Source organism: Chiloscyllium punctatum, chromosome 5, assembly GCF_047496795.1.
Source record: "Chiloscyllium punctatum isolate Juve2018m chromosome 5, sChiPun1.3, whole genome shotgun sequence".
In the NCBI taxonomy this organism is placed as follows: Eukaryota; Metazoa; Chordata; class Chondrichthyes; order Orectolobiformes; family Hemiscylliidae; genus Chiloscyllium; species Chiloscyllium punctatum.
Window position 1 is genome coordinate 120543519 of NC_092743.1, and position 288358 is coordinate 120831876.

General features: G+C 40.2%; 1 protein-coding gene and 1 long non-coding RNA gene across 11 annotated transcripts; one reads left to right on the top strand and one right to left on the bottom strand.

The window, feature by feature from the left end:
* The first annotated feature begins 6438 nt into the window (after window positions 1-6438).
* trps1 (trichorhinophalangeal syndrome I) lies at window positions 6439-228612 on the top strand. Of its 10 annotated transcripts, none has more exons than XM_072571237.1 (6): window positions 6439-6479; window positions 15054-15991; window positions 19155-20314; window positions 20867-21506; window positions 210876-210998; window positions 226565-228612. In XM_072571237.1, the coding sequence occupies exons 2-6, from the start codon at window positions 15056-15058 to the stop codon at window positions 227621-227623; spliced, it is 3918 nt and encodes a 1305-aa protein (XP_072427338.1). In that variant the 5' UTR covers window positions 6439-6479; window positions 15054-15055; the 3' UTR covers window positions 227624-228612. The 10 variants fall into 10 exon arrangements, with proteins under 10 accessions (XP_072427338.1, XP_072427343.1, XP_072427340.1 ...); XM_072571242.1 differs by lacking the exon at window positions 6439-6479 and adding an exon at window positions 8754-8848; XM_072571239.1 differs by lacking the exon at window positions 6439-6479 and adding an exon at window positions 9466-9889.
* LOC140477407 (uncharacterized) lies at window positions 8486-9283 on the bottom strand. The gene is made up of 2 exons (XR_011960718.1): window positions 8779-9283; window positions 8486-8683 (listed from the first exon to the last, which is right to left on the bottom strand). It is a non-coding gene; the product is annotated as an uncharacterized lncRNA (long non-coding RNA).
* Window positions 228613-288358: the final 59746 nt, after the last annotated feature.

A 288358-nucleotide genomic window follows, 5' to 3' on the forward strand; every position in this document is an offset into this window, starting at 1 on the left:
GAGGATCTGAGCTATAGGGAGAGGCTGAACAGGCTGGGGCTGTTTTCCCTGGAGCATTGGAGGCTGAGGGGTGACCTCAGAGAGGTTTACAAAATTATGAGGGGCATGGATAGGATAAATAGACAAAGTCTTTTCCCTGGGGTGGGGGAGTCCAGAACTAAAGGGCATAGGTTTATGGTGAGAGGGGAAAGATATAAAAGAGATGTAAGGGGAAACTTTTTCATGCAGAGGGTGGTACATGTGTGGAATGAGCTGCCAGAGGAAGTGGTAGAGGCTGGTACAATTGCAACATTTAAAAGACATTTGGATGGGTATATGAATAGGAAGGGTTTGGAGAGACATGGGTTGGATGCTGGCAGGTGGGACTAGATTGGGTTGGGATATCTGGTCAGCATGGATGGGTCTGTTTCCATGCTGTACATCTCTATGACTCTACCACTTTCATGCCAATACTTTCCACTGTTATTTGACCAACCCTCTCATCTGCCAGCCCTGACTCCAGAGGACTGGTATATTCCCAGCCTGAGAGTCAGTAGTGTATCAGTTGGGCTGTAGGCCCTAATCCAGCTGGACATCTCTCTTTTCTTTGGCTATCCTTCAGGTACGAGGATGACTTGCTTCCACTCAAGGGTTGGGAGGGAGGATGGGGGGAGCGGTGTGTTCTGCAGTGCCTGAATATTTCAATCCTGGAGCCACAGACTCTAGCACATGTAGCGCAGCTGGGGTTTGAGGAGGTGGGTGGATGGGTGGGGCGCGGACAATTCTGTGCTCTCTTTCTGCTGCTTATGCTTGACATCACGTGCTCCACTTGGTGTCACTTGAATGGATGCTTTTTCTCAAGTTTGTGTGTTCTCGGGCAAGTGATTCCTAAGTGTCAGTGAGGATTTACATTGTTTAGGGAGGCTTTCAGGGTATCCTTTTAGCATTTCCTCTGTCTTCTGAGGAATCACTTGCCATTGCGAAGCTCAGCAGAGTACTTGTTTAGGGAATCTTGTGTTGGACATGTGGACAATGTGGCCTGTCCATTGCTGCTGGTCATGAGTGTCCACTACCCGATACTGGGTATATTGGCCTGGGAGAGGATACTCATGTTGGTACAGCTATCCTGCCAGTGCATTTGCAGGATTTTGTAACGGCATTGCTGCAGATGACTCTGCAGGGATTTTTGGTATCTGCTGTACATGGTCCATTTCTCTGATGCATACAGAAGGGTGGGGTCCACTCTGTAGACCATGAGCTTGGCAGTGGGTTTTAAGCCTTGAACTTCAAACACTGTTCCTCAGTTATCTGAAGACTGCATTGGTGCATTGGGGTGGATTTTGGATTTCATTGTCAATGTCTGTACGCACTTAGTGGAGTTTCCTGAGGTATGGGAAATTATCCCTATTGTTCAGGGTTTTGATTATCAGCCAGTGGGTTTGTCTGTCAGCAATGGGCTGATACAGAACCTTTGTTTCCAGGATGTTTAATCTGAGGCCCATTCTCTTACATGCCTCAGTGAATGCATCGATGGTGGTTTGTGGTTGGTCTCTGAGTGTGCTCACTCACAAACGTATATCTGCATACTGCGGCTCAATGGAAGAAGATGGAGTGGTCTTAGTTCTGGTCTGGAGGCTCAGAATATTAAACAATTTCTCACTTGTTGTTTAGGTTAGCTCCCCTCCAGCAGGGAGTTTCGTGCAGATGAGATGGTGTGCTGCAAAAATAATGCAGTCTGGCTTGATCACGGACTGTACTCATATTGGGTCTGTGGTGGATCCTCTGGCCTGCATGTCATTGTGAAACAGATGGAGAATGGTGACAAATTTCTGTGGGGAGCCAAATTTGAGGATATTCCACAATCCCTCCGGGTTGACAGAGTTGAGGGCCTTAATGAAATTGAAGAAGGCCATGGACAAAGGTTGGTGCCATTCCCTGCCATGTCTTGTATTTACCTCACACTGAAAATTCGGTCCATTGAGCCTCGTGAGTTGCGAAAGCCCATTGAGATTGAGGGAGGGGCTCCTCAGTCTCTGGGAGGAGGTGATTGAGGAGGCTTCTCATGATGACCTTTCCTGTGGCAGACAGTCAGGAAATCTCTCTGTAATTTCCACAGTCAGACCTATCTCCTTTCTTCAAGATGATCACATCTGACAGCAGGAGTCAATGGCTGAAGTTCCTAAATTATTTATCTTTTATTAACTCAGGAGCCAGTAAGGTCAATTGCAGTGTCCAACTGCTGCTGAGATCAACAAAATCAGGGCAGAGTGAAAACCAATCTGATTCTTTTAATATTTTTCCCTTCTTTGAGATTTAACGTCTCATGGCTACAATATAGTCGGACACCAGAAAAATATTTGAATTGGACAGTGATTCTTTTGAATTTGATAATGGCCATAATTAGAGAATGGAACTAGCGTCTTTTGTTTTTAACAAAAATTAAATCTCTAAGATAATAAACAATTTTTTAACACAATGAAAAATTTCTGGTGTCGACCTTTGGCTCATACAGGATATAATTCTGTATTCAGCACATTGCAAGCTTACTTCTCATTCAGCACCAATTTGCTTCAGAATTTGAAACTTATTGGACTGAAACAAAACATATGTTCACTTAGTGAGTAATGAGCAGAAAGGTATGCATTTATTGGTGTGGTTAACGTGCCAGTGAATGTTTGGGTGCAAAGGAAGAATTGTTACTTAAACAAAGAACAGAAAGGTAGCTCCATGCTTCATTAGTAGATAAAAAGCAATAATTGTTTTAAGTATATGTTTCCCAATGGGTTATCTGGTAAGCATGCTGTGCTGTATTATATGAAACCATGCAGACCAGATGGTTTTGTCTCTAGGTTGTGCTGAGTTGGATGATCTCAGCCAGATCACTATTTGGGGTGCTACAATTAGCCTCAATATCACTGAACTGAGGATGAGAAGCAATAAATGAACAATTTTCCATTTAGCTTGATGTCCTGCTCACAACGTCAATGGATTTTTGTTAGTGTTTGACTCGGTCTCCACCCTCAAAAGTTGAATAACCTGCCTGTCATCACACATTAAGAAATGTGACCAATGTATATGAAAATGTACTTTGGAACAATGCAGACATCTGAATGTCTTTTTTTTTCAATAATTATGATTACTTCTTTCCATTTATTTTTGCCTTCTCCTGCTGAAGAGGTCAAACATTTGGTTGACTCATTTCAGTAGTTATTTTGGTCATTGTTAGGATCAACTGTGGCTGAATGGGTAGCACTCTTCCCTCAATCCAAAGGTCAAGAATTCAAGTTCCATTCGAAAGGTTTGTCCACAAATTTGAGGATTGACATGACAATGCGGCACTACAGGAAAACTGTGTAGTTGGTCCTGATTGAGAGGTTAAAGTGAGGCCCTGTTTGCATACTTCGCTGGAGATATGTGGTAGTACTATTTCGAAGAAGAGCAGGTTCTCCAGTATCCTGGCCAATATTTATACGTTAATTAAAATCTGGAAGATCTGGTCATTAGTACATCATAGGATGTGGCAGCTCACTGTGCACAAATTGGTTATCATATTTTCCAGATTACAGTACTGACTACATTTTAAAAGTGTTTCATTGGCTGCAAAGATATCCAATGGTTGGGTAAGGCACAATAAAGTGTAAAACATTCTTTTATTTTTATAGTGCTCAATTTTTAGCTTCTGATTTGCAGCTCCTGTGTAAACTATTAGAGTTATTAGGCTGGCAGGCAAAAGTGAGGACTGCAGATGGTGGAAACCAGAGTCTAGATTAGAGTGGTGCTGGAAAAGCACAACAGGTCAGGCTGCACCAAGGAGCAGGAAAATCGACATTTCAGGCAAAAGCTCTTCACCAGGAATGGAGGCAGACAGCCTCATGGTGGAGAGATAAATGGGGGTGGGGGTGGGGAGAAGGTAGCAAAAAGTACAATAGGTGAATTGGGGTGGGAATGGAGGTGATAGGTCAGAGAGGAGGGGGGGGGGAAGGTAGAAAAGAGTATTATAGGTGAATGGGCATGGGGATGGAGGTGATAGGTCAGAGATGAGGGTGCAGCAGATAGATGGGAAGGGAGATTGGCAGGTAGGACAGGTCATGAGGACAGTGCTGAGAGCTTCATGGCAGAGGAGATGACCTGGGGGTTGCAGTGAGAGAGAGACTCACTGAGATTCTTGTGGAGAGAGGAGGAGAACTTCTTCAAGGTAGGCATCCTTGCAAGAGGATTCGCAATAAGGTTAAAATCAACTAGACAAAAGTGAGGACTACAGATGCTGGAAACCAGAGTTTAGATCAGAGTGGTGCTGGAAAAGCATAGCAGGTCAGGCAGCATCCAAGGAGCAGGAAAATGGACATTTCGGGCAGCACGACTCTTATTAGGCTGGCATGCAATGGGCAAGGGCTACTGGAGTTTTTAGTGTTCTAATAGTATAAACTCAGGCATGATATATGAACAACAGTATCTAACATTTGAGAGGAGAGCTGATAGGCCAAGTAGGCTGCTTGCTTTCTGATGAAGTGCTTTTGCCCAAAACATTGACTCTCCTGATACTTGGATGCTGCCTGACCGGCTGTACTTTTCCAGCACCACACTCTCGACTCCCATCTCCAGCATCTGCAGTCCTCACTTTCGCCAAGTAGGCTGTTTATCTGTACTGGATATAGTTCTTGCAGTTTCTATCTCTTTCTCCAACTTGTGTCATTTTCCTCACAATCAGATCCCAATGGTCTACTTTGAGACCACATATGGCCTATTTGTATGTACTCCACCAACCCTTCATAGTCTTTTCTCATATTGCACATAATTAACTTCTAACCCTGCATCATTCATTCTACAGTCACAATCATGCCCATACTAACCCAAGCTTCACACACAAAAAAATGAGAATTTATAAATAGCAATCAGAAATGGCTACCCAGCTGATTTTCTTCTTTTGAACCATTAGATTTTAAGGTTAACATTATTGTCACATTGCCATCTTGGCTGAGATCAATAAATACAGCACTGACCAGGAATAAGACTTTCTTGAGGTCCATAGACAGACTTTAGAAATTAATGTCACAGTCTAAATTTTATCCAAATGGCTCAAATAATGCATTGCATACTTCTTTTTGAAACACAATGCCAGCAGTGCAGATTTCTAAAATACCCTGCCTGTTTTAGAACCATATTATGCATACATTGATGAAATAATCTATTGAGGAATCATCAAGATAAATGAGTGTCATTAAAATATTAAATAATAGCCAGCATTCACAATTAGGCAATAATTGAACCATAACAGACAAATATATGTATTTGTCTACAATATTTTATATCACAGTTACCAAACTGATGACTGCTGAAACAGGTCTGTGAATGTGTGTGCCTATTGAGCTGACTCTTGTTTCATTTAGTCAGTGAGTTAAGTTATACAACACTTAAATACAAAGGGCTAAATAAAGTTAAATATATCAGTAGCAGGCAGAAGCACGTGAAACCATGATTAAAGTACTGATTGAGTGATTCTACAACACAATGATAAACATTCAGACTCCTTGAATAGATTCCATAATTGTGCATTATGGATTTTTGCTATCAAAATATCAGACTCTGCCTTTCTGAACATCTGAAATACAATAATATACAGATCATCTTCAGAGTGTCCTGTTATTTGAGGATATGTGGGAGGTTTTGTAGAAAGTATTAGTATTCACTGCAATTTAATTGATGGGTTTTGTGAAAATACAATGTTGTCAGACTAGTCTACAGACTCTCATGAAGCAGAGGTACATGAGCCAACACCTTCTCTGTGATCTTTTAGAAACACTAGCCTAAAGTACATCTTGTGACAGCTGATGTTTTACATTTCCAAAGCAACAGCCTTTGGAACATTCTAATAGGTGTTCCCCTGTTCACTTGCATGAAATCTTATTAACACTGCAGTCCTTGTGGATAATGTTTTGCAAAAGAAGTTTTTGTTGAAAGAGCTCTCAGTCAAGAAGGATTTATGAAAAAAAACGTGGTCACAAAACCTTTACAGCATTTCAATGGCACAGATGATCCATGATAGAAGAGTAACTTTTTGGAGCATGTTTTCCAGGGACTGGTAGCAAAACAAAAGTTACAACATGTCTGTTTATTACTTATGCTGTTGACTACTTCACAAAAGTTATCAGATCTGAAGTACACTGGACCCTGGAAAACATCAATTGCTCACTGACAGGATACGACAGACAGAATTAGACATTTTGTCTTCAGTTGCTGTCATTGGCATTTGTTCCTTTTTTATTTACTACTATGAAACTGTCTTACACCCTCCACCACCGTCAGCGGTAACTTTTTTTTAGAGACTTGAACAAGCAATTGCGTGCCTGATGCATTTGAATAGCCACCACTGAATAAATCATTATATGCTGTTTTTTCACAATTTTCCTTCTTTATTTCTTGTTTGTTGAAGGTGGTGATATCCAGCAGCATACAAATCACATGGACTATCCTTTGAGAACCAATATAGTATGCGACTCTAGGTAAGTTATTCAACCATAGAAACATCACTGTAGATTCTGTTTCTGTGATTATCTAATATACATCTACACATATTCACTTTTAGAAGGAAATATTTTTATTTTGACTACTTCAGAAGGCAGAAAATTTCTTGGCTTATCTGCCTCCCTTGCTTGGGGAGAATAAGGTCAGAAGTAGCATCTCAGCTGTCATTCTAATTGAGATGGGCTGGTTTGGGATTGTCACAGATTAAATAAATTAGTATTTGTGACACACAAAACCACACCTTGGTAATATATCCCCACCATATTGTCATTTCATATATTTATTCTGTGTTGAATGGCTGGTGTTGTGTCACAGTAAAATGACAAACAAGTGAAGGGAAACTTGTAATTAAAAGCAATGACTGAATGTTAGAGAAGGACAGAAATTACAGGTTAATTCTAGTACACACTATAACATCAGAAGGTGAAGGCAACAAGGTCATTTGCTTTGGACAGCACAATGAAATACTAAATATGTTATATGAAGTGCAATTTTGGAAATGTGGCGCAGGTACATCAGATGAACTTACAATAAAATATACATTTTGTAGAGTTTTTAAAATAAGACTACACCAACTCTCATTGAAAGTACAAATTCTGCTTACCTGTGATGCAACTACTGAATTCAGTCAGACAGATGTTGCATAATTTTACTCCATACTTATTCCACCCTATGGATTTGTCCTAGTCTGACTCAGATTTTCAAATTGTAAGCAAATTGTGGAAAACACTGAATAACAAGTATAGTTGTTATGCAGAAATGTTTTTTAAAAATTGGTCATATTTTGTTTAAAATCTGTTTTTTTTTGTTAAGTTCCAATTTTAAACAATCCTAAATCTGGCATCATTGTCTGATCTGAACTGTCAATCAATACTGTTGATATTTGTGTCCTGACATTGCATTGTGTTTAATGCCAGTGCAATGTTTAACCTGGTTTACAGCAGCTTAAAAAGTTGTCAAGCTCAGGGGCATTTAGAGTCTATCTGGAGTTCATTTAAATCTTTCTCATAATTCCAAAATATTTACATTTGGAGCGATTCCTGCATTTGCAGGTAGCCATGAAAGTCCAGAGTACTGTCATTGAAGGGGAAATTGAATGTGTCTGGAGGCAATAGAAACTGAGTATGTTCATGTGGAAGTCAACCACCCATTTTGGTACAAAGTTGTTCATTTCGGTTCTTTAAGTAATTTCCATCTGTTCAGAGAAAGGAAAAAAACTCATTATCGTACTTGGTACATAATCTTCGATAGGGCTGTCAGTCCACTACACCAGTATTATTCCCCAATTTACTTTTTAAAAATACTTTATGGAGATGGGTGTCGCTGGCTAGGCCAGCAGTAACTGGCCCTCTCTAGGTACCTTGACAAGGTGGTTGCGAGCTGCCGGCGTGAACTGCTACAGTCTTTCATGTATAGCCACACCAACGGTGTTCAGGAAAGGTGTTCCAGGATATTAATGGACCAACAGTGAAGGAACCGCCATACAGTTCCAAATCAGGAATGGGTGTGCCTAAAATACAATCTAAAGCCTGGGAATGCTGGGAATTTGATATACAAACAGAAAATTCTGGAAAACCCATCAGTTCTGAGAGCGTCAATGGAGAGAGAAATAGGGGGTGGACGTTTCGAGGTCAATATATAACTCTTCGGGACTGTCTTTAATACTCAAACCTGTAACCTGCCAACCAACTTTTAGATGTGACAGTGTAGTTAGTTTTCCATTTTGGTGTACTACTCTACTTTGATGCCGACTAAAACAGCCTCTTTGCAAAGGGAGTCTACGTTTTTTTAAACAACTGACTCAGCAAATTTCATCTGTCACACGGATTTGCATAGAATTGTTTAACCGCAGTCAGCTCAGATTTGCTTCCGGTTCTAAACAAGCCTGAATATGTCCGCTGATAATTAACAGAAAGACAATGAAGATGGGAAAACTTAGGAAGATGAGCTAGCATTTGAAATAAACATTATCGGAGAATGAGAGGGTAAACACGGATCGTTTATTCACAGGGGAACGATAAACAACATTTAAAATCGAAGATAAAGTGTTGGGAATGTTGTAAAAGAAAGCAGCATAGGGCGTGGACAGATTCAGGGCGTCGCTGGCATCAGTGTATAAAGATGGGTTCAAACACCTCCTGGAGTCCCAGGTGACAGCGTCTTCCTGAGAAGGATTAACATCCTGAAAGAAAAAAAGAGGAACACGCCATTCCACATAGTCCAATAGGAACTACCTCTTCTCGGAAAAAAAAGTTATCCTTACTTGAATGCAAATACCTGTTTGGGGATACTTCCAATCGTGGGGATATTTCATTCTCTCTTGTCTCTCAGGTGAAATGTTCCAAAGGTAAAAGTTGACAGAAAACCAGTTTCAGCAAGAATCCTATCTTTAGGGGCAAAATTTTTTTTACAAAATTGCAAATTTCGTGGCGTTCCATTTTGTCAGGGGTATTTTGGTTGAAGATTATAAGTGTGAAAGGAAGTCTGGTGTCTGCTACATGAGATCAAAAGGAAAGAGCCTGTCATTCAGAGACGACACCGCTCCGAGAACACAGGCTGAGGTATAGACTCCGACTGTCTCGCCAGCTCCAAACCAAGGCAGGGAGTGAGGATTCATTACTCAACGTCCCTCAATGACAGGTCAATTGGAAACAGCGCTCTGTCACTCTGCAGTTAAATTACTCCGGGCAGCGAAGAGTTACTGGGATATCAGAGCAGACCCAATCTCTGATAAGATCAACACTTGATAGCGAGGGAAGGCAAACTTGTATCTCCGTTAGAGGTAGTTTTATCGGGAGATGAAACTCTTAGTGGCAGAACAGGAAATGGTCACGATACTATAAATTATCATCAAAAGTTTCAGTTAAACCGGCTCAAATGTATACTTTATATAACTACGTTACAAATATTGGCTTTTCCAGTTAAAATTCATAAAATTGAGTTGTTGCTTTTAAGACTTGAATTGTAAAAGTGTTAATCAGCTCAGCGAAAGAGGCGAGGGAAGAATAAAGGTAAACGCTTAAGTTGAAAACAATGCTCCTTTTCTTGTGGCAAAGATCTTCCCCCATGAGCAACAGTTCAGACGTGATTTCCACACAGATAACCCGCCAACAGCTCTCTCTTTCGCTGCAAGATCGCCCGGCGCTGGCTCGCTTTTTTTTCCACAATCAGCCTGGTCTTTTCTTCGGCTTCAGAAAAGAAACGTGTGGCGCCCCCTTCCCCGGGAGAGAGTGAAAAGGGGAAAGAGAGACAGAGAGAGAGAGAGAGAGAGAAGGAGAGCAGGAGCAAACATTAAAAAAAAGCCAGAGAAGTAATTCCGGGAAGGCTGCGTTCTGTGTGAAGGGAGCGAGGAGGCCTGATGGCGATGATCACAGCCCATTGCTGGTGTGTAAGTGTGTTGTGGGGCGGCGCGGAGCAGGAGGCATGTCCGCTGTTTGTATTCGCGCTGAATGCTGTCTTGAAATGACGTAATGCTTGAAGCCGGGGTCCTGACAAACGATAACATTTGTGATAAAGGCCGGACTGAACCAGAGCCCCTTTCCTCTCAGACATATTAAACACACAGACAAACACTACACGCACACACACACACAGACACCTTCCAGTCAGACAGACACAGGCAACTCAGCCTGCGCCTTCCCTTCTCTCTCTCTCTCTCTCTGTCTGTCTGTCTCCCCCTCTCTCTCTCTCTCTCTAAAATCTCACTCTGCAAAAAAACTCAGACGGTTCATGGCTCTCCCCAAAGCTCCACCATCTTTCCAGCTGCAAAGATTATTGCCATCAAATCAACAGGTAAGAGAGAGAGAGAGTAGGCGAAAGACAGCCCCCGAGTTTGAAGGAACAAAGATCTCAGCGATTTTTTGATTCGGTTTGCACACGCTGTATGTCTGTGTGTGTGGGGAAGGGCAGCGATAGTTCGCAGGTTTTGGGTATTTGTGTGTATCTGTTAAGATAATGCATTGAGTTTTGTTCAGTCGACAGCTCTGGTTTTTTTTTATTTCGAAAGAATGAAGCAGAGTTCTCAGATTTCACATCCATTCCCATTTCCCGTATTTGTTGGGTCGAGAGGTCACCCGAGCAGACTTGAGAAATGGTTCCTTGTACGTGACAGTAGCCTGCAGTAGCCTTTGGGGTCAAGTTTAGCAGAGGAAACGATGATTTCAAGTACGTTTGGGATACTCGCCGGCTTTCGTCTCTTTGTGTTGTGTGTGTGTGCTGCTATCGCGCCGGACACTTAGCGGGAAAGTGGGAATAAAGACATGGATGGCGTTCGAAGTGTCTTTTCAGATCCAGATGTCAGTGAAGGATTTCGGTCTCAGTGTGTCTGTAGCGTCAAGAAAGTTTTTGAGTGACGTGGCCGAGGTAACACGGTGAAGTGCATCTGGAGTGGGCTATTTAATTTCCATTTCTCCAGGCTGCGCTGTGGATTTATAAATATAGATTTACATTCTTAAGATCCAGTAGAGATCTCCCAGCAACCCCCCCCCCCCTCCCCTCACCAACACACACACTCCCTGTGCAGTCTTTCTGAGTCCATTGCGGCCCATCTGGCGGGATAAACGAGTAACATGGTTGGAGTAAACTTTCCCCCCACCCCCCAAAAGTCGTGTTAAGTGTGTGCGTGCTGCTGCGTTGAATTGTCTCTGTGTATGTGGCTAGACACCATCCTCCGGTGGTTTGACTTCTCCAGACAGGGACTTTCAGTTTTTTTTTCATCCCCTGATGTAATGCCAAGTGAAGCTTTTGAAAGTACAGACAGAAGTAATTGTAGCTTTTGACTTAAAGGGTTGCATCGGCTGACACGGGCAGAACGGGCCGTTTGCGTTACCTTATCCACACTCAGTAAAACGTGGCTTGTGATGGCAGTTAGTTTAGGACGTGTCCCCTTAAAAGTGCTATGAAAATGTTTCCTGCTGATTCAGGCTGGATGGTCGCCGGCGAGATCTGTTGAAAGCAGATTTGCGTTTGCTCTCGCGTTTCATCCCACCACAGCTCTGACACATCTGGCTTTTGCTATGACTTTTGCATTTATTAGCCCTGAATGTGAATATAAAATTGTCGTTTCTCCACCCTCCCAGATTTCCAGACAATAACTTATTAGCTGTTGTTTTCCACTCTGCGAGCTAGTTGGAAATTCGTGACACTGTTACTGCGTGTTCCACACCATTTTCCTCAGTACCGATTAAAATGTTTTGGGGCTTCGAAACCTGATTAATTCAGGATTTGCAGGTTTCCTTAACAGGGGAGTTAGACCCAACCTCGTTGCCAGTTACTTTTTCCACTCATGCTCTTTCTAAAGGCGTTTCACGAGAGTCACTATTGTGTCCAGCAAGAACTGCAGATGTAATCACTGAACGAAGCCACTCCAAAAGGGTTTTGTCACTCAAAGAGTTACAAAACTGTACATGGCACACAGGAACAGCAGGGCTAATCCGGTAAAATACCTCCTCAGGGCGTTTACCATTGACGTGAAAACATTGATATCTGGTCAAAGTTTTACAAATATTTAAAGGTATCACGGAGGCCGATGTCGGGGTTGGTTTAAAGCTTTCAATTGTGTTTGGAGAACTCTGTGAAACTGGCTTGGGGGAAAAAAAAATGTTCACTGCCTTGAATGGGCCCTGACTGTTCAGAATACTGTGTAAAGTGAATGTCACGTTTGCATTCACATGAACTATGAGCCCATTGAAGTCTGATCTCTTTGCAAGTCTTTGTGTCCTTATCACAGGAAATGTTGCGGAAAGCAGTTGTTCAGTCGAGTTCCTAGCACGTGTTGATTAACGATTCTTGTCTCCCAGACGTGATCACTTCTGGCTGAGCTTTCATTTGAGGATCAGAATAAACGAAACGGTCTCAGTAGCAAATTCCCCATTCGCTCGAGCACATTACAGCAACAGCGTGTGACATTGTTGGCAGATCGGTGGGCGAGCTTGCAATAATCATTCTGCTACCAGGAATATTGTGTGATTTGATGTTATGATTAATGGCAAGTTTATACAGTGCTTGATCAGATAATGAATACAGGCATCGCTGGGCCAATCTGGCGTGTGTGGAATGAGCAAAACCTTGTATCGATTTACTGTCGAGATCTGTATTCCACTTTAGCAGACCCCCTTAGCGTTGCAATCATATAAATTAAACCACGATGAAGGTCTGAAATGGTGAAATTCAGTAACTGAAGTAATATTGTTCTCGCGGATGGAGAATGCAATTTACTTGATTCACTTATCACAGTCTGAATCTTTAGATTGTTTGTTGTAGGGGTACCTCTGACACCTTTCTACTCAGCATCAACAGTTATGAACACATTAAACTTCGTGAAAATATATTTCATTTGGTTCGTTATTCTGTTTGTGAATCCCCCTTCTAAAGGGTGCATTAGATTACCACAAGCTCCTTTTAATTGCAAACGTGTTTGTGTAGATATAATTGGGGATATCAGTACATTATGGAGAACAATGGTGTTGTGCGCACTTAATTGCAAAACACACGATGAGTGTGTACTTTGATCATGTGACTGGCTATTATTTCAGTGTCTAGGCCAGAAGCAATTTGAAACTTGGGCAAAGCTAGCCATAAAGGGCCAAACTAGCATTTGTTCATATTCGGCTGAATGGACAGAAGTGACCATGTAATCATTGTAATGGCAGTAAACGTACAGAGTACTGAAAGTAAGCACAGTGTACCAAAAGTTAAGGGCTGTTCTTGATGGAATTATGGTGCCAAAGCAGAAAAGTTGGCTGTTTTCACTCGAAACGGTGTAAATTCCAACTTAAAATAGTCTGGCTGTCATTCTAAACCTGTTGACTTTCAGTCTACAACATCAGTTCCTGGACGTGCACACTATTGCACTGAATATTCGTTCCAGTTTAGGCCATCTGCAGAGATTTATTGGCACCAATATAAACAAGAGACGCTTGAAAGTTGTGGAATATACCAATTCTGGGATAATCGTGGTGGAATATCCAAAAAGAAGGTTGAAATAACTATTTGAAATTTTTGTTAGGTAACAGATCAAACTCGCAGAGATTCGAGCTTTGAATTCTTCGGAAACCTTTTTTTGTGTTGTGGTAGTCACATTCATCTAATAAAACTTATTTAAGCAGATGGTCTATGACGTTCTTCCAAAGCTGCTTTACCGAGTTACCCATTTTATTTGCAGTTTCTGGCTTATTGTCAGGACACGTAATGTAGAGAGAGAGAGAGAGAGAGAGAGAGAAAAATCCCTGGCTGGCTTTTTGTGGCTGACGATTTTACTTCTGAGTAGCTAAACGTTCCTCGCGTTAACAAAGTAGATTTTGTTACCATCAGTCCTGGGAATTTGCATCAAAACAGTGCCCGCCAAGGAAAGACTTTAAATTGAAAACCACGTCAGATCACTTTTTAAGAAGGTAGGCCCAGTCAGCACCGAATGGTTGTTTAAAGGTGTTGATTATTTTTGAACAGACATCTCGATTGAGGAATCTTACATTGTCCCTCCCTTTTACCGAATGAAGAATGGTGTTTATTATTCACATATTCCACTGATTTATTCATATTAGTACGGGAACTGGAACATGTTAACTACTAGTTACCACAGTTATTGTCACTGAATAGGCAGTAGTTGCCGGGGACAGCGAGTTAAGTCAAACTTATCGTCAAGGTATTTGTATGAATTACCCTGCTGGTTTTATGAATTCCTTTGAAACTACCACAAATGCCGTCATATGAAGTTAACAAAGCAGGGCAAAGCTGTGCATGTTCCACAAGGGAAACAAGTTCAGCTAAGTTATTATTTTAGGAGTACAATGATGAAGGGCTGTAATCGTCAAGAAAATCTCCACCTAATCAGTCATTCACAGGATTTGATTTACTTGTTGTGGAAAGGACAATCTTGTAAGGTCTTTAGAAATATAGTTGGAACTGCTGCAAACTAATCTCTTGGAATAATGATGGTGGCAGATTATAACTGTCGGTGCCTAATACATTGAAACCCCGGTATCTTTGCCGATATAAACGTTAACAGAACATTCCATTGACCTGACAAAATTTCTCCAGTCCACAACTTACGTGTAGGGACACTGAAATATTATGTACCTACACACAACGACGTTGGATATACATGACACTGCAGTCAGATTCTTCACAAGGAGGCTTATAGTAAACAGATGTAGTGTTAGCTTGATTGTGAGTGCTTTGAAAGATGCACTGATGTCTCCTTCAGAACCCCCTTCCCTCTCTCATCCTTTTCTGTCAAAACTCGACAATAGATTCGTCTGTATAAAACTTGGGCGGGTCTGTCTCGTAAACCATCACAGGGAAAACATGTAAACAACCACAACAAAAGAATGCGCAGCACTTTAAAAGAAAACGGGTTAGGATGAAACTGGAGCAGAACTAACACAGAGGGGTTCTAGAAAGAGGCTTGAGTTATGGCAGAAATATGAATCCAGGTGACAGGAAAACTGTCTTTGTGCTGTTAACAAAAATAAATTATGCAAGGGGCAGCCTCCAATGTTTCAATTCTCTTAAAGAAACATGTTCTCATTATGTGTCCTTTTGTTTCCCCACAGATATGGTCCGGAAAAAGAATCCACCACTGAGAAATCTTGTGAGCCAAGGCGAAAGTGAGAATTGCCAGGTCTCTCAGCCAGTAAGTGCCGTGAACCAGGAGTCTGCCGAAAGCTCCGGACTCCGGGATCCCATGCAGGAACACAGCAACCAGCAAGATGCATTCGAGTTAGTCAACAAGGAGGAACATTGTCTGCGTGTCACAGACGTCGCCGGCATCAAAAGGGACTTGAAAAGCCCCGCAGTGGGCGAAGGGAATGGCTTTAATTATGAAAGCCACAAGAAGGGAGGAAATGTTCCATCCTTCCCGCAAGATGAGGTGACAGACAGAAATATGTCTGCTCTCTCATCTCAGGCTGCTGGTAGAGTCTGTGAGGCCTGGAAGTCTCCTTGCAGATCAGAACCAGATGATGGCGATGGCAGGAGCCGCAATGTGTCTGGAACCCTCTCGGATTTAAACCACAGAGCTCAAACATCACCCAAAAGTGGGCGGGAGAAGGGGCAGCTGCTACAGGGTGAGCCACCTGAACGTCCCAACTCCAGGCCGGGCTCGGTGCCTTCAGAAAACTCTCAGGTGCTTTCAGATGCGGGTGTTGCACTTGATCAGACAAAGACAGAGGAGCTGACTGACAGCTCAGACGCAGCGCCCCTGACTCCCGAGCTGCAAGACTTCAAATGCAACATTTGTGGTTATGGCTATTATGGCAACGACCCGACCGATTTGATCAAGCATTTCCGCAAATATCACCTGGGTCTGCACAACCGCACCCGCCAAGATGCGGACCTGGACACCAAAATTCTCGCATTACATAACATGGTGCAGTTCTCCCAGTCCAAAGACTTGCAGAAACTGAGCCGAAACACAGGCTTGCTTACTGGGATGTTACAGGACCTGAGTACTCAGCGACCCGCCATGTTAAATGGGACCTACGATGTACATGTAGGTATCTTCTAACTTGATCCCAGCCGAGTCAAGGGCAGGATTTGTACTATTAATAGTAGGGCCCCGGGCAGTGTTGTAGAATAGAGAGACCCAGAGATTCAGGTACATAATTCTTTGACATTTTTGTCACTGGTAGACAGGACGGTTAAGAAGTCGTTTAGAACGCTTGCCTTCATTGCTCAGACCTTTGCGTATAGCAGTTGAGACGTCATGTTGAGGTTGTATAGGACTTGGGTGAGGCCTCGTTTGGAATACTGTGTACAGATCTGGTTGTCCTATTATCGGAAGGATATTATTAAAATTGAGAGGGTTCAGGGAAAAAAAAAGATTTACCAAGATGTTGCCGGAAATGTTGGTTTTAAATGATAAAAATAGGCTGAGAACTTTTTTCACTGGAACATAGGGGGCTGAGGGGTGACCTTAAAGAAGTTTATAAAAAATCACAAGGGGCAGAGATAAGGTGAATAAGGTCTTTTCCCTAAGGTGGGGGAATTCAAGACTAGGGGGCATAGTTTTAAGGTGAGTAGAGAAAGAAAAGGACATGAGTCCTTAATTCATGTGCCATTTTCTTAACACTTTTCAACTAATTTCAAAAGTATTTCCCTCAGTTGAAAGGGAGGCTCAGAGGCCTATTTGGATTCTTGACCATCTCCTTTACCCAGTGTTGGAATCAGTAATAACTCAGAACTTGGGATTTAAAGTAGAAAAGGACATGAGGGGAAAGTTTTATTTTTACACAGAGAGTGGTTAATGTGTGGAATGAATTGTCAGAGAAAGTGGTGGATGTAGATACAGTTACAACTTTAAAAGACAATTGGATAAGTACATGAATAGGAAGTGTTTAGAAGGATGTGGGCCAAACGCAGGCAGGTGGTACTAGTTTAGTTTGGGAACAGGGTCGGTGTGGACTAGTTGGACTGAAGGGTCTGCTTTTGTGCTGTATGACTCTATGACTCTGTAACCCAATCCCAGGTGCTTGGTACAAAGTCAAGCAGTTGTTAGGGTTTGGAATGCGTTGCCTCAGAGGGTAATGGCGGCAAGGTCAACTGAGCCTTTCAAAGTGAAATTGCATCATTATCTGGCAAGGAAAGCTCTGTAGCTCCAGGGAGTAAAGAATGGCACGCGGAGAATTGCTCCTTCGTGGTTTTGCCAGACAGAGGTGATACAGATATAGGATCTACTCCATTAGTAAGGGGACCATAAAGCTGAGAGGAGTAGTGGAAGGTGTGAATGAAATTGCCATTTAATTAATCATATAATGCACAATGAAATAATGTGGCAATGATCCAAGTACAGATGACCATTGCGCTACTGTATCCTGTGGGTGTATTTTAAAGCATTATGTGTGACCAAAATACAATAATATTTGTGTCACGTCATTGGCTCGGTGTGGCTGAACATACACCATTTCTTTGTGGTTTTCACCTGAAGGTCAGTGAATATTGCAATCCTGAAATCACCTAAGAAAGCCTCTTACCACAGATTCAAATTTTGTTAATTGGGATATATCCTAATAATTTTCATCTAATAGCTACTTACATTTTATTGCAGTGATTTGTTTACTGACTATATTGTGTGCAAATCGACTAGGAAGGTCGCCACTAAATGGATCAGACAACATAAACACTATTTGAGCCCATTACTGTTAATGAAAAGCTGACTCCACTTAATTAATTCATTTTTAATATCAATTTGTCTGTAGTCACCATTGAATGCTTACATTAGGATTCACTGCAGTAAATTAGCTGCTGATGACACTTCTAGAAAGCATCTAGCTTAATCCTCTAGCAGTGCCAAGTCCAAGTGACATACTTGTCATTTTAGACAAAAACACTTCTTTTTGTTGAGGGTTTTTAGGTATCTTTTGGCTACCACTAATCTTCACAGCAATTCACTGGCTAATTATATACTTTGCTGCATTGCATAGCCACATGTGGAAAGGGTATGATACCATAACAGTTGGAGTAATGGTAAATAGGAAAGATTAACGAGCAATTACTCGAAACAATGTTTTTGAGGCATATTTTTTAAAAAATTGGAATTAATTCATGTGCCATTTTGTTAACACTTTTCAACTAGTTTCAAAAGTATTTCCTTTGGTTGAAAGGGAGGCTCAGAGGCCTATCTGGGTTCTTGACCATCTCCTTTATCCTATGTAGGAATCAGTAATAGCTCAGAACTTGGGATTTAAAGTAGACTGACCTGTGATTTCAGAATGCAGGAGATAGTAACTTTCAGTTTAAAATAAGGAAGTGGCCGAAATAGTCTCATTTTTAACATCTCACAATGTACACCTAACCTGCACAACAAAAATGAATCAGTCATTATGGAATTGGATAATTTAGAAACCATGAACTATGGAAACCAGAAGTAAACAAATAGTTTCCCTTCAGACATCGAGTTGAAGTACATTTTATGGGGGCTGTCCTCCCTGCTATTCCTGAATAGTTAAGTACATCCTGACCATGTCAGCTCTATAGCCCATCACAGCATCATTGCATTAGGCTCTCTGAACTAGTTAAAGTGCAGTTTTACTGCTAAATCCTTCATTAACATTCATGCTGAGAGCCTGTATCACGGTTGCTCGACATGATGTGACTTTAGCTGACGGCAGTAGACAATAATGTATGTAAATGCAAGAAACAACACCTCAGACTCCCCCTAACCGCCCCCTGGCTCCGCCAATGCTTTATTTTTTTTTATCTTAGCAACTTCATTTGCTGATTAATGACTCTCATGGCATTGAAAGGGTTAACGAAAAAAACTGAAAAGCTGTTTACTGTTATTTTGTTCTCCCCACCCCCAAATTCCCTCGGCGGGATCTAAAATCGTTACCATACTTCTGCTTTGATTTCATACCGGCAATGATAAACCCACCTTGAACATTGCAAGTTAGAAAAGAATACTAGATGTGTAGAAGAAAAATACTGAAGACAAAATTTGATAATTAGGATAAATAAGGGTTCCAAACCAACAGTCATTGATTGGCACAGAGGAATGCATCGTTCAATTTGTCATAGATACCCAAACTTGAGTGTCACACAACGTTCTGTAACAATAAAGATAGGAGATGTTATTGTCTGAGAGACTGTCACATGATTGGTTATTTCACACGCTGCAATGGAAAACACATTTCTCTTTTGTTTTTGCTCTTTTCTAGGTTACTTTGGGAGGAATGTTCATTGGCATCGGACGCAAAACCCCAGACTGCCAAGGGAACACCAAGTATTTCCGGTGCAAGTTCTGCAATTTCACTTACATGGGCAGCTCTTCGACGGAACTGGAACAGCACTTCGTGTCAGCGCATCCCAACAAAATGAAAAGTGTGCCTTCTGTTCCCGAGGCTGGGAAAGATGCGACCAAACCGGAAAAAGCCACCAGCAAAGGCAGTCCAGCAACAGAACGCCACCTACCACGTCCCGTAGACCCAGAGGACGTGGGCAAATGGCAGGACAAGGTCACCATCAAGGCCACGGATGACACCCCCATTGGCTACTCCGTGCCCATCAAGTCGGTGGATACCAGCTCCAAACAGAACGGCATGGACTCTACCTGTTACTTCTGGTGTCGGTTTTGCAGCTTCAGCTGTGAGTCCTCAGATACCTTAAAACTCACGGATCACTATAACAAACTGCACGGGGAGAACCAGCGCCCTGGCTACTTTAACCGAGACCTGCCGGACAAAGCGAGCAAACAGGGGGCCGCACTTGACTCCCCGAAAGAGCGCGCCCCTCTCAGTAAATCCGACGGCGAGCTCTCGGCGCAGGCAGAGAAAGGCGCAAGTTCAGCCCGAAAGAAAGACAAGGCAGCGGAGGAGAGCGTGGTCACCAGCTATAACTGTCAGTTGTGCAAATTCAGGTATTCCACCAGTCATGGGCCTGACGTGATCGCTGTGGGACCCCTGCTCCGACACTACCATTACATTCACAACGTCCATAAGTGCACAATTAAACACTGCCAGTACTGTCCTGGGGGGCTGTGCGGCCCTGAGAAACACCTGGGGGACATTACCTACCCGTTCGCTTGCAGGAAGAGTAATTGCTCCCACTGCACCCTGTTGCTCTTGCATTCGTCCCACGGGGTGGGAGGGAGTGCCAGGGTAAAGCACCAGTGCGACCAGTGCTCCTTCATAGTTCAGGATGTAGATACACTGCTGCAGCATTACGAGACAATGCACAGCAGCAGCAGCAGCCCAACCAAGGCTGAGAATGGCCAACAGGGAAGTGATGGCCCGGGCACCAGCGAAGACACTGAAGAGCACTGCTGTACCAAATGCGACTTTGTGACTCAAGTAGAGGAAGAGATTTTTCGACACTACAGGTAACAGACTAGACAGGTTCAATATAACCCTACCCACCCCACACCCCACCGGATGGTGTGTTTTTACATTGAGTTAAAAATCAGATGGGGGCTGAGCTAGCACAATAACCAAGCGTGAAGAGTTTTAAAAATCATCCCTTTCGATTTGGCCCCACAGCAGGGCAGATCAACTGGATTGTTTTGTGACGGTCTATCGTTAGTCTGTCATCAGGTTATCATAACTAGCTACAGTTCGTTAAGAGAGCTTAGTAAATTGTGAAAACATGTCACCAATGCAAAACCTTAGTGTGCACATGTTCTGGTGTACAACATGTGCAGTTTGGCTGATCTTTGTACAGGAACTATCCTGGATTACCGTCAGTCTATGCCACACACCAAGGGCTGAGATGGTTGCGATTCGCTCTTGTCAATCTCGGGCGTTATCTGCTCGGACTTGTCCTGAGGCTTAAGAAATGCACTTGATGCAACTTCAAAAGTTGCAGTTTTTCTTATTGAACTGATGCGGGGAAAGCTAAACCTCAAGTTATCTTTTTGTTTGTCTGTGTGTCTTAGGAGGGCTCATAATTGCTACAAGTGCCGTCAGTGTAAGTGGAGCGCCCCAGGCACTCAGGCGTTGCTGGAGCATTTCAACACGGCGCACTGTGTGCTCCAGGAGGCAGTGAGCAGCAGTAACAGCACCAGCAGCGGAGAGTCTCCACCCCCACCACCACCCCCACCTCCTCCTCCTGGGTCCATCGACCAGGAGATGCGGCATCAGCGCCCCCCAACCCCGAGTGATAGCAACAGCAGTGGCCACCCCCTGCCTGCCCCAGCTCCAGCCGAGGAGGAGGGCCGAGGCGGGGCCGAGCCCTCCAAGGAAGACACCAAGAAGCCAGGCTGGGGCGTCAAGGAAAGCACCGGGGAGCTTCACAAAGGGGGCCCGTACCCGGCGACACAGGCCGCCACCAGGCTCCACACCGCCTCCCCCGGCACCTTGGGCCAGGAGGGCCACAAGAACAGCCGCAGGGCTCCGGAAGAAGTGGACTCCGGGCGGCCCGTCTATGGGATGCAGACCGCTGACTCCAAGGGCTTTCCAGCTGGAGGAGGAGGAGGAGGAGGTGGTGAAAGGGACAAACCCCGGGCTCTCACTCCACAGTATCCAACATCTACTGAACTCAACAAGGCGAGGGAGGAGTCACAGACTCTACTGCGGGTAAGGTTGGATTGGTTACTGTCAGTCTGTTGCTTCTCACCTACACACCCACACACAAGATAATGGTACGACCCATTGAAGCATCAATCTTACAGTGTAACTTCCATTTATTCTCGTGTACCAAACCCATTTTCAGTCAGTAGAGAGTCATGTTGGGTTACAATCTAGGTGGAAAATATGGTTAGGTGTCTCTTAATTCAGAGACAGAGAAGTCAATGCAAACTCCCTACTTGACTGGGATGGTTTCTTCAACGGGTTGCAAAAGCTTGTTGGTCTCAAGACTCAGTCGCTGAAACCAAGAAAGAACTAAGAGATGATCTAAGCAGTTTGGATTATTTTATTGTAAGATCTCAGTTATTGTAGCAACTCTGCCTCTCCTCCTTAATTAGTCTTTCCATCAAAGTAGAGGGCCTTATATGACACATTTGTTTACTGGCATGGGGAAAGGATTACCTTGTAAATCTAAGGGCCCAGTTTATTTTTAAAGAGAGGTGGAATAAGGCAAAGGCATGATGTTGCAGTATTTGTCACAGTTTTAATCCTTATGGTGATGGCATAACATACTTGACATCCAGTAAGAAAAGGCGAAAGTGAGGACTGCAGATGCTGGAGGTTAGAGTCAAGTGTGGTACTGGAAAAGCACAGCAGGTCAGGCAGCATCTGAGAAGCAGGATAGTCGATGTTTCAGGCTAAAGCCCTTCATCATTAAGAAGAGTCAACCAATAATTGCAATTGATAATAATTGATTATTCTCCAACTTTTACAACCTTAAGCACATTATAAATAGCACATCCTGACGACTTCAGTGATGTCTACATTGAGTTTGAAAAACCAGATGGAACTAAGATTTTGAAAATGGTGGACAGAAGAGTAGAGCAGATACATTGACTGCAACTAAATAAATCACATTGTTGATGTAGGAAGCATTTCTGAACCTTGACAGGGATGATATTGTTCTTATGCCCTCCAAGACTTAAGCATATAAGACTTTTATTTAAAGATCTTGAGCAGTTTTGATTTACTTGTTGTATTTTTCCTCTCATTATGTAATACGAAAATTGTTAAAAAAGGGTCCTTCTTTAATGAGAGTGAAGTTAGCAAGCCAGGGGTGCTAACTTAATGGAACTTGGTGTGAAATCGGACAAAGGTGGCAGAATTTTTAATGACCTCAACTGAGTTGAAGACAGAAGCTAATAATGATTGGATAGTTACACTTAGAGACAACAGAAACATGGATTAAAGTTACCACAACAAAAACTGAGGCAGCATCAGAGTGGGGTGATATTATGGAGGTGGAAATTGATATCTTGCTGATGATGTGATTGAGCACTTGAATGTCCACCCTGGGTCAACAGTCTGGTTTAGTCTTAGCAGAGTTGTGAAACACAAATAAGGAGTTGGTAGCTAGGAAACAGAGTTTGTAGGGTTATTGAAGATAATGGCTTCAAACTTTCCAATATTGAATTGGAGGAAATTTCTGCTCACGTACTAATGGATATTGGATGAGCTGGCTAATAATTTTAGAGATCAGGGAAGGATCATGAAAAGGGCTGGTGAGATATAAGTAAGCTATAAATAGATTTTAATTTCACTGCAGTTATTTTGTATATAATTTTTTCATTTAATGAAACAGAATATGATCACCTCTCCTTGAATCTCTTTATTTCTGCACTAGATTACTATTGATTGCACTTTCAACTTTATTGCTCAAGGGATGCAATTAGATTGTCTTGTAGAAATAACTATTATAATTTGAGATATTCAGAATTTTGTGCTGGTAATAGTTATAAGGTTTCAAAACCATTAATATAATAATTTCTTCTTGCAAATACTGTCAGATGAAGTAGTTCTGTGACCAAATGATAGAACCTGGCCTTCTGGGGTAAATTATTCTTCAGTACTGTCACCAAGGAAAACATAGAAAAACATGATGCAAATAATTTAACTTAGGTTTGTTTGTATGTCAATAATCTTTCATGCTTCCAATTTCCCTGTTTGGGCGTCCAGTTCAATATTGATTCCCATTTAATATGTGATAAGATAAAAATGCTGAAGATGGGTACCACAGAAATAGGTGTAAAGTCTTTATGTTGGAAATATTTTTTAATCAGGGCTGAACACCAACCAGTGCAAAGCCATTTCTAACCTTACAATGTGGATTATTGAATCTTGGAATCATCCTGTATGATAAATGGGGCAGAAAGAGATGATTCATTGCGGTAAACACTTTCAGTAATAATTTGTATTTACCTAAGAATACCTGTGTCTAGAATAGCAATGATTCCTTTGTGATTTCAGAAATATTATGCAGGCTTTTAGCAGCTATCATCAAGAATATTGATGGTTGTAACTTGTATCTCTTTTTGTTTTGGTTCAAACTTGGGTCATCTTGTGAACTTGTCTATTTAAAACTTTGTAGATTAATTGTGAACTGTATTAGATATATAAACAATTGAGAATGGGATCCTCAATCAATAATATTACATGAAAAGGTCAAGGGAATACAAAGATTGTTATTTTGGAGTACAGAAGGAACTTCTTCACTATTTTCAGTACTTTTGTAAAAATGACATGCAATTTCAGGGGAATAATCTATGTTATAATTGGCCAGCAATTATGATAGGGTGTGGCTAGCACACATAATTGAAATAGTCAACTTGTTGAGGCATTCTGCAAAAATGATTACACCAATCACATGCTCATTTGTTTTCTTCTATTCTTGTGCTCACTATTTCCTTTGCCAGTTGTGATTTATTTTAAAGTTAGGCAGAAATAGCAAACAAAATCATTTGAGGAGTCATGCTTTGGTGATGTGACTCCTTGGATTAGTTGAGAGAAGTTTCACTTTACATCCGTGACTAGCTTGTTGGATTAAAAAGTCAATTTTAAAATATTTCTGCATTCATAAACTTTATCTGATTTGGAAAACCCTGGATTGTCTCTTTAGGTTTCTGTCCTCTCTCCTGCCAGTGCTGAATCTCAGTTGTCAGATCACTCTTGGCATAACCAATAAATCTTGCATGTCCTCAAAAATGCCATGGAAAATCAATTTATTGTAGATGCACTTCTGTTTATGATTTTGGTTTAATATTTAGTTCAGTACCACAGAGAACAGAGACTGAGGGCAGAACTTTAGATTTTTGGATCAAGACCTTGATGGAGTTAAAAACTGACCACACATTGTCATCTGGCAGTGTTTTTCTCTGAAGTGACCAATCAATGGTCAGAGGCTGCACTAGCCATCAATTTAAGGATGGTCTCTTAAAGCTACAGAGTGATGGGAGGACCTGAACCATGGAAAGTGGTCCAGCCTGCTGGAGCAAGTAAGAGATAGAGATAGATAGGTAGATAGAGAGAAAGAACTCACCTCTTGAAATGCCTTTCTCACCAACTTTAAATATTTATGAATTAAAAGAATGACTATACCTTCATTGTGAATCCCTTCTACAGGGCACCTGTGCCTCTGATAATTGTCTGTTAATTGGCTACTCACTGCTTGCAGATGGGTACCCTTCTCTGATCTCCCCTTTGATCTCAGGAAAATGACCTGTAGCAGGGTCGTGCTGGAAGAACAAGTGGCTGCTCCATACAGGGTGAAATTGCAGCTTATATATCAATTATACATCCTATTTGAGTGTTGTAGTAAATCAATAACTTGTCTTCATATAACATCTTATCAGTTTGTTAGGATGTCCCCAAGTGTCTCACGTAATATATTTACTTCATGAAGCTTTTTGATTGCCAAACTGGAAACATTTTGAAATTTCTAAACTCATCACAGCATTCAAAGTCAGAGGAGAAATGAGATTCATAAATTTCTGCATAAATAGAGCATTTAACTGAGCATAGCCCCAAAGTGCCTCAGCAAAACTGAGGGGAAAATGTCCAGTGACAAGAATCTTGCCTGATAGACAACAAGGTGGTTGTCTTCATCAGAGACAAATCATCAGAGCCCCACTTGCTCAAAGAAACATTTTTGACTTAACAGTCTTTATTGAATGCATTCTCTCTACCTGAAAGTCAAAAGTATGGCCTTGTTTAGAGATTATAATGTATTCAGCCATTATCACAACTCCACCATGATTGAACAGTCAATAGCAGCATACAGCATTATCAGGACCTATCCAAGTTAAACACTTTGTCCGAAAAGTAATAAGCTATATAAATACCAGACAATCACATCTCCAACACAAAAAGTCCAGTCACATTCCCTTGACATTCAGTAACAGTGCTTTCACCGAAAACCTGAACTTTCTTGTGATTGTTTTTGAGCAGAAAATGAACTGGATAAGCCATATTAGTGCTGTGGTAACAAGAGCAGAGACTTGATGTTTTGAAAATGGCTCAGCATGGCGTTCCTTCAGTACATCTGGGGAACATGGTCAGCATGGGAAACGCCTGTTACTGCCTATTATAGCAACTGTACAGGCAATAATTGCAGCTTTACCAGCATTGTCCAAATCCCAAAACAAAAACAAGTGAATAAAAATACTTTGCACATAGCAAGGTCTGACAAAAAGCGAATGACAGTTATAATGGAATTTTGATTGAGTTCGATCAGGAAGAATTTTGTGAGTGCATCACATGAGTTTCTTATTGTTTTGACCATGTCACAGGATTTTTTACAATCACCTGAAAGACAGCAGACTTTAACAACTTACTTAAAAGCTGACACCCCCTGTGCCCACAGGACTTTCTCAAGTCAGCGTTGGAGAGTCAGCTTAATTTTGATAGTTGCTTGCACTCACAGCCTTAATGAAAGATGCAGATGTCATGAAGGAATGTTTCCAATTGATTGGGAATGTAATATATAAAGTTTGTTCTCTAACATTTACCTGCAATTGGATATTGCTACAAGACACAGCATAGACAAGACTTCATTTAACGGATCAGCCTGTTCTCTGTTAACACCTTGCTTGTAATTACTAGTCACTTTCTTTGAGCACGAACAAGCATGATGTTGGAACTGGCTTTATTATTGTGAACATTGCATGAGAGAGCATGGGGAATTTGAGAAATATTTGACTAACATCAAATATAGATCAAATTTGTTGAATGTATTTGAGCTTTTCTTTCCCCATAGATATATTATCCCTTGTTCTATGACTTCTGAATGTATAGAACCATTGTTGGTTCAATATGTCTCGACTATTGGCTCCTACTTTGTGATCTGAGAAATCCCTCTTACATGAATGATGTAAGATAGGTGGGATTCCGGCTTCACCCAAGGTCCGTGGAATGCTTTTTATAGCATTGAGAGTGGGAGAACTGGTAATACACCCCTATGGGGTGTCAGACAAGGGTGGATAAAGTTAAAAATCACACAGCACCAGCTTATAGTCCCACAGGTTTATTTGGAAGTATAAGCTTTTGGAGTGCAAATGCAATTCTATTGGATACATTCTATTTTGTTCAAAAAACAAAATCTGTAGGCAGTCAGTCCATGCGACATTTTATAAATTCCTACTTTGGGAGTAGAACCGGTCTGACTCAAGGTTGGAATATAGACAGACTCTAAACTCACACCTTCAGTGTATTGTCTGAGCTGAAATGTTACCTTATTTTTAGTAAAACCTTAAGTTATCTTGGGAATGTAACTTGAAAGAAGTACTGGGATTTACATATTAATGAATTGAAACCTGCAACCCATTCTATGTGATTAAAGGCTTAATAGCAATCCAGGTTTGTTCAATACATTGCATCAGTTGTATGACACTTTGATCTTTTACTATAAATTCTGTGTCCTATGATCCTGCGCCACGAGCTACCTTACAAAACAGCAGCGCTTTAAAAGCTTGTACTCCCAAATAAACCTGTTGGTCTATAACGTGATGTTGTGTGATTTTTAAATGTATCCACCCCTGTGGGAGGAAGCCCATCGTGCAACCCTAATGCTAACCAACAGCAAATGTAGATGATTAAAGTTTGCACCTTCTGGCTCTCGCTAGGTTAAGTTTCATATTTTGCATGGCCAACTATGTATGTTCCTTGTAAATGTGGAAATGATCACGGTGTTCCGTTGTAGCCATATCTTATTTTTATTGTTTGTCTCAAAAATCCAGTATTTGATGGCAGCATTTCTCAGGACTGTATGGAAGGGAGTGACTTTGTGGCTGTCAGAATGAGATAGTGTTAACTTTTGGCTTGTTTCCTTTGGGATTTAATTCAGCATTGGATGGTAAGTGGTGTCTTGCATGGCAAAAATTGCATCATCCCTGCTCTTTGTCTTCATGCCTCCTTCTGGTTTCCTATTCAAAGAAAGCTTATGGATCATTTTACAAATTATTAGTTTTCATATAAAATGCAAGGGAGCAAGAATTCTTGCAACCCAGAGTTCAGCTGCTTTATGAGCTTTCTGGAAAACATTTTAATACACCCAGAATGTTTGACTCAATTGGAATTGATTCATGAAATATCAATATGTAACAGATTATTTTATTTGGCTTTGTGGTTCCATTGGAAACTTCTCTATGATGGCTTTAATGTCTTTGCATTAAACTTGATTAAATCTTGTTCACAGAATATCAAAAGCAAAATTATAATAGGTTCAGTTTTTGAACAGAAGATCTCAACCCAGATACACTTGGCATTTAGATTTACAGATTTGAAGTGATACAAATGTACCTGCATATAGTAACAACCTTTTAATCCAATTAATTAAAAATTTCCATTTTGGCTAAATATATTTGCATTTCTGTTGTGTTCAGGACCATGAAGCCCTTAGTTGCAAGTCACAAAATGTCTTTTGGTTAGCTTTCAAAAGGATGTAGAGAACTTGACTGTGTAGTGTACAAAGGAATAGGTGAAATTGCAGATTTTAGGTTCAGATTCCAAGAGACATGTAATTAATTTAACCAGGCCTTCATATGTACTTCGTGACTGAATTTTTAGTGAAAACCCACCCATGTGTGACACTTGAAGTGCCTGTATAAAAAAGAAAATTGTATAGTGATAAAGTCCTTTTTGTTTCAGCCAAGGTGTCAGCCTTGGCTGATCAGTCACACACTCATCTCTGAGTCAGAAGTACTTGGAATCAAGCCCCCACTCCAGAACCTGAGCACATAATCTAGCCTGACATTCCACGGCAGTAGTGGAGTTATAAATATGTAAGATGTATAACATTATCTGAGTACTATCTTTCAGATAAAATATTGAAATAAGATTGCATCTGCACGCTTAGGGTAATACTGCAAGCGTTACACTGCCAGATCTTGTAAATGATTCCAATAAATGACCCTGTTTTCCTTGCCTCAGCATGGCTTGGGTGATTTCATGTTCTCTGATATTAAATGTAATGATGCAAAGCTGAAGTTGGTTTCCAAGAATGTGAATAAGAATTTTAGCTGTGCAGTTGTTTTGTCATTCTTCTGTATGTGGGCCTTGCTGCCAAATACAGCCATTTACTGCCCATGAGATGATAGCAGTGGAGCTTTTTGAACTGCTGCAGTCCCATTGGTTCCTGGCATTTTGATCCAACCGAATGATTTGCTGAGCTACTGAGGTTAGCTCTGAATCAACCATGTTGCTGTGAAACTCAAGTCACATGTATATCAGACCAAGGAACATTTTTAATTCCTGCAAACCATCAGTGAACCCATTTGTTTTTCTATTATTGGGACTGTTTCATGGACACTTTTACTGATACCAAATCTGTATTTTCTACTTTATTTCACTGAACCTAAATGACTTCTATGACATGATTTGAACTCATTTTCCTTGGATTTTCTTTTACAGTCTTCTGAATTATTAGTCCAATAACATAACACCTATGTTACCAAACCCATATAACTGCTCTGTTTTATGTTGAAGTATTCCACACAAGCTGATGTTGTATGTGTTTACCTGACAATTGAATGTTTTTGCCTTGGAAAATTGCTATAGGTTTGGCAGGCAAGGAAGCAATCTGCTGTGTTTCAGCAAGTGAGAATTAGAAGTTTAGTGTGAGTTGGGATGGTAATTGAAACCTGAAGGGAAAATTTGAATCAACAGCTGGGAGTTTAGTATTGTACCTTGTGCTCAATTTTATTTTCCAAACCTCATGGATAACATTTGATTATTTGTTGATATCATCACAAGTTGCCTATTGTACTGACGAAAGGAGAGGTTTGCAGTCATGTAGCCATATTCATGAACTTGCGATGTTCCACTGTGCTTTACACAATGCCAGTTAAATACTTTTTGTGACAGTTGTAATGTAGAAGACATTATGCACCCAACAGACAACCATGAGATAGTCACCAGATAGTCTGTTATAATGTTGTTGGTTGATGAAAGAAATGATGGCCATTTCACAGGGAAAACTCACTTGCTGTCCTTCAAATAGTGCTGTAAAATATCTCATACTTGCCTGAGAGGCCAAATAGATGTCACTTTAACATCTCATGTGAAATAAGTAATGTCTGATAGTGAAGCACTCCCACTGTATTTTACTGGAGTGTTGGGTTAGAGTATGGATAAGAGTTCAGAAATGAATGACATGAATGTGGCTATGCCCTAGTTATCTTTAAGTATTGAAGCAGTTTAGGCAAGCACTGCACTCAGACCTACCAGTAAATGTGCTGAGTTGCATTTCTGTGAAATACTTAATGTTTCCTTGAAAACAGTTTAGCACCACTTTCATTATGTTAATTCCTTTTGATAGACTTTATAAGTGGAAAAAAGAAAAATATTGAATACAGCCCTTCAATATGATTGTCAAAATATAGTTTAGATTAAAGAACTCAAGCCATTCTATTGATCAAGTCAACAGACATTAATATGAAGACACATTAATGCATTTCTAAAACAACCCACAAATAAAAAGACTGAGCAGTGATGAGAAAACTTGGCTACATGAATCATTTTAATCAATTCTTTGTCTATCATAGCACATGACACAGCAGAACATTTAATTCTACTGCATTATTAAACATCACTATGTGGCAATGTTTCTGAACTGTGTAGCATTATTAAGTGTAGCATTTAAAAATTATTACAGACTGTACCATGTTGGACTGTGGTACAGATTGTAAAGTTAGAATTTCGTCCCTGTGAAATCTATTCCAATTGCCAATGCATGAGTCACCAATTTTCTTATCAATATCAAATTCACTCATATACAGAACAACCTTGATTATCCAAATGAGACGGTTGAGGAGTATTTTGCTCGGATAACTGAGATTTTGGATAACGGATTGTTCGGATAATGGATAGCGTTTTTATGGGACCTTGAGAACTTGTTCGGATAATCTGAAATTCTGATAATTGATGTTTGGATAATCAAGGTTGTTCTATGTAATAGAGTTTTCATATTAATTGTTTGGAGTGAAACTGCAAATTAAATAATATTTAAGAAAGGAATATTGGTTGTATTTAAGAACTGTTTGGAATCTGATTACTCTATAATGAGTCTCTACTTTGCTGAATAGATAGAACAATATTTTAAGAAGCTCAATATCATGAAGAAAAAGCAGTCAGCTTGATCAGCATCCTGTCCAACAGCTCAAACACTGGTCTGTGGCTGCTATGTGGATTACCTACAATCTTCTAAACTTATGATCATCTCATTCTCTGGCTAAGGACATCAGGTGCATGGAAACATCACCACCTCCTTTGTTCCTTTCCAAATCACCATCTTAACTTGGACTGGTATCATCAGTCCTTCAGTTTGCCATATATAATGGTTATCTGAAAGACCTTCATCAAATGGACTGCAGTGGCTTTCAAAGAAGGCTCACCATCACTTACTTATGGGCAATCAAAAACAGGGAACAAATGCCAGTGAATCCTGAACATTCATTAAAAAAAACAATACAGTGACAGACCTGTTTGGTGCACTGTTTTTCTCCACAATCCCTTATGTGATCTCTGCTGATAGTGAAACTGAAAAGATGTGGCAAGTTACTTTAGTGAGGGTAAGGTAGGTATATTTGAGGATTGATATCTGAAAGGTGTGAGTACTTTTGGTCACCTGCCTTTTGTTCCCTGGGGACAAATGGGAGAATAATTAAGAAAAGCAACTTAAAAATAATTATTGAATATTAATTTACTTTCTAGGTTTAACACACAAGACTTTCAGATTGCACAAAAATAATGGGCGGAAAGCTTTGCAGGATAATAGCATACTTTATGCATTGAGAGCCTTCTTATGGGACCCTTGTGGGCATGATGTTTCCAACATTTTTAACCTCTTAACAGAAGTTGTAGGTCCAGTTAGTGCAGTCCACTCCTACAATTCAAGATTCTTTCATTCAAATAAATGATCTAATAAATTCAGTAATGTGAAAAAAACAGAAAACAGAAATAAAGTACAAAAAGTTTGGAATTATCAGTTAATTTAAGTGCAGTGATTTTTGATTAGGCACAACTGCGGTGAATCTAAACATTTACCTTTTCTGGATTGACTCTGGGTGGACTCTGTGAATTATTAGTACTAAATTCTGTGTAACTAATTGTCAAGATAACCAGCTTTTTGGCACGTGGATCACGATGAACACATTCCTGTACATTGATAGCTGTGTAAATAATCACTGCATTTGAACAATTGATAAAAATGTAGTGACTTGTTGATGCCAGCTGACTATTTTACAATAATTTACTTTATTTCTCTTGTTCAAGCCAGGAAAGCAACAGTATGCAAAATAAAATTAAATCCTGATTCACAGATTATTTTACTTTCTGAATACTTTGGACCAGATTTTACAGTAGTAATGATGGCAAAATTGTCTTTGCTGTCACTCATTTATTCATTCATTTATTCATGTATGTGCTTTCCAGGCAGGTGCATGGTCCATTGTTTGCTGATGCTCAATTTTAAGCTGTTTTCTTGTCAGTTTTTGTCAGCGGTCATTTGCCATTGCTTTTCACTGTCAGGCCAAGGCAAGGAGTTTGGTCCCAAGTCTACCTCTGTTGGAATGTGAATCAAACTCACACTGTTAACAATCCGAATGATATGCTAGTCATCTAGCAAACTGAGCTATCTGATCCCATTACAGTTGTCACTCCTCTGAAAGAGAAGGCAACATTTGGATTCTGTGAATGCACAGTTAAACAATGAAATCAGATGTTATTGTCAGTGATTTTGCGTTTCCCTATAAGGTGCAGCGTTGAAGCTCTCAGAATGTATGCAATTGGAAGCCATTGAACAGACAAAAACTTGTACTTTCACACTATTAATGTTGCTGCAGAAGCCTTTGGGGGAAGTTACACTCTTTTGAACAAGGTGCAGCTTTTTAAAATCACAATAAATTTTTAATTGCTGGTAAAGCTCTCCAGCCATGGTAAATTAGTTTTATATTTGTAAATGATCACGCTTCTGCATTATGTTAAAATATACATTTAGAAAACTTTTTATATAATATTTTAGTTTCTACTTTAATCCCATGTGCATGTTACAGCCCATTCAGCCCAAAGAGTCCAGGCTGGTTTCTGTGTGTGAACGTGTACCCTCCCATTTTTAGTCATCTAAATCTATTGTTGCAACTGTCAATTCTTTTCAAAAATACTTTTTTCTAAAGTGTGATTTTGGGTTTCACCTTGACTAGGTTGGTTTCAAATTCTATTGATGCTGATTATGATGATATGAGATTTAAATTCTATACCAAGCATTGAATGTATAATTTTGGTTGACATGCCAGTTCAGTACTATATGAGTGCAGTGTTATTGCAGATGCTGCTTGACAGTTCAGATGAAACTTGAAGATCTCATGGTGTTAGTCAAAGATGAACATGGAATTCTTCTTGTGTCCTGACTGATATTTCTTCTCACAAAACAGCAACTCTAATAAACAGAATATGGGTGGCACAGTGGCTCAGTGGTTAGCACTGCAGCCTCACAGCGCCAGTGACCCGGGTTAGAATCTAGCCTTGGGCAACTGTCTGTGTGGAGTTTGCACATTCTGCTCGTGTCTGTGTGGGTTTCCTCCAGGTGCTTTGGTTTCCTCCCACAGTCCAAAGATGTGCAGTTTAGGTGAATTAGCCAAGCTAAATTGCCCATAGTGTTTAGGGATGTGTAGGTTAGTTGTATTAGTCAGGGGTATATGTAGAGTAATAGGGTAGGAGAATGGGTCTGGGTGGGTTACTTTTCAAAAGTTCCATATGGACTTATTGGGTTGAAGGGCCTTTTTCCATACTGTATACATTCTATGAACTGATTTGTTATCATACTGATATTTATTGGATATTGCTGGGGCAGAATAGCTGTTGCATTTGCCTACATTACTGCAGCTATTACATTGAAAATGTACTTATTTGATTTTTTAACTTTTTATTCCATATTTGTTTCCTATGAATATATGTATGTCAATTTTCCCTTCACATTTTAGACTTTACATAGTCAATGGCCTTTGGATAGAATATGCTGTAGTGCTATTTCCAATTAAGTTACAACCTATGAGTAAATTTAAGCACAATTGTGTATGTCACAGTATGTTTTGAAAACTTACATCAATGACTTTTATAAAGCAAAATTGCCTAGGATCTGCTTGAATTGAACATCTTTTGTCATTTATTGGTTAATGTGAAAAACTGTCTAGTGCTCAAAGAATGGAGCTTCTTGCAAACGTTCTCCTCATGTTGAATCACTTTAATCTGTATCTATGTAAACTGCAGTAACACAGACAAATACAAAAGCAAATTCCTCCACATTTGCTTTATTCATTTGTATGTTTTGTATTGGCTCTGTGTTGTAAAGGAAACTTTGATAAGTGGAATAAAATCCACTGGGAGCTGCTTTTGTGATCTGTGCCTGAAATCATTTTTCTTAATACCTTAACAGCTGTAAAATAAATTAGATTTTCATCCTGTCTGGCCAAGCTGGATTCAAACCCAAGTATCTGAGCGGAAGAGAGAATGTTCTAACTCTGTCTCATCCAGCCTCTCTATCATATAAACTGCATGCTTTGAAATGTTTTCCAAAGCTATCCATGTTATATTGCTGTTAATTGAATTTTAAACTTAAGCCATTGGACTGGCACAGGCTATATTCATTAGATAATTTCCAAGGGGGGATGTGTTTGTAACGTTGAACCATTTGAATTTAGCATTTAATTTGGTCATCCCCTAAATGAGCGTTGGAAAAGAAATAAAGCAAGCTTTACTCCTTTCATGACCTCAGGATGTCCCAGAGATTTATGGTCTATAAGTACTTTTTGAAGTGCAGTCTCACTCAATGTAAGAAATGCGAGAGCACAGCTCAGGCATTCATAACCAAATAATTTGTTTCTTAGTGGTGATGGTTGAGAGATAAACATTGTCTGGGACAGTTGATGATTGCAGTTTTTTTGTGCCTTATCATTTTAAGATAAAAGCTTTTTAATATTTGAAGTGAAAGTTAAAAAAAGGTGTAGGTCAGTTGTAATGTTACTTTGTGATACTGCTGTCTTGTGTCATACATCTTTGCCTGTTCCTGATTACTATTGAAGTGTGTGGCATTGGAAGCAGTCTATATAAACGTAATCTACATACTCCATTGCATAACGTAAATCTATATGAAGCAATATTTAAAAGTAAAGCCATAATCTTTTCCAGTATATTTATTATAATTAAAGTCTTAAAGAAGTCAAACTAATATCCAGACTGGAGTACCCATATAACCATATGTCAAAACGTATAAGGATCAGATAACATATATCAAAACTTGGAGTGTTTCTAAAGATGGTTAGAACTCTTCCAGCTTTAAATTCACATCAGTCTTTAGTTTACAAAATTATATTTTGTATAATTTCTGTTTTAATCACTTTACCGCATCTCTTGTTGGATCTCGTTTGGTTAACTCTACCAATCCTTATTCTTCTTCTTTCACAATGGAGCTAATTGCTTCAATGGGAAGCACTCATGAATTAGGATGGTTGAAAGCTACAAAGAGTCAATGAAATGTTAAGTACTGATGAATTAGGATTTTTTGAAGCAACCAGTAGAGGTGATTTCATTAAATATCCTCTCATTATTGCTTTGTCAAACTGGACTTAGTTTTTCCATCACCTAATATACAAAAAAACCCTGGGATTTGAATGAGAGCCCAATAGATTGAAGTGAAAGCTACCAAAAAAAATGTATTGCAATATAAAGTTTATTTTCTCAGAGCAGTTTCTATACTTGTACACAAAGCTAATTTTATGTGAACTACATAATTAAATTTAGCATGTTACCACTTTTTTTTATGAATGCAGCAGTGTGTGGTACATTCTGCAGTTTATTCTTCAGTTGTTCTGAATCAGCTCAACCTCAGGCCAACTTTCTGTCTCACTGGTCTTTCTAGGCCTTTGGATTGCTTTCAGGCAGGGAAAAAAAATCACGAAAGATATGCATAATGCAGTGAGGCCACTGCAGTGGTGTTTTTGAGAGTATGTTATAGCGCAGCTTGTTGTTTTATATGGCTTCTCTATTAGTGAGGGAGCTGTGTGCCATGTGTGTTTTATCAGAGGTCACTCTATACAGGCCGTACCACTTACAACCAGGTTTCATAAGAGCAAGTTCTGTCCATACACAGATTTATCTCATTTCCTTCTTTATAAGTTTCTGATCAGAACAAATGGTTTTTTGAATTGTTGACCACTGTTATCCCATGATCTAAGGTGGCCTTGGACCACTTCTGTCCTATAGCTGGCCCTGTTATTATCCATTAACGTTACTTAAGCATCTAACAAAAAAACCTCAATGTTTTAATAAGTGGTTGTGACATCTTACTTCAATAACACATATGGTTATGGCTATAGGATTTTCCTTATGTGGTTTCAAATGATTCTCTTTGTTGTTTGTTTTTTTTTGTAATGTACTGTATTTTACAGATTACTTCAAAGCAAATAGCTATGAATGCAAAGTGATTAACAATAATGGAAAGTGGATGTGAATCAAATGATTTTTGACTAAAAGCATTTGATTGGGAGAGAAACAATCTCACTGTCTTAAATTTACTCTCTGCCTTTGCTGTATTTTAAAATGTGATGTAAATAGTGTGGCATGTCTAAACTTACATTTTATTTTTAATTGAGAAAGCAATTAACATTAAAATTTCTAAATACAATAATTTATTGTTAAGTCACAGAGTAGCCTTGTGCCCTTGCTTAAATGTAGAAAGACTGTTGATGTCGTACAATACTGTGAACAGTATCTGAATAGAAGTTTATACTCATTGTTGTGAGATGAAGAGGAGTGAAAGCCCTCAGTCTGAATAGAGTTCAGATGGAATCGGACTGACTAATGTAGCCAGTGGAACATGAGGAAAAACGACAGTCACATCAATTGTTTGATTACCTCCAGAGAAAACAGCAGGTTGTATTTCTGACATACCCAAAGTTTTGCCAAAAGTTTCTCAAGTAGTTGACAAGAAGGAATGATATTGAGCAGTACTTTAAGTAGTTGGGACATGTTTATGTGAATATAACTGTCATAAAACAAAAGCTGAGCCTGTTCTGAAATTTAAATAAAAATAACAGATTCTTAAGGATCGATTCTGAAAAGACCAAATATGTCACCTTCCTTCAAAAATACTCTGTTACTAGTTTCCAAGAAAGGAGCAATTTTTCCTTAATCTTTGGAATTCCCTCCTTAAATCATTTTGCCTTCTGTAATTACCTGTACAGTGAATGTACTTCCCATTTGATCTCCCTTTTTAAAAATCATTTTACTACTTCAGCCGGACTCCTAGTCTTGCATCTTAGCCCTGTGTCTGGACATTTTTTTCATGTTTAAAAGTAGTATTTAAGTTCATTATGTTGTCAGTATTGTCATATCTTTTTTCATCCTGGAAGGAGGAGGAGAGAAGACCATAACAGGTTTCAACCCTGCACTTAGTTTCCAGTGAGTGATCACTTTGGTTGCTTTACTTCTGTAAACTGGGGAAGGTGAGGAAAGTTGCAGTATGTGAGAATTTCCCTGGCTGTGTTGAGAGAATTTCACATAGATTAGTGAGTTGTAGTTGAGATCTCCCTGGGGATTGTGTACCTGTGCACTCCATAAGGTGTGCTTATTTACAGAACGACTGGGAACATTTAAACAAAATTGAATTTTATGTTCTGTGAGAGCAATTCTTTTTGTTAAATACAGGTTTTATTCTTGTTTACAAGTAGGGAATTGTTGCCCTATTTATCTCCTTTCATCTTGTCTTTGGCCCCTTTGAAATGATAGTGAACTAATTCATCTTATGATGCTAAGAGGCTGTTTTTGAATACTAACTGAAGGGCATGGGTTTGGGGTAAGCAAATGGAACTGACGTTAAAGCTTGACCACATTCTTATTGAATGATGAAGTAGGCATGAGGACTATATGTCCCAGGCCTGCTCTTACTCCTCAGTTTGTTACTAAAACATGTGCTGCTTGAGAGGAGTGTTTTGTTGTTACTCAAGTAGAACTATGTGGCATCGCCAGTATGCTCGAGGGCTTCACAGTGCTCTTCAGAAGAACTGTAATGTGTAGTTCATATTGATATATATAAAAAACATATTTTATTAATTTGGTTGCTTATTGTTCTTAGTCCTGTAATTAGGGGCAATTTTAATCATTCTTTTACTATTCGTATGATGACAGTGGGGTAATCCAATACCCCTTAATTTGTGCATTTAAGGAGGAGTAGTGAGATTTCTGGGATTGGGGAGAAATTTGTAATTTCAGCCCAGCCTCCTACAATATGAACTCAGATTAGCTGCATTGAACATTATTTAAAATTGAAAGAATGGCAAATTGTTTGATGTGGTCCCACATTAGCAGTGTTACCAGAATGTCTAATTGACACATGCAGTTGATTTAAAGCAAATTTGATCAAATTAGAAACTGGTTCAGTCAGAGTCTGGAGCATTTAGCAATGAGTTTAGCATTAACAAATCTTATTAAAAATACTAATACCAAAGAACTACTTGTATGGATAAAGGAGTCCTGTGATCAGAGGATTTCCCTCCAATTTATACTCGAAGCTGTTAAATCCCTGGTATATTTTTTTTCTAAGCAAGCAATAATGTCTGAATACTTTTATTGTCCTTTGCACTTATTTTAAATGTAGACTTCAACAAAGGACAACTCAATTATTTTATCCATATCTTGCAAGTGGCAAATAAAATGGCTTTCATTTTAGGCATTTTTCTATAAGGTTATGGTAGGTTAGGAGTAATGTGTGAGTTCTTTCATGACATTTATGTTTTTGAAAAGAGCCTGTTTTACAGCTTTAACAGGTAAACAGTTTTTCAAAAGTGTTGAGATGGAGTACTGGATAGTTGTTACTCCAACAAAGATTTAAAAAGGGGTTGGGAGGTTCATAATAGCATGAAGTTTAAAGGCTATACACTTTCTCAAATTTTACGTTTCACTGTGAAATTGCCAGCTTTTGGAAATTGTTATGCTATAGGCCAAGGCCTGCTATAAGCTTTAAAGTTCGGAAATTGCCATGACACCAATGCTGAGTTAGAAGGTGGAGGTGAGGTAAGGTGGTGAGATGGTGCCATGTTTAGAAGGCAGGGTTTTTAGGTACAAAAGCACATACCTTATCATGGGACTTTTCAGACTAGAAATCAGGCCTAACAGGTCGACTAGGGAGGCCATGATGCTCAGACAGAGAGCTCTATGGAAGCCTATGCTGCTTCAGAGCTCACAATCCCAAGATTTCAGGTCCGACACTTTGGGTGGTGGCTAGATCGAAGCTTCCCAATCAGTAATTAAACTTTCAACTTTCATAATTCCACTTCTCTTACTGTTGCTATCTGAAATGGCCTGTAAATGGAAAGTATGTTGGTGTGTAGATATGTAATTTGTAATCACTTAAATCAAGAACATATCAAACTTAGTAACCTGATTAGCAGCCAAATAGTAAAGAAAAACTTAGTAGGAGCAAATTTGGAAAATTCTATCAAACCAGCTCACTTGCCTAAAAATTGCAGAATTGAATAGATTTAAGAAAACATATTTGTGTGTTGGAAGGATATTTTTGCAACAAAGCTCTAGTATAGCTGCTACTTAAATGGAAACATATGCTCAAATGTATTTATAGATTTGGTTGTGCAATTACATACAATGTGCTTGGTGTATCAAGGCAGAACTAGCTTGAAGCTTAGAGGGAGCAAAGCAGTTTTTAGTGACATGGCATAACACACTCATGCTATTGGTTTTTGGAGTATAGTTCATTGACGTCGCTGCTCTGGCATAGCTAAAGATGAACTAACTATGAGCTGTGAATTTAAGGAAAGATTGCAATATTCTAACCAGAAATAAAGTTCAAATCTGAAGTAACTGGTTACTTACTATTTCAATTTGACACATTAAGACTCAGGAGTTTACATACTGTTACCACCATTGATCTAATGATTCCTTAGAGCATGTGAAAGAAATAGGCTCATAACTGAAGCCAGGAGGTAATTAGTTGATTATTTCTTGGGTAGTTTGAGCATGCAGCTTAATGGACCCCATTGAAAATCAAGGAATCACTTTCCTCATTTATGAATTTTTTTTCTAAAAGTCCCTTCATTTGATTGTTCTTGAAAGAGACGGTTAAAAATGAAAATTAACGTATCTAGAGTAAATAGAATGAAATGCACAATGGCTAAAGTGTGCAACAGTTCATGAGCTGTGTCTCAGAATTCATGGAACTTTCGAATATATCTGAATTCATAAGTGCTTGGCTACTCTAAATGAACTGGGTAAGAAAGGAATTTTTGGACAGAGTTGAATGGCTCATGAAAGAAACTTGTAGAATTCTGCAATGATTTACTTCATAGCTGATAATGTTTGCTCATTTTGTTAGACATCCTATTGTGTAACCTGATATATAGAATGAGGACTTGAGATCTAAAAATAAATGTAAGTGCTTATTACCTGTCCTGCGGACCGTCATAGCAATTTTAAAGATTTGCTCATGGCGATATCACATGAAGCCAATGCATCTGCACAAATTTCATGTATAGTGTAATTGTATGGAATACAATGCAAATGATTAGTTATATCCCCTGAGATTTTATTTGGTTGATTTTAAGACTGTTATGCTAGATTACCAATGAACAATAATTATCATGAATAATTATTAGAAATGTGAGAAGAAATCATTAGTGAATTAAAAAATAATTTAGGTTGTGAATAAAAGAGACACATGGGGCAAGACCTGCAACCATTTGGGATAAAAGAATATATAACCCTGTCAGCAAGATTTTTGGAAGTAATGTTTCTTTTCCTCTTATTTTCAAATGCCATTTAAAAATTTTACTTGTTTAATATGGGAAGCCACTACTTTTGATTGCAGTCAGTGTGCATCTAAATGTCACTATTGGAAAGCGTTTGAATATTAGCCTGTTCTCTGAGTAGTGTTTCAGACCACATCCAAACAAGCTGATTAAAACAAAAACTTGTATTTAATTCTGAGGAATATGAATCGTGCCTGTTCCTGGCTCAGTATTGTCTCAAAGGAATAACATGACAAAAGAATGGTATATAGCACCCTAGCAACACTGTTCAGTTGAAGAAATTATCTAACATCATTTGGATTGATGACGACTCTCTGTATAAGAGACAATATCAATAATAAATTATGAAAAAACAACTGCAGGGAGATGGTAACCAGAAGTGGGGATGATTGAAAATTGACAAGTAACTTTGCAGTGCCCTTTGAGAATTCTCTGCATTAATTCAGCTAATTGAGCTGGGCCAGGTGTGTTATGAGCACAGCTGTTTGTTTTTGAACTGTGTAGCTGTTAATGACATTTTTGATATCTAGAGAAAATGGGAAAAAAAGGCAACCACCTTGTTACTCTTCTACCTTAACTTCAACACTCCAGTTCTGCCATATTCCCTAATTTCACGAATGCCCCAGCTTTAACAGTACATCTGGACCATTTATGGCAGTGATGCAAGATGTTTACGTTGCCTACATGCAATGGATTTGAATTGGAGGAAACTGGAGTATCTGAGCATAAGCTCATTTGTTTCCAATTCCTCATTAAATTTCTGAAGGCAGAAAAGAGTCAAAGGTAGAATTGGGTCCTTTTACTGTATAGGCGCTGTGTAGATTCCAGAATTTTTAGAAAATCATGGTTAACACACAACATTATTAGTGCAAGACTATCTCTTCTCTATACATTTTTCATCTGATGTGAGACTGATATTTTCTTTTCCATCACCAACAATGCAATGTGTTTGTACTGAACAGTTTAAATATCTCACATTACAGAAGCCAAATTTGTAAATGTCACTAATATTAGTCTCAGAAGAGAACCTGGTCAGGATTGTTAGTTTGTATTCCTTGCAAAAGTGTCTTTAAAACTACATTATGGGTACAGGGGCTAGGCTCAAAGAGTCTGTGTTGACTTTTATCCTTTGCACGATCTAAAGTCCTAATTCTGTGTGCCTGCTTTGTTTGCCTATTCTCTTTATTCCTATTTCCTTCAACCACCTAGATACATGCTGGCATGGCCCAAGAATTTCCTCAGTGTAACACTTGCTCTGTTGCCTTAACTTTATCAGAGATTCAGTAGAAAGCCCTTTTGTATGTGAAAACTGAGTTTCTGTCACAGTTTGTCTTTTGAGCCTAACTCTGGTAATGGATTCCAGTACCACAACTCTCTCTGTGTTTCTAATGAAAGTTCTACAAGAAAACAGCACTGTTCAACTTTGAAAAACTATTGAATGCAAAGTAACAGAATTGTAACCATTAGCTGTTACTGCACTCTTCAACAATTTCTCACTTCCCAAGTAAAATTTCTCTTTCTACCTAGTTTTTTAGTTCCTCTTTTTCTCATTGTTTCTCTTCACTTCTCTCCCCTTTGTATCTCTTTTTTTTCTTCTTGCCTTTTCCCTTCTTTCTCAATTTGAATAATTATTATGTGGATACATCCGTGTATAGATCAAAAGTGGACACACAGATGGTCAACCATTTCTGCTTTTCAAACAGTCTAAGTTATGTTCTAAGTTGTGTAAGATGACATTGTAAGCTCTATTCTGCATGGTCCAAACAGGCTGAATATTAAGTGAAATATTTGAACGTATTGCAGTTGTGAACTAACTTAAAAAAAACTTGCATAAAAAAATCAGTGTGGCATGCTTCCAAATTGGAACAAAATCTAACAGTTCTATGAAGATATGCTTGTTACCTATTCTTGCTTGAAAGATTACCTCACATACCTCCAAGGCATGAGGTGAGCTGAAAAAAGAAAGAACACTGGTGTGAATTTTTTTGGTTGTTGATATCAAGTTTGAAAATCGTTTTGGATTGTTATCACAGTGTAAACCATTTTTTATGATTTGTCCATCAAGTTCTTGTTTTAAATTTATAGCAGTGAGTGATCGGGTCACCAGGCACTGAGAAAAGGCTCCCAGAATAAACTAATTTATTCAGTGCCTGGTACAGGTATCACTTTAATGTTGCTGGGTCACTCCCACAATATACTGAGTGGGGACGTGGAAGAAAAACTGAGGCCAACACTGCACTGAACTTAGCAGACACCCCTAAAGCTTTAAGTTATGTTGATAACTTAATGAATGATGTTCAAGAAATCAAATTTACATTTGTTGCATGTTTCAGTTGTATAAAAATATATCTATAATGTAACTGTGGTGCTGTCTGCAATTTGATGTGTTTAAATTAGCAGTTAAATCTGTTGATGTGGCATATTTTCTTTGGCTGGATGTTGCTGCATAAATACAATACAAACTAGAAATGTCTGTTGGGGAGGAGTTTCTTCAAACTGATCATCTGGTGTACTGTTTCGTTAACTGTGGTTTTCAATTGCATCTTATGCAAATTACCGTTTGAAGTTTTTAAATACAAAGGCTATTAATGCCATTTCTGTCTCCATCCTTACTTAAGCTTCCATTGTCACTTAAACTCTTCTTCCTGTTCTTGTCACCACTGGGCTCAAATTCTCCACATTCTCCTCATCAATGTTTCAAGATCTATTCTTTATAAGGCCCAGAATCATGCAAAATTTGCTCTCTCCACTCCGTTCTCCTATTTCCCATTTTAGCTGACTATTCACCTAATCCCCATTACATTGAACTTCAGCATTGCCTTTTCCTTTGAAACCCATCTGTTGTGTGGCCCTACTTTCATAACCTTCTCCAGGTTAAGTCTAAATCTGGATCATCTAGTTGGTTTAAGACTATCTATTTATTTCTCCTACACCCCCACTTCTTGCTCCTCTCTTGATGTCACTGTCAGTGTCAGGGCATCAGTTCCCTCATCTCTAACGCCTGGAACTCTCTCCCAAATCTATCCAATCTTCTGCCACCCTCCATACCTTTAAATACTTCCTATGGAATATTTATTTGCCGTTACTTTCATTACTCCTCCAGCTGCTTTTCTACTTATCAAGATGTAGAATTTCAAATATCTTTCACATGATCATGATGCAATTATATTATAATGAAAAGGTAATTGTTTTCCTTAGACAGTGCAAATTATCTTAATGTAACATTCAAATTCTCCCAACTGGCCAAAACCAAATTATATTCTTATTTAGGTTTCATCTATGACATTTGCATTGTTTTAGAGTCTGTCTCTCTATTGTAAATAATATAGTGTATTTAAGATTGCACTTGTGTCTCCATGAGACCAGACCAGTTGGATTGAAAACCAAAAGCAAAATGGCCAGGGCAACATTGTTGTTGATGTGTAGACCAGACATGTTGAAAAAAGGAGAGGTGATGTGGCATCAGTGCAAAAATGTTCATCCCTTCCACCGATGCCACAGGCAACTAGGAGACATGCCACCTCACCTGTGTTGAATTTAGTGTCAGATGTTTTGAGGTTTAAGCCCTATCCTTGCGATAGTGGGGACAAATCACGAGTGTGTTCTTCCAAATAACATTGACAAAGCAGTTTTAAGCCGAAGGGAGACTTGGGGCCTGCTCCTGAGGGTGAAAGGTGAAGGTGGAGAGGTGGAAATGCAGAGAGGCTTAGGCGTCAAATTCCAAGCCTGGGATTTCAGCTGCCAAAAGCTCAGTCTCCAAGGGTGGAGGGATTAAAATTGTGGAGTTACCAGAGGCGAGAACTAGAGAAGCCATGTCTCAGAGAGTTGTGGGCAGCAGGTGGTCACAGAGATCTTGAGCTCCTCCAAGTCAGTGACTAACTTACATACTTAAGAACAACATCACCAGCGGTGATCAAGAGATTATCTAATGCATCACTATTACCAATGACTACATTTTAAAGTCAATAACTGAATTAATCAGATAAATCCAGAAGTGGCTGTGAATATGTGGTCTCTTATAGGTGAGGGGCAGCAGTTCACCTTGGAAGCTCCCAACTAGAATAGTGTGGCTTTGTCTTATGTACCAGAGGCTTGTTCTGTGATAAATTTTGCATGTGGCTAACTTGTGATTACAGTAGTCATGCTCAATTAGCAAGCTTCTTGAAGATTTTCAGCTAAAAGCAATTCACTCTGATGACTTAAAAAATCCTTTTGTTATTAAAAGCAGAATAATTTGAAATTGTGCTTTGGTATTTGTCTCGCTATTAATAGGAGTGGACATGCTATTTCTACAAGTAACTGCTCACATGGGATATTGACTTGGTATCACATTGAGGACCGACCTAATGGCATCAATTGTGAGAGCAAAGTTTGAGTTGCTTATTAATGTCATCTCCACTCTGAGATATGTTATTGTCTTTGTAATGCTATTCAGAATGCTACTTAAAATGTAGTCCGCTTGTGTATGCTTACAACTGTTTAGCTATTGCTACCCATTTTCAAGATTCTGTTTGCAGTTCTTTATTTTCATTTAAGCAATATAGATGTCATGGCTTTTAGTGATCACAATAAGCCCTATGGTACATGTCATGTGATTAGGCCACTTGTAGCATTACAAGTTTCTTTTATTGGGTGATGCAGAGAATATTAGAATTTTGGGATATTTATATTAGCCTGGTTGTATTCAGTAGATGACATTTTCTTAAATGGTTGAATTTACTTCATTAGTAGTCACCTCAAGATATATTTCTTCAATATTGTAAAATAGCTTAGTCGCTTTCAATGTGACTTTTACAGTGAAGAATTGGGGAGAATAGAGACTAGCAATTATTTTATACTTTAATATACACCTCAAAGCATTTTGATGAATTTGAAATACAATTATTATGAAAATACTGTTTTCTGGACAATATTGTGCATAGTAAAAATGCCACAAATACCACTGAGTTAAACAGTTGATCTGTTTTTAACCGTGTTAAGATATGGACATGAGAAGAACTACTTAATGTTTTCTTAATTGTGCTGCAGAAGTATTAACATTCAGTTAAAGTTGAGCAGGCTCATTGGCCTTCAGTTTCGTAAATACAAAGCTAAATTTTGCTACTTCTGTTCCCACCACTGAGGTAAAGCAGATATCATGTTCCGGTTTCAGGAAAATAACATGAAGAACCAAGGAGGTAACCCTTTTGCCAACACTTCACTAAAGATTGCAGGGCACATATTTATTATGGAAATGGCAATAACTTGCAATGAAACACCAAAGTATTCAAAATGTTGCCCTTAGCCAAAAACAATTAAGCTGCATTGTAGTATCCTTTTACAGGGATGGATGTGTAATGGGGCCACGTGTGTGGAATCACTAAAGAATACAAAACCTGACATTTGAGTGAAGTTCCATCTTCTCCCAGTTGTTTCCTGCATTTCATAGTGACAATTCTGAAGGCATTGTTTCAGCAAACATTGTATCTGTTAGTGGCTACATGCATCAATGCATTGTAAGTAGTTTGAGTTGATAAATGCCCCATACAGATCATCAGTTTTAGAATGGTTATAACACAGAAGGCCATTTGGCCTGTCATGTCCTTGCCAACTCTGTGTAAGAATAACTCGTCTTGTCCCACTCCTCTGACTTTTGTTTGTGGCTCTGCAAATGTTTTCCTTTATGGTAATTATTCTATTCTGCTTTGAAAGCTCTGATTGAATTCGCCCACACCACACTCTCCATTATCTCAACCATAACCGTACCTCCATGTATGTATCCTATTTTAGGTCCTTTCTCATCCCCACTCCTGGTTTAACTCCCTTTCACGATGTAAGTGTCTTTAGCAGACATTTTGATCTCCTGTTATGCTAACAGCCAGTTTATTTGATTGCATTTTCTTACACTTCCCCTCAGAACCTTTCACATTCAGCCTTTTAATTTATGTAGTTCCCCTGACATCAGTCATAAGTACCCTTTTCCTGCTTCATCTGATTATCTATCTTTTCATCATTTGGAGAGCTTTGTAACTCGTAACCCTACCTTTCCCCCTCATGAGAATGTTTCTTGATTGTACCCACAATAACTCATTTTTAAAGGTAGCCTATTGTCCTTTCATGGTGTTGCCTGCCAATTGATTAGACGAGACCGATTCTTAACTCATTAAAGTTTGTCCTTCCCAAAATAGTTATTTTTACTCTTGTTTTCTCCTTGTCCTTTTCCATAGCCAATCTAAACTTTATATTTATTGCCTACAGTCTACCAAGGAATGTTCATTGCTCAGTCCATTCCTTTATTAGGCTGAGGACTCTTATCGCTGTATCATCATATTTCCACATGGACATCTAAGTCCACAGCTCAAAAGCCTTATTTACCAGACTCTGTGCATTCACATATATGCACACTAAACCTCACTTAGATCCTATTGCATTCCCTCTTGCACTAACTGTACCTAATGCCTTTGTATTTCTTACTCCAGCGTGACTTCTCTCTCTTCAATTGCTTTTCCTCTTTAATGATGCCCATGCCAAGGTGATTTAAACTCTCCCCAATTACATTAGCAAGTCTACATCTAAAGATAATGATACTGGCTCTATTCAGGTGCAACTGTACACATCCCATCATTCCCAGAAGCCATCGCAAAGACACAGTAATTAAAAATCCTACACCACCTCTCCAACGACACATTCATTTGTACTATCATTCAATTTCTGTAGTCCCTAGAATGTGATACTGGGAGTAATCTGAAGAGGGCTAACTTTGTGTCCCCATTTACTGGTTTTGTTTGCTCCCTACACTATACTACAGAGTCACTTCCTTCTTTCCATCTTTGCCATCGGTATCGATATTTGTCGCAGGTGCTGACTAGATTCAGGGTCCCCTGAATGACATCTTGCTCATCTGTCTGGTGATCACCCATCCACCCTCTGCCAGAATACCCTTTAGCAGCTGCGAGATGGCCAGATCTATATGCATGCTATTGATGAAGCTCTCATTGTCACAAATGTGCAGTAGTGATACCATCTTGGACTCAACCTCCACAAACCTGTAGTGGAACACATCCAGCTGACAACACTTCCTACACATGTGCCTGTCCAGGAAACTTGAAGCTGATGTCTGGAAACATCATAGAACATTTCAACTTTGGGCTGAGGTTACCCTTTACCGAATGAGTAATCCCAGTTTCATCAGTATCTTCAGGTCAGTCTGAAAGAAGTGGCAAATCTTTGTCACAAAGTCTCTTGTAGGGAGATATAGTGACAATGAGTTCAGATTTTATCCAAATTGACCTCATGTATTTTCTGGGGATTAATAAGTTTAGAGCTGTAGGGGGTGGGGATGGGGGTGGGGTGGGGGGGGGTGGGGGGGGGGAAGGTGGGATTGATGAATGAGCACTTTCCGCAGCTTCAACAACTTCAGCTGACTGTCTGGATCCTTAAAGGAATAATTCTATATCTGTGAAGGCTACACATACAGATGTTCTAAATTATTTTTTATGCTCATAAATGTTGAACAGTCATGGAACTCTACTGTGTAATTGCAGTATTTTGCTTTTTATTTCTATTTAGTTATTCAAAGAAAGCTAGCCTTATGTTTGTCAGTACTAGACTGTTCTCTCACAAAAATGCTGATCTCACAATCTGGCTTGCTGTGATTTTACTAGCATTGCACACTGGTGGTGGAACTCAATGCAAATAATCGAGCTTTCAAAGACAGGGCTATGGTAAATTCTTTTATAGTTTGGTAGCTTTTTATGGTGTTGCATGGCATTTGAATGATTTTCATATATGGTGTGTATGACAGGGAGTGGTATGTTATGGTAATGTTACAGTAGAGCGACTCATTGGACTGAACAAATATACATTTTCATTTGCAGAGATGTAGTACTCCTGTGTATGTTGCAACGTAATAAAGTTACAGCTTAAATGTGCTCTCAGCAATTTAAAACAGCTCAGTTTATTATATATATGCATGTTTCACTTCTTAGATTCTTTTGTATATAGTTTTGAGCTCAGTAAAATTTCTTAGATTAGATTAGATTACTTACAGTGTGGAAACAGGCCCTTTGGCCCAACAAGTCCACACCGACCCGCCGAAGCGTAACCCACCCAGACCCATTCCCCTACATTTACCCCTTTAGCATGGCCAATTCACCTAACCTGCACATTTTTTGGATTGTGGGAGGAAACTGGAGCACCCGGAGGAAACCCACGCAGACACGGGGAATGTGCAAACTCCACACAGTCAGTCACCTGAGGCGGGAATTAAACCCGGGTCTCTGGCGCTGTGAGGCAGCAGTGCTAACCACTGTGCCACCGTGCCGCCCCACAAACCCTCATGCGGAATGCAGTCAAATCCAAGCTTCCAGCACTACTAGCTGCTTGGCTGTACAGCGTAGGAAGGAAAATGAATAGAAGAGCAGTAGAGATAGGGGATTCTTTATTCAAGGGAGCAGACTGATGTTTCTGGGTTTCTTGGGTTTTGGCAAAATCACATTTGTGCTCATTTTAGTTGCTGTTGGAATGTTGTCTTCCAGAATTGTTTTAGTCCTTGTGATGAGTTTGCTTTCAGGATGGTCTTAAGTAGGGACGTGTTTTTCTTCATGTACTTTGTAGTGCCTTTTTTAAACAATAGCTTGTGAGGTAACTTCAAAAAAATCAACCAGACAGAATCATATCTAAGCCTGAGCAGGCAGAGTGACAGGTTCCCTTTCCTGAAGGACATTTGCAAACCATTTGAGTCCTCACCTTTGTTAGTTGTTTTCTAGTTGCTGACCCATGAATTTTTCGATTTCTTAGATCAAATTTGCATCTTGACACTGTGGGATATAGGAAAGATGTGGTACACGGGCTACAGAGACAGTCTCTTCATTCTGATGCACTTCTGATCCATTCTGATGCACGAACAGGCTTGTGAAAGAAATTGATTTTGCTCATAACAATTGTCCATTTCAACCTATGGACAAATTTCTAATTGCAGGAAATTGAGTTTTCAGGACGGCACTTGGGATGACACCATCAGATGGCAAGAGGACAGTTTTACTGAAAAAGTATTACTCTGTCTTTGGGAATGGCAACATTCCTTTATGGATTACAATATTTATTTTAAATTTGTGAGTAACATTTGATTTGTAAAACCTGCTGTGGATGATCTTTTTTTTGTCAGTCTACGATGATCCACATTTGTGGCTGTGTTTAAAAATCAGTTTTCAGTGAACTGGTGTATGCCATTGAACACTTTGGGTCTGTTTCATTGTTCATTTCAATCATTGATCTGTACTTGAACTACATCTACCTCCTGAAAACTTTTGTTTTAACCCTTAATGGTATTACCGAACAAAGCCTATCAATTGTCATTTTAACATTTCCCACTGACTTAATCTATTTAATGCATTAGGCTGTTATTACGGTGAGTGATGTTATGGTGTCAGTGCTTGGCAAACTTACTTCAAATTGTTTTCCCTGCTTTATTAACAGAGACATCAACTCGTTTCAAATAAGTCAACAGTTGGCTTTATTTAAAAGTTTTGAATTTTGTTTAGAAAGTTAAGAATTTTTCTGCTGCCATATTACATGTTCATATATTAACAATGGTCCGAGATGAGCGTGCTGGTACCTCATGAGGAATGCAGTCAAATCCAAGCTTCCAGCACTACTAGCTGCTTGACTGTACAGCGTAGGAAGGAAAATGAGTAGAAGAGCAGTAGAGATAGGGGATTCTTTATTCAGGGGAGCAGACAGATGTTTCTGTGGCCAAAGACATGACTCCACGATGGTTTATTGCCTCCCTGGTGCCAGGATCAGGGATGTCACCATATGGCTGCAGGCCATCCTGAAAGGCAGGCGGTGGTGGGGGGGTGGGGGGGGTGGAGGGGTGGTGGAGGAGGGATGGTGGTGAGGAGTTCGAGGTCATGGCACATGATGTGGGCAAAGTGAGGAATGAGATCTTGCATCGAGAATTCAGGGAGCTAAGCAGTAGATTAATAAGAAGGATCTCAATGTTTGTATTTCCTGGATTACTCCCAGTGCTACATGCTTGTGAGTTTCGAAACAGGAAAATAGAACAGATGAATGCGTAGCTCAAGAGTTGGTAGAACAGCGAGGATTTTAGATTCCTGGGTCACTGGAACCGTTTTTAGGGAAGGTGGAACATGGACAAATGGAACAGTCGGCACCTGAACCATCTTGGGATCAACATCCTTGCAGTTAGGTTTGCTCAGCTGTTGGGAGGAGTTTAAACTAGTCTGGCAAGGGGAGGAGACACAGAATATCAATGAAACATAGACACATTATGCTACAGCAAAGGAAGCAAGTCACAGTAAGTTCAGCTATGTTGAGGGTCAAGAGGGTAAGGCAAGGCGGGATGGTCTTTACTTTAATGCCAGGAGTGTAATAGGTAAGACTAATGAGTTAATGATGTGGATTGACACGTGGAAGTATGATATTTGTTGCCATCACAGAAGTATAGTTGAGGGAAGGGCTGGACTGGCAACTCACGATACCAAGGTATAGGATCTTTAGGTGAGACAGAGGAGGGTGTAAAAAGAGTGGTGGTGTAGCACTATTTATTGAGGATCAATTACTGCAATAGGCAGTGATATCTTGGAAGGATCCTCAATCCATGAAAATCAATAGAAACCCTTCAGTGTAAAACAGACCATTCAGCCCAATAAATCCACTTTGACCCCCTGAAGAGCATCCCACCCAGACACATCCCCTTATCCTTTCTCTGTAACCCTGCATTTCCCATAGCTAATGCACCCAACCTAAACATCCCTGTGGGCAATTTAGTATAGCCAATCCACCTAACTTGCACATCTTTGGACTGTGGGAAGAAACCCATGCAGACATAGGGAGAACATACAAACTCCACACAGACAGTTGCACGAGGATGGTATCACTCCCGGGCGCTATGAGGCAGTAGTCCTGACCACTGTCCCACTGAAATGAGGCTTTGTGGGTAGAACTTACGAATGTTAGGGGGGCAGTTACTTTATTAGGAGTGTATTATAGACCCCAAAAGAGTTGGCAAGAAATGGAAGAACAAATATGTAAACAGTTCACAGAGGTGTGTAAAACTAAGAATTGGGGAATTATGCTAGGGGATTTCTACTTTCCAACATAAATTGGGATAGTTGTAGTGTTTAGAGGGGGTGAATTTCTGGAAATGTATCCAGAGGAGTTTTTTTGTATCAATACAGAGAAGGCCCAACAAGAAACAACACTGGATCTGGTTCTGGGGAAAGAAGCTGTGAGAATCCTAAGATATTTTATAAATACATTAAAGTGAAAATGTAGGACCCACGAGGGACCAAGGGTGCAACCTGATTGTGAAGTTGCAGGATATTGGCAGAGTATTAAATAAATACTTTTCTTCAATCTTCACTCTGGAAAAGGAGAATGTAGGTTGAATTCAGGAAAAGGGACTGTGAGGAAGTTGCACAATTTGACATTGGAATACAGACAAATCCCCTGGCTTGGATGAATTGCATCCCAGCCTGCTGTGGGAGGCAAGACCAGAAACTGCAGGGGCTCTGACGTAAAGTTTGAATTCCTTCTGACCACAGGGAAAGTGCCAGAGGACTGGAGGACAGCTAATGTGGTTCCACTTTTTAAAAAGGTAGTAGAGATGAACCAGGAAATTACAGATTGGTGAGTCTCATGTCTATAGTAGGGAGACTATTGGAGAAAATTCTGAACAAGGAAAATAATACCCAATTGGAAGGGCACGTGTTAATTGGGGATAGTCAGCATGGCTTTGTCGGAAAGAGGTCAAGCCTAAAACATTTGTTAGAATATTTTGAAGATGTGATTAAGTATAAGGGAAGTTCAGTTGATGTAGTTTATGTGGATTTTAGTGAAGCTTTCGACAAGTTCCCATGTGGGAGACTGATTGACAAGGTTAAAGCACATGGAATTGAGGGAAACTTAGTGAGATGGAACAGAAACTAGCTTAGTAATAGGACACAAACATCATGGTAGAAGGCTGTTTGAGTGACTGGAGGCTGCTCTCCAGCAGTGTACCACAAGGATCAACACTGGCACCCTTATTGTTATGTACATTAATGATATAAATGAAAATGAATAAACAAATTTGGAGATGATACCAAATTTGGTAGACTGAATAATAGCAACGAAGATGATTGTAGGTTGCAGGAAGACATAGATGTATTAGTCAGATGGTCAGATCAGTGGCAGATGCTATTTACACCTGATAAGTGTGAGATGATGCACCTTGGAAGATGAAATAAGGTGAGACACTCTTTAATGAATAGCAGGACACTGGGTAGCTTAAATAAACAGAGGAATCTTGGGGTAATTATTCATGAATCCCTGAAGTTGGCAGAATACATGAATAGGGTAGTTCTTTCATCAGTTGTGGCATAGAGTATAAGAGCAAGGAGGTAGGTTTGGAGTGTTACAAAGTGTGGGTGAGGCACAGCTGGAGTACTGTATGCAGTTCTGGTCACCTTACTGCAGGAAGGGTGTGATAGCTATAGAAGTGGTACAGAGGAGGTTCACCAGAACGCTGCATGGGATCAAGAAATTGAGCTATAAGGAGAGACTAGACAGGCTTGGATTGTTTTCTTTAGAGCAGAGAAGACTGAGGTATAAGGATAGAGAGAATAGAGAGCAGCTGTTCCCTTGGTTGAATGATCAATCATGATAGGGCATAGTTTGAGGGTAAGGGGCAAGAATTCAGACAGAGTTTGGGAAAAAATGTTTTCACTCATCAAGCGACAGGGATCTGGAAGGCACTGCCTGGGAAGATAGTGGAGGATGGAAACCTTACAACCATCAAAATATATTTGAATGAATACTTCAAATATCATAATATTCAAAGATATGGGACAAGTGCAGGAAATTGGGGTTAGCACTCTTAGTGGTAATTATGTTGGTGCAGATTGGATGGGTGGCAGGACCTTTTCTGCACAAGGCCATACTAATTTTGAAAGGGTTAATGGATTAAATACTTCAATCAGCTTTTGAAAATGACCATTTACACTAAAGTTTCTTCCTCCACTTCCAAAATGAAAATGCATTTTCTGACATTTTCTGCTGCATCTAATTTTTCATAATTCTAAATTTAACATTGGACTTAGTGTAAATACAATACAGCTGCACCACATGAAGTATAAAGCAGAATACCCATAAATAGTCTACATTTACATTATTTATTTGATTAGTCATGACTTGAATCAACATTAAGTGAGCTTTTTAAATAGATTTCACTTTACAAAGAACTCATCTATATTTACTTAATTCCTTTAAAAAAAACATCTATTTTCTATTGAATAAGAATCTGGCTAAGAAATGGTGCAATTATAAAATTTTATTTCTTTTTCATAAAACCCTGGAATCAGCATGTGTGTTACATAAAAATTGACAGTAGTCCTATGCACAAAAGTGAGTGGATGAGGGCTAAAGTTTCCTGATTCTCAGTCTCTTTCAGACTAGTTAGTTCACAAAAATTGGGTTTAAGGGTACAAACCCATCACTTGTCAGGCATTTGTCAGTACATTATTAACCCAATGCTCAATCTTTCCCAGATTGAAATTGTTCATGTGCATTTTCCAATACTATGGTCTAATTTACTTTTAAGGGATAAGCAAAATTCCCAATTGTACAACTTATAGCATGTTGAGCAGATCCTAAATCTGAATAAGGAAAGAAACTACTATGAAATTTGGCTAAGCTGAAAGTTAGCTGACAAACCATTCAAGGTTATGAAGAAACCATTTCCTCTATGATGTCCTGGACCTCACTTTTATTACCCACAACACCTCATTCCCTCCCAAGACATCTTCCCATTATATCATAGGAGGTGTAACTCACCCTTCATTGTTCAAAACTCCTAAAAAAAACTTATGTATCTTTTTCTTTTGGGGTATTTGGAAGATTTATTATTGTTATTTTTTATATAGATTCTCTTGTACTGCACGCTTTCCAGTAAATTGATGACTGTGTCTTGTGCCACTTCCTGTTTGCATCCAGAATTGGAAAAATAATTTTGTTACTAATTTCCACCCTTCTCTTACTTTCACCTGGTTCAATTCTGCTACTTCCTCACTAGGCTTCTTTGCCTCATTTCTGGAGATAGACTGTCTATTAATATTCATGAAAAACCCACTGACTCACGCAGTTACCTAGACTACACTTTCTCATACTCTGCTTTCTGCAAGCACACCATTACATTCACCCAGTTTCTATATTTCTGTCACATTTGTTCTAATAATGCTGACTTCCACAGTGATACTTCCAACATGTCTTTTTTTATCCCAGTCAGGAATCCCCATTCCCACTGTGATTGATGGGGCTTTCAGCCCTTTTGACATTTCTTGCACTTCTGCCATTGAATCTTAATGTTTCTCTTCGAGCCATAGTACAACTTAGATTGGGTGACCACTTTGAGGAACACATTTGCCCGATCTGTTTGATCTCAGCTTTCCAGTTGTTTGCCATTTCAACATACCTTCTGGGCCCAATGCTCAGATTTGTGATGTGGATTTGCTAGTGTTTCAGTGAAGACCAATGCAAACTGGAAGAATAATACCCCATTTTCTATCAAGGTACTTTACAGTTATCAAGACTGGAAATTGTGTTCTATTGCACACCTTTGACTTCCATTTTGAAATTTATACCCTACACCCTGCATTATTTCTGTGATGTTGTTTTTCTTTATTCTGCTATTAACACCTACTATGCATTTAAATTTTTCCCTTGTTCCGCAACCATTACCAGTTCCTTTGCCCTTTGTTCTTTCTATCTCACGGGTGCAATGACAAAGCCAATATCATTTGGAAGCAATATAAATTTTTATAGTGATTATGATAAGTGAAAATTTAAATCACCCAACTGATTAATCAGTAGATCAGGAAAGTGAAAGCTTGATCAGCGAGAAGCTGAGAAATAAAGGCTGAGACTTGCACGAGGATGAAAAAGTTTCACCCAGAGCACAGTGCCATCTGTATCACAAATTGAGTCTTTTCCAGGCCACAGGGGATTATGGGAGCAATGGCTGCCATTATCCTATCCCCATCAATTGATTGAATCACTGCACTAAAAGAGGAGCAAAAAGGACTGCAAGTGGAGGCAAAGGGGAATTGGTTATTGCACTTAAAGGTGATTAACGTGAAATAAAGGTTGTGTAGTTTATACATGCACTGGCGAACATCCTGAAGACTGTTGTGTGCAGTTGACGTCATCGGCTCTGTGAATGCAGGTGTGATGGCTGACAGCCATTTTATTCTCCATTTTAGCATGTGGACAAATTACTCCATTTGTTCTTTTGGCATCGTTGATCACTCATGTCCCTCTCCCTCTAATCTCACCCTGATGTTTCATTCTGTTCCACACTGCCAATCTTTCATCTCTCTCTGGTTCTGAAGAAGATTTATATTAGAGCTGGAACATTGGCACTCTTTCTCTCTCCATAGGAGTTACCAGACGTGTTGAGTTTCCCCAGCACTTTCTGTTTTTATTGTAGAAGGTTGAGCATCCCTGTTTGGAATAAATGAGGATGAAAACTGTAAGAAATTAAGTGGCAATGGTTCTGAATAATGCATCAGGTAGCCAGTGACATGAATATTTCTTCTCTGAAATTCATTAAGTCATTTGTTTGGGAAGCAACTTTGACTGGAGTGTTGTGTATTTTCCTTTGCAATTTCCTTGTTAGTATAAAAAAAATCACCATTAACTAGAGTGTTGACAGTATAGTAAAACAGCATCTCTGTGCATCATTGTACTGGGAGAGCTTCAGTTAAGTCATACTACTTGCACAGGCCTTGTAGGGATTATTGATTGGTACTTCCACGTTGCAAAGTCGACCAGTGGTCTCCATAGACTTGCTGACATGAAGGCAGTTAATTCAATTTCACTTCACATTGTTTGAACTAATTTAATGAGAAATGCTCACATGGATTGAAGCAGATGTTCATCCTTTCTAAAAACTCTCTTAAATTTTCAAATTTGGCTTGTTTGATGCTAATTTTATGGTTGTGTTGTTAGCAAAATGTAACAGAGTTTTAGATCTATACACTCCAAAACCTGGCCAAATACACGTAATTAATAGAAGGAGATGAAGTCAACAATTAGAAGCTAAAACGTTGTGTACTTCTATTCAAAACAACATACAAGTGCAGAACTGGAAGATTAGTGCAGAGTAATGCATCTTGAATGATAGAAACTGATAAAATATTTCTGGTCTGAAATACTTCAGTTTGCTTGCGTATCAAGAATAAGAGGTAATTTTTTTATGATCTGATATATTTGAAAGTAAGGACTTTCATGATTATTGACCTGTTTATCTTACTTGGATGTTTTTATTTGGGTGTGTTTGGAATTGGTAATAAACATTAAGATGTTGAAAAGCCACATTGGGAACGGAGTGGCCATTGAACAATCTGTTTTGAATCAATGCCACTATTTTGAATTTCTAACTGAGCTAAAATAGGGGCACCAATATATTTTAACACTAAAAATGTTGATAGTGTAAATTGGGAGAAATTGGTTCCACTCTCAGGAACCATGGGATACTGATGTATGACTGTTGGCAACAAAGACAAGAAGGTGATCATAATTTTACTTTAACTAATGAGTTGTTGTGACCTTGAGCACACTGCCTGATAGAGTGGCAGAATCAGATTCAATAATAACTTTAAAAACAGAACTGGAGATGTACTGTAGATTGAAAAGTGCAAATAGATAAGTGGAAATAGCAGGGAAGTAGGTCTAATGAGTAGCTCCTTTAGAGAGCTAGTACAAACTCAAAGGGCTGAATAGCCACCTTCTGTATTAAATGATTCAATAAGATTATACATTGCAACAATACACTGGAACTTTTGTTGAAATGAGCAGAATCTTAATATGATGTACTATTTGGGATTCAGTTAAGTAACATGTTGCACTGGAGGAGAATTACAATGAAGGTGCGCATGATAAATGTTATCTCTCTGTGAACACCCCCTTAATATTAATGTTAAGATCTAGTTGTACAATCTGGATTTTGAGTTGGATTTAATTTTGAAAAGATTGGCAACCTGATTCAATAATATGTCTGTTTGCTGAGCCATGTTTCCCTGCATGTATTGTAACCTGTTAAGTACTAAAACCCCTTGAGAAAGTGTTTTCATTATCTCACCTCTTACAGAACATTGTAGGATATTAATTTTCAGCAGCATTGATACTAAATTTCACCTTTGTTTAGCAGCAGTATGAATTCGGCTTTCTTTTTAACTTTACTGCGTCTTCTCATCTCTTTGACAACGGTACTCAGTGATAGTGTTCTTTTCACTTTAACAATTATAGAATTTAAAAAGAAAACAAATTGCTTTTATTGAGATGTATACAATTTATCATGTTTCCTTGAGTTATTGTTGAGCTCAGAGTACTGTACATGCTGTGTAAATTCAGCTTCTCTGCCAATGCTGAATAAACACCACTATACTGCTGGGTTTGCTAACAGGTTAATTATGGCTCTTAATTTGGATCAAAGGATTGTGATTTTGACACATTTTAAAATTTAAATGTGCTGCTTAGAGAATTTTTAGTTTACATACTCAGCAGGTTGGCATTAGTGATTTGTAATGCATTTTCTAAAGCAATGTACAGTGGATTCTTTCTATACTCTGTTCTCATCGACTTACTTGAGACAAAATATGTAATTTCTGTATTTACGAGGCAGCTATTGTTTCATGGTCATGGCTCACTGGAGAATGCTGCGCTAAGGAATCTGCTGTAATTTTACTCCGATTTCATATTCAGTATCTTTTATTCAGAAATAATATGTAGGATACTGTTTTGATGGAAGTCCACTTCATATGCTTTAATGTATATAGGAAACTAAATTTAAAAAGTTACCAGGCAGCAGAACTGAAAAGATCCTTATTTCTGGATTAGCGATTTGCCAGTAATTCAACAATACCCCCTTACGGTTTATAAGTGTTGCAAATGTAGTACTGAATGCTCCCTGTATAATACAGGCTTTTGTTTGCACTAGTGAAGCTGGCTATAACTCAGCCACAACGCATTTTCTCTTGAATTTGTACGTTCAGCCTTGCCTGTGGCAATAAAACTTGTATGACATGGAAAGACATATGATATCCTCTGTGTAACTCCTGAACAATGAGAACACAGTTTCTGTGGCCATTGTTTGGGTGGAATTTAAAATGGTCGCAAAACACTTTGTGTGCCGGTGAGTGTGGTCTGACAATTAATCCACTTGTAACACTGTTGTGGTCTTTTAAAAAATATTTTTCCCTGCGGTGTCAACTTTGGAATTGACTGAAGTCAATAACAAAGCAAAAACAATAAAGATTCGCCTTTGTGAGTTGGTATCATTTTTCAAAGATTGTGTGTGGTAAATGGCTTATTTTTTTCTTCTCCATGCAAAAGACCTTTCCACCTTGTGTACTAGATATTTTTAAAAAGTATGTTTTACTGTGGGTCTGGCACACTCTTTTGCCAGCTTTGAGGCTGTGGGGCAGACTTGCGCAATAGTAAGAAAAAAATCCTCATTTAAAAAGTTGTAGCTTGTGTTGTCCATTTTAAACCAACCTGAAGCAAAAATGCTGAAAAAACTCGAATGTGTTTTTTTTTGTAGGTTTTGTGTGCTGTGAATATACTTCAGAATTTTACAGCAACCTGGCTGATTGCCCAGTTGCAAATCACAAAGATGTCCAACTTTTACTGAGGTTTTCTTTACTTGTGCAGAATTTTATCAAACCATTCATCAACTGTAGAATTATGGATAGCTGGGAGTGATTATAAAGCAATAATCTAATTGTGTGTAGTTTAAATGGCACCCTATAGTAAAAGAATGAGATTAAATCACAATCTTGCAATCTTTTCCTTGTATCTTTATAATGTATATGGTATTCATTTGCATGTAAGGGGAGTGGGTGGCATTCAGTTTTTGATCGGTTACTGTAGTTGTGAATCATAACGATTCTTGTGCAAAGTGTCAGTATGGCTCAGTAGATAGTGTTCATTCTTTAGTTCCTGGATGGAGTCCCGCTCTAGCATTTGAACTTGCAATCTGTGCTCGAGGATGTAGAAGTTGCTGCTAAGGCTGGTATACATTGCTCAATCCTAGTTGTCTTGATACTGTGGTCATTAACCTTCTTCAAATGCTGGTTGTAGTTTTATGCAACTTAGTACTTTGCTGGGTTATCTCAGGGACAGTTAAGAGGTGACCACACTAGCTTGGGTCAGACTGATGCAATGACAAATGAAAACATACAAATTGGATGCAGAAGTAGGCAATTTGGCCCAGCAAATGCAATTCTTTGAGTAAAAAAAATTCTCCTCATCTCTGTCCTAAAAGGGTGACGCTTAATATTTAATAGTGCTCTGTAGTTCTAAACCAACAAGCGGGAACATCACTTCCACTTTCTGGACCATTCAGGATATTATATGCTTCAATCAAGCCACCCGTCACTTTTCCGGACTCCTTTGGAATCAGGTTCGCCTATCTTCATAAGGCAACCGCCCCATTCCATGTATAAATTGGTAAACCTTTATTAAGGACACCAAAAATGCACACAGTATTTGAGACGTAGTCTCACCGATGCTGTGTATAACTGAAGGATACCTTCTTACTTTACGTGGCATTCCTTTAAGGATGGAATAAAAGATCACTTCCTTGTTTAACCACCTATTTACTTGCTGTACCTGCATGCTAACTTTTTTGTGGCTTGCATTAAACACCTATATCCCTTTGCACCTGAGAATTCTGCAACCATTCTCCATTTAAGCAATAATTCAGCTTTTTGCCAGAGTGAACAATTTTACACTTTGCCACATTACACTCCATCCATCGGATTTTTTTGCCCTCTCACTCAACCTGTCTAAATCCATCTGCACCTTCCTTATGTCCTCTTTGCAACCTACTTTCCTACCTATCTTTGTGTCATGACAAATGTAACTTCACTTCCTTTATCTAAGTCATTGAATTAAACTGTAAGAGGTTGAGGCTGCAGCTCAGACATGTGCACGGCCCGACTTGTCAATTGTACGATGGTTGCTGTCCTTCTCTATAGAGCATTAGTGAAACAGTTGGTTAGTTACATCAATCTGATGGCTGTACGGCTACTTTCACTGTATTAATAGATTAATTAAAATGAAAATCAAATTAAAATCGTAAACTGATGCAATTTGAATTGTGCTCTCTGGATTATTGGTCTGACTCTCCGGGTGAACAGCAACCATATTCGCAACGGCCTATTCACAGCACTGCTGTTAACTCATAGTGTAGTCGATGTCTTTATTGCACCATTGGTGGCTGTGCCTTAACATTCAGATCCTGAGCTCTTGAATTTTTCCCTTGATCTCATTGATTCTCCACCAAAAGGACTAACTTTCAAAGTCTTCCCTTTGCCAGGTTTTGTCATTTGAACTAACATCTCTTTTGGCTTGGTGCAAATTTGCTCAAAGGATATCGCTGGCTAGTCATTTATTGCCCATCCCTAGTTGCCTTGAGAAGGTGCTGGTGAGTTGTCTTGGAATGATGTAGTTCCATTTGGTGTAGGTAGGCACACAATGGCATTAGGAATTCAGTTTCAGGATTCTTAACCAGCAATACTGCAGAAATGGTGATGTATTTCCAAGTGAGGATGGTGATTGGCGGGAGGGGAACTTGCAAGTATTGGTATTCCCATGTATCGGCTGCCTTTATCCTTGGAGATGGTAGTGGTTGTGGGTTTGAAAGGTGCGTTCTAAGGAATCTTGGTGAATGTCTAAAGGACATTGTTCAAATACCATAGCTGCTATTGAGCACCAGTGGTGGAATGGGAGGATGTTGGTGGATGTGGTGCCAAACGTATGAGATGATTTGTCCTGGATGGTGTAAAGCTTCTTGAGCATCATGAAGCTGCACTCACCCAGGCAAATGGGGAGTATTTCATCACTCTCCTGACTCATGCCTTGTAGATGTTACACAGGTATTAGGGAGTCAGGAGGTGAGTTACTTGCTGAGAATTTCTAGCCACTGTGTTTATATGGCTAGTCCAATTCACGTTTTTGGTCAGTGGTACTTGCTCCCCCCAGGTGTTGAATCAGAAATGATAATGTTTATAGAATCATAGGTTCCCTACAGTGTGGAAAGAAGCCATTTAGCCCATCGAGTCTGAGGTGCATCCCACCCAGACTCCAGTCTCCATACCCATAACACTGCATTTCCCTTGACCACTCCACTTAGCCTGCACTTCCCTAGACTTTATGGATAATTTAGCATGGCCACCTAACCTGCACATTTTTGGACTCTGGGAGGAAACCAGAATACCTGGAAGAAACCCACACAGACACTGGGAGAATGTGCAAACTCCATACAGACAGTCGCCCAAGGGTGGGATTGAACCCAGATCCCTGGTGTGGTGGTACTAAGCCACCATACCACCCTTCCATAAATCTTCTTTCCATGAAGTTTACTCAAAGCATGCAACTCTCAAATGATTAACATCTTAAAAAAAAGAATACAAACTTTTATTTGGACTCTGTTATCAAAGCCTATTTTTAAAAGTCTTGGATTCATTTGCCAAATCCATGATTTCATCCACATCCCCAGCTACAAATTTTTCAAGAATGCTTATCTTTCAATAAACTCTTTAAACTTTTAATCAAGCACTGAACTTGGAGACCCCCACAGATAATTAAAACTCAGGCAAGTATTCACCATAACATGTAAATTATCTTTGGGGAAATGTCAACAAAGGGCTGCATTAAAACTGCAGGACCAGATGCTATTCTTTTTTCCCAACCAGCTCCTGTTGCATGAAGCAATGTGGCAGAACTCTTACCTCTCACTGGCAGCTTTAGCCTTTGTTTTTAAAGTTTAAAGAATGTGGTATTTATTACAATTACAGAAAATGGTAATCATACAAACCTTACAAGAACATTTACATCAGCTTTACTAGCTTGTGACTCCCAGACTGCAAGTTAAAAACTTGAAATATCCAAAAAAAGGAATCTGATTGAACTCAGCACTGGATATTGCAAATTTGGAGCATGTAGTGAATATTGCAGAAGGTTATGACAAAATCCAGGAAGCCATGAACAAGAATGCACCATGCATATGATAGGGCAGATGAACATCAGTGTTTTCAATTACAAAGTTGTAAGCATTGGTAGCACTACAAAGTTGGTTACCTAACCTTTGGAAAATAAGATCACAAATCAGGTAGAGATGTGAAGATATCCAGGAGCATGGATACAAAACTTATTAAAGTAGCAATGCAAGTTAACAAATCCTAAAATTTTAATAGAGCTTTGGGGCTCAGTTCTGGAGAAGCATTTGAAAGCTGACTATTCAAGTCTCTAGTACTGTATAATATTCCCTCATTAATTTGTCTGATGTACAACAACCTAACAGGATTTGTCTATGACTCCCTCATTAATGAAGACACCAAACAAAATAATTCTTTATAACAAGCCCCTTGGTCTTTTGTCCTTTTCTTCTTAAAAAAAAATTATGGCTTCCAAGAATGGAATGAGACATCATATTAGTATGAATAAAAATGCATCTTGAATACACATTCTCTTTTGATGAAATGTAACAATGCAAACCACATTTAAAATATCTACCAATGAATGCTAGATGAAATTTAAATTGTGCGCAAACACTGTTAGAAAATCAATAATTGAAGCTAAAAAGAGTTTGAAAATAAGATGTAGGCTTCACAAAAGCTAGGTCAGATGTGTCAAATGGATGGTTTAAATCATTTGCTACTCTGGTACTTATCCTGTGCACAGCATCAGATATTGATTGTGCAACAAAGGTTCGGGAGTATGTGAATTACATGCTACATTTCATCACAAAGAAATATGGCAGTTTCTTGGGCATTTACTCTGGTTGTACTTAATGCACTGGTCAAGCTACCAAAGTGCTTTTCCTCACCTTGTACCTGTGAAACCTGAAAGAAGGTTTGATGCTGTTTTTTAGTTTGCTGTATTATTGTTTCAACGTACTGTCACTTTTTAAAAATGGATTACCATCATCATGTTCCTGAATCCTGTACATTATGCAAATAGTTAAATCTGTCATTGTGAAGTAAATGTACACTTTTTCAAATGCTGTGACAGCACATTCTTTGTCAAGCTGACTGATGTATCTGCAGAGCGTTGCCCTAAATGTGTATAAAAAGTATTTGAAGTAAGATTTGGCAGTGTATGCAAGAATTGTATCACAGCCAATTTTTTTTTTTTGCTTTGGTGTTGCTCTGTTCTATGACAAATTACAGATGGATTATTGGCTCAGGTTCCATACAGTTCCTTTCTGTTCTTTCTCCCCCCTGCTTTTACCATTATTTTTTTCCAGTAGAACTACAGCTGATGGTTCTGAACATAGAAGGTGTATTATGTTTCATTGTCAATTACAGTTTGGTGCTGCGAGGTTTACTCTGACCCAGCAACTCCTCTTGTTGGTAATAATTCAATGCTGTTGCTACTGGTTTGGTAAATCCTGCAGTGCCTGGACCTTCAGAGGCTCTGAAGAACAGAGAGGCTAACAGCTAAACTTGTAACACTAAACTTACTTTTATTAACTTGTATTTATTGTTGATTCAGAATAATCTTCCTAAGCGGGAGAACTCACTTCTTTCCAATAATTTGACTTGCACCAAAATATTTCAGAAACATTTATCATAAATTTATCGATTAAAGTGTTTTCAAATTTCATTATGCTTAAAAACATTCTTGACAGTCATGTTTGCATTTCATGTATCTAGTTCAAGTATGTAGTAGATGTTCTGAATTGAAGTCATCATCAGTTCAAAATTAAGATTCTTTTATAAAGTTGCTTGTATTGAAAATTCTTTTTAAACATAAAACTAAATGGCTAATCAATAGTTCAGTACATATTCCAAATAAGATCTGCTGTGCTATATGCAGTTGCTCAACCTATTTCTCATCTGTTGCTTCTTTAGGATTTTGGCTTCATTTTACTGTCACTAATAAAATCATATTTACATGATTGTTAGAATTAAATAAATAAAACCTGATTCTGAAAGACACAAAGAATTGTGTGTTATGAGCACAATTCTTCAATCCCTCATGTGGGGTGGGAGCGTGGGGGAGGATAAAGTCTTTGAATGAAGAAACCACCACCATCTATATAAGCATTATTCATGAAGGGAGCTGTTTTGTCCGACTGCTGTGTCCGATGGTGTAGGCCAATGAAAACAACGCAGTTTCTCAATGCTTGGCAACCACTTGCAGCATCTCTCTGGTTTTTCAGAAAGGGAGGTGCTTCTGCTGTAGAAGGATGTACTTATGAACTGCTGTACAATTGCTTCTCATATCAGAAGTTGAAACGCTATCATATGTTGGGTGTGCTCTCAACCTCATGACACAGTAGAGTCCAAAGTGGAATGGCAGCTTACAAAATGGAGTATTGTAATAGGCATTTGCGAAATGTTCCGTAGTTACTGACCACAACTATATATATAAATCTGCCTTTATAATTGCATCACGGGAATGGATATGTAGCTTTCAAAACCTCACCACTGGACTTTAGATTAGATTACTTACAGTATGGAAGCATGCCCTTCGGCCCAACAAGTCCACACCAACCCGCCGAAGCGCAACCCACCCATACCCCTTCACCTAACACTACGGGCAATTTAGCATGGCTAATTCACCTTACCTGCACATCTTTTGGACTGTGGGAGGAAACCCACACAGACACGGGGAGAATGTGTAAACTCCACAGAGTCAGTTGCCCGAGGCGGGAATTGAATCCGGGTCTCTGGTGCTGTGAGGCAGCAGTGCTAACCACTGTGCCACCGTGCCGCCCAAAAACTCTATAAAATCATCAATCTGTGTGAAATATGTTGCACCTATTGTTTGTCTCCTCTGTCAGATGACAAAATGTGTGTGACAGAGTTGTGGTTTAGTTGTGTATAAACATGCATTGTTTAAAAGCAAAGCAACATTATATACATGAATAGATGTTTAAATTATTATAATATAGTATATCTGTATAAACCTGTATTGATATAAATCTAGAGCACAGTTCAAAAATCTGTATGTGTAATTTAACTTACTTCTCTCAGCTGCTTTTCTATTCTTTTTATGTCAACTTTTTTTCATCAGAAATTCCAGATTCCATTTCTATCATGGATTTGGCTGGTGTAAACTTGCTGAATCTGGACATCAAGTTGCCAGGAATGAGTCAGGTTTTCTTTCTCATAAAAATATTCAGCTGTCCTTTTTTGCCTTAGCAGCTGAAATTTCTGTGACCAGAATAAAGTTTAAATAAGAAATTTCATTAGAAGTTAATTTAAATTATCCAATGAATCGTTATTTGTACTTTTTAATACCTTCATTAACATATTTGATTGAAGGTTGTAACTTTTCCCAAAAACTCCTAGATTTTATACTTGCGCACAGAACTAAAATGCTTTGAACTACATTTCTGCATTCTGACTATGTGATTTCCCAGAAATGATCCATATCATACATTTGACTGCATCAACAACGTTTATTTAGGTAGAGGCTTTGACATTATTACCACATCCTGAAGTGCTAATATTATTCTTAACCTTCTACTGTTTTCTTGCCAGTTATTTATTTTTAACTTAGTTTTGAGAAACACAAGGGTATAGTTTGAATTTCTGCTGAGGTAAAATTGAACTTTTTAAATTGTAATAACTGTGTGTGATGGATGAGGATAAACAATACTGTTTATTGTATGTCTACTATAGTTTTGTTTTGTATTCCATTAAGCTTAAGCCGAGAGAGAGTTTCAGATTGGGGTTAGAAATTGGAGAAAGAATTTTACTTCAGGCTAATATTAAATCAATTTTCAAATTAAAATTGACCGGGATTAATATTTTGTATCTTAGTTACAGGTTTTCCTCCATTAATTCTGTGTGTTTTCGCCCCAGTTATATATCTGTCAAGTCTTATGGTTCCTGCTGTGCCATGTTGCTATTAGGGTTAATGGAGGTTTGAGAAACAAATTTTCACCCAGAGAGTAGTGGGAATTTGGAACTCACTGCCTGCAAGAGTGGTAGAGGTAGAAACCGTCATAGCACTTAAGTATTCAGATGTGCACTTGTGATACCAAAGCAGAGAAGGCTAAGTGCTAGAAAATGGGATTAGAATAGTTGGGTGGCTGTTTTTGACAAGCAAGGATGTGATGGGCCAAAGGACCTTTTCCTGTGCTGTCTATCTCTGTGACTGAATGATGCACACATCAAAACAATGCCACATCTTTCTCCTTTCAATGTCATTTTCCTCCAACTGTTTCGTCCATCCTCGTTGTTGTTTGTATTATCTTCATCCATGGCACAGCTTTTCATTGGCTGTTGACCAGTCTCTTGTTGTAACCTCAAGTGGTTGTCGAGTCTTAGTCTCCTTTGTGCCCTTGTTGGTCGTAGACAACTCTAGTCTTATAGCGATCAACCCATCAGTTGCTTGCTGTTTTCTTGAACACTGCTTCTGCTTTGGATACGGCCAGCAGCACATCTTTGGCAATAATTCTCAGTGGTGTTCCCTTTCTAAACCATAGATATTACCACTTCTCTGGGATGTTGTGGTTACAGAGTTGGGGTAGAGTTGAGGTGTTGGGGTAACAGTTATCACTCACTGCTACAGGGCGGGGAAGCCTTGACACCTCCTTCACTCCCCAGTTAATTTGAAGAAAAGCTAGTTTTAAGAAAATTATTTGAAACTGGTGGAGTCTTTTCCAACCTTGAAATTGTGTGATGAAACCTATTCCTAAGCTTTGGTGCAAATGTCGATGACCATGTCAATGTTGGGAGCAAGAGTAGACCATTCCAACCCTTGAGCTTGTTCCATCTTTTAATGAACTCATGGCTGTTCTGGGTTCAATGTCCATTTATTCATCTTGGCTCCGTTTCCAGAAATCCCCTGAGTTAGCAAAAGTTCATTGATTTCAAATTTAAAAACATTAATAAAACTAAAATCAACTGCTTATTGAGGGAGGGTGTTCCACAATTTTTCAGGCTTGTCATGAAAGAAATGCTCTAAACATCTCTCCTGAATGGTCAGGCTCTGATTTTCAGTTTGTCCCATGAATGTAAACCCACACATTCATGGAAAAGTTTTGAGTGTATTTTCTTGTTACAGCTTGTCCCACTCTACTTGGGGTCACCACAATATTGATTGATTGTCCTTCTCCATCTTCTCCTGTCTGTCCCCTGTTTCCCTCCCAACCTTGTCATGTTACATTCTCTCAACACTGCATCGTTCTGTCTAGTCTTCGGCCTTTCTCTTCTCTTTTACGCAGTCTCCTCTTGATTTGATTTAATTTGATTTGATTTATTTGTTTTGCTTTTGTTTGCGAGTGGTACAGACAGATCATAGCAAACAAGGACATACAGATCCTCGGGTGCTCAGACAGAGTGAGGTATACAAGGTTCCGGCCACACAGGAGATGGACGAAGCAAAATCAACATTAGCAAGAACAATATTATTTGAAGTTAATGAAGTCCATTCAGCAGTTTAAAAACCCAGCTCACCACATTTCCTCTCTCTTTCCACAACAGATGTCTCAATCTCTTCTCAGCTGCCTGTTTTGATGATGCTGCAATCTTCATTGCTCCCCCCAACTAAAATATGGTTCTTGATATTGTCCAGTCTTATCACAACACATATCTATCTCAGCATCCATATGTCATTAGTATCCAGCCATTGTTTCTCTGTTCTTGAGGATGATTATGTTCTGTAATTTCTAACAAGGTCAGTTTGTGAGTTATGTTTTAGATTGTTCTTGTCAATTTCAGCAATATTTGTCTATTACATAATAGGTCACTGTACTTTGTCCAATTACTCAAATCAGATATAATCCAGAGCTTAATTTCTTTGCTGCTTTTCATCTAATCTATTAGCACCGTTCAAAATAAAAAAAAGCTCTTTCGCATCAGCCCTTTACCTTCTGTATATTGCAGGGAATTATGGTGTAGTTTGTCATCTCTCCTCATCAGTTAACCCTTGGAGCTCTGGAAAATCTTCCAAAGCCAATATATTCTTCCTAAGGTGTATTACCAGGACAGTACCTTAATAGGGGAACAGATGAATTCAAGCAGATGGAAAGATGGTAACCTTTCTTATGCGGAATAATAAAACTTTCTACAAGCAATTAGTATCAAGTTGAGGCAACAAGTTATTTGACCCTATACCTGATAGCTATGTCAAGCTCAGTTATTCACTACTTGCATATTGGAAGAGACTGAAATGTGAATGTTCATTGAAACTGGGATTTCACTCTGCCCAGCACAGTAACATGTTGTGTTGCCATTCATCTCCATGCTGCTATATTATTTTGAAAAGTGACCCTTTTTACTTTTATTATTTCTAACAGCAATTTTTTTATTACAGCAGTATTTCTAAGGTTGACGCCAGATAACCTAACATACATTGAACAGAGATGTCGGGACTCATTTCTTTTACCTGTAGAGTCTTAAGACATGTGGGTACTGCTGGGTAAATGCACTGTAAATCTAGCTCTGTAAGATAGATTGAAGTTCCCATCTGATGACTGTTTGCAAAACCTGATGTTGAAGCATTTGCAACCACCTTCAGTCAGAAGAGCTGATCCTTAGCAACCTCCCCCTTCACTGATAATCTCCATGAATCACAGTCATATCTACCATGCAATGCTTCACATTATTCACAAATGTTTAGTGAGCTTGCAGCTTCACACCCAGATTACACAATTGTGTACAGTACTCACGGTCAGCCACATTAACCAAATAATTTTGATCATGCTTATTGATAAGATCCCTCTCTGTTGCAGGAGAAGGTAGCGTATAACTGGATACAGCAGCACTGAACTAACAGGGGACAGGCACAGTTGTATCACTTTAACCCCATAGAAGAGGTGGTAGTTGCCATCATTTAATTAGCCAAAACTGAGACCATTGAAGATGATGGTATCATCATACCTAATCCTCTTCCTCCTCCCACAACCACTTCTGATTTACAACCTGGAGATGGTATAATTCTTCCTTCTGCACCACTCCCTTCACTGCAACCTTACTCTTATGTCCTTATCCTTTCAATTGCCAAAGAACTTCTGTCTGCCCAGACTGCAATTGAACAGAAGGGAAGAGTAGGAAGACCGTAGTGAAAGAGTGATTTTGTCAGTCACTCTCAAACAGGCAGCCACCAGATCTGATAAGGGCAGTATTCTTTAGAGGATAGCTTGGAGGTGAAATCTTCATGTGGTGAGACACGAGGTGAAGTAAACTGTAAAATTTCCATAGTCTCTTACCAGGAAATAGGGCTGCTGCCTTAGTGGAGACAGATGGTGGTTTAGACTGAGGATCACCACATCTCAGGCAGGGAGAAAGGTTGAAAAGGAGAATCCTTTATGGTAATCTCAGCCAGTGTGGGAAATTAACCCACAATGTTGGCATCACTCTACATCACAAACCAGCCATCCAGCTAACTGAGCTCAACCTGAGTACTGGGCAAAGACCCAAAGGATACATTGAGTACAGTCACACATCAGTTGGACATGAATAGAATCCTTTTGCTTCCGATATATCTCAGAGTGAATACCTAATGCCTGAAAGATGTGAAATCATTTTAAAATTGTAGTTCTTGATTTTATGGATATTATATCTTGTGTTGTATTTATGACCTTGTCATCATCAGCAATTGACCAAGCCTCTTAATAAACAATTCATTGGCCAACAGAGATTTTATATCCTGTGTAAAGGTTTTGGAAGAATACTAACATGTTATAAAATGTATTAATGTGAATAGTTTTCTTTTTTTGGTTACAGCTGATGGTTTATAGTGAGTTTGTTCAATTCTTGTTATATAGTGTAGAACTGTGCGTTTGAAAGTGTGTAAATCATGTCAGTGTTGCAATATGTCTTGCACACACTTTTGATGCAGACAATATGGTGATATTGGACTGTATAATGCTGAAGATGGAATGAATACATGTTATGAATGTGTGCTGCATTTACGTCTTTTCAACAATAATTTTTCCTTTTCAAATATTATTTCATGGTGACCTTTCTCTGCTGAATTTAAAGTTAAACAACTTGTGTGGGTTTTATGGATATATATGAGGTCTTGGCAGAGGGGTATTGATTGAGAACCCTGTCAAAATGGCCACTTGTAATAACAATTTAACCTGTTTTCACTGGTGTTGCTGCTGTGCTAGCTGGAACAAATGTTGTTAGAGCACAAAATCCAATTCTCACTACAAAAGCAATTTCAGTATCAAATACTTGTAGGGTTGCAGCAGTAGGAATGTGCTAAAAACCTTTTCATATTTTCAGCCAGATTACTCGTCACTAGAGCAAAAATAAAAAACAACCAGTACTGTGAAGTTTTGGAAACGCACATTGGGACAGATAGGGCACGTGGAATCAACACAAGGGTGAATGTATCAGAGATATCTGTCCATTAAGTTAGTTCCAGGGAAGAGTTTACATCTGAAAGAAATAGCTTACCTATTCTGTCTCCATAGATCCTGATTGACCTGCTGAGTGTTTCCAGGATTTTGTTTTTCCTTCAGGCTTTGAGCATCTGCAATGTTTTTGCATTTTAACTTAATTTTTGACGTGTTGGAAACCTGAACAAATAAGCTAAAAGTGAAGAATGTAAAAATGCATTTTACCTCTTTTTATGTTGCATTTGTAAAGAGCAGTGCTTAAATAGCAAATCAGAACACAACGATGGGTTCATCATTCAACTATTCGAATATATTCCTCTATTTATACTGGGACCAGAAACACCATTGTGCATTGGTATCTTGAGATTTGCGGAATCAGTACACCTCCATGTTGAACAAGACTTCCAGGAAGCACTGAGGTTGGCGAGTGCATTAAATGTATTCTGGATGGGGGATCTCAATGTCTACCACCAAGAATGACTTGGCGGCAGCACTACTGATCGAGCTGTATGGGACCTAAATGGACATTGCTGCCAGACTGGGTCTGTGGCAGATGGTGAGGGAACCAACAAGAGGGTAAAAAACATACTTTGACCTCATCTTTACTAATCTTCCGGTTGTAAATGAATCTGTCCATGACAGTATCGGTAAGAGTGACCAGCGCATCGTCCTTGTGAAGACAACCCCCCCCCCCCCCCACCTTTACATTGAGAATAACCTCCATCCTATTGTGTAATACTGTCACCATGCTAAATGGGAAGACTTCAAATAGATCCAGCAATTCAGAACTGGACATCCATGAGGTGGAGTGGGCCAACAATAGCAGCAGAATTGTACTTCAGCACAATCTGCAACCTCATGGCCTGGATATCCCTGTGTCAACCATTATCATCAAGCCAGGGGATCAACCCTGGTTCAATGGGGACTGCAGGACAGCATGCCAAGAGCAGCACCAGGCATGCTTAAGAATGAGGTGTCAACTTCGTGAAGCCACCACAGGACTACTTGCATGTCAAACAGCATAAACAACAAGTGATAAACAGAGCTAAGCGATCCCACAACTAATGGATCAGATCTGAGCTCTGCAGTCTTGCCACATCCAGTCATGAATGGTGGTGGAGAATTAAACAACTCACTGGAGGAGAAGGAGGCACCAAAAGTACCCCCTCCTCAATGGTGGAAAAGCGTAACATATAAGTGCAAAAGGTAAGGCTGAAGAAATCGCAGCAATGTTTAGCCAGAAGTGCTGGGTGGATAATGCATATCAGCCTCTTCCAGTGGTCCCAGCATTGCAGAAATAAGTCTTCAGCCAATTCGATATACTGGGCACTGGATACTGCAAAGGCTAGAGGCAACATTCTAGCAATAGACTTGTGTTCTAGAACTTGCTGCTCCCCTAGCCAAGCTGTACCTAGCGAAGTTACAATACTGGCATCTTTCTGACAATATGAAAAATTGCCCAAGTATGTCCTTTACACGAAATGCAGAACAAATTTGGCCAATTACTGCCCCATCAGTCTACTCATGATCATCACGTGATGGAAAGTGTCATCAACAGTGTTATCAAGCAGCACCTGCTCAGCGATAACCTGCTCAGTTACGCCCAGTTTATGTTCCGCCAGGGTCATTCAGTTCCTGACTTCATTACAGCTTTGGTTCAAACATGATCAAAAGACCTGAATTTCAGAGGTGAGGTGGGAGTGATAGCCCCTCACATCAAGGCTGCATTCGACCAAGTGTGTGGTGTCAAGATTCCCTTGCAAGCCTGGAATCAATGAATAACAGGGGCAAAGTTTCCTCTGGCTGAAGCCACATACCTGCTACATAAGATGCTTGTGGTTGTTGGAGATTAGGTAAAAACAATGACTGCAGATGCTGGAAACCAGATTTTGGATTAGTTGTGCTGGAAGAGCACAGCAGTTCAGGCAGCAAGTCAGCTCCTATCCAGGACATGTCTGCAGGAGTTCCACAGGCTAGTGCCTAAGGCCCAACCATCTGTAGCTGTTTCATCAATGACCTTCCTTCCATTATAAGGGCAGAAGTGGGGATGATCACTGATGATGTCAGAATATTCAGCACCATTCGTGACTCCTCAAACACTGAAGCAGTCCATTATCAAATGCAACAAAATCTGGATCTCAAAATCTCACTCAACCATTATCATCAAGCCAGGGATCAACCTTTTTTCAATGGGGACTGCAGGACAGCATGCTAGGAGCAGCACCAGGCACGCTAAAGGATGAGGTGTCAACCTCGTGAAGCTACCACCTAGGACTAATTGCATGTCAAACAGCATAAACAGAGCTAAGTGATCCCAACAACTAATGGATCAGATCTAAGCTCTGTAGTCTTGCCACATCCCAGTTGTGAATGGTGGTGGAGAATTAAACAACGGGTAATCAACACTTGGACCAGAAAAATGACAGGCAATGATAATTTCCAATCAGAGATAATCTGATCATCACTGAACCCCGACTCCCCCCAACTATTGACATGCTTAAGGGTTAGCATTAGCCAGAAACTTAATTGGAATTGCCCCATAAACACAGTGTCTACAAGAGCAGTGAGAGGCTATGATACTGTGGCGAGTAACTCACCTCCTGACTCCCCAAAACATGTCTACCACCAACAAGACACAGGTCAGGAGTGTGATGGAATACACCCCACTTCCTTGGAAGGATGTAGTACTAACAACACTCAAGAAGTTTGATACCTTCAAGGACAAAGCAGCCCACATGATTGGCCCACCTCCAACAGGCATCCATCACCAACACTCAGTAGCAGCAGTGTGTACTATCTGCAAGATGTACTGTAAAAATTCAGCAAAGATTCTTAGACAGCACCTTCCAAACCCATGATCACTTATTTCTAGAATGACAAGGACAATAGATATATGGCAACACCACCATGTACAAGTTACCCTCCAAGCCATCTGCCATCCTGACTTGGAAATTTGTCACCATTCATTCACTGTCGTTGGGTCAAAATCATGGAATTTCCTCCTTAAGAGCACTATGGGTCAATCTATACCATATAGATTGCACCACCTTCTCAAGGACAACTAGGGACAAGCTATAAAGGCTTGGCTAGCCAACGATGCCCAAGTCCCATGAGTGTATAAGAACAACCTCATTATTGCTACTCACTTTTACTGCTAACAAATAATTTGGTTGCAATGTTACGCTGAGAAAATATTCTAGAAATGCTTTGGCTGTAGTTTGACAGTTTCTCTTGTGGTTTGGTGGTTTGATCATTGGTAGTGAATAACAATGAAGCTGTCTAAACCACTCTTAACGGTTGCTATAAACATTGGTGACCCATTGATGCCTGGTTGGCAAGTTTCTGGTGAATAAAAGCATTTCTGGAACACCCCTTGTGGTCCACTTGCAGAAGCTCAGAAACAAGAAATAATAGATGTTGAGTCTCTGCAAATTTGCAAGACTATTGAGTTCTTAAGAAAAGAGCGAGTTTAGTTTGGAACTTGATTGGTGTGGACTAGTTGGACCGGAGGGTCTGTTTCTATGCTATGTGATTCAATGACTCTATGAACAGGAGTGACCATTCGGTCCCTAAAGTCTGTTCTACCATTCAGTTATATCAAGGCTTTTCTGTATAATTTCATGCCTCAGAAACATAGAATCATTGCAACTTAGAAGGTGGCTATTTGGCTTGTTGTGAGCATGCCGACTCTTGGCATGAGCAACTTGCCTACTGCCATTTCCTTGCCTTTCCATCAACCTTGCAAAATCTTTATAGAATCATTGAGTCATAGAGTCATACAGCGTGGATGTCATACACCCTTTGGTCTAACCAGTCCACACCAACTATAATCCCAAACTAAGCTAGTCCCACCTGCTTGCTCCTGGCCCATATCCCTCCAAACCTTTCCTGTTCATGCACTCATTCAAATGTCTTTCATCTTTGGATATTGATCCAGTTCTCTTTGAAAGCCATGATTGAAGCATCCTTCACGACCTCTCAGGTAGTGCATTCCAGATTCCGACTCTTCACTGAGCAAGAAAAACTTTTCCTCATGTCACCATTGCTCCTTTGGTCAATCACCTCTGGTTCTTGATCCTTCTGGTAACACTTTCTCTCTGTCCATCCAGCCAAAACCCTCCATGATTTTTAACATTACATTGTTCTGTATCCATTAATGCCTTCCCTAAACTAAAATTATATCATGTCAGTTCTGAAAGCTTTGACAATGCCATAACGTTCCATTACATTTTGGAAAAGAGTCTTCAAGATTTCCTGACCTTTCTTTTTGAACAAATGCTTTCTGACATCATCCCTGAATGATCAAGTTCTTATCTAAAAGTTAAACTTCATTATTGTGGACTCTCTCACCAACAAAGTAGCATATAATATTTTCTTCATCACACATGATCAATGCCGGTGTCTAATTAGGTGATGCACAGAATCCTAGAAATCAATGCATTTGCTCCTTCTCCATGGAGTCCTTCTCCAGTTGTTGACTAGAATAATGAATCAATTATTGAAATATCTTCAAAAAGATCTTCCTTCAACTGCATTTTAATTTGAGATTGTATACTTAAGACTGGAAATGTGGCATATTCTTTACAGCTGTTTGAAAGAGCTTTCTTTATGTGCTCATCACTTCTTAGATGTGTTGTGAAAATTACTTCATCATTGTAAAAGTTATCTGGATGAACCCAAAGATGAGATCTGAGCGCCACCATGCAGATACTGGGTTTATGTTGAGGCTTTCAAAATGCATTGAAGCATAAAAGTTACTCTCAATGTCACCACCCTGGAAAGAATATTAGAAGATGGAAGGCTTGGATCAAGCTTCATATGTGCCTGCTCATAAAAACTGAGCGCAGTTTTAAAATTGATACACATTCATGCAGTTGCATTTTTAAAAGTTGAAACTTGAAATAATGGGAATAATTAAATCCCTTCTTTAAAAACCATTGAATAAAAAGGAATTGTGCACTAATGCAGAAGCCACTTTGATACGTAAGAATGAGTGCCTCATTTCTCACTTGTTTTATTCCTCAAAATTCAAACTCAACAAGACTTGCTGATGAATGGAAAAACAATGCAAGCAACATTTAAATCTATGAAACAAGCATTTTTATTTTAAAAGTGACCCAGCAGACTTAATCTGTTTTCTCTGCAATCACAAACAAGCAAAACCTTTATATTAAGTTGCTAGGATTGCCATTCCTCTGTTTATTAGCCTTTCTGACAGGGATGTCTGTGTGGTAATTAAAGGTGCAGCTACAGCACTGTTCTGTTCCAGTGTTAAAGTTGAGCAGCATGTATGTATTCCTACATATATGTCCAAATCTTTGCTCACAAGTGACAAAATATTGCAGTTTTCTATTAGCAAACAGCCAGTGGAACAATGTCAGTCTCTCATTGAAATTGTTTACTGTCACTTTGCATAAGTTACACTTTTAAGATGATCTGGCATGTACTAAAATATTAAGTCTATTGTGTTTGGATAATAAATTTTTATTTTTTTGAAAATTTTGATCTGATACAAAGACAAAACTACTCTGAATAAGCAAAACCTTCAGCTCCACTGACATGTCCCTGTGATGTGTAATTATTAGGCTCCAGAATATGGGCAGTTGAATGCAGTAGAATTTGCACTTCACGCTCATAGTAATACAATATATAGACAATAGTTTTAATCTTTGCTACTGATTCTGGAGAATACACGCTCTACCTTAAACATAGTTTTTTGTAGGTGATTGTCCTTTTAAATTCTAAAATTTTGTGCAAAACTCTCACATGTAAAATGAAGTGTTGTATAATTTGAAAAGGAGTCTGTTAACCTGTATTTTAGGTTTGCGTGTAGATGAACAGTTGTTCCTTGTGCCCAACACGAAGTGAACATCTGGATTTTATATTACTTCCATCTGTAAGAATGAGATCAGACCAAATAATGGGTAGAATCAATCAGACTGGAGAGGCTGAATCAAGTCAAATTTGTTAGACAACCCCAACTGGCAGCTTCTTGGATGATTTTGACAGCATTTGACTAAATTTAATCTCTGTTTGTCCCTTGACTGTTACTTAATTCGAACCTCCCCTCCCTGCACACATTTCTTTAATATGCAAACAATACATTTATCAAATTGCCTTTTCTTGCAGACTGTAATTGTATTCGACAAACAGCTGAGCTTGTGGCCTACTTACTTTTATGCAGGAAAGTTGTTCCATGCAGTTTTTCTGGGCTTAGCCTTGGAGCAATTTTATTGAAGAGACCTGTTTCTGGTTGAGCAATTGTACAGATGCTGACTAACGAAAGAGCAGAGGAATTAATTCTGAAGATTCCTGTGGTTGTAAACAGTAGTTCAATTGAGTAATTACGTATTCTGAGGTGTGTGCTAATATGTTGCTGGAATTTGATTGCTTTGAAATCAATTTCAGTGCACGTGAATTGTCACCTCTCTCGACAAGATATGTTGGATCCACAGCATTCCTTTTTAATGTGCACATTTTACTTCGACCAAGGCCTAAGTTCAAGACCATTAATAGTCCAATGTTAATTTGAAAATTAAAACTTTACACAAAAATCTTTCTGATTTGAAATGCAGATTTATGATCTCTGTCATATGTCACTATTCAATCCCATAACTATGTGCACTGGTGTCAAAGAGAACTGCAGTCATGAAGGATTCGTAGAGTAGCTAGTGGCTGCTGAACATAAGTCGTTCATTGACACGCACTGCATTACAAATATGAGTGACAGCAAAAGCAGTACAAGTAGCTTGTTATTGGTGAAAGATTAATCACTTGGCATCTTGCTTATTCCCAAATGTAATTGCTCCTCTGTTGGTGACTGTGTTTTTATTTGGTGAGGCCTCAGTTTCAAGAATTCCCTATCTAAATCTTTGTGTCTTTTTACTGCTTTTTCTTGCTTTCAAATGTTCTTTGTAAACCTATCTCTAACTGTTCCAATACCTTAGTGTGGGTCAGTGTCAATTTTGATGAATAATACTGCCTAGTATCTTGAGGTGTTCAATTACATTAAAGGTGCTGTATAAATGCATATTGTGACACCTATTATATATACAATAAATTTGTTAATGCAGGTTTAGAAATGGCTTTATCTCTTATCGCTCCTTTTAGATGAACTAGCTGTTTAGTGCCTGTTTGATAAAATGTTGCTTGGCACCATGTTGTGTCTTGATTAATGTTTTTTTTTGCCCTGTGATTTTATCTCTTCCTCTCCTGAAGGTGGTGACCCGTGTTCAGGTACAGTCCTATGGGTACTGGCAACTCATCTGGACCGTGATCAAATGGGCATTCTGTGAATCTGGACAATGGGCCTGGGTTTGTTTTTGATGTGCCAGAGACACGATGCCAATTCTGATCCTGTTAGGCTACAAAGTTAATACATGTTTCTGGGAGAGGTTACTTGATAGTGATCTTTTTCTTTCCCTCTTCTGAGTCCAGGGGCACTGAGGCTAATCATGTCAACTCTATCACAATTCTGAAATCAGCTAAATCAGCTCAGACTAAATATCAAACCTGGATCCGTGCCAGTCTGCACAGCTCAGTATCCTGCACTATTCAAACCATTTTCAATGTTTTAGTAGATCTGCGCACATTGGTATAAAATGTTTGTGCGAAGTACAAGACTAATACATTGGACTCTACATCTATTTGTATGTGAATTCACATACTTAAGTTTGAATTCTTCATGACTTGAGAAATCTGACCTGTGTGGTGTCAACTTGCACCCATTTCTGATATGGCGTGTTGTCTCCTTTCAGTTCCCTGCTGAAGGCACTCAGTTTTCCCTCAGCCCCACCTCTCTTGATTCCCCATTCTCTCTAAATTATTAGACTCCTTATTTAACAATCAGCTCTAGATAAACAGAAATTTCCTTCAGTTAAATATTTGGGAGAATGAACCCATTTACTTTTCCCCACCACATCTTTGCTCCCTCAACACCAATTATATTCCTCTCTCAGGAAAGGGGATGTGTTTACAATTTGAGACCATATTTGATCTAGAGGTGAATCTCCCACCACCCACACAGCCCATCATTTAGACCACCTATTTCCAACTCATTACAGTGCCCATTTCCACCCCTGCGATAGTTCCTCTGTTGCTGAATCCTTCATTTGTGCTTTTGTTACTTCTAGACTTGACTGTGGGTGCAGCTATACTAACATGCAGTTCCACAATTCTACCCTCTGTAATTCCTTTCTACTAGAGACTATCTAAAAGTAAACTGAGCCAACAAACCTCTGAGATATCTCAGCTCCTCCAATTCCTGCATCACTTGAGCACCCCCGATCATATCATCAGTGGTGGTTCTGCCTTACGTTACCTAGTCCTAAGCTCGAGAACTCCCCACTGAACAACTTCACCTCTCTATCTTTTCTGTTAAATGACCCTTTTAAGCTGCTTCTTGGAGCAAACCTTCAGACATTTGACCTAAAATCTCCTTGTGTGCTTTGTTGTCATATGTCTCTGTGAAGTGACTGGAAAGATTTTATTACTTTAAAGGCACTATATCAATACAAGATGTTGTTTCTGTAATCTTTTACATAATGTCTTCAATGTATTGTGCACTCCAGCTGATTACAGATAAGTATTGAAATCCAACAAAGGACTGTGCAACTTACTCTGTTATACTCAGCATAAGGAGAAAGTGAGGACTGCAGATGCTGGAGATCAGAGCTGAAAAATATGTTGCTGGAAAAGCGCAGCAGGTCAGGCATTTTTCAAGGAGCAGGAGAATCGACGTTTCGGGCATAAGCCCTTCTTCACCATACTCAGCATAAGCCTCATGACTGGGCTACATTTGTAATTCAGCTGTGGAGTTGAGAACTCTATATTGAGAATATCATTCACACTCTCATCTGAAGAGAGGAAAGGTATATTAAAGCTGATATTGTCAGTGTTGAGTGTGGATTGACTTGACATCCAAAGTTCAGAGTAAGTTAAAAAATTATTGTATTGCTGTTTATATTTATTAGTATGAATTAAAGTTTTCTACATATTTATGCTGTCCTCACTCTAACCAAGTGCAGGTCAAAACTGAGGTGCAGGAAATGTAGTGAAGCATTGGATAGATGTAACATCCAGACTCACCTCATAGGGAGCTACTGTACAGTAGTTTCTTTTTTCCTCTCCTTTTATGAGGCAATTTTTTTTGTATGCCACCCCAGCTTCTTAAAGTGAACATTATTATTGAAAAACGTAATCCGTTTTGATAGCGCCACTCATTTTTAATCATATATTTTAAGTCTTGAAACATTCTAGAGTTCTTGGACACTGTGGTATCGGTATTTACATTGAACAGCCTCAATAATATGCATATTTCTGAAGTAGTTTGTAGAACATTATATTCCAAGATGATGCAACTTTATTCATGTTTATTAAACTAATATTGCCTCAATTTTTTCTGTTTGATTTAATTTTTAAAGATTTTTTTCATTAATGGGATGTAGACATCACTGGTAGGTGCAACATTTATTCCCCATCCTTACTCATCCTTGAATATAACTGATAGATCATTTCATGGGGCAGTTAAGAATTAACCATATTGCATGGGTCTGTTTTACATATAGGTCAGACAAGAGAAAGATAGCAGCTTTTCTTAATATAAGAAACATTTAAATTATTTTTAGTTGGCTTTAAAATACAAGGAGTTATAAGTAAGAATAATTTCAAAATTTTCCCCTTTTTATCACTATGCTGTTAAAAGTTTTATCAAGATCTGAGCACTGCATCTTAATTGTCTAAGTTAATTCAGCTTTTTAAGACGATGCACTTTAAGGATAAGGGCATTGCAATGTACCATTTAAAATAAGAGTACGCACTGACCAAATAGTTTTCACAGAAGAAATTGTCTGCTTTACTTACTGTGCAAAGTACAAACCAAATATGAGACGATAAGCTTTTGGTTACAATGACATTTTGCACTTAGCAAAAACTGTTTGGTTGAAATCATTGCTGGAAGGGGCAATGATTTATTATTATTATCTATTATTGGGAATAATAGTTTTGGAATCTTCATGACAAATTTTATAACAATACTACATGTTCAGTCTAGTTTTAGTTTTACTCATAATAAACAGGTAGCTGTAAATACACTCAGAAAAGTGTTTTTAAGAATTCTTTTTGTTCTGTATACTGCTTTATTTGGAAGACTGCCCTTGGAATGTAGTATTGAAAGGTCACATAAGAAAACACACTGTTGCCCTGGAATGTGTGCGTTAGCCTTAGATTATTTCCTATTACCAGATTATCAGTGTGACCATTGGCTCACAAAAGGTTTTCGGAGTATGTTGCTTTGCAACCAGCTCAAACCGTGGGAGAGAAGTACTGCAATAGTTTGAAAAGAGAGTTAGCTCGAGTTGCTATGGTTACTCCTGTTGGAAGTAGTATTGTAAACCAAGGCACTCTTAACTGAGGTGCCACAGTATGGGTCAAGGCTTTGTGCATGAATCTGTATTGTAATTGCTACAGAGCTCTTGTCAGAATTTTACCAGAAAACTGTTCCACTTGGAGTAAAAATTGTTAGTTTTAAGTATCTTATAAATCTGAAGAATTAACAAAATTGGATCCGATCTCACCATTTACAGATTTACTGGGAATATGTGAACTAATTAATTGATTAATTCAGTGGGCCCTGATTAACTACTTGTGCAGTATTTTCTTTTTAGAAGCTATATTAAAGACCTGCATTGTCATTCCTATTTCTTTCCTCCTTTTCTTTCCCTGTCCTGTGCACTAGCCCACAGGAATGCAGTAACTTCCCACTACCGCACCTAAGTTGTCAGTTTTCATGTGTGAGCCCAGGATTGTGAAGGCTAGCATGTCACTTAGTGGCTGGAGGAGACATCCCACTCTTGAGCCTTACCCTGTCCTCATTTATGACAGCTGCACATTAATCAGCAAAGGTTATGGAAGAGGGATGAATCTAGCTATAATTTTTATCCCTCTTTCAACCTCAGAATGCTCAGGCCTGGGCTTTTCATACCTTTTAGAGTGACCGCTGCTCAAGCCACATAAATCAAAGAGCTCTTTGCTATCGGGATCAACCCTGAAACTGATTAGTTATGTATTGTCCAGTACCATAGCCATGTTGCTTTAACCAAGGGTTGCTTGAGTCTCTCGAATTTATGTGAATAACTTATTAGAAGGATTTTGCTTTTTTTTTGGTTTATCCTTAATGACTGAGATGGTTATTTATTTTTGATGGGTAATGCTATTTTCCACCGGTACTTGCAGTGGTTCTAAATGACAGAGGTGGTGTTGTGTTTGTATGAGGGAGGGCATCAGACTTACCGATAAACCGCTGAATTTCCATTCATCCTTCCAGAGATATGAGTAAAACCGAAGCTATTGCTCTTAACTCAAAAGTGATTAAGAAACATACTGCCAGTCATCTCTGCAACACACTGGAGATATAATTCTGAGGGGCGATGTGGCGGAGGGCAAGTGTGGGGGAAATGTTTAGAAGCAAAGATGTTCGTTTGTTACAACCAGCTATCGATGTCTGCTTTTAGCAAGATTAAATGACATTTGTTTGCAAATCTAAAGAGCTACCCACTCTCAGATTTGTATGGCTACACATCACACAGCCACAGCTTTACTGCTGATGGTGTGGGTGGGGAGGATCATTGGCAGCGTAGTGGGCATTGGCTTTAATGTGCCATGGAAATCTCTTCATGCAGCAGAGTGTGCTGGGCAGTGCAGTACCCTTGTCATAAAGGATTTTCACCACAGACCTTAGGAATTCCCACGTTTCAACTTTAAAAGTTGGTTTGCTGGCTTTAGAGCATTCTCCAATTCCCACCACAGCCTTCAATACCAGTGGGTGAAATTTGTTTCCTACTCAATTTTAACTGTTCTTGGTCATCCGCCCTTTACTGATCTGTAGCTGCAACATTGCAATGCTTCTCAGGAAGCAATCAGAATTTGCCTCATTCAAATTTTAGTGTCGGTTACTTTTTCAAATTGCAGGGTAGATGCCAGTGTTGCAGTTGCAATGGGATGGCTTGACTAGGGGAACACTGACCTCTGTAATATTGGGGACCTCTATAAGAGATGGAGGCTGATCATCTACATGCCACACCTGGCTGGGAATGCTTGAAAATGCCTCTTTACACCCTCATCATTGATTGTGAGCATGTTTGTGAAGTTTCCTCCTCCTATTGGTTGCTTAATTGTCCCAGTATTAATGATTAGATGTGGAGGGACTGCAGGGCTTTGACCTAAGCTTTTGGTTATGTGATAGCTTAGATGTGTCTGTCACATGCTACTTCTGTTTAACATGTATGGTTCACCATTTCACAGCTTGAGGGACTACACACCTATTGTTGACTTCTTTAGATTCTTCTGTTCACGCTTGCTTAGTTTGAGAAACTGACCTCTTCCACTTGCTCTGGGGAAGCATCACGTCATTTAGTAACTCAACTTCTGCAGTAGGCAATCCAGGTAAGACATAGAGATGGAGGTGGGTAATGAAGTAGGCAACATTCCCAGGTCTCTTTTCCATTTCTCTGTTGCTGAAGCCTCAGGTGTCAATATGTTCAAACCTTTTTGTCCTCTGCCAGAATCTCTTTAATGAGAAATCCACCCTTTGACATATTTAATGCACCATGCAGTCTGCTCTGTCTGGCTGGGAAAACCAGAAGGAGGATGCTAATGCTGCAGAAAAAAAATAAAAGCAGACAGCCAATGCAATGAAATGTGCTCCTAACCTCTGCTATCAGGATCTGTTCCCGCACTCCCACTGTGCGTAAGTTCTGGGTTAAAGTTATACCTGTTCACTCTGGGTGAATGAGGAGGAGGGAAACCTCATAATCTTAACCTAAAACATACATAGATGAGCACTTGAAATGTTATGACAATCAAGGCTATGGGCTATGCACTGCAAATGTGGATTAATGTAGATAGGTTGGTGCAGACTTACGGGCTACAGAGCCTCTTCTGTACTGTATGACTCGATGACCGTGTGTATCCCACTGCCACTCAGCTGAGTACTTCCCACAATTTTTCTTTTCATTTCAAATTTCCATGGTATTTTGCTTTTCCTTCTCCTAAGTCTTTGTTGTATTGTTGGTTTTCCAGTTTTGTCAATATTGATGTTCACCTATGATAAAAAGTTCAAAGTGATATGACTGCCTTGATAGTTCAACAGTGGTGAACAAGATAGTGGGAGGGCTATTCTAATCAGCCTGTGTGACCCTATACTAAAATTATATAGGCTTTGCCTCGTTCACTTGCCATTGACCTTTGATGGAGTGTCACAATGTGTGCAAACCAGGTAAGACCAACTGGCAATAATGTGATGATTACAGAAATGTACTCCAACTTAAATAGGAAGAGTAAGGAAACGAGGTGTTCTTGTTTCTGATAATGTGCATGAACTATTGTCTGTTACATCAGTACTGCTTAATCCCAAGGCTGCAGTTATAGTGTAAGAACAAATGGAATCTGCAGTCAGAGGCTGAAAAAGAATGAGATCTTTCAAAGGAGAAGTTCTCTGACTGTTCCAGAACCAGCTGAGGCCTTCATTTCTGAGCTGTATGGAAGTATTATCAGGATCTCTATTGACATGAGTGTTAATATAAAACAATAGCAGCTGTGACTAACATTAAATTGGATTGTGAATGCACTGAATGATGTCCAGATAATCAGTTTCTATGTCAACAAAAAAGACATTTTGTGTTTAAACACAAATGTTTTAGTCCAAAAATCATGGCGTTCTTTTCTTTTTGATAATCAGACTTGTAATCTACTCTCAGTCTTTATTCAAAAACACTTTTGGTTCGGAAATGAATGATGGCAAAAGCTTCTATGATTTTCCTCAGTTTCACAGCACCCTTTCACCTAGAAACAGCCTGCTGGTGTAAGAGATTGGAGGTTGAATTCACAGGTACATGCCCACATGATGCTACTTTGAACTCCTGAGGTTTGAGGTTTCAACGATCTGAGCCATCACACTTTGGACTTAGAATGCACAGAGGTTAAAACCAAATTAAAAGTTGCAACTTTCAACCTGTTGTAGCCCATCTCTTAAACGTGTACGATCACTATCACTGTTATAATCTGGAAGTGTAGTTTAACATGAAGAAATAATATCTTCTGTGCATTGCAAAGATATTTGAATGCATGCTGCTTGATAGAAGGCATTGTAAAAATAAAGCATATATGGAAATAAAAGCAGAAGTCTGTTTGGAGAGCACCCTCCTACGTACCTGACAAGGGGAAGAAAAATACAGTCAGTTTGAATTTTTACCACAAATCAAGTCTGACTTCTCTGGGAATCTGACTTTGTATTCTAACCACAGTGGCTTTTCACTTTTATTTAACCTTCTAATGTGACTCAAATTGAGAAGATGCGTCTTCTTTGTGAGATATTTTTTGTAATAACTCCCACACTATTGTTTATACATTATGGTTTATCCTCCAGTTCTTGCTGCATTTCGCAGAAGTGCTTTTTATTATTTCTGAAAAAAGAATGAGGTGTTTTGAAGTCATCCCCAGATTTCACTTCCTGGTAACTGTTTACCCTTGTGTAGCTTTCATTTGAACAGTTTTTCCAGAATGTAAAACCAGGAGACATAACCTGAGAATTAGGGCCAGATCATTCAGGAGATATATTAGGAAACACTTCGACACACAAAAGGTGGGAAATGTTTGGAATTCTTTTCTATAAATGACAGTGGATGCTAGATCCATTGTTAATTTTAAATCTGAGATAGATAAATAAGGAAAGGTATTAAAGGATGTGGGCCAAAGGCAGCTATATGTACTTAGGCCACAGATCAGCATGATCAAATTGTATGTCAGAACAGGCTGGAGGGACTGAGTGGCCTACTCCTGTTCCTATCATAGATCACAGAATCCCTACAGTGTGGAAACAGGCCATTTGGCCTAACAAGTCCACATCGACCCTCTGAATAGCAACCCACCCAGATCCGATTCCCCTACCCTATGACTCTCCATTTACCCCTGACTAATGCACCTAATCTACACATCCCTGAACACAATGGGCAGTTTAGCATGTCCAGTTCACCTAAACCTGCACATCTTTGGACTGTGGAAGGAAACTGGAGCACCTGGCGGAGACCCATGCAGACATGGGGGAGAATGTGCAAACTCCACACAGTCGCCTGAGGCTGGAATCAAACCCAGATCCCTGGCACTGTGAGGCAGCAGTTTTAACACCGAGCTACTGTGTCATCCATGTGTTCCAGAACAGGGCACTGAAAATTTGTGATCAGTACACAATATTTGGAAACTAAATATCTCTTAAACTACCAAAATTGTGTGTGGAGAGAACATGGAGAGTGTTGATTGCCATATTCGCCAGGACTAAAGAATCAATGTGCAGTACACATGTCTGAAACAGGCTTTGTTCCATTGACATAGGAAAATATGGTTCCTAATGTCTAGTTGAGGTACTTACTATAAGAATAAATTGTCCTGAAGCAGTTAATGCCTGTAAGTAATATGTAATCTGGTGGAGATGATTACTTCTCTTGATCCCATTTTTAGTGTGCTCCTGTTCTTCACAAATCTATAAACCAAGACTTGCATGTCTCAGCGCTTCAGATTCTTCATATAACCTGTGTTTTCCTAAGCAACTGCATTGGCTACCAATGCTGTATATTCTGACTTATGCATATTCATCTTTGTGAATGTCAACACTAGAGATTTGCAGTTTGCTCTTCAGCTCATATGTAATGACCTTTGCTATAATCAAATGAAAAAAAAATTGCTTTGGTTCCAATGTTGCCTTATGATTACCATCTTCTATTTCACGTATTCTAATACCATTAACATGCTCTGGAATTGTTGTATACTCGCACTGCTTCACATTGCTAACTAGCTATTAACTTAGAAGTGAAATATTTTACATTTCTAATTTTGTGTTCATTCAGTTCTCTGGTTTAGTCTATTTTGGATATTTTCCAAAGTGTTATCAGCTGTCTTCTGGAAGGAAGTTTAATGTTTTCTTTTAAAATTTTATAAATCACATGTAACCATTGTTTATGGTGTGACTGATTATCTTATGATTTTGGGTACATTTTAGTGCTGAGTGATCCAGGCACATACAACCCACAAGTTTCCATCTATTCAGTGGTAAGGACAGAAAATCATTTGCCTGCTTTTCTTTCTGATTTGCGTGTCATGAGTGCTGAAGTCAGCCATATACCTCGTGCACTTTGTATTTCCTTTGATCAACGACTTAATTTTTTTTCTGCACGCATAGAAAGCATCTGAGTGGAAACCTATTTTTGTAGGAGGCTGTTATCAGTAGTTTGGACTCCGTAGTAAGACTGTTTAATGGTGTTCCAAATGTTCTGCTGTAGATAATCGTGTTGAGAAACATATCTGTTTTTTTAACTGTTCTACTTCACAGGAACTGGCACAGGCTGAAACTTTGGCGAATTGCATAACTATGTCTTTGTCAGACCACAAATAGTATTTTAAAGTTAAAGCAGTAAAGACAAGAACCAGGGGAACAATGCAATACTTCTGGATAGGTGGCAGGTCATATCAAAAGACACTTACTAATGTCATGTCATAATGAAGTTTCACCAGTGGAGAACAAAATCAAAATACTACATATGTTGGAAATGTGAAATAAAAGCAGAAAGTGTTGGAGAAATTCAGCAGTTCTGGCAGCATCTGTGCAGAGAGAATCAGGATTATTATTTCGAATCCAGTATGAATCTTCCTAAGAATTGAAAGGAGCGAGAGAATGCTGGTTTTCATGCTGTTGACAGAGGAAGAGAAGGGAGTGGAACAGATTGTGAGGGTGCTCGAAGCAAAGGACAAAAGCACTGCAGATGGTGTTAAATAATAGTAAATGAGAAATGGGGTGTAAAATAGGTGTAAATGAAGGTTTGTAAAAGGAAAAGAAATTGGTCCAGCAGAGCGCCTCCATTTTTTTGCTTTTCACACCTTCATTTTAAATCTATTTGACATCTATATTCCTCTATTACTACTGACCATGCGAAGCCCACTACCCATTTTCCACTATCAAAAGGCTGTTTCTAAAATGGTTATGAAGGCATATGGAGTACATGCCTTTATTAGCTGTGACATGGAGTTTAAGAGCAGGGAGGTTTTGCTGGAATTACATAAAATGTTGGTTAGGTCATAACTAGAGTATTAGTTGTTTTCAGTAAAAAAATTCATACATTCACAATAAGTCTATAGCACAGAAAAAGCCCTTCAGCCCATTACATTCATGCTGGTCAGGAACAGCCATCAAATGGTTCAAGTCCCATTTCACAGCACCAGGCTATCGCCTTGTATGCCTTGGCATCGCAAGTACACATCTAAATACTCCTTCAAAGTTGTGAGAGGGTCTGTTCCCACCATCCGTATAGGCAGTGAGTTCCAGATTCCCAAGAGGCTCTGTGCAAAAACATTCCTTGACATCCCTCTAAAGCTTCAATCTTTACCCCCGATCATTGATTCCTCCACCAAGGGGGCAACTTTCTTTCTGCCTACCCTATCCATGGCTGTCATAACTTTATATATCTCAATTGTGACCCTCAGACCCCTCTGCTCCAAGGAAAGTAACCCCAGTGTATCCAGTTTCTCTTCATAAGTAAGACTCTTGAGCCCATACAACATCCTGGTCAATCACTTCTCTCCTTTAATGTGAATTCCAATGTTGCACACAGTACCGTAGGTGTGGCCTAACCGACATTTTATGTAGTTGCAGCAGAACCTCTTTGCTCTTAAGCTCCAGCTAATAAAGGTATGTATTCCATATGCCTTCTTAACCTCATTAGAAACAGCCTTTATCACTTCTCTGTGTTACTTGTCAGTTCGCCAACTTCATATTTATGCTACCACTGTTCCTTTTGTTCCATGGGCTTCAGCCTCACTGACCACCCTGTTCTGTCGCACTTTATCAAACAACTATTCCATAACATTTCATATCATTTAGCAAAGCTTTATTCTGGTCACAAAGGGACTTGATGAGATGCATGAACCACTTGTGGTAACCGAAGGTGGTCAAGGAGAGTATGTATGCAGAACTAAGGCATACAAAGTGATAAAAGCTAGTGGTAAGCTGAAGAATTGGGAATTTGTTTACAGAACTAGCAGTGGATGACTAAAAAGCTCAGAAAGAGGGAGAAAGTTGATTATGAAAGTAAATTGGAATGAAATATAAAAACCCAAGCAAGAACTTCTGTGAGTACATAAAAAGAGAGCATAGGTGAACTGAATGTGGGACCTTGGAGGATGACACTGGGGAGTGGATAATGGGGAACAGAAAAATGAATCTAAACCAATACTTTGCCACAATTTAGTGGGCAACATTGAACATCTCAAAAATAACAGATAATCAAACTTCTAATGGGAGGAAAGCTCATGTAAAAATGTCTGTATCAAGTGATTAAGTTTTTAACAAACTAATGGGACTAAAGGCAGACAAGTTGCCAAGGCCCATGGCCTGTGTCAAAAGGCTTGAAAGGAAATGACTGCAGAGATGGAGGAAACATTGCTCGAAATATTCCAGAGCTGACTGGATTCTTTGAGGGTTCCAATAAATTGCAAAACTGTTAATGCAGTGTCTCTGTTCAAAGTAGGAGACAGATAGCAGGAAACTATAATCCAGTTGGTCTAACATCTATCATTTGGAAAAAGTTAGAGTCCAATATGAAGGAAGAAAGAAAAGCTTAAGGCAATTAAACAGCATTAGCATGGATTTGAGGGAAAAACTTGGCAGTTGGAATTTAATGTAGGAAAGTGTGAAGTTATGCACTTTGGTTTGCAGAATCAAAAGGCAGATAATTATTAAATGGAGAAAGACTCCCAAGAAAAAAGTGCAGCACAGTTGGATCTGGATGATCCTTTTTTTGGACAATGTGAAATATTTGCAATTCCCCCCGGCATTGGTCACACCGGCAATGGACAATTATGGCCCATTTTCCTCTGCAACTTCAATGTTTTCTTCCCTCGATATGGTTGGATGCATCTGATCCTGGTGACTTGTCAACTTCTAAGTAAAGCTGAAAATGTGTCACTGGAAAAGCGTAGCAGGTCAGGCAGCATCCAAGGAGCAGGAGAATCGATGTTTCGGGCCTTTCTTCAGGAATGAGGAATCCTAACTTCAAAGTAAAGCCAGCTTTTCCAGTGCTTGCTTTTTATCAATTGTTATCATATTCAACATCTCAATCACATCATCTTTCACCATTATCTTTATTGGTAAAAACAGATGTAAAGCACTCATTTAGTAAGTAAATCATGTTGTCTGCCTTTGTGGATAAATCCAAATTTTGTTCCTTGATTAGCATCATGTCTTTTTTTACCAACCTTCTAATACTTACATACCTGTAGAGGTTTTTTCGGAGATCGGGAATTCTGTTCTTATACTTTCTCTTTGACTTTTTGGTGTTCATTCTCCTTTGGATCATTTCGATATTCAGCCTGGTGCTCACTTGTGCTATTAACCTGTTATACGCTCCCCTTTATCTGCTGCACCTTGCTTACTACCACTCTCGTTATCCAGGGATTTACTTTTGTCCTTCTGTTCTTCCTAATTGGAATCTATATTGAATGTGTCAAAATAATTCTGTGCAAACCTATTAGTGTTTCCTGCCAATCTTTGGTTTCTAATTAATGTTGGCCAGATATGGGTTTTTTTTTGCATTTATTCATAGGGTATTGGCATTGCCCAGCATTTATTGTCCATCTTTAATTGCTCAGAGTCAACCACTATGCCATGTGTTCAGAGTCACATGTTGGTCATATCTGGCAAGTTGGTAGATTTGTCCTTCTCTAAAAGGCATTTATGAACTTGAGGTGTTTTTACAATAACTGACAGTGGGTTCAAGGTCATCATTAGGTGAGCTTATTATTTTCAGATATTTATTGAATACAAATTTCAATGTCTGCCATTGTGGGATTCAGACTTATGTCACCAGAATGTTAGCCCGAGCCTCTGGATTGTTAGGTTTAGTGAGAATACCACCAGGCCAATATAAGGTGGTACGTATTTAGCATGGCTATGCACAAGTCAGGTCATTGTTCCCGAATTAAATCTTCTAATTTATGTTCTATTGCATTTTGGCATAAGGATTCATCAAAATTGTTGCAAAATGAGCGTTGTATGATAATACTTTGGTAACACCTAAATCTGAAAATCTAATTCTGTATATTTGAAGAGATTTGAGCATAACTTGTAGGGTAACTTGAATTGCACTTGTTTAGGAAGCTCAGATTTCATACACTGCAGTTGCAAAGAAATTATTAAGCCTTGCTGTACATTCGTGGGCAAGACATGACATGAAAACATGGTTAGAATCTGTTTTGGGTAGATTGTTGTAGTTGCATTATGCCATCAAATTTTCAGCACAATGTATTTAACTTTTATAATCTGGCATTCAAGTTAGCAGTTAACATTAATTTATCTATCAAACAGAGACTAACTGGTGCATGAAAGACAGGTTCAATGACTATTTAAAATTGTATTCAGTTTCTAAAGAAATTGCTGCTCTGTTTATTTTTATGATGAGTAATGATAAGCAATTTGATACACATTTTTAAAATGTTTTTGGAATGAAGGAGAGCAGGTTGAGGAGTATTTAAGTAGTGAGGACCGTAATATCATCATCATATAAAGACTGAAATCAGAGGAAGAAAAGGCAAGAGTAATTAATTGTGATGGGGATGGGGTGTGAGGGAGGGGAAACTTTGAGGGTAAAGCAGTTAAATGTAAGGGAAAATTAGCAAGTAGAATGGAAAATCAGTTTTACAAATTAGGAAAACAAAAGATGAAAAGGTCACAGAAGTATATTCAAAAAGGGAATATTGTGTATATTGAAGGTTATACTTATTATCAATAAGATTAATTTGTGACATTTGATCAGATGTAAAATCTAGAACAAGCATTTGGCAATTCTCGGATCTGGGCTTTGCTAGCTGGGTCAGCATTTCTTGCCCGCCAATGGTTGCCCTGAGAAAGTGGTGATGAGATTTCTTCTTGAACTGCTGAAGTCCATTTTGTGTCGATACTCCTACTATACATTTGGGTAGAGATTTTAAGAATTTTGACCCAGAGACACTGAATCGAAGGAATAGCTATGCATTTCCAAATCAAGATGGTGAATGACTTGGGAGGGAACTTACAGGTAGTGGTGTTGCCATGTATGGCCCTTGTCCGTCTAGATGGTTCTGGGTTTGGAAGGTACTATCTTGGTGAATTCCTTCAATGCATCTTGTAAATGATGCACGTTGCTGCTGCTGGCCATTGGTGGTAAAAGGAGTAGATACTTGCGGATGTGGTACCAATCCAGCGGGCTGCTTTCTCCTGAGTGGAATCAAATTTCTTCAGTGTTGCTGGAAGAGCATCCATCCAGGCAAGTGAGGAGTACTCCCATCACAATGACTTGTACTTTGTGGATTGTGGACAGGCTTTGGGGATTCAGAAGGTGAGTTATTTGCTGCAGTATTCCTAACTTCTGACCTGCTTTTGTAACCATAGTATTTTTTTTTATTATTAGATTAGATTACTTAGAGTGTGGAAACAGGCCCTTCGGCCCAACAAGTCCACACCGACCCGCCGCAGCGCAACCCACCCACACTCATTCCCCTACATTTCACCCCTTCACCTAACACTACGGGCAATTTAGCATGGCCAATTCACCTTATCTGCACATTTTTGGACTGTGGGAGGAAACCGGAGCACCCGGAGGAAACCCACGCAGACACAGGGAGAATGTGCAAACTCCACACAGTCAGTCGCCCGAGGCGGGAATTGAACCCGGGTCTCTGGAGCTGTGAGGCAACAGTGCTAACCACTGTGCCACCATGCTGCCCATAATATGGTTGGCCAAGTTCAGTTTTGACCATACAGATTGTTAATAGTGGGGAATTCAATATTATTAAATGGCGAGGAGTGATTGTTGGATTTGCCCATTGCTCAGCATTGTATGGCACACATGTTATTTGCCATGTCAGTCCAACACCTGGATATTAGATATTATCCAGGTGTTGCTGCATTTACTGCTTCAGTATTTGAAGAGTCATGAATGGTGCTGAATATTGTGCAATAGCAGTGTTACAACCAGAGATAGGAAGCCAAACTAAATCAGCATTACTATCACTGGATTCACTAAACAATGAAATTAAAATTGACCCTCGACATAAAATTACCCTCAAAATTGCCTATTTGTTTATAACCAGACTTTACAAATAACAGATCTTATACACAAAGTATTTAAACAAAGTTAATTAGCTATTAATTATTAATACTGTAATTTTAGCAGGACAAAACTAAAAGAATTATAAATTGCCAGTTCAATTAAACAGTTTCAAATGATGGATGCCAAGCCTTCAGACCATTTTTGATTAATTTTTCACAGGCTCATAGCTGTTATCAAATTTCAAAGTCATCAATGAATGGGAACAATTTCAGTAGATCTTCAGAAATATTTACTTATTTCTTACTGATTGGAATTCTTTTCTCAGAACATGTAACAATTCTTTAACTGGACAGAAAATGAGAGAAAGTAAAAATACTGTGTCTGTCAGTCTATCTATCTGTGTATGATTATGGTTATGATTAAAAGCAGATTGGCTTTAAATCTTTGGTATGAATTAGATTACTTTGGCAGGATAAAGCTAAACAGCGAAGTTACAGTTCTAAAACTTCCAATTCATGCCAACCTGCCAACACCAATCAGAATGAAGTACCAGAACCAGTCAGGAGTTTTGTTAAAGCTCCTGATGCCACACTCAGTTGAATGCTGCTTCATGTCATGGGAAGTCACTTTCATTGCACCTCTTTAGCTCTTCCATTCGTTTCTGAGCCAAGGTTGTGATGAGGTCAGGAGCTGAGTGGACCATGAAAAAACCCCAACTGATCATTATTGATTGAGTTATTGCTGAGGGAGTACTACTCGATAGCCCTGTTGATGACACCTCCCATCACTTTACTAATGATGAAAGCAGAATGATCGGCTGGTAATTGGCCGGCTTGGATTTTCCCTCATGTTTTTGAGCAGGGCAGACCAGGGCAACTTTTCCACGTTGTTGGGTTGATGCCAGTGTTGGAGCTGTACTGGAATAGTTTAGTTAGGGGCATGGCAAGTTCTAGAGCCAAGTTTTCAGTACTATTGCTGGAATATAGTCAAAGCCAACCGCTGTTCTTGATGTCGTTTGGAGCGAATTGAATTGGTTGAATACTGGCATCGATGATGCTGGTGACGTCTTCATTCTTTTAAGCTATATAAAAACAAGACCAGTTTGTCCAAGTTTTCTTCATAAGATATCAAAAGGGTAACTAGGGGGAGAATAGGTCCCGTCAAAGATTAGCAAGGCGGCCTTTGTTTGGAGCTGCAGGAGTTGGAGGGGGGAGATCATAAACAAGTATTTTGCATCAGTGTTTACCATGGAAAAGGACATTGAAGATATAGAATGAAGGGAAATAGATGGTGACATCTTGAAAAATGTCCATATTACAGAGAAGGAAGTGCTAGATGTCTTGAAATGAATAAAAGTGGATTAATCACCAGGACCTGATCTGGTGTACCCAAGAACTCTATGGGAAGCTAGGGAAATGATTGCTGGGCCCCTTGCTGAGATATTTCTATTGTCACAGGTGAGGTGCCGGAAGACTAAAGGATTGCTAACGTGGTGCCACTATTTAAGAAGGGTGGTAAGGACAAGCCAGGGAACTATAGACCGGTGAGCCTGAGGTTGGTGGTGGGCAAGTTGTTGGAGGGAATCCTGAGGGACAGGATATACATGTATTTGGAAAGACATGGACTGAGTACGGATAGTCAACATGGCTTTGTGCGTGGGAAATCATGTCTCACAAACTTGATTGAGTTTTTTGAAGAAGTAACAAAGAGGATTGATGAGAGCAGAGCAGAGCAGTAGATGTGATCTATATGGACTTCAGTAAGGTGTTCGACAAGGTTCCCCATGGGATACTGGTCAGCAAAGTTAGATCTCATGGAATACAGGGAGAACTTGCCATTTGGATACAGAACTCAAAGGTAGAAGACAGAGGGTGGTGGTGGAAGGTTGTTTTTCAGACTGGAGGCCTGTGATCAGTGGAGTGCCACAAGGATTGGTGCTGGTCCACTACTTTTCATTATTTACATAAATGATTTGGATGTGAGCTTAAGAGTATACAGAGGAACCTCGATTATCCGAATGAGATGGGCGGGCAGTACTTTATTCGGATAATTGATTATTTGGTTAATTGATTGACTGCCTTTCCTCTGGGGCTTGGAGTTTGCTGAAGTTTCCTTGCTCTGCCTGCCTTGCTCCTGCTCTCTGTCTCGATGTTTGTTTCTGAAGAGACACACACTTGTGTGCAAGGGACCTGCAGCATTACCGAAGCCTCCCCCTCACCTCCACAGCATTAATTCAAAGGGATTGACACAGTGAGCACTTGCTAAGTCCGCTCCCGGTTCAGATGACTAGGCAGCAGCACTCTGCGTGTGAGCCCCCGCACCCCTTCTGCCCCACCTTACCCTGCCCCGCCAACCCAGATCCCATCCACCCCCCAACCCAGGTGAACCCTGAACCCCATCTGCCCTGACTCCTTCCTCCCACCCACCCCCCAACCCCTTACCTGTCCAACCCCACACCCATTCTGACCCAGCTGCCCCCCGCCCCCCGTCCAACCCCGCTCCCCCATCAGCACCCCCACCCTGCCGGGGTAGCCAGACTGGTAGCCAACAATAAGACTGCTGCTGCCTTTGTGGGGTGAATCTCGAAATAATGCTCATGTGTGCGCACACACGCACAGCTTTTTGACAATTTCCACCTTTGCCCTCAGGACAATGCTGGAGAGATTATCTGGGGAAGTGGGGGTTTAGGGTAGATTCCTGTGTAGAGATAGAGAGAGAGAGAGGGCATGTAATCAGTCATTTGCAGATGGCACCTGGGCTCCCATCGATGTCCAGGACTGTTCTCAGCAGCATTTCAGTCAGCCGAGTTCACTTTTAATCACTGTAAACAAAAGGCGCAGTCAGTGTTGGAAACACCTCTTTGATGTAATGTTTCTACGGGACCTTGAGATTTTCTTTGGATAATCCAAAATTCGGATAATTGATATTCGGATAATCGAGGTTCCTCTATAATTAGTAAGTTTGCAGATGACACCAAAATTGGAGGTCTACTTGGAGGTCTAGACAGTGAAGAAGGTTACCTCAAATTATGACAGGATCTTAACCAGCTGAACCAATGGGCTGAGGAGTGGTAGATATTATTTATTATTAATTTAATTTAGATAAATGTGAGGTGCTGCATTTTTGATTGACAAGGAGTCAAGGGTTTTGTGGGGCTTGCAGGACAGTGGAGTTAAGGCCACAATCAGATTTGAAATATTTATACTGAATTGTGGAACAGATTCAGGGGGCCAACTAACTTACTCCTTCTATATCTTATTTTCTCATGTCCTAACTATGTTTGAATATTATCTTATAAATGTCCCTAAAGGAAATTTGATAATTGCTTGAATGTAAAGAATTTTAAAGGGCCCAAAGGAATCATAGAGTATTTAGAATAGGTGGATGGTGGACAGTGATGCTACTACAGGCTTGATAACTCCTTTACAATTTATGAATCTGTGATTTGGCAAAAATATCAGAAGTAGGGATCATCACATCTTCATTGCCTTTTACCCTGATTTATACAGGTCTGACTTAGTAGTTTCCTGTACACAAGTGTCTCAACACTAATTTTAATTGGTATCTTTCCCTTAAGGGTTTCATCCTTTCCCATCCCTGTAAACTCTTCCTCCCCATACCCTCCATGTCTGTAATTCTTCAGCATTTCCACTCTCCCCTCCCCCACACTCTCTGCTCCAGCACTGATGCCTGTGCTCCTAGCTGCCTACATTACAGGAGCTGGAATTCCCTCCCTGAACTTCTCTATCTTTCCAGCTCCCTCTCCTCCATTAAGATTCTACTTAAAACCCACCTCTTTGATCAAGCTTTTGATCATTGTTTCTACTATCTCCTCCTTTGACTCGGTGCCCATTTTCCATACATTTTTGTAAAGTGCCCTGGGAGGTTTTTCGACATTAAAGGCGTTATAAAGATGCAAGTGTTTGGTCGGCTGCCCTTTCCTAATCAGGTAGTTTTATCTAGAACTTTTGAAGACAGTCTGTCTGCAACTTATAAAGGAAGTTAGAGGGGGTTAGGCAATTCCCTTAGTTGAATGCAAAATGAGTAAAAGACATACAATTTAAAATATTAATTGTAGTTATTGTTTTAGCTGTAGAATTGGAAATAATTTTTGGCAGTTATATGTAGTGAGCACAGTTTGGCCACTACTGTAAGTGTAAGTGTACGTTTTTCACTAAGGGCACCATGCCTTTCATTTTCTTTTGTGCTTTTCCCTTTTCTCTTCCCTGCTATGTCAAACATACCCAACCAACCTGTGCCCCAGCCCCAAGCAGGAAACGGTGTTGTTTTCCTTTGATCCCTGAATACCTCCATGAGTTCATTAAGTTAGTAAGTTCCCTCTGCAGCTCACATTACTCCATTTCTGTCAAACTGCTGCCTATTCAACTTACCATCCCTGCCTGCCCCCAACCCTCCTCTGCTATCACTCACCTATCTTTGCCAAGCATCGTCATGAGTCAACCTTTATCCCTGTCAACTTCCATTTTGTCTTGAACCTCCCTTTACTCTCCAATGCCCTTAAATGTATTCCTGCTTTTCACCTGTGCATCTGTCTTGTGTACTCTGTATAAATCTCTCTGGCTCAACCTGTTTCCCCACCCTATCACTATAATTAAAAACATAAATGACATTCTCTGTGAGTAAGTCATAGTGTATTATCCCTTCATGCTTCTCCTCAACTCATTAAATTCTAATCTTGTCTAGCCCTGCAACTTCCCAAGTTGCTCCATCCCTTCTGATTGTGGCTGTTGTGCATTGCTTTCTTTTGCCTTACGATTTGCTGCCTTGTCTTCAATCATCTCAACTCCACAATGCTGGTTTAATCCTTGCGTTAAAATCCACAATTTCACAAAGCTCTGGCTGCCCCTGCTAATGTTACCTTCAATGACTCACTGTCCATTTTTGCCTGATTATGCTTGTATGAATTCATAATTTGTATATATTAGAAATACTGGCTAACTGAGTAAATATTGTCTTTTTCATGTACTAGTGAAATAACTTGTTTGGTATTAACATTTTGTAGTGATTGGAATGAAGTTGGCCAGGTGGATGTCATTGAGTATGTGTTCCCTGATTGGGCTGATAACCTGGGTCAATCATGGAGTCCTGGCTGACAGATCTAAACAGGAGTCTCAGGATTTCTACTGACTATAGGGACGAGTTCTGAGCCAGCTGGTCAGAGTCCATGTACTATGCACATGTAAATAAGGGATGACTTGGTGACAGGATACCAACCTCCATGGAGTTATTTCACATTTAAAATAGGTTTTCATGTATGTTACTTTGTCATTTTCACAGAGAAAAAGAATTCTGCATGTGTGCAGTATAAAACCAGTCAGTGGATGTATGTTTAGGCAATTGGAAAGACTTCTGAGGATATAGGAAGTGCAGACTCACCTATGTGAGTAATTTGAAAATCAGAAATCAAAATTATCTCAAGTAAAAAAAGGTAAATAAAATGAACTGATTTTAGACAAACAATCTGCTAACACTGACTTGAGGTATGCATATGGTCACCTTTATGTGTAAAATGCTACAAGCCTCACAGGAGGATATTGTATTGAGGGGGGTGGATGGTGAATCCTTAGCCATATTGTCCTTGTTCTTTTGTTAAACTACTTGGGAAGCAAGTGCTTGACAAATATGAATTGCAGAAAGATCAAATTCAGTGGATTTTAGAAATGAAGAATGTAATTTCAAACTCTTAAAATAATATTTTATAAATTATTAACTTGTGATTTGTTAAAAAGTTAATAATTTTTAACAAATATATTAAAATTGTTAATACATTTTTAACAAATTTAAAAGTTCAAACAAAGTGTAAATAGAAAATATTAATTTGGCATAACATTTTTGTCTTCACTGCAAATAGTTTGTCATTGGAATTTTAGAATTATCTTAATAAAACTCAATTAACATTTACAACCAAAAAGATTATAGATGGTCATAAACAAAATAATGTCTTGAGCCAGATTTCTCTTTAATATTCTGCTATTAAATCATAAAACCAAATAGGATATTAAAATTATATTTTAATAATGCTCTCGTTCTAATCCTTTTGCATAGATCTTTCCATTTTAATTGACAAACTTATGCCAGCATTTGGAAGCTATTGAGAAATAACTTTTTTGTTAGTAAGTACTTGATTCGCTTTAATAATTCTATTGAGAAAAAATTATTTTCCTTTTTCTCCCTGCCATTGAATTTGTAATCAGATTGCTAAAGCAAATATTTAAACTCCAAAATAAGTATAGAAACAACTTGTTAGAAATTAAAAATGTTTCATGATTGAATGTTTAAATTAGAGGCCATATTCTAACTCAGAAATTCGCTCTTCAAGTTTGGAAAATTGCCCAGTTATGACATGCTGTGAATTTATATGTTTATAAAATAACTTCAAAATTCAACCAAAAATTGCCATCAGTGCTAGAGCAAGTCATTTTGATTATGATTCTGCATCATTTAAGCTCCAAATTTCAGCGTGAAGACAGCTGCGAAGACGGTGGGTGGTGTGTGAGTGTGGCTTCTGAAGGGGTGCAAACTCAAACTGTGCCACTTCCACGTGACACCTAGCAACCACTTCTGAACAGGGACTGTTTAAGATGGATTGCAGTATCTAAATAGAGGGCAAGGATGGTGTGATGTAACTGTGGAAACAAGAATATAAACTTACAACAAAAGGGAATTTAATAGCAGGTACCTGAACAGTTTTGAGGAATTAACTGAATACGTATAATATGACTTTTGAATCCCTCATGGGAAAATTGAAAATTTAGAGACATATTGATTGACTTTTCTTCACTCAGGAATGACTGGTAAATGGGGTTGAGGTATGGAATAGTTGTGATTTGGTTGAGTGGAGCAGTACACTGGAGGGCTGAATGATCTGTGGCTATTTCTCTGTTCATATGTTCCTAAAATCTGCATTGCACATGGACACCAGCAAACTTAAGTGGGTGTTAAATTTGTCATGACATGAGATACAGTGGTTCAACCCAAGTAGCTCCATGACTCTATGCTTCACAGTCTGTTACCCAGGACATTGCGCCTGGAGGCCCATCAACCTGGTGAAAGACACTCTTTAGTTTGCCCGAAACTTGTTGATCTTCCAGAGCAAGGAGTTGACCTTGACCAAGTGTTGCAGACTGGCACATTCCAAGCTCCAGGGCTATGTGCTGAGGGATGCCCTAAAGCTTGGGAAAGCTGACACCAAAGCACAGTGGGGAAAGACCACCATCTAAGGTCTTTCTGTCAAAGTACATGGGGGTCAGTTCAGTTAGTGGACCCTCCCTGTGTCTCACATGTATGTAAATATATAGTGTTGTATAAATAAGAAAAGTTCATTCTCCACATATAAAGACTGTGCAGAATCAACTGGTCTAGTGACTAAGTATGTATATAAAGATTTTTTATGAATAGAAATTTGGCAGTTTAAGTCACAAAGATTTTAATGTTACAAATGTTTCTTTATATAGTCTCCCAATTACTCTGAGACCATTTCATCAAACTGTTTGTGTTCTTCAAGCTGACATCTTGTTAACTAATGCCCCTGGTGTATTTGGGAGAAGGGAAGATTTGGGTAGAAGCATTTAAACATATCCCACTTGAAGGAGCAAGCAAAACATCTGCTCTCCTGCCACTATCAATTCCAGTTGCTTGTTGCCGGAAGTACATAAAATTATCTTGGGACTGGTCTGCCTGTAATTTCTACCACCATTATAAAGCAGTAGTTTCTGCACGCTACAACACTATGATCAGAATGGGAACTCATTTTCGGATGCAATCCAGTGTCCCTTTTCTCTGTGATATAAGACATTAACGCTTCAGTGCACTGCAGTACATTGGGGCATTGAATTCCAAAGGGCAATCCAACCTTCCACTGCAGTTTCAGAGAGAAATTGGTGGTGCCTCTGTAGAAACAGATAAAGCAGCTGTGTGCTTATGCTGTTTCCTCCAGGCTCCTGATAATTCCCTGCTAAATTTATGGGAGGAGATTAGGACTTCACCCAACTCACCACCTTGGCAATTCATGACCAATCACTAAAATTACCTGTGACATGTTGTGCAGGAATCAAATAGAAAATATCACATTTAGATTCAGATGCAAAATCGTTTTGAAAGTGCATAACAATTTAACATTTAATCCCAATCAAGTTTAATTGCACTTTGATCGGAATTTTAAAATTATGCTTTAGAAGTAAAGTTTCCTCCAAAAGTCTTTTGCATCCTTTTGTTGGAAATGGTGATTTTGCAAATAAGTTTAAATTTAATTCACTAACTTAAAATGTCTGTTTCACACGTTGACATATTGCTTCACAATGTTGGATCTTGTCTTTAAATTATGCTCAACATTTGCATCAATATGTTTGTGTTTTGATTTTAAATACTGGTATAAAATTGTTATGAATGGAGATATAAGTGGTATTGTCAGCGCACCTTTAATTCAGTCAGAAAGAGATACAGTTGAGCAACTTGCTCACAATGACATGTTCCTGTCAGGTTGAGTTTGAATCTTCTTGGACAAGTAACAGGAATGTTTACATGGCAGTTAATGCAATTTATTTAAGCTTAAGCCATTTAATTCCATTCCAAATCCCAATGTAAATAAGTCAGGTCATATTTGCACACATTGAGCATCGCAGGGCTATGAATAGGAGCAGGGAAAAGGACTTGGAAAGTTTATATAAAGCTCTCAGGTGCTGGAGTGTGTTTGTTGAGATTCTGGCTGAAGAGAAAATGATTGCTTATCAAGTTTAAATTCAAGCTGTAATCAGTAAACCTGCCAGTTTGTTTCCAATTTAGGAAAATTCATTTGTTCTTTATTGACTTGTATTCCACCAGTGGCAAAAGAGCTCTTTTGTGGCCTGCTGACCTACTTATGCATACATCCATGTTTTGAGGCCTACTTAACCCACAATCTCACCTTCAGAAAGAAATAAAATCCCTGTATGGATTGTTAAGTTCAACCAATATTTTGTTTCTGTGCTTCAGCAACCCTGCTTTACAAACTGTCTGAATCCATTCAATTCCCACTACTTATGAATAGGGAAATTACGTGGTCCAACACTGTAGTTCATAGTACATACAAATGAATTGTATGACCAAAATGTAGCTTTCTAGGATTTCAGTTTTTATCAAATTGGGCAATTAGCTTCATAGCTTGCAGTGAGGCAAAATCAAATTAAGTTCAAAGGTTTTTAGATTAGATTAGATTAGATTACTTACAGTGTGGAAACAGGCCCTTTGGCCCAACAAGTCCACACCGCCCCGCCGAAGCGCAACCCACCCATACCCCTACGTCTAACCCCTTACCTACACTACGGGCAATTTAGCATGGCCAATTCACATGACCTGCACATCTTTGGAGTGTGGGAGGAAACCGGAGCACCCGGAGGAAACCCACGCAGACATGGGGAGAACGTACAAACTCCACACAGTCAGTCGCCTGAGGCGGGAATTGAACCCAGGTCTCTGGCACTGTGAGGCAGCAGTGCTAACCAGTGCAACCCAGAGAAGATGGGTTGATGAGCATCAAATAACATTTATTGTGGACAAATGCACGGAAATGAAACAAAAATAATAGGTGGGAATATAAATTAATGAAAAAATTTCTTGTGAGGGGACTGCTTGCCCTACCCACAATAGAGGAAAGTCATTGACTAGATAATAGACTGAAACAAAGCCCACCTGCATTCATAACACACTGGGATGTGCTGAATTGGTGCAGAATGCCGGTCTTATTGGCAGTGCCAAGAATTCAATAATGGATGCTGATGGGACTCTAACCAACCTGAAGTTGAAGGACCATGTGGACCGAAGTAAGTTGGAAGCATTAAATTGAGGATTTGTGCGTCTTAGACAAGAAGGATGAAGTAGGTGGAGATGAGTGTCTTAAAGTCTAGACAGGGAGGAAGGAAAGGGGAGTGCTATCTTGTGAAGGTGGCTTCTCCAATGTGCCAAGAGAATCTTTCCTTTTGTTGGTACTCCTTTTTTTTATTCATTCATGGGATGTGGGCATTGCTGGTTAAGACAGCATTTACTGTCTATCTCTTATTATTAACAGTTAGGAGTCAACCATATTGTTATGGATCTGGAGTCACATGTTGGCCAGACTAGATAAGGACATTAGTGAACCAGATGGGTTTTCATGACAATCAGAAATGGTTATATGGCCCTCATAAAGCTGGCTTTTTAAAAAAAATTCCACATTTTTATTCAAGTCAAGTTTCACCCGTGGTGGTGTTCGAACCCATATCCCCAGAACACCAGCCTGCTTTTCTGAATTACTAGTCCAGAACCAGTAATGGACAAGTGACATTACCACTACCACCTCTCTTCCCTTTCCTATCCTTTACTCCTCTCTTTTAAAAACTATGCTTTTAGAAACAATAGGCTGCCCACACTCACCTGCTTGCCCCCAACAACTGCATTATAATATGGGCCGCATAATATTGGTATTTTTGGGGTCAGTTGGCTTGATAACAAGCTCAGTTGCCCCTTCAATACTTACTTAAATATGGTGGGTAGGCTAGGGCATCTGCCACTGGCTGCCCCATTCTGTAAGGGATAGTTTAGGAATTGGTAAGAAGGTGGTGGGATGGACAAAGTTAAAACTCACACAACACCAGGTTATAGTCCAACAGGTTTAACTGGAAGCACACTAGTTTTCGGAGTGCTGCTCCAAAAGCTAGTGTGCTTCCAATTAAACCTGTTGGACTATAACCTGGTGTTGTGTGATTTTTAACTTGATACTCCCCAGTCCAACACCGGCATCTCCAAATTGTGAGATTGACAAACACCCTCTTTTACATGTTTCCCTCACCAAAAATGTGTCCAGGGCTGCAGGCTACAAAACAGAATGGCAAGGATCTGGGGGTATTGCTGTACAGCTCACTGAAACGAACAGTGTGGCAGCAGTAAAGACAGCTCACCAGATGTTAGATTCTACAGTTCAAAGGGAAGAACCACAGCGGGTGATAATGAGTCTGCACATTTGCACAGCTAGAGCATGAACCTCTGGATACAAAATCATAGTGAGGCTATTCTGACATTGAAAGCAAGGTAGAAAGCAGCAATAAAACTGATGGTGTTAGTTTGAGCTACAAAGTGAGGCTGATTTACTTTGGAAAAGATCAGGCTTCAGTCCAAGAATCAAGATTTGCAAGGGAAAGAAAATAAATCATACCCTATTAACATTTCGTAGCTTGCTACTAAGTGTAGGGTGAGAGGCGGGCTCAAACACAGAAGGGAGAAGGTATAGTTCAGATACATTTGCTTTTATGCAGAGAGTGGGACTGATGGCCTAGGGCAGCAATTGAATCAGATACAGTGGAGAATGAAAGTACAACACAATGGGGTATTCTGAGAGATAGATATGTTTGAGAGGGGTTAGTCTTTTTGGACAGGCTGGCTGGATGTCAGAATCTTTCATGGTTCTGTGCTTTCCCACATTTCTGTTGCAGAACTGCTTGAGGAAGCATTGCTGTAATATTGTCTCTCATGCTGTAGTAACCAACCTGTTTATGTTGTTGGGTGGATTCCACAGCAGTTGTTAACAGTAACAACAAGTGCTTGTTTTTGAAGTTATGATTTGCAACTGTGGAGCTGGCAGACACACCTTTCCCATTGGCTGGGGATGGACTATACGGAGAGCCAAAAGTGACATTTTTAGGTGGGGTGCACAAGGTTTTCATGGACCTTCAAGAGATTTAGATCATCAGTGCAAATTCCAGCTCCTGATATTGTAGACAAATTTTGTAAGTGCACTGTTTGGGTGATGCAAGATCTTGGCTGATAATGTGTACTTTGCAAAGAGGTTCTCAGACCAGCAATCAGTAGCTATTTTATTTATTTACATGTGTGTCCATGTTACCTACTTTACCTCTGGAAATAGCAGCATTGTTTTCTTGACTTTGCCACAATGAAAAGCTCAACCTGAAATTGGACCAGGAACATGATTTTCTCTCACCATTAACAAAATGTACAAAACTGGCTACAACTCAGAACGTTCCCTTTAAAATATATATATATGTATTTTCTTGTCCAAAACCATCTATTCTTCTCTCCATCCCTTCCATGCCTTACAAGCCATGTATCATTTTGCATTTCCTGCCTGGTTAAATAATTCATTGTGGGAAGCCAGGAGGATGCTGATCACAGCCAGCACAACAACCTCTCTGCCGTCTCTGACTTGCTACCTTGCTTGAGTAGGAGAAAGTGAGGACTGCAGATGCTGGAGATCAGAGCTGAAAATGTGTTGCTAGAAAAGCGCAGCAGGTCAGGCAGCATCCAAGGAGCAGGAGAATTGATGTTTCGGGCATGAGCCCTTCTTCAAATGAGGAAAGTGTGCCCAGCGGGCTGAGATAAAAGGTAGGGAGGAGGGACTTGGGGGAGGGGCGTTGGAAATGCGATAGGTGGAAGAAGGTTAAGGTGAGGGTGATAGGCCGGAGTGGGGGGTGGGGGCGGAGAGGTCAGGAAGAAGATTGCAGGTTAGGAAGGTGGTGCTGCGTTCGAGGGTTGGGACTGAGACAAGGTGGGGGGAGGGGAAATGAGGAAACTGGAGAAATCTGAGTTCATCCCTTGTGGTTGGAGGGTTGCTAGGCGGAAGATGAGGTGCTCTTCCTCCAGCCGTCGTGTTGCTATGGTTTGGCGATGGAGGAGTCCAAGGACCTGCATGTCCTTGGTGGAGTGGGAGGGGGAGTTGAAGTGTCGCGGTGCATGTTAGCTATGAAGAGATTGAGGGTAGGTAAGAGGCCAGCACAGGGTGTCCAGGTGGATGGGGTTTGTTGGAGGCGGGAGAAGGGGTCGTCAGAGGGTGGGCGAGAATCCTGGTTGAAGAAGTAGGTGCGGAGGCGAAGGCAGCGGAAGAATTGTTCGATGTCTCACCGTGTGTTGAACTCGTTAATCCGAGAGTGTAGGGGAATGAAGGTGAGGCCTCTGCCGAGGACTGATCTTTCATGAAGATCAGTCCTCGGCAGAAGCCTCACCTTCATTTCGTGCTGGCCTCTTACCTGCCCTCGATCTCTTCATAGCCAACTGCCATTGCGACATTAACCGCCTCAACCTCTCCACCCCTCTCACCCGTTCCAACCTCTCACCCTCTGAACATGCAGCCCTCCACTCCCTCTGTTCCAACCCCAACCTCACTATCAAACCGGCAGACAAGGGAGGCGCGGTAGTAGTTTGGCGCACCAACTGAGGCTAAACGCCAGCTCGCGGACACCCCCGCCTACTGCCCCCTTGACCATGACCCCACCTCCCACCACCAAAACATCATCTCCCAGACCATCCATAACCTCATCACCTCAGGGGATCTCCCATCCATCGCCTCCAACCTCATAGTCCCACAACTTCGCACCGCCCGTTTCTACCTCCTGCCCAAAATCCACAAACCTGACTGCCCCTGCCGACCCATTGTTTCAGCCTACCCCACCAAACTCATCTCTGCATACCTCGACACGGTCCTGTCCCCCTTAGTCCAAGAACTTCCCACCAACGTTCGTGACACCACCCATGCCCTCCACCTCCTCTATGATTTTCGCTTCCCCGGTCCCCAACGCCTTATCTTCACCATGGACATCCAGTCCCTATACACCTCCACCCCCCCCATCACGAAGGACTCAAAGCCCTCCGCTTCTTCCTTTCCCACCGAACCAACCAGTACCCTTCCACTGACACCCTCCTTCAACTGACTGAACTGGTCCTCACTCTGAACAACTTCTCTTTCCAATCCTCCCACTTCCTCCAAACCAAAGGAGTGGCCATGGGCACCCACATGGGCCCCAGCTATGCCTGCCTCTTTGTAGGATACGTGGAACAGTCCATCTTCCGCAGCTACACTGGCACCACCCCCCCCACCTTTTCCTCAGCTACATCGATGACGGTATCGGCGCTGACTCGTGCTCCCACAAGGAGGTTGAACAGTTCATCCACTTTACCAACACCTTCCACCCCAACCTCAAATTTACCTGGACCGTCTCAGACTCCTCTCTCCCTTGCCTAGATCTCTCCATTTCTACTTCGGGCGACCGAATCAACACGGACATTTACTATAAACCGACCAACTTCCACAGCAACCTAGACTATGCCTCCTCCCACCCTGCCCCCCTGTAAAAACACCATCCCATATTCCCAATTCCTTTGTCTCCGCCGCATCTGCTCCCAGGAGGACCAATTCCAATACCGAACAACCCAGATGGCCTCCTTCTTCAAAGACCACAATTTCCCCCCCAGACGTGGTCGACGATGCTCTCCACCGCACCTCCTCCACTTCCCACTCCTCTGTCCTTGAGCCCCGCCCCTCCAATCGCCACCAGGACAGAACCCCACTGGTCCTCACCTACCACCCCACCAACCTCCATATACAGCGTATCATCCATCGTCATTTCCGCCACCTCCAAACGGACCCCACCACCAGGGATATATTTCCCTTCCCTCCCCTATCAGCGTTCCAAAAAGACCACTCCCTCAGTGACTCCCTCGTCAGGTCCACACCCCCCACCAACCCAACCTCCACTCCCGGCACCTTCCCCTGCACCCACAAGAAATGCAAAACTTGCGCCCACACCTTCCCCCCCTTACTTCCCTCCAGGGCCCCAAGGGATCCTTCCATATCCACCACAAATTCACCTGCACCTCCACACACATCATTTACTGCATCCGCTGCACCCGATGTGCCCTCCTCTATATTGGGGAGACAGGCCGCCTACTTGCGGAACGTTTCAGAGAACCCCTCTGGGACACCCGGACCAAACAACCCAACCACCCCTTGGCTCAACAGTTCAACTCCCCCTCCCACTCCACCAAGGACATGCAGGTCCTTGGACTCCTCCTTCGCCAGACCATAGCAACACGACGGCTGGAGGAAAAGCACCTCATCTTCCACCTAGGAACCCTCCAACCACAAGGGATGAACTCAATTTCTCCAGTTTCCTCATTTCCCCTCCCCCCACCTTGTCTCAGTCCCAACCCCCAGACTCAGCACCACCTTCCTAACCCGCAATCTTCTTCCTGACCTCTCCGCCCCCACCCCCACTCCGGCCTATCACCCTCACCTTAACCTCCTTCCACCTATCGCATTTCCAAGTCCCTCCTCCCTACCTTTTATCTCAGCCCGCTGGGCACACTTTCCTCATTCCTGAAGAAGGGCTCATGCTTGAAACATCGATTCTCCTGCTCCTTGGATGCTGCCTGACCTGCTGCACTTTTCCAGCAACACATTTACAGCTACCTTGCTTGACTGACAATCACACTGACTGAGCAGGAATTTCCACTCGTTGAATAACAGGAAGACTAAATTAATTATCTTTGGTCCCTGCCAGAATCTCCAAAAGCATTGACTTTGTCCTTCTCTCATTGTTTAAAACTAACTCTTAGCAACTCCAGCATCCTATGTGACCTGGAACATAGGTCCAGGAGCTGACTGACCTGTTATCCTTTTTATCATCAATTCTTCTTCCTTTATATAAGCTGTTGTTACCCCTCACTCAGTGACCCTTGCTGAATTGTTCATTCATACCTCAGGCCTTTGCAATTCCAATGCATTCCTGGCCAGTATTCCCCTTTCTACCCTCAATGAACATAACCTTATCTAAAACTGTGCTGCCTGTGTCCAAACTTAGTCTTAAAGTTCTCAGGCTTGTGATCAAATCTCTCCATAACCTAGTTCCTTCACATTCTGTAAGCTTCTCCAGACTTTCAACCTTTAAAGATATCCATACTCCTCTAATCCTGCCTTCTAATGCATCCCCAGACTTCATTATTGCATCATTGATCACCGTGCTTTCAAATCCCAAAGTTCTGAGCTCTGGAGTTCGGTTAACAAAAGGAAACCATGTTGTTGTTCAAGCCTGTTCTGTTTCTCACTGAGATCATGGCTGATCTGCAACATAATTCCATAAAGGCACCTTTTTCCCATGTTCTGAAATACCTTAGACCAACAAAAAAAATCAATCGCAGATTTAAACTTGGCAGTTGACCTTGCATCAGTTGTTCTTTTTGGTTTTTCCTTCTAAACCCTTCTGCCTCCAAATGTCTCTCTCTCTCTCTCTCCCCTCCCTCTTTTATGTTTTTTTTTAAGATTGTCTACAGTGTGGAAACAGGCCCTTTGGCTCCAACGAGTCCACACCGACCCTCTGGAGCAACCCACCCAGACCCACCTCCCACTGACCAATGCACCCAGCACCATGGGCAATCCAGCATAGCCAATTCACTTGATCTGCACATCTTTGGACTGTGGGAGGAAACCAGAGCACCCAGTGGAACTCGCACAGACTCGGGGAAAATGTGGAAACTCCACAGAGACAGTCACCTAAGGTTGGAATCAAATAGTTGGGTCTCTGGCACTGTGAGGCAACAGTGGTAACCACTGAGCTGCCTTAAAACATATCCCTTTCAGTTTTAACAGAGAGACAGTGAAAACAGTGATTTGTGGCACAAAAACAGAAATTGCTGGAAAAGCTCAGCAGGTCTGGCAGTGTCTGTGGAGGGAAATCAGAGAACTGGATTTCTCTCCACAGGCATTGCCAGACCTTGAGTCATAGAGATGTACAGCATGGAAACAGACCCTTTGGTTCAACTTGCCCATGCCTGGATAAGTCTAGTCTCATTTTCCAGCACTTGGCCCATATCCCTCTAAACCCTTCCTATTCATGTACCCATCCAGATGCCACTGAAATGTTGAAATTCTACCAGTCTCCGCCACTTCCTCTGGTAGCTCATTTCATATACACACCACCCTCTGTGTGAAAAGGTTGCCCCTTAGGTCACTTTTAAATCTTTCCCCTCTCACCCTAAACCTGTGCCCTCTAGTTTTGGACATCCTTATCCCAGGGGAAAGACCTTGTGTATTTATCCTATCCGTGTCCCTAATGATTTTATAAACTTGTATAAGGTCACCCCTCAGCCTCCGACGCTCCAGAGAAAACAGCCTCAGCTGATTCAGCATCTCCCTATTGCTCAAACCCTTCAACCCTGGCAACATTCTTGTAAATCTTTTCTGAATCCTTTAAGGTTTTGCAACAGCCTTCCTGAATTACTGCTGAGTTTTTCCAGCAATTTCTGTTTTTGTTTCCGGTTTACAGAACCCGCAGTTTTTTTTTCGGTTTTTGTTGAGTGATGTGTGGAATGTGTCCTGGAGTTTCTTCAGGTCTTCCACTAGGCAGTGAATCTGGAGAGCTTCCATGGAAGTTCAGCCTCTACATCTACACTTGTGGTTGGGAGGAACAGGGTCTTCTTTGATGCATGATGCCACAGGTCTTCCCATGAATTAGCCCATGCAGGGGCTTTAATTGTTTGAGTGAACTGAGGCAGGTGACGACAGCTCAGCTGGAACTCCACTTCATGATCTTTGGCTTGTGAGTCAGACAGTGAGTCAAATGACTTGTGAAAACCAGTCTTTTGCTGCTGTCTTAAAAGAATATGATGCCACCTGTTAGGGACGTTCTGTTATGCTTGTTTCCATAGCAGATATCTTTTTGAGTAGCATTTATAAACAGCTGGGTTGAGGAGAAAGTAAAGCAGATTTTCTTTGTCCTTGGCAATGATTTGGGTACAAAGCAAAACAATTCCATGTGCTGTGACCTCCTGCTATATCCAGTGTTGCTGTGTTACATTAATAATTGTGCAATATCTATTAATTTCCATTGTGCTTTCTTGTTCATGTCAGCACATTTAAACAGAGGAAGTGTCTTCATTTTTTATTGGAGATTTTGAAGGTCTGTGCTGTCCCCTGTCAAGGCAGTGGGGAATACAACGCCAACAACACTTGTTGGGGAATCTCTGTCTTTGACATAATGTTTTTAATTGCAACAATGATGGTGCCTCATCAAACAAATATTGGTGCTGTGTTGAAATGAGGCTTAGATGTCCTACAATTATTTTTGTTTTAGAATTTCCAGCTGCTTTTAGTGTATTCATTAAAATACCTGAGGTCCTGCATGGTGACACTCTTAAAATGTGTGATTTATGTATCAATAAGTATTATTTAAATTCTATTTACATTATCACTGCTGTGCAGTGGTGCACTGTGAATAGTATATACCATATTTGGTGGACCACAGATACACTGGACCTTATGATGCTCCAGGATTATAAAAGGAAATGTTTGGACAGAGCCTTCGGACCATATTATGCATATTAATTTTACGTGACTCTCTTTCAGGATAAGTGTGCCATTTGTGTTTCATCAAATATCGTGTTTATTCTCCTGAACTAATCTGCTAAACACAAGAAGTAACTTGCAGCATTTAATCACAGTGTGTTGTTGGATGCTACTTTATGGCCAGATGAGGCAAAGTGAATTGGCTCCCCCCCGCCCCCCCTCCACCTTTTCAACCTCACATTGCAACAAGGATTTAAGTTCTTTAAAAGGTTATACGACAGCCAGTTAAAATGTGATCAAATAATTTTAAGCCTGGCAGTAAGGAGCCAGTCACAAAGTTAAATTGAGTGAAAGAGCAGTTTTATTACCTTCGAAATCAACATTTCGGGCAAAAGCCCTTCATCAGGAATAAAGACAGTGAGCCTGAAGCATGGAGAGATAAGCTAGAGGAGGGTAGGGGTGGGGAGAAAGTAGCATAGAGTACAATGGGTGAGTGGGGGAGGGGATGAAGGTGATAGGTCAAGGAGGAGAGGGTGGAGTGGATAGGTGGAAAAGAAGATAGGCAGGTAGGACAAGTCCGGACAAGTTATGGGGACAGTTACTGAGCTGGAAGTTTAGAACTAGGGTGAGGTGGGGGAAGGGGAAATGAGGAAACTGTTGAAGTCCACATTGATGCCCTGGGGTTGAAGTGTTCCGAGGCGGAAGATGAGGTGTTCTTCCTCCAGGCGTCTGGTGGTGAGGGAGCGGCGGTGAAGGAGGCCCAGGACCTCCATGTCCTCGGCAGAGTGGGAGGGGGAGTTGAAATGTTGGGCCACGGGGCGGTGTGGTTGATTGGTGCGGGTGTCCTGGAGATGTTCCCTAAAGCGCTCTGCTAGGAGGCGCCCAGTCTCCCCAGTGTAGAGGAGACCGCATCGGGAGCAACGGATATAATAAATGATATTAGTGGATGTGCAAGAAAAACTTTGATGGATGTGGAAGGCTCCTTTAGGGCCTTGGATAGAGGTGAGGGAGGAGGTGTGGGCACAGGTTTTACAGTTCCTGAGGTGGCAGGGGAAAGTGCCAGGATTGGAGGGTGGTTGTTTGGGGGCGTGGACCTGACCAGGTAGTCGCGGAGGGAACGGTCTTTGCGGAAGACGGAAAGGGGTGGGGAGGGAAATATATCCCTGGTAGTGGGGTCTGTAAGTTCCACCACAGAACACACCAGATGGCCTCCTTCTTTAGAGACCACAATTTCCCTTCCCACGTGGTTAAAGATGCCCTCCAACGCATCTCGTCTACATCCCGCACCTCCGCCCTCAGACCCCACACCTCCAACCGTAACAAGGACAGAATGCCCCTGGTGCTCACCTTCCACCCTACCAACCTTCGCATAAACCAAATCATCCGCCGACATTTCCGCCACCTCCAAATAGACCCCACTACCAGGGATATATTTCCCTCCCCACCCCTTTCCGCCTTCCGCAAAGACCGTTCCCTCCGCCACTACCTGGTCAGGTCCACGCCCCCAAACAAACCACCCTCCAATCCTGGCACTTTCCCCTGCCACCGCAGGAACTGTAAAACCTGCGCCCACACCTCCTCCCTCACCTCTATCCAAGGCCCTAAAGGAGCCTTCCACATCCATCAAAGTTTTACTTGCACATCCACTAATATCATTTATTATATCCGTTGCTCCCGATGCGGTCTCCTCTACACTGGGGAGACTGGGCGCCTCCTAGCAGAGTGCTTTAGGGAACATCTCCAGGACACCCGCACCAATCAACCACACCGCCCCGTGGCCCAACATTTCAACTCCCCCTCCCACTCTGCCGAGGACATGGAGGTCCTGGGCCTCCTTCACCGCCGCTCCCTCACCACCAGACGCCTGGAAGAAGAACACCTCATCTTCCGCCTCGGAACACTTCAACCCCAGGGCATCAATGTGGACTTCAACAGTTTCCTCATTTCCCCTTCCCCCACCTCACCCTAGTTCTAAACTTCCAGCTCAGTAACTGTCCCCATAACTTGTCCGGACTTGTCCTACCTGCCTATCTTCTTTTCCACCTATCCACTCCACCCTCTCCTCCCTGACCTATTACCTTCATCCCCTCCCCCACTCACCCATTGTACTCTATGCTACTCTCTCCCCAACCCCACCCTCCTCTAGCTTATCTCTCCACACTTCAGGCTCAGTGTCTTTATTCCTGATGAAGGGCTTTTGCCCGAAACGTCGATTTCGCTGCTCATTGGATGCTGCCTGAACTGCTGTGCTCTTCCAGCACCACTAATCCAGAATCTGGTTTTCAGCATCTGCAGTCATTGTTTTTACCCAGTTTTATTACCTGTTAACGCCGAGGAAAATATTAAATGCAGAATGTCAAACAGCCTTTGGATACACAGGTACAGCGAAAGACACAGGTACTGTCACAAATAGGAAAGGAAAATGAAAGAAGAAATGGTTTTGGGGCATTTTGGGTGACTTGAGATGTATGGGCTAAACCTGAGACCACATTTAGTTGCTTGATTTCTGAGCTGTTCAGAGAATAATAATGTTATCCTTTAACTTGATGGTTTCCTGCTGCTTCTTTTCAGTCAGTTTTGTCACTTGGCTTTTCTTTCTACAGAGGTGAGAGAGCCTATTTTGGTTTGACAGTCAAAAATGCATCTCTCCATTTCCCCCAGAGATGGACTTGAAATTTCGGCTACCTCTATATGCTGTCTGCTTTTGCTTTTTATGCTTCATAATTGTGCGCAATGGTTACATCTCCAAACTGTGAAAGCTCTCATGAAGGTGTAAATCAGATAGGAAGCAGTGAGGAGTAGTCAGGGCTGAGAGGGTAAGTGGGCAGATGATGTTGACTCCTTTGACTGACTTAAGGAAAATTTGATAATTTCAGCTCATGCTATCTCCAGTCTAATTCATATTGGTTTCATAAGATTTTGGCAAATTGTATGGATCAGGTGTTGCCTGTCACAATTTAAGTCAGTGTTTTTGGTTCCTTTTTAAAACTATTTCAGTTCATGAAAGCCACAGATATTAACTCAAACAATAGAAATCAAAGTTAATTGTCCATATGTTGCTCATGTATGATGCAGCCTTGCAACTTGGCAACACAAACTGGAAGATTGTCCAGATCTTCCTGTGTTTGGACACAGTTGTTTCATTATCTAAGGACTGAATGGTGATGAACGTTGTGCAATTGTGAGTGGATATTCCCACCTCTGGCCTCATCGTGGAGAGAAGGTGATTGTGTAAGTTTGTATAATTAATTATTTTGCCAGCTAGGTTTCCTAGTCCTATTTGCCTATACATTTGGCCCACATCCCTCCAAACCTTTCTAATCCATGTACCCATCCAAATGCCTTTTAAATGTTATAATTTTATTCGCTTCTACCACTTCCTCTGCCAACTTTTTCCATGCACACACCATCCTCTGTGTGAAAAAGTTGCCCCTTAGATCCCTTTTAAATCTTTCCCCTCTCACCTTAAACCAATGTCCCCTTGCTTTGGACTCCCCTACCCTGGAGAAAAGATATCGGCCATTCACCTTTGCCCCTCATGATTTTATAAACCTCACAATCACCCTTCAGCTTCCTATGCTGTAGGGGAAGAAAGTCCCAGCCTATCCTTATAACTCAACTTATCAGCAATGTTTGTCATTCAGTTCTCAATGCTGTCTTATATTTTTTTGGAAGAGGGATGAGTAAATAATATTTGATTCCGTGAGAGGTTGCATGTCACCACTATGGTGAGATCTGATGAGTGAATCGGCTACAAACCTATACACATAGGAATAGGTCCATCATGACAGGACAACGGTTGTGGGATCCAAACAAATGGAGATCCTTGCTGGCTCAAGCTGATAAACAGGATGAAGCTACCCAAGAGACTAATTACAGTTACCAGGTTCTGAGTGACATTACAGAAGCTAACAAGATTATGAACAACAAGGTAGTTAGAAAACCATCAAGTATAAAACGGACAAAGACACAGTGTGCAGGTCACAGACAGATTGTAATAGTCGATCATTATTGTTTCTATCTCTTCAAGAGAAGAGATAGAAACCACGAAAAACACATGTAAAACAAAATATCCTGCATTTACAAAACATTGTCATTGACGATAGGACAGACCACAGACAATGAAGCACTTTTCAATTATCACCACTTGTTGCATGAAGACAAATGCAACAGCTAATTCCCGCATACAATAAGCAATAAGATAATCTATAGTAGTCACATTGCTTTAATTAATGTGTAAATAATACCAGAACTCCCCTCCCCTACTCTTTCTTTTCGAGGGTCATTGGATTTTTTTTACATTCATTTCGTGGGGAAAGCATGGCAATCTCATTTTAATATCCTGTCCGAATGTATCTGACAGGGCAACACTGGAGTGTCAGCCGAAGTTATGTGCTTGTGTCTATTGAATTGAACTCAAACCCAGGAGCCTCTAACACAGTTACGTGGGACTATCACTGAACTGAAGCTGGCAGCAACTAAAGGAGAAACTGCCTGAAGGGCAAGAAACAATGAGTACTTGTGACAGAGTACTAAGTGGACTGCTCCAGGCTATGAGTCTGGAATCACTACTGTTTTCAATTTATTTCAATAATTTGGATTCAGGATTCAAATCAAAGTGGTCAAATTTGAAACTGATACCAGACTAGGAGGGGCAGTGAAATCAGAAAATTGGTAACTCAACAAATAGAGAATCAGTTGGACAAGGTACACAAACTTAGATGAAACAGATTACATGCAGGAAGTATAAGTATATGGCAGCCATATCACATGAATGATTTTGACATTGTGAACAACAAAACTAAGAGGTCTAGGTATCTGAGTCAGCTCAGTTCTTAATATGATTAACCTATGCTGGTCTGTCAATTAAGACTATAAAATGTTGGACTAAGTCATCAAAGTGATATGTTACAGATGGATTGTGAGTTAAGAAAAGTCACTCTCCTTATTCTCATCACCTGTCCATAAGCAGACTGTGATTTAACTTTCCCCTTTAATTTGTGTATTTTCCCCAGTCTTGTTTGGGGTCTCTGAATTTGTAAGACCACAACAACTCTGCGGTAAAGTTAAACCAGAAGCAAAATTTATTTTGCACTCTCTTAGATGCAGGGTTTTCCTTTCCTGCACAAGCTCAGTTGCAGTCAGATACAGAGAGAATCAGAAAAAGTAAAAAGATTATTCAACTAGTAACAATTTAGTGACAAAGCAATCAATTGATACTAGTTTAACTGTGTTTTTGATTTTAAAATTGAAGAACCAAATAGAAATTAGCAGTCTGGAGTTACTTTGTGGAAATGGTTGTTTGGCAAGCCAGCTCTTGATGACTTGTCGGCTGTTTTCTAAAAAATATTCCCTTCAAAGTTCCTCTGATGGCATCTTGCTGAAATGCAATTTGCTTTAAAAAAGATTTTACTTGCAGAAAGCACAAATATGCACCCGTCAGGAAGTATGTGAGCATTGGTTGCTGCTCACATTGACTTCTCAGAAGTTTCTGGAAGATTATTGCTACGTCCTGTTATTTGATAGGAGCCACTTTTGCTGAGCTGTTCATTTATAGCAGTTAGAATGCATGTATATAGAAACTATTTTGTCTCATTTGTGACAAATAGAATCTGGATCAGAGGAGGTACTGTTTTAAAGAAAACTGGATCTTCCGTCGTGTCCTGTGTTTGTTCACAAGAATCGAGAGCTGCTCAAAAACTGGAGTACATTCAGAGAACAATCATTTAGCTAACTCCCAGTGGCAAAGATCTGAATTATGAGGTAGAATTATAGCAACTTGGGCCCATCAGTTTAGAGAGGAAAATAATCTGAGAGATGATCTTGAGCCTCAGACTGAGGTGAAGTTTTAGGAAGAGTGAACATTACGTTAAATGATGCTGCAGAATTAGAAGTAGTAGATATGGCTTTAAGCTAGTAAAAGATTATTTGGGGCTGATATCAGAAAGTTTTCCCTTGCATTGAGAATGATTTGCCTGTGGAATACATTTGCAGATAAAATGGTGAGGGAGATAAGAATGCTGGGATAATTGAAAAAAATTGGATGCTGCCGTGGTGGAATATTGGAATCTCTCTGGGTGGATATATTAAGATGAGCCAAATGGCTTTCCTCATCAGTAATTATCTTGCAATTTTGTAAATTAAAAAATAAGGTTTATAAATTTAAGAAGCTGCTTCTCATTATTGTGTGAGGAGATAGTTTATTAGCAATATGGTAATGTTTACCTCATTTTGCAGTGAAATTCAGACTAGATATCGAAATGTGCATCATCTTCAGCCATATATTTGTGACTGAGCAGGATGCATATTTATTGACTTTTTTTGTATTCTTTCAATGTGTTCAGCTATTCAGAGTCTAGAAATCCTTAAGTTAAAAGAGCCAAAAAAAAAATTAGGCCATGAACATTACTTTGATTTTCTACCTTTCATATGTTGTACATGCCCTATTTGTGCCAAGGCAAGAACGGTTAACATACCTTGTTCATGATTATTCCCAGGGACCTTTGGGACCTTGATGCCTCGATGGGGGTCAGTAGCTTGCACTTTGTGAGAAACAGTGATTTTCCCTAAACTGGACAGTTAGTAGTCAGAGGGCAGCTTCATTGTCCATTTAATGTTAGTGGGCAGGCCTTTGAAGCTGGTGTCTAATATGCGGCCGTCCACCTTGTAAGGACCAGAGATTTGTCGCAAAAGGTAAGAGAGAAAGAGGGATGCTAGAAGTTGAAGGTGTTATTTCTCCATCTTCACAGTAAGAACAAAGGTGACCAGCCAAGCCATACTTTTGGAGAGGGAGAATGAATGGGGGACTTCAAAATCTGTCCTGGACACTCAAACCTCCCTCCCCTCCCCCACCCAAAATCTCTTGCTAAGAGCTGCCTCCAGGTAGCTGGGCAGTATCCCCTGTTTTCAGGAAGATTCTAGTCAGTCTTTGACAGTAGGCTTTAATGGGTTATTAACTATCTTTAAATAGCTACCACCTCCAGTAAAAAAAGGGCTGCGCAAGATTAGAGAGTGGTGGATGGGACTGGAAGTTTTGGTCTTTTTAGTTCAGTTTTGACCAGATTCTTGGAGGGAGGGTGAGTGGACTTCAGAATCCTGGAAGATTGAGGAGATGAATTAAACTTTAAACCCTCATTCAATGAAGTCTTTTGTGTCATTACAAAATGAGATAGGTTGGTAGTGGAAGTGCAGTGAATGTTTTCCACCACAGATGTAGGTAAAGTGTGATTTCATGAGGAACTGTGGTAACTCTGGGGCTAGTCAATGCGAAATGAGGTGGACATAGCTTGGACAATCGCTGTAATTGAGTTCCCAACATTGGAACTCATTGTTACTGGAAAACAATCTCAATTACATTTCAATTACATTGTGTTACTTGGATTGTGCTGGTTGTGACATTTTCTCCTTATCTGAGCTCACTAGGTTTGCCATTTTGAGTTCAGCAATATGCTGTCTTGAAAATAAATGCAAGGTATTAATTTAATTGAGGCTTATGCACCAGGTGTTAGATCTTTGTTTTGCTCTGGAGTGGACAATGATGTGTAAAATAAGAGTTGCATGAAATGTAACTGTTACTTGGAACTATGAATCATTCAAGATTTGATGTAAATATTTAGGGTTTTTGAACAAATCCTGGTTCATGACAAATTTTCTTAGTTATCAAGAATTTTTAGTTATAGTGCCATGCTGGGACAAAAAAACTCCCATAAAATGCAACACAAAAGATTGTAAATGAAGGTTATCTCCATTTATCCAAAGAATACAATTACATTTTTACAACACAGCCTACAGATCGAAAGTTCATAATTTTGCACCTGAGGTAATGATTTTGGATTTGACGGCTAGTCCTATTTGATGTGAGTTAAGAAAAATATGAAGTAAATATGTGATGAGTTATTTTTGACATTAAGTCAAATGCATTCTGTGCCTTGTCTGACGATCGTGCTTTACTGCCTTCATTAAATATACCTCTTGAGAATAAATTGGCTTTTTATTCCTAATGATCGAGTGTCGGCCACCTTGGGAAATCATATTTCAAGCAATCAAGAATTTGTACAAATTAATAAGCAAAGGGCTTTTCAGTTTACCAGTCTTGTAAATACCACATTGCCGTGGATCATTATGATGGTGGTGTAAAGTTATGTGTTTATTGTGGCTCAACTCCAGTGTTGCCTAGCTATATTGAAGGTCTTCTTTTGTGGAATTAAAGAAAGAATGAAGAAAATATATCAGTGACAAAAGATTAATCATTTAGTAATAGGAAATTTCAAAGAAAAAGCATAACATCCATTTGAGTACAGTTGATAATGATTTTAATTATAGTTAATCACATTTAGTTTTATTTATTTTGGAACTTATTTTGTACTTCCATGACTTGAAATAATTTTGTTTATTTTCAAACAAGTGGTTTGGCAACCTTATGTATAAACTCTTTCTTCAGCCAGATAAGAACTAAACGTTAAAAAAGATAATTTTTTTAAAGTACTGCATTTTTATTCCAGTAAAATGGCCCAATTTTCTTTTAATATGCACCTTCATTTGAAGTTTATTTCTGCTTAAACCAGGAAACTCATGGTGCTAAGATTAATCCTGTAGTTTTCTTAAAAAAGGAGAGGGTGAGAGCTGGTTTTAAGCCTGCAAATTTTAATTTGCAGAGGCTCTTGACCTGAAAGAAAATACACAATGAAATTGTGTATTTTCAAAAAAATTTCAAATAGGAAGTTTTCCAAATTTACTATCGCAAAATTGTAGAATTGTATACGTAAAGAAAAAAATTAAGCTCAGTTTCAAAGAGTCAGTAAATATAAATTGGGAATGATACAGCTGGTTTTTTGGCAAGGTTGATCCAAAGCTACAGGCAAGGGCTTTGCTAATTAAAAAAAAAGTTACAGTATATGGAAAAAAAAGCTGCACTTGCCACCTGGGTAATTACATTGAACAGCTGAGCATACAGTAAATTAACTGCAAAACACAAAAATTGGCTTATAATTTATTATGGTAATTCTGATGCAAATTAAACTTCAAAAATATTTGGCATTTCTTATTCTGTGATTCTGAAAAAGTATTTTGGTGCCCCTTGGAACAATGGTTTGCGGCAAAGGGAATTGAAAAAAAATGTTTTTGAAGTGAAAAAATGTTTAAAACTTGACAGAAGTAGCTTAGAGAACATGTTGAACATTGCAGATTAGAAAACGCAGTACTGAGGCCTTAGCATTCATTTAGAGAGTAAGCCTGTAGAATTGCGTAGTTTTGAAGTGTCAGCAAAGACTAATGAATGTTGAAATTATAAATGGTCTTTGTTTGAGTTGAATTGGGATATACCAGATGTAAATCATGACCAGAACATTCAAATCTCTGGCATGCATCGCGAAAAATACTGATGAAGGAGACAAACTAGTTCAAAGACTGATGCATTTAGGTAATATGCTAATGGATGGTAGAAATGTGTCACTGTGTCAAAAGATAATGCATTTGGAATGCTTCCCAATTTAATCGAAATTTGGTGAGGTAATTCTAATATGAAATTTGGGATGGATCGGTTGGATGGTGAACTACAAACAGTTGAAGAGAAATAGGAGAATTGGAATAAACTCTCATGACTTCTAGAAGTTTTTAAAATGCTTTGATTTATTTTATGTTCCATATGTTTTGTTCATAGAAAGGTTCATAAATGATGGTTTATCCAAAATAATTTACATTTCCAGTATTTTCAATTTAGGGGGTGGTGGTGGGTGTTGAGGGGAAGCAGCCTAGATGTTATAAGTTTGTTACTGGTGTATATCATTGAGACACTTAATTCTGTGATTATTGCTCAGTGTTCTAAATATAACATTTTGCACAAAATAAAATGTACTTGAAAATGTCCAGGGCCAACCCTCCTTCTTTATACAACTTATAATCCTTAAGAACATTATATATTGCATTCAACTATTTAAATGTTTATGCCACTAAATATAAACCTGCTGTCTTTCGTGCTCTGTCATATAACACCCTGGCTCCACTTCATTCCTTCCATTTTCGTTCTAAATAACTTTTTGTGAAGTTTTGAGGCAGCTGCATTGAAAACACCCTTACATTATCAGCTTGACCGCGATTCATTGCTATTTTGGCTTCTTAGCTATTAATGTTGAAATGATCATTTTTGACCGTTCCAGAAATTAGAATGTAAAGGAAATGATTTTAAAATGTACTCAAGTTGTCAGAACATTAGGTTTAGCATGAAACTTCAATTTTTGGCAATCAGCTGTTAAATTATCTACCTCTGTGAAGCATTCTCATGAAAAGGCATCTGTATACTGTATATAGTGGTTTTATTTTTGTAAATTGCTCTAAGTTTATTTCATTGATTTTTGTTGGTTCAAGTGTTCAATTGATTGTCTTAATCATTTTGAGGTGCAGCTTCTATTGATGAGTACATGACACACATTGTAGCAAAGTACTCTATCACAGCTTTTGAGTCTGTTCCTTTATTTTTTCAATAACATCTGCTATTGCTTGAATTACAAAATTTGTGAGTACACATGTAAAGCATTCTGTTCTTAAGTGTAATGAATTAGTGATGGTAGCTTGTCGTAGCATTCTGGAAATGAGAGCTGTGTTCAGTTTTTAATAATGCAATTAACTATAAATTCATACAGCCAAAATTTACAGCTAATTCAATTTATAGATCATAAACGCTTTCCAGTAAAGTAATATTTTAGTGTAAAAAATGTTCCTTCTCTTCAGGTTATCAAACTTGCTTAATAATAGTTATTCATTGACCTTGCTGTCTGTCCTTTTTAGCCCTATTCTACCTCAGCTCCGTAAGTCTGTTAAGAATACTAACTTATGGGCAAAATAGCATGTTCACCAATTATCATTTTCTTGCTTCTCTCTCTCTCTGTCCTTTCCTCAGGCTTGGTTTATTTTGCTTTGTTCTGCTATTGATCTTATTTTCTGACGTCATGCTAGTCAAATAGTTGAAGAGTTAACACTTATTCAACAATTAGTAAATTTAGAAGAAATAATTACAATTTCCCCTTCTTGTCTTGTTTTCTCACTTGATTTTTGTTTCTTCTTTCTTTCTGTTATTTTTGCTGTTTTAAGAAAAAAAACTCCATCCCATTTCCATTCATAGTCTTCACATTATTAAGGCTGAGGCAACTGGGAATCAACAATAAATACTGGCCTAGCCAGTGACACCTTCACCCCATGGACAATTTGAAAAAAAAACACATTCAATGGGGAACTTGCCTGCTGTCATTCTATCAAACTGGATCTGGATATCTCAATAGTCAGACAGTTGTTGGAGTAATTCAGAATGGAGTTGTACTTCAGGACCATATGTATCCCTTGGCAATTACCCAGAAATTTAAGATTTTGATTGGTAATTCCCTTGCATCTTAGAAAAAATTCAGTTAAAGGCAGAGAATTCAGAGGGTTTGGCTTTGGTTAATAGTTACCCAGGAGAAGTTAGATGATTAAAAAATGTAGTTTAACCCTGGATAATTGTTAAGCTGAACTTGCAAATCACCACACAATCATCTCAGCATACCTCACCAGCATTCCCCCAACCCCTCACGTCCACTCCATCCCTGACAAGACTGTTCGCCCAAAGCGCCTTATTTCCCACCAATGACCTGAAATCTACTCCACAGGTGCTGGAACTGGGGAGGCCCCCTAGCTTCACTGGACCTAACAACCATTCTCCCCCTCATCTCCCCTCCCCCCCGCCCCCCAACCCCTGCTGGGCCTAACTAACACTCCTCTCTCTTCCAATCCTGACATTAGTGGGCGGCACGGTGGCACAGTGGTTAGCACTACTGCCTCACAGTGCCTGAGACCCGGGTTCAATTCCCGCCTCAGGCGACTCGCTGTGTGGAGTTTGCACATTCTCCCCGTGTCTGCGTGGGTTTCCTCCGGGTGCTCCGGTTTCCTCCCACAGTCCAAAAATGTGCAGGTTAGATGAATTGGCCATGCGAAATTGCCCATAGTGTTAGGTGAAGGGGTAAATGTAGGAGAATGGGTCTGGGTGGGTTACGCTTCGGCGGGTCGGTGTGGACTTGTTGGGCTGAAGGGCCTGTTTCCACACTGTAAGTAATCTAATCTAATCTAATCTAATCTAATCTAATCTAATCTCCCTCCCGCAGAAAACCCCCTCCCACTAGCCCTGGCATCCCTTGTCTGCTGCCAGTGGTGACACTCACTCCTTGACACACCCACTGCCCCCAGACCCTGATCTACCCTAAGCACTCCACGATTTACCTGGTACTGTAGCTAACTCTATCCACCTTGCCACACTACCTACCTGGCACCCTATCCCCGTGTCACTCTTAACTACTCATCACCCTGAGCCCACATTTACCTTACACACTTAACCTTTCTCAACAGTTGTTAATGTGACTGATTTTGCTGCTGGGCAATTTAATCTAAGAAGATAGCACGATATTATTTTCCTAATCGGTTAATTGGCCCAACTATCCAGCACTATGGAGAACTATTTGATTTTACATATGCTCCATATTTCTGAAGGAGCCAAGATTTGAAGTGTGGAACTCAGTACTAATGGAAAATTATTAGGAGTGGAATGCCAATCTGACGGTGCTTACCACACCCCAGAATATCTGGGTAAATGATTCTTTGTTGACCTTCAGCTGTCCAGGGCCTTGGTGGGAGGGCACATATTGTGTGTCGCTTTGGTCACCTTACCTAAGAAAAGATCCACTTGCCACAGAGGGAGCACAATGGAGGTTCATCAGATGATTTCTGGGATTGCAGTTTATAAAGAAAGATGGGGTTGACTCAGTCTGTACTCACTAGAGTTTAGAAGTAGGAGGGGGAATCTCATTGAAAGATAAAAACTTCTGACACGGCTTGACACACTGAACTATGTTTCCCCAGCCAAAAAGGTCCAGAGCAAAGCATCACATTCTCAGTATGTGTGGTTAACCATTATGGACTGAGATGAGGAGACATTTCTTCACTGAGAAGGTGGTGAACCTGTCCAAATCTCTACCACAGAACGCTGTGGAGGCTAAGTTAAGCCACTGAATATGCATAAGAAAGAAATAGATTTCTAGAGATGTTGAAGAGTATGGGGAGAGTGTGGAGTATAGAGTTGAGAAAGAGGACCAGCTGTGATCATGTTGAATGGTAGAGCAGGCTCAATGGGCTGAATTGACTTCTTGTCCTTTTATTTTCTGCATTTTCTATGTTTCATCTTGTGGGAAATGATCCAGTCACAAGGTTTCTTCTATAAAATAGGGAAGATGCTTATATATCAGTGTGAATTAAAAATGTAAGTTGCAGTCTGTGAGAGTGAAAACAAATGGTGTGGGGCTGATGTGATACATCTGTAAAATGTTAATTTTAAAACAAACCACAGCTAACTATTTTTATCTGTCAGCCAGCTCAATATGGCTGTTGTTGGCATATGAGCATTGTTTTATTCTTTCACGGAACATGAGCGACACTAGCTCGGCTGGTATTTATTGCTCATTCCTAACTGCCCAAAGGGCAGTTAAGAGTCAACTACATTGTCTGCAGTCATATGTAGACCTGACCAGGTAAAGATGGCAGATTTTCTTCCCTGAAAACCATAAGATATCGGAAAAGGATTAGGCCATTTGGCCCATCAGATCTGCTCCACCATTTTATTATAGCTGATAAGTTTCTCAACCCTATTCACCTGCCTTGTCCCCATTACTGTTGATTCTATTACCAATCAATAACCTATCTATCTCTGTCTTGAATATGGCTTGGCCTCCACTTCCCTCTGTGGGAATGAGTTCCAAAGATTAACCACCCTGTATCTGAAGAAATGTCCTCATCATCTTAGTTCTAAATGGTTGTCCCTTTACTCTGAGGCAGTGCGCTTGGGTCGTAGGCTCATCTACTGGTGGAAACATCTTCTCCATGTCCAGTCTAGCCAGGCTTCTCAGTATTCTGCAAGTTTCAATCAGATTCCCCCACACACATCCTTATAAACTCCATTGACTACAGACTGAAGAATATTAGTGAATCAGATGTAGTTTTGCGAGAACTAAAGTGTTTCCATTAGACTAACTTTGAAATTCCAGATTAATTCTGCCATGGTGGAATTCAAACCCATGTCCCAGAACACAAGCTTACTAGGACAGTGACATTACCAATACACCACTACCTCCCTTAACTCAAGTGACCTGACGTGGAAGTCATATTTGCAAGAATGCTGCCTGAATATATTCAAAACATTTTTACAAACAATTGGTCCCTTGTGAGTTACTATGGTTGTTACATGCAAAAGAAGATTTTACTTTAGAATGTTTGTAAAAGTAATGTACCTTTGGAAAGGTATATTTTGATGATTGTAACACACAAAGGCACTGCCGTACCAGAAGAGAAAAGCTCTAAAGCCTGTCTTAAATCAAGAAATTTTTTTTGAGTAAATTTCATCTGAAAAATGAAACTCTATCATCATCTTTTCTGTCAATAACTACTGGCAAAATTGTCCCAGACACTGAATGACCTGGGCTTTGGCAAAAAAGTTGGGGATATCATATGGATTGGCAGTGAGGAGCCCTCTACCTTTTGAGGGCAAGAACTCTCATTCTGCAAATAAGTGCTGAACAGTGAAATGAGATACTCACTTGTGAGCAGTGAGAGGCTTGTTTGCATCCACTAAACAGGCATTAACACCCTCAATGTTGCATTACCTCATCTCTTTGATACACAGTTTCCCTCTCTTCCACCTGCTGGATAGAAACTCCATGGCAACAATTCCCAATGGTTGCCTGGAGATGCTAGTTTGTCATTTGCTGCTCTGAATCTTCATCAGACACCAAAATCCCAGGGCACACGCCATGGGCAGTGGCTAAATGCAAACCCCTGGCCAGCAGGATATCCAGCTCCCTGCAACAAAGTGGGGTGCCAATTACATCCTGTCTAACATATCTGGCATAAATGAAATGGACCTTCAGAGTTAGCTAGAAACTACCAAATCGAGTGCATGGCCGGAGTTTAAAGATGGTGCCAGGCCAAGGATCCTGGGAGATCCGGGCAGTAGCCAGTAATTGCTCACTTCTGGCAAGTGGGAGAATACCCAAACGGGGCACCATAGGGGAATGTACAAGTAATGGGCCAAGTTTGGAAAGGTGGCTCAACATTCTGGGGCTCACAGAGAGAAATACTCCATAGAACTCACCAAAGTCAACTATTTCTGGTAGAATTCAGCTCAATTAGTGTTACTGAATGAGTTCTAGATGCTTTATTGTAACATTAAGCCTAAATGTGAATTACTCTCTCGTAAATAGAATATGTAAATCCTACTTGTTGTCAGATTAATTTAGTATATGCTCATTGATAATCAAGAGCATATTGGGAAGGGTGACAGAAAAGGTTAGCACATATTTGTGGAGAAGGCAATCTCTAAGACAAGACCTTTAGCCAGAAGAAAGAGGGCAGTGATGTTGACTTTTACATGAGTAAACATTTCAGTGTGTTGAAGCCCACACTTTTCAGTCATCTCACTATCACAGAATTGCCAGGGTGGAGATGGTTCCCACTAACCTATATGCCTAAAGTAGCCCACAGGGAGCAAAAATACTTTTATCATTAATTTTTTTTAATTCATAAATTGGTCTGAACATTGTTTCTTAATACCATGTTGCCATATTAGAGAATGGGAAAATAGGGCATGCGTAGGTGCTAACCCTGATGTCATGGGTTGAATTGCACAGCCACCAGAAGTTGAAGGCTGCCTTCATTAATGCTCTCTGCAATGATTCTATTCATGAATGAGTTAACACCAATGTGAGTTTGACTTGAGCTGTGAGTGAGTGGTTGTACAAAAGAGTTTGGAGTTTTTGACCCAAGATTTGGGGTCTTTCACAATATTGACCATAACTGAAGTAACTGTGATACCCTTCAAGTGTAATTGTACATGAAACTACCACAGAATGAATATAAGGGTTAGATTTTTGTGGAGTTGGGCAGGTTCCAGGAACTGGTTGTGGAAATCCTGCTTCCATTTCTGGGAGATACTATTTTAGCCGGCAGGGGAACGAAGAAAATGTGTGAATCATACAGGCAGGAAATCTGAACTCAGTCAGGCCATTTGAAATAATGTTCAGTTCAAGCAAACCACATTTTATCTGATATAACAGCTTTAACTCATACTGTCGAAGTTACCGAATAGAAAAGATGATGTAAGTGATCTTAAAGGGCTTATAATGTCAGAGTCGAGAGTGTGATGCTGATAAAGCACAGCACGTCAGCCAGCATCTGAGGAGAAGGTGAATTGATGATTCAGGCATAAACCCTTCATCAGGAATGAGGCTGGGATGAAGGGTTTGTGCCTGAAACATTGAATCTCCTGCTCCTTGGACACTGCTGACTTGCTGTGTTTTTCCAGCACCACACAGTCAACTCTAATCTCCAGCACCTGCAGTTCTCACTTTCTTTGGGTTCATAATGTCAGCCAGTTAAGTGGTATGATTTGAAGTTATTCAAATCCCTAGTCTTTTAAACCTGCAACAAACAAGCTGTAGCTGTCAGACAGAAAAAAATCAAATGGTGTTGCTGAAGTGTATTGATTGACAACCATGACCATCTATTCCTGCAGTTCAATATACTCCCCTGTTCAGACTTTCCAGGGGGATGAAGTTATACCTGAATAATCAGCTGAGCTTTATTGAGCAGAGGGAGAGTTACACATTTTGTTTGGCAGTTTTAAGAGTTTTAAAGGATTAACTGTCTTTGGTACAGTTACTGAATAAAAGTTTGTTTTTATAACAGGTTGATCAAATGAGAGAATTTAAAATCTTTCAGTGCATTCAATGAATGGGACAGCTTTCTTTTATTTCTATATCAATTGTACATGAGTAAGCATTCTTTTAGGTTGTTAGAAGATGTTTTGCATTTCCACATGGCTTCCAAGGTCTGTCCATAGTGGATACTGGGGTGGGGGGGGAAGAGTGTGGGTGCTGAGAGGAGGGAGGAGCATGAGAGGATGTGGAATGGGTCGGGATAGTTGAAACTGGGTTGAAGTTTCAGAAAACTGAAGACCACCTAACCAACTGCATCAGCATTGACCTATCTCTGTTGTCAGATCTGATACAATTGATTAGACACCTAATTCTGGACCTAAAATTATGTCTATGTGATCTGTTTCCATGGAGATGGTTCCATCGTGTCAGGAGATATCCTGACTTGAGTTTCCTACCTTCACGGTGAAAATCCAGCTCCTAGTCTTGCATTTTCATTCGTCCCTTTCTGATTAGCAAAATGCTGGTACTACAGTCAGCACTGATATTTGCCATTTACAAATTTATCACTGAATTTGTATCAATGAGATGTCTGCTGACATCAACAATCCCTATGATAAATGCTGAGGTCACCTCCGATGTTTTTCTTCGGACTGTGCAGTATAAAGCTGATTTATTTTAAAATGAAAAATATCGACTTCCTTTAATCCTGTTTTTCTCTTCACTGATATACTTTTTTCAATTGTATGCATTTGTTAGATATTTATTACATGTTATATCAATCTATTTGAGTGATTTAGCTGCTAATGTGCATACTCCTGGGGTTTCAGCAAGCATAGCTTTGATTCAATAAACTGCTTTTTACTAATATAATTTCAAATTTCTGCTTACTTTAAAGTTGTGGTCAGGGACTTAATTATTAGCAGCATTTGTAAAATAACATGAATGTTAAGGTCTCAATCATTCATTTTTAGAGAATGTTTGAACATGAAAAATTTCTATGCATCTACTGCTTAATAAGTTAGCATTTGTGACATGCTTAATATTTTATATTATTGTAAGTTTATCGCACACACTTCTGGTTTGTTACTTTGGTGTGCAGTTTCTCTCTAATATAAGCATTCTTGGTGGACATAAATAGCACAGCAGAATGAAATGCACTTTGGGGAGAAAGCAGAATCCCTCTGCAGTGTTGTAAAGCTAAACATCTGCTGGCTGTTCTGTGTCATACTGAAGTTACTTCACTTCCTACAGCTTCAACTGAAGATAACAATTTTGGATTGGAAAGTTAATAAATGTCACTTTCTGATTTTGGATTTGTGAATGTCTAAAAACAAAATAACAAAATCAATTCAAGGCAAATATCTACTCTTCCCACCCTTTTCCTCAGTTGTACTTAGAGCCCAGCGAAACATTCTTATTAAAACTCTCTGGCTTGCTTAGCAGGGATAGATGTAAATTAAACCTCTGATGTGACAGAGATATTTGAATATTCAGCTTGGTAGCAAGTCAGATTTGTAAGAAAAGAGACCTTGCACTTGCTCTCTACAACATTTTGCACGTAAATAGACAGGAGTGCAATAAAAAAGGAACTGTGGGGAAATTTGTTATTGCATTTTTCTGGGAAATGTACATGGTCAGTAATCAATTTTGTTAAGATTGCAAATGTAATTTTTACTTCCGGCATAAATAAACATGCAAAAATTGTGGATAATTCTTTATTTAAAAATATACTTAGTATTGTAAACTTTGGTTCAAATATAAATGCCAGTGGTCTTCTGTGAATTCTGACGTGTAATTCCAGCAACTGTCTAATATTTAAGTACAGTTTAAATCCACTTGAATGATAACCCAGTTTGGTTATATGAGCAGTTCTTAAACTCAATTCCTGTTTAGGTCAGCATCAATGTAACCATCCCCTGCTACATGCAATAAAACAATAATGCTGATGATGCATTACTATCTGTTTTACAGTAGTAAATTTAAATGACTAACTGGTTTTAACATTTACATTTTGTTCTATGAAGTGATGTGAAATAAAATATTTTGTTGCAAATTAGATATTGATACTTTGAGATTTTTTTTGGGTCTTGCTAACCTATTATTTTGAATTCTCCTTGGCTATCCAGTAGTGTGGCCTAGGAAGTTGGGGTAGCCACAAGTATGTTGCCTGACTCTGTCCTCCAACTAAGCTGCTCTTGAGGAAGCCACTTGTGTGTAATGTAGGAAAGGCTCTTCCTTTCATTTTTCTCTGTACTCTTGTTTAGTCTTTACTGAGTATCTGAGCACAGTGATATGGTTCATATTAATGACTTAATAATGGTTGTGCAACAGGCAGATATCGTGGCTCATCCAAATGTCATGATATCGCACAATGAAACTTTAAAGTGATCCCCCTGTCACAATACATTTTGGATAGTCTTCTTATAACCTTGCACTTTTGTTACCAATCTGAAGTTTGCAAGAGTTTTTTATTTATTGGTGTCCAAGAAACAGCTTCATCCCATTCTACCTCTACTCCTTCCTCCCATCCTACACCTAAATAGTATTATCTCTACCACCAAGACAAATGGATAACCTACTGTTACAGCTGGTTAGTAGGTGATGCAAGCATTCTGCTGGTTGAATTTGAAATTGCATTTGATTTCTGTGTAAGGAACGTTTTCAGAAGTAAAGAATACCCCCAGGGATTCCAGGGATACCCCCCATTAGATGATAAAATCCAGTAAAACTTGCCATTTGAGAGAGGGCTTTGCAGCACAATACAAAGTATAAGAATCCTCAAAAGAAAAAAAAATATTAATCACACAGTGGCCAAGCACGTTTCAGTGAAGCCTGAAGTTTAGTGCTTTTTTGGAAACATCTGTTTTGAATCGACCTGCAAAAAGGCATATTCATCTGATTAGTGTGTGTTTTGCAGGGAAAAAAAGAAGGTATTGTGCTTCTTGAGATGGTAGTAGGTTGGGGGTGGTTGTGGGGCAGGTTGCAGGGAGGAAGCTGTGTTTTAGAATTTTTAAAGATTTTGTAGCTGAAATAGTCTCGACTTTTACTTTTAGTGACGACCCTGTACCTTGTCCACAGTTAGTTGATTTTGTTTAAGCAATCTCAGGAGTGTTGCAAGTCTTGTATGTTAAGTTTTGCATATTTCTTTTCCTGAGATGGTTGACATACCAAATGCAAAACCGGGGCTTGTAGTTTGTTAGGAGCTGTCCAAATTATCACAGCTGCATTAGGACTTGTTACCATTTTCCATTCTAAAGGAAGTTTCACAAAATCAAGGTCCATTACAAGAACCTTTTACCTTATTGGCAAGGAAGTGTCTTTAACTAGCTGTATTTTTTAATTAGAACACAAATTGGACAATATTTTGGATTCTCATGGTGATTGTATTACATTTGACATAACACTCCAGAGAAAATCAGTTAAGATAGACATCTGCATCATAAATTCCTTTAGACTGGTAGAAATTTTAGTCTTTGTGCAGAAAGTTATTATTGGAATATTTCTTACGTAAATATATGTGAAATGACTAATTTTATGGACTGTTGAATGCAGTCCATATTTTATAAGCCTGAAGTACTTGAGCTTCCACTGCTTGCTGTTTCTACGTCCCATTCTTTTGACAAGTTTTTTTTCTGCTGTGGCAGTAACTGAGTTTATCATAGCAAAGAAAATTGCTATTGCATGGTCTATGTTTCAGTTCTTGTTGTGGTAGATCAATTACACAACAGAATTAATTTATCTTCCTTTTTCTTCAAAACAAGAGACTCCCATTTCCTCTTCTGAAATGTAAATTTTTTTTTGTTTGCTGAAGAGATACTGGCAAAGTGATAACATCTGGCTTAAGCGGATCACTGCCAGCTAAAGAATGGTTTCCTCTCTGTGGGCCTGACCAGTGCCTAATGTTGTGCAGATGTGCAGCCAGGCCTGACTGTAAAAGTTATAAACATTGTCATAACATTGTTTGACTTCTCTAGTATTTCCTGTCTTCTGCTTAGCACTTTATTACTCACTGTGGCATGCTGCCAGAAGAATGCGGGAGAGTGGGGTATTAGGCTGGAAAATTAAAACAAGTCCAGGATTCAGATGGTTTCATTTGAGATGTGAACTTTGATAACTCTCAGATGGCGAAATGTAACAGTTTAATTTTATAGAAGGATTTGAAAAGTAAATTCAAGTCGGAGGGGGAAAGAAAACTGTACCAACATGTTTCTCAACTAAGGCTACTGGCTGTAAAGCCTTAGAACAAAAGGGAGGTTTTAGTTAAGGCCAGTCAATTCAGAAGCTGGAAAGGCTTTTAAAAACATGTATTCATTTCCTGATATGTATGTAGTTCCTGGGCAGAGAATGTGCCTTTCTTTCTTCACTTCCATACACTTTTCTTTCTGCTGCTTCAGGCTGTGATTAAGCAAGGCCACACGTTACCACATAATGGAGGAAGTGAAAATCTACTCAGGCAACGATAGATGTGCTTTTAAAAAAAGCGAAATAGTTGTATGAAATGCTTTTCTTTTTTTAATATTGCTAAAAACAAAAAAGCTTTTTCTCCAGTGCACACTTTATGGGGGTTGGGCACTATACACATTGCTTAAGATTACATCAATCAGGAAGCAGTAACTCATGAGAGACTTCCCTTGAAAATGGGCTGATGCTAATTGACAGTATGACTGTTTTTAGATGTCTGGCTATTTTCGGTCTCCAAATGAGAAATTAAGGTTCTGAGTTGTACTACTTCACCTAAAACTGTAATTGAAAATTGGAGAACATTACAGATAAAGAAGCCTTACTTTTTTAAAAGTAGGTTTTGCCCAGGAGAAGAAAGATTTTAATTGTCATAGTGTTGTGGGAAAAGTCTGTTGGATTTTGCTGCTTTCTCAATACTTATTTTGCCTCGAGTTTAATGACCACTATCATCTCGACTGACAGATATGTTCCCAGTTCCCCTTTACCAGTAAGGTGATCATCCTCAGTGGCATAGCACCAAAGGTTGGGTGTTAGGAGTTCTTGGGTGTAATTGGTGTTGATGGATAGAGGACTTTGATTTTAACTCTTCACACCATCTCATCTCTCTCTCTCTCTCTCTCTATTTCTGTCTCTCTGTCTCCCCTCTTTCCTTGAATGTGTCAAACCTTTCCCCTGTCCTCTCTTTCTCAGTCCTCCTCCATCTCCATATGCTCTCTTTGTTTGCTTTTTCCCACTATCACTCAAAGTCTCCCTCCCAACTCTGCCGACCCCTCTGTCTCTCTACCATCACTAGCCAACACCTCAGCTTTTCCCTGTCTCTCTCTCTCTCGCTCTCCTATATTTGTAAACCTGTCTGTCATCACTGGCCCAAGAAACTCCATAATCTCATTTTTCTCATTCTCCTCCATCCTTGATCTCTCTCTTTATCTCTCTCTCCTGGTCTCTCTTCGCCCCCGTTTGACTTTCTCACTGGCCCATTTCATCAGTGTCTTTCTCTGTCAGCTTCCTCCCACTCCAGTACCCACCCACCTCTCTCTCTCTGTCTCTCTCTCTCTCTGTCTCTTGCTCTCCCTCTCTCTCTCTCTCACTTCCTCCATCCCTTTGGATCTCTCTCTCCTCTCTTAATGTATTTCTCCATCTCCACTGAGATTTTCTTTCCAGCATTTCTCACTTTCACTCTCTCTCTATTGCTATATACACTTCCTTTCAGATTGTCTGTCTGTGTTAGTTTCTCTTGTTTCTCTCTCATCCCCTGCACACTCTTCACCCTTCCCAAACCTAGTCTCTACTGTGTCTCTTCTCTCTCACCTCTAACCCTACCAAAAAATGCAATGATGTTTGTGTTTTTAGGCCATTGTGTTTGCTTTTGGAAAGATAGGGTAGTTCAGTCGATAATCAAAGAATCTCGGTTAGGCAAATAAAAAGCAAAAGATTTGCATTTATATCGTGCTTTTCCGACCATTGGCTGTCTCTCTATAGCCAGTGAAATGTAGTCATTGTTCTTGTGCAGGAAGTGTGGCAGCCAATTTGACCATAGCAAGGTCCTGGGAACAGTGATGTGATAGTTGCCTGATGATATAATCTGGTTGATGAAGACTGGAATAAATCTTATTCGTGGTGAAATATACTATTAATTCTTTTATCTTGACCTGTTTGATCCCTCAACTGAAAGGTGACACTTTGACACAGCAGCACGGCCACAGTACTGCACTTTTAGCTCGATTTTGTGCTCACATTTTACACACATACCATTTGTAAAAAACATTATCTGTTTTCTTTCTTCATGTTAATTCTTGGTATCGCTCATAATTAACATTGCATCAGGGCTATTAAAAACACACTGGCTAGCCTGAATTAACGAGATGAGTCTGTGGTTGCAATTAACACCGGGAGAAGAAATTTTGCATGTGCTCAAGTTTTATTTGGTTTCTTGTCAACGCCTTACTGCGGCAACTCTATCTTGCTGATGACTTGACCCTCAGTGTTTGTGTACGATGGGGGTGTTCATGCCAAAATTTCAGCTTTGGTGCGAGGATGCAATTTATGTGCAAAGAATAAGTAATAATCACTTTGTCAGCACTAAAGGTTTGCGTTTTGAAGGAATGCTTGTGGCCTTTCCGTGTAAAGATTTTTAAGGAGCAATCCACCTGGTACTTCTGCTAACAGGGATGTGGACTTAAAATGCAACTACTGCCTAACAGTAGTTTTAATGGGCAAACTGATTTATAACAGGAGTTTGGATGGATTGATGTTTTATACTTTCTGGCACAGTATTTAATTGATTTTGCAGATAATAAGGTAGAGAAGTGCCCTGACTACAGGAACAGTTCCAATTCTTAACTACTTATTTTTCTTCAGCATGCATGCTTGAGATGAGAAATCAAAATGTTTAAATAGTGATCAAATTGGTACATGCTTGGTTTTCTTTTGAAAATTAATGATGTGGCACCGGACTGTGTGTTTTACAGTCCGTGTTGGCGCTTAAGTACAAGTAAAACCTGCTTTTCTGGATGGAACGGGTTTACGTTTGAGTTTGTATCTGAGCTACCTGGCAGGACCTTGAAGCAAACTGTCTCTGAGAAGATAGGGTTTGGAAACAAAATAGGCTGGCAGGATTCTCCACTCAAATCAATGTAGAAATGCTGGAAATACTCGGACTGGCAGCAAATCTGTGCAGAGAGACAAATGGAAATAACGGCTGAATTTAAATGAGTCTGCTGGAGAAGGGTGAGAGCTGTTTGGGGTGGGGTTGCGGTAAATGTTGTTCATCACCTTTCAAATTCCATGTGATTCATTGCGATTAGAGAAGGTTGAAGCTGGCCTTTCCACCTAGAGGTCAGTTGAGGCCCATCAGCGGATAATTAATAAAGGACCTTGTACCACTGTGTGTAGCTGCAATCAAATATGTATTTGGCTTTAAGAGCGTTACATGATTATAAACCATTTCTCGTTTTCAGAAAGTTTATTAATGACTTAGATGAGGGAGTCAAAGGGTGGGTCAGTAAATTTGCAGATGATACGAAGATAGGTGGAGTTGTGGACAGTGAGGAGGGCATTTGTCATTTGCAAAGGGACTTAGATATGATGCAGAGCTGGGCTGAGGAGTGGCAGATGGAGTTCAACCCTGCCAGGTGTGAGGTTGTCCATTTTGGAAGAACAAATAAGAATGCGGAATACAGGGTTAATGGTAGGGTTCTTAGTCAGGTAGAGGAACAGAGGGATCTTGGGGTCTATGTACATAGATCTTTGAAAGTTGCCACTCAGGTGGATAGAGTTTGTAAGAAGGCCTATGGAGTATTATCGTTCATTAGCAGAGGGATTGAATTCAAGAGTCGTGAAGTGATGTTGCAGCTGTACAGGACTTTGGTTAGGCCACAGTTGGAGTACTGTGTGCAGTTCTGGTCGCCTCACTTTAGGAAAGATGTGGAAGCTTTGGAGAGGGTGCAGAGAAGATTTACCAGGATGTTGCCTGGAATGGAGAATAGGTCGTACGAGGATAGGTTGAGAGTTCTCGGCTTTTTCTCGTTGGAAGGGCGAAGGATGAGGGGTGACTTGATAGAGGTTTATAAGATGATCAGAGGAATAGATAGAGTAGACAGTCAGAAACTTTTTTCCCGGGTACAACAGAGTGTTACAAGGGGACATAAATTTAAGGTGAAGGGTGGAAGGTATAGGGGAGATGTCAGGGGTGGGTTCTTTACCCAGAGAGTGGTGGGGGCATGGAATGCGCTGCCCGTGGGAGTGGTAGAGTCAGAATCATTGGCGACCTTTAAGCGGCATTTGAATAGGTACATGGATGGGTGCTTAATCTAGGCTAGAAGTTCGGCACAACATCGTGGGCCGAAGGGCCTGTTCTGTGCTGTATTGTTCTATGTTCTATGTTCTAAAGTGGCGCAAAATATACGGAAGACTAGAAAAGCTCAACGTTTTTACTTCAGGTGTAAATGAAGGTTGTATTAACTCTCATTGAAATAAATGAGTTTGCAGTCCGTGGTTAGCAACAGTTATTAATTAGCTACATTGTAATCCAGTTGCAACAGTCTGTCCCAGTACAGTGAGAAGAAATAAAACAGAAATCACGGTTGTCAATTAAAGTGCATTTAAGGTAGTTACTGCTCAGAAAATGCAGTGAAGATACAGCAGTGCATAATACACAAGCCACAATGGAGCCTAGAACTCTCATCATGGATTGGTATGCTTGTGATCCAGTAGCTGAGTTCCATTTATTCAAAATAAAATGACACTTCACTAACCAACAAATAACTGACAAAATAAAGAAGCACTAAAGGTTTGAGCTAAGTTAACTCTTCAGATTTCTTGAACAGTAACCAGAAAGATGCAGAAAAAAATGTTTTGAACTCAGAGCGTAAAGTTCCAGTAAACCTCAGAATTCAAGGGCTTAAGTTTAATTCTATTGACAGCAATCAAGTGAGCCTATGGTTTGTTATTTGCAAGGCTCATGGAATTTGTAATACCTTCTATATCAGTCAAATCATCCAAAAACATACTTGGATAAAGCTCAAACGTACTTTACAGCCACTATTGGAATACAGAAGGAAATTTCAATCCATTATTGCAGGATAGCGGCATCCTCAACTCTTTACTCAACAATAACAATAACAACTAGGAGAAAGTGAGGACTGCAGATGCTGGAGATCAAAGCTGAAAAAGTGTTGCTGGAAAAGCGCAGCAGGTCAGGCAGCATCCAAAGAGCAGGAGAATCGACGTTTCGGGCATAAGCTTTTCTTCAGGAATGAGGAGGGTGTGCCAAGCAGGCTAAGATAAAAGGTAGGGAGGAGGGACTTGGGGGAGGGGCGTTGGGAATGCGATAGGTGGAAAGAGGTTAAGGTGAGGGTGATAGGCTGGAGAGGGGGTGGGGGCGGAGAGGTTGGGAAGAAGGTTGCAGGTCAAGAAGGTGGTGCTGAGTCTGAGGGTTGGGACTGAGATAAGGTGGGGGGAGGGGAAATGAGGAAACTGGAGAAATCTGCATTCATCCGTTGTGGTTGGAGGGTTCCTAGGCGGAAGATGAGACGCTCTTCCTCCAGGCGTCGTGTTGCCATGATCTGGTGATGGAGGAGGCCAAGGACCTGCATGTCCTTGGCGGAGTGGGAGGAGGTGTTAAAGTGTTCAGCCACGGGGTGGTTGGGTTGGTTGGTGCGGGTGTCCCAGAGGTGTTCTCTGAAACGTTCCTCAAGTAGGCGGCCTGTCTCCCCAATGTAGAGGAGGCCACATCGGGTGCAGCGGATGCGGTAAATGATATCTGTGGAGGTGCAGGTGAATCTGTGTTGGATATGGAAGGATCCCTTGGGGCCTTGGAGGGAAGTGAGGAGGGAGGTGTGGGCGCAAGTTTTGCATTTCTTGCGGTTGCAAGGGAAACAATGACAACGCCAAAGTCAGTAAGCCAACCAGGTCATCTATAAGATACGGTTTATCCCATTGACCAAAACAATGTGCAGCATTTTACACCAATCAAGCTATTTGCCACAAAAAAGACTCTGGGAAAACATGTGCAAAAAAACATCTAATTGTCAGAACAGCCCAAGATGCAGCATAAAGCTCAACAACAGCACATGAAAAAGTTTCAGCCAAAGTGCAACACACAAGATTGTTTTCATGGTTGCACCTTTGCAGTTCAAACGTGTGGACAAAGTTCAGGAAACACGTACAACAAAGTAGCTTCCATATCCGAACCATGCTGTAAGTGTTGTCACTCTGACACATCACATTGATAACATTTGAAGGAGCTGAGGAATTCACTTTGATGAGATTATGTATCCCAGGAAGAAGTGGTCAGTATGAATTGTGAGCCAAAACTGACCGAGCTGTGAGTGTTAATGTCATTCTGTTACACATTCTAGACGCAATGTATGGTGGGAAATGGCACAGTGTAAGGAAGCTCACACCCAACGAGCCTCTCAGGGAGTTGGCATTGTTAGTCTGAAATGTCAGTATGGTTCTTCTGGCTGGACACCACAAAACAACTACATTACTGAAAAAAGATAGCCAGCTAGTCAGTCAGTCTTGTTTTTGTTGTTTGTCTTTGTGTATGGATCTTCACATCCAAATGACCCATGAGCTAGCAAAAATGTCTGCTGTGATTAATTCCCAAATTTCATTTCATCAGACAAATCCAGGATATCACCAGTAACATGGTCATAAAGATGTTAACTGCTATCTTCAGTACATTTAACATCCTACAGCAAATTGTGACCGTCACGTTTTGGAAAACCCTTCCACTATATATTTACAGGTGTAGCAAGTCAGCATATTGACACCTCTCCACACTATCCACAAACTAATAGTCTGACAAAGTACAATTAAGGCAGTTATCGTAAATAAACTCATCAAGACGTCAGGGTTACCATGTTAAATGTGCACGCTGCACATCAAGGCAAAGACCTACCTTGATCAACAACCCTTGTATTCAGAGAACAAGTTCAAATTGCTTCTAATCTCCTCCAATTCTTCACCAACCCGATACACATGATCCTTTGTTGGAAAGAAATTAGAGAATACTACAAGAACACAATCAAACTCCATGTAGTTATCTCAAGTTTATTAAGGCAAAATGCAAGAGTGTGAGACCAGAATGCCAACATTTGGAAGCATTCTGAGAAAATGTGCTCAACCCAGATTGTACAACATTGCCATGAGCAATGTGCATGTTCAAAGACAGAACTAAAGGCAGATTCAAATTGATTATGATCATCCACAGGTAACCCAAGACAGGAATTCAGATGCTTAAAGTTATTGTATTAAACCCAGAAGACAATACATCCCCAGTTCATATCAATCTACAGTCGTAGACATCACACAGTAGCATCAAATTGTGCAGCAACATACTGAAAATTGGACACGAACTTGGTCCAATTGTATTATACATTTACTAAAATTTTTTGTTGTTGTGTAAAGATACAGTGTGTAAATGCATTACTGTTAGTTCTAATTTGTATCCTTGTACCCGCTTTTCATGGGAAACATTTTAGTCTTTGAAAGAAAATAGTGGGTGGGAGGGCATATACTGTGGTGGGGAATCTTATGATTTTGCATGCATCTGTAATCGGGTGATGATGTACTTCTTAAGGTAGCTACAAGTTAAAATTATTGTTTTGTTATATCATGTGATAGTCTTGCTGGAGATATCAACTCCATCTTGAATAGCTACTGCTGTACTTTGACTAACAGGACTGAAGAAGGGTTACATCCAAAATGTCAATTTCTCCCCCTCCTGATGCTGCTTGGCTTGCTGTGTTCCTCCAGCCTCCTGCTTGCCTACATTGGATTCCAGAATCTGTAATTTTTTTTTGTCTCTGCACCATTTAATAAGGCTGAACAGAGAGTGCTTGGCTGGGTGGCTCCTAACCCTTGGGCCACAGGGATGGAATGATTGGTGAGGGGGGTGGGGAAGGTGCTGATGTGTTCCAACTGTCAGAGGCACCCTCTCTCTGGTGTCCCTCCCACCCTGATGTTTCCAGATTAGAATCACAGTCATAGAGTCACACAGACCCTTTGGTCCAACCAGTCCACGCCACACATAATCCCAAAATAGACTTGTCCCACCTGCCTGCAGCTGGCCCATATCCCCCCAAACCTTTCCTATTTGTGTATTTTTCCAAATGTTTTAAAAATATTGTAATTGTACCCATGCCCAACACTTCAGAGGATAATTCCACACATGAACTACCCTCTGTGTAAAATTTGCCCTTTTTTAACTCTTTTTTTAACTCTTTTTAACCCTTTTTTAACTCATATCTTTTTTAACTCTCGTTCCTCTCACCTTAAGAAGTATTGAAATCCCTCATTCTAGGGAAAGGACAACTACCATTGACTCTATCTATATCCCTCATTGTTTTACAAATTTCTATAAGGGCTCCTCTCAACCTCCTCTGCTGCAGTGAGAAAAAGCCCAGCCTTTCTTTATAACTCAATAACCCATACCCAGCAACATCCTGGTAAATCTCTTCTAAACCCTCTCCAACTTGATAATATCCTTCCCATGATAGGGCAACCAGAACTGAACACAGTATTCCAGGAGAGACCTCACGAAATATTCCTGGTGTCTTCTGTTTTCTCATTTTCAATTTTGCTTTTTGTAAACTAGAGGGCATAGGTTTAAGGTGAGAGAGGAAAGCTTTAAAAGGGACAACTTTTTCATGCAGAGGGTGGTACATGTATGGAATGAGCTGCCAGAGGAAGTGGTGGAGGCTGGTACAATTACAACATTTAAAAGGCATCTGGATGGGTATATGAACAGGAAGGGTTTGGGGGGATATGGGTCAAATGCTGACAAATGCGACGAGATTTATTTAGGATATCTGGTCGGCATGAATGAGTTGGACAGGTGGATCTGTTTCCGTGCTGTATATCTCTATGACTCTATCTATGATTTTATTAATATTGTTGTAAAATTCTGCACTTAATGGGAAATCTGAATCAAACATCATATAATCAAATCTTAAGAACTTGTACTGGGATCATAACTTTCACTGGACACCCAGAACAAAGATGAGAAGCAGTGTACTCACTCATTCACTTTGCACTGAGCCACCACTGCCTTGCAAAATGAATTACAGTGCAGGATTTTTTTTAAGTGCTTAAGGTGAACATGCTATTATTCCTAAGGTTGTTATTAATTACAGTAGATACAAGTAAATATTTCAAACTCAAACTGATGACTTCGGTTGCACCCTTTCAGTCTGAACCCTACTTCGAAACTATCTTTATTCATTTTCATGAATTTCTAGCTTTAGTCCTAGTTTAAAGTCCAGATAAGGAGCAGTATTCAAGGACTGGCTTGGGGGAGGTGGTGGTGGTGGGGGAATTTCAGGTGATAGAGGCCACTGCAGAGGGCTCAAGGGAAATTCCAGAAAGGGTGGGACATGTAGACAGAAGCAGTGGGATAATTACAGGTGAGGGTGGAGAAATGCAAGTTTGATTACAGGTCAACCCAAACGTTCTGAGTCCTGAAGAACATTCTTGCACCTTCTCACGCAAGGAAACCTAATTTGAAAAGAATATTTGAAGAAGACTCCTACGAACATTTTCAAGCTCTACTCCTCACCACTGTTTTCCTTTTAACCTATATTTCTGATCGACTATTCAGAGATGTTATTACACATCTCTGGAGCAATTGGGACTTGAACCCAGGCTTGGGATAGGAATACTACCACTATGTCTCAAGAAGCCCTAGTGCTTGCTGCACCTGGTATTCCCAAGCAGTCTCCTATCCAACTACTAACCATGCCTGGGTCTGCTTAGTTTCTGAATTCAAGTGTATTGCCATGGGCACCGGCAGCTAAATTAGTATGGCTGTAGGCACAGACCATGTTTTACTTATGGCTCAGTCACAAGCGATGCTGCCATGAAAAGCTATTAACATCAAGTTGGGCTCTGAATGGTACGGTCCAACAAATATATTGAAATGTTAATGACAGCTCTGCCTGAGAGCAGTTGAGAGTCTCATCAATGTCAAAATCCCAGGTGTTAAAAAATGGTGATGCCCACCACAGCTGAAGTGGTGTAGCACCTGGCTACTGTTTTAACTTCCTGCCCATTCTCTTCTTGCAATGGGCAAGGTATAAAATGGGTATTTTGTCACTAAGTTGTACTAAAGTATAAGCAGATTTGATCTACTAAGTTTTACCTGGGTAAATGACAATGAACATTGTCAATGGCCTGGTGGAATCCACTCAGAAATTTAGAAGAACATTCAGGTTTTTCCTAACATGGCAACCCAACAGCTTGAAGCTACTACACATTGACAGAAATCCAGAGAATTTACTATTAAAAGCAGGCCAGGAAATATTATGAATGGAACAGGTTGAAAAATGCATTTTGGATTCGCTCATTACACTTCACACGTGAAGGTTAAAAGCTCTAAACTCCTCTTGCTGATCTTGGTTTGTAGCCTCAGTATTACTAGAATCTCAATAAGGCAACCCTGCCATCAGCACAAGCTCAGCAGCAGCCTGTGTGGAAGATAGACCTGTAGTCACGACCAGGCTTAATGAAAGTTAATGGTGAAAAGTACACTTTTAATGTGACACCAGTTTTGTATGCATGGACAAACAAACTGGCTATTTGTTGCGATAGTACTTTTATCATATGAGAAGTCCAGAAAGGGGAAGGGAGAGTTTAGCAAGTAAACTACTTCCCTTCCCCTTTCCCCCTAACATTAACAAAAGCATTTTGAATTTAAGATTTTTAACAAGTTGTGCATTTACAGTAGCATCTAATGACTGATTTGTAAGATAATCCCGCTATCGTTTCATACTGTAAGTGTGGTCTATACACGTCAAGGGGTGACTTGATGCACTACATATGCATTTTATATGTTGGCCCATAGTTGTAACAAAGCTAATTTGTTTGACATATAGGATTTCCTAATACAGCGGTGTTGCACAGATATATTAACTTTATCTATCCATTATGGAATCTCAGTATGATAATTAATGCAGCAGAATGACAAATGAGCTTTTCAAGTAACAAACAGGTAAATGATGTGTGGATATCATTTGGGTACAAATCAATGAGGTAAAAACAATGACTGCAGATGCTGGAAAGCAAATATTGGATTAGTGGTGCTGGAAGAGCACAGCAGTTCAGGCAGCATCCAACGAGCAGCGAAATCGACGTTTCGGGCAAAAGCCCTTCATCAGGAATAAAGGCAGTGAGCCTGAGCATGGAGAGATAAACTAGAGGAGGGTGGGGGTGGGGAGAGAGTAGCATAGAGTACAATGGGTGAGTGGGGGAGGAGATGAAGGTGATAGGTCAGGGAGGAGAGGGTGGAGTGGATAGGTGGAAAAGGAGATAGGCAGGTTTGACAAGTCCGGACAAGTCAAGGAGACAGTGCTGAGCTGGAAGTTTGAAACTAGGATGAGGTGGGGGAAGGGGAAATGAGGAAGCTGTTGAAGTCCACATTGATGCCCTGGGGTTGAAGTGTTCCGAGGCGGAAGATGAGGCGTTCTTCTTCCAGGCATCTGGTGGTGAGGGAGTGGCGGTGAAGGAGGCCCAGGACCTCCATGTCCTCGGCAGAGTGGGAGGGGGAGTTGAAATGTTGGGCCACGAGGCGGTTTGGCTGATTGGTGCGGGTGTCTCGGAGATGTTCCCTAAAGCGCTCTGCTCGGAGGCGCCCAGTCTCCCCAATGTAGAGGAGACTACATCGGGAGCAACGGATACAATAAATGATATTAGTGGATGTGCAGGTAAAACTTTGATGGATGTGGAAGGCTCCTTAGCTGCACGTTGGATGCTGCCTGAACTGCTGTGCTCTTCCAGCACCACTAATCCAGTATCATTTAGGTACAGTTGTGTTGAAATTTTTAAAATGCCACTTGTTTAATACCAATGTTACTGTAAGACACCTTTTCTCAGTCAAATGTGTTGCCGACCAATTTTGTGATCGATAAGCAATGCGAGCTGATGTCTTTCTATTCTTATTTGAGAAATCATCCTTTCATCCCTGAGTATAATGAACAGTACTTCTGTGTCTGAACATATTGTTGAACGTGTTGTAGAAATGAAAAAGCACCCACGATGGATTAGAGAAGATAGGCTGAGTTGATCAAGAGGTGCTCTGTTGCTTTCATTTAATTACCCAAAGCTGCAACTTGTAATCAGATAGCAGGCCATCTGGAAATGAATAATTAATAACTCTTCTTTTCAGAGTCCAAGACATCCGTTTAAAATATATTAGAAAGAATAACTCTTTCACCTTTCACTCTCTGCAAGACATACAACAAATATGCTTGGTCTGCTAATAAAGCATGTGATACCTGAAGTTATGGGGCAATAGAGGCACTTGACCTTACTCGTGGTCTTTTTAGTCATTACTCTTTATAATTCGAACATTATTTTAAAATCTTAATTAGGTATTCGATCAGATGAATCTTCTGTACATCTGCCTGTCTCTGAAGCCTGTAACAAGCCCACTTATCAAACAGATAATGGTTTCCTGACATCTGCTTGATCAAAAGAATAAATGTTTGACCCCATGAAGGAGTTTCCATTTTAACTCTTTTATTGCTGATATAAATTTAATAAGGTTTTCAAATTCCGTGCTATTCAACATTCATATTGCCGTCATCTGAACTGTAATTTAAATATCTTTTTGCACATCCAATTTATGTCGAAGTGCAAAACATTTTGGCCTCCAGCACTTGTTGGATTGAGAGTTTGCTCATGAATCTGAACCTAAATTGAACCTCAAACAAAAGAGGGAAAGTTAAGCCCCTGATATTATAAATATAGAAAATATGAAAGTATTAGGTCAGTTCAAGTCTTGAAGTCTCTCTGACTGAAACATCTTCGCATTTTCCCTGCTTCTTTCAGCTTATTTGTGTCCATCCTTTAACTCGACAATTGTTGGCTCACATATGACAATGTCAGCATATGCTTTCTTGACAGCAACCAGTGATTGTTTGTCTTTCACCCTTCCTCGTTTTTAATTATGCCACTTTAAAGGGAATATAGGTATATTTGTAAAAAATAAATCAATATTACACATGCCAAGTTAGGCTTTTTTTTATTTTTAAAACTTAAGATCCAAAGATTCTGAATGCCTTTAAGGGACAACATTTGGCCACATAAACCATACTTGTATTCAGAAAGAAATTCCCTTTGTATCCTGACCAAATTCAAGTCAATTTAATGGTAATCATGAGATGAGACTTCCTCTGTTCACAGACTGTAGTGAAATCATAAGTGTACATATGATGTGTTTACGATTTCATTATAAATAGTGAACAAAGGAAGTCTGTCCTTTCATCCGTCCTTTTAATGTTGTTTGAAATGCACGCTTAATTGATTAATGATAATTGACTTAGGATTATTGATGTATTTGCCCTTAGTTGTAGCAAACAATAGATTTTAATTCATTTTTACCTCCACAAGTAAATGCACATCAAGTACTTTTGTAGTTTCTTTCAGAATAGAATGCAGATTTCAGTGGAAACCATTTGAGAATGAATTTCAACGTTGAATACCGCATCTAACAAATAGAAATAGAAAACAGAAAATGCTAAAATGTGTGAAATCAATAAGAAAAAGTTGATTGATGCTCCAGATGGATATATGAATGAAAAATGAGTTGAATTGCTCTATATATTTTGTTACAACACTGGGCAAACCCTTCTGCTAATTAAATCAAACACACAGAAAAGCTCACCTTGCCTTGAAATCTGTTAAAGTATGAGTGACAGACAACTGCCCCAAATTTCAATATTTAAAAAGAAAAAAAATGACAATTTTATTCTTTAACTCCAAAAGTGAACATTAAGCAAAACTATTCACAACCCTAATCCTCCTTTCCCTTAAAAATTTGTTATCTATCTCCCACTCTATGACAACATTCTGATCCAATGAAGCCTGTATTAAATTTACATTAAATCAGTTTTTAAAACCAGCCAGCTGTGTCAATCATCCTCTATAGATCTCCCTGGGTTGTCTTCGGTCTTCTGCTGCACAGAACTTTCATATGATAAAAAGTACCTTTTCGACAGTGTGTTTTGAATAGCAGTTGTTCGATGGCAGAAGCTGCACTTTTTTTCTGGTTACCTGTCCAAAATGCCTGTTTTTTATATCCCAAAACATCGAATTATCTCATTAATGTGATGTTTTCAAAAAAGTAAAATTCAAATTTGATTGGGTTTAGGATCTTGGGGCATAATTTAAACTGATTAGCTGAATTCAAATTGTTGTGAAAGCAACTCTGTATCTGAGTTACAGCTCACATGTTACATCTTCAAATTGTCTAATACACTTTGTGCCTGCTGTCAGTCACATGAAAGGTGCTTGCCAGCTTTTCAGCTTTCACTCTTTTTTAAAAGTACAGTACATGCCTTCAACTTCATAACATTTTCTAGACTGGAACTTAAAGCATTCTGAAGACATGATGGGTGTGCAGTGTGTGAGTGGCAGTGCCAAACACTGTTCGTATGGCTGACCTTTAGGATTGTTTGGAAGTCTATAGAAATGAAAGATGCATCTACTGAACATTGCTGTCAATAGTTCTTAAGGACATATTTTTAAAATAAATATGTTTTCTTTGGAGACATTATTAATCATACAAGTGATGTAGAAAGGTGTTTCCAACAAAAGTTCTGAGCCATAAAGAAGGGTCATTGGACTCGTAACATTAACTCTGCTTTCTCTCCATTGATGCTGCTGAACCTGCTGCGTGTTTCCAGCCGTTTTGGTTTTTGTTTGATTTACAACATCTTTTGTCTTATTTTAGGGCCTGAAACAAAATGCTGTTTGAAAGAACATGATGGATGGAGATCATGTGCTAACACCTGCACTTCCAGTCATAACTGACAACTCACACTTTCCAAACTTTGAACCCACATTCCCCAATGACCAAGTCAGATCCCAAATTTAAATTAAGTCATAACACAGTAGGATGAGTGAGCATAAGTTCAAACTACTGAAAGACAAGCCTAAGACTAATGTCATGAAATATTTGCAGAAGTTTACAGAAGAGGTTGACTGCTGTGATGGGACTGCAGATGGGTTAGACTGCAAATAAGCTAAGATGGTCTGAATAGACTTCCTTATCCATACTTACTTAATAACCTTGTGATATATCGAAACTCTGTGGTTTTGAATTACAAAAAAAACTCATGGCTTTCAGTGATGCTATTACTTAACGAGTTAATAATGATGGCTGAACAATGTTTAAAAGGTTCAACAACTGAAAGGAATTCACAGGCAAGCATGAATCTGGCCATTATTTATTCCAATGTGAGATACTGAGCATAAGTTGAGAAATGGATCTTGATTAGAGTTGTGTTGCACGTGAGCTTGAGGCAGAACAGACTTCCCTTATTTGAAGTATGAGGTTCAGTTCAAGAAGTTTGCAAAATATTCTATTGCTGTAATCTCTGTATTTGGGAAGTTCTCGTGTGCTTCCAAGCTTCTATAATTTATGCATTTTCACAATGTATCTTGTAATGCCTATTATTACATGGCAAGATGTGTGGCAGAATGTAACAAGACTGGTTCACTGAAACGCAAAGTTAGCAGTCATTACTGTTGAATTAATAATTGACAAAGATTGTCAAGACTAAAGGAATAATATACGTTTGTTTCTTTCCAACAAAACCTATCAGCATTGTATAATTGAGAATCCTGTCATTGTAGTTTAAACTGCAAACGTCCTTCATGTTTCTCACAGGAGTGAAAATTACTTTCCACCCTATTTAGCATGTCCTTCAAGTAAATTTCCATAACAAGTTGTTAATGGCGCAATATTTATATCTATGTATAAATATATCATTTCTGGTGCTGAGTGTTTTACAGCTGGTAGTATTAAAGGGAAGGGGTTATCAAATGAAAAAGACGTGTTTCAGATACCGAAAAAAGTTTTGTCCTTTATTTTTATTCTCATTTGCTGATCATTATTGAACTACTTTCCCTTAGTCTCAGTAGAATTGTCCACTGATGACATTATGAATAAAATGTTGTCATCCATGCTGCTTGAATACGTGTTGAATCTATAACATCATTCCTACTGTAAAGGCATAAACTCCCAAGCAGCATAGAACATGCGTTTGTAGGGATGGGGACTAACTGTTTAGAGGGAGCAGGCCGTCAGTGTGAATCTCCAAGAGTAGCTCAGCAGTACCACCATTGACTGAGATGGCTGGGTTCTAAAGGACACCTCGAACACAAAGGGCCTAAGGAAGTGGTAAAAGGACCATCGCACGGACCTTGCCTCAGCAATTTACCTGTTGGAGAATCATCTGTCCATGACAGTATTGGTAGGAATGAGTACTTGCAGCTTCCTTTTGTAGGGAAAGGTTCCACTTTCATGTCGAGAATACTCTCCATTGTATTGGGTGCCACTATGACTTTGCTTAATGGCCTGGTTTCAGAAAAGATCTGGGAGCTCAACGCTGGTGACCAAAGAGGCAGTGTGGGCTGTCAGCAGCAATAGTATTGTGTAAGCTATCACAACTGCATGCTCTGACCAGGTATATTCCTCACTCTAAAATTAACATCAAGCAATGGGAAAATGTGCTTCAATGAAGTGTCAGAAAGATATGCCAGGAGCAGCAATCAGGCACATATGAAAACAAGGACTACCTCGCAAACAGCAGAACTATTTACAATAAAAAGAGCTAAACAATCCCCCAAGCAATGGATCAGATCAAATTAATCCTTTCAAAGCCAACCATAGAATGATGGTGGGCAACTAAAGAACACTCTGTGAAAGTGAACAGGAAATGGCATCACCAACACAGGAAATTACATCACTAATCCAAGGAAATCTAAACACAAATAGAAAGTGGGACATAATATCATCGCTTCACTGGAGGCTCACTGATGATGTCACCTAGTATGGTGATGAAACATCTGAAAACAAACCTTCCAGCTTGTGAGCAAATTACATACAGGACAATTAAACAAGTAGGAGAGATAGTTCGACAGATATCTCAAAAATAAGGGAGCCCAGTACATCAGTGTAAAAAAACAAGGCTGAAGTATTTGTGTCCCTCTTCAGCCACAAATAATCCATATTTGACTCCACCTGAGGTCCCCAGCATCTCAAAAACCAGTCTTTTACCAATTTGATTCACTCCATGTGAAGGTACTGCATACTGTAAAGGCTATGGGCCCTGACAACATTCTAGTAGCAGGACTGAAAACTTGTCTTCCTAAACTAGCACACTCATATCTCAGCAGTTTCAATACTGCTGTAATGCTGGCATCTATCTGACAATGTGGAAAGTGATCAGGTCTGCTCTGTCCATAAAACCTATTTCAGGTACCAACCTGTCAATCTATTCTTGATCATTAAAAGAAGATGGTTGGGGATGTTGGATGTCAGTCATTCTCAGCACTAGGATATTGTTGTTAGAGTTCCTCACGGTAGTGTTAGAAGCCCAACCACCTTCAGCTATCTCATCAATGACCTTCCCTCCTTTATAAAACCAGCAGTGGGGATGATCACTGATGATTGCACCAATGTTCAGCACTACTTGTGAGCCCTCAGTGACTGAAGCAGTCCTTTCTTACACGCAGCAAAACCTGGATAATATTCAGTCTCGGACAAGTAACATCCATGAAACAGAAGTGTCAGGCAATGAATATCTCCAAGAAGAGGGAATCTAACCATCTTCCTTTGACATTTGAGATGTTGTCATTGCTAAATCATCTTTCATCAATTTTCTAGGAGTTGCCATTGACGAAAACTGAACTATGACTACTGAGGCTACAAAAGCAGGCCAGAGCTGAGGTGTTCTGTGGTGAAAACCTGCCTACTGATTACCCAGGGCCTGTCCATCTTCTACAGGGAGAGAAATAGATAGAATATTGTCCATTGGTGTGGATGAGTGTAGCTTCAACAGCACTTGACAATTCAAAACCATTCTGGAAAAGGCAGCGCACTGATTACACTCTAACAAGCACCTTCAACATTCACTGTCTCAGTTAGGAGCCCAGACAGGAACATACCCATGGCCACACCAGAAGAGTGAGTGCCCTACAGAAAATGCACAGCAACATTTCACCAGACCTTTGGCCTCGAAGGAGAAAGAAAGCAAGGCATGGAAGGAACGCCATCTGCATATTCCCTTCCAAGTCACACACCATATCTCACCAGTGTCACTGCCACTGGGTCAAAGTTTTGAAATACTTTTTCCTAACAGTACTATGGCTGTACCTACACCAGTTGCATTGCAATGGTTCATGTCCACTTCCTTAAGGGCAATTAGGACTGGGCAGTAAGTGCTGGCCCGGCCAGTGAAGCCCACAGCCCATGAGTGAAGAAAAATTCAACTAATCATCAACTTTAACACACCGAAATAGCCTTTGTAAATACTTTCTGACAATTGAAGGATATTCAGAAACTTATAAATATGCATCCATATCTTCATAGTCAAGAATGGACCAGCAGTCCAGTGCAGACCACACTCAAGTCTAACAGCGCAGAAATTATTCTTTCCCAGAGTTGAGCAGCTAACATGAAAAGGGAGTGTGGAAACACACCCTTCAGCTCAACAAATCCACACCGACCCTTTGAAGAGTAACCCACCCATGCCCATTACCCTACATTTAACCCCTGATGAATGCACCTAACCTATACATCCCTGAACACTGTGGACAATTTGGCATGGCCAATTCACCTGACCTGCACATCTTTGGATTGTGTGAGGAAACAGAGCACCCGGAGGAAACTCATGCAGCCATAAGGAGAATTGTGTAAACTCCACACAGCCTGAGGTGGAAATCGAACCTGGGTCCCTGGCGCTGTGAGGCAGCAGTGCTAATCACTGAGTCACCATGTCCGCAAAAGATACTTGTTCAAGACTTGATTGTCTTGGATGCCAAGTTTTAATCAAAGCTGTTAGTTCACAGAATTTCCCTCGTCGTTGAATCTGGAATTTACTTTTAGCATTTGTTTTCAAACCGAACCATATTTTTAATTGTTTAGACGTGACTGATTCAGTTTAATGTTAATCAATAGGGAAATACTTGGAACAAATTGATTGAGTTATGATTCTCCTTTCAGATGCAAACAAAACGATTTAACAGGGTGGGAAAAAGTTGTGTTTTTATTTGGAAGGAATCAGACAGTGGGAAAATGTTAGCCCCCCCAGGCATATTACAGGGCCCCCCCCCCCCCCCCCCCCCCCTCACCTTGGCAATATTTAGTTAATGGTAGTTTTGTACCACTAGAGGCCCTCAGTGAGCTATGTAAATAGTCATACTTTTTCTGGAGTCACAACCACAACTTCAGCAACACCAAAATACTTCACAGCTTTTGGAGACTTTGTATAACTTTCTTCCACAGCAAAAAAAAGTAATGTGGAGTATCTACTTCTGTGTGAAAGTAGTGTAAAATTTCAATTACTATGTTCACTGAGCATGCTAAATACAATCTGGTGAGGAAGGAACATATCCAATCCATCAGAGTCTACATGTCTTGTACATTAACTGTTGTATTGTGATTTGGAGTTACTTTATGAATAACTCGAATGTTTTTGCCCACATTTAGTTTTTTGAATTATTCTGAACACTTGGTATTTTTTAACTGTGGTTTTCTTTCTGGTATAATCTGCTCCACGTCAATTGATATTGTTTCCTCAGAATCAAAGTGGATAGGGAGAAAGTGGGAACAAGGTACAAAGTTGGATGATCAGTCACAATTATACTGAATGGCAGAGCAGGCTTGAAAGGCTGTCCCTGCACCTAATTTCTATGTTCCTTTGTTTCACACATAGTTATTGTCTTAATCAATAGTTTGAATGAAGCAATCAGGTAATGTAGCAAATTGGTAATATGAGGGACAGGAAATGTCTTTGGTGTGGTGTTGGGCATGTTCCTGTCTGGGCTCCTAATTGCCCCCAGCAGCTTCCAGTTTGCCTCTTTGGACTGACCTGCAGACTGGTCTGGTGTCAGAGTTCATTTTTGAAGCTGTGACTAAGTCAACTAAGTCGCCTGCTTTATGTAAAGGAAGCACACAGTCTAATTTCCATTTAATGGTATGTGCCGATTGGGATATTATCATTTGACTATTACCATTCAGTACTGCTTTATCTCTTCCAGTTTGGTGTAACATTGTTGCTGCAAGCATCCCTCATCTAAAATCCCATGAAAATATAAAAGAAAGCCTAGTTACTTAAGGTGGAATTTCATATCCTACTCAGATGCATGCACTTGTGGCTTAGCTTTAACATTGTTCCTTGAATCGCTGCAGTCAATAGGTGCTGGTATTCTAACAGTGCTTTTAGTGGCAGGGCATTTAATTAGGAACGTGGTGGGTGGGGATCCCAGTACCACCTTGCCTGTAGGGGAGGGGCTCAACAATACACAAAGCAAGAAAGCGCACACTGTTGGAATTCCTTGCAGGCTTCCAAGAAGAACCGACTTTCCCTGGCTTCCAGAGGAACCCAACATGAGAAAAGGTGGGGCAGCTGACACTCCTCCCTCCCCCACCCCCCCACCGCACCACCACCACCACCCTCCAACATTGTCGCTAACTCACTCCTCACTCTTCTGTGGCCCTTTCAGTTCCAACCATTACTCACCTGTGGTATTAGTTTCTTGGGGGTTCTCGATGCATTACTCATGGCCTCAGCTTCACCAATAATTCTCAATGATGGGAATTCCATCCCCTAATCCTGGGTGAGTCCACAACTTTTCAATTAAGGCTTCATTGGTACATAAAGTGACAGATTATTCCCAAAAGGAAGAACGTGAGAGTCCAATGTTGGACTCTCACCTGCTTTCCAGTGGTTGGGACAGACCCACATCACCAACATTAAACTCTGCCATTAGTTTATCTCAGCTCCCCTTCTCACATGATAATGACATTTACAATTGTCTGCCTTTGGAAAGTTATGACTAATGTATCTGTTATCTTTATCCAATCCTTTTAATATTCTGGATTTGAAATCATTGGGAACTGGATATTTGTCGATAGTAAATCTCAATTCATTTTTCTTCATCAATTTTTAACTTATTCTGGGGTTTTTTTCCATCACTTATTGTTAAGTTCCCTTGTTGGTCTAATACTGATCTTTTCCTCTTTTGGGAAAGAGTATTCATTGAAAATGTCTGTCACTGCGTTATTATCCATTTTAGTTTCACCTGCATCTGTGTTTAATGGATTGACATTTCTCCTTACCACAATTCTTAATATCTTTATAAAACTTTTACTGTTAGCTTTGATATGTCTTGCAAATTTTCACATTGCCTGCTTGTACTTCCTATCGCCCTGTAACCCTTTGTTGTTTTTTTTATAGCTCTCCCAGTCTGCTAGATTTCCACTTTTTATTACATTTACCATAAGCTTTTAGCTCAAAGCTGTTTCTTGCATTAACATTGATCATGGTTGTTTAACTGCATGGTGGAGCTTTTGTCTTTCGGATGTGTGTATTGGTTTTATATTGTACCATAAAATGTCTTTGAACACTTCCCTTTCTTTGTCTGTTGACCTACAGTCCAATTTGAGTTAGATTGGGAAATCTGTCTTCCCTTCAAAGCTGCGTTACTTGATTTAAATTTTTCATTAGTTATGTTTTCCCCATATCTCAAATTTAACATCAAATTCCATCGTAATATGGTTCCCATTCACAAAGTGTTCTCTGATTGTGTGATTGGACTGGTTCATTACTCATTACTAACCCTAGTTTTGCCTTTTACCTTATTGATTCTAAAAATTATTCTAGAAAATGTTCTGAGGAAGGTTCACTCAACATGAAACGCTAATTTTGATTTCTCTCCACAGACGCTGTCTGACTTGCTGAACTTTTCCAGAAATCTCTGTTTTTGTTGCTAGATGACATTCTTTTTACAATCTTAAAAATCACATAACACCATGTGATTTTTAACTTTGTACACCCCAGTCCAACACCGGCATCTCCAAATCATGACTTTCACAATCTGTTTTGGTTAAATGTTTATTTCTCTGTAAATTTTGAAAGCACAAATCTCCCTTTACAACCATATTACTTTGGTGCATTTCCTCAGTCTCTGTATTTATTCATTAGTACAATTTTTGAATAATACGCTCCAGAGTCCTGCATCTTTTCACTGTTCCTTTTTTCTATCCATCCTGTACTTCCTGTTTGACCAACTTACTGGAATCCTTTCTTTTACAGTGTCATTTTAACATCAATGGTGCTAACTTGCGCAATTTCCTTGTCCTTTCTAAAGATCTTACAACTGGAATATTTACATCCCAGTCACACCCAAATTGTCGCTAATGTTTCTGTGCCACATTAAACTCATAAGCTAATTTTGTGTTTCTAACTCAGTATGCTTTATACATTTGTGCATCAAACTCTTATTTCAGCTGTGCCAACTCACCTATGCGTTCTGGTAATGTATTTCTTATATTATTTGATTTAACCATGCTTTGGTTGTTAGTACTTTTTAAGTGACAGGTAAGACATAGATAGAACATAGAAAATAGAACAATACAGCACAGAACAGGCCCTTCGGCCCACGATGTTGTGCTGAACATTGGTCCTAGCTTAAGCACCCATCCATGTACCTATCCAATTGCCGCTTAAAGGTCGCCAATGATTCTGACTGCCACTCCCACAGGCAGCACATTCCATGCCCCCACCACTCTCTGGGTAAAGAACCTACCACTGACATCCCCCCTATACCTTCCACCCTTCACCTTAAATTTATGTCCCCTTGTAACACTCTGTTGTACCCGGGGAAAAAGTTTCTCACTATCTACTCTATCTATTCCCCTGATCATCTTATAAACCTCGATCCAGTCACCCCTCATCCTTCGCCGTTCCAATGAGAAAAGGCCTAGCACTCTCACCCTATCCTCGTATGACCTATTCTCCATTCCAGGCAACATCCTGGTAAATCTTCTCTGCATCCTCTCCAAAGCTTCCACATCTTTCCTAAAGTGAGGCAACCAGAACTGCACACAGTACTCCACATGTGGTCTAACCAAGGTCCTGTACAGCTGCAACATCACTTCACGACTCTTGAATTCAATCCCTCTGCTAATACACCATAGGCCTTCTTACAAGCTCTATCCACCTGAGTGGCAACTTTCAAAGATCTATGAACATAGACCTCAAGATCCCTCTGCTCCTCCACCTTACTGAGAACCCTACCATTAACCCGGTATTCCGCATTCTTATTTGTCCTTCCAAAATGGACAACCTCACACTTGACAGGGTTGAACTCCATCTGCCACTCCTCAGCCCAGCTCTGCATCAATCTAAGTCTCTTTGCAGCTGACAACAGCCCTCCTCACTATCCACAACTCCACCAATCTTCGTATCATCTGCAAATTTACTGACCTACCCTTCAACTCCCTCTTCCAAGTCATGAATAAAAATTACAAACAGCAGAGGACCCAGAATTGATCCCTGCGGAACTCCACTTGTAACTGGGCTCCAGGCTGAATATTTACCATCTACCACCACTCTCTGACTTCAACCGGTTAGCCAGTTTTCTATCCAACTGGCCAAATTTCCCTCTATCCCATGCCTCCTGACTTTCCGCATAAGCCTACCATGGGGAACCTTATCAAATGCCTTACTAATATCCATGTACACTACATCCACTGCTCTACCCTCATCCACTTGCTTGGTCACCTCCTCAAAGAATTCAATAAGACTTGTAAGGCAAGACCTACCCCTCAAAAATCCGTGCTGGCTGTCCCTAATCAAGCAGTGTCTTTCCAGATACTCATAAATCCTATCCCTCAGTACCCTTTCCATTACTTTGCCCTCCACCGAAGTAAGACTAACTGGCCTGTAATTCCCGGGGTTATCCCTATTCCCTTTTTTGAACAGGGGCACAACATTCACCACTGTCCAGTCCCCTGGTACCACCCCCGTTGACAGTGAAGACGAAAAGATCATTGCCAACTGCTCTGCAATTTCCTCTGTTGCTTCCCACATAATCCTAGGATATATCCCGTCAGGCCCAGGGGACTTGTCTATCCTCAAGTGGTTCAAAATGCCCAACACATCTTCCTTCCTAACAAGTATCTCTTCTAGCTTACCAGTCCGTTTCACACTCTCCTCTTCAACAATACGGTCCCTCTCGTTCGTAAATACAGGTCATGAGGATGGTGCTGAGCTGTAAGGTTGGAACTGGGGTAAGGTGGGGAGAGGGGAAGTGAGGAAACTGGTGATGTCCACTATTTGCATTGTCACAGTATAGATATGAGACTAATCTTTTTGCTTTTATCCATTCTTTCAGTCATAATTAGCCATATTACTGTGGAAATGGTAAATTGTATTTCTCCCAACGTTGCACATGTATTCAGGAACTATTGGGCCTAAGTTTTTGGCAACTTAAGTTAAGTTTTGGCTAAACAGTTTTCATAATGGTTAGCTTCAATTCTGATAATGGAGACAACCATTGCACATTTGATCTGCTTTCTCTTGCACACGTACATACATGTTATATTTGTGCATTACCAAGTTTCCTTGGTTCTGTCTGTGTCTTTCTTTTTGGACCAGACTGGCTGTCTACTAATTGTCTCCACAATCTAATATGCCCCACTTGTCTTATTAACCAATAAGCATCAACTCTCTGCATTTATTTTCATAGAGTAGCCTTCCTTATCCTGATGTCAAATTGATAGATTCACAATATCCCAGGCATGTGATGCCATTAGTTCTCCACTGTACCCATCCCCCCCCCCCACCCCAAACTCACTCCACGGTCATTTTTGATAATCCTAAGGAAGGAGAACATATATTTGCACTCAACTGTGGGGGACTGCTTGTGGGATATAATCAGTGTTTGCATTTTCCACCTGGAAACATTTACAGTATAAATTAGTCATGCATGACAAAGTATGTTGATAAGATTTCTTCGTATATCATAACCAACCATTGTTTAAAAGAATGAGCTTTCTCATTCTGATAAACAGACATCATTATTGTGAGTTTTTACAAGAAGGATCTGGCAGGATTTTAGTGTCGACAGAATTCCCAGTGGTAGCAATCATCTATGCATTCTTGTATTGTGGAGCTGTGTGGCAGAAAATTGTGTTAATCCAACCAGTGACTTATTAAATTGAATATTTAAATGTGAAGTTTGATACCTTTTGATGTTACGATTTTGAGAATACATTGCCAAATAGCTGTACAATAAGCTAAAGGGCACAATTTATGAAGGAGCTATTTTGTGGCCTATTTTTGTTCATTGACATGATTCACATTAGAGTGCATCATCACTTGTGTGTAATATGATCCTGGTGGAAGTGAATGTGTTTTCCTGTCCTTTTCAGGAGAGGGAGGGGGAGGATTGACCCAGCACTTTTAATGATGTCTGTGTCTTTTTAAATAAACATTTTTATTGGATTTGCTTTTGGTTTTTAAGAAACTTTGTTTTAACCTGTCATTTTCTAGGATATCAGTGTCTGGTTTAATGTAAAAATAGCTTGTGGAGTTGAATGTATACTTTTAATTTTTGGTTTTTATTGTTTTAAAGAAAACATGCAGACACAAACATACTTATGGTAATGATCAAAGTACCAAATGGAAGAGAGAGTACAAACAGGCCACCTCCAACATTGTGGTGGACCATTAGAGGCCATTTGTGTCAAAATATTTTAAAAATACAATTGTTTTTATGTTTTGTTTTGGCACTGAATTAATTAATGAGAAATTGTTTTAGGGCCAGGTTTGTGCTGGCACTGAACACACAATATATGTGCTTTAGCATCTCAACATTTCATTCTATGGTTTAGGCCTGTTATTCATGATTTCAATACTGATCTATGTGTTTATTAAATGGGCTGACGCCATGAAAATAAATCCCTCCCAGTACACACTAGGTTGTTTGATGAATTATCTAAGTTAGTTTCTAAATGTAATATGAAAATCTGAATGAAATATCTCACTTTAATTCAATTTAATGTCCTAAAATTAAATTTACATCTCCCTCTCTCCGCACCTCCTATGCGGCTGTAACACTGTATTCTGCAGTCTATTCTACTACCCTGACGTACTTTATATGATACGATTTACCTATATAGCACACAAAGCAACACTTTTCACTGTCTCTCGGTACGTGACAACCATAAATTAAACGATCAATCAAACAATACAAACAAGGAGCAGGAGTAGGCTCTTTACCTCCACAAACCTGCTCCGCCATTGAGTAAAAGTCAGAGCTGATCTGATTGTAACGTTAAGTCTATATTTCTGCTTATCCCTGAAGTCTTTCACTTCATTGCACACCAAGAACCTATCCACCTCAGCCTTAAAAATATTCAAATATTCTACTTTTACTCACTTTTCCAGAAGGGTGCTCCAAACGCTCTGAGAGCCAAAATGTAGCCCTCCCTCTGTGTTAAATAGATAGCCTCTTATTTTTCAAACAATCACCCCTAGTTCTAGATTCTCCCTAATGAGAAAACTTTTTTTCTGCATCCACCTTTTCAAGACCACTCAAGTTCTTATATGTTTTATTCAAGTCACCTCTAACAGTTCTAAACGGTGCTGGATACAAGCCTGGCCTGTCTAACCTTTCTTTATGAGACAACTCATCATTCCATGTACAATCAGTACTCCTATATTGCGATGGTTGGGTTCTTGTGTCTTACAGAAATATCACATTTTAGAAACAGCGCTTAAAGTGTTGGCATTGTAATTGTGTTACAGCCAGCACATATTTTAAAAATTTGTGCTGTAGGAACAGTGTCCCCCATTCATCAATCGCGTTACAGCAAATCCATGTTGCCAAATACACGTTATAACAGAACAACCTGTATTATTCTGGTAAACGTTCTCTGAACTACTTAAATCAGGTGACCAATACTGAATGCCATATCCCAGAAGTGTACAAGTGAAGCCAACCTTCCCTCACTTTTGTATTCAGTTCCCTTCACAATAAATGATAATATTCTGTTTGCTTTCCTAATTACTTGCTGTTTTTGTGTACTAACTGTTTACTGTTCTTGCACTAAAACACCTAGATTCTCTACAACTCAGAGATTTACAATCTTTCATCATTTAGGTAATATGCTTCTTTTTTCTTTTGCCTGACAAATTGAGCATTTTCACATTTTTCCACATAGTAATCACTATGCCAGAGTTTTGAGCACTCACTTAGCCTATCAATATCTTTTTGTAGCCTCTTGTGTCCTGGTTTCATTTATTCTTTTATGGGAACTGGAAAGATCAATAGAAGATATGTTCAAGACCATAGCAACTGTTATCATAACTATCTGAACTAGCACACTATCTAAATTTAATTTGATATCATCACCATTTTTAGTGGAATTTAGCCAAATCTAAAAAAGGATCTTGAAAATGGGGCACAACTTTCTGACTGTTGATATTGCCCTGTAACTGTCATGTTGGTCCTCAATTTACAAATTTCAGTCACCCAGAAATCATTACTTCTAGTTAATATTCAGTATCATTAGGGTTGCTTTACAAAGTGAATACATGTTGTGTTAAATCCATATGGCTGTGTACTGAAATGACCATTATATGACATGGGATATTTTGAAAAGACCTTTTTAAATCATGGTATTTTAAACCTTGAGACACCTTGCATTCGCACCTTACAATCTGAGACTATGGCTAGGCTCCAAGTTAAGATTGTCAGTAAGGCTCTTGAACAAGCAGTTGGCTGGCAACTCTGGCATGCTTATCAAGCTTGTTACTGCAGTTTGATTCCTGTCCCAGCCAAGAGTCAAATGTATGAGCAGAAAGGTGTGAAGTAAGTGTTATTCCACTGAGCTGAGCCACAATGCTAAATTATAGTTTATTATTGCCAAATTGCATGAAATGACATGTGAAACTACTAAAAATGAAAGCATTGCATGTTCTAACTTAATAGGCCATTCACCTCATTGCACTTTGTGGGATTTTTGCTGGTATAGATCGACAGCAATATTTGCTTACTCGGCAGTAATTACACTACGTTAGTAAAGTTCTCCATGTAAACCATGTTAGAAAATGTGTAAATGAAAACCTTCCCTTTTCTTCCAACTCTGCCATTCATGGTCTGTACTTATCCTGGCTTTCATTAAAGAAGAATTCCGCTTCCCGACCCTATAAGATCAAGAAACAAAGTAACAACATAAAAGAAAAAGTTAATATTTTCATAAATGTGGCCCAGTGCAGATAATTTAATGGGTTAATGCATTCATGTGATGTGTTACTGATGCGTGCCAAACAGAGTTGCTTGGGATTGGGTTTAATCCCTTATGCTGAGGAGTAGTGTCAGTCATAGTTCAATGATAACTGTCTTCCTCTGAGTCAGAAGGGCGCGGATTCAAGTTCCACTAAAGAGCATGTCATCTAGGTTGCCTGTGGAAATACAGCACTATCAAACATTCTGTATTCTGCCAGTTATCTCAAGTGGATGTAAAAGACCACAAGGCATTATTCCAAAGAAGAGCAGAATTTTTCCTTGTGTCTTGTGCAATATTTATCCCTTAACTACATATTTGAACATGATTACTTTATCAAAATTAATTTCCACACTTATAACAGTGACGACATTTTAAAACTGTTTCTCTCAGTGGCTGTGAGACACCCTGAGATTGCATAAGACTCCATGTAAGTATTTTTGCTTTTATTTAACTTGACCGGGCAGAAGTTTTAATTGATCTCTGTGTATTTGAGCTAGAATGCAATTAGCCTGAAAGTGCTCACCTGTTAACCTCCAACCCCTAACAAGTGTAGGCATGGTTAAAATGGTTTTGTTGTTTTAATGCCGCACAATTAAAAGATCTATTGGTGCTACACCCAGATCTTTATATATTAAAACTTTGATTGTGTTACAAAAGTGCCAACGGAAGTATGCCCCAAATCTATTAGGAGCAGCTTTTCTGTTGAAGTGATGAGTCCATGATTTGATTTAGCCAAGTGCCATCTCAGGAAATTGCAGCCATGCCTCCATTTGGAAAAAAATTGATTCATAGAATCTCTGCTGCTTCAATATACGAATAATAATGGAAAAGCAGAGGACGATAATCAGCGAACCCATCTTTACAGCATTCCCTTCCATTTAGTCAGGATCCCTGAATATCAGCACCATTCCATATAGGCAGTTCTTCCTAAGTTGTGAAACCAGCATCAAATTTTACGATTAATTCATCCAGGATTGTTTGCTTTTGAGAGATACCTATTCAGTTTCCAGATAGGATTAAACTGTGTGTGTTTCTGTGCAAAGAGCAGGAAATTCAAGCCACCTTCTGCAATCCCCCCGCCCAACCATACACGCACAAATCACTGTGTACACTCTATACTACACTTCCAAATGCTTCAGACTTTCTGAGCTTTGGGTTAGAAAAATAACTTGTCTTAAGGAAGTGGATTCTTTTAACGCCTGTAATCACTGTATTTTAAAAGCTGATATGTTCAAGTCATCTTCGATGAACTTCAGTGGGTGTGGAACTATCATGTGACTAAACTTGTTTGATCCTTGTCAGTCAGTCACTCTGTGTAATTACCATTGAAAGTTTTGTTCACTTTTATATCTCCCGTTTTAAAATTGACTTACGTTTTAAGAGGCAGGAAAGATTTCAACTTTCAATCTGCTTGGTTTTAACTCTATTCAGACTTTATTTGCCTGCTGGGAAATTGGCCCATTAGTATCATTTCCAATTTTAAATTGATAAAGGGTGCTGGAGGCGGGGAATCTTATGTACTTGTGCAGATTTGGTCTTATTGCTTTAATGCAAACCCCATTTTGATTTGACTTGGGCCCGAGTGTGGGAGTCATTTCAGCTTTCCTGTCTGGAGTGCAAATGTTCAGCAAACATGAGAATCTATGAAAGAACCAGTGATATTAAAATGTAACTTCAATGAAGTGAGTATGTTTTGCTCTCAGCACCCAACTGAATCCCATTCAGGGTTAAAATCATTTGTCTTTGTTTTCAATACCAATAAAGCAATTTTCCAAGTTCTTACAATTATTACATAAAAATAATGCATCAAATCAGGGAGGAATTTTGAAGTGTTCTTTCTAATATTTGGATTCCAAACTCTCTCTCGTAGCATTATTGCTTTCATTGAGAAAATTTCATTTCCTGAAGCTGGGAATCCAACCTAAAAAAAGACAATGTAGGACAGCAATCGAGAGTGTGATGCTGGAAAAGCACAGCAGATTAGGCAGCATCTGAAGAGCAGGACAATCGATATTTCAGGCATAGGGCCTTCATCAGGAATGAGGCTTGGGGCCAGGGTGGGGATGGGGGAGCTGAGAGATAGATGGGAGGGGCCGGGGGGGGTGTGGATCTGGGTCTGGGGTGAAGGTAGCTGAGAATGCAATAGGTGCATGAAGGTTGGGGAGAAGATGATAAGTTGGAGAGGAGAGTGGAGTGGATAGATGGGAAAGATGATGGACAGGTCAAGAGGGCGGTGCCGTGTTGGAGGCTTGGGACTGGGATAGGGTGGGGAGAGGGTAGATGAGGAAACTGTTGAAATCCACATTAATCCCATGGGGTTGCAGGATCCTGAGGTGGTAGATGAGGTATTCTTCCTTCTGGCATTGGATGGTGAGGGTTTGGCGAAGGGGGAGGCCCAGGACCTGCATGTCCTTGGTGGAGTGGGAGGGGGAGTTGAAGTGTTCAACCACAGGGTGATGGGGTTGGTTGGTGCGGGTGACCCAGAGCTGTTCCCTGATACGATCCGTAAGTTGGTGTCCTGTCTCCTCGATGTAGAGGAGACCAATGATGTAGAGGTGCAATGGATATGTAGATGAAATTCATGGAGGTACAGGTAAATTTCTGTTGGATGTGGAAGGATCCTTTGGGGGGATGAAGATGGTAGGTCAGAAAGGGTAGTAGATGAAGGTGAGGGAGCAGGTGATAGGTCAGAGAGCAGGGTAGATGATCCTCAGATGCTGCCTGGCCTGTGCTTTTCCAGCTTCACACTATTGGCTCTGATCTCCAGGATCTGCAGTCATCACTTTTTCCAGTGAAGGACTGCAACTCCTTTTTTTGATCATTGTTTTCCACTGTAAATTTGAATCACTCTTATTGTGACCTCTTTCCTCAGTTACCTACTACACCAATTATTCCAGCTGAAGTGTAATGCTTGCTCAATGATTATAATCAAAGGTGATGATGCAAACTCAAATTTTGATCACTTGGGATGCTGTTGGCTTATTATCCAGCTGTTAATGAGTAAAAGTAAAATTAGAGGCATTAGTTATCAGATGAAAAGTCAGTGATAAAACTGCAGGGTTGTACTTTGGGCAGGATTTATATTGTTATCTGATGGTGTCTGCATTTGAGCAGGGATCTTGATCAATTGAGAATGGGCTGAGGAGTGGCAGATGGAGTTTAATTTGGATAAATGCGAGATATTGAATTTTGGTAAAACAAACAAGGGCAGGGCTTAAACAGTTAATGGTAGGGCCCTAGGTAGTGAAGTCAAATAGAGAGGGCTAGGGGTTCAGGTACATTGTTCTTTGAAAATTGCATCACAGGTAGACAGGGTGGTTAAGAAGGAGAAAGTGAGGACTGCAGATGCCGGAGACCAGAGTTGAAAAATGTGGTGCTGGAAAAACACAGCAGGCCAGGCAGCATCCGAGGAGCAGGAGAATCGACGTTTCGGCATAAGCCCTTCTTCAATAAGGGTGGTTAAGAAGGTGTTTAACATGCCTGCCTTCATTGCTCAAACTATATAGGATAGGAATTGTGACGTCATCTTGAGGTCATACAGGACATTGGTGAGGCCACTGGTGTGCAATTCTGGTCATCTTGCTATTAGAAGGATATAATTAATTTGGGAGAGGGTTAAAAAAAACTTACCAGGAGGTCGCCTGAACTGGACGGTTTGAGTTATAAGGAGAGGCTAGATAGGCTGGGACTTTTTTGACTGGAGTGTTGGAGGTCGAGGGGTGAACTTATAGAAGTGCATAGATAAGATGAATAGTAAAGATCTTTTCTCTGAGGTGGGCGAGTTCAAAATTAGGGGGTATATTTTTAAGGTGGGAGGAGAAAGATTTAAAAGGGACCTAAGGGGCAATTGTTTTACACAGAGGGTGGTTCATACATGGAATGAACTCACAGAGGAAGTGGCTAATACAGATACAGTTGCAACATTTAGAACATATTTGGATAGGTACGTGAATAGGAAAGATTTAGAGGGTTATGGCCGAAATGCAGGCAAGTGGGACAATTTTACTTTGGGAAACTTGATTGGATGAGTTGGACTGAAGGCGTCTCTTGCCATGTTGTATCACCCTTTGACTGTATTTATGCATGCACGTATAATATGTAAAGATGGAAATAACAAACTGAAGAAATCATCACAGTTGATATGGCAAAGTTAATTTAAGCACCAAGTTATGTTTAACTTCAGTGTTGTGTGTTTTGATATCCTTCCTTATCCATTCATGGTTGTGTTTGAAAACTGAAGGCCAGTTGAATGCAAATCTTTATCTGCAGTTGCTTTAATGCACACTGTGTCACATATTCTAACAACACTTGTAAAACTCCCAGAGTGTATCATTGAAGCAGCATTGATACTATCTGTTGAGTACAAAAATAGTTACTCATTTTAAATTCACAATTCCCCCACTCTTTCCCCACAGAGCTTGGCTTTCAGTCTTTATTGCATATTCTGGAGTGGATTTACTAACCCTGCACATCCAAGATTGCCAACACACATCCTGTGGTGAGCTGACCATGCAAATATCAATTTAAACAACTCCTTGCCCAAACTGTTGAAAAACATTTTGTAAGCTGATCTCTTAAACTAAGAGGAAAATTGATTGTACAAAGTAATTTATTCGCATGGTTACAAAACAATCTAGTGCAACACATTGATGAGCTCATTCTATGCCACGCCTAGTAGCAAATAAAGTATTTAAGCTGTTTTAGGTGGGCAAGTTATGGTTTTCTGCATACTTTTGAATCATGCTGTGTGTTCCTGGGATGTAGATGGTACTAGTAGGGCCAGCATGTATGGCCTATCCTTGATTATCATTGAGAGGGTGGTGGTGAGTTGCCTTGTGAAGCCACCAAAGTGTTTGGGATGGACTTACTCCCAGAATGCCTCAGGATTTTGACTCAATAACGATGAAGGAACAATATATTTCCATTTCATGGTGGTTTGTGACTAGGGTGTAGGGGGCATCCTGCAGGCGTGGTGTCACTTTACCAGTTATCCTTGGCGTTCCAGATGGAACTGTTCTGGTTTCGGAAGGAGCTGTCTATGGTCTTTGTGGGTAAATGGACACTGGCCCCATTCCTTTTCCTTGACTGAGTGTAAGGGTCTAGTTAGTTTCCAGTGTAGAAAAATAGCCGTCAGTGAGTCTTGACAAGAAGAAGTTCATGTCTGAAGAAGGTGGAGTTTGTTGTATTATAGTAATTAGATAAAAGTTACATTACTAATTTGAACATTGTTACAAGGATGATTAGAAAACACTGTTGACACTTCTGTCTCCTTTGAGATCTAGAGATATTATTCCAATCTCCCCAGGCAAAATATTGTGAAAATTGGTTCACTCAGTTGGCTGGACAGCCAGTTTGTGATGTAGAGTGTTGTCAACAATGTGGGCTCAATTCCCACACTGGCAGAGATTACCACAAAGGACTCTTCTCTTCAACCTTTCTAACAAACACCAGCCATGTCTATCTAATCAGAGAGCAGCCTCTGGTAGGACTGTAGCAACCTTATCTTTGCCTTTTTAAGGGGATTGTCACTTGTTGGTGACTTTACTAACTGCATCTCTCATCTTGTTAATATGTAGCCTCCCATCCTACCACCCACCATGAGCAATCTAAACACTGAATTCTCAACATGGCAGTCAGAGTAGGTACCTATAGACTTCACCTTGTCAGTTGCTCCAAAGGTGCTCCATGTTGGACACCAGACACTGACATTGCAGGATGTGCACCTTGGGCATTGGCCACACACACTTCATGTTCACAGACGTTAACATTCAACACATTCTAAGAAGCCTGAAGGCACATCTCTCATCCACTTACAGTGTGCTTCTGCACTTCCATGCTGCACTTGTGTAATTTGGTAACTCTCATTGACATACTACAGTCAGGAGACTTTGCCATATACCCAACTCACGGACTGGACCAAGCTATATCTCCGGCCTGTGGCTCTGGTCTCAGTTGCTGTGAGTCTACCTTGAAGCTTGCAGCTTCCTTACTTTTTTGTTCCTTCAGCCAGAGGTACTAGACTCACAGTATTGCTGTATTGCTTTTCAGTTTAGCACAGTCACAAAGCCAAGAACCTTATCGGAGTTGTTATCAGTCATCAGTCAAATCAAGGGAGAGAGTATTTGGGTAGGAGGTCCCAGCACACTAAACAGGAGCAGCCTCTGATACCGGTCCAGGAGCTTGGACATGGTCAGTCAGTGACTCAGGTTGATCAGACTCAGGATCCTCACTTCATAAAAGGTGAGGATCCAAATGTCAGGAATGCCCACCCCATGCTGACTCTTTCTGCCTATTATGGTTTGTATCCTTTCTGGAATACAAGAAAGCAGAAATGGGATTGGGCGAAGTATATCGAGGTGGAGAGAAAGCTGATTGGCACAGAGGAAACAAAGAGTAGTAATTCATGGGTCTTTTTCAAATTGGCAGGCAGTGTCTAGTGGGGAGCCATAGGAATCAGTGCTAGGACCTCAGCTATTCACAATATATATAAATGATTTGGATGAGGGAACAAAATGTAACATCTCAAAGTTTGTAGATGACACCAAGTTGAGTGGGAGGGTGAACTGTGACAAGGATGTAGCGATCCTTCAGCATGATCTGGACAGGTTGGGTGAGTGGGCAAAATAATGGCAGATTCAGGATAATTTGGGTAAACATGAGGTTATTCACTTTGGAAGGAAAACCAAGAAGGTAGATTACTACATGATAGGCTGGGAGTGTACAGCAGAACTTGGGTGGCATTGTGCACCAGTCACTGAAGATAGGTATGCAATGCAGCAGGTTGTAAAGAAGGCAAATTCCATTTCGGAATGGAAGGCAGTGACCAGTGGGGTACCGTAGGGATCAGTACTGGGACCGTAGCTTTTTACAATGTATGTTAATGATGTAGAAGATGGTATTAGTAATAACATTAGCAAATGTGCTGATGATACTAAGCTGGGTGGCAGGGTGAAATGTGAGGAGGATGTTAGGAGATTACAGGGTGACCTGGACAGGTTAGGTGAGTGGTCAGATGCAGTACAATGTGGATAAATGTATGGTTATCCACTTTGGTGACAAGAACAGGAAGGCAGATTACTACCTAAATGGAATCAATTTAGGTAAAGGAGCAGTACAAAGAGATCTGGATGTTCTTGTACACCAGTCAATGAAGGTAAGCATGCAGGTACAGCAAGTAGTGAAGAAGGCTAATAGCATGCTGGCCTTCATAACAAGAGGGATCGAGTATAGAAGCAAAGAGGTTCTTCTGCAGCTGTACAGGGCCCTGGTGAGACCACACCTGGAGTACTGTGTGCAGTTCTGGTCTCCAGATTTGAGGAAAGAATTCTGGCTATTGAGGGAGTGCAGCGTAGGTTCACGAGGTCAATTCCTGGAATGGCGGGACTACCTTACGCTGAAAGACTGGAGCGACTGGGCTTGTATACCCTTGAGTTTAGAAGACTGAGAGGGGATCTGATTGAGACATATAAGATTATTAAAGGATTGGACACTCTGGAGGCAGGAAACATGTTTCCGCTGATGGGTGAGTGCCGAACCAGAGGACACAGCTTAAAAATACGGGGTAGACCATTTAGGACAGAGATGACGAGAAACTTCTTCATCCAGAGAGTGGTGGCTGTGTGGAATGCTCTGCCCCAGAGGGCAGTGGAGGCCCAGTCTCTGGATTCATTTAAGAAAGAGTTGGATAGAGCTCTCAAGGATTGTGGAATCAAGGGTTATGGAGATAAGGCAGGAACAGGAAACTGATTGAGGATGATCAGCCATGATCATATTAAACGTGGTGCAGGCTCGAAGGGCAGAATGGCCTACTCCTGCATCTGTTGTCTATTGTCTATTATCTATTGTCTATTGTCAAATGGATGTTGGCTATCATTGCGAGGTTTCAAGTACAAGAGCAGGGATGTGTTGTTGCAGTGATACATGGCCTTGGTGAGGCCACACCTTGTATATTGTGTGCAGTTTTAGTCTCTATTTTTGAGGAAGAATACTCTTTTTGTTGAGGGAGTGCAGCGAAGGTTTACCAGGCTGATTTGGGGATGGCGGGACTGATGTGCGAGGAGAGACTGACCAGGTTGGAGTTCAGACGAGCGAGGAGGAGGAGGGGGGGCTGTCATAGAGACTTATGAAATTCTAACAGGACTAGACAGAGTACATTCAGGGATGATATTCCTCAATTGGGGAGGGGGTGGGGGTGGCATTTCCAGACCCAAGGGTCACAGACTGAGGATTTGGGGTAGATCATTTAGGACAGAGATGAGGAGACATTTCTTCACCCAAAGAGTGGTGAGCCTGTGGAATTCATTACCACAGGATGTAGTTGATGCCAAAAATATTAAATGTATTCAGGAGGTGGGTAAATATAGCACTTGGGGCTAATGAGAACAAAGGTTATGGGAAGAAAGCAGGATTAGGTATTGAGTTGGATGATTAGCCATGATCATGATGAATGGCAGAACAGGCTCAAAGGGCCGAATGACCTCTTTCTGCTCCTGTCCTTTATCTTTCTGTGAAGGAAAATGAAATTGGGCTATTACTTCGGATGGGAGTGGGGAGGTGGCCCAAGTGAGTGAGTATGTATTGCAGAGGACAATGCAGGGTTAGGGGTGTTGATAGTTGGGGTTTGTAATCGTGAGTGAGAGAAGATGTTGCAGGCAATGGTGACAGTGGCAGGGCATAAGCCTTGATTGGAGGTGGGTACAGTAACAGAGATAAAGTGAAAATGAAATATTCACAGAGTCATAGAGAATCCTACAGTATGGAAGCTGGCCCTTTGTCCCAAACTGGTCCATTCCGACCAAAATGTCCACCTACGCTAACCCCATTTTCCTGCACTTGGCCCATATCTTTCTTATCCTTTCCTGTCCATATATTTGTCCAAATGCCTTTTAAATGTTGTTAATGTACCCATCTCAACCACTTTCACTGGCAGCTCATTCCATATGCGTACTGCCCTCTTTTTTTTAAAAGGTTGCCCCTCAGGTTCTCTATTGTTCTTTCCTCTCTAACCTTAAACTGATGCCCTCTAGTTCTTGATTCCCCAACCCTGGGCAAAGGACTGAGTGCAGTCATGATCTTATACACTTCTTTAAGATCCCCCCTCAGTCTCCTTCGCACTAAAGGTAAAAGTCCTATCTTGTCCAACCTCTCCCTGTAATTCAGACCATTGAGTCCTGGCGGCATCCTTGTAAATTTGTTTTGAAGTCTTTCTAATTTAGTAACATCCTTCCGATAGCAAGGTGACATAAATACTGGCCCAAACAGGTCCACGCTGACCAAAATGTCTACCCACGCTAACCCCATTTCCCTGCACTTGGCCCATATCCTTTTACTCCTGAACATAATACTCCAAGTGCATCCTCACCAATGTCCTGTACAACTGCGACACAACTTCCCGACTTCTATACTCGGTGCACTGACTGATGAAGGCCAGTGTGCCAAAAGCCTGCTTCACTGCCTGTGACTCTGTTTTCAGAGAATTGTGCACCTGAACTCCAAGATCTCTCTGTTCCACTACATTTAAGGTCCTACCATTTACCATGAAGCACCCCTACCTTGATTTGACTTTCCAAAATGCAAGACCCCACACTTAAGGAAATTAAATTCCATTTGCCATTTCTCAGCCCACTTCTCCAGCTGATCAAGGTCCTGGTGCAATTTCTGATAACCTTTCTCACTGTCCATGATACTGCCTAGTTTAGTGTTATCTGCAAACTTGCTAATCAAGCATTGTACATTCTCATCCAAATCATTGATATCGATAACAAACAGCAATGGACCCAGCACTGACCTCTGAAGCACTTCACTTGACACAGTCCTCTAGTCCTACAAGCATCCTTCCACTATTACCCTCTGCTTCCAACCATCAAGCCAATTGTGTATCCAAATTGCCAGCTGCCCCTGGATTCCATGTGAGAGAAGATGATGGTACACATACTGACAGAGTGGAGAGAGCTGCTGACATTGCTGGGATTCCTCCAGCACCTCAGACTGCTTTAGGCCAGGTGACAACTTGGGACCACACTGATGTTGTGGCCTCCACTGTCAGTGGTGGGAAATGAGAACATCCTGCCCCTGCCCCACACGATTCAGTCGGACTTCTAGGTGCCTGTTTTGCAAAGCAGGGAAAGCCAAATTTCTCTTGTTTTTCATATCCATGGCCAATGTCAGGAACTGTGCAGGGGAGCTCCAGAGTGACTGCAGTGCTTGTCCGGCTGCAAAATGAGCTTTTAAAGATGATGCCAGCACCAGGGGTGCCATTTAATTCTGGGATATCCCAGCAGTGGCAGGTTGTGATGGAAATGGCATGTGCTAAGATGCTGTTTGAGTCAGGCAAGAGGGGACACCATAACGGCACAGGAGTTAGTTAATAAGGTATGGTGAGCGATCTTGTTCGTGAGAAACCGACCAAAAATCTCAATGAAACTGCCACTTTGCCAAAAGGAAAGTTTCAATACATAATTCTGAATGACAGAACAGACTCGAGGGGCTGAATGGTCTGCTTTTGCTCATCTGTTCCTGCTTGTCAGGTAAAGATCAGAATTGTTGAAAGAAATAAGATGTGAATTGATCAATCGTAGAAATGTTTTATTTGCCTTCATAAGAGATAAATCTACTAATTATACTCTCCCTCACAATTAGCAATAAGAATCTTATTTCACTTATCTTCACACATCTCTATTTCTCATATGCTTTGACTACTAGCTATCAATTGTTTATTTTAATGAGGATCATTTCTAGGACAAAGATCTCTTTTAATACCTTGCATCACATGCTGTCTTTTATGCCTTTCCAAAGATGTATAGCTCACCTTAAAAATTACCAAGACACTGGTAACATTACATTATTTAAAAGATTATCGCAGTCATAAAAACTATTTGTTTCTTTAGTAAATCATAGCATTGCCACATAATTTTGGCTTCTATATTTGACAGGAGTAAGAATAATGCTATTTCTTCAAATACTTAATTGCTGGACGGAGAGAAGAGTGAGCTTTTTTTTAACCACTTCACGGGTACACAACATACAACACTGCTTTCAGTTCTTGAATGCAGCAAAACAAAAATCAGGCATGTCTTTCCTCTGCTACTGGGCAGTCTGTCTGGTTTGGAAATGATGCTGGTGTGTGGGCTGATGATGTGGCAACTCTAGAAACATGATTAATTTCCACCATTGCCAGCCCAAGAGAAAGCTTCAACAATGGCGAAACATGCAGCTTTGAAATTTCAATTATAGACTGCGTGTGTGTATACTACAGAACAGAAATATGCAAGACATGCTTGAACTGAGAAAAAACAAAAAAAAACATAGTGTGGATAAGTGTTTCAACAAATTAAAGTTGTGTGTGCACAAGAACTGGAATCATTTTCTTCTGGGTCTGGCATACAGTAGAAGAACTTAGCACAGTTTGCTCATCCTAGGAATCGTGCTCAATTGACCTTTTAACAGGCACCAATACCTTCCAGAAGGTAACTTACTTAGATAGCTAATTATGAAGTTGATTTATTGGTGTCTTGTGGCCATCTCTTGTTTCATAAAACTGAATGCATACAGTCCTTTATAGTGTTCAAATTTCTTTTGATTAAAAAAAATGCTGCTTCAAAATCTATTGACTAAGTTCATATCCAAATAAAACTAACTTACAGTTACTATTAAGGAGCAGCAAAAGCTATAATCAATGACCTCTCTACATACCGAAACAATAAATAGAATGAGGTGAGATTTTGACTTTCTCTCATGGTTTTCATCCAAAATTACCATTGTTTTTCAGATTCCCATAGAAATTCTGCTAGGAAATATTTCCGGGCTGTAGTTGGAGTAGGAAGCAGTGATCTGTTTTTAAGAGTTGTCAGGCAGTACAATGACTAGTATAAGCAGGCTTAGCTGTGCAAATTTACACATGAAAATGGCAATCTTGCAATCACATAGGACATATTATGAACCTGCAACAGAGGTAAACATTCTCATCTCATCTTTCTTGACCTGTCTGCAACCTGTGACACAATGGCCTGATACTTATCTTCATAGAGTCATACAGCTCAAAAGCAGACCCTTTGGTCAACTTGTTCATGCCGACCAATTTCCCAAACTAAACTTGCCTGCATTTGACCCATATCCCTGTAAACCTTTCCTATTCATGTACCTATCCAAATCTCTTTTAAATGTTGTAACTGTACCTGCATCAGCAACTTCTTCTGTTGGTTCATTCCTGATAGGAACAACCCTTTGTGTGAAAGCTTTGCCCCTCAGCTCCCTTTTAATCTTTCTCCTCTCACCTTAGAAATTATGCTCCCCAGCTTTGAACTCCCCATCCGAAGGAAAATACCTTTGCCTTATCCACCTCATCTTATGCCCCTCATGATTTTACAAACCTCAAGGAGGTCACCTCCCAACCTCCAATGCTCCAGTGAAAAAAGTCCCAACCTATCCAGCCTCTCCTTATAACTCAAACGTTGCGGTCCTGGTAACATCCTGGGAAATCCTTTTTGAACCCTCTCCAAGTTAATCATATGCTTCCTATAGTAGGGAGACCAGAACTGTACATAATACTCCAAAAATGACCTCACCAACATACTGTACAACCTCAGAATCCACACCATGCCACGTTATAGTCCAACAGGTTTATTTGAAATAACAAGGTTTCGGAGCACTGTTCCTTCGCCAGATGAAGTCCATCCCAGTCCAACACAGGCAACCCACGTCATGGCTGTAAAACCTCACCATGATGTCCCAACTCTTATGTTCAATGTTCTGATCAATGAAGGCAAGCATGCTAAATGCCTTCTTAACCACCCAGACTACCTGTGACACAAGCTTGTCACGCTCATCCAGCTGGTTGTCATCATTGCTGCCTGGCTCCATTCTTATATCTTTAATCATAGCCAGAGAATCGCAGGCAATGGCTTCTCTTGCTGTTCTCACATCATTAGCTTTACTGTTGTTCCCCAGAGACCTGTGCTCGCCCCCTATTTATATCAATATGTGGTTCCTCAGAGATATGATCTGAAGTTATGCTGTTATTTTCTGCAATACACTGACAACATTCAGCGTGACCTTGCCATCACTCCTCTTTCCTGCATTTAAATTTTGAAAATAATGAAGCTATTGTTTCCAATCCTTGCCACCAAACTAATCCCTCCAGCTGACAACAGTCTGAGATTAAGCCTGTTTGTTTGCAACCTTGATGTTATATTCAGTTCCAAAATGGGCTTCTGACTGCCTGATCATGCCATCACCAAGACTTTTTGTTTCCACACCCATAAAATTGCCTGACCTTATCCTCACCTCTTCTGGATTAGTGGTGCTGGAAGAGCACAGCAGTTCAGGCAGCATTCGAGGAGCAGTAAAATCAACTTTTCGGGCAAAAGCCCTTCATCAGGAATTACCTTATTCTCACCTCACCCGTTCTGATTCTGAAGTCTTCATTCATGCCTTTGTTACCTCCGTACTTGACTATTCTAGCTCATGTCTGGTCTTCCACATTTCACCTTCTGTAAGCTTGAGGTCACCCGAGATACTACTGCCCATGTCTTAACTCGCAGCAAGTCCTGTTCCCCCATCACCTCTGTTCTTACTTGATGTCAAGCAAGGTCTTGATTTTAACATTCTAATCCTTGTTTTAAAGTCTCTACATGACCTCACCCTTACTTATCTCCAACTAAGAAGCAAGTGGGTCGCTGTAGAAAGTTGCCTTGACTTTTTCATTAAGCTAAATAGTCTTACAAGATCTTTCACCTTTAGTCAGACATAATTTTCATTATGAGGTTGACTGCATTTGCTGCTGCTATTAATTTATTTTATGCAAAACAAATGATGTGAAAACAGTTTATGCTACAGGAAGCATGAGTTTACCACAGCAGCCAGCGTGGCATGGAGCCTGCTCAATAGTTCCTCCCAGAGCTGACAACGCCTGTTTAACATTGACATAATTTACATTTCATTACCAAGTGGCAGTAAAATTCCTGTAACTGGACGACATATTTGTTGAAACACTGGAAAAAGAGCTTGTTGAGATTTTTATTGCCTCTGATCTTTTAGTTTCCAAATACTTAACATTTGTTTAAATACTTTTCCCTCGAGTCACTAAGGATTGGTGATCCTTGTCCTCCAGTATCTTACTCTACTCTTGGAATACATTATTCTTGGACCAAAGCTGTCAATCTCTAATGGCTTTGCATCTTCCTTTTGGAAGGGATAACTTGGAAGCAACCCAATGTTGTGAGCTGAGCACTAAATGTTTTCCAGCGAAGAGCTGTTGATGTTGGAAATTTGAAACAAAATCAGAAATTGCTGGAGAATCTCAGAAGGTCAGGCGACATCTGTGGAGGAAAAGCAGAGTTAATGTTTCAAGTCCAATAAGCCTTTGTCAGAATTGATTGTTGTTCGAGAAAAGTGGCATATATGCTGAAGATGGATTGGGGGGGAGCAGCTGCAAATGGGTAGATGATAGGTGGAGGTGGAGGCCAGAGAGAGAGAGAGAGAGACAAAAAAATGGATAATGGTGAACCGTGGAGAATGAAAAGCTGATGATAGTGGGCGGCACGGTGGCGCAGTGGCTAGCACTGCTGCCTCACAGCGCCAGAGACCCGGGTTCAATTCCCGCCTCAGGCGACTGACTGTGTGGAGTTTGCACGTTCTCCCCGTGTCTGCGTGGGTTTCCTCCGGGTGCTCCGGTTTCCTCCCACAGTCCAAAGATGTGCAGGACAGGTGAATTGGCCATGCTAAAGTGCCCATAGTGTTAGGTAAGGGGTAAATGTAGGGGTATGGGTGGGTTGCGCTTCGGCGGGTTGGTGTGGACTTGTTGGGCCGAAGGGCCTGTTTCCACACTGTAAGTAATCTAATCTAAAAAATAGTGGATGAAAATGGGTTGGCTGTGATAAAAGTAGCTCATGTGATGAAAGGGTCAGGGGTGCAGGATTTGGAATAAAGGCTTGAAGAAAGTGCTCCGCTCCAAAAATTATTGAGCTCAACTCTGAGCTCTGAAGGCGGCAGGGTCCCCAAGCGGAAAGTGACATGCTATTCTTCCCCCATCCCCTGTCCTCAGCATATATACCAACCTTTGCCTAACTATAATCAGTACTGAAGAAGGGTCACTGGACCTGAAACGTTGACTCTGCTTTCTCTCCACAAATGCTGCCAGACTTCATATGTTTTCCTGTCCCAGTTCAGGTGCTACTTGAAGTACTCCAGTCACAGCTTAGCTGAGATTGGCTAACTTGGCACAGATTGGATTTTGACCTTGAGTCCTTTGACCTGTATATTTTTATACCCTTTTATTTGTTAGGTAATTGAACACTTCCCATTGCTTATGAAAGTAAATACTTACTTTAGAGATGGTTCACCAGATTGATTCTTGGGGGAAAAAGTGAGGACTGCAGATGCTACAGATCAGAGTCGAGTGTGTGGTGCTGGAAAAGCACAGCAGGTCAGGCAGGCAACATCCAAGAAACAGGTGAATAGACATTTTGGGCAAAAGCCCTTCATCAGTAATGAGGCTGTGAGCTGAGGGGGTGCTGAGATAAATGGGAGGGGGAATGGGGTGCGGGGGGGGGAGCTGAGAGTGCGATAGGTGGATGGAGGTGAGGGTAATGGAGATAGGTTAGAGAGGAGGATGGAGTGGATAGGTGGGAAGGAAGATGGACAAGTAGGACAGATCATGAGAGTGGTGCCAAGTTGGAAGGTTGGAACTGGGTTAAGGTGGGGGGAGGGGAAGTGAGGAAACTGGTGAAATCCACATTGATGCTGTCAGGTTCAGGGTTCCGAGGTGGAAGATGAGGCATTCTTCCTCCAGTCGTTAGGCGGTTAGGGAGTGGCAATGGAGGAGGCCCAGGACCTGCAGGTCTTTGGTGGAATGAGAGGGGGAGTTGAAGTGGTTGGTCACGGGGCAGTGGGGTTGCTTGGTGTGGGTGTCCCGCAGATGTTCTCTGAAGCACTCTGCAAGTAGGCGTCCTGCATGCCCAATGTAGAGGAGACCACACCGGGAGTAATGGATACAGTAACTGACGTGTGGAAATGCAGGTAAAACTCTGGATGTGGAAGGCTTCTTTGGAGCCTTGGACAGAGGTGAAGGGGAAAGGTGTGGGCACAGGTTTTGCAATTCCTGCGGTGGCAGGGGAAGGTGCCGGGAGGGGAGGGTGGGTTGGTGGGGGCATGGACCTGACAAGGCTGTTGCAGAGGGCATGGTTTTTACGGAAAGGGGTGAGGAGGGAAACATACTGCTGGTAGGGTCCATTTGTAGGAGGCAGAAATGGCTGAGGATGATGCAATGTATACAGAGGTTGGTGAGGACTCGGGGACTCTGTTTTTGTTGCGGTTGGAGGGGTGGAGTTTGAGGGTGGTGGCGCGGGAAGCAGATGAGATGCACTGGAGGACATCATCAATCACGTAGGAGGGGAAATTGCGGTCTTTAAAGAAGGAAGCCATCTGGTGTGTTCTCTGGTGGAACTGGTCCTCCTGGGAGCAGATGCAGTGGAGGCAGAGGAATTGGGAATAAGGGATAGCATTTTTACAGGAGGCAGAGTGGGAAGAGATGTAGTCCAGGTAGCTTTGAAAGTCCATGGGTTTGTAGAAGATATCCGTATTGAATTGGTCACTGTTGGTGGAGATGGAGAGACCCAGGAAGGGGAGGGAGGTGTCTGAGATGGTCCAGGTGAACTTAAGATTGGGGTGGAATGTGTTGGTGAAGTTGATGACCTTTTCAACCTCCTCATGGGAGCACGAGGTGGCGCCGGTGCAGTCATCAATGGAGCAGAGGAAAAGGCGGGAAATTATTGAGGCTTTCCACATCCATCAGAGTTTTACATGCACTTCCACACATGCCATTTATTGTATCTGCTGCTCGGATGTGATCTTCTCTACACTGGGGGAGACAGGACGCTTACTCGCAGAGTGCTTCAGAGAACCCGCACCAACCAACCCCACTGCCCCGTGGCCGACCACTTCAACTCCCCCTCCCATCCGCCAAGTACATGCAGGTCCTGGGCCTCCTCCATTGCCACTCCCTAACCACCTGATGCTGGGAGGAAGAATGCCTCATCTTCTGCATCGGGACCTTCCAACCCCACAGCATCAATGTGGTTTTCACCAGTTTCCTCATTTCCCCAACCCAACCTTATTCCAGTTCTAACTTGGCACCACCCTCGTGACCTGTCCGACCTGTCCATCTTCCTTCCCACATATCTGCTCCGCCCTCCTCCCATTTATCTCACAGCCTCATTCCTGATGAAGGGCTTTTGCCCAAAATATCGATTCTCCTGTTCCACGGTTGCTGTTTGACCTGCTGTGCTTTTCCAACACCACACTCTCAAGATTCATTCTTGGGATGAGACAATTCTATGCAATGCTTGCATAAAATGAGTGCAGCCTTTCTTTCGGAGACTGAGAGGTGATCTCCTTAAAGTGGAGGATTCAGAGAAACATGACAGGGGAGATGTTGAGAAGCTGCTTCCGATGCCTGGGAATTCTAGAACTGCAAGGTAGTCTCAGGTTAAGGGGTCAGCTGTTTATGACAGAGATTGGGAGAAATTTGTCCACTTGGAGGATTACAAATTGTTCCAAAGTCTGTGGATGCTCAGTCATTCGGTAGATTTAAGACTAAGATGGAATGATGTACTCTTAAGAGAACCAAGAGCACTTGGGATCAGTCAGAAAAGTGGAGTTAACGTTGAGGTTTAGCCATGACCTTATTGAATGACACAGCAGCCTTAACCAGACCATGACAGCTTGTTCCCGGCTCCTGTTTCCTATCTTCTTATGCTTTAAAAGCACTGCTGCTATTAAAGAGGGAAAGTGGCAGTAACGTTGCAAATAAAATGCTTGGTTAAAATATTTTCATTGTCATCATTTTTAGGTAAGCTGCACCACTTTCCAATGCTTTCTAATTTTTTATCAATTTATTTCTGCACTTCCATCGAAACAGAAGTAATTTGCCTTTCATTATAAACTTATGGCAGTGCTGCATGCTGCGTAAGTAAAATTCAGGGATTGCATTTTTGTGATCAGGGATGTTTATATTGTCTGCCACTGTTTATTTGATTACCTTGATAATTCAGTCCAACTTGTAACATTATAGAATCTTCATAATTATTTATTGTAACATAATTCTATATATAAGCTGTTTTGTCTTACTGTTTTCTGTTAAATTTTAGATAAAATTCATTGAGAGAAAATAAATAATTATTTGTTTAACATGTTCTGGGATTTGTAGTTACCTCAGTTAATCTTTTTAGAGTACAGGTCATCTCAAATCTTTCTTAAAAATCTTGATGTCGTTCCAATCTATGAAATAGCAAAGAACATTATTTGTTATTGAAGATATCAGCTGCTCTGTTGGAATTGATTTTGTCTAGCTGTGCGCTCCAGATAAGCTGAAACCCAAATAGAGTGAACAATTTAACATTAATACGAATATCCTCTGAACTATTCCAGCCAGGTGATCGATGTTTATGAATGACCATTAAAGGGCCTGTGTTTAGATCAGAGTGGTGCTGGAAAAGCACAGCAGGTCAGGCAGCATCAGAGGAGTAGGAAAATCGACATTTCGGGCAAAAGCCCTTCATCAGGAATGGAGGCAGGGAGCCTCCAGGATGGAGAGATAAATGGAGGTGGTGGGGCTGGGGAGAAGGTAGCAAAGAGTACGATAGGTGAATGGGGGTGGGGATGGAGGTGATAGGTCAGAGAGGAGGGTGGGGGAAGAAAGCAAAGAGTACAATAGGTGAATGGGGGTGGGGATGGAGGTGATAGGTCAGAGGGGAGGGTGGAGTGGATAGGTGGGAAGGGAGATTGGCAGCTACAACAGGTCATGAAGATAGTGCTGAGCTGGAAGATTGGAACTGGGGTATGGTGGGGGGAGGGGAAATGAGGAAACTGGTGAAGTCCACTATGCACACTGATCATTTTTGGGGTGTAGGTTAAACTCCAGTTCAGATTGATGAGTGAGACATTACATCTACCTGCCAGTTATAAGGAATATGTATGAAATGAACATGTGCTGTCCAACTTTCTTCAGCTAAAGAGATGCTTCCCTACCCCTGCTAGCATTGGTTTTTGTTTGGTAACCAGGTATCATTGCAGAATTTCTTGGTGCCTGGTAAAGTGCGTGTGCTCTGTCATGAAAAAGAACAGTTGATACTGTTCATCTCTTCTGTTTTATGGTTAGCTAGAAAGACTCCACTTTCTCCCTTTTGATCACTTGAGATCTTCTTTACATATTTGCATTGTTCATTAATTTTTGTTCACTTCATGTGACCGGGACCTTTATACAGCTTGTCTGCTGATAAACTAATTCAGTGTGTTACTTTTTCCAGATCTCGTGCATATCCTTGCTAATTTTATGGATAGTTACTGCTATGAGCCTTGGGGATCTTTTCTGATCTTGACTGACCAGAGACTTTGGTTCATGGAAAAACTAATAGGAATTTATTTTTGTGGACTTGCATGATCCTGCAGATAAGTCCAGCCCACTTCACTTCCCTAATGAACCTCTTGGCCTCACAAATGTTGTATAATACTCTATTCTTATAACAGCCCTAATTGCGTCAAGAAAGCTTCCAGTACAATGTTTCATTCTCTGAACAGATCTTTTGCAATTCACAGTTGGATGTTGCTGTAGAATCAGTAATGCGTTTATCATTTTAATGCAGATGTGAGGCAAAAATTTTGCTACACTATCTATTGTCAAGTCCAGCCTCAGTCATCACACAGCCCTGCTCCCCAGCTTCATGATCAGCAGTATCTGTCTTGTGACAGAGTCCTTAACTATATAATTTACTGTGTGGGAGCTCCAGTCTTTCCAACTTGCCATTCTGTTCTGTGAATGTGCACTCTCATCTAAGACAACTGTTTAGTAGTTTTTGATCAAACTAGTGGCCTAAACTTGCCAAACATTAGTTCTGATAACTGGAAAGCAAAGAAGTATCAACTTATTAATGGCCATATTTCATATTCTGCTTTGATATCATGTAATTTTTGTTCACTTCATGTGACCGGGACCTTTATACAGCTTGTCTGCTGATAAACTAGTTCAGTGTGGTGCTTTTTCCAGTGGGAGCACTGGCATGGACTGGATTTACTCTTCTTATGAGAATGAAAAACTATCTAATTACATTCACTTATATAAAGAAAAGTTAGAAAACTATCTTCAAGGCCATCCAAACATTGCAATAGTCTTGTAGGACAGCACAGTGGGCAGTGGTTAACACTGCTGCCTCATAATGCCAGGGACCTGGGTTCAATTCCTGCCTTGGGTGACTGTGCAAACTCCACATAGACATTCTCCCCCTATCTGCGTGGGTTTCCTCTGGGTACTCCAGTTTCCTCCCACAATCCGAAGATGTGCAGGTCAGGTGAATTGGCCGTGCTAAATTGCCTGTAGTGTTAGGTGCATTAGTCAGGGGTGAATGTAGGGGAATGGGTCTGGGTAGGTCAATCTTCAGAGGGTTGGTGTGGACTTGGTGGGCCAAATGGCCTGTTTCCATACTGTAGGGAATCTAATCTAATCTAAACATCTGGCTAATGGACATAGATCTGATGTAACTTGAGACTCAATTTTTCAACAACATTGTCCAGATGAGAGAGATATGCTGAGTATATTCAATCTCTGCTGCAAATACACTTTGGTTGGATTACACTCATTGTAATGGAGAATTGTAGGGAAATCCAATGACATTTGTGGAAATAAATGGAAATCAGATGATTTATATAATGAGTGAGTGAACTGTCCAATACTGGCCAATGAGTGGAAAGGAAAACTCCCCCTAGGGAAGATCTTTTGGAAGATTATTCTTAGATATACTTTAAGTAACAATGAAAACCTTCTGGAGAAACTCTTCTGTGTTTATATATCACATTCCTCAGTGAATATTTTCCAAATTGTGGGTTGTTACACAACTTTTCAGATTATTTTTTCAGCTTGATTGTCACTTTTGCTCCAACTCTTAATTCTGACTAACATTGAGTAATGTGGATATAATTGCTAGTTCTCAGCATCTCAGCATCTCTGTCTTCAGTATCTCAACCATATGGCATCACAGTGGATAATCATTTTTGAAGCATTATTGCTTATATTTCATTATTCGTTCTAATACACCATCACGCCCTCTCCTAAATGAGCTCTTTTGGCATCTCTCTTTGTGCAGTTTCCATCAGCATGCCAGTGATCAGCAATCTGGAGTGCTGGGCCTTTATTTCTGTTTTTCCATAGAACACTATCGAAACAAAGAATACAATGTATTCTCACTGTTAATTGATTAAAATCCAGTTGCATAGGATAGGCCAGAATTTAAACTTGGGTCTTTCAGATCCATGTGGCTCAGTGTTGCATGACATACTTGATGCACCACTGAACCATTGAATTGTCTATTACATACATAGTGTTATCACCACATTGTTGGAGTTCCCCTCCATAGACTTTCTGCTTCTCACTCTTGTGTGACTGTCTGTGCTTTATTCTTGTCCTCTCTGACAGTTAGCTCATGGATTATCTTCTTGTCAGCCTCTTGCAGTCTTCAGTGCACTGCTGTCAATAGTGGTGTTTCTCTCTCTCTCCGACTTTCCCGTCTGCTGTCTCTGCCAAACAAGAATGTGGATAATCCAACAGTAAAGAGTAGAAGTAGTACACCAAATGCTTAAAGTTATCTCACCTATCAAGTTTCTTTCACACCAACTAAAATGCATATGCACCAGAATACGTTTAATAGTCAACAAGATCATTTCAGTGAAGGTCACGTTTGAAGACCTGCCTGTCATTTGCAATGCAAAAATGTCTTGAGGAATTAACTTCCCTCAGTAAGATTCCTGTTGTCGTTTGCTGTCATTTACAACCACACATTGGAGCTTGATTTCTGCTGTTTCTATTTTAGTAATCCCACAAAACCTCTGGGATGGCTCAGACAAACATTGCTCAGTTCCTGCAGATTTTTACTTTGCCACTCCCTCCAGTTCATTCTTACCTCACTCCTTTTTTTTCTCTCTCACTGAGCCAGACAGTCGTGTTGAGCTTGGTGCTTTTGTCCCTCGGCTTGCCCAAACGTAGACTGTAGACACTGTAATTTGACTGTGAATTAGATTTCCCAATGATGGGCAGAAAGGAGAAAAATGAAGTAATGGCTACAAAATTTGCTGCTTCAGGAAGCAATGTGCAATTATCATCAGTTTGCAGGAAGGCTGGAATTCAAGTGAAAAAAATCAAAAAAAGTGGCGGGTCTTTGTTTTCCAAAGTGAATGCTGAAACATGAAGATATGGCATTACATAAGACAGAATTATTCACAAAGGATCAGAATCAGTTTAAGCTTTTGTAGAAGTTTAGAAGTTATCAAATCACCATTGTTTAGACTGCTGTTGGTATATGTGTATGTAGAGTTTGTAACAATAAAATGTGACTCTTTACTCAACAAATCAAAGTTAATGGGTTATACTGAACTGTAAATAAAATCTAATATATTGGTAACAGGCACCAATGCACATTGGCTGGTATAAATGGTTTTCACCATGTTTGGGATGTCATAGATAGAGATTCAGTAAGGTTGGAGTTTAAAAGTCTACTCTACAGTAAGGCATTTGCTGAGAATTGCACAGTTGTACAGCGGTGAATAGGAATACAATAATAAAGTTCACACAGCGACAGCCATTATGGCTCTGGCATAGGCCGGTAACCAAGATCCAGGAGCCCGTTTCAGAGATCCAGGAGCCCGTTTCAGCAATCCCGGAACCCGTTTCAGAGATCCAGGAGCCTGTTTCAGAGATCCCGGCCGATGTGAAGCAGAAACTGGAGGAGGAACGCAGGAGGAACCAGAGAAAGATGATCTCTGCTGCAGTAGAATCTTACATTATATTCAGTGTTTCAAGATGGCGCTGGAGCATGGCGACACTTTGCGCATAACACATGAGAGAACGCTTTTTGCTGTATTTTTATATACATAACTCTAATCTATGTTTCTTGCTGTTTCAGTGCAAGATTCCCCAGTAAACCCTTTTTCTTATCCATTAGCTTTCACCACAATGCATTATTAATGTATTAATGGTGTAACCCCCCACCCCCCCACCAAGCTGTCTCTGCCAGATAGAAAAGCTCCATTCTGGCCACCACTGTGGTCAGCAGTGGCAGCAAAAAGACACAAACTGCAAACACTTGAGATCTCATTCCGACTATGGGAATATAACTTGTGGAATCCAAGCTGATACTGCATTCTTTGGGGCAGTCCAATCTGCGTTATTCACAACGATAGAAAAAAGTTGGAAAGTAACCTTTGAAGTTGTGGACGAAAAGATTAAATTGTGTCTTTTGTCATTGTGTTAAGCCCTTTCTAACATTGCATAGCTCCAATTTTAAATCTTCTCCCCCACCCCTGACACCCCTAGCCACACAAACCCACCAACCCCACCCACCTGCTGTAAATATGGACCGAGATTTAGAATGTCATCGATGTGGTGCTCACAGGATCAGTGATATACATGTGGAACTTTGAAAGGCATGTTGTGAGCAGTGTGTGAAGACCACATCCTAGACAAGCCAGATCCTCACTGAGATCCAGAAATACCGATCACACCTTCATGTATATTTGAGTTCATTTTGAGTTGGCACCCGGTGCCTGTCTGGTGGGATAATTTGTCCATGCAAGAGCATGCCAAGAAGAAAACTTTTAAAAAAATGTTTCCTTGTAGGCCATGAGACAGAGGAATTTTTCTCAGAGCCCCATCTAGAAAACTTTAGTGACCCCCTAGGACAAGAATCCCCTGATCCTGCACCCTGTTCTATCTCTCACACACAGACAATGCACGGGTCCAATTAACTCAGTGCCAGAATTGTTTCCATCTGCCTTTCAGCTGCTCTCGACTTACATCCTGTCTTCCAGCTTCCCATCATTCATACCAGGTCCTGGCAGGATTGAAACATTGAAACCAGCTTGACAGTGACCCAGTTGACTGTATTGTTTGTCCTGAGTTATAGTCATAAATTCTAGTACAGTTACCAAGTTGAATTAGCTTTATATTTCCATTTTAAAAATAAAATTGATAACATTTTCCACTAAATCTGATTTGCAGCATTATTCCACATGATAGAGATTTCTATTTGACACACAATGCAACCCAAACTTAGCAAAATAAGATGCTCCCCCACTACAGCTGTGAAATTAATTCATTTTGTATGGGATGCAACTAGTGTAACCTCTTGGATAATCATCTAATCTATCTGGCATATTTAATCATATAAACCATTGTTTAAGTGTTACTTTCAGCATTATGTTTATGCCCGGGCAGAGAATAGATGTAAATGAAGTGTCTCATCCCTATTCTTACGTGGGTAGACTGGGCTGTTCTTCCCTGAGAAGGTTAGTAGGAGGTTTGTTAAAACATCAAAATGCTAAGTTGGCTGGACAGACTAGAGAAAAACTATTCCCATTGGTGGATCAAGAGGCAGAGGACACCAATTTAAGATGATTGACAAAAGTGGTGGCTTGAGGATAAACTAATTGTAAGCAGCGAGTGAAAGCCTCTTGTAGTGTTTGAGCCTTTGAACCAGGAGGCCTGGGTTCAAGGTCCACCTGCTCCAGTGATGTGTCATAACATGCCTGAACAGGATGATTAAAAATACCTCACAGCGAGTGACTAGGATCTTGAATATATTGTCTGAGTTGTGGCTTACAAAAGGGAATTAGATAATTACCTGAAAAAAAATAAAGTAGGGTTTTGAGGATAGGGCAATGGAGTGGGATGAGATGAGTGGCTCTTGTGGAGAATGGGTGAAGAACATGATGGCCAAAATGGTCTCCTTCTCCACTGTAATAATTTTATGATAATTGACTATCTGTAACACAGTTTTACAAGTCAGTTCGGATATTCAGCTTTTGATGACAAAGCATTTATTGCTAACAACTGTACTTGGTGCATTTACCAGTTCATGCATGAAAAGACATTAAATCTATCAATCTGCTGATGTATGGAGTAATGTGTGTAGGAGTTTGATAAATCTACAGTAGTAGAAATAATAAAGATAGACATTGAACTATAACTGAAACTCATTTCTTTCTAATTTACAACTTGCAACCCACAGTGCAAGTTACTTTAAAAAGGAACAATACCCATGTAGAGGATAAAATTAATTTTTTTCTCTTCTCATTGGGCCAATTCTACTTATTAATGAAACCTTCAGACCTTTGTGAATTCTTTTTGTAGGAATATATTTTGTGAAAGCCTCATTAATTAGAATTGATTACATCCTAAATCTGTGTTATAATCAGGAACCTTGAATCTGTGTACTATTCTCAAGCTTTACTTTCTGTTTTCATGGTCTTTAAGTTCTTTTTAATGTCAATATTTAGCATTGAAAATATCCTTGCAATTGATTATAATGTAAGTTGCCTATGTCAACAGACTCAGATGACACTATTTGTAGAATTCAGTCACTAGGTGGTGTTGTACTTTCACTGTAGCTTGTATTTTCTGACTCAACATGCACAGCAACATGGGAAATTGAGCATGATTAATTGGATTCCTGATGCAGTCATCACGAAAATGGCACATCACCTTAAAATTATCAGCTGTCCATTGTGCATGCTGTTTACCTGCTTAGTGCCTCGTAAACAAATAATAGAGAGACTATGCCTATATCCCTCTTGGTACTTCTCCATCACACACTTTAGGACTGGGCTAATTCTTTCTGTCATTTTATACTTCATTAATATATAGTTATCAGTCATTGCATCGTTGATCACCCTCCAAGGTGAGGCCCAATTCCCTTGGCCTTCGCAAAAGTTTTCAATCCTTACAATCCAAATAAATGTTCAACATTAATACAGAGCAATGTACCACAAAAATTCCTGGTAAATTATCTTTAAGCTGCTGGATTTATTCCTAAATTTACAAAAGATTTGTCTTCAATTCTTGACAAGAGGAAGACTTAATTATACTCCACCATTTTTAAAAGAACAATTTGTTCAAAATACTGTTCTGAAAATAATGAAGAGATATGAAATTCTAACCTGCATCTCTATAGATAATTGTTGTATGACAGGATCCTTATCAATCATGGAGCTGGTTAAAATCTACCTGCCTCTCCATAAGGATTGATTTGTTAAGTTTAACAACATTTAGCCATTCATCATTTATCCTAATAGTTACGCTTATTACTAACAGTTCAATATACTTTTTTTAATGAGATAAAAGTGAGGATCAGTGAGGGTAACACAATTGATGCCGTCAACATGGATTTTAGCAAAACCTTTGACAAGGTTCCAAATGGCTGAGTGGTCAGAAAGTACTAGGTGGATCTGAATTGGCAGGAAGCAACAGTGAATGGTTGATGGTGTTTTTGTGGTGGGAAAGCTGTTTCCAGTGGGGTTCTGCAGGGCTCAGAATCCCTTACTGTTTGTGGTGTATATCAGTGATTTAGATTCAAATGTAAATTAAATTGTCAGTGGACAAAAAAAGTGGCAAGTGGAATAGCATCTGGAGGAAATACGTTTGAGAAGGCAAATAATGTAAAAGAATACACAGTAAATGGTAGGTCACTGATAGGTGTAGCGGATCAGAGATCTGGCATATCCACAGACTTCCCATTAGTCAACAAGGACTGGAAACATGTTGGCAAAGTCAGCATTTGTTACCTACCCCTGGTTGCCCTTGAACAGATTGGCTCTTGAGGCCACTTAAGAGGGCATTCGTGAGTTAGCCTGGAGTCAAATGTAGGCTAGACCAGGAAATGATGGCAGATTTCCTTCCCTGAAGGACATTAGTAAACCAGATGGCTTCTTAGTGACAATTGGCACATGGTTGCCATTCAGTTCCAGATTTTATTGAATTCAGACTTCACTATCTGCCAGGATGGGATTCAAAACCATGTCTCCAGAACGTTAACCAGGAGCTTTGGATTTATTAGTCCATTTACGTTACCAGCGTCTCACCCATCTCCTCATGTTAGGCAATTGTGTGAGGGATTTTTTTCATTAGTCAAGTCAGAAACTTATGCTATCACTATACAAAATACTAATTACGCCAGACCCTGTACAGTCTGGTCACCACAATATGGGGAGCATGTGATTGCATTATAGAGGTATAGAAGCGGATGTGGCCAGTCATCATGAATTTTGGCAAGGATGAAAGTTTAATTGTTTTCTTTGGAGCTGATGTGGTTGCGAGGAGATTTAACTGAGATGTATAAAATTATGAAGAACCTGGATAGAGTGGATAAGAGTAATTTATTTCCCTTAGCAGAGAGGTCAGTAAAAAGGAGCATAGATTGAAAATAATTGTCAGAAGGATTAGAGAGGAGTAGAGTAGAAATGTTTTTGTCTAAACAGCTTCAGTCCCCAGCGGAGGATTGGAACTCAATACCTGAGAGGATGGTGGAGGCAGAAACTCACACTGCATTTGAAAAATACTTGAAAGTGCAGTAACCTACAGAGATACAGACCAAAGATAGGAAATTGGGATTAGGCTGCATTGTACATTTTCAACCAGAACAGACACAATGAGCCAAACGGCTTCCTTTGTGTACCATAAATTTTATATGTTTCTGTCACTGAAGCAATCATGGAGACTGTATACATTGAAAGTTATTGCTAAATCCTCTTTCAATCTGTTACCATGGAGACTGTAATGAGCACCTTCACAATATATTTAACAAAATAGATTGCTGCTGCAGATGCCTTTTTAAGAACTCTCGCATAGTGGGCTGAGTTTTCACAGCCCTTGAATGTTCAGGGAAAAAGTTGGGGAATTTGTCTGTGGAGTTTCTTGATAACAAGTAAGAAGTCCCATTTTCCAACCAAGTGTTGAACGGCCAGACAAGATTCTGACTAGTGAGCAGTGAGGAGCCTATTGTCATGCGTCAACGTCTCCTCATTACTTAATCTCACCTCATTGTGCACATTCCCATTCTCCCACCTCCCAGATAGAAAGTAGCTGGTGACAATTGTTGACATAAACTCAGAGCGATTACCTGGCAACAGTAGCTTGCCACTTCCTCCTTCAGTTCTAAACTTTGGACAGCAGTCAGCAACACTTCAGGGTCTGTTCCATGGGCAGTGACCACCTGTACCACAGTCAATGGACATCTGAAATCAGATATATACCAGCCTCACCACACCCTCATGGCACATCTCTGACCCAGTTACAATATGGTTCTGCACTTCAGTACTACACTTTGGAACATACTAGCATCTATTAGTGGAATGCTGCTACAAGAACACTTTGCACACAGTGACAGGCACCTATCTCATCGATTGAATTAGGGTGCATCTCACTTAGTGTCACTGCCTTTGTGCCTACTAAAACACTCTGTTTTGCCCTGCCATGCCATGCCCTACCTTTTGTACACAATCTCACCTTCAGCCAATGCTTAAAGCCTCATTGTACTTTGCGTCTGTGCTAAAAGGCAAGTCAATACAAAGTTTGGGAGCTAGTAATGGATGTTAACAGTAGTCAGTCAAAAGAGTAAATGTGTTGGTGTAAATTGCCATGCTACATCAATCTTACACCTTCGACTTGTTCACAACATTGCAAACATACTGCATGTACTACAACCAATGGCAAGTGTCAAAGTGTAAGAGTAATCCTCAGTCATATAAAGGGAAGACAGACTTTAGTCAGGGGATCCTGGTATTATAAATTAAGGGCAGTTTCCAGTATCAGTCGATAAGCTTGAACATAGTCTTTCAGCCACTTGGGGCAGTCATGGGCAGGATCCTCTCCTTGTAGCAGGTGAGAAGCCTAATAATGAGGAGATCCCCACCCCATCCTCGCCCTTCATGTCAAATTTCAGGCCTTTCTTCTCCTGGAGTGAGACAAAAGGAGGCCTTGAGTGAGATGAAAGTGGCTGGCACAGCTGTTAGTGCTGATACAGATGGGGGAGGGTGGCCCAAGTGAGTGAGTAGGCAGTGCAGAGGATGTGCAGGGTCAATGGTTTGGGGGAATGCGTAGATGAGAGCAAATAAGGGAAGATATTGCATACAGTTGTGAGAGTGAGAGACCACAAATCTTGGTGGGAGGTTTGTGCTGAAGAAGAGAGAGGGAGAGAGGGAGTGGCTAACAGAAGATGGTAGCAGTTACCCCTGCAGAGCACATTGACCTTCTTGCAGCATTACTGGGCATTCCTCTGGACTGCACAAATAGCACGGACCAGGTTGACAACTTCAGAGAAGACTGGCAGTGTCTGGTATTGTGGTCTCCTCTAAAAGTCCTGAGGGAAGAGGATTAAAGCCTGCAAATATACAGCAGCATCTGTGGAAAGGAAAAGGTTAAAATTTCACCTTGCTGCTGATTTCACAGACCTGAAGCATTAGCTGCTTCTCTCCTTACAGATTCAGCCAGACTGCTGCCTATTTTGAGAGCTTTATTTTATTCAAAAATTAATCAGTTTTATCTCATGCCTGTGAATTGACTTAAACATTTGTGCTTCTTCTAAAAATGAACTTTACAAGAAAGACGTCATTCCTTTTAACTTTAAACACCACTTTATGTTTAAGGTTGAGAAACGTCCTATTGCATTCACATCAGACGCTTCTACAGGATGTCAGAAACAATTTCTTCCAAAGCGCTTGGCATATAACCCTCGTTTAATCTTTGAAAAATTTAACTTGACCTATCATGCTCAGGCACTGGCCTGTTCCTTTTAACCAACACTCTGGATTTACCAGGGTGCAGCTGCTCCTTTTTCTCCTTAATTTGCAGCATTACTGGTGGAGGATACCACTGAAATAGGAAAATGAAATAGAACTTAGGAGTTCTTGGGATGCAGCCAACAGGCCTTGAGCGAGCTGCTTGTTTGTAGAAGCAGCTTTCTGCTGTCAAGATCAGCATCAATGAAGCACTGGCAGCTGTTCTGAAACACTCTGATTTGTTTAGAGTGAAATTTGTTGTGGATTTGGTAACTGGGCTTCTGTGTGATTGTTATATGAAGTAAACATCAGGCTTCTGAGGGCTTCAGCAATAAAGGTGATGAATTGTATGCATTCGGACTGTTCACAGCTGAACTTCTGCTTTCTGATTGTTGAAATTGTGAATCACTGTTACAATTTAGCAAATGGCTGAAGAGAGCTATGTTTACTTGGTGTTCAGTGAAATGATAGGAATGACTTGTTTTTTGGGTGGACTTGATTCAGTTTTGGAGACCACAGAGTTAATAACTTGAATTGTGCATCTACTCTCAAAAAAAAGCATCCTGGAGTTTGGACTCCTGCCTTAGACTCAGTAGAAACTTGCACCAACGGAATCAACAAAACAAGTACATTCATATAACGCCTTTCACGACCTCAGGACATCCCAAATGGCTTTCCAGCCACTCAGCCACCTTTGAATTGTAGCCACTGTGTCAATTGGGCTGCAGGTGGTATCGGTGAAAGGGTGACATTTCAGTATCTGAGACCCACAGTTAGTGATTCTGAACAGGGAGTCCAGTTACAGATTATCCTGAAGATTGAATTCCTGCTTGACTGCCAAGGAACACTGGCAAATAGCTAGCCTATTAAACATTAGAAATTGAATGTGTACCAACTTCCTTTTCTGATAGCCAAGAAGCATGGATGTGCATACATATAGACCACTTTGGATCAGACTTGTACCCATGAGATGTTCCCATTCTACATCATTTAATTAGATGTATATCCATGCCTCGTGCAAAAGCTGTAATGCAGAAAACTGTGCAGCACCAGATAACCATAAGTAGGTTATGTATATATAACTTTATTCTAATGAAATACTTTGAAAACATTGTTCTTCCCTCTTCTCCAAACCTTGAGTTATATGTTCATGGTGAGGAAAAGGGGTTATGCATGTTAAATGATGCAAAAATGGCATTTAGAGTCTGAAGTCATGTCAACCACCTGACTCCAGAGTATACTAAGTAAAAGCTACTCGATTGGTCTTTGCCACCAAGAATCAGAATGCTATAAAAAACCATATTTTCCATCACCATGACAATGTAAAACCATGTTTGGAAAAGAAGGAAGAATGATATTTTCAAAATACTGTATTGGAATAGGGAACTCTGGGACACCATGAGGTAGTGAAAGATTTAAAAAACATTTTTTGATGAAGCTTGCAGAAGAAATGAAAATTGTTTTATTGAAATAAAACAACGGTAACTCCTTCACTGTGCCACTTTGCCCCATACCTCGTCTTCCCCAGTGTTTTTTTTCTCCACATTACAAAATCATTTCTCCCTTGCCATTTTTTATATCCTGCACTCCAGACATTTATGCAACAGAGCTTTAAGTTAGATATTTTAAGTTTTTTTTCTTAAATTAATCCCTAGCTCCATCCCTATTCTTTTCTGAATAAACGTGCAACACTTGTGTGAAGCCTGCAAGATTGTTTCTTCCGTTGAGCTTCTGAATCATTTAGTATTGACAAGGTTCATTTAAATTGGTTGCTTAATATATTTCGTTTGTAGTACTTTGGTGCCTCCAGCTATAATGTGTCAGCACCCACACCCATTCTATACCTCCCTTCTTTAAAAACGCAGAATTCTTCGCACTGTTTAAAGGAGCATTAAGCTCTTTGGAAGAGTTGCTGATTTGGCAATTTTACCACCAACAAACTGCATAATGAAATTGTCTATCTGACAAAAGAAAAAGATCAAAGCTCTTCAGTAGAAATTAATAAAGAACAGTGTGATGCTACCACTGCCTAGAAATGTTGAGAGAGTTGTTTGATCCTGCCAATCTGCAGCTTCCCCAAAGTTTTCCAATTAACATGGGGTGTACTTGTTTAGCCTTTGTTTCCACTCCATTGATATAGCGGTGCACACACATGGTGAAAAGGGGGCTTCTGCTGCCCCTCTGCTGAAGCTTTGGCAGCAGAATAGGAGCAACTGGAAGGGAATTCTGGGTTATTATCTCATTCTTTGTAAGCAGTGTCAAAAGGTTGGATTAATCTGGAATTCATTATAAAACTGTATTGTCATTTTGCAGACCTTAACACGTGGACTAGTGGATAATTCGCAGCATCCAAAGATTCACTTCACAAAAAAATTCTTTTCCTCTGTTAATGTCAGTTCCACATGTGAACTGTCAACATAAATGCTTTATCCCTCCATTTCCCTTAATATTTAATAGTTTTAATCTTCAGGTTGTTATTCAAGATAATCAAGCAAATGATCACATGGGACAGAATCTTATTTATTTTTGCATTGAGGCTTTTGGAGAGATTTCTGTTTGAGTCCATCGAGTTTTCTCACTGAACCTAAGCAAATTCATACCTGTAACTATCTACCTTTTCCCAATGGTGTCAATCTTGTCTAATTCTTGCCATATCTTCACAGAACAACTTGCCACTTGTGAGATATCACAGAGTTAATCCCTTATATCCATGCCATCTTTGAGAGCCCATCATGCCCCCAAGCTGGATGGGGTGGTGCAGAGGTATAATTTCCTCTACCTGCAAGACCAACGGCAGAGGCCAGATCGTGCCAACCCGGTAGGAGGTTGCCAACCGGATTAAAGCAGTCTGGAGGAATGCCAGAAATGTAAACAGAAGGTCAATGACCTTGTCCACTAGACCAGTAGAAATGCTCCATCTTCTATCCAGTACCTCACAGTCACTTAATTTTGGCTACTGCACCCACGTCATATCAGCATTCATGTTCTGTCACTCTCCCTATCATCTGCAATATCTTCCCTCACTCACTGTCACCCATTCAAATCTCCAACACCACAAAACCTGTAATGCCCTCTGTGCTGCTGACTCACTCACTCAGGACTACACCTCACCAGCACTAAAAATAACACCCATTTTCATGTCCCTTATAACTTATTCTTTCTCAGGAAGAAAACAGTCGACATTGTGCCAGATCACCCTAAATGAAGGCTATCCAAAGACTTGACTGAGGCCAGCTGACAATCATGACAACCGTCCTAGCTTTGTGTCTGCACTAAACTGCAAGACATGAATTAATATAACCAGGTATCTCTGGCTGAAGGGATAAAGCACAAAAAGCTAAGGCAATAGCAGGCAGGGAAGCTGTGAACATCCAGGTACACTCAGAGTGAGTAAGTGCTATGAGAGCAAATGAAAAGCTCAGAGTTGCAGCTTGGTCTAGTCCATGATGACTGTGTAACCCTGAGTGCACAGCATCCTTACAGCAACATTACTATGATAGTTGCCAACTGAGCCTTGAAGTGCACAAGTGACGTATAAGTGGATTGGGAATGTGTTATGAAGCTTCTTAGACACTGGGACATATTGGATACCAATGTCTGTGGATGTACGGTGTGTGTGGCCTGTGCCCATGGAGATGGTGGTACCTGATGTCCAACATGAAGGTCCATCGGGGTAAGTTGTAAACTAAAGTCATCACCAGGCTCTGATTCCACATCAAGTTTTCTCAGGATGTAGTTAGTTCGGCTTATTTGGTAAGAGAGGAAGTCGAATGAAGTGAACTGGATTGTTCACAAGGCTTTGAACAAAAATTAACTATAGTTAAATAGCAACGCGCTGTTGCCTAGTGGGAAACTCACCTCACTGCTTGACAAAAACGTAAAATATGGAACGAGTTGCTCACAATGTTTAAATTAGCCTCGCTTTCTCATCCGATATTGCCACACATCTCACCATAGAACACTTCACTCAGAGTGCTCTCTGATTTCAAGATTCTGCCCTCAGTCTCTTCATTATTTTCATAGTTTTGAACACTTCTACCAGATCCCTCCCGCTACGACTGAATAAATTTTTCATAAAACAGGAAACATTTGAAAAATTTAGGTCTGGCAGGTTAATGTCCAATCCTGTTCAAGAATGGAGGGAGAGGGAAGACAGGAAACTAAAGGCTGGTTAGCTTGACCTCCGTTTTTGGTAAGATTTTAGAGTCCTTTATTAAGGATATACTTGGAAGTTGTCTGTCAGGGTGAGGTCGTGCCTGATGAATCTGTCAGAATACTTTGAGGAGGTAATGCACAAGTTAGACAAAACAGAGCCAGTGGATGTGATCTGTTTGGACTTCCAGAAGGTACTGCACAGGAGGCTGTTAAATTAAATAAGAGCCCATGGTTTTAGTGGCAAAGTACTGGTGTGGATAGAGGTAAAAACAATGACTGCAGATGCTGGAAACCAGATTCTGGACTAGAGTGGTGCTGGAAAAGCACAGCAGTTCAGGCAGCATCCGAGGAGCAGGAAAATCGACGTTTCGGGCAAAAGCCCTTCATCAGGAATACAGAGGATTGGCTGACTGGCAGAAGACAGAGTGGAGGGATAAGGCGGCCTTTTGAGAATGGCAGCCTGTGACCAGTGCGATCCATGTTGGGACCACAATATACACATCATACGTTAACTATCTAGATGAAGGTACTAAGGGCATTGTTAATAAGTTTGCAGATGACACAAAGGTAGATGGAGGCACAGTTGAAGAAGCAAGAAGTCTGCAAAAATACTTGGAAAGGTTAGGAGAGTGGGAAAAGAAGTGGAAAATGGAATACAATGTGGGAAAATATGATTTCATGCACCTTGGTTGGAAGAACAGAGGCAAAGACTATTTTCTTAACGGGGAAAGGATTCAGAAATCTGAAGCGCAATGGGAATCCTAGTTTAGGATTCTTTTATGGTTAATACACTGACTCAGTTAGCAGTTCGGAATGTAAATGCAATGTTAGCTTTCATTTCAAGAACACTAGAATACAAAAGCAGTAATCTGCTACTGAGACTGTACAAGGCTCTGCTCAGACTGCATTTGGAATACTGTGAGCAGTTTCGGGCCCCATGTCTAAGGAAGGATGTGCTGACCTTGTAGGGAGTCCAGAGGAGGTTTACAAGAATGATCCTGGAGATGAAGGGCTTGTCATATGATGAGTGGTTGAAGACTTTGCATCTGGACTCAATGGACTTTATAAGGATGAGGTGGGAGTCATCTGGTCGAAACGTACAGAATACTGAAAGGCCTGGATAGGGTGAATGTGGAAAAGATATTTCCACTAGTAGGAGAGACCAGGACTGGAGGGCTTTGCCTCAGTGAGAGGATGACCCTTTAGAACTGAGATGCTGAGGAATTTCTTCCAGCAGAGAGTAGTTAATCTGCGGAACTCAATGCTGCAGAGGCCTGTAGAGACCAAGTCATTGAGTGTATTTAAAACAGAGATAAATAGGTTTCTGATTGGTAAGGGGATCAAGTATTACGGTGAGAAGGTAGGAGAATGGGGTTGAGAGACATATCAGCTCTGATTGAATGGTGGAGCAGACTCGCTGGGCCGAATGGCCTAATTCTGCTACATAGCAGTCTTCTGGCAACATCTGTGGTGAGATGGGCAGAGTTAACATTTCAAGTCCAATATTTCTTTTTCAGAACAAGAAGTGTATATTGGAATTGAAATATTAACTCTGTTTCCGTCTCCACAGATGCTTCCAGACTTGCTGAGTTTCTTCAGCACTTGTTCTTTATTTCAGATCTCCAGTATCTATAGTATTTTGCTTCATTTTTAAAAAGTGGATCCTCATATTTACAATTCCCTTATCCTCGGCAAGATAAGTGAATCTGATTGCACCAAGTCCACATTTCGAATGCTATTCATATTGTGAGTCAGAGTTGACTCTAATCATCAGAATGTCTTGAATATAATTAACACCAGAATTTGGGGTGGACTTTTTCACTCACTTGAGTGATGTGGGCAGTGGCGAGAATGTTGGGAAAATGAAAAATCCAGAATCTTTGATGTTGAGAGAAAAGTTTCCAAGTTCCTCCTCATTTAAATGGGGAGGTCAGAATATCACTAAGTAACATCAACTACCCTGCATGCATAGAATCCCAACAGTGTGAAAGCAGGCAATTCAGCCCATTGAGTCCTACTACGCTCCAAAGATCAACCCACCCTATCCCTGTAACCCTGCATTTCCCATGACTAATCCACCTAGCATGCACATCCCTGGACATTATGGGCAATTTAGCATGGCCAATGCATCTACCCTGCACATCTTTGGACTGTGGGAGGAAACCAGAGTACCTGGAGGAAACTCACATAGACAGAGGGATAATGTGCAAGCTCCATGCAGACAGTCACCCAAGGCTGGAATTGAACTCGGATCTCTGGCGTTGCTTGGCAGCAGTGCTAACTGCTGACCCACCACATTGTCCCATGCACTTGTATCTCTTTATGAGTCCAACTCACTTCATTTCTGTGTAGCTCCTATCTCTTCTTTTCTTCACTGAGCAACTAGACAATGCCTATTCCCAACGTGAAAGCCATAGTGTTTACTTGGTGGCAGTGATTCACCACTTGCTTCTCTGGGTCGTAATCTACCTCTGACTGTACCACAATATTCCTGCATGCTCCATTAACCTTCTCCCGCACTGCTCAGTGTTGAGTTTCACCCAAGACACTGCAATAACCTGGGCTGCTATCTGAGTACCGGCTGGCAGGATCTGGTGGTTGGCTATCCTTTCCTAACCAGAAGGATATAGCACTGCACTTCTTTCCATCACTCCATCCATCAGCTCCTCCAGTTTCTTGTAAGCTAACCAAGGAGCCGTTCTGGGCCATTTCCTTTGGGATAATGGCAGAAGAGCACAGTGTGAAAGGTGCTTCCTGGCTGGCAGCGTCTGAAGTGGCATGCAGCTGGAGTTTAAATGTGACATCAACAGTGGGAACACTGGAGCGCCTCACAGCGGTGAGCACTCCCACTACTACTTCTGCACAATGGCTGAGGTGGGGGCAGAAGAATCCAGTAGCATACTTACTGAGAAAAGGAAGGGAAGATTGAGAGGAATGTTGCCATTGCACATGGCGGACCAAATCCTTGAATCTCACTCGAGAAAACACTTTGCCAAAAAAAAAGTGTTGAAAAGCATTTATATCAAGTCTGAAATCGAATCTCTGTTTTTATTGGCACTTCACTTGAAATCCTGAATTTAAGATTTTTATATTGGATTTTTGGATCGCTCCCTCTTTCAACTCTGTGTTAAGAGTTTTACCATTTAGGGAATATATTAATTCTCTTTATCCTGAAAATATACTGAACTGTTTTTACCACACCTCTGCCCACATTTCACAATCTTTCAATATCCTACAGTTTTGTACATTCTCCTCACACTTTTGTAGCCTTGTTGAAAAATGTTGGCTTTCCTCTAACTTCATATCCAAATTAACTTATGTATCTTTAGTACAAACAAAATTTAAATACTAATCCATTATAGCTGAAGGACCATTTGCACAATCTGGGAAATATTTTTAAAATCTTATTTTCTGTGTCTTAACTTTTAGCAATAGGTCTGTCAATTAATAAACTTACTTTATTTCACCGTAGCAATACATCTCTTGTATTGCACTTTATAAAACCCAAGTATGTCACATTTATTGTGTTTCCTTTCACTGTAGTTATTTTATTTGACCTGTTTGGACCTGTTATTGACACATCTCTGCAACAGGTGGGAGCTGAACCTTGGCCAGCTAGCTCAGAGGCAGGGATTCTACTACACCACAAGACCCTCCCTTTGCGGTACATATTTTCTTTAAAACCTGTTCAGATATGTGAGCAGTTGTGCAGCATGTAAAGCATGAACCTGGATCTCCTGGTTTATTGACAGGGACATTACCACTGCGCCACCAGAGCCTTCTCCCTTGGACTTTATGCTTGGGAATTTCCAAAAGCATTTAATTAGATTTGGCCAGCAATTTTTAAATTTATTTTTCCTGATTAATCTAGATGTTTCTAAGTGTTTGCTCATTTTATCCCTATTGCAGTCAAGCCCTTGCTCTATTACTGCCATAAGGCTAGCTGTTCTATAGCTATCTTGTTAATCCTTTCCCCTTATTTGGAGCAGGGATATAACATTCACAACCTCTAGCTGTTTAGTTCTGTATGTGTTAATAAAGAATTCTAAAAATTCTGGTTAGGATGTCTGTTATTTGCAAATTATACTCTATTTGGACTGATCTCACATATTGTAGCCCTATATGACGTAGATTTCTTTTCAGTAAATATGTGTATTATTGGTTTCTCTTCGGATATTCCTGTAGTCGGGCTTCATTTCCCTTTGTGGAAAAAAAGGTACAGAGTTTAAGTACCAAATCAGCATTTCAACTATTCCCCTATATCTAAATATGCCGTACAGTACAGCACTCAACTATCAGGTCTCAGTTTGATCCTCAGTCACCAACTTTAGCTATGCCAACAGTTAGGGTAGTTTATTAGCTTCAGTGCCCAAATCTTAAGAGTTCAAGAACATCTGCTCTTCCCTGGTGGAATCCAGATGCAGCTGTTAAAAGTTTGTCATTACTAAATAGGAATGCGTTCCACTGCAGGCTCTTTCAACACAGTTAAATGTCACAAGGAGCCTCATAGGGACAATATTGAGCAACCAAGTGATAGACAACTATGCTGTGCAAAGAGATAATGGAGTATGTAATTAGTCACACAGGCATGTTTTAAGAATTGTCTTAAGTGAAAAACCAGGGAGAGGGGTAGGAGGTTTAGGAAGGCAATTCAGGAGTCTTGGGCTTTGACAACTAAAGGCATGCCCACCAGTAATGGAGTTATTAAAGACGCGAATATGCAGCAGGTCAGTATTGGCAGGTTGTTGGGCAAGGTAGATTGAGATGCGCAGCAATTGAATAACATCTGCCACTGACAGCCATGATTCATATGACAATTGGTGGTTAGGGTGGGGAACTGTGGAGCCATACTCCTTCGGGAAGGAGAAAATGGGAAAATATGTTTATGCTTTACTTCAAATGAAATTTCCTTCCACGAGTGAGAAAATGCATTGGCTTCTTTGCTTTAACATGAAGACACAAAATAAAGTTGATATCATAAAAATGATCAGCCTTTCCATCACACTTACAAAAAAAAGCAAATAAAAATCATTTGTCATGTATTGAGAAAACCATTCAGAAATTGAAAGTAATTTAGAAACCACATGACAATGAAGTCAAAAATATGACCAGAGCTCAGACCTGTGTCCTTCAAAAACATTAAAACTCAGACCTCACCCAATGTTTACTAAAAAGCAATTAGTCTGGGGCTTTATGACAGCTTCTGTTTAATATCGAAACAATGTGCACTTTGTACTATAATACCTCATTCTTTTTAAAGCATGATATCATCTGAATATTAGTACAGAAGGTTAGCTAATAAAAAATAATAAAGACATCTACTCTTCAAAATAAGTATTAAAGCACAAAAGGTCAGTAAGTTAAATTAACCTGACCAACATTGCACTGTTGAAGCCATGATGTTGGCATGATATCTTCAGTACATTTAGCAGTACATTCACAGCAGGTTACAGTGGGCATGGGTTTATTAGGCTCCTGAGGTTCATGCACTCTACTGAAAATGCTGAGGGTGAGCTCACCCCTTCCTCCAGCAACTCACCTACAGGGATGTAATGTTTGGAGGGCTGTTACTTGATTTAGGACAGGTCCACTGCCATCAATTGGTCCAGAAGCCCTCAGGGTGCTGCAGGCTAGTCATTGGCCAGTGCTTCTTTGGTTCCCACTGCAGCTCTGCAAGCAGTGGTCATCACCAGCACTATAACAGTCCTGAAACCCTTAAATGCTTCGAATTTCAACAGCACATTTGAGGCTAGATAAACCAGAGGAATGCAGGATCAAGAATCGGTTGGTATAAAACTTGCAAAGAACACCTCCGTGTTTGAGCAGTAGTTTTAAAAGAAGGGGGCAATCTCTTGGGTAAATGTCTGTGTGGAGTTTGCACATTCTCCCCGCGTCTGTGTGGGTTTCCTCCAGTTGCTCCGGTTTCCTCCCACAGTCCAAAGATATGCAGTTCAGGTGAATTGGCCATGCTAAATTGCCCGTAGTGTTAGGTGAAGTGGTAAATGTAGGGGAATAGGGCTGGGTGGGTTGCTCTTCAGAGGGTCGGTGTGGACTTGTTGGGCCAAAGGGCCTGTTTCCACACTAAGTAATCTAATCTAAATGAGAAGTTAGAAGCCTGATTTTGAAAAATTACTAATTTTTAAGTTTAAAGTCCCAGATAACAGTTAAAACTGAATGTATAATTTATGTACAAATGCTTAATGCTGTGGGAACTCAATTTATTAGATGTCGTCAGTGGTTCAGGGTACTGAAGTTGTTTTGTAAATAGCTTTATATCTGTATTGTAGAGTAATTTTAATATGTCTTTAATCAGCTCAGGATTTCCTTCTCTACTAGAACTGGCGATCTGTAATTGGAAACAAACTAGTTATTGAATTTGTCACAAAGTATTCAGGGCAAGCGGTTCCATGTAAGCCGAAATTGGATCTGTAATGACTATCGGTGTAATTCTTTTGTTTTATTAATTCAAAGGATTCTTTCAGGATCTCACACTTCCTTTATTCCTCCACCCTCAACTCCTGTTAAATTAGAAGTCAAGATATGGAAATGTGGCTACAGTAATTTTTTTTGGAATATTGTTAGTCTATCAATCTCTTCAGTCCATGTGTTATCCATTTCTCTGCCTATCACTGCCTTTTGCAGATTAAACTAAAGAGTGTATCATTGGCTGCGAAATCTAGTAACTGAATGTATTTAATGTATTCTCGTGCCCCATTTCTCCAGCATGGTTTCATTATCTAATTTTTAATAGCTTGTAAATCTTTCTTATTATAAATAAGTGCTTTGTTTCTGACTAGTTCTTTTTTGGCATTCCCTTCCTCTCAGAAGGTAACACCGGATGTATGTTTCCTTCTGGGATTGTCTAGTTTTGAACTAGGCAGTTTGTAGGTTTTTTTTGTTCTCAATGTAAGGGATGTCGTTTCAGGGGAGTAAAACACTTTAAATTTCAGCCAAACCAAGCTGCAGAGCATCGACCACTTTTGTTTCTAGGTCCAGGATCACTAAAAACTGGGTGAAGCTGTCTGTTCGGACTCAGTCCTGTTGTTCTCTTCATGACTCAGAGGTGAAACACCAGCAACTAACCCATAGCACAAACCTGCTCCAAACTACTGTGGGGTTTTCAACTGCTCATCAAAAAATGTATCAAGTCAGAACTGGACAATTGAAATCAGATTTTAAAAACTGAATTATTTCCTTTTAATTTTTGTGTTTTAGCGCAATGGCAGGAATGAAATCTTCAGCTTAATTTTCAAAGTAAAAATCAGAATTCTTAATCATTGTCCTCCTTTTAACATGTCCTGACAGTTCAGTTTTTGACTTAGTTATTTATTTATTCACCTGAAGTCATTATTGATGTCAAGTGGAGACACTGAAATTTGACATTTTATTTGCCGTAGGGAATCTCTGGTGACCCCAATCCTGCTGTCATCTCACGTTCAAATGTTTCCTTCCAGTAGGTATTTTCTTTCCACTTGATAACAATCTGGGGATGAGTGCTATAATGAATAATAGCTGTATTATGAACCTTGCATTTTGTATAATAAAAACCAATTGCAGTCTCTAGATTCTAGAAGTAACAGGGCAGATAAAGGAGTTCTTGTCTTGAGGAAGAGTGCCAAATTACTGTTAACTTTATATTTTCTGTCTGTTGCTCTGGTTGCAGTGAGCTAACTTTGGAAACATCAGAGTGAATGTCTTTATCTGCCATTCACATACACAGCTGAAAATGTGTCGCTGGAAAAGCGCAGCAGGTCAGGCAGCATCCAAGGAGCAGGAGGATCGACGTTTCGGGCATGAGCTCTTTTTCATTCCTGAAGAAGGGCTCATGCCCGAAACGTCGATTCTCCTGTTCCTTGGATGCTGCCTGACCTGCTACACTTTTCCAGCAACACATTTTCAGCTCTGATCTCCAGCATCTGCAGTCCTTTCTCCCATTCATATACACAGCCTACCAACAGCATCAGAGTGATTGAGTGATCATTTGAGGCAACTATCTCAAAGTTCACAGGAAGGTGCCTCTTTTGGCCATCTGGCTGAAATGGTGTTTTGTTTCTGGTCTTTCAATCTGGGTTTGTTGTAGGTCATGATTTGTCACATTTGGAACCTGCATTGACTGCTGTTTGCTGCCAGAGGACTCCTAACCTTGTAATGCAATTTTTGAGTTTAATGAATGCGACCTATAAGGTCATTTCTTTTTAAATTTCTTAAGAATAATCCTGAACTCCAGTGATATTTTGAATACTTTTTGTTCTTTTAAGCTAGGATTGAAGGTTTTCTCATTAGGGGATGGAGAGAGATGTGGGTGGGGTCAGATCCCTAACCACAAACTACTTATTTAGGGCTACAGCTGAATCTGTATTACAGACACTTGCCAGAAACATGCATCCTGTGAACTAGAGGCAGTATATAATTGATTCACCTTTTCACAAAACTATTTATACCTCCCAACATGGAGGCACAAACACAGTTGTGTGAGTGTGGATGGAGACTAAACAGAGGCGTGGGATTGTTAGAGAGAAGACAAGAGGAAATGAATTTGGTGGAAGCAAGATAAACAACTTTCTACCAGGAGAGTTCTGCTCATGTTTTTGTTTTGAAACAGCAGAAATTAGTTCAGTGGGGTTGACAAACTAAGAGGTTGAAGGAATATGTAGAAACTCAATGGTAATAAATAAGCTTGATATAGCCATCTGGAAAATCAGGATTTAGTGCTGGTGGTAAGGTTAGTCTATTTGGAGATGGGAGGAAACATCAGAGGGTGAATATTTAACTTCAGCCAGGCAGGGAATCTTCTATTGTATAACAGCAGTGTACTTTTTTTTCCCCAGCAGGTTGAATGATATTAGGTTGAAATAGTTATCAACACCTCTTTGAATGAAGTAAGAGGTGATCAGTAAGTGCTGGCTTTTCCAGTGACACCCACATCCCATCAAATAATTAAGAAAGGCACAGATCCAGGTTTAGAGCAAGGTAGTTTTGGATGAGTAGAGGCAGAGAGAGTCAGAAGACAGCAGGAACTAAACAGGCAACATTTCTTAGGCAGCAGAGGAAAAGCTGGAGTTGCTTATTTCCCAGGAAATTGGGATACAGGCTTGCATTTAGTTAAAAATCCAAAAACATGGAGATGGAGATGACAAAAGAACTTGACATTGTGTTAAATATAGAATTCATTGAGGGGCAGATGAAACTTGCCTTGTTTGAGGAGTGATTATGCAAGCTTTAAAAGGAATCAATTGAAGAGTACAATGAAAATGTGGCAATAAATGGAATTAGAAATTGAAGAGGAAGAAATGTGGTAAGGCTTGTCTGACCTCCAAATGTCATTTGAATTTCAGATTGCTCCTGAGAGAAAGGATTTTTTTTTAATGAAACCATTGAAGGAGTTAAAGAATAACAGAACAGGGCAGTTACATATTGAATAGATGCTGTTAAAGAGAGTGGGCATGTATGATATTCTATGACTAAGCTACGTCATACGTAGAAGTTTTTCTTTCATGAGCAACAATATCTGTTACCTTGAGGGAAAAAGAAAGAAATCTTTTGAATCCAAAGACCAATGAGATTTTTAAAATATGAGGGCGAAGTAATTTGAAGAAAAATTGTTGCATTCTGTGTAACAACAGGACGAATAGATTTGAAAACAGCGAACGATGCTAGAGCCTAATGTGTTTCTCAAAAGCTTGACTTATCCAAACTTTTGTGAATGGGACATCTGCCTATGAAATCATGCAACTCTAATACCTGTCCCTTGTGTAGGCAGGAGTAGTTTTTGTTGGGTTCTTGGAAGTAAGTTTTGAACAGAAACACTGGCTGAATTTTCTTTGTCACTTCTCCTTGTAACTGTTGCCATAACTATGACCACAGACCGGGAACTGAACAACTTTATTTCTTTTAATCTTACTGGCAGCACTTCCATTAGCAAACATAAGAAAATTGGAAAGTATTAAGAGAAACAGTATGCCTGTTGAATATTGTTGCATGGCATTAAAAACAAACAAAAGTGTCACAGAGCAGCAATTCATTAGTTTAAGATGGAAATGCTTTTTACAATTTTTTTCCATTAAATTTGGAACTGCAGTGTGCTGTAGTCTTGTATAATTGAAGTAACAACTGGTGTAAAGAAATCTGGAAATAAAAACATCTGGAATCTGAACATCTGACATTTGACATAATGTCTGATGCCTGTTCGTATCTTAAAGGTATCAGATTGACAGTTCAGCATATCGTGCTGCAATACTAAAAGCAAAGTTATGTGCTTTAAGGGGAAAAATTAAGCAAGTGAATCATTCACAAACCATTCCCAGGTGAAAGGATTCAATGACTGGAAACTGATATCCAATATTGTAGCCAGATGTTTAACAACATTCATTTTGTCTTGATATTTTCTTCTGGGAAAATGTATTTAAATTAGATAATATCAGAACCCCTGAATAGACCATTTGGAAAGTGGACAAGTCTACATGACACCCTTTATCTGAATTTGGTGAATGTGATAGCAGTGCAGTGTATAAACCGTGCGATAGCAAATACAGATTATCATTTTGCGCATGCTAGACATGAATCAACATGGGGGGAAAGGAGAAACTACAGGATCAGATTGACCAGTCTGCCATTCCTTTTCTCTGCAAAGACAATGTTCTACCATGAAAAAATGTTCGTGACAGGGGAAAAAAAAATGAATTTGCACATGGGGGAAAGCTAAGACAATTGGAGCTTTCTTCTACAGCAGCTGCAGAGCCAACAAAACTGCAAAAGCAGAAGCTGGCAGAACAAGATAGGTATTAGTTTTTGCAGATGGTAGTGCAGACAAGTTGGAGATTGAACAGGAAGCCACGTACGTGAGGTATTTGATGGGGATAGCCTATTACCTCACTTAACTGGTCTAATCACTCCTGAGACCCTTACTTCTGTATAATTAGAAATTATTGCATTTCCCTCTAAGTACTTGACTAAATTATCCAACAATGTGGAGGATGCAAGCCACACAAAGCCTTTCTGTTCAAGAATTCTGTATTTTCCTTTAAAACAAGGTTCTGAAGCAAAGTTTATTCTACACTGCCAAGATTATTAGATCATCTTCGATAGAAGAAACTTTGTGACACTTGTCTTTTAGTTTGTAAATAGTATCACAAAACAGCTAATTTTATTACCAAACACACCAAATGTATTCCTTCTAATGTACCGCACAATAACAAGTGCTATTCATACAGAGGAATAATTTGGATATTTTCTGCGACGCAGACTTTCTTGATAACTATCATGCATTACAGACATCATGAAAGAAAGATTAATATCCTAACAATCTTAATATATTTCAACAAGTGACCACACAGCGTCTAATATTGTTGCTTGTCCTATGCTAATTTTGTTTTGGCTGGTTGCTATTACAAAGGGTGTAATTAGATCTGTTGGATTTTTATTGACTGCATTATTTCTGCAAACAAAGAGAGAGGAGAGAGAGTAGGGTCCTCAACAGTACAGTCAAGGAAATGCATGTTCCCTACAATTGTTTGTGAGCATGGACCAGAGCTTGAGGAAATGTAATTTGTCATGGCAATTGTTTATTAGTAATGTTAATAATCACTGTGCCAGTAGTGGTCTAAATCTTTTAGTTTTTCTGTTTAAAATTTGCAAACTTATTGCATTGGAATTCTAATCAAATCTTGTTATAATTTATTTCAAATCTTGTGATAATTTAATTCAAGAAAGATATTGACTTTTTCACATTAACCAAAGCGACCAATGGTGAACATTGATAGTAATGGAATTGTGATTCGAGGGATGGAGGATGTGGATAATGGGAGGGGAGAACTTATTTTTTGAAAGGGTAATTGTAAGACTGAGTTTCCAACTGTTTATTGCTAACTGAAAACATTCCTAGAATCAAGTTAAATTATTACAGTCATTTCAAGTTTTATAGCTGTGCAGTCTACCAGTACTCATTGCTTTTGGCTACACTCATTTTCCTTGTATCAATGATTAATGGACAATGTTGAATGTTGGAGTGAGCAGGCATCAGCAAATGCGAGATTGTAATTAGTTTAGCTGACGAGTCCTTCAATGGCACTTGCATCTGGATGGAAAAATTACCCTATAGGGAACTGGCTGCTCACCAGGTTTTTTTTCTGTAATACATTGTGAAACGCCAGATGAATCAAGTGCCTTTTTGTTCCAAGAAACTGCTTGAGTCTTGAAGGCAGAAATATGCCTATAAAAGCCATCTACTTTGAATATATCTGAGTACAATTATTAGCATTGTACTCTCTCTGGGTATTTTTTGGTGAACATTCAATTGATAAAGAAAGATCTTCGAAAAATTCAAATTTTAAATATGTTAATACTTTTGGACAATTTATTGACATGTTTTAATTTTTGAGAAGTACTTACAGAAATTAAAAGGAAGTGGAATGATTTTACTACTATAGTATGTATCTAATTTTCCAAAGATTTGATCATGATAGCGAGGTTGGAGAAAATTTGTAGCTCAGGTTTAGGTTCTGGATGTAAGTTTGCTCGCTGAGCTGGAAGGTTCGTTTCCAGACATTTTGTCACCATACTAAGTAACATCATCAGTGAGCCTCAGGATAAAGCACCGGTAGTACGGCCCACTTTTTATTTATGTGTTTAGGTTTCCTTCGGTTGGTGAAGCCATTTCCTGTGGTGATGCCATTTCCTGTTCTTTTTCTCAGGGGGTGGTAAATGTTGATAGAGTTCAGGTTGGAATGCCATGCTTCTAGGAATTCTCATGCATGTCTCTGTTTGGCTTGTCCAGGATGGATGTGTTGTCCCAAAGTCGTATCCTTCCTCATCTGTATGTAACCACACTAGTGAGAGTGGGTCATGTCTTTTTGTGGCAGGTTGATGTTCATGTATCCTGGTGGCTAGTGTTCTGCCTGTTTGTCCAATGTAGTGTTTGTTACAGTTCTTGCAAGGTATTTTGTAAATGCCATTAGTTGTGCTCGTTGTCTGGATAGGGTCTTTCAAGTTCATGAGCTGCTGTTTTCGTGTGTTGGTGGGTTTGTGAGCTACCATGATGCTAAGAGGTCTGAGTAGTCTGGTAGTCATTTCCGAGAGGTCTCTGATGTGGGGGAGAGTGGCTAGGGTTTCTGGACATGTTTTGTCTGCTTGTTTGGGCTTGTTGCTGAGAAATCAGCGGACTGTGTTCATTGGGTATCCATTCTTTTTGAATACACGGTATAGGTGATTTTCCTCTGCTCTTCGCAGTTCCTCTGTGCTACAGTGTGTGTTGGAGCATTGAAGTAATGTTCTAATGCAGGTTCATTTCTGGATTTTGGGATGATTGCTTCTGTCGTTCAGTATTTGGTCTGTATGTATTTTTTGATGATGAATTAAAGTCCCTTTTTTGTGCTCCTTTATGAACAGTAGAGCATGTAATTTTAAATAATTGTAAGTCTCAGACCTGAATTGATTAAAAGCCTGCATTTATACAATGGCACTAGAGTTTTATCATTCAATTCTCTCTGAATTGCTTAACTACAAAAGAGTATGAGGGCATTTTGTATCACTTGATGAAACTGTTTTGCACTTCGGCATGTATAGACTATATCATACACAGTTTAACAGTTATAATGGACTGTCGTTGAACTTAAAATCACTATCTACTAATTTCACCCATTTAGAACATTAAATAATATTATTAAACAATTTTAAAAAATGGTTATGTTTTCTTGGCAAAAAAAAGTAGCATTTGTAAAAGAGATGAATGGAGAAGTATTCTTAAGAAGTATGGAAAAGAATTTGAAATTACAACTATTTAAAATTTGCATCTGTATAATTGGCTAGACTATAATTGGCCAAAGAATGCAAACAAGTTATTATAATCTGGTCAAATATTTACAGTGCTTGTGCAATCATCGATTACACTTCATGAAATGAAGTACATTATCTGGCATTATCCAGCAGATGTTGTACACCCTGGGAGCAAAACTTAAGTGGAGGGGGGTATTGCACGGTACAGTCCTCTAAAGGTGAGATTCCATTCTTCTCTACATCCATGACAAATAATGAGATGCTATAAACATCTCAAGTATATCTGAAGAGATTGTAATTCACACTTAAAATATAAGTCTGAAACTTTTATTTGTGTTTCAACAGGACAGCTGTGTTTGCACTAATTCTAGTAGTTTTCTCTGTTCCTACATTGCACAAACATTTTTCAATTCTGTGCTGTATTACCCTGTGATTTTGGCTAGAATTCCTTCTTCATCAGGACTGGGTTGAGATTGATTAAGCTCATTCCCTCCATTTCACACCTCACAGTCAGCAGAGAAAAGATATTTTCATTTAGCAAACTGGCAAGGTCTTAAACTTGGAAATAAAAACTCTTACCTTCACTTTATTATTACATTCATTTATTGTTTTTGTGGATTTAGAATCAGCAATAGGACATCATTAATTTACTCAGGTATATAAAAATTGAACAACATTTGAACATCTATAATTTAAGGAGCAACAGCTCCATTCCTGTTATGTATCTGTAAAATCAGGATTATGGAACAAGTTGAAAATCTATAAAAATGTAAAAAAAAAGCTTGAATATGTTCATAGTTACCAAAATCTTTCAACAACGTGCTGTGCGCATTATGCATATATGCATACGATACTGGACTAAGGAGCAGGTCAGACACTAGGTATTCTGTAACGAGTAACTCACTTTCTGACTCTGCAAAGTTGGAGGGGATGCAGCTCCAGCAACATTCATGAAGATCATCAGCATCCAGGATAAAGCAGCCCATGTGAATGACACCCTATTTACCGCCTTCAGCATTCATTCCTTTCATCATTAGATCACTGGGCTGCAGCATGCACCATCAGCAAAGAACAATGCAACAAATCAACAAGGCCTCTCCACCAACACCATTAAAACCTTTGTCTTTTTATCCCTTGAAGAGCAGGGCAGCAGACACACGACAATGCTCCACCATCTCCAAGTGTCTTTCAAGTTACACGCCATCCTGACTTGGAAATATCCTGCTGTGGCTTCACTGTCACTGGAAATCATTATCTCACAACACTAAGAGACCTCCTATCACTATATGGACTAGAGCAGCTCAATAAGATAGCTCACCATGACAACCTCAGAAGTAATTAGGGATAAGCAATAAGTATTGCTCCTGGCAATGATATTCACACCCTAGAATGAATTTTTTAAAAATACGTGTGGTGTAAATATTTCTCAGTCAAGTTTTTTTGTAATCTTATGTTCAGTGTAATAAAAAAATGATGCCGTAATGCTGTAAAATGAAAATTTATTTGCTACAGAATTGAATAAAACACCCAGAGTAAGCCCTACTTTATTTACCATTTAGCAACAGACAATTCTAAATAATCCTCAGTTGGATCAATATACTGATGAGTTTGACACAATTGGCTGTCCAAAACAGCATGTTTTCTGACATGCATAGTTCTAATAATCTGCTTCTAAATTTTAAAATTTAGAATAAAAAATACTAAAACAGCTTCTCCTAAAGTTCAATATTTCACTTTTCTTGAGTGAATGGGAGAGGTGGGAACCCCTGAAGCAGGCATGAGGCCATAAGGTGCTTCACAACTGGGGTGTCCTGTACAGAACAGTGAAAAATCAAAAATCACAGCTGGCAGCAGTAGTCAGGTCATTGTTGTGCAGTCACAGCAGGGTGACCTACTGGCAAACTGTGACTGGAGCATCTTGGCAGGTCTGTGGTGGAATGAGAGGTTTTGAGGCTACTCACAACACACACTGACACATACTGCATGCGCACACAGACACACACACAATGCACATATACACATTTTTACACACACAAGATCCATACAATGCACACACACACAGAAAACACAGGAATATTTGCCCTGCTGCCACGAGGCTTTAAATCGCAGACTCTGGCATTTTCACTTCCTGTTCACCATCAGGAAAATCACTATGGCACCGTCAACATTCCTTCAATTGGCCTGCTAATGAGTGTAATTAATATGTCTGTGTTGAAAATCCTTCCTGCAAGATCACTCAGATTTTTTCCAGATCCCACTTCCTTACCTGACTTGTGGGAACTGGGAAAATCTAGACCTCTGAGTCAAAGATTTTGAGAGTTCAAATTCCACTTGAGTGCATTGCAGAAGACTGCAGAGTGAGCATGCCCATGACCAATTTTTGCCCTTTTTCAAATGAGGACTAATTATATAAAATCTGATCACTTCAGGAGCCAGTCTAGATCATAAAATATAGATGTACTGTGCTGACACATTTCCACCAATAACACAATGCACAGAGTGGCATTGGCAACATTTGAGATGATCGCTAGGTGAAGATTTGACACTGAGAAGGAAGGAATTAGATGTATCCCATCTGAGGAAGAAGGATGAATGGATTAGGAATCTAGCTGTGGTTGCACCAAAGCTGTTCAATGCTGCAGATGTCGAAATAAGTGATAAAAGGAATATAATACGAGATTTAAAACTCAACTCTGGGGCAGAACAGAAGTTTAAAGTTAAAACTGGGCAAGCAATCAGAGAGTTAGTTATATTTCTGGACATGAATGTTTTACACAATGGTTCGTTCCTGTAAGTGTAAGTTGGGGGCTAGTTATATTAAAACACTTAAAGTTGCTCCTCTGCACTTGTCACTAATATTAGATAGACTGTTGTTAATAATCCATTACTTAAAATTTGTGATTTGAGAGTTATAACTGTTGTATATGTATTATGTCAGGCCAATTGTATTGTTTAATTACTAAAGATTTGACAATTATTAAAAAGGTGAAACAGGGTACTTCTTTTATCACTTACTTAAAGCTTTCAAATTAAATTTCTTTGCAAATTATTTTTATAGAGATGCAAAACTAGTTATGTTTGTCTTCAACAATGAACGTTCTGCAAATAGATACCAGATTAACATGATCACTTTTGTTAGAACTGCATATCGATGTAATAATGCTTTTATTTGTTTTCTATATTTAATTGATCACTGATTTATTATTATACATTTCAGTTATTATGAAGAGGCATAATTAAAAGTGACCTTATTGTGATCAACTTACTTTCTTGGTTATTTCTGCCAGAAGGGAAACAAAACACTCGTGTTGATTTGTCCTAACTTCACAGATCACGTGATATACCTTTGACCTTTTGCTGTTGCAGAGACGAAGAGGTTCTGGAGTCTTCTGTGCCAACTGCCTGACCACAAAGACCTCTCTTTGGCGAAAGAATGCAAACGGTGGATATGTATGTAACGCATGTGGCCTGTACCAGAAGCTGCATTCGGTAGGAAGAACCCATTAGTTGTTTGGGAAAATGTTTGTAAAGATTGTTCAAACTGGCCAGATGTCTCACATGGTTCCATTTAATGAAATCCATTTCTTGGGTTCTGCAATTAATTACTCTGAAGGGAGCTTCTCACTGTGTGTGTGTTTGTGTGTGTGTTTGTGTGTGAGTGTGTGTGTGTAAAATTTTCAAATGTAGACAAAGTATTGATTTTGTTACAAGTGTATTGGCACATGTCCTTTAACACTTCATAAGTTACGTTGAGAGTAACATTTCAGTGGCAGCTAGTTATTGTAGATTTAGAAGAAATCAGAAGGTAACGCAAGTTTCTGTGAGAACAGAATTAATTGTTTGCAGTAATTTTTCATACATCTGCCACTTTTTAAAAGCAGTCTGTGAGCTCATCTGCATGATTTTAAGTACATACAATATATGCCAGTGAAACAGTTTTTTCAGGCAAATAGTCCATGCTAGTGTTTGTGATCCATGCAATCCACTTCCCCAATATCATTGCAATCCTCTATTCCCTTCTCCCTGACTTATTTACTTAGTTTCCCCTTTAACACAACTATATTATTTACTTCTGTTTTATCTCCATAGAGACCGATAACATTTATAATGAAATTTGAATTTCCAGTTAATACTGAAAGGACGACACAATATGATTTTAGGCTATAGAATAGAAGCAGTATTGCAGTGTAGGCAGCTTATACTTAAAACCACAGAATGGTATGGCATCTTCTTATGTTTAGCATAACTGAGGAAACACACTTCACAGGACATTGGTGAGGCCTCTTCTGGAGTACTTGTCCAGTTCTGGTCGTCCTGTTATAGGAAAGATATTATTAAGCTAGGCAGAGTTCAGGAGAGATTTACCAGGATGTTGCTGGGCATGGAAGGTTTGTGTTCAAAAGGAAGGCTGGATAGGCTGAGATTATTTTCACTGGAGCATAGGAAGTTGAGAGGTGACCATACAGAGGTTCATAAAATCATGAGGGGTATAGATTGGGTTAATATCTTTTCCCGAGGATGGGGGATTTCAAGACTGGGGGGCACATTTTTAAGGTGAGGGGAGAGAGAGATTTAAAACAGATATGAGGGGCAAATGTTTTTAGACGGTGGGTAGTTTGCATGTAGAATGAACTTTCTGAGGAAGGTGGTGGACGTGAGCAGTTACAACATTTGAAAAACACTTCGATAAGTAGATGAAGAGGAGAAGTTTGGAGGGATGTAGGCCAGGTGCAGGTAGGTTGGACAAATTCAGTTTGGGATAACGTTTGGCATGGACTAGTGAGACTGAAGAGCCTGTTTCCGTGCTGTATGACTCTATGACTATGACTCTGTGTTGTCCTTTAAGTAGATAAGTAATTCTCCCAAAATTGATCTAACCTGATTCCTAGCTCCCAATGGTTTACTTCTGATTATTTTATTTTACAGCCTGGAAATGTGCAATTCCAGAACTGTCTTTCATGATGTCATTTTTCCTAGAGAACCTGAATCTTTCAGGCTAGGCAAATCTTCCAACCTTGTTTTAAAATCCCCATGATTTTGTTATTTTCAATCTGACTCCAGGCTCCCATCTGCATTGCTAGGTAGTGAACTATAATGTCTTGCTACCTGTGGCTGTTCTGTATTTCCTGGAGCCTGCCAAACTATTACCTGTGAGTTTCACAGCTATCTTAGGAAACCTTCCACTCTCAAAGCCATGACAAGGTGAATCACATGGGCCAGCTATCCAGGTAGAAATGCTGTCCTAAAGAACCCAAATCTCTCAACTTGAAAGTAAATGGACAGCTAAAAGCATATTCTTTACACCTTTACTTTCTCACCACTTTTCTGGGACTTTGGAGTCACTCTTAGTATGCTTGTGGTTTGCAATGTCTCTAAACACCTTGGACCTTCTTTCTAATATACGTATTTTGGCCGACTTTAACCCAAGTCAGGCAGCAAGACTTCAGAAAATGTTTCTTGAATGAACTTTAAAATAAGCGTTATTGACTAAATACTGTCTTTGTAGGAAGCATACATTCTAAAAACATACAGTGAGGAGATCTGTACCGTTGCCAATGCTTTCACCGGTCCCCACAATAGTGAATTTCACATGCTTGCTGCTTTTTCAGGAACACAGTGAAATCTTATTGAGGTCTGATTGATGTGACCTATGGTATGATGCACTGGCAGAACTGGGAACATGTCTGGTGAAGCCCATCTCAACATTGATATCATCCTGCTCTATCTTCTCTGCTTTTCACCAGTGGCACGGTGAGATTCTCACCAGGCAGTAGCGAAATGCAAACTGATTGTTAAATGCCTTTTTAACACCACACCTCACCTCATTAAGATCTTGACACCTAACTCACCAAACTCATGAGACCATCTGGATGTTGGAAAAATGATGCCAGAGCGACCATCTGGGTGATTCAGCTCACCACTTGAATGACCTCAGTGTCAGAAACTGTTCACCCACATCTTGGCACTCTCAATGAGAACTAGCCACATTGTCATCTATCAAGTGCTTCGAAACTGCACCTCAGGCTGCACTGGCAATATTGTGTAGTGAGGACACTCTGTTCCAGGATGTTGATGTTCAAAAGCTCATGAAGAATTTTGGACAGCTGTCAGTTTGAGGAACATCAAGCACCATTCCTTTCCCAGAATCTGTGTGAATAAATCTTGACAGCAGAATTTATTTATTCCATACATCATTCGTAACTGCTCGCTTAGACTCAGAAGTAAGTTCTGTCATTTGTTCAATTCTTGGAAGAGCACTGGTAAGAATATTTGAGTGATGATAAGTAGAATTGAATAACTGTGCGACCATCTAATTGTGAGGAACATATTCTTATTTGAATAACTGCTCCTTCAGACTATTCTATTGTATTTAAGTTTTGGCACTTACAATTCATAAGGTACAATGTGCAGCTGAAAGTAATAGCTTGACAATAACAGTGATCACCTATGAATTTATGCCAGTTGTTAGCAATTGACTCTTGTGAAGAATTATTATGGTTGACATTTGGAGTGATATTTTAATAGGATGTAAGGGAGCACTTTATGTGACAGTTTTGCTATTGGTAGGATATTGATCATAAGTCAAAGTTGACAAAATCCACCCAGCCCAGCAATGCATGATCCAATGATATTTGAACTCTGCATTAAACATTTCATTGCTTTTGCAAACCTCGCAATATCTGTAACCATTCAACTCTGGAAAGAATGGAAAGTGGATACATTGTGTATGCAAAAGCCAGTTTATACCTCGATTTTACCTTGTGGAAGGAATCAGACATTCTGGAGAGATGGAAAGAAGGGCGAGTTGATGAGAGAGGAGTACATTTATGTCATGTGTAGTTCACTGTCCTGCATCGGGGGAAATGCCTGGTGCAATTTTGGTTGGGTACCCATTGACACAGTGTACCTTGGGTAAAATTTCAATCACCTTAATACTGAAAGTAGCTATGAGCCTTTGAGTCCCTTGGAAAGGTCCCAAATTTCTCCTAAAGAGAACTGTTCAAGTCCAGAGGAGACCAATTGCCTTTTCCATTTGGTGTTGGGATATGAAAGTTACATCGTTCTCTCTAAATGTATCAAAAACCTCTTCCTGTCTTTGGGAGTGGATGGTGCTACTCCAGTTTGAGCAAGTACTTCCTTACTCTTAAAACTTTATTCTACATACTCTGATAATATTGTTATACTCTCAACGTTTCAGATCGTGTCTGAATCATTTGATATCGAGTATTGCCACAATTGACCAGAAACTGCCTATTAGTGCAGATCAAAGGCTGAAACTTCTCCTATGATTCTCCAAAGCTGATCCTCCTTTTAAAAGGCACAAGAAGATTTCCCATTGGCCTGGAACCATGTAGTCTTAAGAATATTCATGAAGCTTACACAATCTAGGACAAAGCAACCTGCTTGATTGGCATCCCACCCAAACTCTTGGTCATTCAATCCTCCACCATCAGTGTACAGTGACAGCAGTCTGTATCATCTACAAGATGTACTGCAATGGCTCACCAAGGGCCCTTCAACAGCACTTTCCACTACATCAAGAAAGGCAAGGGTAGCAGATATATGGAAATACCACCAATTGCAAGTTCCCCTCCAAATCGCACACCATCCTGACTTGAATTTATATCACCGTTCCTTCACTGTCATTGTGCCATTCCTGTCACCACTGTGAGTTTTCCTACACTGCAAGGACTACAGTAGTTCAATAAGTAGTTCACCACCACCACCTTCTCCAGAGCAATTAGGCATGGGCAATAAATGTTGACCCAGTCAGCAATGACAACATCCTATAAATGAAATGTTCCATGGATATCGAGAGCTGAATCTCATGACCTGTTACTGTGCCTGACAGGTTATTCTCAACATGCCTAGCATTTTGCATAAACATGTTTCTTTCATATTTATTTTACATCATTTTATATTTTGAGTTTTAGTTCTATTATCGTGATGGCGTTGGATTTGACCAGGGAATTTTTGTTTTCAGTTCACATCTGTGCATTACTTTCCTTTTGTAAGGTCTGTTTAATATCAAATTTTCTGAAGTATGTGTTTGGTCTTAGCCTATAAATTTCTTTGAAAATTTAAAAAATTTCAATGAGTAGCCTCTGATTTATCACATACTTTATTGACCCAAATTTTGCAGTTTGTTGTGAAGGAACAGTGCTTGCTGTTAAACTTGAAACATTATACTCACAAAGCTTTTGCAGGCTTTGCAATGGCAATTTCCCTTTCTTCATTATGACTTTGAATACGTCGCTGCTGTCATTGATAGTGGAATGCAGCGACAGTGAAATCATCAGGTAGGTTGATCAGCTAATCAGTAAACCAAGAAGTAAGAAGCTTAGATTATCAACCACTTTTTAATTATTTGGCAGAAAATAAAATATAGATGGGCAATGCATGTGGAGTTAAGGTAGAAGCTGAAATATCAAGATTTACATGCAAAATGTTATTGCTGGGGATACCTTCACACACATTTGTACAGGAAAATTATTTTAACTGTTAATCTCACTATTTATTTCCCTTAATCTCCAATATTCTGCTTCTCTTTGGTCAGTCTTTTTTCTTTTCTCATGTATGATCATCTTCATTTTTCCTTTCTATCTCCTTCCTTTTATTGATTCATGGGAAGAGGGCATCGCTAGCTTGGCCCGCATTGTTGTGGGTCCGGAGTCACATTTAGGCCATTTGTGAACCAGGTAGGCCTTTCTGACAATCGATTCACGGTAATCATTAGACTCTTACTTTCAGATTTCAAATGAATTCAAATTCCACAATTTGCCATGGCGGGATTTGAACCCGCACCCCCAGAACATTACCTGGGTCTCTAGGTTAACTGTCCAATGTTAATACCACTAGGTCATCTCTTCCTCACTTTCAAGGCATGTGCTGATTAATTGGATGTAAATCTCTCTCATTCTGTTTTTCCTTAGGGAGCCTTGTTAACATATTTAGCAACTTTCAGAACTTTCAACTTTCATTTCAGTGTTACGGTCAATAAGAAGAATCCATAGTTGAACCTGAAAAGCCGTGATGTGGAGGTGCCGGTGTTGGACCGGGGTGGACAAATTAGAAGTTGCACAACACCAGGTTATCGTCCAACAAGTTTATTTAAAATCACAAGCTTTCACAGTGTTGCTCCTTCATCAGGTGAAGGAACTGACGAAGGAGCAGCACTCCAAAAGCTTGTAATTTTGAATAAACCAGTTGGATGATAACCTGATGTTGTGTGACTTTTGATTTCAAACCTGAAGAAAACAATGCCAAGACACTTTCTGTAGCTGGACTGTTCTTTGTGGATATTACTGCCAAATTTCCTCTGCAGGAAAATAATTATAAACTTCTGTGATCAAAGAGAAGCAGTGAAGTGGCCTATATGTTTTCATTGAACATGAGGTGATAGATAATGCTATCGAATAATAAGGGATCAATGTGTGTGTAGCTATTGCAAAGAAAAAGCACTTAAGGGAAAAAAAGTCCATTTGAAATATTGTTACGTGTTAGAATGGAATATTATCTGATGGTTGTTCTAGGCATGAACTAACAGAAAAAAGTGTTAACCTGTGATCATTTGAGATTCCCCTCTCACTTTTTCCAACATCTTCCCAGGCAGTCATTTACTTGGGTGGGGAATGTCTGTAGAAACTGGCGCCCGAGTTTCTGCTCACCATGTGGCATTTTGAGCACCATGGCCCATGTTTTCCCAGTATCTGTGAGCAGACAGGACCCTGGCCTGATGGCACTGTATATCAGAAAACTGTTTGTCTAATTGGAGGCATCAGGAGCAGACTGTTTCTGTTCCCATCTTAAATTGGCATACGTGACTCTGCAATCCAGTTGGCATTTGGTAGTGATTTGGACCAGGGCCCCTCCTGAGCCCAGAGTCAATCAGTGCAATAGAAAGTGCAGCATATGCAACATTAAGAGAAATTTACAGATATTGATATAAACTTTGAAACACTGCAGCATCAAACTGATGTGAGATTAAGTTAGAATAACAATGCATTCTTCATAGATTCTTCACAGGAGCATCACAAGACCACCAAAGCAGAGCAGATCAGATGTTCAGAAGCTTGTTCAAAAAAGATTGAGTCTCCCAGGTGTTTCTCAAAGAGGGTAAATGAGCTGAAGAAGTGTAAGGAGAGTACTCAATCCTCGGAGGCCCAGTGACTGAAGGCACAGCCACCAATGATAGTGTGACTAAAATCTGGGATGCATGGGAGACCTGGATTAAAGAAGTATAGACAGCCAAGAGGGCATTAATACCTAATTAGACCAGGGAAACCGGGAAGGGAAGGGCTGGGCCATATTGAGGGACCCAAAACGAGTACGAGAACTTCAGTACAAAGATGTTGCAAGTTTGAGAGCCAATGTTCGTCAGCCAGTGCAAGGACGATAGGGAAATGGAACTTGCTGCAAGTTAAGACACAAGCAGCAGAATTTTGGAATAGCCGAGCCTTCAGGCAACAAAAGACACAGATGAGGGTTTCAGCAGAGGTTGACCTGAACCAATGAATAAAGACTCTATATACAAAAATTGCAACACAAATAAACTTTTACTCATGATAAACTAAGTTTCATTAGACATTGAGAGATTTTAATATTCTAGTGATCAGTTTTTGCACGTTACATACACTTAGAATGGGTTTGTATACTATGACGAGCCATGACATTGGAGGTTTTGTAATAGGATAGTGTACAAGCTTCAGAAGGACAAGCAACTACCTCAAGTTATATTTGCCCCAGCACCTGTAAATGAAGGTTGTTTGACTTATTGGAGGCTTTGTTTTTACACTGCTAACCTAAAGGAATACTCATTGATGGTATGGGGAGAACCAAAGAATTCAGCATTGTTTTCCTCTTGCTGGAAATATTTTAAAACTGCTGTAGAAAGTAAAAATGGAGGAGGCCTGAAATTTCAGCACAGCACAGTTCCACATTGCAGAATGGTTTAAGTGATTCATTGAAGCAAACGATTATTTGCTGCAGGAAGTGAAACTTCTGTATTCCTTTCATGGAATGTAGACGGTTAGTTATAACGGTTTGCAGTTCGGGTAACACTAATGAATAATGACCTGATTGGAACTATTTCTGAACAGCCCCAGCATGAGAAAGTCACAGCACAGTCCAGTATAATTAGCCTTGCATTCTATCCAACCTCCATGTCTGGTATTGTGCACCCAATGCTGTCAATCAACCTGCTCAAATCTCCACAAGTCATTGCCCCAGCAGCTTCTCTTCTGACCTTGCCTCTTTTGGAAAACCGTCAGGCCACTTCAAGGCTAAGATGCTTTTCAGAAGAGGAGGAAGTAAAAATATATTTAAAATCTTGCAAAATTTTCAGCTGTGTCTTAAATGCCTGTACTCATATATCCATGTTGAATATATCCACCCTCTCCCATTGTGGTTCTCGTATTATACAATAGCATAGCGTATTGATTCAGATGATAAATGTCCCTGCCACAAGTGAAGGTCTCTCAGATGTATTGTTAATATTAAAAATGCAACCAAAAGTATAGCTGATGGGTTAATTGAACCAAACAGTTATGATCCAGTTGACTAGCTCACCTCAGTGTATGGTCTGAACACAATTTCAAAGACATCTACTTGCACAATCTGAAATTGCATCATTTAAAGATTTTTTTTATTTTAGAATTCACACAATCAAATTGTAATCACTTAAAGAATCATTAAAAGTATAACGTTTATCTGCAGAAGCAGTAGCAGACTTGTGCTATGATACTACTGAAACCAAATTTGCTCTTGCACATGGAGCAGATGATGGATTAGTTACTGATTTCTTTTCCTGCTGGTCACAGCATATATGGATGGGCACAAAGTAGAATTGATTATGGTTATCTATTTCTGCCAGCCATAGAAAATACTTCGCTGATCTACACAGCACACCAGGCAGACAATGTATAGTTCAAAAACCTTTATCGTTCATTGGTTGAATGCTACTATTGCACATGTTGGGGATGAATGACTGATGAAGGGCTCTTACCCGAAACATCGATTCTCCTGCTCCTCAGATGCTGCCTAACCTGCTGTGCTTTTCCAGCACCACACTCTTGGCCCTAATCTCCAGCGTCTGCAGTCCTCACTTTCTCCATGATGGGGACATATCTGTCCATTTTTTTTGAGGGTTTGCAACTCTTTTTTTCAGGGGTGAGAGAGTCAAGAAAGTCATCTGCTACCAAATTGGAGTAGATCACATGATGGCATGTGATATGTCCAACTACCTAGAACATAGTAAGCGTTCAACACCTGCTCTAAGTCTGGCTGCATACACCCGTAAATTGGGTGGGCAAAATACCCTCCAGTTTTTAGGGGACTGAAGGCTCATTACAATAATGGCTAGCGATGCTGAGCCAAAGAAAAAATATTTTGTGTAACATTCCAATAATGTTAACAGTCACTATTGCTGATAAACATGCACACTCTATATTTGGTACATGTTGGAATTTGGATTCCTGAATTCCTCAGAGATGGATGTTATACTAGTGCTCCTTCCCATCTATCTGAAGGAGTAATCATAAGTATCCATAAGCTCTGTTCCAGGGAACATGACCAATATCACACATGGGATAGGTCATTGACATCTGGTGGTTCATTAGTGCCAAGCCTAATTGAAAAGCAAGGTCAAAACAGAATAATGCTGTCCCGAGCAGTACAGATTGTCTGACTCTGCATCTTTCAACATTGATCTCTTGTTCAATTTCAAAGATGCATATCTCTGCTTATCTGATCCCTCCTTTGCATTTGGGATGGAATGTATGTCTACTGTCAGGTTTACTAGAGTTTAAAATTGTTTTGAGATGACAATACTGTAAATTCCCAATAAACTTTGCACTTTGTCTTTACCAATCGCCATTGATGTAAGACGTGCAGTTAGGAGATAGCCTTTATCACTGTTGGCAAATTTTAATTGGGCTTTTACCACCATTTCTTCAAACTTACCACCATCTTCCAGGAAGCATTAGTATGAACGGTGGCATGGAGGGAAATCTTTCAGTGACTGTGACCCATTTATTTCCAATGGATGGGAAAAGAGTTGGGGAAGAAGCAGGCTTTGCCTTTGGGCTAAGAGTTTATACATGCCAGCCTTAGACTTCACATCTATCACTGTCAAACCTACTGCTGCTGGCACTGATACTAACTTGGTTAGAGACAAAACAAACTGCAGCTATTGGTATCCAACATAGACAAGCAGGAGGCTGGAAGAACACAGCAGGCCAGGCAGCATCAAGAGATGGAGAAGTCAATATTTCAGGTATAACCCTTCTTCAGAATGAAGGTAGGGGCAGGAAAGCTGCAGATAAGGGAGGGGGGGTGGTGAGGGATAGGGGGAGGTGGGGGAAGGTCTTAAGCGAGAAAGGGGTGGAGTAGTGAGGCAGTGATAGGTGAACACAGATGAATCCAGTTGGCAGCAGGAAGGAAGGGAGGGTCAGTGGATTGGAAGGGAGGGGAGGGGTGGGAAAGGGAGTTGGAGGATGGAAAAGAAGGTTATTTGAAATTGAACTCAATGTACAGTCAACTCATTAGGCTGAATTTTCCTGGCCCTGTCACAATAGGCTTGAAGCCAATGGCAGTAAGATAGATGGGAGTAGTGGGATGGTTCCCTGACACTCTTCTAACTATGGGTAGGCTATCAATGGCTGGGCAGGGAGCCAGATTGGCTACTGCACCACCAAAGTGAGTAGCCAATAAAGGTGATCACTGACCTAATCGAGGGAAATTTTGTGGCATCTTACTGCAGGTGAGCAGCTTCCCTCCACATGCAGAAACCACTAGCTCAGCGGAGCTGATCTCCCTGCAGTAGGCTGAGGGAGATTATCAGAGCCAGAAGCTCTCTACCTCGAAAAGTTGTGCCTCCCCCCCCCCCCCCCCCCCCCCAAAGCAATGCATCTGGAGTGTTTTCCCTCCAATTTAAGAGGCCTAATGGCACCCCTCCCCCTTCAAAAATCCTTAAATACATTCAATCAAGATGCTCGAATAGGTCCTGCATGCCTCAGCCGTGCCCCCCTCTCCCAGTAGAGCTGCTTAAACTCCAGAGCTGCTAACATTTCATTGGACAAGCATAGGAGACATCCATAAGTGGACACAGAGCCTGTACAAAGGAGTCTACCTTGAGGATGTTGAGCCTCGAGTTTGGGATCCCAACTTTTCAAAAGAATGCAGGTTGAGTCCACGTCAGTGCAGACTCTACCTGCGATTTGTTGAAAACCTGGGATCCCAAAATCCTTGGGAATATCCAGCCCACATTTTGTGCACAACTGTGCAACTTCCCATGAATCAGCCAATAATTCTGTATTTCTAGAAATCTGTAGGATCTCTTGTAATCTGCAGAATTTCTAAAATCTTCTTTGCCTCTCTAACTGAAGCTACATTTTCCCAGGCAGTGAGTTTGAAAGAATGCTTCCCACAGCTGTAGGTTCAAGTACTCATAGTCATGCAGACACGATGTGAGGTGTGGCTGAAAATACAACTTCAAAGCTCCACCTTCAGTAATGCAGACTATTGATTTTCTTTCTTTGGGAAAGCAGATAATTAAACTCTATCTCCCTAATCTGTATTCGCTTGCATCACAATTGGAGTTCTGACCTTGCCTGTCCTTTGTTCATTGTTACAAATCCATCTGTTTACTTGTCTAGTTACCTCATGCTGATACAATGTTTTCTTCAAAACAAATAAGAGCAAGTATAAACTTATACCATGTGTTACACTCACACGAAAAAAAAACTTGGGAACAATTATATAGATAGAGTCATAGAGTTATAGAAATGTACAGCATGGAAGCAGACCCTTCGGTCCAACCCATCCATGCCGACCAGTTATCCCAACCCAATCTAGTCCCAACTGCCAGCACCCGGCCCATATCCCTCCTAACCCTTCCTATTCATATACCCATCCAAATGTCTCTTAAATGTTGCAATTGTACTAGCTTCCACCACATCCTCTGGCAGCTCATTCCATACACGAACCACTCTCTGCGTGAAAACATTGACCCTTAGGTCTCTTTTATATATTTCCCCTTTCGCCCTAAACCTATGCCCTTTAGTTCTGGACTCCCCGACCCCAGGGAAAAGACTTTGTCTATTTATCCTATCCATGCCCCTCATAATTTTGTAAACCTCTGTAAGGTCACCCCTCAGCCTCCAACGCTCCAGGGAAAACAGCCCCAGCCTGTTCAGCCTCTCCCTGTAGCTCAGATCCTCCAACCATGGCAACATCCTTGTAAATCTTTTCTGAACCCTTTCAAGTTTCGCAACAACTCTCCGATAGGAAGGAGACAAGAATTGCAAGCATTATTCTAACAATGGCCTAATCAATGTCCTGTACAGCTGCAACGTGGCCTGCCAACTCCTGTACTCAATACTCTGACCAATAAAGGAAAGTATACCAAACACCTTCTTCACTATCCTATCCACCTGCGACTCCACTTTCAAGGAGCTATGAACCTGCACTCGAATGTCTCTTTGTTCAGCAACACTCCCTAGAACCTTACCATTAAGTGTATAAGTCCTGTGAAGATTTGCTTTCCCAAATGCAGCACCTCGCATTTATCTGAATTAAACTCCATCTGCCACTTCTCAGCCCATTGGCCCATCTGGTCCAGATCCTGTTGTAATCTGAGGTAACCCTCTTCGCTGTTCACTACACCTCCAATTTTGGTGTAATCTGCAAACTTACTAACTTACCTCTTATGCTCGCATCCAAATCATTTATGTAAATTACAAAAAGTAGAGGGCCCAGCATCGATCCTTGTGGCACTCCACTAATCACAGGCCTCCAGTCTGAAAAACAACCCTCCACCACCACCCTCTGTCTTCTACCTTTGAGCCGGTTCTGTATCCAAATGGCTAGTTTTCCCTGTATTCCATGAGATCTAACCTTGCTAATCAGTCTCCCATGGGGAACCTTGTCGAACACCTTACTGAAGTCCATATAGATCACATCTACTTCTCTGCCCTCATCAATCCTCTTTGTTACTTCTTCAAAAAACTCAATCAAGTTTGTGAGACATGATTTCCCACGCACAAAGCCATGTTGACTATTCTGAACCACTTGCCTTTCCAAATACATGTACATCCTGTCCCTCAAGATTCCCTCCAACAACTTGCCGAGGTCAAGCTCACTGGTCTATAGTTCCCTGGCTTGTCTTTACCACCCTTCTTAAACAGTGGCACCATGTTTGCCAACCTCCAGTCTTCCGGCACCTCACCTGTGACTATCAATGATACAAATATCTCAGCAAGAGGCCCAGCAATCACTTCTCTAGCTTCCCACAGAGTTCTCTGGTACACCTGATCAGGTCCTGGGGATTTATCCACCTTTAACCGTTTCAAGACATCCAGCACTTCCTTCTCTGTCACCTGGACATTTTGCAAGATGTCACCATCTATTTCCCTAGAGTCTATATCTTCCATAACCTTTTCCACAGTAAATACTGATGCAAAATATTCATTTAGTATCTCCCCCATTTTCTGTGGCTCCACACAAAGGCCGCCTTGCTGAAGAAGGGCTCATGCCCGAATCGTCGATTCTCCTGCTCCTTGGATGCTGCCTGATCTGCTGCACTTTTCCAGCAACACATTTTCAGCTCTGATCTCCAGCATCTGCAGTCCTCACTTTCTCCTCAATTTCTTTAGTCATCCAGCATTCTCTGTACCTTTTTTGCAAGGTTTGTCAAGGTTTGTAGCTCAGGTTGAGGTTTAGGGTATAGGTTTGCTCGCTGAGCTGTAGGTTTGATATCCAGATGTTTCATTACCTAGCTAGGTAACATCATCAGTGGCGACCTCCAAGTGAAGCGAAGCTGTTGGCTCCTGCTTTCTATTTATATGTTTGTCCTGGATGGGGTTCCTGGGGTTTATGGTGATGTCATTTCCTGTTCGTTTTCTGAGGGGTTGATAGATGGTATCTAGATCTATGTGTTTGTTTATGGCGTTGTGGTTGGAGTGCCAGGCCTCTAGGAATTCTCTGGCATGTCTTTGCTTAGCCTGTCCCAGGATAGACGTGTTGTCCCAGTCGAAATGGTGTTTTTTTTCCTCTGTGTGTAGGGCTATGAGGGGGAAGAGGGTCATGTCTTTTTGTGGCTAGCTGGTGTTCATGTATCCTGGTGGCTAACTTTCTTCCCATTTGTCCTACGTAATGTTTGTGGCAGTCCTTGTATGGAATTTTGTGGATGACGTTGCTTTTGTCCATGGGTTGTACTGGATCTTTTAAGTTTGTTAGTTTTCGTTTGAGAGTGTTACACAAACCCACCAACACTCTCAAACAAAAACTAACAAACTTAAAAGACCCAGTACAACCCATGGACAAAACCAATGTCATCTACAAAATTCCATGCAAGGACTGCCACAAACACTACATAGGACAAACAGGAAGAAAGTTAGCCACCAGGATACATGAACACCAGCTAGCCACAAAAAGACACGACCCTCTCTCCCTCTAAGACGTACACACGGAGGAAAAGAAATCACCATTTCGACTGGGACAACACATCTATCCTGGGACAGGCTAAGCAAAGACATGCCAGAGTATTCCTAGAGGCCTGGCACTCCAACCACAAAGCTATAAACAAACACAAAGATCGAGATACCATCTATCAACCCCTCAGAAAATGAACAGGAAATGACATCACCACAAATCCCAGGAACCCCATCCAGGACAAATATATAAATAGAAAGCAGGAGACAACAGCTTCGCTTCACTTGGAGGGCGCCACTGATGATGTTACCTAGCCAGGTAATGAAACGTCTGGATATCAAACCTACAGCTCAGCGAGCAAACCTACACCCGATTCCCTATACCTACCAGCCTTCCCTTTCACCCTGACAGGAATATACTTCCTCTGGATTCTTGTTGTCTCATTTCTGAAGGCTTCCCATTTTCCTACCGTCCCTTTACTTGCGAACATCTGCCTCCAATCAGCTTTCAAAAGTTCTTGCCTAATACCCTCAAAATTGGCCTTTCTCCAATTTAGAACTTCAACTTTCAGATCTGGTCTATCCTTTTCCATCACTATTTTAAAACTAAGAGAATTGTGGTTGCTGGCCCCAAAGTGCTCCCCCACTGAAACCTCAATCACCTGCCCTGCCTTATTTCCCAAGAGTAGGTCAAGGTTTGCACCTTCTCTAGTAGGTACATCCACATACTGAATCAGAAAATTGTCTTGTACACACCTAAGAAATTCCTCTCCATCTAAACCTTTAACACTATGGCAGTCCCAGTCTATGTTTGGAAAGTTAAAATCCCCTACCATAACTACCCTATTATTCCTACAGATAGCTGAGATCTCCTTACAATTTCTCAATTTCCCTCTGACTATTGCAGGGTCTATAATACAATCCCAATAATGTGATCATCCCTTTCTTATTTCTCAGTTCCACTCAAATAACTTTCCTGGATGTATTTCTGGGAAGATCTTCCCTCAGCCCAGCTGGAATGCTATCCCTTATCAAAAATGCTACTCCCCCTCCTCTCTTGCCTCCCTTTCTATCCTTCCTGTAGCATTTGTATCCTGGAATGTTAAGCTGCCAGTCCTGTCCATCCCTGAGCCATGGTTCTGTAATTGCTATGATATCCCAGTCCCATGTTCCTAACCATGCCGTGAGTTCATCTGCCTTCCCTGTTGGGCCCCTTGCATTGAAATAAATGCAGTTTAATTTATTAGTCCTACCTTGTCCCTGCCTGCCCTGACTGTTTGACTCACTTCTGTTCTCAGCTTTTTTACCTTGAGCAACTTGTCCTCTGCACTCCTGTCACCACCCACTCCCAATCAAGCTCCTGAATAAATTCCTAATTCTACTCCACCTTCTTGAACTGCTGTGGTCTTGCACCACTTGGACTGCAGTCATTCAAGAAGAGTGCTCACTACCGTCTTCTCCAGGATAAGCGGTTAGTGAATACTTGGCCAACCATTGACACCCACGTCAAAGAATAGCTGAAAAAGAATCGATCCTCATAATTGATTGGTCTGTATTGAGTTCCAATTTATTGACAAATGGCATGAGCTGTGTAAATTAAGATCTCCTGTTTCTGTTTCTTTCTAGACTCCAAGGCCTTTAAATATTATAAAGCAGAGTAATGGGGAGCAGATCATTCGTAGACGGACAAGGAAGCGTCTTAACCCTGAAGTGCTGCAGCCAGAACAGGTCAATAAACAGCAGAGAGTAAGCAATGAGGAGCAGCTGAATGACAGCTCTCTAGAAAGGAAAACAGAGGAGCTCTCGTCTGAGGGTCAGCACCGGGAACAACAACAGCAGCCTAATCTGAGCAAACTTGACATGTATGGTTCAGTAAACAAGCCACATCAGGGTCAGCCGACGTTGGTGGTTGGCCAGACTGTAGACCTTCATCGAAGAATGCAGCCCCTGCACGTTCAAGTCAAGAGCCCTCAGGAAAGCAGTGCAGACCCAGGAAATTGTTTGCCTGTTTCAGATGGGAAAGGAAGTTCAGAACGAGGAAGTCCTATTGAAAAATACCTTAGACCTACAAAGCACCCAAATTACTCACCTCCAGGAAGCCCTATTGAAAAATACCAGTATCCTTTGTTTGGATTTCAGTTTGTGCATAGTGATTTACAAAATGAAGCTGATTGGTTGAGGTTCTGGAGTAAATATAAATTGTCTGTCGCTGGGAATCCACACTATCATGTGTCTGGCCTACCAAATCCTTGCCAAAACTTTGTGCCTTATCCTGCCTTTAACCTGCCTCCGACTTTCTCATCCCTTGGGTCTGATAATGACATTCCTTTGGATCTGGCAACGAAACATTCCAGATCAGGACCAGCTGCAAATGGTGCTGCAAAGGACAAAGTTAATGCATCGGTCACCACGACGGAGGAGAGCGTGGAAAATGCGGTAAAAACTCCGGACAAAGTTGACCGAGGCACACAAGATGAATCACTGACAAAGTGTGTTCATTGCAGCATTCTGTTTATGGATGAAGTGATGTATGCATTGCATATGAGTTGTCATGGTGAAAGTGGACCTTTCCAGTGTAGCATATGCCAGCATTTCTGTACAGACAAGTATGACTTTATGACACACATTCAGAGGGGCCTGCATAGAAGTGTGCAATCTGATAAAAATTGCAAACCTAAAGAATAGAACTTTTAGTACTGTAACACAATGAGTACATGTTGCATTTTAGAATTTGGGAGAACAATCAGAATATTATTTTTCTAAAAAAGAGTAAATGTAAAACATTTGAAAATGATGGTGCCTGACACATTGTATAATTTTTTCTATAAAGTATGCAACAAAAATATTGCATTATGCTTTAGAGTCAGAATGCTGATTCTTTTCTAGCTGTTTACATGTGCAAATGTAGCAAAAGAAGTAATGAAGCACCTATTTCTATTTCATTAGATTTTTTTTTCTTTCACTAGTAGCCCTGAATACCAACATGAAATAAATAAGGTTGTTGCTATTGCAAAGTATGGATGAAAAGTAGCTGAACATATTTTCATGCTTAAATAGGGGGAAAAGAGGGTAGCACTATGCATTCCACTTAATGAATATTAATGTACCTTGTGTTATCTATCAAAGCTCTTAATTCATATTGTTAAGCTTGAAAAGACTATATGCACATTTGTTAATTGCTTTTCAATATTATGTTTCAAGTGAAACAGTTTGAAAGTTCTTGGTTCTTATCAAGTGATGTTGGAATCGCTGTTTACTGTTGACTTAGTTTATTGCATTTTCCAGTAGCATCCTACATCAGTCTTATAATGAAAAACAATCTTGTTTCAGTGCAGAGGCAGTGTTTCCAGGAACTGAAAACAATTCAATATTTCTGAGAATCTGAAAATGAATCATAATTTTTACAGTTTCTTTCTGGTTTCCAAACCCCTCAATTGTTCGATTTCTTTTTTAAAAAAAATCTAGACCCTGAGGAAAACAAAAGGAACCACTGCCTCAGTCTTTTAAACAATCGGGACGTGTCCCTGACTTTCATCATGCATGTAATTTTGTGATGTTTGTTTCTTTGTTTTATCACACCTACACATTCTTTCTGTATCTTCCATGAAAATTATTTCAGACAGAAATAAGGTTATTTACATCTAAACTTGAATAATAAAGTTTTACCAAAAGTATTAAGTGAAGTTTCCTGATACAGTGAAGAAGCTATTCCTGCCCTCCAACCCCCAAACCCTTTTATTATGTTTACAATTTTGCTTTGAGCTCTGACTGTAAGCAATCTACTGATTTATATAGAAAATTTAAGTTTGGACACACTTACTTCAAAAATACAAACTCATTTCAGTGGATGGTTTAACCAATTAATCACCTTTAACTGAAATGTGTGTAATAGAAAAACTTATGATGTTCAGACCTTCAACTGCAATAAACTCCCAGTTTCAAGGTGCTATTGCAGTCAATACCCTATTAATTTTACAAACACTTTCATATTCTCTGAAAGACTGCAGTAGGTGTTGAAGCAGGTTAGAACTTCACTGTTGCCTGGAGGCCTGCATTTATTATTATTCACTGCTGTCAATATTCTGGTTTAAACTAGTTAGCTTGGTAAACCACTTGTAAGTAAGATTCAACACTTTATGATATGTGACTACCAAAGGTTTTGTGGCAGGAATAGGTCAGCAGCTTTTGAAAAGCCTCATTAGTACAGTCATGACTGAGCTGCCACAGAGCAGATTCCATGACAGCCACCATTTGCACTGCATGAAGAAAGATGCTGTTGACAAATGGTGACAATAGCAGATTTACCAGCGATAGGCAAACTATCTGTCACTGGGTAACCAAGCACTCACGAAAACTGCTGCTCACAAATTCTGGTACTAAAGGCTGTTACGATCCCCATTATGAGAATGTTGGACTAGTTGGATATTTGTAATAATATGGTTGATGGACCCTAATAATTTAAAGAATATAGTATGTGGAAAAACCAAGGGTTAGAAAATAATGACAGGGTTACAGGATTAAAATGTAACACCTAAACAATTTTAATGACGCAAACTTGAGAAAAAAACAAAAGTAACTAAATGGGTAAATGAACAAGTAGGATAATGGTTCTAAACAATCTAGGTTTCTATCTTAAGATCAATTCAAAAGATGTGATCCAGTTTAATCATGGTACTCTGGATTTCAATCTGATAGGTTTATGTTTAACATACACTCTGGCAAGGCATTCTTTTTTATTCTGGGTCTGGCCGCACAGGTCACAGCTCCGGTCTATGGCATGCATACAAATACAGCCTCTCACTCCAAGTATAGGTGTCACTGACAGTCACACACCATAAGTCAGATGATACTCTCTTGGAACCTGTCCTTGAGCTGGACTTCCCTTTACAGAGTGACTTGTCCATACCCAATTCTGTTCTTTTCTCTCCTTGAATATATAGAATTGACTTCTTTGCTTAAGTACAGAAGCCTCCATGGTAGATTTCTTTTCACTTAGTTATGTCTTTAAGCACCTTAAAAACTGCTAGTTTTTATCGAGAGCACAGCCGTCTCAGGGCTTTCTTGCATCAATGGCATTCAGCTGGGTCAAAAGTACAAGAGTTATTATTAAATACAAAAGCATAGTAAAACAATTTCTAATTCACCTTAAACTGAAATTAAACCTGTACAGTTTTAGCACTTCATAGAAGCCATCATAGGAATCCTAACAACAGTCTTTGCAACTGTTTAGTTTGCAAGATATTCTTTTTTAGTTTTTGTTTACTTATTTCCTCTATAGCTGCCTGGTCCCTATGAAGTGAATTCTTTTCAGTGGTGAACACTGTAGAGACTATGTTGGTTCAATGGGATGTGAATCTCTACTGATTTGTCAGGTCCATCTTACAAGCAATAATATTTACATATATATTCAGGCACATGAAAATTCTTGTAGTGGTTGTCCTAAATTGAAATGTTTAGACATAATATAACTTACAGTTTGGAGTCTAATCCCACCATCCATTCCGTAGGTAATAATATGACTAATTTGTGAAGTTTGGAGAAGTTAATTAATGAAAATATTGCTTTTTAATAAATTGATTTCGGTATTTGTTGAAACTTAGCCTGCTATAATGCCAAAAGTATTCTATTAAATATTTACTTATTTCTAAATTCCTTGTTCTGGTAAGCTATGCTGACTTGTGTTAGGAAGGTGGCACAATAACTTCAAAAGATGGGCAAACATTGACTCCTTAGTTCTTACTGTGGCCAATGTGAAGATCTCATAATAGGCTTTCTGCCCAGTCTCAATTCATGGGAAATCTGTTAAAGCTGGTATTCAGATTTTGCCTTAGGAAAGTGTTAGCTGGAATTAAGTTAGGTTTATTCTAAATTATTTTTACAAGCAGTGCTTTAGGCATTAACATTTCTATTTAACTAAAAGTGTGTGACAATCCTTCTTGTCTCAAGATTGAGGGTTAATCTTAAAATCCTATAGTATAAATTTGTTAAAACTATTGCATCCACTGTTCTAAATACATTGGTGCTTCTCAATCCAAAAGTTGCAGGTGTCAAACTATCCAAGCACTAGGGGCTTTATTCCTTTTATATTTTTGATCTGTAATAGTACAATGTTGAACAAATTCTTGCTATTTTCAGAGGAAAAGATTGAAGGAAACCTAAAGAAGGGGGACCTATTTGTAGCTATTCACTTGTAAATAAAATGCAAGTGGACCAAACATTAATAATTAATATTAAATGCATAAAAATGCCACGTACTATTGTAAGTTAAAAATAGTCGATGCATTTACTCTTAATGAGTATGTTTAAGATGGAGTTAGCTAGGTTCTTTAGTATCAAGGGTTATGGGAAGAAAGCAGCAGAATGGAGTTGAGAAACTTACCAGCCAGACTCAATGGACTGAATGGCCTAATTTCTGCTCCTATGCCTTGTGGTCTTAATTAGTTTTTAAATGGCTAAGGATTGAAGTTGAAAGACAAATAGGAGAGTCACCCTATCTGATTAATTCAGTGCAGTACTCATCAAAGTCAACAGAATGTTAACTTATCTAAACAAAAACAATTGTGCATAATTCAGAGATCACGCTCCGCCTTTGATCAGACGCGACTTGAATACTATGTTCATTTCTGCTCAGAGAAATTAGGGAGATGGTCCATTTCAGAAGGCAAAACAGAAACGAGCAACGAAGCTAAGGCCAAGTGTTGAGTCAAAGTTATAGATTATTATAATCAACCAGTTCAGATATGTCATACCTTTAAAGCAGGTGGGAATTGGACCTGAACCTTCTGATAGAAACACTATCACTGTGCCCCAAGAGCCTTCAGGATCAAACTTATAAGTTAACACTAGATGGAGAGTTGTGCTTTGCAACCTGGAAGTCGTTGTCTAGAAAGTGTTCTTAATGTGATATATAAGACAGTAAGTAGAATGGAAAAGGTACATCCAGAATACTACATTAAGAATGGCAGCAATAAAACAAGGAAGTACAGGTTCAAATTAGCAAAAGGTAACTTGAGGATTGCTGTCAGGCTGTTCATCTTCGCACAGAACGAATTGATCAACATTTGGAATAAGTTTGCAGCAGAATGATGATGTTGAAAGGCAATGAAATGCAACAATGAGGCTGAATGCAGAATCCATCCAGGTGGAGGAATGAAGATGGGATAAATAGCTTTTAATACCCAGAAGAGGTTTATGAACATGTTCTCAAAGTGACAACATTTATCATTAGCTGTAAGGTTGTAATTATCAGGCAGCTAAGTACAAACTTCATGACCTATTTTAGTAATCACTCGGCTTTATATGACTGGTAAATACTTGATTGTACACATCAGATTCTGGTTTACTGGTTACTGATGATTCAAACTGAGTCAGCAACATTCAAATGTGTATCAGCAACCTTGAAATTATTTTCTGAGGTCTTCAATCAAAGCTGAATGCACAAGCCTGTGAAGAGCTGACATTGTCATTTGCAAAATTTACTGTGTCCCAGAGTCCCTCGGCTAGTAGCTTTTTCAAACTGTGATTAATAATTTCAAGGACTTGCATGTTATCCAATATTTTTAAGACTGAACTTGAAGAGATTGTGAGTTTCTTGGAGTAGGTTCAAAAGTTTCTATAGGATGAAGTAATAGTCCGAGCTTGTGTATTGCAAACTCTATGTTATACAAGAAGATAAATGGTTTTCCATGACCTCAATTGATCCTCATTCTGAACAATTTGAAAATCCAGTTATGTTCCCATAATGCATATTACTTTTTGAACTGTGCTAATAAGCTGGTTTTGTCCTTAACACTGACAGTAATCTCTTTATCTCACCCTTACATTTGATCATTAATTTCCTGCAGACCTTCATTTATCACTATCTTTTTATGTATGGTGGAATTATTTGACTGCTCAGTGGAGCTTTTCATTTTGCATTAGTCCATTAGCTCAGGATCATATCTTCCTTAAATATAATCTGAAATGGTTTTTTTAGAGAAGAAATAATTGTATGCAGATCTTGATTCATTTTCAGAGCTCTTAGTTCGGATGAAGCCATTCGCTTTTCATTTAGAATCATCTGCTGTTGAAATTACAAAATTAGTTGGGGGGTGGGGGGGCTGCTTTCTCGGTGACCTCACCTCTCTATGTTGAATATATTGAGTGGAAAATACTTTCAGTTCAGTAACAGAAGAAAAAAATGAAATGTTCAATCGAGGCATGGTTTCATTCGTTTTAGTTCATTAAATGATATTAAAAAGAAAAACCAATAAATCCATTTTAAAACTTTGGATCCATAATGGTAATTCCCACAGCAATAACTGATTGCAAAAGGCTTACACCAGTCACTCCAAATGACAGTGTACAAGTGAGTAGACAGTATGTATGCTAATTTCACTGAGTAAGTGTTGGTTGGGGGAAGAATTGTTCTTAGGAATCAGGAACTCATTTCTGAACTTTTAAACTGTGTCTTCTCATTTTCATCAAAAGTTTAATTTTGTTTTCATGAGATGGCAGTCATTAGTTATTTTCATCCCGATAGAGGTTTCAATGAGCAACCATGGAATATCCCAGAGGAATGATTTGCAGTTTTGTTGTTATATTCACTGTAAGTATCGGAAATTCAACCAGATAATGTTTTCAAATGATGAAATGCAGTCATCTCAGACTCCAGCTGTTATAGTCTTCATCATTTCCAACAGATACATATCTTGTACTTGAAAGACAAGCCTTTATTAGTTATTATTTCATAATACAGAGAAAATGGAAATTGGATTGTAAAAGAAAATTTTGCTGACCAGAAAATCCAAGTTCAGTATCAAGATGAGAATCATTTCAGCCGAATAAGAAGGTTCTTGACATTTTAAGCTTCGGTATTCAAGCTCTAAATAGGAATTTTATGTCAAGTTTCTGTTGCCTTGAGAAAATTAACAGGTTGCTCATCACATTAGCCAGTCCAGTAGTTGTACAATGAGACTGGATTTTGAAAGATGTTGTCAATATCCTGTAGCTTCAAATCCTGTTGGAGATTGGATGTGTTATTTAACTGTTCCTAGTAATTGCACAAGGAATTAAAATTTCCTTTTGCTTCAATCTGTCTGTTTTTGGAGTTGCTCTGTTTAGCCAACCTGACTGTAATGAATAACCAGAGTAACTAGTCCACAGTGACTGCAATTAAATGGAATTCTATGATGTTTACCGATATTTGGGGCTTATATTATGAAGGTCTCTTTCCTATGGAAGTAGAAACCCACCAGGTTTTGACTGCACAAGATCTATTACTTCATGGTGACTGAATAAGTACTACTCCGTTTTTATTAACTTGGATTTAGGGATTTTTAAAAGGACTTTGCATTCTACCATGCCCTCAGTTTTCTTGTAAAAACCTGTGCTCCTGGCAATAAGTTTTAAAACCTGAATTGCTCCCTTGATTCCTTGTGCAACATGCAGTCAGGCAATACTGAGAGTCATTTTGGGATGAGTAAAAGTGGGTGTAGAATGTCAATCAAAATTAACTTTAATGTTGCATGGATATGGAATTATATTTTTGTATTTAGCTTAGATTAGCCTTTGTGTGCATCATAGAGTTTTCAAGATTGAATTTTGAAAAGCAGTTTATTTTCTTTTAACTGTCAATGAGTTACCTCTGCAGAAGGAATTCAAATCAATGTCTGTAAAGTGCCAGAAGAGGCTTCAACTAATGAACCTGTAACTGCTAGAGAAAAGTAAAGTAGTTTCTGGGAATATTACACAGGCCTTTGGACTATCTGGTAACAAACAAAAATCAAATCTATGACAAAATAATTGTGCACTTCTCTTGTTTCACATCCCAAACCCCAAATATGCAAATCTTCACAAAGTAGTGAATACTCACTATGTTATAAATGAACAAAATTGGAGCATTGTGCTGTTTCGATTGTTAAAATAAATCAATGCCTTAACTATTGAAAGGATGATTTTATCTGTTTGTCTTTATTTGGAGTTTTTACTTTTTGGACAACAACATAAAAGGATGTGACTGTTCAAGGACTGCAAAACACCTTGAGTATTTCATATTTCAATTGCTGATGGACCTGAATTGTATGTCAGATATATTTGCTGCAATACTTAACTGTATCATGCCCAATTTTGCAGTGTCACTGACGCCATTTCTACTGGCTCATGCTGCCCATGGTTTTCAGAGTTATTTACTGTTGCCAGAGCCGATTGTGACAAGTGCTGCAAAGCTTTTTCATGAATTCAAGGGTTTTGTGTAGAACCATTTGCTCCCTCCCAGATATGGGTCCAGTTATTTGCATTCTTCTCATATTACAGTCTAATGGGAAGAATTAGTGAAAGTGACAAAGAGCAGGATTATCTGATTATTGAAGGAGAACGAGGGGTGAAAGGGCTTTCAGCAGTGGACCATATTAGATTAGATTCCCTTACAGTGTAGAAGCAGGCCCTTTGGCCCAACAAGTCCACACTGACCCTCTGAAGAGTAACCCACCCAGAGCCATTTTTCTCTGACTAAAGCACCGTACACTATGAGCAATTTAACTTGGCCAATTCACCTAATCTGCACACTTTTGGACTGTGGGAAGAAACCGGAGCACCCAGAGGAAACCCACGCAGACACAGAGAGAATGTACAAATTCCACACCGACATTTGCCCAAGGCTGGAATTGAACCTGGGTCCCTGGCGCTGTGAGGCAGCAGTGCTAACCAACTGAGCCTCCATGCTGCCCTATCTACTCCAGGGGATTAAGAAGTCATTTTGATATCCAAAATTCTAAGAAGCAGTGTGTTAGGTGTCTTCACTATGGGTGTCCTCACTGAATTCTGCCATTTTGTGCCAGTAGCTCAGAGCAGGGCAAGGATAGTATTGCCAAAGCTAATGAAGGTGATGCTAGCATTGTACATTTATTAATTTGGTTCTTTCTCGACCACAGTAGTAAATGTTAGTAGCATCTCCCATTTTGGCAATCGTTAAGTGCATAAGGGAGGCCATTGACTCTTAGTATTTCTTGAGGGCTGAGTATGTTTCATTGACAAGCATAAATAACACTTCTGTCACCTAAACCACACTGTTGATGAGCTGCAATATGTGAAAAAGTGGGTGTCAAGATTCATCTGTTTCTGCATGCCGCACAACATACCATCATGAAGGTGTGTCCTTGTTACCAGCTGTACAATGATCACCTAAGGAGTAGGAAGGAAAGTCACCCTATGTTGCCTCTTTCTAATCAGGTTGTCTGTGATTGATTCGTCAATATCAATGTTACAACTGAATTCCCCATTCAGCAGTACACCCAACTTATCTTCCCTCGGTCACTGATTATCACAATGTCTAATTGAACACAATACAAAATAAAAGGACAAATTCCAAACCAACTATGTATTGATCAACTAACCGTACTTATCTATTCTCCCGTCTGCTTCTTGTCATTGGCCAACTTAGTGTTTCCTGGCAGTGCGGCTGTAGCATGGCTGTTGACCTTTCATGGAGGAGACTGCAGATAGCTTTGAAGGATTACCTCGAGCAATTCAGAACTAGAAGGCCCACTTGCTAGTTTGCAATGTCTGGATTTACTGGCTGTCTGATCAACTTTTAGAACACCTTTGGTAGAAGGAAGCAAATTGTTGGATTGTTGGGCTGATGTGATGTCCTGGAAACTCTTTTGCTCACTACCATTTGCAACTATGATAGTCTGTGTGGTGTAAAGCTGGGCCTGCATGTTTCTGGACTGAATTCCCCCATGAGCACTCAGATTTTGGGTTGTTCGTTGGATTATTTGGTTTGTTTGGATTGTAATGGAAGCTGAGACATCCAACATCAGAAGCTTTGCCATGTTTGAATCTTGTCAGTGTCCTGGAAAGAAAGAACTCCCCGCAGAGCCCTGTGCAAGTCTGTGAAGAAAAATACACCAAGGTAGGGTTTTGGAAAAAGGGTAAAACAAGAACAACATACTGATATCATCTGCAACCTGTAGGTCAGAAGAGACAGTGGAATGATGGCTAAGTGGAATGTGGATAGTGGGATTAGAATTGAATTAGCTTTATTGTCATGTACTCAAATGAGTACAATGAAAAGTTTACAAGTCACCTTATTAAGGTGCCATCTTAGTACAAAGGTATGATAAAAAGATATAGCCATCTGTAATGTTTTCAGCCTCACTGCTGGCTCTGACCTCAGTCAAGGCCACTCCAATGATGGTGAGCATCATTTTCTCACCTCAGATATTACTAGTTGGGTTCTGCTGCTGCCAGTTATGCATCACCTTCTCCAGCAAGAAAGAGGGAAGGGTGGTTGTGGTTAATGCTGTATGCGGGCGATAACTCCACAGTTGAGTAGCTGTCGATGTCTGAGAGCTCAATGTCTGAGTGTGAGGGTTGCAGGAGTATGAAGTGTGAGCATGAAATGAAGCTGTGAATGTGAATTATAAGGTAAATTTACGGAGATTGTTGGTAAGTCAGTGATAGTAGTGGTACATTAAGCAGTGTGTAAGTCCAGTCATGGGAAATCGATTCACCGACCTTGATCATCCCTGTAAAGTTATTGAACTCCTTGCATACGCATCAAGGTCATGAGGGATCTCCTGGCTTTGAGCACCATGGCTATTAGTTTAACTACCTTCAGAATTGTTTCTTCCTGGACGATCAGCATAGAGAAAGTATCTGTCCTTCTCTCCACTTCCTGCACTGAGGTCTTCAATGCAGGGAAGAATATTTCCAGTATGCTTTCCATTTAGCTGCATCATCCTTGTGTTCTTCCAATGTCAAAATCTCTTTTTGAATGATTTCCAACACTTGTTCCAGCCATAATGTTGTTTCACTTTTAACAGCTGTAGCCTGGTTTTCAGCAATGTGGACTAGCCTGGACCCATTGCTAACCTCGAACAATTGTGTCCATTATGGTCAGGTGTGCAACCACTCAGCAGCATGATTAAAGCTGGCAACACACTGCAATTGTTTAAATTTGTAAAGAGCAGTAAGTTTGAGTGCTGCCTACATGGAAAACAATGGACATAAGTTAATTGTGCACCGCAAACTCTGTGTCTGCTTGCTGGAGTGGCGGCAGTGTGGTATCAAACTGCACGGTCCGTACATTTTGACCTCTTTATTTGAACTTTAAATTTTCCAAATGCACCAAAACTTTGCTTCCACACTGCTAAGTATAGCTTATTGTTAAATTAACTTTCTACCCCCCCACCCCTCAATTGATAACATAATAGTATATTTCACACCTCTTGTTCTAATATGTAATGCACACCCATAATTGGTCAGATCAGTAAAAATGTTTAATGGATTTAGAATAAGTAGTTATGTCTGGGAGTTGGAATATCACAGCTATTAGTTTGTACGTCATCGTCTAGGAATGAACTACCTTGCACTTTGTAATTAGATGTGGGTGGCTGTTAGTCAAGATTTTGACAAATTTATTTCATTTCAGTTTAACCAAATATATAATCTTTTCACAAGAGTGCAATATAACAAAACGGCTCACACCCTGATTTGCCTGATTCAAGTAGATGCAGCAAAGATGGTTTCCCTAGCTAGGCTGTCTACAGTCTGGAAATATAGTCTCAGGTTATGAATAAGGCATTGAGGACTGAGATGAGGAGGAATTTCTTCACTCAGAGGGTGACAAATCTTTAAGATTTTCTATTTCAGAGGGCTGAACGAACTCATTTATTAAGTATGTTCAACATTCCAGGATATTAACGGAAATCAAAAGATGTGGAGACAGTGCAGGATAGTGGTATTGAGCCATGATCTAGGTGATTGATGGAGCAGGCTGAATGGTCTACTTCTGTCCATATTTCCTATATTCCTAATTGCATATGTTTCATAGTAGATACTGGCATCAAGAAAATAAGTAATCAAACTTGAGTAATTAACTTAAGCATTTAATTCTATATTCTAACCAAACATTCTCCATGTTTTGAGATACTGCCAGACCTGATGAGTTTTTCCAGCAATTGCTGTTTTTATTTTAAGAATGACATTTATTAAGAACTTTTCACAAATGGGGAAAATAAATTATTTCTGCTATGAGGTAATATGCATATCCATCATAGAGATCCTTTATATTTTTAATAACTGGACCTTGTCGATATAAATCTTGTGAACATTGCAGTAGAGCTGAGACAAAGCAGTCAATAAAGCAGGGGCTCAGGTGGGTCAAATATCTAATGGATGTCTGGGGCTATTTTGTTTCTGATTATCTATGTTTTGTCTATATCATGAATGTGGATGCTTGCTGCACTCAAAGAAATCTTGAACTGGATCTTGAACTTTTCTGGATCTTGAACTTGAACTCTTTTACTAGTGAACCTTCCAGTTGTACTTCCCCAGAACCAAACAATTCACAGCTCACCATTGGGTTTGCCATTTAAGTGGAGGCATAGAAGAGCCGTCTAATATAGCATGGCAATTTCTATTTAGAGGGACTTCAGCAGCTTTCAGTAACACAGTGTGTGATGGAATTCACTCAGTGTAAAGCAGAAAATAGGAGCAAAACAAATGAAAAAGGTGGAATGCCTGCGCTCCCTGCTCATCCCTAAGTATAGTAGATGTGTAAAGAGACTTTTTGTAAGCAGAAGATCAGCTAGACTCAACAAATCAGCTTGACTTAAGGCTGCACAGCCGGTGAGCAGCTGAGTGTGATTCTAATAATCTAAATCCTGTGCCACAATGACAATCTGAAATCCAACAAAGTAGTGTGCTGCAATTCTTAGCTTGCTCTCTCACTTTGCCAGCAGTTTGCTGAACTACACGAGGCTACTGCACAGAGTCCTTTCACCCCAGACACTTTGTCAATTCTCATAGACTTTGCTAACATGCGCCCTGAATGTGCTGACCTCACATTTCCAATCCTACTCCCATGGCCCCTTCTGCTTCAATTGGCTGATCTCCATAATTTTACCACACTGCTATTTCTCATGGAGGGGAATAGAATCTATGACTGCTGGGTCAGGAAGAAAAGTTTGGATTTGGATTCATAGTTCATCCTGATCAGAATGGAGGAAGATGTCCTGAATGTTGGTAGGTTGGCACTGGTACTGGCTGGCGTTGCCAGATACAGATCTATATTAGATACCACACTGGCACCTGGTACTGACTTGTCACTCATGTTGAACCATTATCTCCATTGCATTAACTGTCTCAATCTGCAGTATGTGAACTTGGAACCCTGTCTCAACGATGGTTAATGCAAACACACATCTTTCACTGATCCAAATGCTGCATTGCACTGGGAGATGAGGGAAGAGCCTGAAATTACTCTTAACAGGAGCAACTTACAAAAATGTACTGTCACCAGTGCAGATATATGCAACTGTATGGATTCAGCTTCTCAAACAGAGGGGAAGGTTGGGAAGGCATAATGAGTTATACATATAAGAAAGAGCAAGTACTGGACACGGGGACAACAGGGAAGGCACCATCAAAGAGTACAGGACACTTCAAGTCTGCTCTGTCGGACAGATACTAAGTCTTGGGAAGTCATAAACTAAGTAAGTACTTATAAAGAAACAACAGGACCTGCAAAAACATATGTTAAAACTTCTAGAGGCAGTGCACACTGTTACATAGGAGTCCACCTTGAGCATGAGTGTCGTGATGTCTCAGCTTTTTGTGCATGTAACCAGTTCTGTTGAAAGATGGGCAAATTTGGAGGGTGTAGCAAATCACCACATGGATGAAGCCCCACAACAATGGCCTGCACACTATGGTGGTGACTTGGCAAAACATTGATCAACAAAATTAATAGGTGGCTGAGTCCATAGTTAACTGTGGTCAAATGTTCTCCTGCTCTTGGTCAACTGGGAACTATAGCTGGACTGTGGAGGGGAAGGCACCAGACGGGGATGGTGACAGTGCAGCTTCTTCTCAAGGCACACCCAGCTGACCTCGCTTGTCTGAGACCCTTCGGGTGGTGCTACACATGTTGCCTCTTTCCCCAGTGACTTTGTCTGCATGGAGAGTTATGGACCAAACACAGATAAGTGGGACTAATTTAGTTTGGGAAACTTGGACAAGTTGGACAGAAGGCTGTACTTCTGTGCTGTACAACTCTGAAGGATACTGGGGCCTTCGCAAGACCCAATATCAAGAGGACATCTTCCAGAGGCATCTCACCTTTCAGAGCATCTGAACAAGCACCCTGCCTTCAACTCTGCTGAAGTCACAGGAATAGCATCATGTCAAAAGTATAGAGAGAGGAGATGGAAACAATTGTAACTGAACAAAGGAAGACACTTGGCTGCTTATTACTGTCAAATCAGTTATATTTCTTTTAATATCAGCATGTAATTGTGTCATTTGATGATTCTCGTATTCTCATTTGTGTTCCTCACCAGTGGGCAGCTATAGGCCAGTCAATGGTGTGAGACTCATGGCGATGATGTGAGACTGAAGGTAATGGGTGAGCAGGTTTGGTTTTAGCTGGAAGTGCTTGTTTCCACAGGGGCAAGTGAATTAGGATTAGATTTTGTGGTCATGTGTACTCAAGTACAGAAATGCAAGAGTACAGTGAAAAGTGCACAGAGTCACCATTCTCTGGTGCCATCTTGGTTACAAAAGCAGATTTTAAAAAAAGAAGAAAAAAAAACAAAGCCAAAAGGAAAGAAAAAAAAGTCCAGATCTTCTTAAAGTCCCATTTCGATAAAAGGGATATAGAACGCTGTGAACCTGGCATTGATTCACTGGGAGGAGCAACATTCATGCCACCCCCATTGTCGCCACCACCTTCACTGGGAGGAGCCTTGCCACCATTGCCGTCGCTGACCCTGATCGCTAGGAGGAGTCGTGACCTTGCTGCCATTGGCACTGTGGCCATCACCTCCATTTTCTGAAGTGTGCCTGGATCAGGGCGTTGTCTTGGACACAGAATTCTGGGTGATTTGTTGCCTCCTTCCTCTTTGTTGTCTCCTCCTAACCAAGCTCCACCATGCTCTGGTGCCAGTCCACTTCTTGAAGTTCCATGTTGTTTTTGGTCAAGCACAGCACCACTATCCAGGAGACCCAATACTGACCTGCATTGAAGGGGCTGTTCGGATCAGCTAAGGTGAGACAACCTCATTTTTAGCAAGTTAATGCTGTTGGCTTTTTGTGGTTGGCTTGCTTGCTGGACTCAGTAGCCTGGTTTTTGAGGTGGTATCATCTATATCCCAGGAGCTAACTACAAAGGCTGACTGTTGGAGAGAAAGCTTGCAGAATTTGAGACTGGCAAAAGATGAATGCTTTATACACATTCTATGGAAAAAAAATTGATGCAGACTTAAATTATCTTTTTCCAGTGGTCACATGCCAGCCATTCTTATTGTTCCTTCCCAGGGATGTAGGCATTGCTGGCAAGGCTATCATTTGCTACCCATCCCTAACTGCCATTGAATGGACTGACTTATGAAGCCATGTCACAAAGCACATATCTGAAGTCACATGCAGGCCAGGCAAGGTAAGACTGAAAAATATCCTTCGAGGGACATCAGTGATTCAGATGGGTTTTTACAACAATCAATGATAGTGTCATGGTAATCTTGGCTATGGTGAGATCTGAACCCATGGCTCCAAAGCATTAATCTGGGCCTCAGGATTGTTATCCAGTAACATTATCGCTACACTACCATCACCTCATTGATCACTGCAGCTTCGATAGATATTGCATCATCTCTGGATTAACTCTGATGTCTGATACGGATCAATTTAGAGTATTTCTGCACTCAGTTGGCAGCAATGCCATGGCATTCTGTTACAGGGAACTGAAGAAGAAACCACCAAACATGACGATATTAGGACCTTAATACTTATTTGACACATGCGTATTTATGGCACAGTTCTCAAGCAGACCAGGCAAAGTTCAATCTGGGCAGCCAGGAGCCGGGGAGCTGCTGGATTCCTTTAGAAATCACTTGTACCATATTTCTGATAATCCTGAACATGGAAAATTGTGAGGTATTGTTAGCACATCATAGCGGTGGTGGTAGATAAAGCCTTATCAGATGTTTTGGAGCCCAAAGAAGACCTTATGTTTGATTTTTAAAAAATGCAACATGCCAGTCATTGGATCATCTCAGTCAAGACACTTTTTATTCAAGGTGACAAAAATACCTCCTACCATTGATTCCTCTTCAATACAGTTTGTCAGTCAGAGGGCTGCCAGTGTACCAATAGGACAGAAGAAACATTGGGAAGATACCAGTCACCATGATTGCTTCATGTTCACAGCATTTCAGGAAAATTCCATTTCTCTCCACCAAAGCTGCCAAGCCATTAACATTGAAAAACTGCGGTGTCATTGTAAGATGATTTCCTTGAGCAGAAGCAGAACACTTGCATCTGTAGGGAAAAAAATAAAACCAGACTATTCCAATTTGCAACTGATCAAGATGTAGATGAAACTTATGAATAAAATAGATTCTTAAGGGAAGAGGTAGACCCACAAAATGATTTCTAGTTTGAAGATTTTATGATTAATGACAAGAAAAATCATTTTAAATTGGATACAGTAGCAGGCTTGCCCTTTATTTCAGATGTCTCACAGTGGTCGAAGCCTGAATTTCTCTGACTACTTTCCATTGTACTTCAAACAGTAGAAGGTTTACCAAGAAGAGTGTGATGGCAGGCTCTTACTGTAGTCTGCCACATGGGTGAAGGATTACCTGCACGTAATCAGCAGTGTTCTTTATTAAACAGAGATCTTTAAATCTTGTTTGTTGAGAAGCTGCAGTAGAAATTGAATTGAACTCTTAACACAGTGAATCAGTTTTCATTGAAGAAACTCCAGCCTTGGGACCACAGAAGGATATTGTAAATCTGTAATTTCTCTTTGAGGAGAGGTGAGAAGAAATGGGAAAATGATTCACTGAAAATGACCAGCTGCAAGATGACATTCTGGAGCTTGCACACTCTTTCAGCCAAGAGTAGAAGAGAATGAAAATGATTTGTTGCAGGAAGAGATCCTGAACCTTGCTTTACACTTTGAAGACTGTGGAAATGGAAACATTGATCACAGCTTTGAATCAAAATAAACAGAAAGTCCTGGAAAAGCTCAGTAGGTCTGGCAATAACTGTGGAGAGAGAAAGAGAGAGAGAAAGAGAGAGGATTAACATTTTGAGTAATTTTTTTTTAGAACTGAAAAGAAGTTGAAACAAGGGGGGGGGCGGCATAGCAAGAAAACTCAGAGAAAGGTTAAATGATCAAAGAGTCATGGTGCAAAAGACAAAAGGAATAGAAATAGTTGTGCAGAAAATAAGGCACAGATCCAGCATAAATGCAAATGACAGAATGAGGATGAGGCTCGCTTGAAAGGAAAACCATGAAAGTAAGATACAGATAGATTGGAAAAGGGTGGATGAAGTTCATGGTCTAAGCTGTAAATCTTAATGTTGAGTCTAAAAGGCTGTAAATTGCCGAGATGGAAAATGAATTGCTGTTCCCCATGCTTGCGTTAAGCTTCACTGAACGCTGCAGCAAGCCAAGGACAGAAATGTGAACATGACAGCAGAGTGGTATGTTGGAAGGTTAAGGTGTTGGAGTGCTAGAGGAATAAACCAGGATTTCATGGATGGGATGCTTCTTATGGAATGCTGATAGGGGAGGGGAGGAATAGATATGTTCGGAAGTGGCATTATGTTGGGAGGTGATGCAATAACAAAGGATGATCTCTTGAATGTGGAGACTAATGAATTGGAACATGGCAAGAAGAGGAACCCTATTACATTTATGGGAGGGCAGAAGTGCAGGAGTTGGTTATATACTATTCAAGGTTCTTTCAATCATGCTGAGAGGAATTCCACATTTAAGGAAAAAATATCAGAAGCACGATTATAGAAGTTAGCATCATCAGAACAGATGCAACAGAATTGGAGAAACTGAGGGAATAGAACCCAGAATGGAACAGAACATGGAACCTGACTCTACTGGCACTTTTGTGGAGAATCAGTGTTTTGAGAAACAAGGTGAGAAAAGGGTGATTTTTTTTTTCTGTTGATTCAGTGAAGATATCAATATTATGTGACAACCACAATCTGATACAAAATCCTTTTAAAGTGACTAAGTACTGAATTTAAAATTATTTTCTATTACCAATATAGTTTTAGAACAGGAAATACCTCAAGGCTGTGTTCAATCTTCTGAGTTTTCAACAAAATGTGCAGATTATAATGAAAGCAGTCATCAGACTCAAACCATTAACATTGTTTCTGTATCCAAAGATGCTACGAGAACTATTGAGTTTCTCCAGCATTTTGCTTTTATTTTTGTGAAGATTATAATAGAAAGGAAGAGCTTCCTACAAGTTCCACAACTGATCTGGATGTCCAAGAAGATTTATTCTATGGTTTCTGATATGAAATTCTCCTTTTGCTGGAGTTCACAGAATGCCATTGTCTCCAGAGGAGCAGCCTCAGAAGAGACTATAGACATTGTGGTCTACATACAGAAAGATAGTAGGGAAATAATTATCCCATTGTCTTCAGAATGGTCTTCGAAATGTTCTTTGTTATTGTGTATCTGTCCATGTGATTCATTCCTGAAAAGTCCTTGAATAGTTCTTTCACTGCACAGTAATGGTAGCTGATACAGCTGAAAAGGTTTTGATAGGAGCTGAAAATACTTCATTTGTTTCAAGCTGGTGCATTACCCTTTTCCCAGTGTGCAATGGAGATGAGTGAAAACAAAAATAGGGTGACAAAAGGAATAATTTTACTTCATTGTCTTCCTTTTTTTGTGGTTTAATGATTCAAGTCCTGAAGAATTTTCCCTTGAATGAGTTCTTCTCTAATGAGTTCCTCACTGCTTTTGCCATCAAGTCATCATTAGTGTCACAGTCCAGGTACCCACTATTGTGAGAAGGTGGCACGCAAGTTTACTAATGGATCTATACTCCAAGGAAAACAACGTAGTGAAACAAGTATGCCCCTCATAGCTAAAGCAGAAGGAAGGACAGTGGAGTTGATTATCATCAGGTCAGCCATGATATCATTGTATAGCTGAGTGATCTCAATGGGCCAAATGACCTACTCCTACTTCTATATCTTATGTTCTCATCTCCCTCAAAATGAACCACGAATATTGTTGTAGATTGATGTCTTCGCCAAAAAGTATTTTCAGAGGGTTGGGAGGGGGGAAACAGAAGTAGGAGTAGGATGAAAATGCTAGCAGTTTAATAGTTTATGACCTAAACAATTTTGGGGTACAGCCAATATGATATAATATTCTCTAGTAATATATTTATCCAACACCCCCATTTCCCACCCTAACCCCACCTCCCCTCAGCAAAGTAAACCTACCCAGTCAATCTGATTGTCCGCTTAACAATCCAACTAAGCAGAATTTCAAAACATTGAAGGAACTTAGCTTTACCAGCAGAGTCTGTGCCAGGATAACTCCCTCCAACACCTGACTTCCAAGATGAAGGGGCCCCTATTGGAAAGCTAAGTATTTCAGTGGGAGCGGGCGGGTGCATCTCATGAGATTGGTATCATGGGGAGAGGGGTTTGGGAGGTAGGAAGTGGCTGTCAACTTCCACCTTCACCCAAGGTCCAGTCCCTTGATTGAGTAAAGGTGGATGCAGATTGAGGGAATGCTTCACACAAACTGACAGAGTTAATCAGTCAGTTACCTTGACAGCTTTGTATCTCTCTTTCTTCCCTTATAGTGCTACTTAAAAACTTATCCCAGTGACATAGCCTTTGGTCATTCACCATAAATTCAAATAGCTCAGAGTCCATTTGAGCAGTATAACACTCCAGGGAATATTATTATGTTAAATTAAAGAAAAAATAATTGTTAGTGTTGATGCAATCGATAACTTTATATTTTTCTGTTTATCAAGTCTCAATTGAATATTGTTCAACAGTTTATGTTTGTATCTATTATAAATTGTGCAATTTCTATCCTCTTAAATCTCCCTGCAATGTACAACATTCACTGGCAGCAGTAGAAACTGGAGAACTTGCTCCTGAACACATTTCAATGGTGTTGTTTGACCCAGGCCTGAGCACAGAAATTGTTCAGGAAAGCTGTCCATCTCTACCCTTACAGTGAGGAAATGTCTCACCTTTGCTCAGTTCTTCCCTGACTAAACAGTCAACACTGCTAGATTGTCATTTGGAGAATTGAGAGAATATGAGGACTGCAGATGCTGGAGATCAGAGTTGGGGGTGTGGTACTGGAAAAGCACAACTGGTCAGGCATCTGACGAGCCGGAGAATCGACATTTCGAACAGAAGCTCTTCTTCAGGAATATTGAGGCATGTGTCCAGATACCAGTTAATAGATTAGCATATTTGGTACATATGTGCAATATTAAAATGCAACTGTTTAATTGTTGTGGTTTGTTCATGAGTAATCATTTTAAATTCTATTTTTAAAACAAAGTACTAATTAACGTTGGTATATAACTATTCATTTCCTTTGCTCATCTTGTTTTAATTGATTTCTGTTCAGTCTTAAAAATTATGTCTACTTTATGATTGCTTCTGAATAATTTTCGTAGATTGAGACATATGCTTTGGTTTTCTTCATTGCTTCCCTTTAGAAGATGAATTTTAGTCTGTCAGATTATCATTCCCTTAGTTGCGGCTACACAATTCTTGCCTGATTAATCATCAATGAAATTACGCATGAGAAATACAGCTGTCAGAATGGAAAACTGTCATTTTAGATGAGTAACATCAACTGCAATACAAAAAGTGGGAAAAGATTCTGTCAACGACCACACCTGTTTATTCAGTGCCCCACAATGTCCAGGAGTACAGAAAAGAGAGTTTTGTTATGAATTGTGGCCTAAATTATGTATTCTCAGAAAATAAGTATATCGTAGGTATATTTAGTTATATTGGGGGGAGAATGGATTCCTGTAGCACTATTTCAATTAGGGTAATACAGACCATGCTGATTTCCCAGGAAACATTGCAGGTCATGTAACAGTCTTCAATGATATCATGAGGAAACCATATGGATCATGAAGTTGAAGGCTCACAGTCCTTAGAAAATCAAAGTTTACTGTGTTGTGTGCTGCAAAATCAAATTTTTCCCCCATTGAGTTGGGATGAAAAGTCATAAAATTGCTTCATTAAACTGCTTACCTCTTAGATCTGCTGAGAACATTTTTTTTCTTTTTCTTTCAGATTTATTGTATAAATTTTAATATTAGAATGATACTGGGAAGAGAATGGTCTTGTGGTAATGCCACTAGACTGGTGCCCAGAGGACTATTCAGAGGGACATGGGTTCAGATTTCACCATGGTAGCTTGTAGAATTCAATGTCAATTAGTGAGTCTGGAACATAAAGCTAGTCTCAGGAACTTTACCATCAAACTATAATCAAGTACTGTAAAGACACATCTCTTTTACTAATGTTTGTGGGAAAGGAAATCAGTCATATGTACCTGACCTGACCGACATGCAACTTTAGACCCAAATGGATTTGGTTGATTTTCTCTGTTCTCACTCTGGATGAGTGTTTCAACGATGAAGGAATGTATTCCATATTAGAATTCATGACTGTGCCTGGCTAAAAACTTTTCAAAAATAGCAAGATAAATCTACTCACAGACAAAAAAGAAATAAGTTTAATTGTTATCTAGCATATACGTGGTGTGCATCATCAACACGTAGTTAAATGTACAAAAAATTTATTAATTACAGTATACTTTAATTAACAACATGCCTATATGAACAGGCAATCTTGGCATTCTGCATTAGTCCCTTATGAACATGCCTCACTGACAATGCATGATATGTACTTTATTCTTAACATACTATTTTATCTTGACAGCAGTTGGTTTAAAGTAATGGAAATAATAAGTTTGCATTTTTAATATAGTGCTTGGGCCAAGCTTCTTTTACAGGAGTTTTCACACCAAAAGCAAAAGCAATGAGTCTGGATATTTCAGAAAGCATTTTGTGTAACTTCGATATGATCACACTGAATGAATGTTGCCGCTTAAGATGATGGCAGTGTGACATTTAAGAACAGAACAGTCCATTCATCTGAGCATTGATGTATAGAGGAAAAACAAATCCTGCTTTAATATTTTGGTAAAAAAGCAGCAAAAGGTTTTGAAATATTGCCATTTCTTCAAATACAGGCTGTACAGTTGTTTTTGATCCAAACATCTGTTTAGCTGAAGAATACACAAGAGTTAGTATAAATTTGGGAATTCTGGCTGGTAGTGGAAATAGTGCGGTGCCATTACAGTTCATCTCCATGTTCACTGACCAGCAATGAATGTGAAGCCTCTTGTGACCTTTTTAACATTGACTCCAACTTTGATAATTACACTTTATGATCAATTTGTGTGTAAATGCTGGGGTGGGAGAGGACATAACTGGAAGATTGTCAATGAACAGCTAAGAAGCAGTGTAGAACATGAACCATCTTAGACTTTTTCATTTTTGTTTTCTGTCTGCCCAGTATCCACAGGCATATCTTGGGCAATTCCCAAGATATTCAAAATCAGCATTTGTACAGTATGCCGCAGCCAAAGTAAATCCCTTGAAGTGTAGCCCATTCATGTGGTAGAGGGAAAGACAGTGCCAATATTGCCTACAATGAGATCCCACAAAACCAGTGAGATAAATGATGAAACTTTGAAATTCTTTAGCCCAAAGCCCTCTGAATAGTCATTATTGATTAAATTCAAAACAGACTTCAATAAATTCTTAGGCAACACAAGAATTAAGGAATTTGATGTTAAGATGAGTAACTAATGTTGATGTGCAAGTTTAACCACATTCTTATTGAAAGACAAAGCGACATTGAGAGACCTAATGGTTTACTCGAGTTCCTATTCATAATGTTCTTCAGACAATGTATCTGAGTGATGTTGGCTTTGTGATTCATTTTGACTGGGGCATCACAGAGAACTCCCTGATCTTCTTGTAAGAGTACCGTATGATCTTTTGAAACCTTAACCTGAGAACCTTACCTCAGTAAGTGTCACCTTACATGATATGCTCAATATCTGAAATAGGCCATATAACCTCACCTAGATGTTACCACTGAACTAAAGCTGACACTTCCCATATATGTTGAGAAAATAGCTCCCATCTGGGGCTTTCTTAACACCCCAAAAGGGTTACAACCCAATTTTGTTTTGACCATTTCTTTTGCAGCCTGATAAGGACCTCTCGTCCTTGGTTTTCTGCCAGACACTCAGAAGGATTCTGGGTAATCATTTCCTGAGGTGATGAGCATTTTCCCATAACATAAAGTGTGCCTACTTCTAGACTTTGAATCTAGGTTCGAAGCAGACCATTATCAATTTAACTAGTGTTAACAGAAGGATTCATCATCTAAACATTAGGCCGAACATTTATCCTCTTCTAAGTACATTCTATCTTCTTTTTCTGTAGCTGTACTATTTAGAAATCTCAACTGTAAATGATAAAGTAAACTGTTTAAGCCCTTAGATACAGTAGTCCTCAGGCTGTGAATGTTTTCAGCTCACACACTTGAATAATGACAAAAAGAACAATTCCTCACTGTAGGAAAGCTATTGAAATAATATGAGTGCTTTATTATTACCATTAAAATAAGCTATTAGAAAAAATATTCTTTAAAAATATTTCCAGTAGGAATCATTTTAACGCTTTAGTTCCATATTGCTTCATGTTTACTGCACCACTCCAATTCTCTATTTTCTCTTGTCCTAGTCCTTAAAATACAGCACTATCTTTTGTTTTATTCCCTATCTAAATTTTTACACTGGATGTATTAAAATTATGTTTTGCTTTTAAAAAATTATTTCAGCTTTTTCTCTTTTACAAATTGCAAGCAGCAGTTGGTTTGTGTTGCTTAATCTTAACTTTTAAACCTTTTTCTTCAAGTTAACTAAAATACAAAAGTGTGAAGACTGGTCAGTTGATTAATCAAGATTGACTTCAGACGTGACCATATCAATCAGTTTGAGCTTTCAAAATTCCAACCATTAAATGTTTAGGCTTTCAGCTAAAAATACATGATGATACTTGACTGACAGCCCAGATCTCCATTAGATTCTGGAAACACTTGAGCCCCCTGCTTGATTGACTGCTTTAATCACATCTCTACTGCCATTTTCACAAGATTTATACAACTAGTGTCCAATAATTAAGCATTTAAAGGGTCTGTATGGTTGTCACTCTTATTGTCATATAGTAGAAATGTTTGTTTTTACATCCATTGTGAAAAATTCTCAATAATTCACATTTTTAAAACAAAATCAGAAATTGCTAGAGAAACTCAGCATGTCTGGCAGTATCCATGGAAAGAAAACATAGCTAATGTTTAGGGCCCATTGACAAATAGTGTGAATAAGGGTCACTGGCCTGAAACGTTTACTTTGTTTTCGCTCCACCAAAGCTGCCAGACCAGTTGAGTTTCTCCGGAAAGTAGTTTTAGTTTTAGATTTAAAGTATCCACAGTTCTTTTTGTTTTAGTATTTGACCTTTTTTAAAAGTTTTGTTTGGACAAACTATTGTCACCATATGGTTGATTGCTATTCTACAATGTACACTAGGTGAATGGGTGTGAATGTGGAATGGAAGGGGAGGCATTCATGGAGCATGGAGAGTGTGTAAATGTGGGAAACTTGAGGACTGGACTGTCTTTTTGTTTTGATTCTCACGAAGAGAAAATACCATAGCACTGAAGTTGGCCTTGTGAACAAACCACTTTTAAACATGGCAGACCCTAAAGGTACCTGCAAGCGTTACCCTGACTCTTGTCAGCACTTCCACCCCAGAATAAATTTTCCACCTTTCTACAAGACAGATGGCCCAAACCTGGAATTTTCCTAACTCACATTATGTGCCTTGATGATGAAAATTTAGGTCATGGTGTCTTAACCCATTGCCTTGCTTGTTAATGTCATGAATGCTATACTGCACAAGATAATTATATTTTTGAAGTGTAGCTTTTACTCAACGTAGAGATCTGAATTCTGTGGGAAAATGAACTCAGTGAGATGACAGGGCAGCTTTAATTCCTTTCCACATTATCTCACAGAAAGAGGCCAATTGTTGTTTAAGAGCTAAGAACCGGTGCTGGGTCCTCTACTTTTTGTCATTTACATAAATGATTTGGATGTGAGCATAAGAGATACAGTTAGTAAGTTTGCAGATGACAGCAAAATTGGAGGTGTAGTGGACAGCAAAGAAGGTTACCTCAGATTACAACAGGATCTTGATCAGACGGGCCAATGGGCTGAGAAATGGCAGATGGAGTTTAATTCAGATAAATGTGAGGTGCTGCATTTTGGGAAAGCAAATCTTAGCGAAACTTATACAGGCAAAAGTGAGGACTGCAGATGCTGGAAATCAGAGTCTAGATCAGAGTGGTGCTGGAAAAGCACAGCAGGTCAGCAGCATCCGAGGAATAGGAAAATCAACATTTCAGGCAAAAACCCTTCATCAGGACATTTACACTTAATGGTAAGGTCCAAGGGAGTGTTGCTGATCAAAGACACCTTGGAGCGTAGGTTCATAGCTCCTTGAAAGTGGAGCTGCAGGTAGATAGGATAGTGAAGAAGGTGTTTGATATGCTTTCTTTTATTGGTCAAAATATTGGGTACAGGTCAGGCAGGTGATTGGGTTGGGATATCTGGTCGGCATGTACGGGTTGGACTGAAGGGTCTGTTTCCATGCTGTACATCTCTATGACTCTAATAAAAGAGATTTGCAGTGGGGAAAACACTAGGGAGAGCTGTAATGTGTTAACAACAAAGCAGGATGCTTATGAGAGTTTAGTTCTGTTCAAAAAGGAAGGAAAAGATAGGGCCCTCAAAAATGTAAGATATTTCAAAGTGCTGAGGTTGCTTTGCTGGTGATAATTGGATCTGAAAAATTCAAATGGCAAGTGGAACCATTGTCAAAGAATACTGGAAATTTATGGCATAACAGTACATTGGATCTGGGAATGATTAAGAACTGTTCCTTTAATGTTATGTATCTGCCAGATTCATAGTAGCCGGTGAAAGGACTTGGTAGTGCTTATTCAAGATTGTATTAGTTAATGTGAATGTACATTTCAATAGTTTGATGTATTGGTTGCCTGTTAATTAAGGCTTATCCCCGAAACGTCGATTCTCCTGTTCCTTGGATGCTGCCTGACCTGCTGCACTTTTCCAGCAACACATTTTCAGCTGTTAATTAATGCTTGACTGATGTTGATTTTAGTTTGTTTGTTGCAGCAAAAATCTTAAAAAAGTGGAATCCACTGCTCTTTCCACTGCTCACTGGATTTTGTTTTTCCTTTCTACGAAGGTGATTGCATTCTATGGGATCATAACATTATGATGAGGATACTAACGGTATTCCTTTTTTAAAAACATTTTTAAAAAGTAAGTTTTCATAAGACACTTGCATGTAAATTCAGTGGACCCACAAGTACATCTCTGCTGTAAAATAAGTGCCTAACTTTCCAATTTTCTTGGTTGAGGTGCATGAGCTCATTGTGAACTGGAAGTGACCCATGATTTCCACATTTGTAAAGTCAGAATAAAAGCTGCCTAGGCTGGGATCTCTTGTGGCACAGGGGTCGGAACCCTATCTCTGGCCCCGGAGGTTTTTGCTCCAAATGTGTAATAATAACATCTCTGAACAAGTTGATTCGAAAAGATATCCAAGGAGTTTTGCAATGAAAATGAGATATCCAATGTCTGTTTGAGGATCTTATTGCTAAATTAGTCTCAGGAAAACATGGTTCATGGTTGGCCTGAGAACCAACCCTTAAAGTGACATTTAGAAACTGATAAGAAAGAGAGTTTTTTTTAAGAGATGATGGCTGAACTTGCTCACAGGAGCAGCAAATTTACTCTTTCTGGTCTAATGCACTGCCTTCGAGGGTATACAATTATTCCCCAAGCCAATTAACCCTGTCATCCCCCTTCCGGAAACTAATTATTTGCAACACAAATATCAGAGCTGAAATTATCTTTACTGGCATGATACATGGGACTGTCAGTAGGCACCTGGAGAACACTGGTCACATATAAATGTCTTTTCCTCACAAAAATTTACTTTATTCATAAAATTTATAAAAATACATTTCATGACCAAAGTTGACATTATGTAAAGTCAATCCAAATCAGTTTATTCCAATTCTATATGTAGATTACTACTTTTACAGTTCATATTTTTGATATTCATTACAGTCAAACATACAAACATTATTGCTACAGTCCTATAATTGGAACTGCATAGCTGCTTGTCATTGTTCAAAAGCCCCTTCTAATCCTGCCTTATCTGACTTGTCACTGTGATGAGCAAATTATATAGTAAGACTGAGCTGTATTTGTGCATGGGGAAGGGATTGGTTTGAATAAATTGTCCATTTCTGAAATAATATAGCACTTGATCTGGGAAGGCAGGTGTGCAAACTCATTAAACCTGAACTCTGCAAACAAATGAAGTGAATAATTGTCTTTAATGTATTTCAATTATACAGGGCTACACAATAAGTGATGCCTTGGTCAGAACTCTAGCTTCCAATAGTAACTCTACATTTCAAGAAATTAACAGACCTTGCAAAGCAAAGAAGGAATCCCATTATCAAAAGAGAATTATAATATTGACACATTATCGAACTGATTTCAAGATAGTCTTGTCATCTCTACAGGTACTGCTGAATTCAGTATTAAAATTAGTATAGCCCATTGAGTCACCAATAAACAGTTTTGTGGAAACTCTGAGAATGCTTGAACAGAAAGTGAATGAATTTTAAATACTTTAATGGAGAATTGTCAAACAATTTTGGGTTTTGCTAAATATTCAACCCGAGAACATAAGCTGTGTTTAAAACCACCTTTTATATTTTTTGCACATGATGTAACAAACATATAATTACAGGTAACAAAGGCTATTTACAAAGTAAAGAATAACAGCTAGGGTGGTTAAGTTATAGGTGTTAGTTTTTATCTGGGTGTTTTATGTTTTAATAATATCTAGTCATATATGATACATGTTCATTATTGCTACTTATCTCAACTAATTGAGTTAACTAATTGCTATTATGTGAGAAAAGAGAAGCCTGTGTGCTGACCTAATAAAGGCTGGTACAATTATGAAGGGGTTCAATGGAATACATGTGAGGTATTCCATGTAAGTTCTTTGAGAAGGTGCAGTTCTTTGAGAAGGTGACTAAGGAAGTGGATGAGGGTAAAGCAGTAGATGTGGTATATAAGGATTTTAGCCAGGCGTTCGCTAAGGTACCCCATGGTAGGCTACTGCAAAAATTGCGGAGGTATGGCATTGAGGGTGCATTAGAGGTTTGGATTAGGAATTGGCTGGCTGGAAGGAGACAGAGGGTAGTAGTTGATGATAAAGGTTCATATTGGAGTGCAGTTACTAGCGGTGTTCCACAAGGATCTGTTTTGGGACCATTGCTGTTTGTCATTTTTATAAATGACCTGGAGGAGGGGCTTGAAGGCTGGGTGAGCAAGTTTGCAGATGATACAAAAGTCAGTGGAATGGTGGACAGCGAAGAAGGATGTGGCAGGTTACAGCGGGATATAGATAAGTTGCAGAGCTGGGCAGAAAGGTGGCAAATGGAGTTCAATGTAGCTAAGTGTGAAGTCATTCACTTTGGTAGGAGTAACAAGAAGATGGATTACTGGGCTAATGGTAGGCTACTTGGTAGTGTGGATGAGCAGAGGGATCTTGGTGTCCATGTACACAGATCTCTGAAAGTTGCCACCCAGGTAAATAGTGCTGTGAAGAAGGCATATGGCGTACTGAGCTTTATTGGGAGAGGAATTGAGTTCTGGAGTCCTGAGGTCATGTTGCAGTTGTAGAAGACTCTGGTGCGGCCTTATCTGGAGTATTGTGTACAGTTTTGGTCGCCATACTAAAGGAAGGATGTGGAGGCACTGGAACGGGTGCAGAGGAGGTTTACCAGGATGTTGCCTGGTATGGTAGGAAGATCGTATGAGGAAAGGCTAAAGCATTTGGGGCTGTTCTCATTGGAGAAAAGAAGGTTTAGGGGAGATTTGATAGAGGTGTACAAGATAATTAGGGGTTTAGGTAGGGTTGACAGTGAGAACCTTTTTCCGCGTATGGAGTCAGCTGTTACTTGGGGCCACAGCTTTAAATTAAGGGGAGGTTGGTATAGGACAGATGTTAGGGATAGATTCTTTACTCAGCAGGTTGTGAGTTCATGGAATGCCCTGCCAGTAGCAGTGGTGGACTCTCCCTCTTTATGGTCATTCAAGTGGGCATTGGATAAGCATATGGAGGTTATTGGGCTAGTGTAGGTTAGGTAGGCTTCGGTCGGCGCAACATCGAGGGCCGAAGGGCCTGTACTGCGCTGTATTTTTCTATGTTCTATGTTCTATGTAGGTTGTTTGAAAACACTTGAAAACTTTTCATAGAAGCAATAAAAAAATCAAACTGTCCACACAGAGGGAAATAATTATTTGTATCTTCACGAATGGGGCTTCAGGTGTTGAGAAGCCATTAACGTCAGATGCAGCAGCATCACAGCCTGGACACAGCCTGGACACCCCCTGACCTACCATCCGCACCCCTCCACTCCCACCCTTCATTCACACACAAAAAAACATGTTGTTTGGTCTTGTCGTTTTCTAGAAAAACATGGAAGGGGAGAATAGACAACACATTTTATGGCAAGTTGGAAGGGAGAGGAGGAAGACAGTAAAATAATTGACGCAGCACTGATTATGATATGGATCACTCCCTTGTGTGCACCAGCATTAAAATGCAATTCTTGAAGTCTTTTTTTTCCATTCAAAGCAGAAATGCTGTCCTCATATCAATATCAGTCATGTTATCTGCTCAGATTTAAAAAGAAACAGTTTCTCAACTTGATTGACCAGGTACTGACTTGTATTTCCACACTGAGTGCAGAAATGAAATTCAGGGCATCATTTACAATACTGCACCCTCAACATATGGAAAGCGAGGGAACAAAAGTGCTGACGGATTTCAAACCTTCATTGCTGTAATGGAAGCTCCGTGATCCACTGTCATTAATTACAAGAGAGATCTGAGCAAGATAACTTGGAGTGTATTCACACTTGCTGCAAGTCCAGCAGACTGCTAGGCACTGTGCCAGTGACTACTGATTATAACTTTACCAGGATCTCCAGATGTCCTTCAGGATAGGAACTGCTATCAGCATGTAGAAGGGATAAAAAAAGACAACAGGTCCATCAGTAATGAAAACAGCCCAATTGAAAACAAAGCCAGAAGACGTTATCAGTGATTTCAGTAAACAGTTGGAGACATGGGTAGAACAGAACCTTCAATTGCTCTTTAGGGGGAGCATGGTACCTGAGCAAAATATGAGTACCATAGAAAGCCTGTTGTCATGGGAGAGTTGTTCCAACCCACAATGGAGAAGCCTAACAAAGCTATTGCCTCATATTTAACCTTTCTTATGTGATTTACTTTTGGTACACTCACTGTAAGGCAAAGCAATTACATAACAAAAGAGAAATTATGGACCCAAAAATTCTAACATCAATGCAAAGCGAACAATAAATGATGAGCTTGCTGGACAAGGGTTGTCAATCAAGTTGTCCAATATGAAAAAAACAACCTAGCAAAACATTTTGAATATAGATGACAAATGTGATCCTCTTAAATGTCTGAAAATGAGTTTAAAAAAAGTAAGGGTCGAATAAATATCTTGGCCTTCGATTCCATTTCCATGAAGGATTATAGGAAGCCCAAGATGATAGCAGAGGAGTAGCAATGCTGCAGTTGAGCTCCTGGGCTGGGGCTCATACCCCTCCATGTATTTCCTTTTTTTTTGTCTTTTCTTTTTCTTTTGAAGTGGTGGCAGCAGCGAGAATGGGCCAGCAATGTGGAAGAGAGAAAATGAGGGTTCAATAATAGCAGGGGAGGGTGGGAGCTGGAGGCGGGGAGGAGAGAGACTGGGCACTGGCATGGTAGGCCCATCTGGTCCAGGCTGGCTGCATTCTTCTTTTACCTTCTCTCCTCTTCTCATCTTTTTTTAAAACTTGTCTTCTGGAGTTCCAGAGAGAGAGGTAGCAGCAGCAGTGATGGCATCATGAGGAGCATAGCAGTGGCCATGATTTCGACTGGAAGTCCCTAGCAGAGGCATGACTGTGGGCTTGAGCCCAATGTGGTTAGAGTGACCTCAAAGTGTTGGTGAGGGAGGTCCCCCGGGTTTCTGTGGCATCGAGAGCAGGAAGCCAGAGGTTTTCCCAGAGACTGGGCCAAAATGGAGGATGCGGAGCGCTTGCAGCGAGTGCACTTAAGATAGACTGTTGAACTTTTACCTTTATTCCTTTATGTTTCCACTTAATACTATGAAAGACTGTAAATGTTAACATATAACTTTATTTCTTGTTTTTCTACTTATACTAACAGTAATGGCAATGCTTATTTTTAACTTTGTCTCATTACATGACTACTTGTACCTAGGTTTTGTATCGAGGTACTATTATATCTAAGATGGAGCCATGTATGGTGACATTGTACACTTTTCACTGTACTCCTGTTCTTCTGTGCAAGTGACAGTAAAGCTTAAAATGAAATCAAATCAAGATTCCACCACACAGCTCCGGTTTATCACAATCTCTTTAGCTTCAGCTCAAGCAGTGTCCCATTCTTGAAGGTTCTCCTTCAGAGTATTTTGTCAAGTCTTATTTGGTTAGCACCATACTCTGTTGCCATCTTTTGGTACCATTCTTCTGCTGTCCAAGTAGGGTATATCCCTGGGAGATGAGATAAGCATTCTTTCACTCTCAGTCATCTCTATGTTATTTGCTGTAAGCAACTCTGCACAGTCCTGTGTAGCCCTTCTTTATTACTGATATTGTTTTACCAAGTGATGCCCAGAATCTTAAATAGGCAACAATGGTGGAAAAGTTTCATCATATGTGAAACCTTTGCAGTTCTCTTGTGTCTCATTGGCATGGATATGCATTTGGTACAACAATGCACATGTAGATTCCAAGGCTTAAGTTGTGTTGATGGAGTTAGATATCCAGACCATGTAGAGTTGTTGAAATACTGATGCACATTTACTGAATCTTGTATGTACTATTATCCTTATATCACCCTGCTCTACAGTGTTATTTTCTAGGTAGAGGAGTTAACCTATTGCCTGAGTGTTCTGATGTTGGAGGGTGATGAGGAGTGGGAATGGGATTGGGTGGGTGCTTGCACTTTGTTGTTGTCCAATCATCATTGACTTGACCTTCTCATTGCTGATGCCTAAACCAACTTTGATGCTACAACTGTGAAGTCTGGTGGTCATGAATTGTAGTGCATGCAGTTCTTTAGCCAGCTAAGCAATGTTGTCTGCAATATCTTCTGCAACCCCATGTATGATGTAAGAGTTGTTTGTGTAGTAACGAGATGGTTGTGTGCAAAGAATTTTAGTGTCTTTTGAACTATGAGCAAAGATGTCAATGAAGACCATTTAGTAGTTAAAGAATGCTAAGCTGTATGAATCTACACAGCTGTTTGAACAATACCTGGCTAGCCAAAACTTACCTTGCTGTCAGGGAACTTGAAATAGCCACAGTGTCAATTTGATTTTGATTTTTGTCTAGGGTTCAAAATGGGGCAATATTGCTTTAATTTCTAATGTTGCTGTGAGAGCCTTTTTTTAAAATTCTGTTACTATATTTGTCCCTGATTTTATGATGCATTTACATGTTTAACTCTATACAAATGAGGAACCATTACATTTGGAATCACATCTGAATCTGTTGTAACTTTCCCTTTTTGAATTGGTATTTTCAGCATTCATCTGAAATCACAGTGGGAATTTAGCCCAGTTGAGGAATGTGAAGAAACCATGGCTCAATTCTTACCCCTCCATCTACTGCCATCAAAAAGTAAGGAAAGGTTTAAGATGTAAACTGAGATGTTTCAGTCATTGTCCTGAGGTATCCAACCTGAAAGTAATTGCAGAAATAAGAACATCTAAAAATTCTTTCTGGCCAATCAAGGACCTCTGAAGTGTCATAATGAAGAAAACATGGCAGCCAACATTTGGAAAGCAAGCTACCAGAAACATCAATGTGTTAATAATAAGCTACGTCACTGTGTTGGTTAAGGGATGCATATTGACCTAGTCATGGAGAAGAGGTTCCATGTTTTTAAAAATATTACTATGAGATATTTGACATCCTGCTCAAAAGGCCGATCAAACTAGTTTCTTTATAGTGCATCTCTCCCTCAGTATTTACTTGAATGTAAGCCTATATTTTGTGGTTGTCTCGGGAAACTGATGTAGTACTATGTGTCCGTTGCTAGATGTTGCTGGTGATATGGCATAGACCAAGCATTTATTAACTGAGACAATACCATAAAATTTGACTTGCATGAATATTTAAAATAAACAGTAATTGAAAACCTGTGTAACCAGTTAAGCTGACTGGCTTCTGGCCTAATGTTGCTAAGAGCACCAGCATTTAATTTACTTTGGCTAATGTATTTAAAAAGGTCACACTTTTCATTTTAATGAAACATACCTATAATGAAATATAGTTGCAAATGATCTGGAAAAGCACAAGATTTTTGACTAGAGAGCAATCTATATGAGTGGGAAGAATGTTAATCAGTGAGAGGAAAGAAAGTAAGAGTCACTTTTTATATCAAAACCTAATTTTAATTTTGAGGGATACATATCATTTCATATTATAATTTGTGCATTTTTCATTTTTAGGTAAACTAATTGGTTCCAAGAAATATATATTTGACAGAACAGGACTGGTCAGATAAATATCAGCTTAGCTCAGATGGCAGGATTCACTTTTGAGATACTGTTTTATGTCAGCAATCACTTCAATCACGGGATGCATTTTATTTTGTCTGTTGTTACTACCTGCCATCCATACCCTCACCCCTCATTTCCTACACCCATTCCCAAATATTTTGCACGTGGATCCCCATGCTAAACTAGGTTGACAGTTATTTTCAGCTGTCCTTTGAGACACAGCTCTAGTATGCATTTTATGGGGATTTTACTTGTTGGAGCCCAATCATTGCAGATCTAGGACATCACTGCAAGCATGAGGGAAGCAATGTTAGTCTATTCAATTAGGTACATCCATGTCCGTCCCTCCGTAACAAGTTCAGAACTGGACAGCTCCGAATGATTTCCGCATTCAGCTCTATCCACACTTCCTGTGATAATGAAACAATTGATGACAATTTAGTTAGAGCCAGGGTGACAACCAGGTTTGAATTGGCTAGTCATGAGAAAGCATGAAGCAGCAACTGATGGTTGAAGGGCGATGTGACAGGAAACCTGTGCCCAGTGGGATTCCACAAGGATCCATGTTAGGGTCTTTGGCTTTTGTGGTATATGTCACGACTTAGACTTGAATCTAGGAGGGTTGATCAGTAAATTTGCAGATGATATGAAAATTGGTGTGGTAAATGGTGAGGATAGCCTTAGATTTCAGGAAGATTTAGATGGGCTGATCAGTGGCAAATGAAATTCAATCTGGATAATTGTGAGGAGATACACTTGGTCAGGCCAAAAATAGCGACGGAATCTATAATGAACAGTTGGAGACTGGGGCGAAGCACTCAGGATCACAGGGACCTTGATGTGCACGTCCACTGGTCCTTAAGGTAGCAGGGCAGGTCAACAAAGTGATTAAAAAGAAATATGGGTTATTTGTCTTTATGAACTGAGGCATAGAGTTTAAGAGTAGAGAGGCTAAACTGGAACTGTAAGCAAATTTGGTTAGGCCACAGTTAGAATACTGAGTATGGTTTTGGAATCCATATTCGAGCAGGGATGTGATTGCACTGGAGAGGGTACAGAGGGGAATTAGTAAGATGTTGCCTGGGCTGGAGGATTTAAGTTTTGAGGAGAGATTGGACAGATTGGGATAGACTTGTTTTAGGAGATTGAGATGGAACATGGTACTGTTAAATAAATTTTGAAGGAGATAGTTAGGATAGACAGGAAGAAACGTTTCTCCTTGGTGGTGTTGTCAATGACCAGTGAGCTTAGATTTAGCACAAGAAACAGGAGGTTTACTTGAAATTTGGGAACCAATAGCTAGGTTCCCAAATTTCAAGTAAACAAAGATCCAGGAAGATACACAAAAAATCACAAGAATCATCAGGATCACAGAGGTCATGAGGTTCCATTGAATTGAATTCAAAGATCTCTCTGGCAACCATGTGTACTTTCTTATCAATGCACGATTAAGGAAAATAAAGCATTTGTTTTTCGAGTGATGATTAATCTTCTGAAGAGTAGGCTTTTTTTTGCCATTGATTGTGCAATAAAATGGCAATTATGCCTTTCATTACTTTCTGATGACCAAGAGTAGACAGATAGGGTGGTAATTGTCGAGATTGGATTTGTATAGTTTTTTGAGCAGAGACCCTCTTTGGTAATTTTCTGTATTGTTTGGTAAGTGTAACTGTCATGGAACAACTTCGTTAGGGGTGTGGCTAGTTCTGGAGAACATGTCTTCAGGGCAGTCACCTGAACATTGTCAGATAACATCCAACAGCACAAATGAGTCTTTTTTAGGCAAGCAGGATGTCACAATTAGTGCACTATGGAAGTTTGTGCTCAACTCCTTACACTTTATATAACTGATTTGGATGAAAGGATCAAAAGTATGGTAACTAAATTTGCTAATGACACAAACAAAAGTTGGAATATGTGTGATGAAGAGATTACAAAGGAATGTGGATAGGTTACATGACTAGACCACAATCTGGCAAATGCAGGAAAATATAATATTGTCCATTTTGACAGGAAGAATAAAAGAATAGCACAATGTCTAAATGGTGAGAGGTTGCAGAGCTCTGAGATGCAGAGAGGTCTGGGTGTCTTAGTACAAGAATCACTTATTTAGTACATAGATACAACAAAGAATCAGGAAATCAAATAGAATGTTATGATTTATTGAGAGGGGAATTGAATTAATACCTGGAATAAGAAGATTGCCTTATGATGAAAGGCTAGACAGGATCAGCCTATAGACTCTGGAGTTTGGGAGGGAGTCAGATGTGATTTAACAGAAACATATAAGATCCTGAGTGAACTTGACTAGACAGATGTTAAAGAATGTTTCCTCTTGTGGCAATATCTGGAATAGGGGTCACAGTTTAAAAATAGAGTCACCCATGTAAGATAAAAATGAGAAAGCTTATCTCTCTTGCAGAGGGTTGTACATCCTTGGAATTCCATTCCTCAAAAAATAGTGGGTGCAGGATCTTTAAATATCTTTAAGGCAGAGGTTGATATGGTCTTAATTACCAAAGGATTGAAAGATTATCAAGGATATGCAGGCATGTAGATTTGACATTAAAGTCAGATCAGCCGTGATCTTATTGAATGGTGAAGCAGTTCATATATTCACATACATTTTAAACCTCAGGAAAAGGTCAAGATGGATAATCCATTCGCTACTTCTGGATGAGAGTTACGTGGACGCTTTGTTTCAGGAGGCAGTCACACCTGGGAGATTAAGTAATTCACATTCAGCTAGTGATCAGGCTCATCAGAGTGTGACTGTAAGTGAGGCAGGTAGGGGGAACCTGAGTTCAGGAGTGCAGGAGCCTCAGCCTTTGACCCTGTCCAACAGGTACGAGATTCTTGCTCCCTGTTCGGATGAGGAAAAGGGCTCTGGACAGGATGAGCCAACTGACCAAGGCACCATGGTGCAGAAGGCCATTCAAGAGGGGGGAGTTAATAGACAAGTAGTGGTTATAGGGGATTCTATAATTAGGGGGACAGATAGTATCCTTTGCAAGCCGGATCGGGAGTCTCGCATGGTGTGTTGCCTGCCCGGTGCCAGGGTGCGGGACATCTCCGACCAGCTTGAAAGGATATTGGAGCGGGAGGGGGAGGATCCAGTTGTTGTGGTCCACGTTGGTACTAACAACATAGGCAAGACTAGGGTGGAGGACCTGTTTGGGGATTATGAGGCACTAGGCAGGAAATTGAAGCACAGGTCCTCAAGGGTCATAATCTCCGGATTACTGCCCGAGCCACGTGCCAATTGGCATAGGGACAAGAAAATTAGGCAAGTAAACACGTGGCTAAGGGATTGGTGTGGGAAAGAGGGATTCCACTTCATGGGGCATTGGCATCAGTTTTGGAACAGGGGGGATCTGTACCGTTGGGACGGTCTCCACCTGAACCGATCAGGTACCAATGTTCTAGCGAAGAGGATAAATAGGGTGGTCAGTAGGACTTTAAACTTCTGAGTTGGGGGGGAAGGGAAAGTGCAAGCAACAGGGAGTATGGCGTTAAATGGAAAGATAAGCAGCAGGATAGCATGTGTCCAGGCGGATTTAAAATTGAGGCAGACTGGGAATGCAGAAAAAAGCAAGGATAACTTAGGACATCATATGACTTCCAATATCTTTTATGATAAGAAAGTTAGCATTAAGGTGCTTTACCTGAATGCGCGTAGCATTCACAACAAAGCAGATGAACTAATGGCACAGATCATAGTGAATGATTATGATGTGGTAGGCATCACAGAGACTTGGTTACAGGGGGGTCAGGACTGGCAGTTAAACCTCCAAGGATTTTCAACTTATCAAAAAGACAGGGAGGTCGGCAGAGGGGGTGGGGTTGCCTTGTTAGTTAAGAACAATATTAAATGTATGGCACTGAATGACATAGCGTCAGATGATGTGGAGTCTGTGTGGGTGGAATTGAGGAACCACAAAGGCAAAAAAAACTATAATTGGAGTTGTGTACAGACCTCCTAACAGTGGTCAGGAGCAAGCACGCAACATGTACCGGGAAATAGAGAAGGCATGTCAGAAAGGCAAGGTCACGGTGATCATGGGAGACTTCAATATGCAGGTGGACTGGGTAAATAATGTTGCCAGTGGATCCAAAGAGAGGGAATTCATGGAATGCTTACAGGATGGCTTTTTGGAACAGCTTGTCATGGAGCCCAGAAGGGAGCAGGCTATTCTGGACCTAGTGCTTTGCAATGAACCAGACTTTATAAAAGATCTTAAAGTAAGGGAACCCTTAGGAAGCAGCGACCATAATATGGTAGAGTTCAGTCTGCAGTTTGAAAGAGAGAAGGCAAAATCGGATGTAATGGTGTTACAGTTAAATAAAGGAAATTATGAGGGCATGAGAGCAGAACTGACAAAAATAGACTGGAAGCAGAGGCTTGCGGGGAAGACAGTAGAGCAAAAATGGCAGGAGTTTGTGGGTATAATTAAGGACACTGTACAGAGGTTCATCCCCAAGAAAAGAAAGATTATCCAGCGAGGGATTAGACAGCCATGGCTGACAAAGGAAGTCAGGAAATATATCAAAGAAAAACAGAGATCCTATAAAGTGGCCAAGAGCAGTGGGAAATCAGAAGATTGGGAAGGCTACAAAAACATACAGAGGATAACAAAGAGAGTAATAAGAAAGGAGAGGATCAAATATGAAGGTAGGCTAGCCAGTAATATTAGAAACGATAGTAAAAGTTTCTTTCAATACATAAGAAACAAACAACAGAAAAAAGTAGACATTGGGCCACTTCAAACTGATGCTGGAAGCCTAGTGATGGGAGATAAGGAAATAGCAGGAGAACTTAACAAGTACTTTGCGTCAGTTTTCACAGTGGAAGACAGGAGTAATATCCCAACAATTAAAGGGAGTCAGGAGGCTGAGTTGAGTATGGTTGTCATTACAAAAGAGAGAGTGCTAGAAATGCTAAAAAGTCTTAAAATTGATAAATCTCCTGGCCCCGATGGGATACATGCTAGAGTTCTGAGAGAGGTGGCTGAGGAAATAGCGGAGGCATTGGTTGAGATCTTTCAAGAGTCACTGGAGTCACGGAAAGTCCCGGATGATTGGAAGATCGCGGTTGTAACCCCATTGTTCAAGAAAGGATCAAGACAAAAGATGGAAAATTATATGCCAATTAGCCTAACCTCGGTTGTTGGTAAAATTCTAGAATCCATCATTAAGGATGAGGTTTCTAAATTCTTAGAAGAGCAGAGTCTGATTAGAACAAGTCAACATGGATTTAGTAAGGGGAGGTCATGGCTGACAAACCTGTTGGTATTCTTTGAAGAGGTGACAAGTAGGTTAGACCAGGGAAACCCAGTGGATGTGGTCTATCTAGACTTCCAAAAGGCCTTTGATAAGGTGCTACACGGGAGGCTGCTGAGCAAGGTGAGAGCCCATGGTGTTCGAGGTGAGCTACTGGGATGGATTGAGGATTGGCTGTCTGACAGAAGGCAGAGAGTTGGGATAAAAGGTTCTTTTTCAGAATGGCAGCGGGTGATGAGCGGTATCCCGCAGGGTTCAGTGTTGGGGCCACAGCTGTTCACATTATATATTAATGATCTGGATGAAGGGACTGGGGGCATTCTAGCGAAGTTTGCCGATGATACGAAGATAGGTGGACAGGCAGGTAGTACTGAGGAAGTGGGGAGGCTGCAGAAGGATCTAGACAGTTTGGGAGAGTGGTCCAGGAAATGGCTGATGGAATTCAATGTGAACAAATGCGAGGTCTTGCACTTTGGCAAAAAGAATAAAAGCACAGACTACTTTCTAAACGGTGAGAAAATTCGTAAAGCCAAAGTACAAAGGGATCTGGGAGTGCTAGTCGAGGATTCTCTAAAGGTCAACATGCAGGTTGAGTCTGTGATTAAGAAAGCGAATGTGATGTTGTCACTTATCTCAAGAGGGTTGGAATATAAAAACACCATTGTGCTACTGAGACTTTATAAAGCTCTGGTTAGGCCCCATTTGGAGTACTGTGTCTAGTTTTGGTCCCCACACCTCAGGAAGGACATACTGGCACTGGAACGTGTCCAGCAGAGATTCACACGGATGATCCCTGGAATGGTAGGCCTAACATATGAGGAACGGCTGAGGATCTTGGGATTGTATTCATTGGAGTTTAGAAGATTAAGGGGAGACTTAATAGAGAAGTACAAGATAATACATGGCTTGGAAAGGGTGGATGCTAGGAAATTGTTTCCGTTAGGTGAGGAGACTAGGACCCGTGGACACAGCCTTAGAATTAGAGGGGGTAATTTCAGAACAGAAATGCGGAGACATTTCTTCAGCCAGAGAGTGGTGGGTCTGTGGAATTCGTTGCGGCAGAGTGCAGTGGAGTGCAGTGGATGCTAAATGTCTTCAAGGCAGAGATTGATAGATTCTTGTTGTCTCAGGGAATTAAGTGCTACGGGGAGAATACGGGTAAGTGGAGTTGAAGTGCCCAGCAGCCATGATTGAATGGCGGAGTGGACTCGATGGGCTGAATGGCCTTACTTCCACTCCTATGTCTTATGATCTTATGGTCTTATGACGATGAATGAAAATACTTCAGGCTTCTCTTTTGCACTGATTTATTGGGTTCCCTTATTGTTGCGAGTGGGGATGCATTTGGATCATCCAATCCTGTTATCATTTAAATGTCCAGTGTCAATCATAGCTGAATGTTCCAGGACTATATGTTTTAGATCTGATTTGTTGGTTATGGGATCATGTAGCCCTGTTTATTGCATACTGCTTCTGTTGTTTGTCATGCAAGTAGTCCAATGTTGTAGCTTCACCAGGTTGACACGTCATTTTTATATATGTCTGGTGCTGTACCTAGTGTACCCTTTTTATTGAACCAAGCTTGATCTCCTAGATTGGTTGAAATGCTGTATCATGAGGTTACAGATTGGTTGAATATAATTTTGATGTCCCACAACCCCTCCTGGATGCCTAATACGGAATTGCTTCATCTGTTTGAAGTCTGCCCATTTAATATGATGGTAGTGCCACACAGCATGATCAAAGGTGTCCTTGATGTGTAGGTGGGACTTCATCTCCAGAAGAATTGTGTGGTGGTCACTCATACTGATACCATCATAGACATATTTGTGTGCCTCTAGAGAGGACGTGGTGAAAGAGACTTTTCCCTCTTGTTGATTCCTTCACCATAAGTTGCAGACCCAGTCAAAAAGCTATGTCCTTTAGGAATTGGCTTGCTCGATCAGTATTGTTGTTGTCTTTAAGAGGGGGAGTAGTAGGTGGTAACAGGAGGAGGGTTTCTTGGCCATATTTATCTTGGTGAGATTTCACAGTGTCTCAAATCACTGTTGAGGACTCCAAGGCAAACTCTTTTCTAACTGTAAACCACTGAGCCCCCAACTTTAGTCAGTCTGACCTAGTGGTGGGACAGGTCATATCTATGGATGGTGATGGTGATATTTAAAACATTGTATGGTATGAATCCATGGAAATGACTGTATCAGGATATTTCTTGATCAGTCTGTGGCACAACTCTCTCAGTTTTGGCACAAGTTCCCAGATGTTGGTGCAGAGAACTTTGAAGGGCAAGGCTGTGTTTGCTGTTATTGTTTCTGGTCCATAGGCCAATTGTGTCTAGTTCCATTCCTTTCTTTAGCCTATTTAGTGGTTTAATAGAACCAAATGGCTTACTAGACCATTTCAGACAGTTAATAAGAGTCAACTGCATTGCTGTACATCTGTGGTCATGTGTGGGCCAAACTAAGTAAGTTTGGCAGATTTCCTTCTCTAATGAGCACTTGTGAACTAGATGAGTGTTCACAACAATTGACCATGGTTTAATGGTTATTATTTGGCTCGCTTTTATTTTCAAATTCTAGCATTTTATTAAATGCAAATTTCATCAACTGCCAGAATGGGGTTTGAACCCATGACCCCAGAACATCAGCCTGGGGTTCTGAGTTACTGGTCTAGGGAAATTGCTATTACATTACTGCCTCCCCTAAACTTCAAGTTACAGTCAATTTGATATAATAGGCTTTTAGGTGCAATTGTGTCCTGATTATTGTCCTCATTTTAGGTAAGTCAAACATTATAAGCATTATTAGATTATATTAGTCTCATTGTTGGTTGTGGTTTGTTATTAACGTTTACTGGAGATTACTGGATTACAGATTACTGGAGACCAATCAATGACCCAAGATGCATATTAAGAAGCTATGGAAGTGCACTTGCATTGACCTCAGTGGGAATTGGCAAAGAATTTTGACATTCTGATGACAAGCCTCTTGTCCCCAGGACCCTCTGTGAAAGTCTTAACTGGAGCTGAAGACTTTGGACTTTTCTGAGGTATTAAAATGATTAGTTACCTAGAAATGTTAGACAGAAAACAAAACCTCGTCTAACCTTTGGGTAACTACCGAACTTGGTGTTAGTGGTGCTGTTAGTGGGGTTAGTCCTGTAGTTACCCAAAGATTAGACTAGGTTTTGTTTTCTGTCTCAATAATCCCAGTATCGCCTGACTCAACCTGACTTCCTTCCACTGTTGTGTTATAGTGTAGCAGACAAGCAGCATACCTCTCAGGCAGGTAAATTGCATCACAACCCACAATATTCTAATATAAAGGAATCTGTCTTACTTCAGTAGCAAGAATAATAGTAACAGTGTGCTGGCAGTTCCTGCATTTTGCCCCTGACTTTAATACTCCTTCCTATCTCTTAACACTCACATACTCACCTACCGTCTACCCCCTACCTCACCCAACCAACCCATTCACTTATTCATCCACTCAGCCAATCAGCTATTCGTGAGCATTTACACCAAACATTTAAACTTACTATACTGCAGCTAGTGCTGTTGGCTCTCCTGCACTGATCCTCTTCACAGGTCTTTGCATGCATTCCTGCACTGAAGAAGTTATTTAGGACGCTGCATCGGAAGTCAGACTCCTTTAAACACAAACAGGTAATTGTGCAGTTTTCTGACTGGCAACATTCAATGCAACAAATCCAACAGTGGTTGAAAAATTTGAGACAACAATTTGCAAAGTGCTTTTCTATCCCATTTGGAAAGGCATTTCAATACATTTCTTTTAAATGGAACTTTAAAACTATAAATATTAAAACTTTAAACTTGAAGAACTATAAAAGAGTCCACTAACTACTTAATGGAAATTCATTTAGTATTCACAGTCCTGTTAGCCATTTTAGAGACAGCATTCCTCATATGCAAGTTATAACAAAAAATGGAGTAAATCATGGAAATTCTCTTCCATGGTGTAATAGGGTGAGGTATACTGAATGTGCCCATTTTTCTTAATTTTGGCAGAAGGGGTACTCTGAATTTTGGCAGCATTTTATTAATAACATCATGAGTTTTATTTTTGAAGGCTATAGTATGAAGGATGAGTGTTGACAGATCTTTTTGCAGTCCCAAATTGTCCTGCAGGCAATGTATATACTTTAAATATGCTTCCCAATCTTGGCAATCTAAGGCTCTCTTTAATTCAATTATCCAATCTCTTCTTCATTATGAAATTATTTATTAAGTTGAACTGATAAGTTGAAATGATAATTAAACGTGGTTCCTGGCTCAACAATTGATTTATTCACAAATATTGCTTACTAGGAATGACAAATACAACTTCTCTTTCCAAACACAGCAAGCCACTACCTGTGAGTCCAAATAGGTTTCTTTTATGAAGGGAATCCAAACAGATATCAGATCATGGTCACAAATGTGACACTAGTTATGATGAAGCAATTATTATAGGTAACATTATTTATGTTACGTGACAATATCAGGTACATTGGTAAAGTGGTGCTTGAAATGTAAATTTGTACAGCTTGCTTAGACACCTCTTAGTTTTATGAGTGTTCCAATTTACAAATTACCAGCAGAAAAGCTTTAGTCGTATCCAAAACTAAATGTTATTATTTGACCTCAGTTGCTGAAAGATACTAAGTTAAAGATGAAAATTATGATCTAAAACACAGACACAAAAATTAAAAGTAAGCACTGAGAAAATATACCTTAAAAGAATAAAGAAGCATCTATTATTAATGTAGGCCGAGCACATTTCAAATTCTCTTTTTGAGGTGAAAGTGTTGGAATCCTGAAGTCAGATCTCAGCAACTGCGATGGTTTCAGTTGTCAAATAGATAGAGGTGAATGAGGCACAGCAGACTTTGGGGTGGCATGACGCGTCCTTATTTCTCTGGATAGAACTTCAGTTTGTGAACCTTGGTCGTAAGATTTGGTACAGCAGTTCTCCAACTCACATACCATCCTGCAAATCCATACTGAAAATCCGCTTTCTCTGTCTTAGGCTTCTTCTTGAAATCCTGACAGAATGGTATCTTTCAGCCTATCTAATCCCTTGCTGAGATATTTGTATCATCGATAGTCACAGGTGAGGTGCCGCAAGACTGGAGGTTGGCAAATGTGGTGCCACTGTTTAAGAAGGGCGGTAAAGACAAGTCAGGGAACTATAGACTGGTAAGCCTGACCTCGGTGGTGGGCAAGTTGTTGGAGGTAATCTTGAGGGACAGGATGTACATGTATTTGGAAAGGCAAGGACTGATTCGGGATAGTCAACATGGCTTTATGCATGCGAAATCATGTCTCACAAACTTGATTGAGTTTTTTGAAGAAGTAACAAAGAAGATTGATGAGGGCAGAGCAGTAGATGTGATCTAAATGGACTTCAGTAAGGCGTTTGACAAGGTTCCTGATGGGAGACTGATTAGCAAGATTAGATCTCATGGAATACAGGGAGAACTAGCCATTTGGATACAGAACTGGCTCAAAGGTAGAAGACAGAGGGTGGTGGTGGAGGGTTGTTTTTGAGACTGGAGGCCTGTGACCAGTGGAGTGCCACAAGGATCGGTGCTGGGTCCTCTACTTTTTGTCATTTACATAAATGATTTGGATGCGAGCATAAGAGGTACAATTAGTAAGTTTGCAGATGACACCAAAATTGGAGGTGTAGTGGACAGCGAAGGGGGTTACCTCAGATTACAACAGAATCTGGACCAGATGGGCCAATGGGCTGAGAAGTGGCAGATGGAGTTTAATTCAGATAACTGTGAGGTACTGCATTTTGGGAAAGCAAATCCTAGCAGGACTTATGCACTTAATGGTAAGGTCATAGGGAGTGTTGCTGAACACAGTGACATTGGAGTGCAGGTTCCTAGCTCCTTGAAAGTGGAGTCGCAGGTAGATAGGGTAGTGAAGAAGGCATTTGGTATGCTTTCCTTTATTGGTCAGAGTATTGAGTACAGGAGTTGGGAAGTCATGTTGTGTACAGGACATTGGTTAGGCCACTGTTGGAATATTGCATGCAATTCTGGACTCCTTCCTATCGGAAAGATGTTGTGAAACTTGAAAGGGTTCAGAAAAGATTTACAAGGATGTTGCCAGAGTTGGAGGATCTGAGCTACAGGGAGAGGCTGAACGGATTGGGCTGTTTTCCCTGGAGTGTTGGAGGCTGAGGGGTGACCTTATAGAGGTTTACAAAATTATGAGGGGCATGTATAGGATAAATAGACAAAGTCTTTTCCCCGGGGTCAGGGAGTCCAGAACTAGAGGGCATAGGTTTAGGGTGAGAGGGGAAAAATAATAAAAGAGACTGAAGGGGCAACCTTTTCACGCAGAGGGTGGTACATGTATCGAATGAGCTGCCAGAGGATGTGGTGGAGGCTGGTACAATTGCAACATTTAAGAGGCATTTGGATGGGTATATGAATAGGAAGGGTTTGGAGGGATATGGGCTGGGTGCTGGCAGGTGTGACTAGATTGGGTTGGGATGTCTGGTCGGCATGGACAGGTTGGACCGAAGGGTCTGTTTCCATGCTGTGCATCTCTATGACTCTGTAACTAAAAATAAAATGGCTGCTGTGTTAATTTTGATGACTCATTATTTCAGGAAGAAAAGTCCATGATGTTGGAAATTCCTGGGCTATCAGTTCAGTCTACAATTCTCTCAGAACCTTTGATTTCCCACACCTTTAGAATGAACCATTGTGTTATCCAAGGGTGAATCAAACTCTAAAAGTCTCACCATTTGATTAATGTGGATACATTAGTTTATTTGTTTTCCCTGGCTGTCTGTGCTTCAACAAGGGCAGTCATGTGAATTTTGGGTGGCATTTTGTAGGCTCCTGTGCTCATTTTTAACAGACAAATTAGCCTTATTCACAAAACATATAACATTAAAATTCCACAGCTTTAAATCTATTAATAATCATTGCTGCACAGCCACCAAGGCTTATACTGTATCCCTCTCACTATTACATGCAGCATCTTCCCTCACAATCTCACCACCCATTCCCCCCACAGTAAACCTGCATGATTTCTGAGCTGTCTATTGATGCACTTGGGACACTGCGCCACCATTGTCCCACCTGTAACAGCCAAAGGGATGAGCCATCTACTTTCACCTTATCCAACCCCTCCCTGTTACCTCCCTGATACAAGTCTCTGTTACCTATTTGTCAGCTAATCCACTATCCATGTGAACAGCATGACCTCTAATCTTACATTGTATCTTTTTTTTCTAGACCTTCATTGGATTATTTGGATATCCAAATACACTACATCTAGTGTTTTTTTTATTTACCCTGCCAGTTATATCCTCAGAAACCTCTTCTAAATCTGTCAAACACAATTTCCCCTTTACAAAATCATGTTGACTGTGCCTGATTGTATTATGACTAAAAACCTTGCAACTGATTACCAATATTTCCTCTGCCAACCCAACGGTCTGATTGGTGTACTGATGATGTTTGTAGCATTGACATCAGTTCTTGAAATCAGTGCCACGTATTGGACCTCGGAGATTTGTACAGAAAATAAAATTAACAGGAATGCGGCTTACTACCTGCTTGATAATCAACCTGTTCAGGGATGTTATTACACAACTGGCTCATTCATAAAGTCAGGAAGTATGGGATACAGGGAGATTTGGCTATCTGGATTCAGAATTGGCTGGCTGACAGAAGGCAGAGGGTGGTTGTAGATGGAAAGCATTCTGCCTGGAGGTCAGTGTTGAGTGGTCCTGCAGGGCTCTGTTCTTGGGCCTCTGCTCTTTGTAGTTTTTATAAATGACTTGGATAAGAAGGTTGAGGGGTGGGTTAGTAAATTTGCAAATGACACAAAGGTTGGAGGTGTCGTTGATGGTATAGAGGGCTACTGCAGTCTGCACCGTAATATCGACAGGGTGCAGAGCTGGGCTAAGAAATGACAGATGGAGTTCAACCTGGATAAATGCGAAGTGATGCATTTTGGAATGTCGAACTCGAATGCTGAATATAGGATTAAAGACAGGATTCTTGGCAGTGTGGAGGAACAGAGGGATCTGGGTGTGCAAGTACATAGATCCCTCAAAGTTGCCACCCAAGTGGATAAGGTTGTTAAGAAATCTTATGGTGTTTTGGCTTTCATTAACAGGGGCATCATGGTTAAGAGCCGCAAGCTTTTGATACAGCTCTACATGTCCCTGGTGAGACCACACTTGGAATATTGTGTCCCTACCATAGGAAAGATACAGAGGCTTTGGAGAGGGTGCAAAGAAGGTTTACCAGGTTGCTGCCTGGACTGGAGGGCTTGTCTTATGAAGAAAGGTTGAATAGGCTTGGACTTTTCTCTCTGGAGAGAAGGAGCAAGAGAGGAGACCTGATAGAGGTGTACAAGATAATGAGTGGAATAGATAGAGTCAATAGCCAGAGACTTTTCCCCAGGGCAGGATTGACTGGTACAAAGAGTCATAGTTTGAAGATATTAGGAGGAATGTATAACAGAGACGTCAAAGGTAGGTTCTTTACGCAGAGAGTTGTAAATGCATGGAGTGCATTGCCAGCTGTGGTGGTGGAAGCAGAGTCATTGGGGACATTTAAGCGACTGCTGGACATGCACATGGATAGCAGTGAGTTGAGGGGTGCGTAGGTTAAGTGACTATATTTTACATTAGGATTAAATCTCGGCACAACATCGTGGGCCAAAGGGCCAGTACTGTGCTATACTTTTTAATGTTCCATGTTGTACCTCTGGAGGAGGTGAGATTTGAACCCAGTCTCTTGGTCCCGGGGTAGATCCATTATTATTACATCACAAGAGAGCCCAGCCATTTCCTTTTTCATTATGCCTGAAATTATTCATTGCAGGTGTCTGTTAATTTTGAATGTAATAGATTCTTTGACATGGAACTGTATTACCTTCAATAGGTTTGCTCCTTTTCTTTCTATTATACCCGGATGAAAGCATGCTTCTATTCTTCCCATTCAGTGACAAAACCAGAAAGGCAACATGTCCTTTCCAAAATGCTGCCTGAATGTGTTCCTTTCACTGATAACTGGGACATCTTGTACTTCAATAAGGACTTAAATTCAGAAGAAATGAGAGAACTGCTGTAATAAAGCAAATTATGTCTCCCAAAAATATCTCACTGCGCTTAATGCAATAAATTAACTCAAAATGCTATGACTATTCTGCAAGCAAATGCAGTATTCAGTTTCTAGACAGAGAAACCTCACAAATAACAATAGATTATAAATGAAATTTATTTGTTTTTAGCTGGGGAAAGATTGTTTGGCCTAAACCTAGTAATTTCACAAATAGTGTCGAGCAGAGAATCTTTATAAGATCTTTATATGGATGCACTAAAACTCTACCAACCTATCAAAGGTTATTTGGTGCTCCTTTCCTTCTTTCTCCCCCTCTTTATCTCTCTCTAGTTCAGTTTACGTATGTACCCTCTGGGTGCTGCAATCAACTTCATATTTTCAAATGGTCAATGGATTCTATGCTAGCATCATACTTTGACTTGCTTTAGTTGCTATATTTCATCTTACTTCAGTGATTAATATATCAAGGGTTAAATCTGACTCAAGTGTGACCACTTACAGGACCTCTTACAGTTTCATGTCCTGTAGACAACCATAAATGCACTGTTCACCCCACCAGTATAGAGATGTAACAAAGCTGTCTGCAGAATCGTTTTCTTCCTGTTTTCATTGATTCAATTTATGCCCTTCAAAAGTCTGGTTTCTATCTACTGAAAAGTTCCATTCTGTGTAGCATTGTTTTATCATTTCCTGGGTCATTCTCAAACAGTCCTAATGATCACCAAATGTTCTCCATTTCCTCACTCATCAAAAAAAAGTGTTCATCAGCTTCATCTTTATGGAAACCTGAATCAACGCTAAATCTTGTAAATTGTTTTGTCTATCCTTGTCATACTTTATCCGAATGAAATTACATATATCTGGTTTGCAAAAGTGGAAGAAAAGTATGTTACTGAACCTGCCAACTTCCTCTTTTTATGAATTGCATGGATTCATTCGCAATCTCTCCATTTCCCATTCTTGTTTTTTACAAACAAAGAAACATTAGTGCTACCATCATATTATACATTCTATTAGATTAGATCCAAACAAAAAATGTTTACAGCAACAAGATATTTCATTTTGGAGCAATTACTTTGACAGTTTCCACTTATTTCTGCAACTAGGTTGCTTTGCCAACCATTCCATGTCCCCAAATACTCTGCCTCAGTTTGCATGATATTAATGCTCAGCACTTCACATCTACTCTTTTCTTACCTTACAGACAATTAATTTCTAGACTTGTGTCATAACAAAATAACTGTACAGAAATTACTGTCCTGATACAAATCTATAGTTTTTCTATTGGTATATTGGCCATTATATTGCCAAAACCAGACAAATGCTCCTTAAGAGCCATGATTTACCATTGCAATTAAAATCTTGGTTTCAATAAGATTTTCAGTAATCATAACAAGTGTCTAGGTATGTTTCCCTCCTCTAAATTGTTACCTGGAATAAACAATGTTATGAAAATGGACTTCAGACAATCTAATATGTAAACCATTGTATGATTGTTAATATTAGAAGCATCCAAATGTATGTTTACATCTTGAATATTAAATATTGTATATTTGGCTGCTTTTCTGCATGCATTTTAAATGTTAATTTTTTAAAAATACTTTCCGAATCAATCTGTTCAGAGACTTAAATCCCAGCCTCCCGTTCCAGAGAATAGGACAGTACTATTGCACAAAAAGAGCCCTCATATGATAAGTACTATTGTTTTAAATGTAATAAAATACAATCCTACACTTCAATGAATATTCACTGTAAAGTTGATAACGAATGTTTTGACCTTGACCTGCTTTATTTTCCAATTTTATTGTATGTATCCTTGTAACAAAATGATCTGCATGAAATATCTCAATCAATGTGAAGTTGCAGGTCATAAAACCCTTGGTGTCACTTCCAATCCATTGGCATTATTTTGTTCAAGGTAACAGAGCCCCTGCCTCAGTGTATGAACTTTGAGATTTTCTGAGGAGTAATAATTTCTTGTAGATTACCACTCAGCTCCTTTGTTTTTATGTCACAAAAGAGCTCTGCATTTCTGACAGGGGTTTCTGATCACTTCTTATACTTTCATTCTGACAGTTCCCTTGTCATGCAGAATTGCTGGAGAAATGCCAATTTGGAGCCCCTTTTTCACAGCAGTCAGCTGCCGTATTCTGAAATTTAAGTCACACATAGCCACGTTGACAGTCATTATCAAAAGGCAAGTGCATCAGGTATGGGCGAGGTTAGGAATTTGAGCGGGTAAGGTGCCTGGTGGATAGAGAGTTAGGGTTCCAAGTGCTGTTATAGGGCGCCAAACATGTCGGTGACCAGACAGGTAAAGGGATGATAATCAGTTCTAGTTGAGGGGAAGGGCAATATTGGGTCCTGGGATGGGTGCTTGGGTCCCAGCATGGAGTTGGGAGGGTCTGATCAGAGAGGGTGAAGGGGCAAGGAGATGGGGATAAGGCAGGGCAAGGGAAAGGAAGGGGCTCTACTCCTGGGAGTTGGATTTAGTGGTGGGGTTTTGTTGGGTCTGATCGTGCCTGAGTATTGGTTCATGAGCATGTGAGGGGTAGTGCGTGGCAGGATCTGATGAGTCTGGTAGTGAGAACATGTCGGATTCTTCTGGAGGAGCCAATTTGTGGCAACAGCCCTGTTTCCAGTTAGTGTGGAGAGCTGGAGGCAGACTAGAATATTGGCTCCACTGGCCTTTAACTAGTTGAATTGCCTTGGCATTGGATGATTATTTGGAAAGAAGTAAGTGCATGGGTATGAGAAAGAAGGAGGAGATTGGCATGAGATTATCATATGATTAAATGAATAGCCTCCTTCAGCACTGCAATACCTCTGTGATTCTTATTAGCCCCTGATGCGTCCCTATCCTCCCCATGCCAGCAGGTCAGTTGTGGTATAAAAGTCCACAGCTGCTACCTTTCATGCTTGACTTTATTGGGTATAAACATTCAGTCCCCAACTCCTGAAAGAATTATTTTAGTTTTTAAACATATAACGTTTGTCAGAATTAAATGGAAATAATTTACGAACCTGTAGATCTATGCATTGTCTCAGAATTCGAAGGCAAACATTTCAATTAAAGAGCATCTGCTGAGTTTGAATAAAACTACAGCTTAATGTTATAGGACTTAACATTAGTCCTATAACATTAAGCTGTTTCAGTCCTATAGCATTAAGCTGTAGTTTATTCAAACTCAGCAGATGCTCTTTAATTGAAATGTTTGCCTTCGAATTCTGAGACAATGCATAGATCTACAGGTTCGCAAATTATTTCCATTTAATTCTGACAAAAGTTATATGTTCATAATTGTACAAACTCATCAGCAATTTGATGCAAACAAAAGTACAAAGAAATCCTTCTTATTGGATGGGTATCCAACTTTGAGAAAGCAATTCTCGGACTCACATTCTTGGCACTTGACTTTGCAAGTAACACGTCTCGAATGACAATCATCATTTCCTGTGTCCTTCACCATCTTAGGTTGCTCAATAAAATGTAGAGGAGCCCCTTACTAAGGGGTGCCCAAGATTCTGTACCTACAGACCTATGTACTGAAAATGGCACCGTAAATGGCAACTTGTAAACTTTTCCTGTATTAATGTAAGAGCATATGAAAATAAACCTAATTCTAATCCTACTTATATTTTCATTCCATCCATCAAGACATATAGACCTAAAACTAAATGATTCTGGCTTCCTGTCATAGCTGCTAAAATAAAACTCTGGTCTATTGGCAAACAAATAAACTGCAATTTCAAGCTTGAATTAAAGTTGCATGTCCCACATTTCCATCATTTTGTCCTCTTTAAATATAGACAGAATTTGGATGCTGGTGACCAATTGACTGAGGTTGAGACTTTAAGGCTATTTGTGGGAATGCTTTTTTTTTCATCTAAGAAACTATCAGCAATGTAACTTCCACTGAATGGCTTTGAAAAGTCCTTGTGATTTTAGATTTAGTTTTAAATGTTGAAAGGAGCTGCACAAATAAGTAACAGATTCAGTAAGCTCTTCCTATCTGCTAAACATTTTGGTCTCATGTATAATTTTCCCACCACTCATGATGCAGTCTCCTGAAAAAAGGAAAGCAGAGAAAAAAACCCCTGATCAGTTTGCAAAATAAATCTCTGTTGCCTCCAAGTACATTCAGTCCAGCTAACCGACTGCTAAGAGATGAACAACTGCATCAAAATGTAACTAATTACCTACCATCCCCTATAACTGTTTATCAAGGTGGAGGGGGTGAATGTTGATGGTGTGCTGATCAAGTTGTTTCTTTGTTCCAGATGATGTTGAGCTTTTTGATTGTTCTTAGACAAGTGGGGGTATTCTATCACACTCCTGACTTGTGCTTTGTAGATGATGGATAGACACTGGAGAGTCAGGGCTATATTAGAATTTAAGAAAGGTAGCACATGATTTAATGGGGAAGAGCTATGAGTGCCAAGGTGGTCTGGAAGACCTGCCTTGGGCTTTCAGCACTGGTCCAGCAATGTTTTAAAAAAAGAAGAAAACATAAAACATTGCTCACCACTCAGACCTCTCAACTCCTTACATGTTCCTGGTGGTGTACCAGTGCTAAACTATGCCATATACTTAGCCCATGGTCATTATAGTGTTACCAATTCATGTCCCAGCACACCTTTTGTTCTTACATCTACCATTCCAAACAACCCATGATCTCCCACTGGCAAGCTTCATTGTTGTGCAGTGTCGATAGGAGTCGCACATTCATTTTCAGCCCCCTACTGTACTACTTGTACACCCACAGCTGTGTAGCCAAATTCCGAATGGATGCCATCTACAAGTTTGCTGAGCACACCACTGTGGTAGGATGGGTATCAAACAATGATTAGTCAGTATACAGAAAGGAGATAGAGGGTGTGGTGTTGTGATGCAATGATAATAACCTCTCTTTTAGTGTTGGCAAAACAAAAGAGCTGATCATTGATTTCAGAAAGAAAGGAGGAGGTCATGCTCCCATCGACATCAACGGAGTGGAGGTTGAGAGGGCCGAGAGTATCAATTTTCTAGGAGTGATGATAACAGACAACCTGTCCTGGACCTCCTACGTAGATGTGACAGTCAAGGAGGCATACAACACCTCTATCTCTTCAGGCAGCTTAGGAAATTCCATAAGGACCCTCACTAACCTTTACAGTTGCACCATAGAATGCATACTGTCTGGGTGCATAGTGGCCTGGTATGGCAACTGCTCTGCCCAGGACCATAAGAATCTGCAAAAGGTAGTATGCATAGCCCAGACCATAACAAAAGCCAATCTTCCATCCATGGACTCCATTTATACTACTTGTTGCTGCAGAAAGGCTGCCAGCAGCATCAAAGATCCTTGCCATCTGGTAATCCTCTCTTACAACCGTTTCTATCAGGCAGAAGATACAAAAGCTTAAACACGCGCATCAATAGGTTCAAGAACAGCTTCTTCTCTGCAGATATTAGAGTGATGAATGGCCTCTAACTTCAAATGACGTTGGTCTTGCTTCGCGCACCACCTGTGCAGTGTAACCTGTATATCTCACTCTGTCTAAGCATCCTATGATCTGTAATGTCCTTGCTTGCTATGATCTGCTTGGACTGCTCAGAAACAAAGCTTTTCACCGTACTTAGGTACATGTGACAACAATAAATCAAATCAAATCAAATCCCAACACAGCTGGTTCCACAGGAATTACCTCCTTGAATTAAATTTGTTGTCACATGTACCGAGGCACAGTGAAAAGCTTTGTCTTGCGAGCAATAAAGGCAGATCACATAGCTAAATAGCGTGGATAGGTAAATAATAGGTAAACCGTGGCAAAAACAAAAACACAGGTATAGGCAAGTGCGAAGAGTTTGTGAGTCCGTTCAGTATTCAAACAACAGTAGGGCAGAAACTGTTTCGAAACTGGCTGGTGCACGCGGTCTGGCTTCTGTACCTTCTCCCCGATGGTAGAGGTTGTAGAAAAGCATTGCCAGAGTGGGATGGAACTTTGAGAATGCTGGCGGCCTTTCCTTGACAGTGGGCCTGGTAGATGGATTCTATAGATGGGAGGTTGGCCTTTGTGATTGTCCAGGCTGAGTTCACCACTCTCTCTAACTGCCTCTGATCTTGAATGGTACATTTGCCATACCAGGTAGTAATACATTCAGGAGAAAGTGAGGACTGCAGATGCTGGAGACCCGAGTTGAAAAATGTGGTGCTGGAAAAACACAGCAGGCCAGGCAGCATCCGAGGAGCAGGAGAGTCGATGTTTTGGGCATAAGCCCTTCTTCAGGAATGAGGTTGGTGTGCCAAGCAGGCTGAGATAAAATATAGGGGGGAGGGAATTTGGGAGAGGGACGCTGTAAATACGATAGGTGGAAGGAGGTGAGGGTGAGGATGATAAGCCAGAGAGGGTGTGGGGGTGGAGAGGCCGGGAAGAAGATTGCAGGTCAAGAGGGCGGTGCTGAATCTGGGGGTTGGCACTGAGATAAGGTGTGGGGAGGGGAAATGAGGAAGCTGGAGAAATCTACATTCATCCCTTGTGGTTGGAGGGTTCCTAGACGGAAGATGAGGTGCTTTTCCTCCAGGTGTCGTGTGGCCAGGGTCTGGCAATGGAGGAGGCCAAGGACCTGCATGTCCTTGGCGGAGTGAGAGGGGGAGTTAAAGTGTTCAGCCACAGGGAGGTTGGGTTGGTTGGTGCGGGTGTCCCAGAGGTGTTCTCTGAAATGTTCCACAAGTAGGCGGCCGTCTCTCCAATGTAGAGGAGACCACATCAGGTGCAGCGGATACAGTAAATGATGTGTGTGGAGATGCAGGTGAATTTGCGATGGATATGGAAGGATCCATTTGGGCCTTGGAGGGAGGTGAAGGGGGAGATGTGGGCGCAAGTTTTGCACTTCTTGCGGTTGCAGGGGAAGGTGCTGGGAGTGGAGGTTGGGTTGGTGGGGGTGGGGTGTGGACCTGATGAGGGAGTCGCAGAGGGAGTGGTCTCTCCGGAACGCTGATAGGGGTGGGGAGGGAAATATATCCCTGGTGGTGGGGTCTGTTTGGAGGTGGCGGAAATAACATATGATGTATCCGGAGGTTGGTGGGGTGGAAGGTGAGGACCAGTGAGGTTCTGTGCTGGTGCCGATTGGAGGGGTGGGGCTCAAGGGCGGAAGTGCGGGAAGTGGAGGAGATGTGGTGGAGAGCATCGTCGACCACGTCTGAGGGGAAATTGCGGTCTTTGAAGAAGGAGGCCATTTGGGTTGTTCGGTAGTGGAATTGGTCCTCCTGGGAGCAGATGTGGCGGAGGCGAAGGAATTGGGAATATGGGATGGCATTCCAGCCAGAATGCTCTCAATGGTGCACCTATAAAAGCTGACAAGGATATTCACCGTCATGCCAAATTTCCTCAGCTGCCTGAGGAAGAGGAGACGTTGTTGGGCCTTTGAAACCAGTGTGTCCACATGAAGAGTCCAAGAAAGCTTGTCATTGATGACCACTCCCGGGATCTTGACACTCTCCACTCGTTCCACCTCTGTGCTGTTAATGTGTAGGGGAGCATGAGTAACATCCCACCTCGGTTGTTCTCAGTGCACCATTTTTCCTGTTCTTCCACTTCCCATATGTAGTCTGTTTCATCGCCATCTGAGATTCGACCAACCATGATGGTGTCATCAGCGAACTTGTAAATGTCATTAAGGGCGCCATGGTGGCTCAGCGCTGTCTCACAGCACCAGGGTCCCAGGTTTGATTCCAGCCTTGGTCTGTGTGGAGTTTGCACATTCTCTCCGTGTCTGCATGGGTTTCCTCCAGGTGCTCCAGTTACCTTCCACAGTCCAAAGATGAGCAGGTCGGGTGAATTGGCCAAGTTAAATTGCCCATAGTGCTAGGTGCATTAGTCAGAGGGAAATGGGTCTGGGTGGGTTACTCTTTGGAGGATTGGTGTTGGGCCAAAGGGACTGTTTCCACACTCTAGGGAATCTAATTTAGTATTTGATGACGCAGTCTTAGGTATACAGTGAGTACAGTAGGGGTCTGAGTACGCACCCCTGGGGATCTCCATTGTTGAGTGTTAGTGAGGATGAAATATTGTTGCCAATCTTCACTGATTGTGGCCTGTGGGTCAGGAAACTGAGGATCCAGTTGCAGAGAGTGGGGCTGAGTCCAAGATCCCTAAGTTTAGTAATCAGTCTCACCCGGATGATAGTGTTGAAGGCTGAAATGTAGTCAATCTTAGATTGATAATCATTTGGCTTCTGAAACCATCTGAAAATGTTCCTGACTGTTAGGCAGAGTCAGGGACCTTTCAGATGATGCTGATTGATGTACAGTAGGTAATTATTACCTCAGATAAAAAGAGAGGAGTTAAAATTACTCTAATCCATGGATAATTGCTCCTAACTGATCACTGACCCCTCCCAGATTAACCCTTCTTGCCAAACCCCTCCACAAGGACAACCCCCATAAGACCACCTCCACCCATTACTATCTACCTCCCTCCCCCCCCCCCCCCCCCCCCCGCTACTCACCCAACACTGACCAACTTCCATTACTCTACCAGCCCGGGACTGGATGACACCTATCTCCTGAAAGACCCTCCCCATTCCAGACTCACAACTGATCTTCCCTCCAATGTCCCATGGACACCCAAAATCTCCCAAACTAACCCAACTCCCCTCTGAGCCCCTGGTCCTGACTGCCATTCCCACCACTAATAAGCTTTCATCCACTTACCTGCTGCCATTCCCACCTTCCATCCTACTCTTTACTTAACTCACCTCATACTGTTTCTTTTTCCCAATTAACTCACTCACCACACTAATTCGCTAGAAATCATGAAATAACAGAATGTTAAAAAATACTATGACACTTAGAATCATCATTCAATGACAAAACATCAAATCTTAGAGTGTTTAAAATCCATTATCCTTTAAATTCGTCACTAAAAAAATCAATAGAAGTTTGTGAAGAACAGGAAAATAAGCAGCTATGTAAAAACCTTTCTTGCTTTTAGCTTTTGGTGTTGATCTCCAAAATGTTTTTTGCTGTCCTTTAGGAGCAATCCCAGGTTCTCTGGTTTAATGGGGTACATGGTTCCATTTCCTTTGGGCTGCTAGACAGCAATCTGCAATAGAGATATCAGGGAGTGGCCATACTCTGAAGTCTACTCACAAAACACATGGAAAGGCATTTGATCATTTTTTGATCCATTTGCCATTGAACAGATCCTTTCCATTGAACAGTACCGTAAACAATTCCTTACAATAACATACATTGAAAGAGCTTATAAACACTTGTAAATTTTAAAATGAAATTGTAGACACCCTACTGTAATAATGGATGGTTGTCAAATTCAGTATTGAAAATCTTTGGACTGAGCTTTAAATATCTTGATTGTTTGATAATTCCCTTTGACAGATCCCCTTAGTAACCTTGACAACTAATTTTAATGGGACTGTTGGAGTTGCAATTAACTTGATAGATAATGCAGTTGAGTACTCCTTATGCCCATTTATAACTATTCTTCATTCCAAAGAATTCCTTACCTGCTGCAAGGGCTACCTAACTGCCCCAAGGGAGTCGCAGTGACATTATTCAAATAGGACTTCAAAAAGGTGCTCTGACTATCAATACAAAGTTCACAGCAAGTCTTAGAATTAGAATTAGGATCCCTACTGTAATTAGAATTAGAATCCCTACTATGTGAAGACAAGCCCTTCAGCACAACAAGTTCACATCGACCCTCCAAAACTTTTTCCCACCCAGACTCATTCCTCTATATTTACCCCTGACACATGCACCTAACTTACACTTTGGGCAATTTAGCACGGCCAATTTACCTAACCTGTACATTTTTGGATTGTGGGAGAAAACTGGAGCACCCGGAGGAAACTCATGCAGGCATGGGGAGAATGTGCAAACTCCACACAGACAGTCACCCAAGGCTGGAATCGAACCCAGGTCGATTTTTGAGGCAGCAGTGCTGATTACTGTGTCACCGTGCCTCCACCCCCTCCATTGTACTTCTTCACACAATTATTGATTCTGGACTTTGAAGCTACTAAAATCCAACTTGATGGAGATGGCTGATGAATGAAATAAGTAGCTGCCTCAGTGAACTACATAGACATGAGAAATGACATTTCCATAAAAATTGCAAGTGTCATGTTTCTTCTTCACTAATTTCATCACAAGGAGAGGGTCTGCATTTTTCATGTTTAGGTTTATTTTTGTTCTTTTTAACTCATTTGTGGGATGTGTGCTACACTGGCTAGCCAACCTTTGTTGCCCATCCTTAGTTACCTTGAAGAGGTTAGTGGCTCCAGTCACCTGCTGTGGGTTGATCCACAATGCTATTAGGAGGGAATTCCAGGATTTTGACCCAGCAACAGTAAGGAATGGTGATATATTTCCAAATCAGGATGTTGAGTGGTTTGGAGGAGAACTTGAGATGGTGATGTTTCTATGCATTTGTTACCCTTGTCCTTCTGGATGGAAGTGGTTTTGTGTTTGGAAGATGCTATCTGAAGATCTTTGGGTGAATTTCTGCAGTGCATTGTGTGGATAGTTTATACTACTGCTCCTGCTTGTGGATGTAGTGCCAGTCAAGTGGGCCGCATTGTCCTAGATGATGTCAAGCTTGTTGAGTGTTGTTGGAGCTGCACTCATCCAGGCAAGTGGGGAATATTCCACCACACTCCTGACTAATGCTTTGTTAATGATAGACAAGCTTTGGGGAGTCAGGATGTGTGTTACTCACAACAGTATTCCTAGCCTTTGATTTGCTCTGTAGCCATTATGTTTATGTGGTAACTAAAATTGAGTTTCTGGTCAATGATAACCCCCAGGATGTTGAAAGTGGGGGATTCAGTGAAGGTAACACCATTGAATATCAAGGGGTGATGGATAGTTTGTCTCTTATTGGGGGATGGTCATAGCCTGGCATTTGTGTGATGCAAATATGACTTACTTGTTTATTAGAGTCATAGAGATGTACAGCATGGAAACAGACCCTTCGGTCCAACCCATCCATGCCGACCAGATATCCCAACCCAATCTAGTCCCACCTGCCAGCACCCAGCCTATATCCCTCCAAACCCTTCCTATTCATATACCAATCCAAATGCCTCTTAAATGTTGCAATTGTACCAGCCTCCACCACATCCTCTGGCAGTTCATTCCATACATGTACCACTCTCTGCATGAAAAAGTTGCCCCTTAGGTCTCTTTTATATCTTTCCCCTCTCACCCTAAATCTATGCCCTCTAGTCTGGACTCCCTGATCCCAGGAAAAAAGACTTTGTCTATTTATCCTATCCATGCCCCTCATAATTTTGTAAACCTCTATAAGGTCACTCCTCAGCCTCCAATGCTCCAGGGAAAACAGCCCCAGCCTGTTCACCCTCTCACTACAGCTCAATTCCTCCAACCCTGGCAAAATCCTTGTAAATCTTTTCTGAACCCTTTCAAGTTTCACAACATCTTTCCGATAGGAAGGAGACCAGAATTGCACACAATATTCCAACAATGGCCTAACCAATGTCCTGTACAGCTGCAACATGACCTTCCAACTCCTGTACTCAATACTCTGACCAATAAAGGAAAGCATACCAAATGCCTTCTTCACTACCCTATCTACCTGTGACTCCACTTTCAAGGAGCTATGAACCTGCATTCCAATGTTTCTTTGTTCAGCAACACTCCCTAGGACCTTACTGTTAAGTGTATAAGTCCTGTGAAGATTTGCTTTCCCAAAATGCAGCACCTCGCATTTATCTGAATTAAACTCCATCTGCCACTTCTCAGTCCAGATCCTGTTGTAATCTGAGGTAACTCTCTTCGCTGTCCACTACACCTCCAATTTTGGTGTCATCTGCAAACTTACTAACTGTACCTCTTATGCTCGCATCCAAATCATTTACGTAAATGACAAAAGTAGAGGGCCCAGCACTGATCCTTGTGGCACTCCACTGGTCACAGGCCTCCAGCCTGAAAAACAACCCTCCACCACCACTCTCTGTCTTCTATCTTTGAGCCAGTTCTGTATCCAAATGGCTAGTTTTCCCTGCATTCCATGAGATCTAACCTTGCTAATCAGTCTCCCATGGGGAACCTTGTCAAACGCCTTACTGCTGTGGTGGAATTTGAACCCAGATTTCTGGAGCATTAGTCTGAGCCCACTGAATTACTAGTCAGGTGACAGGACCATGCCACCACCTCCATGAATCCTGGAGTTACAACAGTTCTGCTCTCTTTGAAAAACCCATGAAGTCTCTTCGACTCCGCACAAACCCAAAGCCAGAGTCATCATATATCATGGAAATCTGTCACAGCAACCATCGATTTTCTGTGAAAGTAAATGCTTTTTGGCATTTAGCCTCATTCTTTGTCTACAGATTTTACAAGTATGATCTCTGTTGCTACTGTTCTCATCCATTTCCATGAAACTGCCAATATACAATCATTTTAATTGCTAAAACAGCAGACTGTAAGACCGCCATAATAAAACTTAATAGTGCTTGGATCAGACCGTAGCTTAAGAGTTGTTCATTCCAGGTCACTGAGATGGAAGAGACACATTCAGGTTTCAGAAGCAGTATAAACAAGACTGATCACTAGTGTCAGTAGACTAAGTGATGAAACAAGACAGGAGAGACTTGAGCTTTTTGCCCTGAGAAGTGACCTTTAAGCAATATCCAAGTAAGTAAATGATAGAGTAAAGATAATTCTGGAAAATTAAATGATATACATGTACTTGTCCATCCAATTGAATATAAATCAGCTTGCCAAGCTGCCAATGTGCTCCTTGCTGCAAAACTCCTGCACATATTTTGTTAATCAGTGAATTGAGGAATGGTAGTTGTTTAAATTATTAATCAAAACGATCAACTGGAATGAATACTGAGCTCTGAGGTACTCTGCTCATAACTGAGCTGCATTCAAGCCCACCACCATTAATAACAACATTCAGCTTGTGTGATTTTCAAGCAGCTGGCTTTCCCTCGCACTAACTGATCAGTAATCCTGTGGAATCTATTTTTTTTTCTCTAATAGACGTCTCTCAGGAATTCCATTAATGTTTTTTTGGAAATCAAGATAAGTATCATGGAGCAGATTGTCCTCATTCATAATTATGAATATTTTCTCAAAGAAACTCAATCAGGTCAGTGAGGCAGGACACATTACCTCCTAAAGCCAAGTTATTAACTGCCACACTCTCCCAGTGATCATTTATCACGTTGCACAAAATGCTTTCTCAACTATTGAAATTGAGCTCAGAGGCCTATAATTTTTCAGGGTCAATTCTTCCCTTTCCTAAATAATGAAACATGAACTACCATCCAATCCTCTGAAACCAATCTGGACATCAATGTGCTTTTGAATATATAAGCCAGTGAATCACAAC

What these genes read in the sequence shown, in the direction of transcription:
- trps1 (XM_072571232.1), top strand. An exon ending in AGTCACAGACTCTACTGCGG is followed by an intron (nt 21,507 to 210,875) that starts GTAAGGTTGGAT and finishes TTGCTGTTGCAG; the next exon opens with AGACGAAGAGGTTCTGGAGT. An exon ending in TGTACCAGAAGCTGCATTCG is followed by an intron (nt 210,999 to 226,564) that starts GTAGGAAGAACC and finishes GTTTCTTTCTAG; the next exon opens with ACTCCAAGGCCTTTAAATAT.